General features: G+C 36.2%; 1 protein-coding gene across 1 annotated transcript; it reads right to left on the reverse strand.

Moving 5' to 3' along the window:
* Positions 1-106,780: 106,780 nt before the first annotated feature.
* Positions 106,781-239,259, reverse strand: LOC131048132 (putative nitric oxide synthase). The gene is made up of 13 exons (XM_057981995.2): positions 238,627-239,259; positions 233,434-233,619; positions 200,253-200,339; positions 200,061-200,140; positions 162,632-162,713; positions 139,664-139,684; positions 122,391-122,436; positions 113,876-113,991; positions 111,156-111,327; positions 110,995-111,068; positions 110,766-110,855; positions 107,978-108,087; positions 106,781-107,124 (listed from the first exon to the last, which is right to left on the reverse strand). The coding sequence occupies exons 1-13, from the start codon at positions 239,125-239,127 to the stop codon at positions 106,866-106,868; spliced, it is 1,824 nt and encodes a 607-aa protein (XP_057837978.2). The 5' UTR covers positions 239,128-239,259; the 3' UTR covers positions 106,781-106,865.
* Positions 239,260-288,358: the final 49,099 nt, after the last annotated feature.

Here is a 288,358-nt window from a genome sequence, read left to right on the forward strand (position 1 = left end):
TGGAACTACAAGCATCACACATTTTGAGGAGTACAGTTTCTTCCAGCTTTCTTTAGTCTATCCGTGCACAATCCACAATAAAGCAACACTTGCATCTCCAATCCACAATAAAGTATCAGTTTCATGGATTCAGTTAGTTTCAGATGAGACACAGCAACAATGAGCTTCAACAAATCAAATCTTTCAACAGACTTAGACAACATTATGGGTCAGTGCTATCTATCCTTTTGTGAAAGTAAACATTGTGACCACAATCAAATAGACTTATACAAGTGACAAGAGACACTAAACTTGAGGACTACAGTGGATGTTGGTATCGAATCTTGGTTTTCTTTTGATTTTATCTTTTGGTGAGGCCTTTTAGCTTTTCCAGGATGTCTCTGACTAGAGATTTTATCTCCAGGATGTCTTTGACTAGAAAGGTGAGGATGGGATATCATCACCTTTTTTTTTTGTTGTCTGTGGATTGTCTCTTAGTAATGCTATGACTTGTCCAAGGATATGAGGACACTACGAGTCTAGTATGAACTAGGGCATTCCTTGTTTGCGATTGTCTAATCTCCATGCAAATGGGTACAATGACTTTCTGGGTCAAACATATATCTGGATTGTCATAACCTACTTGCCATAATAAAGCTCAATGATGATAACGCACAAGAAGCTCTTTCATCCCCCATTCTTGATTGACCTCCATAGTCCTTCTTGAGTCCATGTAGCCTAATATCACATGATTGAGTATAATGACATGCCAAAAATATTTGCATTTCATGTAGTTTGTACTGGCACTACCACAGTTAGCATTTCATACATACATATAGATATCACATTTGCATTACATCCAACACACAACACATATTAGCACATTTTACATTCTCATTATGAAAATAGTTATTTGCATTATCATATTCATCTGCATTTCATACATTCACATTTGCATTTGCATAAACATATAAAACATAAAAGAACAAAAATATTTCATTGCATCATGTACATATTTACATCCACATAGAAACATCACATAGGTACACATGCATATAGTTGCCACAAAGATGAATCATCTCATATATATATCTCAAAAATCATAAGTGTCATGATACAATGATGTCAAAATCATATGGCTACAATCACTCAAAGGTGTCTACATCATCATACAAATATGGTACAAAACTGATACATAGGGAGCCCTCTAAGGCTATGATGAACTCCCTCCCTCGGAGCTGGCTGGCCTCGATGGATTCTGAGCCCTGGAAGGACGTGCCCTTGGATCATCTCTTTTTCCACCTCTATCTGGTGGTGGTGGAGGACCCATTACCCCACCGCTAGATGCCTGTCTCCTGTCTCTCCCTCCAGTGGTCGTCGTAGTCTGCGATGGTCTCCAAAAGCTCCTAGCCTATTGATCTGGTGGCACCACTCCATAATATAGGTCTCTCCAGTAGCCTATCTCCTCCCCTGCCCGCAAAACATAGGCGTATCTGGCCCCTGTGTCCTTTGTTTCCTACCTCCCTTCCCTTAGTGTTGTCTCAGCCTCTGTATAGAGCTGAATAGCCTGATCCCTCTCCTGTTTAGTGTCCCTCAGCTATCTCCTAAGCCTAGCTATCTTCCTCTCTAGATCTTGGATCTCATCTGCCTATCCCTGGTAGATTTCACTCAAGGATATTAGCTCATCCTCCTCCTCTCTCCCCTCGCCCTATCCCTGTGGCTACTCTTGTGGCTGCTCCTGTCCTTGTCCCTATCTAGGAGTCTGTACCTGTCTGGGAACTTGTGCTACTGGCACCTGTAACGACAATCCACCTCTACCCCTCACTACATGAGCATGTTGAGCCTATCTCTCCTCTCCGCCCTCTCTCCTCAGATCCACTCTCCTCTCTACCACTATGCCCTACCTCTGTCATCAACCTCTACTTCCACCATCTCCACTATCATCTCCATCACCTCCACCATCTCCCTCTATCGGCTCCCCTAGATCCATCAACCATGGAAATGGATGCTCTCCCCAATATGCAATGTACTCTGCATCCATGCATGTATCCTCCATATCTGCCCATATATCCCAAGGCATGGGAAAAATCTCTACCATATGTGTCATAGCCTAATCATACGAAAGAAATGGCCCCAAATGCACCTGATCCCTCACTGTCCATGCATACATCCCTGACCCTCATGGCATCCGTTGTATCCTATCGAACTACCTGCCCACCCTATCTACCTAGTGCCTCTCAATAACATATGGTTTCCTCCCTATCAGATACCTTCTCCTGAATACATACGGTAGCTCCACTGCATCATCCTCCCACTCCTCACAGTCTAAGTACGACCTCCATACCACATTGTTTACCTCATCAATAACCTGGCACCAATACTCTAGCCTCCCAATCTGTGGTTGAGAGGTAATCATATCATATAAATGTACATAGTTGTGCCCATGTCCCCTGCCTCTAAACTATATCTTACGTGTAACCAGCAGATGCTCATATGCCCATACCTGCAATAGTGTCACCTTGCATCCCAATCCTATTGATCCGTGATACACAAACTGATGCAGCTCATAGTACAAGTGTGTCAGCAAACATGACCCCCATGCAAACCTGGTGTGCTCATTCACCAATGTTGTCATGCCCAAACTTTTGGGCAAAACACAACCAACAATTTTTTTTTTTTAAAAACACTAAATTTTTAAAACACTAAAGTACACGCAACCATAGCTTAACCATTTGAGACATCTTAACAAGTTGTTCCAAGCAAAATCTTAAATGATATTAAATACTATCACGATAATTCCTAATAACAAGCGGAATGAACAAATGTTATAAGAGTAATAATTATTTCACTCAAAAGTCCTTATCATTTCAGTTACGTCTATTAGTACTTAATTAGATCCATTTCCACTAAATAGACATTAATAAAGTTACTTGGTCCGACATCAATAATTAATAATTATCAAGTACCCATCATCATGTTAATACACTTTTTCTTAATAATTTAATCAACCTCTCTAAATATAATTGAAGAAGATATAATTAATCTCCATAAGAAAACCATTAATCGCTTTTAGGAGCTAATTAAACTAGTTACTAACACTCAGTTTATGAAAGTCTATATTTTTATTTTAACATAACTAAAATGTAGTTTATACTATATCGACTAAAGGGTCATTTAACCCCATAACGAAAATCATTCTATAAGGTTTAATCTCTAAAACCTATATTTAGTTGGTCTGAAACTTATTCCCTATAGTCAAATAACTACCAATAGAATAAATTTCCTAAATGATTAACTCCAATAATAATATAATTTTTAAACCCCTTTTCTTTTGTTAAATATACCCATATGTTTAATGTGAAACATATGTTAAATATAAACACTTAATAAAATATTTATCCTAACATTATAGACAAATCATACAATCATGTTTTAAACTATGAAATTTACAATTACATTATAGACGATTTTATACATTCGTGTATTTAATCTACATATCCTTTTTTTTATTCAAACACATATATAAAGAACATTATTTATTTTCTAAATGTAAATGTTTCAACATCTTATCTAAAAATGTATTAAGTAGATACTAAAACCATTCCCTTTATTCTATAACCACTAAATGCAATCTTAAAACTAAGGTCTACCCTATATATATATATATATATATATAGTTTGAAAAACCTATATAAGAAAATAAATATGTTTCAATTTTTAAAATCATACATGTATAACCCTAACAGAATATTATATATATCCTTTAATTTGTTCTACATAAAAAAAAGCTCTTTCTTCTTTCACCTTACCCTAACCCTACCCGGGCTAGGGTTTTATCTCATTTCATTTGTATTACGTAGGGGCGGTATCACACAGGGCGGAGATCATGGTGGCAGGGGTTTTAGGGGGAGTGGCGCCACTCACTGTGGGTTACCACAGTGGCGGCTCTCGGGCCGTTCACTATGGACGGCCGCAATGGCGGCGCCCACTGTGGTCGCCCACAGTGGCAGCCCTTGGGCCGTCCACTGTGGACGCCCACAATGGCACTGGCCAAGGCCACCACTGTGCTGTGCACAGGGTTCGGCCCCCGCCATCCATTATGCATTGCACAGTGGTTTGGCCCAAGCCCGACCCCTTTCCCCTTTTTTTTTTTTTATTTAAATATATATATATATAATTTAGATTATATATGTAAATATAATTTAAAATTAAATATAAATAAATATATATATATATATTCATTTATATACGTATAGTTTAAATGTAAATATAAATATATATATATATATATATATATATATATATATATATATATATATATATATATATATATATATTGAATGTTCATAGGATTTAGGGCTAAACTTTCATTTAAGCCAATATAAATTATTTTTCCTCTCAAAAACATAGAACAGATTATTATTAATTTCTCATATTTAAATCAAGGTATTATTATTTTTTTTTAAGTTAAATACCATAAATCAGAGGTAGACTAAATAGTTTTAGATTTATATTCTGCAATAATGATTGACAGGAATCCAATGAAATTATACAGCAACTAAAGAATGTGATATTATTTAAATTGAATAGGCTATTCATCTCTAGATTTTATTTTCTGCAAAAAGGTAAATAACAGAGTTCAATAATTTTAACAGCAACTATATACATATGTGATTATTGAAACTAGATAGACCATTTAATTTCTAGACGTAAATTTCTACAAATAAATATGTGATTTTAATTTCTGCAACTTTATTTATCAAGAATCCTTTAAATTTAACCATGCAATTAGGAATTAACTGAAACATTTGTATTCAAAATAACTTGCATGCAATCATTAAATTAATTCTTTACTTTCCTAATGTATTTCATAAGCATAAAGGGATGAAATAAATTTCTTGCTTTTCAAATAATATATACTCAACAAATACCAATTTCAAAACTTTTAGGAACTATATCCAGAATTATTCACTTCATTGCTGCAGTATCTAAAATATTACATTTCTTTAAATTACATTTAAAAGACACTATTGCCATTTTACAAATAGGTCTCTCATTATTAATAAATGAGGACTTTAAACAAAATCATAAATGTATTTCCAAATAGTTTTTTGCAACAAATAACTCCATCAAATTTCCATTTGTCCTAAATCGTTCCTTCCAACAACCTGCAAATAATCAAAGGATATGACCATGGAGTGCTCACCTCCCAGCCTAGGCTAACTGGTAGCCACCCCAGAGCTTGGAGAACCAAGCGCTAGATAGGCAACAAACATGCAAACACAAAAGACAGAATACACACACACTCCCAACTCGGGCTACACTACACCACTCATTGGTGATGTCTTTTCAAGGGTGGTAGTGGACCAAGTACCCTGAGGAGACTACAAGTATGGTAAAACAAATAGCCACCTCATGGCAAACCAAATACATCAAGTATAACATAATCAACCCCTTATTCCTTATGCCCCCCAAGGCATTCATGCCTTATTTCCCTCCTTATGACCCCCAATGCATAAACAAGCCATGCAACAAGGGTCACATAAGTTCCCTTGTGATCTCTCTCATAACGAGAGTCTCTCACTCAAGGGCTATCACTTCTACCACCCACAAGATCCTCCTCTCTCCCAAGAGTAAGAGGTCTTGATGACTCCCAAAAACACATACAATGTATAAACACAAAATACGAAATAAATTTCCAAGAGAACATGCACAGAAACTAGTCTCTTACACAACCATTACTTTCAAAAACACATGCAATAAGAAATTCCATTATAAGAAAGATACAACCAACCTTAATCTGCCCAAAGGTATTCTAGTTTTTGTTGAGGATGAGTAGCCCAATTCCACGGTTCTTCTCTTTCTACCCTTAGCCAAAATTCTCAAACCAAATCCTATATGTTTCTTTACAAAATTCTTTTGTCTTCAAAAATGGAGAGTGGGTGATTACCCCCAAAATCTCTCTTTCTTGCTTAAGAAGACACTAGTGTGAGTTCTCTCAAGTTTCTAAAACTAAAAAGGAAAGTAAAGAAAAATGGGAAAAGGGAACTTTCATTCAAAAAGGAAGGTTAACCACTTAGCTCAAGCCTTCTAATTTCAATTTTCGCACAACTTCGAAAACCTACTTTTTAGGGTGTCTAAAAGGTCACATGGGAGTAGAAACTTGCCTAAAATTACCCCTAACCCTTAGGTATACCTTATGGGCTTTAGGAAACCCTATTAAACTACCCCTAGGTGTCCATTTAACCCCTTTTAAACCCGTCTGAAGTTAATTTTCGGGTCAAACTTAAGTTGACCATCCCAAAGATTCTTTACCCAAGGCATTTATGGAAATCACATCACATTAATTTAAAAAGCTATAGTTAAACAATTCCCACCAAGAGACAAATTTAAAAATTCAAACATAAATCCACACGTGTCAAGTGACACAAAGAAAATACTTTTACAAATTTATACATGAAATTGTGTCTCTTGTGGAATTTAGATAAATCAATTAAATAACACTTAACACACATGCATCATTTACTGTTATGAATAAAATACAACACAAATGGAGTGTTGTCTCTCCAAATAGACAAACCCTAGCTTTACGAACACACATAGGTCTAGGTTTGGTTCTCCGTAATATTTCCATGGTCACATGAATATCTTTTCCTGCGCCACTCCAATACACATTAGTAATTTCCAATAACCTCGTATAATATTAAACACATGAATCAGAATAGACATCAAACACTTCGCATACAATTTACATTTGAACAATTCAATATATCTCATATCCAATTGAATCCACATAAGCAATTATCACAATTCTCATAATTTTGGTCCACACATAAAACATACATCTTAATTCTATCATCATAATAAAGTCCTGCAAATCCAATAATGACATACATCCTCTCCAATTTATCCTATTCTAGAATCATATAGAGTTCTTTATCATACAGCATATAAATGAAGCATCAACCTTCATCAATGTTATCAAATCACGAAATCATATACGTTCTACATCCAGACATAGCTAACATATGTTAAATCAAGATTATCCAATCAATGGATCTTTTAGGATTTCAAATTCATAGCATATCAAAATGTACACCACAAGGTGCAATAACTCTATAACTTGGTTCAATTACCTTTCTCACCAATCTATTTGTCTAACACAGTCCATTCTATTGAATTATAAAGCATTTATTAATAGGTCAAACATGGTCAACTAAGTTAATCAAAGCTTGGTTTGGGGAAAGCCTTACAAATGTCTCTAGTGTCCTCCCCCATCCCACAGCCAACCCTCATGTCGCCCTATCTAGATAGAGGAATCCACTGATCACTCCTGCCAGCACCACTGGTAGAGCCAATCCTATCGCTATCATAGTATCCCAAGATACATGTCCAACCCTCATCTCTAGTCCTGGATCTTGAAACACTTGACTTAGTGCATCCCTGTCTCCCTCTTGATCATAAGGAACTAACTCCCCATTGATCGGTATCCTTAGTATCCTATACACATCCTCCAAGGTGACTATCATCAATCCCATGTTTGCCCGAAACTCAGGCATATACATAATATATCGCAGGCCCATAGCCTCAACTATTTCTCTATCCTTGAATGTCAGCTCTGCTCACAAACTCTGAGTCAAAGGGAATCTCTCCTGTGACACTAGCATAGGCAGGTCCTCCTGCAATCAAGCAAATCACCTGTGTCAATCCTAGTGGTACTCCCTGTTCATCACAAAGTGTTGCATTCTATCCTAGTAGCATTCCATGTTCATCACAAAGTGCTACTTTGATCCTATCTTTAGGGAACCTACTTGAGTGTATCCTCTTGATTATCTTATCCAATTGACAACGTATGTTCTATCATAGAATTGTCAATTCCAGCCTAATCCTATTGGCAACGTATGCTCTATCATAGAATTGTCACTTTTTGGTACTCCCTGTTCATCACAAAGTGCCTTGATCTATCCTATCCTAGGGCTTCTTCTTGAGTGTATCCTCTTGAGTAGTTTCCTAATTGGCAATGTATGTTCTATCACAAAATTCTAAATCCTAGCCCTACCCTAGTCTTCCCTAGAGGACCTGCTTGAGTGTATCCTCTCAGCAGCTTATCCAATCGACAACATATGTTCATCACAGAACTGTCAATTTGACCTTGAAGACACAAACGCACTTGCATCCTTCCTAAACATGCCTACTCTGCATAGACATGCCTAAATCACATAGACATGCCTCTACTCTGCACAGACGTGCCTTTCCTACACAAATGCGCCTGAAATACATAGATGCACTCATATTGAACACAAATGCTATTGCAATCGTAGACGCGCCTGGCACAAACACAGACGTACCTATCCTACCCAAACGTATCTGGCACCAATGCAGACGTGCCTTAATATTTTTCCCCCAGCTTGACATTTTCTAAAGTGCATTTATTACCCTACCTAGCATGCGTTTATGACAACAATTAATGCAACAAAGTACAAGGAGTTTTTGTGGTACTCACTGGCTCTCCTACCTCTGCTGGCCTTTGATATCAGTGAATGCAATCGAATCTGCGCACCAATGCCATCACTGCTGACTACTGATTGCTCTTTTCTCTCTTTGCACTCTGATCTCTTAGGTGTGTGGATGACAATGAGGATGTTTTCCCTAGCTCATAGTCTATCTTATAGACTACCCTAGCCCTAGTCTCCTATTCAGTCTTCTTTATCCCGTGACTCTGCCACTCTATCCTATCCGGTTAGTCTTTTCTAGCCTTTCTTTCTTATCGAGATATTGTCTACAATCTTTTCAAAAAAATTCATCCAATCTCTCGAGGGGGCATATCATTCCCGTCTTGGCCCAACTTTGTATCATTTCATCTTATCTTTTTTGAAACAACGTGACAAGCTGCATTGTCTCAAAGAGGGGGAAAATGTAGACACCTAAAATTGTCCTATCTAATTAAATAAATATCTTTATTTATTTAATTATTTAAGCCTAATTCTTCTATTAATTAAAAAATCTTTATTTATTTAATTCATTAATTTATCCCCTTCTAGCCTTATTTCTCATTTAAATAAATACATTTATTTATTTAAAATAGTCCCTTTTCCTAAATTCAATAAATACTTTTATTTATTTAATTGATCCCACTTTTTCTATTAATTAAATAAATCTTTATTTATTTAATTAATTCATTAGCCTTTTCTACCCATGACACATGGCATTCATCTCTTAATTCCTACACTACCTACACTCTCACTATTTTCTTATTTCCTCTACCTACCCTTTAATCCTAGCCGACCATTTATCTTTTACATCTCTCAATATTATCACTAAATTTCTTATAGTGTCTTCTATATAAGAGGACACTCTCTTTCATTATCAATCCTATTCAATCAGCTATTCGACTCCCCAACTACGCTTTCAAACTTTCATATGCGATCAAGCCTACTTGCAACCACATTTTCGTTCTTTGTTGAGCTCTTGTGCACACATAAAATCTGAGAGCAAATATATCAAGCAAGATCAATGGAGATAGGAAAAATGGAGATCCAAACCCTATTGGACATGTGATGGTATAATCTTTGTGATTTCATTTGATTTGCATTGTCTTGGGTAATCTTCATATGTTATGGTGGATCTTTGTTGCTGTTAGGCTACGGTTTTGTGGTTGAATTCATTTAGTCTTTCAATATTGTTCTTATCCACTTTCACCATAAACACAAGTGAGAGTCATCCTATCACAAAATGTAGACATTGGATTGGAATGACACCTGGTGAACCTTGTTGAGAGAAGAAAGGAATCCATCTTGGTGTACCAAGCCCTGGGGGCCTGCTTAAGGCCATAAAGAGATTTCCTTAGTCTGCAAACAAAGAAAGAATCCTGGATGAAACCCTATGGCTCCTCCATATAAATCTCCTCATCAAGATCCCCATGAAGAAAAGAACTCTTCACATCCATCTAATGTACAATCCAACCATGAGCTGCGGCAATAGCAAGTGTCAAGTGAATGGAGTTCATCTAGGCTACGGGTGCAAAGGTCTCAGTATAGTCAATACCTGGAACCTAAGAGAAACCTTTCGCAATAAGCTGAGCCTTATACTTATCCACACTACCATCTGCTGCAAACTTGGTCCAATAGATCTACTTACATTGAACCATCTTTCTCCCCTTAGGGAGAGAGACTAACTCCCATGTGGTTTTCCTCATCAAGGAACTATACTCTTCCTCCATAGTGTGGTCCCACTCAGGAACCCCTCATGCTTCCTGAAATGTCTGTGGATCGGAAGCGATCGCAATGAATGCATGTGGAAGGTCCTGATGCTATGATCGAGTCCTCCGTGTATCTGAAGGATCCCCAACAAGAGAATCCACTGGCGCAAGTGTTTTTCGAGCCCAACGAGGTCAAGGTGGAGGTGGAGAATGAGGCTCCTCAACTACAAGTGGACCCGACGAAGGTGTAACCCTACGAGTCAGAGTTGAAGGAGTCTCATCATCTGAATCATTGGCCTCACAATCCAAAAGGGAGGAAGGTGGAGGAGGTAGAGAGGCTAAGCTAGGAGAACTTTCCTCAAAATCAACACTCCTCTCAATGAACACCTCATGTGTGTCAAGATCCATCAATCGATGTACCTTAACACCCTCAGGATATCCAACAAAAATACAAGGCCTACTCTAAGGTTCCAACGCCTTGCGTTTCTGCGGAGGTAGGTGAGCCCATGTTGGACACCCAAAGACTCTAAAATTTCTCACAATCAGTTTCCTACCAACCCAAGCCTCAAAAGGAGTAATACTTTGTAAATCTTTGTGAGGAACCCGATTCTGGATGTGTGTGGCATAACTAATAGCCTCTGCCCAAAAGGCAGGATCAAGAGAACGTGCATGTATCATACAGCTAGCCATTTATTTGAGAGTTTTGCTCTTGCGTTCTGCAACTCCATTCTGCTATGAAGTGTATGCAACAAAATGCTGAAGATCAATCCCCTCAAATGTACAAAAATCCTCAAGTCTTTTATTCACATATTCCCTTACATTTTCTATGCAGAGAATCTTGACCACTTTCCCGGATTTCTTCTCCACATGAGTCTTGAAGTCCTGGAATCTGTCAAATACTTCACTCTTATGAATAAGAAAGTAGACCCAAGTGAAGTGGGAGTAGTCATCAATGAAGGTGAGAACATAGTGGGCCTTACTAAATGAAGGTATTGGAAATGGACCTGTTACATCGATGTGAACAAGTTGAAGAACTTCCAAAGCTCTCCAAGATTTCCCCTTATCAAACTTCTCCTCGGGATGCTTCCCCATGGAACATCCTGAACATACACCCTCTGAAAAATTGATTCGAGGTAGACCTGTGACCATGTCTTTAGTGCTGAGCTATTGAAGATAGCGGTAGTTGAGGTGACCACACTACTCATGCCATAGCTTACTTTCTGAATTTGAATGATTAAGCAAGGCCCTAGAAGAATAACTTGGCACAAAGTGGGAGAATGAATAAAGCCTTGAGTTGTCATTGACTTGTCCCACTGCTACCAAGGCATCATCATCAAGGTCCTTTACCACAACTGAATCAGGTGTAAACTCAACCTTTTTCTCATTCCCATAGTGAGTGATTTGGTAGATAGAGAGAAAGTTGGTAGACAAGTTAGGAACATAGAGAACATTCTCAAATGTTCCATCATCTATGTCAACTGAACTTTTCCCTTCAACCTCAACTTGTGTATCATCACCTATGTAAATGTGAGGTACCTTTGATGGCTCCACTAAAGAAAAATGCTCCTTTGTAGAACCCATGTGATAAGAGGCACCCGAGTCAAGTATCCACTGTTGTGAAGAACTTGTTGTAGCCACAAATGCTTGCCCTTTTCCGTTAGACTATGAGGAAGAGGAAGGAGATGAATCCTTCTTTGTGTAGGCAGATGGCAAGTTGATGTTGTTTTTCTTAAGAAGATTTGTCAACTCATCAACTTGCTTGGTGTGGCATCGATGCTCATCATGACCATACTTCTTGTAATAAGCACAAGTTGGTTTATCCTTCCTAGGTGGAGTCCCCTTCTTGGAAGAGGATGAAAAATCTCCTTGTGATGGAGAGGATGATTGCTCTTTTTCTTGTTGTTGCTTTGACTTAGATTGCTTCTTCTTCTTGTTGGAATCTTTGCCTTGACTCCCTTGACTCCCTTGATTAGCCACCAAAGCCTTGGACTTTGAAGGCTTGAGAAGCCCCATGTTCAACAACTTAGATTATTCCAATATCAACACTTCTGTGAAAGCATAAAATGAAGGCATAATGTAGGAACTCCCCACTATCAAAAGATGAGTTTGGAAGCTTGAAACAAATGCTGCATATTCTGGTGCAAGCTTGTCCAACAAGTTGAATATTAATTGAGCATCCTTTTTGTCAATTTCACAATCCTTAAGCTTTGCTCTTAGCTCATTTGCTTTGGTGACATAATCTTGGATTGTATCAAAACTCTTGGGACCCAAGTTGGTGAGCTCATTGTCAATCTTGTAACCTTTGATTTCATCAACTTGACCATACAATTTTTGAAACATATCTCAAGCCTCTTTGATTGTAGTACACTTCTCAATGTGAAAAATGAGGTCATTTGATACATACTTAAGCAAAGTTCCAAGAGCCATACAATTCTTAGTGATCCATTCTAATTGAGCATTAGGATCATCCTTAGGATCTGGTGGTGTTGCTATTGTTCTATCTATGTAATGCATGAGACCTTTTTCCATTAATTTTCTCCATACTGTAATTTTTCATGATGCATAATTATCTGGAGTTAAAGGTGGAAATTTATGAGGACTCATTGCAACAAAAATGAAAGAGCACAAGGAAAGAGTGCACAATCACACAAGACACCCCCCCAAATTCACTCAATCAAAGAAACCCCCCAAAATAATGATTTGGCACTTTATACTTAGTGCGTGTACAATGGGCCACTTGCAAAAAATGGCAAAGTGGACTTCTGATTTCAACTTTACAACTTTCTCAATAAGGTCAAAGGAGACTCATACTAATAATGCAAGTGATCTAAACTAAGATCCAAGCAAATTACAAGTACCAAATAGGCCAAAAAAGACCAATATCTGAAAGTACAATATCCACTCAAAATCTCTGAAAACTGATCATAGATTATGAAAGTAAACAAAAAAAATGCACTTTCAAAAAAATGGCACCTGAAAAGGAGGTCGTATGAGCTGATATGAAGCCTTTGAAGTTTCCAAATTGAGGATTGGACAGGTACAGTTGAGAAAATCTGAAAATTCCAAAAAACTTGTGCACCAAAATTAGAAAATAACCACACCATTACGAAGAGCACGAAAAATTAGCCCAAATAAAAAAAAATTGCACCCAAAAAAGGAGCAAAATTGAGCAAGTTATGAGCCTCCAAAGTTGACCCAAAAATCCAAACTGCTCAACAAAGAGGGGTCTAAAATTTTTCAAAAAAATGCTGACTGGGCATTGACTGAGCGTTGACTCGACAGAAAATGTTGACGTGACAGCTGACTGGGCCTGTAGGTGATGTGGCAGGCGATTGGGCCGAGTTGCTGACATGGAAAATGGAGGTGGGCCTTGCTACTGACGTGGCAGGCATAGGTGGTAGGTGGTGGGCCCAGGGGCTAAAGTGGCAGCGGTCAGAGGACTACCGGTGGTGGGCAGAGGGCCGGCAGGAAGTCTGCCGGTGGGAAGCACGGGGGCCGGAGGGCTGGTGATGGCTGCCGGAGTGACGGGGCCAAGGCCTGAAGGTCTAGAGGCATTTTCTAGAGCGTTGGTGTGGCTAGGGCAAGGGGCCGATGATGGGTGAGCGGTCAGGTCAAAGCTGCTACAGGCGGTGGGGCTGGTGGGGGCGGATGGCCAGTGGGACTGCTACCGGAAGGGCCTGCGGATGGCGAGTCTAGTGGAACTGTCGACGGTGGGCATGATGGTCATTGCTGCATGGGCGGTACACCTGCGAAAAGCTATAGTACGACAAGCAGGGGGGGTCTACAGACCCCCAAACAAGATATTTTTTTTCTTTTTTTGTTTTAAAATTAAAAACCCCCTTTTTTTAAAAAGAAAAACTCTTCTTTTTTTTTTGAGAAAATGAAAAAAGAAATTTTCAGAAAAGTTAATTTTTGTTTTTTTCAAATCTAAAAATTCCATACCGTACCGTCCGAATTGGGCAAAAAATTCCTCCACACCCAAAATTTGACTTTCGCCAAAATAGGTCGCATTTATACTTGATTTTTATGGAAACAACCTTCTAGACACAATGGTGAGGTTGAAAATACTCTAGGATGCCTCTAAAATGCGTAATCCCTTAGATCCAAAAATAGAAGCCTTCCAAGATGTCTCCCAAAACAAATCAATGAAGCCCCAATGGCTCGGATACCATGTGAGATTTTGCCAAGATCAAGGGCATAATGAAAAGCATAAAGAGAGACAGTAGAATGACAAGAATAAACTATATTCTCATCAGTATACAAATGATCAGTTGGATTAACCAATATAATTAATATGAGCCTGCTTATATAGGCAAGGCCATATGGATATACGAGCACACAATCATGACATGTGGCTCAATGAGAAACAATGGAAGGTAAGAAATACTAGGGGTAGGTAGGAGAAATAATATAATATTCCACAAGAGGTGGATGACCCACTGAATGTGGAGTGTAACAGCAAAATAAGACCACAAAAGGTGGAATTTTTCCTACAAGCTATATCCCTATGTGCACACTTCCCTAAGTGTCTCATATCCAAACTACAAAGAGATGCATTATCCTAAGTTAACTTAAGTAAAGTGTAATAATATCCATGATGAATATTTATTTACACCAACAATAATAAGCTAAATAGACTAGTATTTTTTCTTTGAATTAATATAAAATTCACTCTATGCTATAAATTGATGATTTATTCCTCGGTTATTTCATGATTGTTTGTGTCTTTCATCTATTGCTACTTTCTCTCTATTGTTGCATTTTTTTTTGTTTATCTATTGGTTTAAGGCCAGGACTACTTTTGGAATCTTCATTAAAAGTCTTTGTCTTCACCAAGAAGAAAGTCATTGTAGTCATCTCTAAAACAAAAGGAAATGCCAAATGATGATGGCAATACAATTGTCGTAAGTAGGGGAAGGCCTGCAACATATGAGCCAATGCACCCGAAAATGCTCGATGTAATAGGGGCAAGAACGAGTGAATTGATGGAGAGTGAAGTAATAGTTGCACCAAAGAGCGGGCATAAAGAATTTTTTGGAAGGGGAGAGGAATTCCATTGCTAAGAGAGAGATTTTATCCCTCTCATGTTTCCCTAAAATTCCTTCCTCCTTTCAAAGACAAATATGATATCTTTCATTTATTCATTTTATTGAAATGACAATGGTGGTAATTAGGGTGATTCAAATTTCATTAAACATGATATATTTTTTGATGTTTAAAATTTTAAAGAGTGGCGATAAAATGATTTTGACTTTTCACAATCTTAAACAAGTGTCATGTAGTGGCTAGTACTGGCCTTTTTAGTATTGTAATTTAATTATTGAATAGTTATAACCATAATTATTATTAAATATTAATTTTAACTTTAATGATAATAATAATATTTAATAATAACTAAAAATATAATTATAATTATAATTTTACATGCAGAAACTAATCCCCATGGCTATCTAGCTTACTTTCTCTAGCCTTCAAAGCTAGCCCCATTTGAAGAATCTTCGAATGGAATAAAAGTTTAGTTAATGTGTTATTCTCAAGGGTTTTTGCTAAAGTGTATAGGTTTGAGGGTTAAAAGTTTTCCCCTATATTTGGTTTTATTTCTTAATAGATGTAATTATTATCTTCTATATTAAAATTTATTATATTTATAATTAAATAACCTAGTTTAATATGATTATATTCACCTCATGCACTCTCGTCATAATATTTACCATGTCATTTACTTTTCTTACTTTTTTATTAGTATTATAATATTTATTCGTGCACAACAATTATTTTTAAAGAGTTATTTTATTTTTAATTTAAATTATTAAAATATATAAGAATTATTTTCAGTTATTTAATTTAGGTAAAACTTATTTTATAAATATTTTAAACATTAAAACTATTTATATCATTTTTTAAAATTGAATAGTTTTTAAACATATAAATATTAATATGTATCTAAATAGTATAAAAAAATTATTTAATTATTGAACGGTGATGATCATAATTATTATCTAATCTAATAATTAATAATAACTAAAATTATAACTATAGTTTAATTATTATAGAAAATTAAGAATAAAAATAATTATTTTGATTATAATAATCTTTATCTAATCTAATAATTAATAATAACTAAAACTGTAATATAGTTTAATTATTATAGAAAATTAAGAATAAAACTAATTATTTCGATTATAATAATCTTAACTAGTAATTATTTAATAAAAAAAATTAAATAATTATAAATCCAAAAATAATTTATTTTAGTTAAATTTATAGTTTAATCTATACTTATACTGATAAATTATAATAATTTTCAATTAAAATTGCTAAATTATATCTTATATAAATTTATTTATTTAAAAATATAATATTAATTTATTAATTTTTATTTTAAAATAAAAATTTATTATATTTATATTTATAATTATATAGCCATATTTAATATGATTATATTCATTTCATACATAGTAATGGTTCTCATTCATATATCATTAGAAACAATTTTTAAAATACAAAAAAATCCAAATTAATGGTTCTCATTCATTTAATAGATTTGTTTATTAGTATTATCTTAATCTACAAATTATGCATTAATGATATATTAAACATCTTATTTATATAACTATATTTTATCATATACTTTAAATTGCCTTTTAATGATATCTATGTAAGAATAAAATTAATTTTATTCGATTTTAATTTTGAGATTCCTTCTTTTTATGATGTGTAACTTATAATAGTATATTATTGAATCTATACTTCTAATATATATTAACATGTTAAAAAACATTAAATTATGTATTGCTCATTCAAAAAATTCTTATACCTTAAACAAAAGAGATTTTAAAAAAAGACAGTTTTAGATCTATATTTTATATTATTTATAATAACTAATATTATGCTCAAATATATTTGATTATGTAAACATTAACTTTGAAAAGAAATACTAATAAATAAATAAACATTATATATCATCATCTTTTAATTTATCAAAATAATTTTTAAAATTTGAGCTTATGAAACTTAGGTTTAAAATCCTTTCCACTAGAGGGATATGTGCTAGTGAATGAGGTAACAAATTTCGGTTTTGTTTTAATGTATCATAAGATATTTGTTTATAATTTTATTTTTTAAAGTCTATAGATAGAATTTTTTTATATGAAACACTTTCAAACAAGATTTGTTGATATCTATAATATATAAAAGAAAAAACAATAAATAATTAATCAATTTAAAAGAGATATTATATATTTAATAAATTAGGTATTCTTAAATTTTTATTTGTGAAATTACAGATTACATTTTTTCTCAACTACTTAAAAAATCTTCTTGATTATATATTAATTACATTTTTTTCCATAAAACAAGCAGATTTGCACTTAATATGAAGAAAAGAGAATTAAATTGATTAAATAATAAAAATTAAACAAAATAAGCATTCTATAAAAAAAATTACTCAAAATTGTTCTTCTCAAACAACATTTACAAGGTCCTAGTAACCAAATCATTTTCTATCAAACAAGAAAGATCCATTTAATATGAAAACTCCATCTTTTGTAAAAGGACAAAGTTATCACTATAACAATCAATTAATGCATATGTACAACAAAGAGAGATCCATTTAATATGAAAACTCCATTTTTGTAAAAGGATAAAGTTATCACTATTACAATCAATTAATGCATATGTACAACAAAGAGAACTATAAGAACAATTTTTGTTTTAATTTTTTCTTTTAGATTAGCCTTGATGTACTTCAACAATTCTTTTAATAGTATCTTAATTTACGATAATTAAAAGAATCATAGCTTAAATTTAAATTCATATTTTTATCTCATTTCAAACATTTGTTTGGACTTGCATGGTCTTGCATTATTCACTTTATTTGAATTCCCCTTTCTAGCATCCTCCTCCTAATTCACTTTTGAAATCTTCCTTTTGCTTACGCATAACTTGGGCAATATTAGAGATACCATCAAGCTTGAGAAGCTTGTCTTATTTTACAATACAATCTTAAAAATCCCTTTAAATTTATTATCACCATCTTTTTATGCTTTGTGGTATTGAAGGTGGAAAGAAACTGTCACATGGCTCTATAAAATAAGTTTAAATAATTTGTTATTTAATAAAATATATAACTTTATTATTAGCAATGTTTTGACTCCATGGTAGATTTTTTACTCATAAGCTACACATTATGAGTTTTGATCTTAGTATTATCTTCTTAGACAAGAAACTCTTCAAGGTTCTCATTTTGTATTTAAGCTTTTATTCTATTTTTAATCCACCACATAGCTTCCTTCATTAATATGATATCCATAGAATTTAACTAGCCCTTGTTTGTATCCATTAAATACTAGCTCAACAACAATACATATATGAAGAGAATTTTTTTTTCAAAAATATTGGAACTTATAATGATTTATACTAGATTGTAAAATTCAAAATAAATTTTTCAATTCTTAAAAAAAAAGAATTAAATAAGATGTTTATGACCAAAAAGATTGACTTACTAACACACTGGAATTTTGAGTTCTCTTACAATTAATTTTATCAAAACTTGATTCAAGATAATTCTAATGCATGTTGCATCTCCCTTTTCACTCTCCTCTACTTCCCACTTGTTAAGAAATGATATTTGGAGGGAAAAAAAATTATTTGGAGATTATCTAAACAGTATTAAAATGTGATTGTAGCTATTTTGGCTCTAAAAAGGCCTTGTCGTACACCATTAACTTTAATGTTATACTATAGTGGGAGATAGTGGCTGCAGCGCTTTCGCTGAGACCCACAACCATTCTGTGCCTATTCTGTAATTTTAATATCCACATAACACAAAAATTATAGTCATACGATAGCACGATTCTAGAACCATATTAGGCATGTCACAACCCTTAAAATGTTACCTAATACTCAAATACATGTGAGCAACCTTGTGTACCATTGGTCAACTATAAAGATGACTTAGTTAGATTTTGTATGAACAAAACAAACTATACAGCACATAGAAACTTTAGAACTTGCTAGGTCAAATGTCATGTCACTATAAACTACCCCGAATTTTAAATAAAAAATTGAGGCATCAATATATATAAAAAATTTAAGGTGTACAATGGCTCAAATCTATTACCTTTTACATGTAGTTCAATGGCCTTACCTCCTAGTAAGCTATTGCCACTTGAATGTTTAAATATCCAAAGAGAAATCTGGGAGAGTATGCATGACCCCTCTAAATGGGGTTTTCAATCATTCTACTTCTTTTGTCAATTGCTTTTTGGCTTACAATGTTTCATGTTTTCTTGTGCTACACTTATACCATAGAATTTTACTTCAAAATGGGTGAATCATTTAATACATTCAAAACACCTTATAAACTTTCCTTTTTCTTAGAATTTGTCACCCAATACTTTTTGTAAACAAGGTTTCACAAAGTAGTTTGTATTGTAGTAGTAGCCAAGAAATAAATGAACCCCCATTCCCTTCATTATACAAATCCATTCAAAAACTCTTTAATTTAGATGAAATAAAATGATTATGGGTGACATCAATCACATGAAGTTATTATCATTAGAGTTCGGTTGTCTTTTCAACAGATTTATTTAAATGCATTACTAAAAAAACTTGTTAATTTTGAGTATCAGTCACTTTTTTACGTTAAAAATGCAAAGAAAAAATAACATATTCAATAGAAAAATTTTACAAAATAATATGCATTAAGCTAACAAAAAGAAAAAAAATTGATGGGTACACTCAATTAATAAACCTATATACATTGATAATTAGCATATTAATTACCTATAGATATCTTTCATTGTGAATTTTATGTTACAATATTTTTCCACAAGTTGTATGGTTCTTTTTGACTTGGTCAATATCATAAATAATACATCTTATAGCATTCTCAGTCAAGTTATAAAATATCATCAACATATTGCAAATGATAATTCTTAACTTTTGAAGTTTTAAAATTTAATGTCTTTCCACAATCATAGGTAATAGATTATTTTAATGATAATTAAAATAGAGCCTTGTATTTAAATAAGAGATTCATAAAAAATATCTTCAAATAATTTTCTTTAATAAATACTTAAGTTGTTAAAGGTACAACACATTACAAACCTCAACTCTCATTTAATAGAGTACTTTTGCAATGATTCATTTTGATTCCATTCATAATGAAAACCAACATCAAATAAATTATTTACAAAAAATACTATCATTGACATAATATAGATTTCTCAATATCATAACAAGTGGCATATCTGATTAATGCTCAAGTTTCAAATCAGTTCAATTCAAATAGGGAATTTACTTCTTGGGATGGTCAAGTTATTAACTACTGGAAGGGCATCTCTATTCCTATATCACCTTGTCTTCTGAGAGTGAGAACTAGTAAAATTGATAGAAATAGAGTGAAATGGTGTCCTCTGGACTCAATGCATTTCAAACTAAATTTTGATGGCTCCTCCAAAGGGAACCAAGGTGATGCAGGGATAGGAGTATGCATAAGGGATCACACAAGATGTGTTTTAGCTTTGAAAGCTGCTTTTATTCCATCGGGTACTAACAACTTTGCAGAGGCATATGCTTTACTTGAAGGTATTCTACTAGTAAAAAAACTGAACATCTCATATATACACATTGAAGGCGATTCAGCTATTATTATCAATGCTTGCATAAAGAGAAATATTAATAATTGGCAGATAAGATATTTACTTGAACAAGCATGGACACTAATTGATACATTTACAAACTTCACCATTTCACACGTGTATAGAGAAGGGAACTGGGTTGCAGATCATTTGGAAAATATGGGAAGTTCCAAGGAGGAACTTAATATGATGGGTCTGAATTGTGATTTTGATTCTTATCCAATTCTTAAGGCAAAAATTTTGGAGGATATGGGTATAGGATAATATTACATATAGCTATACAGTGGTCTTTTTCATAATGATATAAATTGGTATGTGTGATATTATAAGTGCAGGGTCCTGTGGTTTTGTTATATCTGTATATTGTGAAGGGATATAGATTTGAGAAGTGTGTTGGATGGTAAGTTGGATAAATTCATAAGTGAGACAGATTGTGGACTGCTATGTAAATATGCATAGCCCTCGTGATTTTTTGGTTTAGATTGCATCTTATTCAATACATTCTAGAAAACATTCGATACTGGGGGATGTTTTATGGCACTCGGTATTCTAGACACTATAAGATATTGTATTTTTTGGCATATTTAAGATTTACATCTCACAACCTTTCTATGTATTGTAGAGCAAGGATCGGAGTTTTTCTTACTGGTTCTTTACTCTGGGAGCTCTTTGAATTAGCTTTATATAATAAAATATATTAAGTGGCACCGCTACCTTGTTTTTAAAAAAAAAAAACAAGTGGCATATCAATGTCATGCAAACATTGCAATTATTTGATTTTGTTTCCAACTAAATGTGGACCAAGATTAGAACTAGCTTTGATAAATTTAAATTATCAAAGTTAAAACATATATTTTCTCAAAAATAATATCAAGAAGCTATCTATAAATTATGTGAATTTAGGTCCCTACTTGGAAGGAAATTCATTTGTGGGTGTGCTTGTAAAAACTATGACCCAAGTGTCAAACTTTTATACCCATTCCATAAGACTTTTCTTAAATAGTGGGTATTTGTAAACTTCTTTCCTACAAACATAATATGTTTTGATTATGTAAATTAGGATAGGTTTTGAACCTTTTACATAACAAATACACAAGAATTAGAGAGGGATCTCACAAGTTATGAGACAATTGAAACAAAAAAAGAAAAGAAGAGAGGATCTCGCAAGAGTTGAGAACATAAACATATAGAGAAATATTTTGACTAGAGAATGGAACCGGTAGGAAACAAGGGTATTGACCCCAACAAGAAATTATCTTTCTCGACTGGATAAAGAGGGAGAGAAGAGGACATGATACCTTTCTAATGTTTACAAACAATAGTCCAAGAGATGTTGTCATCCAAGATCCCTCTAGGATGGGAAGAGGGCATTCCTCCAGGAGGAAAACCAACATTCAAATGAGGGATAATAGGAGGACAAGATAGTAAATAGTCCACATCCACCAAAGAATATTGAATCACTAGAGAGACCAATAGAGAAGCGGGAAGAGAAATCTCAGGAGGGGTAACAACCATAGTAACATCAAGGTAGGATAAAGCCACCTTAGAAGCAATTCTATCAAAATCCTAAGAAGAAACCTAGACTCAAAAAAATAGGATCCTCAACAGTCAAATGATCATCAATAGCATTCTATCATCAAGAACAAGAGTCATTTTGAAACCCCCTGGATTAGTGCAAGGACAAATGGTCAGTAGCGAAACAATGACAACAACAAAAAGGCATACCCTCATAATCCAATGGTCAAGACTAAGGCATGTCCCCAACCCTCAAAACCAAATCTCCATGAAGAGGTAAGGAGAGATCATTGTCCACTAAAAAATGATAAAATGTAGAATGCCCCATGAAAAAAGTGGACACATCAACCTTCAAGAAATGGCCAATAGAGTTTCCAAAAGCTTCATAAAATACATCTCCCAAAATTGGAGAGGAAGATTTGGAAGCTACACCCATACTGAATGCATATTAAGTGCTTCAGTAAGGGGGTTGAAGGTTTTAGTCCAAGGATAAAGTGAAAGAAGATTCTCTTCCCTAAAACCCACAAAAAATTTTAAGTCAAATTCCTATCCTCCTCAATTTAAGCAAAGGAAGCAATGGAAAAAATTATAGCATAGGGGAAAAGCTCAATCTTACCAATTCTGAGGGGCCACCAAGAACTCATAACCCAACTATAGAGATCTAGAAGAGAGGTCCAGAGACCAAATAATATATGGACCAAATACCCATGAAGGTAGAAGTATTCATTCTCCACCACATCCTAACCACAAACCACCATAGGGAGGATTTAGCACAAGGTAAAGGATGAGAAATTCTTCAAGGAGGAGGACAAGAAAAACCAACAATCTTGGCAAAACTTTGATGGACACATTCAGAAGTTGAAGGAACTAAACCTCTCTCAGCTCCAACACCAACAGTCATACCAGAGTCAGAAGCCAATAGAAGGACAATGGAATCAAAAACAATAACAACATAGGGAAAACCTTAGGTAGGACACAAAGGAAGAGCCCCAACCCTAGCAAAATAGCAAAAAACCCTATGAGAGGGGTGACAAGAGGAGCTCCAAAAATTGAACCAACACCCCTTACACCAATAGGAGAAGAGACATTGGTCAGCCCTATGTCAAATGCTCCAGCAAGAGTAACAATGACCATGACAAAGGAAAACATAAGTGTAAACATTTGTAGCTCTAATCATGCAAAATTTGTAGCTAATCTTGGAAAAAGAAGGAAAAAACTTGCAAATAATAGAGAAGAACCGAGTTGCAAATAATAATAAAATTCTATCATTTTCATTGTATAAAATGTACGATTTATAATGAATAAATAACACATAAGAGAAAAAATTATGGTAGAAGAGCCAAAGTCAAAACTGCACACTTTTCCTTCATTAGCTTAAATGAAAACAAGCATGCAACACCCTTTTCTATGTAATTCACCTTAATTCATAGAGAAAACATAATGTTATATGGTGGAACAAAAAGTTAACTTGTTGCGCCAACGCCGCCCCCCCCCCCCCCCCCCTAAGTGTAACTAAGGAGAGATATGGGTCCTAGCAACAAAGCCTGATTAGGAACCCAATTACAAAGAGGAAAGAAGAAAACCCAAGTGGTAAGAACTCCTAACCATGTATCCAAACTAAAGAAGAAAGTTTCAATTGTTGATGAAGAACTACAAATGAATCCACACTGCAATGGGACTATATGAGATTCATAGAAAGCACTGCATGAGTACCTTTGAGATACTCTCACAAGCTCAAAAATATTGTTGTAAGTATTTTGCACTACTCATATGGATGAATATACAAGTATACACTCTCTAAATATAGAAAGTAGTCATTTGAAGACAGGAAGATATGATTCTATAGAAATGTGCTCCAAACTGAAGAACTGCATAGATGTCCTTGGGTTGGTATGATGTCATTGTTTATTCAATGTTCAATATTGTCCCACTAGAAAGACACTTTGTAAGCACACAAGGATGTGACACTAGAATCTCATTTAGTCAGGAGCCCTACTAGAAAGAATCTCTAGGAGAAAACAAAGCTCCAACACTAGAATGTCACGTAGACAAGAATTTACAATGGTTGCCTATTGGAGGAAGACTGTGGAGCTCAGTGGTTAATTAGTAACTTTTAAAATTTAAACTTTTTTTTAGGAAGCTTATTAAAAGAAATATATGCTAGATGCTTTGATCATAAACCCCCATATAAAAATTTATATAAGTTGATTTTTTTCAAAGCCCCAAATTTTCCCAAGCCTTTATCATATGGTGCTTACAAAGCATGTATAGTTTTTAAAGAATCAACATAGGAAGAAAGAAAGGACTATGCAAAAAATTAGGTTAGGAACATGGATGTATCTAAAAAACAAAGGTTTACATCTTCTGCCATGGTGATGACAATCTTCACAAGAATATGCCTGCAAATAAAAATGTTTACACTTCTTCCTAGCAACCTTGCTTTGATACCATGTAAAAATTTGCAGCTAATCTTGCAAAATAAAATATAGATCTAGCTAGAAAAAGAAGGAAAAAAACATGCAAATAATAGAGAAGAACATGTTTACAAATAATAATGAAATTCTATCATTTTCATTGTATAAAATGTACGATTTAAAATCAATGAATAACATGCAGGAGCGGAAATTATGATGGAAGAGGGAGAGTTAAAATTGCACACTTCTCCTTTGTTATCTTAAATGCAAACAAGCATGAAACACCTTTTTCTTTATAATTCTCCTTAATTCACGAAGCAAATAGAACATTATGTGGTAGAACAAAAAGTTAACTTGTTGCACTAACAGCAAGAACTATGAACTTGGGTGAGAGTGTCATTTCTTTCAAACCAATGAGGAGTGATAATTGTTGGAGTTGACAACATACCAACACAAAGAGCTATATGCATATTGATAGGCCAACGTTGAGGTAAGGAAATAAGAGAAATTAATCACTAAATTCAGCTTGGTCTACATGTCAATCCGGGGATCCTAAACTTGTGAAAGGTATCGAGGTTGTATGCCACAAAGGGGTGAAAGTCATGAGATGAGTGGGGATGAAATGCAACCTATAGAAAAAAACCTATAACAAAGAAAAATAATTCCAGTGACAGGAAGTGTCATTTCCTGGCGACATTAAAACATTAACGCATAAATCACTCTAATCAATAATAAAATAACACTAGAGAAACACATAAACTGAAACAATGAAAAATACAAAAAACACTGAGCGTCTCCAAGGAGTGAGCCCTTGTTCTTAGTTTGTGTGGTGGACAAAACAATATATTTTCTATGTTGTCGTGATTAGAAGAAGCACTATTTTTTATTATCAGAAAAATGATATACAAAAATTTGCTTACAAGAGTTATACCTCTATTATTTATAGTAGACCATGTATATAGAGAGGTCATGCTTATAAGAAACAAAAACTAATCAATATTAAATAGCTTAGTTTGTTTTGACATGTGGCCAAAAAACTATAATATAGTGGCCCATGTAAAACCCTGGCTATCAATCATTGTTATAACTGCAGATAAAAATAGGAAACAGACATATTGTAATAATTTTCTCTAGCTACCAAACACATCCATTTTCACAAACTAACATTTATGGTTTCCTCAAGAAAGTGCATCCTCCATACAACTCGCAAAAGAGGAAATTGCAATGATAAATTGTGTAGACGGTATTTTTGTGATGGAAATGATAGGAAGTCTACATGCTGCAACAATACTTATTAATAAAAACAATCAATAATTAATTTCCATATTTTACCTCAAAACTAAATTAAATACTTATTAATATTTAATCATATGCAACGTAAATGGTAGAATGATATGAAAATAGAATGGAATATAGAAATGGATATGGTGAAAATGGCATAAAATGAGACACAGATAGCTCTCATCACATATATGATAAATTACAAAAAAAAAAAGAAAAAAATTGTCAACCATAAGCAAGTTGATGATCATCCTTTGAGTTTTGGATCAAAGATAGATATGAAAATAATTTCATTAGGTATAATTTTGTTAACAATCCAAAAACCTTAGTTTTATAACTATCTAGAGTAATGAGAGGGAGCAAGAGAAAGAGTGGGAGTGAGCGATTCAAATATTCTACAAGTGGCAAGGCATTTGCAAGAGGATAGATTAAAAATAATTTAGATGACAATCATTCATATAATTGGGTTGGATATGTGAGTCCAAGCAAGAAGTCTTTTGCTAGAGGAGAGATTAAAAACAGTTTAATATGTGAGATCCACCTTTTGAGGACTTAAACTTTCATGGCTATTTGACTTGATATCACCTTGGACACTTAATGTTGGGTAAATACACAAAGATGGGTGACCAAAAAGATGCCAAAAACTTTTTTGTCCCCCATCAATCCCTTTGGCACATGCCAAATAAGGTGTGCACCCTATTTGGTGAGTGCCAAACCTAAGACTTGATCATAAATATGGCAAGCGCCAAATGGCATTGCATTTTGAGAATTGTATCTTCATTTTGAAAAGCACATGTTATCTTTCATTTTCACTCTTTCTCATAGTAAATATAGATAAAATTTAACATTGAAGTATATGCTTCAAGTTGTATTTTATGTATATATTAGTAGGATGTTTGAGAGTGGTTTCAGATCTCTAAGAGTTATGATGCAAATTCTAGTTTTTAAAGTATTCATATAAATGTCAGACTTAGTCAAATTTCATTAATCAGCATGCTCATATCAATATTCTCTCTCTGATCTCTCCCTCTCCTTCCTTGCATTCCCCCTCTCTCTCTCTCAAGTTACCTAAGAGAGAGAGAGTTCAAGAGAGATAAAGGAAGGGGGGTTGATGAAAAGAGAGATAGGGACCAAAGAGAGAGGGAGAGAGGAAGGTAGGGTTTGAGGGGGGAGGGATGGAGAGAGAGAGAGAGAGAGGAATGGGTTGAGGGAGAGACCTAAGAGAGAGAGAGATCAAGTCAAAGACATGGAAGAAGGAAGGAAGGGGTTCATGGAAAGAGGGATATATCAGTGAGAGAGGGAGGAATGGATTTAAAGAGAGGGAGAGATCATAGCGAGAGAGAGATTAAGTGAGAGAGGGAGGGAGAGGTTGATGCAAAGAGAGACCCCAAGTGAGAGATGGATGGAGGGAGGCACGGGTTAATGAAAAGAGAGGGAGAGACTTAAGAGAGATAGGAGAGAAAGGAAGGGGGGTTGATGAGAGAGAGAGACTTGAGAGAGAAAGAGAAAGGGATGGGGAGGGAGAGAGGGAAAGAATGGGATAGAGACACCTGAGAGAGGGGGAGAGAAAGAGAGAGAGAGAGAGGGAGTAGGGGAGATATAGAGACCCCTAACAACACCATATGACCCCTTAGGACACCATATGACCTTGAAGGACACCATATGACCCCTTTTAACATCAGAGTACATGATATGACCCCTCATGATGCCTATATGATGTCCTAAGAGGTCATATTGTGTTCTAACACATGTATGGTCCCTTAGGACCCTATATGACCCTTAACGACACCATATGACCCCTTAGGACACAATATGACCCCTTAGGACACAACATGACCCCTTAGGACACCATATGATCCCTTAGGACCATATGATGTCCATATGGTGTCCTGGGGGTTCATGTGGTGTTCCAACACATGTGTGGCCTCTTAGGACCCCATGTGACCCCTAACAACACCATGTGACCCCTTGAGACACCATATGACCCCTTATGACACCATATGACCCCTCGGGATAATAAGATGTCCTAAGGGGTCATATGGTGTCCTAACGCATGTGTGGGCCCTTAAATCCCCATATGACCCCTAACGACACCATTGACCCCTTCGGACCATATGATGTCCATATGGTATTCTAAGGGGTTATAGGGTGTTCTAACACATGTGTAGTCCCTTATGACCCCATATGACCCCTAATGACACCATGTGACCCCTTAGGACTGTTAGGCAATAATGAAGAAGGAAAACTGAGAGGGGAGGTGTGAATCAGTTTTCACTAGATCTACAAACTTAACCACAAATATAGATCTCATAAACTACAACAATAAAAAATATAAGAAAAATGATAGCACAACACCAAGATTTTGATGTAGATAACTTGGTTAAGGGAAAAAACATGGTGGGAACCTACCCATAATAAGATGATACACTGTAGTAGTATGTGTAAATATTACAATGGGGAATGCACATGCATCGAGGCACACTGCCTAGACCTCACTGCTCAAAAGATAATGACCCAAAAGGCTACAACCCTTAGAAAAGTCTCACTGACTTACAAAATGATTTGGACTACAATCCGGAAGGAATGAATTGCAATAATAGCATCTGCACATGCCCGATGACAGTTTTGGTTAAGCACAATTGTCTGCTCTGCAACACCAATTTCTGCTCAATCACAATGTCGAAGGATGAATCACTTATTCACACATACACCACTCTCTGATAATGCAGACACAACCTCCATCACTAAATTACATGACAACGTCACCTATTTATATAATTCATCAACCTTGATAACAAGGTCAGCTAAACCCTCAACTCACAATTACAAAATTACATCACACGATACAAAGATTGACCACCGGACCAATATAATGATATACATGACATAACATGGACCTAAATAAAATCTCCAAACATGCAACACCACCAAAAATCACGCCAAGATCAACTACAACATGCTACACCACCAAGAAAACTGCATAACATGAAAAACATCGCCAGATCGGCAAAATCACCAAAAAATCGCACAGTGATCAATGTGGATCACCAAAATAAATAGGAAATAGTTAGGAAACACCAAAAAGCATGTTATAATCATCAGTAATAGTTGTAGCAACACCACTTATCTAATCTTCATCGATCAATATTTGAACATCAAGAACACTCAAACAACAGCAATTGTCACAACAAAAAGATAACTTGTAGAGAACCAAATCATGAACCATCTGAAATGAAGGTAAATAAGACCATCTCAAATGATCTCCCAAAAATGCAGGTCAAGAATTGATCACACCAGAATATACCAGAGTAAATACTGAACTCTGCAAAGCACTAATCAAAAAAACAAGCTGCAAAACCGAATCATATGCGATGATCAATTAAGCTTCCTAGATCACCAAAACCAATACAGAAGAATATAGTGATACTAGAAGTACTCTATACACCAAACCATACATCCAATAAACCAATCTGCAGTCACCAGAGCAATAATATGTTGACATAAATGATAACAACATATCCTGGCAACAGCAATGTCCAACAATCTCCCCCTTTGGCATTGATGGAAACATATGAATGTGAAAACAATCAATGCAAAGAAAGAAAATAACTCCAACGAACTCCCCCTAAGATCAAGCAGATAAAATAGTTTTTCACATGCTTATCTCCCCCTTTAACAACAATTCCAAAGACAGAAAATAGATTATGCTTCACTTCCCAATACACATCCTCTAAGAAGGACAATCTCCCCCTTAGGATAAACTCACAGCTGAACACCTGAAACACTCACTGACTACTCCAGTAGAGTAGTAGCATCAACTCATCAATCCAGATAAAAGGATAAGGCTTTGAATTCCATTGGATTGATGCAACTCAATGCATCTAGTTCTCATCAAGAGGGATGGATACCCCTAACTTGTCTCTCAAATAGACAAATGTATCTGCAGGTGAAGGCTTAGTAAAAATATCAGTAAGTTGTTCCTTCGTAGATACATACTCCAGCTTCACTTTTTTTTCACTAACTTTTTCCCTCAAGTAATGATATTTGATTGACAAATGTTTAGTTTTTGAATGTTGCACCAGATTCTTTGACATGTTAATAGCACTAGAATTATCACAATATATGACAGTAGGCTCATCATAGATAACTCTAATATCCTTCAACATTTGCTTAATCCAAACTATTTGAGTGCAGAGACCAGCAGTAGCAATGTACTCAGCTTCAGCGGTAGATAAGGACACTGAATCTTATTTTTTAATAGCCCATGAAACCAATTTCTTACCCAAAAGGAAAGTACCACTACAGGTACTCTTCCGCTCATCAACATCACCCACCCAATCAGCATCAATGTAAGAACATAAAATACAATGATCATTCCTTGGATACCACAAACCATAATCCACAGTTCCCTTCAAATATTTAAATATTCTCTTTACAGTAGTGACATGACTCTCTTTCAGATCAACTTGGTATCTAGCAACCATCCACACAACATGCATAATGTCTGACCTAGTTTGAGTAAGATATAGCACTTGACCAACCATATATTTGTACAAGCTCTGATTAGCTTTTGAAGATTCATCATTCTTAGACAATTTGTAGCCAATCACTGTAGGAGTTCCTGAAAGGAAATTTGCAGCCAACTTTATGACAATTTCCACATAACCCAAATTCAGATTTTAACCAAATCAACACATAAGATCCATATGCAAAGAATAGACAACATACTCACAAAATGTGACACAAGATATACCCTGGGAAAACCCTCATGAGGGAAAAACCCAGCCTCCAAAAGCATCATCCACCATGTATTATCAGCAATGCGTCCATTACAATACAACTATGGAAAGCCTTCAAAACCCAGCCATAACCAAGCACTCCATGTGATCAAGCATGAATCCACACATCCCATGCCATGCTTCCTTCTTCACAAATGCTAACCTGGCTTCATGTGCCAAACAACTACCCTTGTGGTGCTTTTATAGAAACAAGCAACCACAAAACCACTAAGTGGTATTACATCAAAACCATGTGCCCAAAACCATGTGACAATAAAATAATATTTTCCTTACCAACCTTTTAATGTTTTCCTTAACTACCCATGACCCACATTTAATATTGGGTACTTTATCACAATTACATTCCCCAATATAAAATAACAATACCAATGTGTCAATACAACTCATCAAGTGGTTACAAGAATATCCAAAAGGATCTCTACATGTTGCACGTCCATCTAGGTGCTCCTAGGTGCAACAATACAATGATATAACAATTTAATTCTTTGTCCACCTCACACAATAATAAAATAATGCAATAATAAACCATTATTATGCAAGGTGTACAACACCATTTCCCAACATTCTCCCACTTGTTGTATACATTGCATAAGGGCCAAGAAGTAATCTGCCACATGAACAAGAGATTGATCTCTCCACGCACATATACCATCATGGAATCCAAGTGCTCCATGTGCTCAACCAAGATACCTGCAACAAGAACAAAGTGACCACCATCTCATACATGAATGCTCCCACCCTCCATCATGCCACTGCCACTGGACATAAAGAGGCCATCCAAAGAGAAAGCCACACAACCTGTCGCAACAAATGATAAGTCTTGCACCAACTGATATCTGAACACAAACACTAATCCAAAGGTATCCAATGCAAGAGTAGCTCTTTTACATAGCTGAAACAACACCCATATCAAGTGCTAACACATCAACTATACATGCCTCCTAGGCATACATTCAAGTGAATAACATTTCATCAACATATGCAACCTGTAACACGCAATAACAAATCCCAAGTGCAATACCTGCCACGTATGTACACCAAAGAACTCCCACTGCATAGGTAATGTCAATATCAGAAATGAATCCACTAAAAACACATCATAGAAGTGTAACCATGTAGTATCAAGAACATCCACATCATATGATCATCAAAACTGCAAGTACCACTCTCACACCATGTCTCCAACATTCTCCCATGTTCTCCACACCAACAAAAGAAAGAGATAAAGGAACCACCATGTCATCTCCCACATGACATATCATAAATACAAATACTAATAAGCACATAGCTCCAAACAACCTCCAACCAATGTAATGTGAATACAAACATCCAGGAAGATAATCGAAACAAAGAGAGAAACACTGCAAACCAAATTCTGTAGTATGTCCTTCTACAAACACCTCTAAATAAGTCAAGTATGATCTCCTCCATAGAACCCCAAATGAGAAGCATAACAACACCCAAAACACCATTCAATCCCTTGGATCAAACAAACATATATATCATGTAAACAACATGGATGTAAGCCTCCCATAACCAAGAAGATCAAACTAAATATCCATTCCCAAACCATAGGAATATGCCCAATAAACCATCTCCAAACTAATATCAATGACTGCCACCATCATAATAAAAACTCAAATGTACAAGGAGATAACCAATGCCATACATCTCTCAAATGAATCCTCCAAAACTAACCATTAATCCATAGCTCAAGATCCATATCTATGAAAGATAGCATAAACATAATGTACCTGAAAGGAACAATGAGCTATACCTCTCAAGTAGTAAACTGCCAAGTAGACCAAGAGTGGGGAATGAGAATGCTCACTAAGTCATCATGACTCATACTAAGAACACTCTCCTCTCAAGTCCATAAACCAGGTGAATGCTCCTTGGACTTCCTGCTGAAACCATAAACCATTCCAACATATGTCTCTAATCACAAAAGACTACTAGCATCACCAACATCCTCCAAGTATCCATGAGTACCTATATCCAATCAATCCATGCCAAACTCCAAATGCAACATAGCATTACCATGAAGTAATCAAGCAAATGATCATGTACCCAATACAAAGAGAACTACCAAGATCAATGTCAAAGCTCCAACCGCAGAATCAGGAACATAACATGACAACATGATCTAATCCATCTCAACCAAAGAGATAACATGCTCCATATGAACATATCAAAATAACCATATCATGCCAAAACTCTAATCTAGAATCAAGAATGCACCATGACATAATATCAATCATCCAATCAAGAAAGGACAACATGTCAAATGAAAGCATAAAACCACATCTCAACCAAGGACTCCTTGAGCCCTCAAGATGCAAACATCCTCAAATATCATGAAAATCACCATCTCCTACTAGTGAACCAGCAAATGTGAAAGACCCTTCTGCAGCAACAGGATCTAAGGCATCCTCCAAACATCTGCACACTAAGAAGATCATCCACCATCCAATGGTGAATACACATCACTGCCACAAGCTCCCACTAAACTGTGGTATCAAGCTCTCCAAAGCATCGTGATAACCATCTCCTAAATGAAGATCATCCATACAACTGAAAAGTCAATAACATTAAGTAAACCATGAACTCCATCTCAAGAAGATACAAAACCACCAACAAACAATCAGGATCAAATCCTACACCGCCACATCACCACTGTCAAAAGCTCCCACTAAAAGTGTAATCAAGCTATCCATGATAATATGATTAAACCATCCTCTAACCATGAGAATCAACCAAGAACAACTAACAATCAAGGAACTCAAAGTGCACATCATGAGCTCCCTAAAAGCCAAATAAACCATGATCCTCAAACAAGAAGATAAACTGCCATATCAATCAGGAATCCAAATCAAAAGATCATCAATTAAAGAACCTGCAAATTCAACCATGTCATGCCAATGTCCCTAAACACAAGGAACAACCATGGCATCATGATCATCTCCATGAAAACAAGCATCTAACTCTCAATGTGTCCAACCTGTCAGCATCACATAGTCAACCATGTAGGTCCCTCATCATGACTGTACCTGGTAACAACATCTCTCCTCCTCAACATGATAACAAATCAACAAACCAATGACTAAAACAAGCCACCAAATCTAAATATGCATAAACAATGAAGGATCTATGGGCATAGACAACCCATATCCAAGTCATAGGTGAAATCCTGTAAGTAAAGACAGCTCACAAAACTGCACAACTTGTAGACCAATCAATGCAACATACATACTCAAACCAAAATTGATATCCATGTCACCACAAGAGTAATCAAGATACAACATCGAGTATACAATGACATCAAATCCAAATTTCCATTATGTAGCATGCCATAAACTCATCATGTCACCATAGTCAAAAGAACCCATAATCAACTCAAGTCAAAATATCAGCATATAAATCATTCCAAATCTGCCCCAAACCTGAGTCAAACTGTAGTGCTCTCCAAGAGCTTTCCATCGACTATTCGAAGTCCAAAATATGACTCTGTATGCTCAAGTTATGACCTCTCAAAGCCATAAAGGTACCTGTCACTTCCAGCTGACATTTCACTGTCCAAACAGCAAAATCTGGAAAAGCTAATGATAAAAACATGAAGTTCATTCAACCACCTTTCCAATGACTGTAAGAAGTCCAAAAACTGACATCATATGCCCGAGTTATGCTCAATTGAAGAAAAATAGCCAATTCAGCTATAAATGCAAGTCTGGACTCCAAAAGTTTCAACAATATGCCATAAAAATAATTTTTACAATTTCTTCCCAATATGCCAAAAAACCATTTCAAAAACTCCTCCAGGTCGGCCCTTGGCCAAACCCCTTCGAAAAAATAATACATGGCACATAAAATATATAACATGGCATATAATATATTACATATGGCAAATATAGTTTTAAAAACTTTATTAAAAATCCGAATTTAAAAATATTGGGCAGATTTTTTTTTGTTTGAAAAACTTTGTTTGTTGTTTTTTTTTTTTATTTAAAAATTATGTGGGTTTATAACCCCACGGGGGTTACCCGCAGGGGCCCCACGGTACCGACAGGTACAGTGGCCGGTACCACTGCCGGTACCGACAGCGGTACCGACAGTGGTACCGTCACTGGTACCACTGCCAGTGCGGCAGACAGTGGGAGGGGGAGTCTGCGGACCCCCCACCACTTAAAAAACATTTTTTTTTCTTTTTCAAAATTTCAAATTGCTTTTTCAATTTCACCTTTTCATCATTTTTTTTTTAATTTTTAATTTTTTAAAAAGGCAAATCCGAAAAAAAAATATTTTGCAAGTAAAATAAAATTTCGACGAAATATGCAGGGGTACGGTCGTACGGCCGTACCATCTAAAAAATTTTGAACCTGGGCCAACTTCACCAAAATAGGGCAAATTATATATCAAAATTCGTCTCTCAGCCAACCTGAATCCATCCATGAGGTCCATTTTGTGCCACGGGGTCTTCTATGAAATCTCACCCCCAAAACCCTCATTCGAAGCATTTTTCAATGATGCCCTGGATTGACCAAAAATCTTCCAACCCTAAATCTGCAAACAACCCATCACAACAGCAAATCCAAACAACATAGATCTGCAATAACAACCTGCAAAATCATACATCTTGTCTTGTCTTTTCATTCCTTCATGCATTCATGGATTCCACATAGGGTTATAAACACAATTAAAACCATATAGCTCTGATACCACTTGAAAGGAAATTCGTAGCCAACTTTATGACAATTTCCACATAACCCAAATTCAGATTTTAACCAAATCAACACATAAGATCCATATGCAAAGAATAGACAACATACTCACAAAATGTGACACAAGATATACCCTGGGAAAACCCTCATGAGGGAAAAACCCAGCCTCCAAAAGCATCATCCACCATGTATTATCAGCAATGCGTCCATTACAATACAACTATGGAAAGCCTTCAAAACCCAGCCATAACCAAGCACTCCATGTGATCAAGCATGAATCCACACATCCCATGCCATGCTTCCTTCTTCACAAATGCTAACCTGGCTTCATGTGCCAAACAACTACCCTTGTGGTGCTTTTATAGAAACAAGCAACCACAAAACCACTAAGTGGTATTACATCAAAACCATGTGCCCAAAACCATGTGACAATAAAATAATATTTTCCTTACCAACCTTTTAATGTTTTCCTTAACTACCCATGACCCACATTTAATATTGGGTACTTTATCACAATTACATTCTCCAATATAAAATAACAATACCAATGTGTCAATACAACTCATCAAGTGGTTACAAGAATATCCAAAAGGATCTCTACATGTTGCACGTCCATCTAGGTGCTCCTAGGTGCAACAATACAATGATATAACAATTTAATTCTTTGTCCACCTCACACAATAATAAAATAATGCAATAATAAACCATTATTATGCAAGGTGTACAACACCATTTCCCAACAGTTCCAACCAGTTCGGAGTCATCCAACCCAAACTTCTTCATCAATTTCTCCACATATTTAGTTTAAAATATAAAAATACATTTTTTGGGCTATGAAATCTTCAAACCTAAGAAAATTTTCATCTCACCTATCATAGACATATCAAATTCTTTTTGCATATCACTGGCAAACTTCATGCTCAAGTTATCATCTCCTCTAAAGATAATGTCATCAACAAAGACTTCAACAATCAGGATGTTATCATTCTCAATCTTAAAATATAGATTACTATTAGCGGTCCCTTTATTAAATCCTTATTTCAGCAAGTACTTATCCAATCTAACATACCAAGCTCTACAGGCTTGTTTCAATCCATAAAGAGCTCTCTTTAGTTTACATACCATGTCTCCATCATCTGATAATGAAAATTCATAAGGTTTATCAATGTAGACTTCTTCCTCAAGATCACCATTCAAAAAAGTTGACTTGACATCCATCTGATACACCTTGAAATCTTATAGGCAGCATATGCAAGCAACGGTCTAATAGCTTCAAGTCTTGCTACTGGAGAAAAATTCTCCTCATAATCAATTCCTTCTTTCTGTGAATATCCTTTGCATATCAGTCTTGCTTAATTCCTGACAACTTTACTGACTTCATTCAATTTATTCATGAATACCCATTTAGTATCGGTAACATTCTTATCTTTAGGTCTAGGTACAAGCTCCCATGTGTTATTCTTTTCAATCTGATCTAATTATTCTTCCATAGCTCTCATCCAATTTTCATCTTTGCAAGCCTCAACAACATCTTTAGGTTCAATTTTAGAAATCAAATATACCTCTTCAACGACAAGCCTTCTTCTATTCATCACACCTTTATTTTTATCTCCACTAATCTAATTTTCATAATGATTCAATCATACATACCTCAGAGTCTTCTGATTTTTTTAATTTTCAAGTTCCTGCACTTCTCCACTAGTAGCAACAACATCCGGATTAATTGTCTCTACTAGATCATTTTGCTTCAATTCTTTAGTTTGAATAGGATTTAAAACAATGTGTTGACCATCATCATATCCGCAAGCTCTGATTTATTTTCCAAGGTTCTCACCCACCTTCATATTTGCACTCTCTACTATCTTTATCAGTCTCTTATTGTAGCACTGGTAGGATTTTCTCTTTGTTGAATATCCCAAGAAAATCCCTTCATCACTTTTTGTATCAAACTTCCCTATATCCTCATGTCTCTTGATATAACATTTTCTACAAAATACTCTGAAATAGCTCATAGTAGGAACATGACCAAACCATATCTCATAAGGAGTCTTACTGGTATCACCTTTGATATGAACTCAGTTGAATGTGTAAACAACAATGCTAATAGCTTCTCTCCAATAGAACTTTGAAACATTCCCTTCAATCAGCATAGTCCTAGCAGCTTCCAAAATAGTCTTTTTCTTCCTTTCAACAACTTCATTCTATTGAGGGGTTCTACGAGTAGATAATTGTCTTCTAATCCCATGCTTCTCACAGAATGAATCAAAATCACCGAAACAGAATTCTCCTCCTCTGTCAGATCTCAGACATTTCACCTTCAATCCTGACTTAGTCTCAACCTTTGCTTTGAATATCTTAAATTTATCTAATGCTTCAGATTTCTCCTTCAAAAAGACAACCCGCATCATCCTGGAATAATCATCAATTAGCAACATAAAATATCTATCTCCCTACACACTTCTAATATTTGTAGGTTTACACATGTCAATATGCACAATATTTAGCAATCCATCAAATGTATACTACTTTCTCTTGAAAGAAATTCTTCTTTCCTTACCCAATTGACATTCCTTACATATCAAATTAGTAGGCTTAACAATCTTAGGCAGATGTCTAACATCTTGAATAGACTGATCTTAATAATTGAATCAAAATTAACATGACACATTCCCCTATGCCATTACCAACTTTCTTCAATCTGAGCAATCAAACAACTTTTCTCACCAGCTTTGAAATGAAAAATATTACTTCATGTCTTAGTTCCAGATGCAATCTCTATACCAGAGGCATTTAGGATTTTACATTTACCATTCTTGAATTGTAAATCATAACCTTTGTCAGCCATCTGTCCAACACTTAAAATATTATGCTTCAAACCTTCAACATATAGAACATCATCAATATTATTCTTACCGTCAAAGGAAACAGAACCTCTATCATGGATCGCACGGGCTTTATCATCTCCAAATCTTACTATTCCACCATCATACCTTTCCATACTCACAAAATTTATTTTATCGCCAGTCATATGATGTGAACAATCATTTTGAATTACCCATTCATCTTTTTCTTCAACTTTACTAGCTAACGCTTTCTCCTCAATAGTGCAACTAGTGGAATCAATAGGTACAGGTGTTGGCATTTGGCATAATTGATGCAAATGAGGTGATGCAGTTGAAGACTAATGACTACACTGGTAAAGGATAGGAGTCTATTTGTAATAAAGAGATTGAGATTCTATGATTAGATGACATGATTAGTTATCTATGTTCATTGATGGAAACTGATGTCAAATGATGTTCCTAATGTTTTGTTTTGTCATCTAAGTGATTTGGTTTACCGGAAGACAGGGTTTACTGGCAGAGAACTAAAGTCTGTGAAATAGTACTTTAACTGGTAAAGCAGAGTTGTTTTGACTGAATCAGATGGTCAGTGATGTTTGGTGATTTGTAGTTTGTATGGTGAACTTGTATCATGGAAAGGTGTATCTGATCAGAACCGGAACTTGTGAAGATTATTGAAAGGCGTGTTTCAAATTTCTCATGAAGTTTTGTTAAGGTTTTAGTAGGGTTTAAGACCGATGAAAAATTCATCAAACCGGTAATGATTTATGATATGATGGTGATTGACGGCAAGTCTACATGAAGGTGGTAACACGGCACAAACCACGTGAATGATTTAATTACTGTTTTGGCATGATTCAATGAGGAATTTCTTGGGAATCAGTGAAATGCTTAGTAGAGTGTTTTAAGGTTTTGAATTTGGTATAGATTGGATTTTCGTGATGGGTTACAATCAACCAATGGTTGATATTGTATTGTAATTTTTTGTAATGATCTGTATATAGATCTATGGTGATCTCTTATGATTTTGTATTGTAAATTCATGATGTAATTAGGGTTTAGTGGTCAAACTAGTTGAGATGGCTATTTAGGAAGACACGGTTGATGTTTATGATATTGGTGGTCTTAGAGAATGTGTTGAGCCATCCAAGTGAAGTGTGAGATCTACCTGAGAGTTGTAGAGTGTTGTGCATAAATGGATCTAATCAAGCAAGCAATGAAGTGCAAGTAACAAATCATTCTTTCACTATTGTTCCCTAACAGTTGCAGCAAGTTAAATCCCTTAACTGGGTAGGTCCTAATAGGCCTTAAACATTTAAGTCCCCTAACAGGGAAACTCTCAAAAGAGTGTTAAATTATCTCATGAGGTTGATCCTAACATATCATCAATCTCCTAATTGGGCTTCTTGGCAAATCCCTTAACCGGGTGACTCCTAACAATGTCTACTCCTAACAGGGCATATTGTAAGCTCCTAACAGGGCATACTTCAAAAGAGTACAAATATTTGTGGGTGCCAACTCCCACCATGGTTTTTTCTTATTTGGGTTTCCACATCAAAACTTATGTTGTTCATGAGTGGAATATTTTTCATGTGATTTTTCTTGTTTATGTTTCATTTCATGCACTATTTTTGAGGCACCGGTTATGATGTTTTATCATTAATTTATCAAAGGTTACCGGTACTAATAAGAATTGGTAGATAAAGTATTTGATCTTATTGATGAGGTTAATGATCAAGTTTATATGATTTATTAAGTGGTGAAAGTATTGATTGGTGTGGTAAATGATTTGATTAATGTGTTAAGAAAATATGATAAAGAGGTTGTTAGATTTGATTAAAGAAGTTGAGATATTTGTTAAATGGTTATAGATCTGAGATAAGTTTGTTTTTGAGTTTAAAGTTTCAATTGGTCTTAATATTGATTCACACCCCCCCCTCTCAGTATTAACCAGATCCTCATAGGATTAACAATTGGTATCAGAGCTTTGGTCCTCTGTGTGCAGAAAGCCTAACTGCTTAAGGGAAATATTTTGAGGAAGTCAAGATGATGAAGAAAGAGGGTCTCAAGTTCAACAAGGATAACTACAAGATCTGGAAAGATAGAATGAATATCTACATCAAAGTTCTTGGTGCACAATATTGGAAGCAAGTTGAAACAACATATGTTTCTCCTACTACTACTCCCTTGACACCGGATGAACTTAGAGAGTGGCAAGATAACATGCACACCCTAGAAGCTATTGTAAGTACTTTATCTGATTCAGAATATATTGATGTTAAAGGATTGGAAACTGCAAGTGAGGTTTGGGAAAAGTTAGAGACAATCTATGGAGGAGATGAGCATGTTCAAAGAACCAAAGAGGAAATCTTGAGAAGAAAGTTTGATGACATGAGAATGATTGAAGGAGAAAATATTGCACGGTATGGTCAAAGAATCAAAGAAGTTGTTGGCAACATAAAGAGTGTTGGAGGTAAAATAGAAGATGATGCAATAGTAAGTAAAATTCTCATAACTCTTCAACCTCAGCATGCTATAAGAGTATCGGAAATCCAAGAACTTAGATCTATTTCAAAGGATAAGGTAACTGTTAATTCATTGATTGGTAAGCTTACATCTTTTGAGTTAAGTGTTTTGACAATAGTGTGGAAAAATCTACTGAATCTTCCTTTAAAGTTTTTATTCCTAGTTCATCTACTAGAAAAGGAAAAGATATATGTCAAAATCATGAGTGCGGGACAAGTCATAGAAGTAACCAGGGAAATGAAGACAATGAAGATCAAGTGATAGAACTTGAGGCACTGATAGAAAAGAGATTTCCAAGAGGCAATAATAATTATAAAGGAAAGCTACCTGTGAAGTGTTTCTCTTGTAGTAAAATTGGTCATATTGCTACTAATTTCCCTAACACCGATAAGAAAGAGAAGTTTAGAATATTCAAAAGAAAGGGCAAGAAACATTATTATGTTGTAGTAGATGGAGTGATCGATGAGGAGAATGAAGATGAACATGACAATGAAGAAATTGTGTTTGTAGACATGAAGGAGGAACTGTCAGATGAAAAGGCACTAGTATCTCATATGGAGAATAGTGATGAATGGATTATAGACAATGGCTTCTCACACCACATGAACAAAGATAAAAGCAAGTTCATAACCCTTAATGAATTTGATGGAGGTGTTGTTAGATTTGGAAATAACTCTCCTTGCATGGTGAAAGGTAAAGGTTCAATCTCTCTAAATGGGAAGTAATGTTGATGATGTGTTTGGGGTTGATGGTCTTAAGCATAATATTTTAAGTGTTGGTCATCTCAATGATAAAGGTTATTTGCTTGAGTTTAAAAATGGAGTCTGCAAAATTCTTGGAGGTAATGGTGAACTGATTGCTACCAAGAAGCAAACTAGAGGTAACTTATTCCATTTGAATAGTAATATTAATAATTGTCTGGTTGCAAGAATGGAAGATAGTTGGTTATGGCATAAAATATGTTGTCATGTTAATTTCAATAATTTGGTTAAGATAAGCAATTCAAGTGTTGTAAGAGGATTACCCCAACTTGTCGAACTGGATAGTGTGATATGCAAAGATTGTCAAATCAGTAAGATGACCTCTATTTTTTTCAAGAGCAAGAATTGTATTTATGACAATATTTTAGATTTGGTACATAGTGATATTTGTGGCCTTATGAGAACAAAGAGTTATTACGGTGATAGGTATTTCATGATTTTTACTAATGACTATTCTAAAATGATGTGGGTGACATTTTTGAGAGAAAAATCAGAAGCATTTAGTATATTTAAATCATTTAAAGCTCTGGTTGAGAAGGAAACTAGTAAGAACTTGAAGTGTTTAAGATCATACCGATGAGGTGAATTCACATCTGATGAATTTGTTAAGTATTGTAATGAATATGGTATAAAGAGATAGATGTCTTCTCTGAGGACACCATAACAGAATGGCATAGTAGAAAGGATGAATAGAACAATTGTTGAAGCTACAAGAACCATGTTATTGAAGGGTAATTTATCCAAAAAAATTTGGAGAGAAGTGGTCAGCACTATTGTATACACTTTAAACCGGGAAATGGTAAAGAGAGGTAACAATAAGACACCCTATGATCTATGGTATAGAAAAACTCCTTGTGTAAGTTATTTCAAAAAATTTGGAAGTCAATGTTTTATTAAGAGAGATAACTACACTGAGAAATTTGATGCAAAATCTAATGAGGGAATTTTTCTTGGTTACTCTTCTAAGAGTAAGGTATATAAATGTTACAATAAGAGAGCTAAGAAAATTGTTAAAAGTGATAATGTAAAAGTTGATGATCTATCTGATAAGTCTAAAGGTACAAGCATATTTGAACCTAAAAAAGATAATAATTAGGAAAATTTTGTTATCATTGAACTAGAGACAGAATAATGAAGAACCGAAAAATGCAAAATTAGATGCTCAACTGGTAGCAATGGCAATGAGGAAGAAGACGAAGAACTTGATACAGAACTGACACAAGAAATACCTAGATATGTCAGACTGGATCATTCACAAGAACATATAATTGGTGATAAGAATGTAGGTGTGCAAACCAGAAGAAAGATCTAAGAGAACACATGTTTGATATCTACAATAGAACCCAAGATAGTTAAGGAAGCACTAAAGGATGATGATTGGGTGAATGCAATGAATGAATAATTAGATCAAATTGAGAAGAATCAGACATGGTCACTTGTTCCTAGACCAGAGGATAAGAATGTAATTGGAACAAAATAGGTCTTTAGGAATAAATTGGATGAAGAAGGAAGTGTTGGTATTATGGATGTGTTGCATTAGTTTTGTCATTGATAATCAGACTAAAGGTAATATCTTTCATTTGAATAACAGTGATAAGACATGTTCGATTGCATATATTGATGAAATTTGGTTATAGAATAAGAGACTCTATCATGTGAATTCTGATTGCATTGTAAAGATCAGTTCAACTAAGGTAGTAAGGGATTTACCTAAGATTGTGAAACCTCATAATCCGGTATGTAAGGAATGTCAAATGGGAAAGAAATTTAGAACAACCTTTAAGAGTATTTCTGAGAAATCCAATAATGTTCTTGATTTAATTCATACTAACTTGTGTGGTCTAGAAAGAACAAGAAGTCTACAGGGAGATAGATATTTAATGCTAATTGTGTAGACTTAAATTTCATCCTCAGAATGCTACCTGCAACAAGTTAGTTTCACAAAATACAAATGGAAATGCTAAAGGAAATCCAAAATCAACCAATGGAACTACATGAAATACATCTGAAATAAAACCATTAATATTACCTTCATGGTTTATGTCTCATTGTGTCCTAACTCCACTGTTCCTGGTTGCAGATAGTGTTCTCTCAGACAATGCACTGATAGCTTCCAAGATAGCATATGAAGAATGGACTGATAACTGATAGTTAACAAATGCTATGATATGAAATACTACATGATTTTGCTAAAATGATTATGTTATTTTGCTTCAAGATTAACACTCACAGATGCATAAGTTTTACAAATGATTTTATTGAAAATGCACTTGAAGTCTCTTGAAGTCTAACTCTCTCTCAACTGAAGCTCTTGATTTTATAGACCTTGAGAGGATGAGATGATATAGCTCAGATCAATGGTCATGATCAGATTTGCAAATTTGGATGGCTATGAGCAAAGGTGAAGGTTGAGAGAAAGGGGGGAGGAGAAGACAAGTGTCACTCATCTCACCTTGACTGGGTTGCTGACTAAGGGAATCTAGGGATGGTTGGAGAAGATTTAGGCATGATAGGACAAGTGGACTCAAGTCCTTCCTAAGATGTAGGGGTGTTGGACATAATATAGAATATGGTTATGAAATATGTGTATGTACACAATATTCATTAAGTTTGGAAGTTGAAAATAAATGATGAATTAATATTTAAGAAATATTAATTTCCTTAGCCACATGTTTGATGAGTAGGAAAAGGGAAGATGAAGTGGAGATGGAAGGTGAGTTGGAGAAGGGATTAAATAATTTAAGAAATTATTTAATATTTGAGACTATAGGATAGGAGAATAACTATTAAATATTAGATATTTAATTGTTTGGAGAAGATCATTAAACATTAGATATTTAATTAACTCGGTTAAAAGGATAATTAAATATTTATATTTAATTAATTAGAAGAATAAGATAGATGAATTAATTAATAAAATATTAATTAATAGAAAGACACGAAATGAATTAAATAAATTAATCTTTTCAAATTAACTATTTAATAGAAGAATAATTATTAAATAAATATAAAATATTTATTTAATTGCTCATAGCCATTTTTATGTGTATACATTTTGCCTCTCTGAAATGATATCCAGACAACATTATTTCAAGATTAAATCAAGTCTCGATAGTGTGCCTGGCGAAGATTAAAAATCCTGATTGTGTGCCCCCTCAGGAGATTGATCGTGAAATTGTTAAAAACTTTGGTTTGAACGATTGATCTCATGATAATTGAGAAAAAAAGTCCCATCAATTAAATTTATTTGTAAAAAACAAATTAAATTGCCCCATTTAATAGCATGAATTACACTTCCAAAGAGTAAATATAAAATTAACCAAAGCTAATTTTAATTTCATTGTTATCCTTGTTAGCTTTGTGAAGAAACTTTTCTTGGTGAGGTGGCGAAATGGTGATTCCTGTGGAGAACCATTGTTTTGAGCGTGTTCAATGATATCAACGACCTCTTGAGTATGGGTATCCGGTATGTATCCTATTCCGAGCTTGTTTTCAACTTGTCATGCAACTTTTCATGTTTTAGGTGTGTTTTTTGAATTTTTAAATTTTTTTGTGATTTTCGGCATTCGGTTATTGCATTTGCATTTTGATTTAGCACGTATACAATTAGGTTTAGTGCATTTGTATAGATTAGCACTTATTCTCTTTTTGTTAGCACATATGTTAAGTATGATAGAGCTTTTGCATAGGATAGTGCTTTTGCTTTGTTTGTTTGTGCTTTTGCAGCTAAAGTTAGTGCTTTTGATTTGTTTTGTGCATATGTTCTTAGGGTTAGCACATATGCTTTTGTTTAGTGCTTTTGCTCAATAGGATAGCGCAAATGTTGTAGTTTAGCGATTTTTCTCAAAATTGATGTGTTTGATAAGTGTAAAAGCTAAAAATCACTTTGATGATTAGATTTAATGTGTTTGATGCCCATGTATGATGAATAGGGACTTGATGAATTGCTTGATGGATTGATTGGTTGATGTTTGATTGATTGATTGATTGATTGATTGGTTGGTTGATTGATTGATTTGATTGCTTGATTGATTAGCTCTAAGAAAGTGATTTAGTTTCTAATGCAAGAGTTTAGCAGAGTTTTGATTGAACTCGGTGATTGATAGAAAACCATGATTGATAGGTTTTAAAATGATTTGATAGCTTAAGTTGCTTCAATTAGATTTGATAGATAGATAGTGTGGGTTGCTTCAGTTTGATTTGATAGATAGATAGCGTAGGTTGCTTCAGTTTGATTTGATAGATAGATAGTTAATGATTGATTTGATAGATAGATAGTTGATGATTGATTTGATAGATAGCTAATGATTGATTTGATAGATAGATAGTTGATGATTGATTGAATTATCTTGATAAATAGGAGAAACTTGATGTTCTTAAGTATTAGGAGAAATTACCGGCAGTACGACATTTAGTGCCAAAGCTGACACAGGCTGAGGTTAGACATATAGATGCATGTGGTTTACGCCTTCTATTGTATATGCCTGAGATTACGCATAATAGAGGATTGTTGATGGCATTAGTCAAGAGATGGTACAGTGAGCATAACACTTTCCACTTGCCCATGGGTGAGATTAGTGTGACGCTCGAGGATGTGTATAGGATTCTGCACATCCCAGTGACTGGCGAGTTAGTGCAGTATGATTTTTCAGGATCGTGTTGGGACAGAGGCTTGCAGAGCCATGTTTGCTGATGATAGCATCTCTAGAAGAGAGATCTGATGGGAGGATATGGTGATGTATTATGAGACTCTCCATGTGATTCTTGTTGGTTTGATTGGAGGATTATTTGTCTTGATAGGTGATCATGTGGTTTTGTTGTTGGATGGGGTGAGATTCTCCTGAGTATGATGCAGCATCATACTCAATATGCTTGGGGTGTTTATATGCTGGCACATTTATATCATGATCTTCATCAGGTGGTAGATGATGAGAGTGCTAGTTTATCTACAAGATGCACTTTATTGTAGATCTGGTGCTGGGAGCACATTGTTGTGACTCGGCCTATCCATCATAGAGTTCGTGGAGAGAGACAGCCATATGTGTATTTTTATGCAAGTATCCTTACTCAGCATAAGCTGGGTAAGTTGGAGTATTGGCGTTGGGTGCTTGATTCATTGGATAGCATTACTTGGAGACCATATGTTGATTGTGATCCATGGATGGATGATGCATAGACATTACCATTTATCATGTAGAGTAGATATCTCATTTGTCAGACTCCTTACATTGTTGAGAGATAGTTTATTAGTCGTATTCTTAAATAGTTTGGGATCATCTAGCCTATGCCTACTGGTGTGGTGATATATGCTTGGCGGTACAGAGATAGATGAGATTGGGGACCTTCCTTGTCAGTTGAGATTGCTCACGCAGAGTGGCTTATGATATGAGATTGCACATTCTTGATCCAGGGGTTACTGCAGATTATGCTCAGTATATACTAGCTCATCCATTTCCTCGTATTCCTTATCAATCAAATCCTCCTCCCAGCTCAGGAGATGAGGATGATGATTCAGATGATCCAAGTGTGAGGAGACCTAGATGGAGACAAGAGCTCAGAGCTTCTTAGAAGACTAGGGGAGGTGGAGATGAGGGTGGGGATGGAGGTGGTGGTGGTAGGAGACCTAGACGGAGGGGAGGTCAATTGAGAGTCTGTGGAGGACCGTTTGGACCGGTTGGAAGGATTGGGAGACCACATCCTATGGGTGGGAGAGATTTTGGATGGATTGGGAGGGAGCATGGCAGGGAAGGTATGAGATCACCAAGAGGGTTGCCATTGATAGGAGGAGACAGGATGACTGGACTGGATGGGGGTTGCGAGAGGCATTGATTTTGGACAGATTCAGCCAGACCCTAGGGTTATTGTAGCTCATGGTGGAGATGATGAGGATCCAAAGGATCATGTTCCCCTTATTAGATGATGGATTGTGAGAGCTACTCGAATAGAGATTCCAGCAGTTAGACAGGGTGGTGAGGAGGGGATTGGGGTTCATGCACCACAACAAGATTCGCCAGAGCGGGATGCACCAGAGCATGATATGCCAGAGCAGGAGACCATTGATAGTCTTAGAGCATAGATTGATCAACTTCAAGCACAGGTGCAGACTCTTATGGCTAAGAGGGATAGAGTTGTTAGGAGACAGCAGGATACGCAGGGTCTTCTTTATCATATTCAGTAGGTTGGATTGGGTATTCTCTCAGCTAACATTGTTAGAGAATTAGTTCGAGCCAGGAAGGAGACTTCCCACTGGCGACAACGATATGAGGAGGCAGTTGCAGAGAGCTAGAGAGCAGGTAGTTATCATACCACCGTGTTGATGGATACTAGCAGTGGTGGGGTCATGGGACCTCCTTAGAGGAGTGGTGATCATGGGAGGTAGGTATCTAGAGGATCTTCTCACCCATAGCCACAAAGACAGATAGAGTTAGGTGGTAGTGGTACAGGACAGTCGTGACTTGATTTGGAGGCACTTGTATTATTTATTTGATATCAATGTATACTTCGACTTTTATTGTTTTATGATGATTCTATATGCAGACATGGATTATATATGATGATGGTCTTTATTATGCATGTTACTCTATTTGATGATGATATATATGCTTTGATTATATGGATGATGATATTTATGCATGTTATTCTATTTGATAATGATGCAATGATAAATGCTTTTGTTGATTTTTGATTTTGATGATCTTGGATGCAAATGAAAATGATTACTAACTTAAATGATATGTAAATGATGAAAATGCAATGATTTATATGGAAATGTAAATGAATGATTTCTTTAATGCTTATGATGATGTAAATGCAAATGATCTACATGAAATGTTTTTTATTTTATCTGTAATGTTTATAATGATTATGAATCTAAGTGTAAATATGTAACTAAATGATCATTAATGAAATGATAATGCAAATAATGATGATGATGATACACTACATGATGAATGAAATGCACTTAATTGAATGCAAATTAATGCAATGATTTATATACAACTAAATGAAATGGATGATGATTAAAATGATTCTAAAAATGAATGCACCTACAATGATTAAATGCAAATTGTTTTTGTTTGTCCAAGTATACTCAATCTTTATTTATGACGGTTTATCTATTAATGAAATGATATGCTTATAATGCAGATGAATAATGAGCTAATCCAAAATCATCTAAACTAAAAATTGATATTGCCATTCTTCATATGCTATCTTGTAATAGTGCTTTAATTTCATCATTGAACTTTTAAAATATTGTAAGAAAATACAAGCAACTTGACATAATGATTCAAGATGACCTGAGTATTCCTTACATGGATTTTGATATAGCAAGTTAATACAAGCAACTTGATATAATGATTCAAGTTGACCTGAGTATTGCTTGCAGAATAGACAAGGATTATCCCCTTTCATGCTTGACTAGGAATGCCCTCCTTGATCTTTTGTCTATCATATCCTGAGACAAGTACATACTTTAGTAAAAGATAAACCACAGACAGCAATCAAAGAAAATAATCATGCCCCATCATAACTTCTCTAGTCATGGACATCCTTGAGATGCATAGAGTACATGATTAGCAATAAAATCAACATATAAACACTTAATCTTGCATGTCATTCACATGTTATTATGGTCATTCACTGATATAATCATCTTGATGAATGATCTTTGATAATCCTTTATTACTTGTTGGTTGATTCTTCATTTCCTGAGTTCACAATTCAGTTGTTGATGAAATGCCTTGATTTTTGTTGCTTTGTTGCTCGTTATCTGTTTCAAAATCCTAGGTGTTTTTGGTTTTTCTAAGTTTTTCGAATGTTTTGGATTTTTCAAAGATTCAAAAGATCACCTTAGCAAAAGGAATTAGGATTTTTCCCCCAGCGGAAACAAAATTATTATGGATGTATGAATTGATCAAGATCCAAACCATGGTGGGATACAAATGCAGATATGATTGATTTTGATAAAATCTAAGACAATGACTATGACAAGTATGTCAAAGATTGATAACTGTTGGTAAGCTGCATATTTCTTGCTAAATGGTTCAGAGCAATGGATGCAAAAGATGGAAGATGGAATGGATAAGGTAAGATAGATGGAAGTGATAGATGTGATAGGATGGAGTGGATAGGTGCGCAAAGTGATCTCATAGATGGAGGAACTCACTTTTTAGATAGCACCTATTTACCAGGTTTTTACCATCTAAATTTATTGCATTTTTTCCATATTTTGATTTTTGTCTTTCCTAATTTTCATTGTTTTATGCTTTTTCTGATTTTTGAGAGATGAAACATGTCCTACCAACAATTGATAAAGATAATACTACCCAGAACAAAATCTAGCAGTCATACTGATCTATGGCGTTATTTTGATTTGTTCGATGATTGATAAGAATGTCTGGTTTCAAAGAGTAAGTACCCCATGTAAGACCGATCTGTCTGGTTTTGAGTGTACCTATCCTTGTATAAGACATGTTGATGTTGATAGATTTTGAGTGATGAATTGATTAACAAGACATGTGATTAGTTTGATTGTAGACTTTGAGAATTTTCTTTTTTGTTGATTTGATTTGATGGATGGGCCATGCGCTCATGCTTTGATTTTCAATTTTGTTCTTTTGATTTATTTGATTTTTAGTTTTTGAGACTTTTTTTTTTTTTGGAGAATTTTGGATTAGAAGAAAGATGTATTTGGTTGCCCCAATGAATAGAAAGATGAGGAATGGATGAATTGTTGATTTGAAGATGAATGGGTGAAAGATGGATGCATCTTATTATGGAACATGAAGAGACATGTCAAGAGCTTTTGTTTTAAAATCATGTTTTTGTCCTTAGTTTTGATCAAGATCAAGGATAGAAAAGGGGATATGGATGGAGATAGGATATGGATAGGAGAAACAAGATCATAGATAGTGATAGATGATGGAACAAGTGAATAGTTAGGATAGATGATATAGATTAGCATTAAGCAATATTGTAGATAGCACTAGATGTATTTAGATAGGGTAATGGATATTGGAGGAAGGATAATGGGAGATGTGGTATGAAGAATAGAGTGGATGAAACTTTGACCCCAAGCATAGAAGTCTCCATTTATAAAGAGGTGATATGTAAGATTGTCACAGTATTTAGCACCACCTGAATAAGTGTTCCTGAACAAGTGTTCCTGAACTTTTCAAAGATAGAGACCCAACCCACAATTAGAACCTCTAGAAGAATTCAACCAAAAATATCTAGCAAGTAGAAAGTAGACTCAAAGGGAAGAAGAATCCCAAATTGGATCAAGGTACTTAGTCTTTGATTACCTATGTGTGTGCAATTGGTTTCATTCTGGCTCATATGATCATTGTAATCTTTAGAATCCAACGTGGCTAGCTACATGAGTTATCCTGACTTCAAAAGCATCCTAGATAGAGCCTCACTGCTAGAAAGAATCCATAGCTCCAATGAGGTTATCATTGTAATATCACAAATATTGCTTCATTGCTAGCCAGGCGTCCATAGCCTCGATGGAGTTACTCACATTTTCCCATAGCCAAGCTTTTGATATTTGATTTTTTTCTTTTCTTTTCCTGGTCATGCTTTGGATCTTTTGATATTGTCTTTTTCTTTTCTTATTTTGATTGCATTGGCTTATAAGTAATGAAACTTACATGGTCTGATAATTATAGTGGCACTAAAGCAAGATTTTAGATTTTTCACTAGCCATGTCTTAGACTAAGAGATCATAATGATTTAGAGAAATTGACTAAGTGTATGAGATATAGTAATCAAAAGATGTTGGTACCAAGATACGGTAAGTGGTTCTTTTTTGGATTGAGTGTGTATCCCAACCAAAAGATAATGTTAAAGAGGAACAACCTCAAATTCCGAAGTGTATCATGAATAGATATCTAGGAAATGGACTAAACATGAGATTCAAACATGGGCAAGCATGTGACAAAATGACACAAATGCCTATTTCATAGATGACAGATTTATGAAAAGAATTGAATGAAAGGGATGGAAGGATAAAAAAGATGTGTTGGATAATAGATAGAATGTTTGAAGATTTGTGCAAGGATAGATGGAAATGTATTCAAGATGGGTGTTGGTACACAACTTGAGAAGAGATGAATAGATGGAGGAAAATTAAATTTTGGGACATAAGAACCCAAAATAGATAAAGGAAACGATGGAAGAATAGTTTTGAAAAGATGTTTAGATAGATGTTTGAAAGAAGTTCAAAGATGCATGCCTTTTTTGATATTTCTTATGGATCATTTGAGGTGATGGAATGGTGGATGGAGGGAAGTAAGGACCCAAGATGGATGGAAGGGATGAAGAGTTTGAATTTGGAATGAAAGGACCTAAAATGGATTTGGAGGATGAAGAGTTTGACTTTGGAACGAAAGGACCTAAAATGGATTTGGAGGATGAAGACTTTGAATTTGGAACAAAAGGACCTAAATTGGATTTGGGGGATGAAGAGTTTGAATTTGGAATGAAAGGACCTAAAATGGATTTGGAGGATGAAGAGTTTTCTTGATCTTGATCTTCACTTGGAGTAGGATCATTTGAGTTTTTGCTTTTCTCTTGATTTTGAATTAGATTAGTGAAGGAGATGGAAGGGATATCATGCTCTTTCTTAGGAGGTGGAAGTTGAATGGGACTCTACTCTTGAGATAAAACAGAATCATTGTGGATGGAATACCAAAATTTTAGGGGATCATCATAAGATTCTTTATTGGTAGGATCCTAATAAAAAATGGGACTAGATTGGAGAGCCATGATATCTTGATCTTGATTTAGGCTAGGACTCATTTCCTTTGAATAAGATTCTTATTTTTCAAGTGGTAACGGATGATCACATGAGCAATCAAAATTTCAGTTTAGATAGGTTGATGTTGTTGACTTGATGGATACTTCGTTTTAGATACTCAAGCTCACTAAGTCAAATAGAGGGTTTGTTCAATAGGCCCCTATGAAAAAGAACGTCAAATGATATGGATAAAGTGGTGCAGGAGCACCCTTCAAAGGGCTCCCACCATTTTCTTTTGATTGTTTTCTTTCTTCTTTATGAAGCCAATGTATATAAAATAAGAGCCATGTGCTCATTGGTCCTAGTTAGGGTCCTAGTTGAGGTCTTAGGGTCATAAGTCAAGATTGATATTTTCTTGAAAATAGAGGGTATGTGTGCCTTTGAGGTGTTTAGGGTTCCTTCATAGAATGGTGGTTTCCTTAGGTTAGCCCAATGTGGGTCTAGGAGTCAAGAAAAGCAACATTGAGAAAGTTGCTCAAAAGTTGCAAAAGCTGCATGACAACTTTTCAAAGTTGCCAAGCAACTTTTCCATCTAGAGGTCAAAATCTTTAGGTTAGCATGGACAACCCTAATATTGGCACATAGACCAAGGAAATGGTAGTATAAGTAGTTACAAACCCTAAGATAAGGGGTTGGATGTCAGATGTTGTACGGCCCAAGAAAAGTGACTTGACTATGACTGCAATTTTGTTGCTAGTCGGCACAAAAGAAGTAAAAGAAGATTGTTAATGGATTGATTTTCAAGAAAAATTGTGTGGAGTGTCTTGTATGGTGTCTATAATCTCATTGTGAGCTTTTAGATTAGGTTTTGTTTTGTAGGTTGTGTGTGTTTGTAAATATTTTGTGAATTTGCTTCTCACTATCCAGTTTTGGACTGGTTTGTGTCAATGGGCTCATAACTCCATTCCCCATTGTGTAATCACCATGAAACCATGGGGAATGAGATTACAGACCTTTTACTATACTTCACAGCAAGAAAGGCCCTTGAAAATGCAAGGAGGCCATCTAAAGACCCACTCCTAGGCGAGACTAGACAATACCCGACTAGGAAGGGTTAAGTTGCAAAGGTCTTGGAAAGCAAGGAAGGTCAGAGGAGGAGGCACCCTTTGGAGGAGTTGTAGAGGGGTGAGTGGAGGAACATTATTGTGAAGAAGGAGCTTCCACCAATCCAGACAAGGCAGCAAGAGCACCAAACCTACACTGTGACCCTGGCAAGCCTAAAACCCCTCTTAAAAACCCTTAAAAACCTTAAAATCCACCTAGGGTAGTGTACGGACACTTGGAGGCCTAAAACCTAAAAAATCCTTGAGTCCTTGCCAAATGAATAGAAGGTCTTTTGGGAGGTTTCACAAGCAAATTCATTGTTTGCAAGAGGGAGCCCTAAAGGACTGGGTAGGAGGCCTAATTGGTCACAATCCTTGTAGCCCTATTTTGTAGGCAAAAGACAAAATTGTGAAATCGGTAAAGGGTAGGGAGCTTGAAACCTCTTGGGGGAACATGAATGGGTGGAAAAACCATGTATTAGACCTGATCTATCCTTTCTAAGACCTAGGAAGGTGTGGAACAAGCCAAACCCTTATTAGCCTAAGTAAGGGTTCCTTGAAACTCATGAGTAGGTGAGGCCTTAGGAGTAGTTTTTCAAGTTGTTGGTGGGTAGATTGGGAAAGGTCAGGGGATTCCACAAGAAGAGGAAGTTCTAGAGACCCTAGGGGTGGTTAGAACACCTGGTGATCCAAGGAGAGGATCCAAGAGCATAGACTAGGCTAGTCTTTCCCAAACCCCATCCCATCAGATTGGTATCAGAGCAAGTTAAAGATTTGGTGGACCGTGTATGTCTCTGTATTCTAGTGAATCAGTAGGAGAAATAACAATGGTCACTAATGCAGAGCTAGCTAGGGAGGTAGAAGAGCAGAAGGAGAAGAATAGACTCCTTGAAGAAGCTATGAGTGAGATAAGGGATAAGCTACAGGAAGTGGTGGATCAGAGGACACAAGGACCTTGGGGTGAAGAAACCAAGGATAAAGGCAAGAAAACCATTGACATAGATGACATTATACCTGAAGTAGATCCCTTGTTTAATGAAGAACCTTTTGTAAAGGCTATTAAGGCTTTGAACACCAAAGCTTTTGAAGGATTGCCACATTTCAGTGGAAGGATGGACATTGACACTGTCATGGAATGGATTGAGGGCATGGAAAACCACTTTGAGTGTAAGGGAGTGATAGAGGCTCAAAAGGTTAAGGTTGCCAAATCAAGATTAAGGGGAGAAGCCTTGACATAGTGGAAGTATCTGCAAGAAGAGAGAGTTAGCATGGGGAAGCTACCTATTGCAAATTGGAAGGCCATGGTGAGTAAGATCAAGGAGAACTACTTACCAGAGGATTATGAAGTCCAACTTCATAAGAAGAGATAGAGATTGAAGCAAAAAGACCTTGATGTGACCTCCTACACCGAAGAGTTTCAAAATCTTTGTCTTAGATCCATAGTCCAAGAAGATGAATCTATCAAGGTGGCTAGGTATTTAAGTGGCCTAAAGTGGAACATTCAAGAGGAGATAAGCCTATGGACTCCTACTACTATTCAAAAATGTCATCAACTTGCTGCCAAGGTGGAAGAGAGGAACAAAAGAAAAGGAGACTCCAATAACAGGGGTAGAGGCAGAGGTAGAGAACAAATGAATCACCGAGGTGGTTACCAAAGCAAGGCAAATGAGCAGAGGAACCAAGGAGAAGCCAAGTTGACTGAACATGGTAGTGAAACCAATCTCAGAGGGGGCCATTCTAGAGGAAGAGGTGCAAAAGGTGGTCCAAGTAGGGGTAGAGGTACCGGCAGGGGTAACTCCTACTTCGCAACCATGAAATGTTACAACTGTGGACAATTGGGACACCTGGCCTATAGATGCCCTGATAAGCCTACCTCATCAAACAATGGAAAGAGGGTTGCTTATGCACATGAAGACTCTTCAAGTAGCAAGACACCTAAGGTGGAACATATTGAATCAAAGATTGGAGAAAATCTGATGTTCAATAGGGTCTTGATAAGACAGCCGGTTAAGAATGAACCTAAGCATAGGAGAGCATTGTTTAGGGTGAGATGCAAGATCCTTGGTAAAGTTTGCAAGGTGATAGTTGATTCAGGGTCAACTGATAACATAATATCAGAGGAGGCAACCAAGAAGTTGAAACTCACAAGGGTACCCCACACTAACCCATATAAGGTGACATGGTTGAATCATGAGCAAAGTGTGCTTGTCAATGAACAAACTTGGGTAGAGTTCTCTACTGGAGGATACAAGGATAAGATCCTTTGTGATGTGTTACCCATGGATGTCTATCACCTATTACTAGGTATACCCTAGCAATTTGATAGGAAGGTGATCTATGATGGAGAGGAGAACTCCATTTCCTTCAAGAAGGATAGCAAGACCTTTAAGATTCAATCTTTGATAGAGAATGAAGAGGGAACTTCAAGAACACCTAGTGTCTTATTGGCTACTGGTAAAGAGTTCTTACACTTGCTACATGAGGAGGAGATAGTGAAGTGTGCCATCTTTGTGAAGCTAAAGGAGGAGGTAGACAAGTTGCAGGCAGAGGTACCCAAGGAGGTGAAGCAAATGTTGCAAGAGTATAAGGACATAATGAGTGATGGAGCACCTGCAACACTCCCACCAAGAAGGTCTATCAGTCATCAAATAGACTTTGTTCCCGGTGCATCCCTACATAATAAAGCTACATATAAGCTCACACCTAACCAAAACAAGGAGGTGGCAAGGCAAGTGCAAGAGTTATTGGAACAAGGACTGATCAAGAAGAGCATCAGCCCATGTGCAATCCCGGTAGTGCTAGCATCAAAGAAGAGAGGCAAGTGGAGACTTTGCACTGACTCAAGGGCAATCAATAGGATCACCATAAGGTATAGGTTTCCTATTCCTAGAATAGAGGATATGATGGACTATTTAGGAGGTGCTATATATTTTACCAAGTTGGACCTTAAAAGTGGTTATCACTAGATTAGAATTAAGGAGGGAGATGAGTGGAAGACTACTTTCAAGACCACAGAAGGATTGTATGAATGGCTTGTGATGCCATTTGGACTCACCAATGTCCCAAGCACCTTCATGAGGTTGATGAATGAGGTGTAAAAAGACATCACAAGCAGGTTTGTGGTGGTGTACCTAGATGACATTCTCATCTATAGCAAAACCAAAGAGGAGCACCTTGAGCATTTGAGTTTAGTCTTAGAGAGGTTGCATGAGGAGAAGTTATCCATCAACCTAGAGAAGTGTGACTTCTTGAAGCAAGATTTGGTCTACTTAGGATTTGTGGTGTCTAAGGGAACCTTGAAGATGGATCCAAGCAAAGTGGAGGCAATCTTGAATTGGCCTGCCCCTAGAACAGGGACTGAAGTTAGGAGTTTCCATGGTTTAGCTCAATTCTATAGGAATTTTGTGAGGAACTTCAAGGGCATATGTGCACCAGTCCTTGACACCATAAAAGGAGGCCTTAAAACTAAGTTTAAATGGACTGGGTAGGCTAATAAAGCATTTCAATTATTGAAGCAAGAAGTAGCCACAAAACCTATCCTCCTCCTACCTACTTTTGACAAGCTATTCACATTGGAGTGTGATGCAAGTGGAATTTCAGTAGGGGGTGTATTGAGTCAAGAGGGAAGACCTATGGCATTTTTTAGTGAGAAGCTTAATGAGGCAAAGAAGAAGTACTCCGCCTATAACCTAGAGTTGTATGCATTAGTGCAGTCTCTAAAAAAATGGAGGCATTACCTACTCCCAAAGGAATTTGTGTTGTTCATAGACAACCAGGCTTTGAGTTACATTAACACTCAAGAGAAGCTTAGCAATAGACATCTGAAATGGATGGAATACCTCCAATCCTTCACCTTCACCATCAAGCATAAGAAGGGGCAACTCAACAAGGTGGTTGATGCTTTAAGTAGGAAGTTGTTGACAGTTCAAGAACTACAGTTGCAGAGCATAGGAATAGAAGGTTTCAAGGACCTCTATGAAGGAGATGAAGACTTCTCATCAGCTTACAAGGTTTGCAAGGAGTTTGAGAACCATTTCCATGGTGAGTATGCAGATTACACTCTCCAAAATGGTCTCTTGTTCAAAGGTAATCAGTTGTGTGTACCAAGAGGATCCATGAGGGAAAACCTCATCCAAGAGAACCACAATGGTAGTTTAAGTGGACACTTTGGAGTCAACAAAACCTTGGATTTAGTATAGAGGTACTACTATTGGCCCAAGTTGCCAAGAGATGTAAAAAGGTATGTGGAGCAATGTGGCGTGTGTCAAAGATCAAAAGGAGGATCAAGTAATGCTGGTCTCTATCAACCATTACCGGCCCCAAATAGGCCTTGGGAATGCATAAGCATGGACTTTGTAGTAGGACTCCCCAAGACTAAGATAGGTGTGGATAGCATCTATGTGGTAGTAGATAGATTTTCCAAGATGAGTCATTTCATTCCATGTAAGACTACACATGATGCTAGCTATGTTGCACATCTCTTCTTTAAGGAGATTGTTAGGATTCATGGACTCCCTTTAAGCATTGTTTCAGATGGGGACAACAGGTTCATGGGTCATTTTTGGAAAACTTTATGGAGGAGACTTGGAACTAATCTCTCTTTTAGCTCAGCTTACCATCCACAAACTGATGGTCGGACTGAGGTCATCAATAGGGTGTTAGGCAACTTGTTGAGGTGTTTAACTAAGGAGTATGGGCAGACATGGGATCTAATCATTCCTCAAGTAGAGTATGCATATAATGACAGTATAAATAGGACCACTGGAAAGAGTCCTTTTGAGGTTGTCTATGGTAGACATCCAAGAGGAGTGTGTGAAGTCAGGGAACTTGGTTCCATGGAGATGAAGAGTGGCCAAGTAGAGGACTTCACTCAAACCATCAAGGAAGTCCAAGAGAAGGTTAAGAAAGCCATCCTTGAATCCACTCAAAAACTGAAGGCCAAAATGGATGAGAAAAGGAGAGAGGTTCAGTTCAAGGTGGGTGACTTTGTGATGGTCCATTTGAGCAAAGCTAGAATGCAAAGTGGCAAGCCTACTAAGCTACAAATGAAGAGGGTAGGACCTTGTATAATTCTAACAAAATATGGTGAGAACACCTATAAGGTTGAACTTCCTTCAGACTTAGCCATTTCACCAGTCTTCAATGTTACTGATCTGATCATGTACAAGGGTGAGATAGAAGAGCAGACTGAGAACCAAGCCAAGGTGCTACAAGACTTGGATGTGAATGCCTTACCTTAGGTGAAGTAGCCTATAGAAGAGGAGATTTTGGAGTCAAGGGTGAAGAATTCTACTAGACACCAAGTCTACATGGAGCACTTGGTGAAATGGGCAGGTCAACCTATGTCTGAAGCTACTTGGGTGGAGGAGAGCAAGTTCAAGAAGCTTGGCATTGATCCAACTCTCCTCACTCCCATAGTTCCTTAGTTTGTTGTAGAGGGGGAGTATGGTGCAAGATCACCCTTCAAAGGGCTCCCACCATTTACTTTTGATTGTGTTCTTTCTTCTTTATGAAGCCAATGTATATAAAATAAGAGCCATGTGCTCATTGGTCCTAGTTAGGGTCCTAGTTGAGGTCTTAAGGTCATAAGTCAAGATTGAGATTTTCTTGAAAATAGAGGGTATGTGTGCCTTTGAGGTGTTTAGGGGTCCTTCATATCATGGTGGTTTCCTTAGGTTATCCCAATGTGGGTCTAGGAGTCAAGAAAAGCAACATTGAGAAAGTTGCTCAAAAGTTGCAAAAGTTGCATGACAACTTTTCAAAGTTGTCAAGCAACTTTTCCATCTAGAGGTCAAAATATTTAGGTTAGCGTGGACAACCATAATATGGGAACACAAACTGAGGAAAGGGTAGTATAATTAGTTACAAATCCTAAGAGAAGGGGTTGGATGTCAGATGTTGTACGGCCCAAGAAAAGTGACTTGACTGTGACTGCAATTTTGTTGCCAGTCGGCACAAAAGAAGTAAAAGAAGATTGTTAATGGATTGATTTTCGAGAAAAACTATGTGGAGTGTCTTGTATGGTGTATATACTCTCATTGTGAGCTTTTATATTAGGTTTTGTTTTGCAAGTTGTGTGTGTTTGTAAATATTTTGTGAATTTGCTTCTCACTATCCAGTTTTGGACTGGTTTGTGTCAATGGGCTCATAACTCCATTTCCCATTGTGGAATCACCATGAAACCATCGGGAATGAGAGTAAAGACCCTATACTATACTTCACAGAAAGAAGATCCCTTGAAAATGCAAGGAGGTCATCTAAAGACCCACTCCTAAGCGAGACTGGACAGTGCCCGACTAGGAAGGGTTAAGTTGTAGAGGTCTTGGAAAGCAAGGAAGGTCAGAGGAGGAGGCACCCTTTGGAGGAGTTGTAGAGGGGTGAGTGGAGAACCATTGGTGTGAAGGAGGAGCTTCCACCAATCCAAAAAAGGTGGCAAGAGCACCAAACCTACACTGTGACCGTGGCAGGCCTAAAACCCCTCTTAAAAACCTTAAAATCCACCTAGGGCAATGTATGGACACTTGGATTCCTAAAACCTAAAAAATCCTTGAGTCCTTACCAAATGAATAGCAGGTCTTTTGGGAGGTTTCACAAGCAAATGCATCATTTTCAAGAGGGAGCCCTAAAGGACCGGGTAGGAGGCCTAATTGGTCACAATCCTTGTAGCCCTATTTTGTAGGCAAAAGACAAAATTGTGAAATCGGTAAGGGGTAGGGAGCTTGAAGCCTCTTGGGGGAACATGAATGGGTGTAACAACTATGTATTAGACCTGATCTATCCTTTCTAAGGCCTAGGAAGGTGTGGAACAAGCCAAACCCTTATTAGCCTAAGTAAGGGTTCCTTGAAACTCATGAGTAGGTGAGGCCTTAGGAGTAGTTTTTCAAGTTGTTGGTGGGTGGATTGGGAAAGGTCAGGGGATTCCACAAGAAGAGGAAGTCCTAGAGACCCTAGGGGTAGTTAGAACACCTGGTGATCCAAGGAGAGGATCCAAGAGCATAGACTAGGCTAGTCTATCCCAAACCCCATCCCATCATAAAGTATCTTGATATGGAAACTTTATTTGACTAAATTGAATACCTAACTAGGTATTGTTTTCATTGAGATAGTTGGATGATAAACTCTTGATCACTTGGTTTGATACTCCCCTAATCTTGTTGGGTGAAAATCTTGCGTAAAGATAGTTGAAAAGTTGATAACCACCTCAAAAAAAAGTGCTTTGTTGGTTTTTGAAATTCTTTTCTCTGTAAGATTTTTTTTTGTTCTTTGTTTTGAATTGATTGTTGTATTGGTTTATTTGCAATATATTTCAATGTTCATAACAAGAATACATAGCACACAATAAAACAATAATCTTCCCTATGCTAAACATTGAGTGTATGTTTTTGTGAGGATATTTTCAAATCCCCAATGTTTCCACTGGTTCAATTTACAATAAAAGACACATCAGATAGACACTTCATTCAAAGGTCATTGACAATATCATAGCCCACTAGCCTTGATACTCCATTATCTCAAACAACCTTGTAACCCCCTAGAGGGCGCCCATTTTTTTGCCTTTTGCCAAAAAATAACACCAAAGTGAATTGCTTCATAGTTGGGTAGTTATCTTGGGAGATATATGGTGACTAATCTTGGGGGCGGATTCTTCCCCACCCTTGCACTATGATATTGCCAATGTATGGCAACTAACTCGGTTCAAAGCTTCTAATGCTAAGGTTTGTAGTAAGGATTTTGTTCAGCACGGAAAATAATAAACACAATTAAGAGGCTTCACGACCTTTAAAACAAAGACTTTTCGCATCACAAGGATACTAGGGGAAGGCTATCAAATACACACTTCCATTGGAGGGGATTTTCATCAGCCTCCACATTTGATTATAGTGGGTTGTTAAACTTGGTGATAAAGTTGTTGCCCACTTGGGTTGTACCCTTCTCACTAGCCCTTTTGAGGCTTCGGGAAGGTAGGCCCTCTAAAGGATTTAATTGCTTGAAAGTAAAGAAAGCATAAAAGAGTGGGTTTGGCTTTTTGGTCACCCAATTAAGGGGAGAGAATATACCTACCACTTAAGACAAAGCAATCAAATTTATTTTTAACCTTTTCAAAGCAATTGTTGGCTAATTCCTATTTGGAGATGTTGCTCCAACAAGCATGGTGTTTATTTTAGCCCCACATAGCAAATGATTTTCTAAACTAGGAATTGGAAATCCTGGTCAACCAAATGAAAATCATTGTAAAAAGTAACTTGCTTTGTAAGAATGGACAAGTTGATTTTTCTTTTTAACTTACAAAAAAATACGATTGATTGTTCTTTTTGCCTTTGCAAGAAAATGAAAGATTGTTGTTCTTTTTAGAGCCCAAAATTTGAGGTGTGAATCCCAACTTTGCAAGAAAGTAAATGTTTGATTTGCTATTCTTTTTACCTTGCAAATATGATTATTTTTAGAGCCCAAAAACAAGTGAGGTACTTTTTAGAACACCAAATTGAAAAATGAAGTTCATTTTACCCAAAAGGAAATATGAGTTCTTTTTAACCAACTTTGACAAAGCTTTAAAAGAAATCACTAAATCCTAACTTAACTCCTTCAAATCTATAAGAAACTGTTAGAAACCTGCAATAAATAAGAAGTTAGTGAAAATCCAAAACCTTAGGTGGGCTTCCACAAGCCTAATTTCAAATCTTGGTTACAAATTTTTCACTCCTAATTCTAAACTACCCTGAAATTTAGTGAAGTCTGAAATTTTGGGGATCTTCCAAAAACTAGATTTTGCATTATAACTCCTAGAGGTCTGAAACCCCTCTCAAACGTCCTGACAATATGTATGGAATATAACTTAAAGTATAAGAAAGAGAAAAGAGAAGAGGAAATATCACTTATATTTTAAGTTATAAAAGAGAAAAGAGAAGAGGAAATGTCACTTATACTTAAATGTTATATTCCATATATATTACCCTTGCACAAGCCTAATTTCAAGATTTGATTAAAAAAATTGCACTTTGTTTCAAATGCGTTGTCTTAGAGAACATATGCACTAAAACAATTGTTAAATGCGCTAACCCATCTATCAAATGTGTTAACCTGCATTACAAAAGTGCTAACTTATGTTCAGAAGAACTAACCTACAATGCAAATGCTCCAACATATGATGCAAATGCGCTAACCTATGATACAAATGCACAGATTTTCAAACAAAAGCGCTAACCTACATGACATATGCACTAACCTGTGATGGAAATGCGCTAACCTATGATGCAAATGCGCTAACCTATCGAACAAAAGAGTTGTCAAAATTCACACATGCATGAATCTGCATTATAAATGCATTAATTTTACTTTTTCATGATTTTTAAAGGTATATGCGAGGTCCATGGGCCCCACGGTGGGCGCCAAAATGTGTCGACTTGAATTTCATCCTCGGAATGCTACTTGCAACAAGTTAGTTTCACAAAATACAAATGGAAATGCTACAGGAAAACCAAACTCAACCAATGAAACTACATGAAATACATATGAAATAAAAACATTAATATTACCTTCATGGTTTATGTCTTATTGTGTCCTAACTCCACTGTTCCTGGCTGCAGATGGTGTGCTCTCAGACAATGCACTGATAGCTTCCAAGATGGTATATGAAGAATGGACTGATAACTGATAGTTAACAAATGCTATGATATGCAATACATGATTTTGCTAAAATGATTATGCTATATGATTATGCTATTTTGCTTCAAGATTAAAACTCACGGATGCATAAGCTTTTCAAATGATTTGCTTGAAAATGCACTTGAAGTCTCTTGAAGTCTAGCTCTCTCTCAACTGAAGCTCTTGATTTTATAGACCTTGAGAGGATGAGATGATATGGCTCAAATCAACGGTCATGATCAGATCTGCAAATTTGGATGGTTGTGAGCAAAGGTGAAGATTGAGAGAAAAAGGGAAGGAGAAGACAAGTGTCACTCATCTCACCTTGACTGGGTTGCTGACTGAGGGACTCTAGGGATGGTTGGAGAAGATTTAGGCATGATAGGATAAGTAGACTCAAGTCCTTCCTAAGATGTAGGGGTGTTGGAGAGAATATAGAAGATGGTTATGAAATATGTGTACGTACACAATATTCATTAAGTTTGGAAGTTGGAGATAAATGATGAATTAATATTCAAGAAATATTAATTTCCTTAGCCACATGTTTGATGAGTTGGCAAAGGGAAGATGAAGTGGAGATGGAAGGTGAATTGGAAAAGGGATTTAAATAATTTAAGAAATTATTTAATATTTGAGACTATAGGATAGGAGAATAACTATTAAATATTAGATATTTAATTATTTGGAGAAGATCATTAAACATTAGATATTTAATTAACTTGGTTAAAAGGATAATTAAATATTAGATATTTAATTAATTAGAAGAATAGGATAGATGAATTAATTAATAGAAAGATGTGAAATGAATTAAATAAATTAATCTTTTCAAATTAACTATTTCATAGAAGAATAATTATTAAATAAATATAAAATATTTATTTAATTGCTCATAGCCATTTTTATGTGTATACACTAATTATTGATGATTATTCTAGAATGTGTTGGGTTACTTTTCTCAAGGAGAAATCAAAGGCTTTTGGAAAATTCAAGTTACACAAGGCAATGGTAGAGAATGAAACTGATAAGAAAATCAAATGTTTGAGATCTGATCAAGGAGGAGAATTTACATCTAAGGAATTTAATACATTCTGTGAAGTGAATGGAATCAAAAGACAACTATCAGCACCCTAGACACCTTAGTAGAATGGAATTGTGGAAAGGAAGAACAGAACTATTCTGGAAGCAGCTAGAAGCATGATATTGGAAGCAAATCTACCTCATGTGTACTGGAGAGAAGCAGTAAATACAATGGTTTACACTTTCAACAGAGTTCACATCAAAGGTGAAATCAGTAAGACCCCTTATGAACTATGGTTTGGCAATACTCCTACTCTTAAACACTTCATAATATTTGGAAGCAAATGCTATATTAGGAGAGATGAGTATGTTTGTAAATTTGATCCTAGAAGTGATGAAGGAATATTTTTTGGTTATTCATCTAAAAGCAAGGCATATAGATGTTTTAAAAAAAGATTACAGAAGATCATTGAAAGTGCTAATGTGAAGATAAATGAACACTTTAGAGGAAATTCAAGATCTATAGATTCTGAATTGGTAGTTGAGATGATCATAAATGAACTAATACAGATTGCACCAGTACAGAATGTGGATCCAGTCACACCGGCATCATCAGAGAACTCCACAATGACTGAAGAACAACAGCATGTGAATAAACCCAGGTATGTAAGACTGAATCACTCAGAAAAAATAGATAATTGGAAATACGTATCAAGGTGTTATGACAAGAGGAAGACTAGAAAATGAAGAGGTATGCTTAATTTCTCAAACTGAACCAGCATATGTTATTGAAGCATGTCAAGATACATTGGGTTAAAGCAATGGAAGATGAATTAGAACAAATTGAAAAGAACAATACATGGACATTAGTTCCCCGACCTAAAGACAAAAATGTAATTGGAACTAAATGGGTATTCAGAAATAAACTTAATGAAGATGGTAAGGTAATCAGGAACAAGGAAAGATTAGTTTGTAAAGGATATTCACAAAAAGAGGGAATTTATTATAATGAAACCTTTGCACTGGTAGCTAGAATCGAGGCAGTTACATAATTTCTTGCATTTGCATCTCATAAGAACTATAAAGTATATCAGATGGATGTAAAATGTGCATTTTTGAATGGTGATCTTGAAGAGGAAGATTACATTGAACAGCTTGATGGATTTTCATTCTCAAATGTTAAAGATATGGTTTGCAGATTAAGGAAAGCTTTGTATGGATTGAAGCAAGCTCCTAGAGCTTGGTATGCTAGATTGGACAAATATCTTTTGAATCTTGGTTACACTAAAGGTAATGCTGACAACAACTTATATTTCAAAGGGACTAATGATGAGATCTTGGTTATTGAATTTTTTGTTGATGATAAAATTTTTGGAGGAGAAGATTGATTGTGTAAGGACTTTTCTAACAAGATGCAGGAAGAATTTGAAATGTCTATGATTGGGGAGATAAACTTCTTTTTAGTATTGCAGATTTCACAAACTGATAAAGGTATATTCATATGTTAAATAGTAAACTATGGTTTATGGTATCCCTATAAAGGAGATTTTACTTTGGATGTCTTTACTGATGCTGATTGGGCAGGTAATCTGGATGATCGAAAAGAATAATCAGTGGAGCTTTTCTACTTGGAGGAAGATTAGTGTCATGGATGAGCAAGAAAAAAACTTGTGTTTCTCAATCTATAGCTGAAGCAGAGTATGTAGCTACATCCATGAATTGCATGTAGGCAATATGAATGAGACATGTGCTAGAAGGATTCAAGATAGATATGTCTAAACCGGTGACTATCTATTGTGATAATAGAAGTGCAATAAACATTTCTAAGAATCATGTACTTCATTCTAGAACCAAGCACATTGAATTGAAGTATCATTTCCTAAGGGAAAGAGTTCAAGAAAAAGAGGTGAAGATGGAATATGTGAAGAATAAAGATCAATTAGCTGATATCTTTACTAATCCCTTACCGAAGTCTACCTTTGAGTTTCTTAGAGGTAAACTAGGGATTAGACCCCTACACCAGAAGAACTAGAATGATGGAGATCCATCACTCCTGTGGATTTCATGATTATATTTCATTAAGGATTGATGAAGGTGTAGGCTACTCCTTTGGGGGAGCAAGTCTGATGTAAAGTTTTGATTCAGTGCTCTGATGTAATTTTTTTGAGATGATGGAAGAGGCAACAGCATAATTGAAAACAAGTGATGCATTTACACCTTTGGCATTGTTGTCAAAGGGGGAGAAGAAAAGAAATCAGATATGGGTGAAGAAAATATATGAGAGAAGTTGAAGATCAGATTGAGAGAAGAATTGGTTAAGGGCGAGAAGACAAAGGAGGAGAATCGACAGATGTTGTGATACGGGAAAGAAAGTGGCAAGCAAGTTGTAGATAATGATGTTACTCTGATTGTATATCTAATTAGTGTTGCCATCAATACCAAAGGGGGATATTGTTGGCATTTGGTATAACTGATGCAGATGAGGTGAGGTGATGCAGTTGAATACTAATGACTACACCAGTAAAGCATAGGAGTCTATTTGTGATAAAGAGATTGAGATTCTATGATTAAATGACATGATCAGTTATTTGTATTTTCATTGATGGCAACTGATGTCAAATGATTTTCCTGATGTTTTTTTTGTCATCAAAGTGATTTGGTTTATTGGAAGATAGGGTTTATCGACAGAGAACTAAAGTTTAAAAAATAGGACTTTAACCAGTAAAGTAGAGTTGTTTTCATTGAATCAGATGATAGGCGATGTTTGGTGATTTGTGGTTTGGATGGTGAACTTGTATCATTGAAAGGTATATCTGACCAGAACTGGAACTTGTGAAGATTACCAGAAGGCGTGTTTCAAATTTCTGATGAAGTTTTGCTAAGATTTTAGTAGGGTTTAAGACCGGTGAAGAAATCATCAAACCGGTAAGATTTATGTTATGATGGTGATCGACGTCAAGTCTACATGAAGGTGGTAACACAACACAGCCTGCATTAATGATTTAATTATTATTTTGGCATGATTCAAGGAAGAATTTCTTGGGAATTAGCAAAACGCTTAGTAGAGTGTTTTAAGGTTTTGACTTTCGTACAGATCAGATTTTCATGATGGGTTACGATCAACCAACAGTTGATATTGCATTGTAATTTGTTGTAATGATTTGTATATCGATCTGTGGTGATCTCTTATTATTTGTATTGTAAATTCATGATGTAATTAGGGTTTAGTGGCCAACCTAGTTGAGATGGCTATTTAGGAAGACACAGTTGATATTTATGATGTCGATGGTCTTAGAGAATGTGTTGAGCCATCCAAGTGAACTATGATATTTTCCTGAGAGTTGCAGAGTGTTGTACATAATTGGATCTAATTCAAGCAAGCAGTGAAGTGCAAGTAATAGATCATTCTTTCATTGTTGTTCCCTAACAGTTGCAGCAAGTTAAACCCTTAACCAGGTGGAACCTAATAGGCCTTAAACATTTAAGTCCCCTAATAGGGAAGCTCTCAAAAGAGTGTTAATCTTCTCACGAGGTTGATCCTAATAGATCATCAAGCTCCTAACCAGGCTGCTAGGCAAATCCCTTAACTGGGTGACTCCTAACAGGGCATATTGTAAGCTCCTCACAGGGTGTACTTCAAAAGACTACAAATATTTGTGGGTGCCAACTCCCACTGTGGTTTTTCCCTATTTGGGTTTCCACGTCAAAAACTTATGATGTTCATGTGTGGAATTTTTTTCATGTGATGTTCTTGTTTATGTTTCATTTCATGCATTATTTCTGAGACACCGGTTATGATGTTTTATCAAAAATTTATCAGAGGTTACATACTGATAAGAATTGGTAGAGAAAGTATTTGATCTGATTGATGAGGTTAATGATCAAGTTTATATGACTGCTTAAGTGGTGAAAGTATTGATTGATGTGGTAAATGATTTGATTAATGTGTTAAGAAAATTAAATAAAGAGGTTGTTAAATCTGATTAAAGAAGTTGATATATCTGTTAAATGGTTTCAAATCTAAGATTAAAAAAAAAAAAAATTGAGTTTAAGTTTCAATTGGTCTTAATATTGATTCACCCCCCCCTCTTAGTATTAACTGGTCAGATGATGTGAACAATCGTTGTCAATTACCCATTCATCTTTTTCTTGAACTTTAGTAGCTAAAGTTTTCTCCTCAATAGTGCAGCTAGTGGAATCAACAGGTACCAGTCCATCTTCTTTAATGGAAAAAAATACAACTTCATCTCCTTCTGATTCTTCATCTGTAACACCTTCATCAATAGCATAATAGCAGTTCTTCTAATGCTCATAGTTTTGGTTAGACTTGTAAGGCTTATCATACTTCTCATGCTTCTCATAGCTATCATTTCTATCATGCTTATCAAATTTACCATGCCTATCATACTTAGCCATTCTGTCCGAGAACCTAGAAGAAAAATATCCTACCTTATTGCAAGAGAAACATTTAAAGGGAGCTTTTCCATCATACTTACCAGCTCCTTTACGCAATCTTTGGGCAATCAATGATTTAAGCTCATCTAGTTCTCTTTCTTTCTCTTCCATCTCTCTTCTTTCTCTTTCATAACTGGATATTCTACATTCTTCGGGTTCATACTTCTTCTTTCCAAATACAGATGCTCTAAATGTTGTCTCAGACTTTCCATGTGATTCACCAAATTCGCTCAGCTCAAATGCAGCAATCTTTCCAACCAACATATCTCTTGTTATTGTATACACACTCTGGATCTCATCGATAGCAGTTGTTGGCATGATTGGTGTATACACCTAGAAATTGTCTTAAGATAGTTAATTAAATACACAGTTATTTGATTAATTCCCCTTCCCAATTAATTAAATTCACAAACAATTTGATTAATTTCTCTATTCATCTACTAGTAAATAAATCTACATGATTTATTTATATAGTTCATTTCATATTCGGGCTTTTGATTAATTAATTCTAAATTAATTAATTTCCCCCAATATTAATCAATTCTTCTAATCCCTAATTAAAATTAACAAAAGCAAGTTTGTTGAGATTAATTATCATTTTCCAATTATTTGAATTTCTAAATTCAAATGAGCACATGGCTCCTAACTTTTAACCACATAACCTAGCCATCCCCTAACCTAACCCATTCCATCTAATCCTAGGGTCTAACTAACCCTATCCTATCTTGTACATTCTAACCTCCTTATCCTAACCTCCTATGGTGTGGATATTCTTCCCTTGAGACACATGGCACTTTTGCCACATTTCTCCTCCCTTGGACACTTGATTTCTCATGAGCAAGGCTCCTTGACACTTGTCACCATAGAGATGACAAGTGTCCCTTCCTCCAGCCTCTTCTCCAACTCCCTCAATCTTGGCCCTTGATATCTTCATATCAGATCTCAACCGTTGATTCCTGCCACCTCAACTTTGGCCTTGGAATTCCTATAAATATCCCCCATTTTGGAGCAATAAGGATCCCTTGCATTCATAGCTTTAGCATCATTACTATAGGCAATTTTCATTTCAATCATCTAGTAATTAGCATTTTGGATTAATCATAGCATTGCACTTTATATCATTTGCATAATCAATCATGATCAAGTAGCTACCCAACTCTTGATTTGCCACTTTGGAGGTCATTGCTCCGCTGAGAACCAATCAATCCAACACCTTCAAGGTCCTCAAGAATAGAGGAAAATGGGACATTTCAAGGAAGGCTAATGGTTTGCATTTTTAATCTAGTTTTCAATTGAGATTTTTATTTATGTTTTATTGTCTCATTATATGTGTATGCCTTCTTATATACTACATTTTTAGCATCACAATTGGCATAACTGATGCAGATGAGTTGATGATTGTATCAGTAGAAGAATGATGATGACATGATCAGTTATTTGTGTTGTCATTGATGGCAACTTATGTCAATTAATCTTTGATGATGTTTACAGATGAACTTTGGTGTCTAACTTGTTGGATAAGTAATTCGGTCTACCAAATTTAGAATTTGTAAGTATGACAGGGTTTACCAGAAGGACTGAAAATTAGGACTTCAACCAGTAAAATAAAATATTTTGATGGAATTAGTAAATTGATGATGGTTGGAGACTTGTGGTTTCAGACATAATCTTTTATGATGGATTTGTGTATGTGATCGGAACCGCATCCTATGTTAATTACTAGAAGGCATGTTTTGAATTTCTGATGGAGTTGTGCTAGGGTTTTAGTAGGGTTTTAGGACCGGTGATGAATTCACTCAACTGGTAATGATTTTTGATATGACAGTGATTGGTGGTGAATCTACATGAAGGAGATAACATGACACAACCCATGTGAATAATTTGAATTGTGTTTTAGCATGGAAGATGGTAGAATGTCTCAAGAAAGTGCAAAGTGCTTAGTGGAATGTTCTAAGGGTTTGACTTTTGCACAGATCGGATTTTTGTGATGGGTTATGAATAACAATGATTGATTTTGCATTGTAAATTGTTGTAATGATCTGGATATTGATCTGATATGATTTGTATTGTAAATTCAAGATGTAATTAGGTTTTATGGTCAACTTAGTTGTTATGGCTATTTAGGGTGACACAACTTATGTTTCATGTGTTGGTGGCATTAGGAGAATGAGTTAAGCCATTTGAGAGAAGATAGAGATATGCCCAAGTGTTACAGACTGTGAAGCATAACTGGATCTGATTTAGCAAGCTGAAAGTGCAAAGTAACAAATCAGTTTTCATTGTTGTTCCCTAACAAATATAGCAGCATAAATCCCTTAACGGGGTAGGTTCTAACAGGCCTTTTCCATCTAAGTCCCCTAACAAGGCGGCTCACAAAAGAATGTTTAAATCCTCTAACCAGGTTGATCCTAATAGATCATTAAGCTCCTAGCTAGAGTGATAGGAAAATCCCTTAACCGGGTAACTCCTAATAGGGTCTGCTCCTAACCGGGAGTATTGTAAGCTCCTAACTGACCTAATATCCTAATAGGGCATACTTCAAAAGAGTACAAATTATTGTGGGTACCAATCCCCACCGTGTTTTTTCCCATTTGGGTTACCACATCAAAAAATCTTGGTGTTCATGTGTGGAATTTCTTTTCATAGTGTTTATGTTTTCATGCATTATGTCTAATTACCGGTTATGATAAGTTTACTGTTGTTTATGGGAGATTTGTAAGTGGTTACCGATAATGTTAATGAATTGATAGATGAATTATTTTGATTTGATAATAAGTCAGTATGTGTATGTGTTGATCAGATAACTATTTAGTGAATATTCTAATTAATAAGATTGCATAAGTGGGTAACAAGTGTATGAGATCTACTAAAGGGGTAGATTCCTATATTAAATGATTTCAGATCTATTGTAAATGGTTTTTAAATTTGAAGTTATAAATTGTGTTAATACTGATTCACCCACCCCCTCTCAATATTAACAATATGTATCAAAGTTGTGGTCCTCTGTATGCAGAAAAGATTAACCACTTGAGGAAAAGATTTTGAGGAAGACAAGATGATGAAGAAAGAGGGTCCAAAATTCAACAAGGATAAATATAAGATCTGGAAAGATAGAATGAATATATACCTCAAAGGCCTTGGTTCTCAATACTGGAAACATGTTGAAATAGCATATGTGGCTTCTACTACTACTCCCTTGACACTGGATGAACCTAAAGATCAGCAGGAGAACATGCAAGCCCTTGAAGCTATTGTAAGTACTTTATCTGGTTCTGAATATATTGATGTTAAAGGATTGGAAACTGCACATGAGGTTTGGGAAAAACTAGAAATAATCCATGGAGGAGACGAGCATGTACAAAGAGAAAAAGAAGAAAGCTTGAGAGGAAAATTTGATGATATGAAAATGCAAGAAGGAGAAAACGTTGCACAGTATGGTTAGAGAATTAAAGAAGTTGTTGGCGGTATAAAAGGTGTTGGTGGTAAAATTTATGATGATGTGATGGTAAGTAAAATTCTCAGACCTCTTCAACCTCAGTATGCTATTAGAGTATCAGCAATCTAAGAATTGAGATTCATTTCAAAGGATAAGGTAGCTATTGACTCTTTGATTGGTAAGCTTACAGCCTTTAAGTTAAATAGTTTTGACAATAGTGTGGCAAAATCTACTAAATCTGCTTTTAAAGCTTTTGTTACTGGTTCATCTGCTAGAAAAGAAAAGAATGTATGTCAAAGTCATGAGTGCAGCTCTACTCATGGAGGTAACTAATAAAGTGAAGACAACGAAGATCAAGTAATGGAACTTGAAGCACTGCTAGCCAAGAGATTTCCAAGAGGCACTGGTAAGTATAAAGGAAAGCTACCTTTAAAGTGTTTCTCTTGTAGTAAGATTGGTCATATTGCTGCTAACTACCCTAACACTGATAAGAAAGATAAGTTCAAGAAATTCAAAGGGAAAGGCAAAAAACATTGTTATGTTGCAGTGGATGAAGGTGTGACCGATTAAGAATCTGAAGATGAAGATGACAATGAAGAGATTGTGTTTGTAGTTGTAAAGGAGGAATTGTCTAATGAGAAGGCATTTGTTTCTCATGTAGAAAACATTAATGAATGGATTATACAGTAGTTGTTCACACCATATGACTAGAGATAAGAGTAAGTTTTTAACTCTTAATGAATTTGATGGAGGTGTTGTTAGATTTGGAAATGAAACTCCCTGCATGGTGAAAGGTAAAGGTTCTATTTCTTTGAATGGGAATAATAATACTGATGATGTATTTTGGGTTGATGGTCTGAAACATAATCTGTTAAGTGTTGGACAACTCAATGATAAAGGTTATTTGTTTGAGTTTAATGGTAGAATCTGCAAAATCCTTGGAGGAAATGGTCAACTGATTGCTATCGGAAAATAAACAAGAGGTAACTTATTTCATTTAAATGCTAATATCAATAGTTGTCTAGTTGCAAAGATGGAAGATAGATGGTTGTTGCACAAGAGATGTTTTCATATGAATTTTGATAACTTGGTGAAGGTAAGCAAGTCTAGTGTTGTGAGAGGATTACCACAAATTGTTAAACCGAATAATTTGATATGTAAAGACTGTCAAATTGGTAAGATGACCTCTATTTCATTTAAGAGAAATAAGTGTACATCTGAAAATATTTTGGATTTGGTTTATACTAATCTTTGTGGTCCTATGAGAACAAAAATTTATTTTGGTGATAGATATTTCATGATTTTTAACGATGACCATTCTAAGATGATGTGGTTTACATTCCTAAAGGAGAAATCTGAAGCCTTTAGTAAATTTAAAGCATTTAAAGCTCTAATTGAGAATGAGACCAGTAAAAACTTAAAATTCTTAAGATCTGATCGAGGAGGAGAATTCACATCTGATGATTTTGTCAAGTATTGTGATGAATAGGGTATCAAGAGACAGATGTCTTCTCCAAGGACACCACAGCAAAATGGTGTAGCAGAAAGGATGAACAGAATAATTGTTGATGTTACTAGAACAATGTTATTACAAGGTAATATGCCTAAGATGTTTTGGAGAGAAGTGATAAGTACTGCAGTCTACACATTAAATCAGATACTTGTAAACAAAGACAACAATAAGACACCTTATGAGCTATGGTATGGTAAAACTCCTTGTGTTAGTTATTTTAAAATATTTGGAAGTCAATGTTTTATTAAAAAGGATAACTACACTGGAAAGTTTGATGCAAAATCTGATGAAGGAATATTTCTTGGTTATTCTTCTAAAAGAAAGCATGTAAATAAATAATAAGAGAACTAAGAAAATAGTTGAAAGTGTTAATGTGAAGGTAGATGATTTTTCAAATAAATCTGAAGGATCAAGCAGGTTTGAACCTAAAAAAGATAATAATGAAGAAAGACTGGTGATCTTTGAACCAAAAGCACAGAATAATGATCAACTAGAAAATGCAGTATTAGGTGCTCAATCGGTAAGAGAGGACAGTAAAGAAGAAAGTAGTGAATCAAATGGTGAATCAGATGAGGAAGATGCAGAACCGACATAGACTATACCTAGATTTGTGAGATTAAATCACTCTCAAGACCAGATAATTGGTGATAAGAATGCAGGTGTGCAGACCAGGAGGAAGATTAAAGAAAATTATTGTTTGATCTTTACAATGCAACCCAAGACAGTTAAGGAAGCACTCAAAGATGATGACTGGGTGAAATAAATGAATGAGAAATTAGATTAAATAGAGAAAAATCAAACATGGTCACTTGTTCCTAGACTAGAGGACAAGAATGTGATTGGAACCAAATGGGTCTTCAGGAATAAGTTAAATGAAGATGGAAAAGTGGTAAGAAATAAGGCAAGTTTAGTCTACAAAGGATGTGCATAGGAAGAAGGTGAAGACTATGGTGAAACTTTTGCACCAGTTGCAAGATTAGAAGGAGTAAGGATGTTCTTGGCATTTACTGCATATAAGGGATTAAAAGTCTACCAAATGGATGTCAAGTCAGCCTTTTTGAATGGAATTCGTGAAGAGGAAGTATACAATGAACAATCGGATGGTTTTTCCTTGACCGATGATAAGGACATGGTATGTAAATTGCATAAAGTTTTGTATGGTCTAAAGCAGGAACCAAGAGGATGGTATGAGAGATTACATGGAAATTTGATCAAGATTGGATTCTAGCATACCAATGAGGACAGTAATATTTATCTAAAAATTGATGGATACAAGATGCTAATAGATGAATTATATATAGATGACAAAAGTTTTGGTGGAGATAATAATATGAGTATGGACTTTGTTGATGAGATAAAAAAGGAATTTGAGATGTCTCTAAACAGTGAAATAAATTTCTTTATTGGATTATAGATCCAACAACTGGATGGTGGTATTTTTATCTGTCAAAGCAAGTATATTAAAGAGGTGATGAAGACTATTGGCATGGAAGATTGTAAACCAATAGGTACACCGATGGTAATAGGCTACAAGTTGTCAAAGGAAGATGATTCCTCTAATGTTAGTGAAAAAGAATACAAGTCTATGATTGGTAAACTACATTATGTTTTACATAGAATACTGGACATAGATCATGTTGTTGGGTTAGTTGCAAGATTCCAAAAAGAGCCCAAAGAAAGTCACATGGTGGTTGTTAAGAGGATTTTTTGATATCTTAAAGGAACATTAGACTATAGATTATGGTATCCCTGCAAAGAAAATTTCACTTTAGATGTTTTTACTGATGCAAATTGGGTAGGCAATGTGGATGATAGGAAAAGCATAACAGGTGGAGCTTTTCTACTTGAAGAAAGACTTGTAGCATGGACAAGTAAGAAACAAACTTGTGTTTCTCAATCTACAGCTCGAACTAAGTATGTTGTTGCATTCATGAATTGCATGTAGGCCATATGGATGAGACATGTGCTAGAAGGATTCAAGATAGATGTGCATGAACCATTGACTATCTATTGTGACAATGCGAGTGAAATAAATATTTCCAAGAATCATGTACTTCATGAAAGAGCCAAGCATATAGAGTTGAAGTATCATTTCTTAAGGGAAAGAGTTCAAGAGAAGAAGGTAAAGATGGAGTATGTGAAGAGTAAAGATCAGTTAGCTAATATCTTTACTAAACCATTGTCAAAGACTACTTTTGAGTTTCTTAGAAGTAAATTAGGCGTTAGACCCCTACATCGGAAGAACTAAGATGTTGGAGTTGCATCAATCCTATGGATTTCATGTTTATTCTTCACTAAGGATTGATGAAGACGTGAGCTACTCCGTAGGGGGAGCAACTCTAATTCAATATGATATGATTTACAGTTCTGGTCAGATTGAAGTCAAGTGATGCATTTTTAACTTTGGCATTGTCATCAAAGGGAGAGAAGAAAAAGAAATCAACTAATCATTTATGGGACAATAAAAATAAATCTGATGATCAGGCTTGAGAAGAAGAAAAGACAATGAAGACTGGCAGATGCAGAGACCAGAATTTAATGTGCTAAGATGTAGATGATTAGCATATATGATTGTATACTAATTGTATAATTGATTGGTGTTGCCATGAATGCTAAAGGGGGAGATTGTTGGAATGATTGGCATAATTTATAGAGATGAGTTGATGACTGTATCGGTAGAAGAATGATGATGACATGATCAGTTATTTGTGTTGTCAATGATAGCAACTTATGTCAATTAATATTTGATGATGGTTATAGATGAACTTTGGTGTTTGACTTGTTGGATAAGTAATTTGGTCTACCAAACTTAGAATTTGTAAGTATAACAGGTTTTACTAGTAGGACTGAGAATTAGGACTTCAACCAGTAAAATAAAAGATTTTCATGGAATCGGTAAATCGGTGATGGTTGGAGACTTGTGGTTTGAGACATAAGCTTTTATGATGGATTTGTGTATGTGACTAGAACTGCATCCTATGTTGATTATCGGAAGGCATGTTTTCAATTTATGATGGAGTTGTGCTAGGGTTTTAGTAGGGTTTTAGGACCGATGATGAATTCACTCAACTGGTAATGATTTTTGATATGACAGTGATTGGTGGTGAATCTACATGAAAGAGCTAACACAACTCAACCCGCATGAATAATTTGAATTGTGTTTTGGCGTTGAAGATGGTAGAATTTCTTGGGAATGTGCAAAGTGCTTAGTGGAATATTCTAAGGGTTTGGCTTCTATACGGATCAGATTTTTGTGATGGGTTATGAATAATAAATGGTTGATATTGCATTGTAAATTGTTGCAATGATCTGGATATTGATTTGATATAATTTATATTATAAATTCAAGATGTAATTAGATTTTATGTTCGACTTAGTTGTTATGGCTATTTAGGGTGACACAAATGATGTTTCATGTGTCGGTGGCATTAGGAGAATGAGTTAAGTCATCCCATAAAAGATAGAGATCTACTTGAGTGTTGCAAACTGTGAAACATAACTAGATCTAATTTAGCAAGCTGAAAGTGTAAAGTAATAGATCATTTTGCATTGTTGTTCCCTAACAGTTACAACAGCATAAACCCCTTAACTGAGTAAGTCCTAATAGGCCTTTGCCATCTAAGTCCCGTAACAAGGCATCTCATAAAAGAGTGTTTAAATCCTCTAACCAATCATTAAGCTCCTAGATGGAGTGATAGGAAAATCCCTTAACCGGTGACTCCTAACAGGGTCTGCTCCTAACTGGGAGTATTGTAAGCTCCTAACAGGGCGTACTTTGAAAGAGTATAAATTATTGTGGCTACCAATCCTCACTGTGGTTTTTCCTATTTGGGTTTCCACGTCAAAAAATCTTGGTGTTAATGTGTGGAATGTCTTTTTAATAGTGTTTATGTTTTCATGCATTATTTCTCATTACCGGTTATGATAAGTTTACTGTTGTTTATCAAAGATCTGTAAGTGGTTATCGGTAATGTTAATGAATTGATAGATGAAGTATTCTGATCTGATAATAAGTCAATATGAGTATGTGTTGATCAGATATCTAGTTGGTGAATATTTTGATTAATAAGATTACATAAGTGGGTAACCAGTGTATGAGATCTTTAAAAGGGATAGATTCATGTATTAAATGATTTCAGATCTGTTGTAAATGGTTTTTGGATTTGAAGTTATAAATTGTGTTAATACTGATTCACCCCCCCCCCCCTCTCAGTATTAATCGGATCCTCATAGGATTAACAACAGCTACCTTATGTTTGCAAGTAAGAGGAAAAGATCTTGGCACCTTAGCAATAATTTGATCTTCTTTAAGGGTTCCACCTGCACATCTGATACATAGGACAAGATCATTCACCTTAGCCATAAAGGTATTTATGTTCTCATCTTATCCTATCTTTAGCATCTCATATTTCCCTTTCAAACTTTGCAACTTAGAAACTTTCACTAGTTTATCTCCTTCATGCAAGGTCTGAAGCTTCTCCCAGATCTCATGTGCAATCTGAAGTTTCATTACATTTGTCATCTCTGAATTAGTCACAACACTCAACAATGCTTCTTTACCTCTAATGTTATGTTCATCTTCCTTGATCACATCAACAGTAGCCGGTCCATTCAGAGGAACAGAATAACCATTCTTATTAATCTTTCGATAATATTCTCCTAGACATCTCAAGTGTACTTCCATTTGGTTCTTCCATATAGCATAGTTACTTCTTGTGTAGGGGAAAAAGTGAGAGTAAGTACAGAAACCCTAATCCCACTCTCATACACACTCATAGAATACAAAAGGATCTAGGGAGGTAAAGCATGTCGGCTACTTTTATGAGAAAGAGAGAGCCATGGATTACCTCTTAGGTTTTCTATACCTTTTTTGTAAATGAGAGAGGAATGATGCAAAATGCAATCTAACCTAGAAAGAAAATAAGCAAGAAAACCCTAAACTGAGAATGCGGATCAAAGAACAACTAATACACTACTGAAAAGTATAGATCAGAAGGAAAAATCAGAGGTGCACCTATGTCTGAAATCTGAGCAGAAATTTCTAGGATCAGGGTGTCATGCCACTATCCTGATTCTGCAATTCTGGAGCTGAAACTGATAGGAAGGATTCTGGAGTTTGCAAAGTGTTGTTTTTCCAAGTCCTGCTACCAAAGGGAAGGACCATGGTGCCACACCACTTTCCTAGGTAGGACTAGGGTGTCATGCCCCTGTCCTTGGGGATTCTACCAAGATCCACAACCCAGAACTCTCCTTGTGTGCTCTTTCGATCCCGAAACTTCTAGCGACACTCAGATCTGAACCTGTACTTGAAGTTGAAAAAGAGAGTTTGGGGTGGCTATATAGGGTTTTTCCTTAGTCAAACATCCTTGTTGGTGATTTCCACCTCCACAAATAGTCGATAATTACTAAAAATGTGTGTGCAAGAACCTTGTGTGTGTGCAAGATCCTAAGAATGAAAGTAAACAACCTAGAGCAACCCTAAAGAGTAAACCCTAATTGCTTATAATAGACAAAGTAAATGGTCTGAATTCATAATGCAAAGTGATATAAAGCATGAATATGAATCAAAATGAAGCTTATGAAAAGACATGAAAAAAAACATGAAACCATACCCAACCCCAAGGGAGAGGTACAAGACAATCGTCAGTCGGTCATTTGCTATTGTTCTTCTACATCTTCTAAAGCCCCCAATTGATAAAATGATACTTGATGAATGTTTAATGGATGAATGTTTAATTTTGTTGAAGACTTCAAAGATCTTCTCTTTCATTGTAAACAAGGCTCTCATGCTCCAAAAACATGCCCTTAGATTCTTAGAAGAAGGCCCCTTCAAATGAAGAAAGAGAGCTCTTAAATATGAAACCCTAGATCTTAATTTCATGTTTAGACTGACCTACGATTTGAATTTACCATTGATATTTTGGGGTTAAGCATTATTATATCATAGGATTGTGCTCCCAAAATTTCAAGGAAAAAGTAGCGGACCATGTGCATTCCCACCACGGTCCGACCAACTTTTCACCAAACTTTCAGGGTCATTGGATATGATGGTATTAGACTGCATCCCAAAGTTACAGCTAATTTTGAGATGTTTTGATATGCAAAATCGAACCTAAACGGTCAAAATAAGACAAAATTAGGGTTTATGATTAAATGATTCATTGGAGGAATAAGATGAAAAGGGTCACAATTAGGGTAAAGGGCCCAACTTTAGAATGTGTGAAGTGATGAGACACATGACCTTAGATTTAATTAAATTAATTAATTAAATGCTTAAACGGGAATTAGAAATGCAAGATGCAAGACACACTAAGGTGGGTGCTAACCTAAGTGTGAAATTACACCACCCTATAAAGGGTGTACAATTTACGACACTACATGTATCCCCCACTTTAGCATTCATATGACACTACGTGCATATGCAAGCTAAAGTACAAAAAAGTGAACACCATTTGAAAAAGGATATATCCATAAGTTGTCGAACAAAGCCCCCAGCGGTATTTGTAGTACATAGTTAGGAACCACAACCTACAAAACCACATGTTAGATCACAAAATAACCTAATCCTTACTAAGGAAAGTGATGAAATTTGTGGGTAGCTATATGCCCCCCTGTTTTGACTCACTTATTAGTGAGGTGAAATAGGGTATCAGGTTTTCCACAGCGAATTGTGATTAAAATTTGATGAAGCAAGTTCACAACAAGGCTTGATTACTCATCCAAAAACATTATGGAACTAATACAGAGTGAGAGGGAGAACTCACGATTCCAACGCCACCGATGGTGCAAGAATCGGAGCTTCCTAGCTCAAGATATGATATATTGAAGAAAAAGTGCATAAATTAGGGTTTTAACTTAAAAACATAAAGTGAAAAAGTGCATAACACATAAATATGAAAGTGACACTTTCATTTGTCACTTTCTAATTTTTGGCACTATTAATTGCAGAGGAGCCCACATACAAACCATCATGCCTCGACGCTGACCTGAGTGACCTACGCGGATGGAGATCCTATGCCAGTCTGTACTTTGTCGGTCGACCGCTCGACGAGGTGAGTTGACCTTTTGTTGACTGCATTTGACCTTTTCAGGTTTTCAAAGTTTTTAGAAGTGATGATGTCATTTCCTAGTCCAGGTCGGGGCCCTCCCTTTGGACACTTAAGGGTCCTAGGGTGCCTTGGTCCTCCTAGGGTGCCTTGGTCCTCCTAGGGCGCCATAGTCCCAAGGGGGCACCATTGTCCCCTCTGGGTGCCATGGTCCTAGTAGGGCACCATGGTCCTAGTAGGGCATCCTGGTCCACTCAAGGTGCCCTGGTCCCTGTTCAGAGTGACCAGCAGTGACACACGATCAGGCGATGAATGCTAGAAGCAATAGAATGATTGCATTGATTAGATGATGATAGATGATTGATCAATTATTGATGATAGATTGCTTTGAATTTTGCAGACACTATCGTACATCCACGAGCATATTGTCGGTCTCACCTTTTGGAGCCTTCGGGAGCATATCTCGAGGCTGACAATAGGAAAGAGGGATTTGCTACATGCAGTGGTCTTGTGGGATGTTTTGACCATGTCGGCCATCTGATTCTATTTTGCGATGTTGATGGCACTGATGGAGAGGTGGGATGCAGACACTTTGACATTCTCTCTACCTATGGGGGAGATGATGGTCACCCTTGAGGATGTATACTACATTCTGCACTTGCCCATTAGAGGAGAGACCGTGAGATACTGATTCGACTGGACAGAGGAGGATTAGAGGAGAAAATAGGTATATGTTGTGGGGAGAGTGATACATAGCAAGATGAGGGGTCGCATTATGGTCAGTTGGCTCCTACACCATACCTGCGAGGTTCCATTGGTGAGGCGACTCATGATTGCGACCCTTGCATTAGTTGTGTTCCTTAATGGGCATAGCACACATATGCATGGAGGACTCATCTATGCCATACGAGCTATGGAGAGACACAAGAGAGTATACTCTTGGGGTTGAAGCATGCTTGCGCATCTCTATCACAAACTTGGGGAGTATGTGTTCGGACAAGGATGCAGCCTGATGACATGCACGCTACTACAGGTGTGGATGTTTGAGCATATTACCTTCACTAGACCTAGTAGAGCCCCCATAGAGCTAGTCCCAAAGTAGCCTAGGGTATATGCTAATCCTCTTACCCGTGAGTGGTGATTCGGCAATCTCCTCTATTCGAGGTTGAGCTTGGATAGATTGACAATGGGCGGTATCATATGGAGACCCTACCTCAATATGTCCATGTGGGCAGGGATACACAAACAGATGTTCAGCATGCAGAGGAACCATCTAATAGAGGGATAGTATAACCACATAGTCATTCACTTCTATTTTGATCAAGTTCGGCGACAGTTTGGGTTCGAGCAGTGTGTTCCTATTGACATGCCTGTATACATCTGACACTCACGACTGATGTCAAGGCTAGGAGCCATTCCTAGGCCTACCAGTGATGAGATTGACATCATAGGTTCAGATGGGTCAAATCAGGACATAGCAATAGATTATAGAGATGATTTAGGCATGCAATGACGATACATCACATGGTGGGGGAGAACATACCTTGGAGCCATTTTCCCAGTAGACTTCCCTAAAGGGAACCCCAGACCATGGAGATAGTCAGGCGATGGAGAGGGATCTAATGCATCTGAGGAGGATTTACATGATCAGACTGATGACACAGAGGAGTAGGAAGAAGGTAGAGATGGAGACAATCCTGATACTGGAGGGGGGGATCAAGGTGGAGATGATGAGGAGGATGATAAGGAGGAAGAGGAGGATGATGATGTGGATGATGAGGAGGAGGATGACTCGAAGGATGAGGAGGATGAGGATGAGTCAAGTATAGTTCCTCATCACTTCAGCGAGGATACACGAGCCCTAGATCCACTGAGTCTCCCACTGTAGGCAAAGAGGGACCCTATAAGGGGTCCTGATCCTAATCCTCATTGGCCCACATCAACTGTATAGAGATAGTATGAGCGAGGAGAGCCTATAAATTCCCAACTTCAGGTGGTTGTTGTCCATGATCCTTACTAGCGAGAGGGAGATCCAAGTAAGGTGTCTTGTTAATTAACTAATGTATCTTACCTATTTTAGATTTGATAATATAGAATGTTATTGATGAAAAAATTCTCTCTATCTTGCAGCTACCATTGAATAGTGGCGTTCTCTGATTCAGAATGTAGTGAGAGACCTTATTGTGACTACACACATTCCTAGTTCCTCATAGATAGCACATAGATCCTAGAGGAATGCACGATGACACGATGACCTTTTCTCCCCTATTCAAATGGAGGTGGAGGTCCTATGAGAGAGATTATGACAGACAAAGCATGACCTAGTGGTGTCACAAATAGAGGTAGCCACATACCGAGGGATCATGATGGAGAGAGGTCATAGGAGCTCCATGTGGAGTCACTCGTGATCCATATCATGATACACCCCCATGGGGCCACTCCCACGGCCAAATCAGGAGGGGACATCTAGCCACCATCCTCCAACTACTAGTCCTAAGGATAGGAGATGATTTTGATGTATTAATGTATATATTATGACACTCATGATTATGTTATTCTTAATGCTTAAAAAATATATGTATTGCTTAGATTAGAAGTAACATATTAAGTAATGAGCTTGTATGTCTGATTTAATTTCCATGTGATCGATTTCTCAATGCTTCATAATTAAATTGATACATGTGTGATTTAATTAAATAACTAAATATTTAATCAAATGCTACTTTGATGATGTAAAAGAAGAATGTATTAAGCCTGAGAACTATATAACTAATGTGATTTAATTAACTTTAATCAAACACAACATGATATCATTCTACTTAACACATAAGAAATTGTATAACATGCTAGCACATATGAAATGTAAATTAATTATAATTTACATAAAAGAATCCAAGACAAACAATAAAGTAATGAAATGTGCTTGTCAAGAATGAAGTAATGTAGACCAGACAATATAACATACTTTAATCTTACATACTTTAATGAAGACATGCTAACACATTACCCAATTTGGAAGAAATAAATGATACATCGACAGAACAGAAAGAAGACTAGAAAGAGAGAAATAAAAATAGAACTAGGCATATTATCTATGAAGGTACATAGCATTTATGGGTTCCTTGAGAGGCGTACCTTACACATTTGCTATCATGTAAGTACCTGATCCATAGACCTCTAGAACAATGTATGGTCCAAGCCAATTAGGACTAAACTTTCCTTTCTCCTCAGGTAAGGCATTCACGTTGTGTTGATTCTCATAAAGGATTAAACCTCCTACCAAGAAGGAACGTTGAATAACCTTATCATTGTAGCTTTGTTGCAAAGATTTATGATATGCTTGAATATGCTCGATGGAATTTATACGTCGTTCATCGAGCGTCTCAAGTTGTTAAAGTCTTTTCCCTCTATATGAATCATCATCCACTATACCCCTAAGAGAAACTCACAAAGAAGGAATTTCTAACTCCTAAGGCATAATAGCATCAACACCATAAACAAGATTATAAGGGGTGCAACACGTACACTCGTGTGATAGGCCCAAAGAGCATAGGTTAATTGAGTATGATAATCCTCACCATGCCTTTTTACAGTCTTTCAAAAAATTTGTTCAATTATCCTATTAGAAGACTCAGCTTGACCATTTGATTGAGGATAATAAGGTGTAGGAAATTTATGTTGAATATGATATTTCTCGAGAAAATTCTTCACATCCTTATTTTTGAATGACGTTCCATTATATGAAACTAAGGCGAAAGGTATCTCAAATAAAGAAATAATTTTTTCCAAAATGAATTGACAAATTACTTCAGCGGTAGTGGATCGAAGAGGAATGGCTTCCACCCACTTCGTAAAGTAATCAGTGGTATTTATGATGAAAGTATGTCCTTGAGATGAAGGAGGAGATATTTTACCAACAAGATCCAAACCCCATGTAGAAAAGGGCCAAGATGCTACCTATGATTGAATCTATTGGGCAGGGGCATGGATCAAATTGCTATGTTGATGACATTGTCTAACAAACGCAAGGGAATCATTTTCCATGGTTTGCCAATAATATCCCATTTAGAGAAATCTCTAAACTAAACACCTACTCCCAAAATGCCCCCCACAAGCACCTAAATGTGCTTCTTTAAGAGCAATAGGGACTTCAGCCTTGTTTAAGCATTGAAGAAGAACATTAGAAAGGATAATGTATCTAGCAGTCAATTTGTGAACCCTAGCCCTAGTATTCATATTACCAGAATCAGTAAAGGTACCATCAATCAAATATCTCATGATATGCAAGTACCATTCATCAGAATCTATAATGCAACAATATTATGCTACATCACTAGGATTATCAGCAATAGCTGAGGAAGTGAGGTTGTGAATAGTGAATTAAAGATCTACCAAGGGGTCCTCTAGAGACAAAAGAGAGGCAACACATGCCATCACATCAGCATGTCGATTATCATTTTGAGGAACCAGCTCCATGCTATAGGAATCAAATTTTTGTAACAAGGATAAAGCTAGATCTTTATATTGTGATCATTTGTCTTGCTTAGCTTGATAAACTCATGTCACTTGTCTTATGATTAGTTGAGAATCTCCATAAATATGTATATGTTTCACATTCAATGCAAAGGCTATTTTAATTCCATCTATAAGATCTTCATATTCAGCAATGTTATTGGTACATAATAAATTGAGATGATATGATAAAGGAATAGGCTTCTTCTTAGGAGAGATTAAGACCACCCCTACCCCCGGTCCTGTACGACACATAGAGCCATCAAAATACAATTCCTAAGTCTCATCAACTTCAATGGAAAGAATTTATTCATTAGGAAAAGACTCTGGATTAGGTAGGGAGAAGGGTGAAGGAGCATCAACTAAGTGATCAGTCAACGTTTGACTCTTTATTGCCTTTTGTGAGGCAAACTTAAGGTCAAACTCGGTCAACATCATAACCCACTTAGCTAAGCATCCGAAAAGATTAATTTTGGAGAAAAGATGTTTAACAAGATCAAATTTAATAATAACATGTATCTCAGCATTCAAGAGATAATGCCTCAACTTTTGGGTTGCAAAGACTAAAGCAAGGCATTGTCTTTCTATTATAAAATATCACACTTCATAATCAAGTAGAGTGTGGCTTATGTAATAAACCAGGCATTCACTACCATCCTTATCACATTGTGCCAATAAGGCTGCAAGAGCTTGAGGGGAAGCAACAATATATAGAAGAAAATGCTTAGTAGGATCAACAGGTTGAAGAATAGGAGGATTGGCGAAATAGGTTTTTAAGTCTTCAAATGATTGATGACAATCCTCATTCCATTGGAAAGTGATATTCTTTTTATGCAATTGTGTGAAGGGAAAGTTACGATCCGCAAGTTGAGAGATGAACCTACAAATAGCTTGGATCTTTCCTTGCAAACTTTTTAGTTGGGAGACATTCTTAGGAGGTGGCATGTTAACAATAGCATCTATCTTCTTCGTATCCACCTCAATGCCATGGTGTGAAAATATGAATCCTAATAGTTTTCCACTATCTACCCCAAAAACACATTTTTGAGGATTCAAACGCATGTTATACTTATGAATTCTCTCAAAGATTTGACAAAGGATCTTAACATGATCTGTACGAAGAATGGATTTGGCTAAGATGTCATCAACGTAATCTTCTAAGGTCTTATGTATATAATCATGGAAGATGAGATTCATAGCACGCTAACAGGTTGCACCTGCATTTTTCAATCCAAAAGGTATCACAATCCAACAAAACCATCCATAAAAGATAATAAAGCATGCCTGCTACCGAATCTACTATCATATCAATATTCAGGAGAGGAAAGTCATCCTTTAGAGAGGCCTTGTTTAAATCACAAAAAATTTGTACACATCCTAGTCTTGTTCTCATCTTTAGCCACAGCCACAATGTTTAAAATCCAGGGGAATAGTCGATAAGATGAATGAATCCAGCATCCAACAATTTTTCAATTTTAGCTTTAACAAGTAATGCCACTTTTGGGTGAATCTTTTAAATCTTTTTCTTCACAGGTTTAGCATCCAAGCAAAAATCTCAGGGAATTCATGTAACAACTCAACATATTATTTTAGTTCTTCTTCGTCAAGACATTTCCCTATCTTGATGATCTTATCTTCAACACAAGGATCCATCTTGATATCAATGGTGTCATTTATTAGGAGATTGCTTTGTTGAGGAGCGTCTTTCAATTGAGGGAATTCTTTAACTATCTCATCATTATTTTTTTCTTTCCAAAAGAAAGCTTCCACATTTAAATAATAGAGAAAATTGCGATTATGGTGAAAATGAGGAAGGTTGTCATAAGCTCCCAAGAATTCAGCTAAGGAATCATCATTAGAAAAAACATCCAAAGAAAAGACACAAGAAGGGTCACAATCAATATATTCTGGATATTTTAGTGAGAGAGAAGCAAAAATGACATTAACACTAATAGATGGTCTCTTAGAGGCTTTAGTACGCTTGAAAGGATCATAATCAAGCCCAAATGTCATATCATGAAAGTTGTTTTCCAAGGGAACCTTCATCCCTTGTTCTCCAGCACGACATCCATTTCCATTATATCCACACCTACCCAAGATGTGATAACTAGGACCATAAAGGTTAGTCATTTCTGAAGAAGGAGGAGGATTTTCAAGCAGTGAAGGATCAAAATCCTCTAGACCGAAAACTAAGGGAGATGAAATCTGAGAAGCCACCACAAAGTTATTACTCAATGCCCCAGACAAAGTAGATTGCTTTTTAGGTTCTTCTTCTTCTTACTTCTTTTCGACCTTAGGTTCTCTAGGGGGAATTCTATATTCCCCTACAAAAGTAGGATTGAAATCAAGGTATCCCCAATCATATTCTGCAAGAATATTTTCAAGAGAGAAAGTGTTCTCAATCGTAGAGTCGGGCTGAGAAGACTCTTCCTTAAGAACCTTAGGTCCACTTGAGGAAGTATTGGGGATCGGTCCAAATATAGGAGATAGGTTTGATGAACTGGTCATACTAATCAGAGTAGAAGCTTTAGAGGAATTTTATAAGATAGTTGGGAAGAATTGATTGAACAGGATTGAGAACTTGATGTTTGTAAATAAGCCTAGAATCTTGTGTCACCTAACAAGGTGTATGTTGTGTTGTTGTGAATATACTTGATTTGCCTAACCAATGTAGACGGAATAGCTTGCATGCTATGAATCCAAGGTCTCCCTAGCAACAAGTTGTATTTTAACTCTCCACACATGACATGGATAGGAGTCGGTAAAGTAACAGGACCTACCTTAACAGGCAAGGTGATGATACCTATTGAATATTTAGCAACATTATCGAAGCCATGAATGGTGAGAGAATCAAGCTTAATAAGAGATGTATCAACATTGATCTTATGCAACAAGTTAATACTACAAACAATAAGACCAGAACAATTGTCCACTAGTGTTCATCTTATCGCACTATCATTTATGATAACCACAATCATTAAGGGATCATAATATTGTTTAATTTCACTAGAGGGCATCTCATTTTGTGTAAACATAATCGGAGCCTTAGGTATTGTAATAGAGTGAATCAAAGAAGCCATATTATTGGATGTCACTACGGGTGGGACATTCAATATTTTCAAGGCATCTTCTAGCATTCCATGATGAGTCGAGGAAGTTTGAAGTAAATCCCAAAGGGATATCTTTCCAGGAGTAGCTTTAATTTGTTTGAGAAGTTCATATTCCTTACCAAGGGTTTGTGAAATACGAGGTGCTTGAGGAAGAATGAGTTGAGGATCAAGTAGAAGAGTCGGAACAACCGGAGAAGGGTTAGGTTGCTTATTGTTTCTCGTGTTACAGGTATGGGCAACTGCATTATAACTCTCCTTAGTAATTTGTCTAGCATAGCTATAAGGACTCTTAGTGGGATTCCTTCCTTGAACTGTAATGATAGGTTGTTTGGAGTGCTAAATAAATCATGACCATATCCACCTCGAACCATGAAAAGAGGTTGATTAGGAAGAGGTGAATTTGGAGAATGACAAGCACCTTGAACAACAAAAAGTGGTTTTCTATGTTCATTCACATTGATCATATTGATTAACCTTTTACATGCATTATTCTTGTTTGAAAGTTTAGGCAAAGACATAAAGTCATCAAGCGCATCATCCAATAAAGCATGATCATAGTGATTTGAAGGATTACCTTTAGACTCAAAAGGAGACATAATATCATAGAGGGAATCATGGGAGTCAACTATGTTCCTAGATCTAGTGGAGGAGTTGATAGGAATCTACCCATGAGAGGAATCATTCAACTTATCTTTCTCATCACCACGAAATGGTATAGTAACAAGGTTGATTAACTTTTGGCAAAATGAGGGTTTAGAAGGCTTAGGGTTCAAAAACTCTTCTAGAGCTTCATCTAATTCATCCTTACTAAACTCATAATCAATAAAATTGCATACATCATCAAAAGAATGAACTTCTTCCAAATAAAAATATGACATTTTGAAATGAAAATTGCATGAAACTTAAACACACAATGCAAGAAAAATAAAAGAAACCTATCTCTCTCTTTTTTTCTTTTTTCTCTTTTGTTTTTAATGTTTTGAAAGAAAATTAAAAAAATTAGATCTAGATCTAACAATTCAAATGAAATTGGATACACATCGGATTCACCAAAGATGTGTAGGGGAAAAAGTGAGACTAAGTACACAAACCCTAATCCCACTCTCATACACACTCATGGAATACAAAAGGGCCTAGGGAGGTAACGCACGTTGGCTACTTCTTATGAGAAAGAGAGAGCCATGGATTACCTCTTAGGTTTTCTATTCCTTTGTTGTAAATGAGAGAGAGGAAAGATTCAAAATGTGATCTAACCTAGAAAGCAAATAAGCAAGCAAACCCTAATCTGAGAATGCAGATCAAAGAACAACCGATACACTACTTAAAAGTATAGATCAGAAGGCAAAATCAGAGGTGCACCTAGGTCTAAAATATGAGTAGAAATGTCTAGAACTAGGGTGCCATGCCATTGTCCTAATTTTGCAATTCTAGAGTTGAAACTGACAGGAGGGATTCTGGAGTTTGCAAATTGTTATTCTGCCAAGTCTTACTGATAGAGGGTAGGAACATGGCACCACGCCACTTTCCTAGGTAGGACCAAGGCGCCACACCCCTATCCTTGGGGTTTCTGCCAAGATCTGAGACCCAAAATTTTCCCTGTGTGCTCTTTCGGTCCTGAAACTTCCAACGACACTCGGATCCAAAGTTGTACATGAAGCTAAAAAAGAGGGTTTGGGGTGGTTATATAGGGTTTTCCCTTAGTCAAACCCCCATTTTTGTGATTTCCACCTCCATGAATAGTCGATAATGTACTAAAAATGTGTGTGCAAGAACCTTGTGTGTATGCAAGATCCTAAGAATGAAAGTAAACAACCTAGAGCAACCCTAATTTCTTATAATTGACAAAGTAAATGCTTTGAATCCACAATGCAAAGCGATCTAAAGCATGAATATGAATCAAAATGAATCTTGTGCAAAGACATAAAAAATAACATGAAACCATACCCAACCCCAAGGGAGAGGTACAAGCCAATCGTCAATCGATGATCTCCTATTGTTCTTCTACATCTTCCAAAGCCCCCAATTGATAAAATTATACTTGATAAATGTTTGATGGATGAATGTTGAATTTTTTTTGAAGACTTTAAAGATCTTCTCTTTCGCTACAAAGAAGGCTCGCATACTCCAAAAACCTGCCCTTAGATTCTTAGAAGAAGACCCCTTCAAATAAAGAAAGAGAGCTCTTAAATATGAAACCCTAGATCTTAATTTCATGTTTAGGCTGACCTAGGATTTGAATTTCCCATTGATATTTTGGGGTTAACCATTATTATATCATAGGATTGTGCTCCCGAAATTTTTGGGAAAAAGTCGTGGACCATGTGCATTCCCACCACGGTCCGACCAAATTTTCACCAAATTTTTGGGGTCATTAGATATGATGATATTAGAGTGCATCCCAAAGTTACAGCTGATTTCGAGATGTTTTGATATCCAAAATCGGGCCTAAATGGTCAAAATAAGACATAATGAAGGTTTATGATTAAATGATTCATTGGAGGAATAAGATGAAAAGGGGCACACTTAGGGTAAAGGGCCCAACTTTAGAATGTGTCAAGTGATGAGACATGACCTTAGACTTAATTTAATTAATTAATTAAATGCTTAAAGGGGAATTAGAAATACAAGATGCAAGACACACTAAGGCGGGTGCTAACCTAAGTGTGAAATTGTACCACCCTAGCAAGGGTGTACAATTTACGATACTACACTTCCATCAAAACTCGAACTCTCCTTCTTAAAGATATCACCTCCAGTTCCAGTTTCCATCCCGAATCTCCTCAAAAGGTTAAGCTTCTTCCAAAGTATCTAGCTCTGATATCAATTGTTAGATAACAAAGAAGAAGGAAAACTGAGAAAGGGGGTGAATCAGTTTTCAACGGATCTACAAACTTAACCACAAATATAGATCTGATAAATTGTAGCAATAACAAAGATAACCAAATTGATAGCACAATATACAGCATGAATAATTTGATGTGGAAAACCCAATGAAGAGAAAAACCATGGTAGGAACCTACCCACAATAAGATGATACTCTGTAGTAGTACAAGTGTAAATATTACAATCAGGAATGCACATGCATCTGGGCACACTACCTAGCACTCACTACTCAAAAGATAATGACTCAGAAGGCTACAACCCTTAGGGAAGTCTCACTGACTTACAAAATGATTCGGACTACAATTCGAAAGGAATGAACTGCAATAATAGCATCTGCACATGCATGATGACAGTTCTGGTTAAGCACAATTGTCTGCTCTACAACACTAATCTCTGTTCAATCACAATGTCAAAGGATGAATCACTTGTTCACACATACACCACTCTTTGATAATGCAGACACAACCTCCATCACTAAATTACATGACAACATCACCTATTTATACAATTCATTAACCTTAATGACAATGTCGATTAAACCCTCAACTCACAATTACAAAATTACATCACACGATACAAAGATCGACCACCAAACCAATATAATGATATACATGACATAAAATGGACCTAAATCAAATCTCCAAACATACAACACCATCGGAAATCACACCAAGATCAACTGCAACATGCTACACCACCAGAAAAGTCGCATAACACAAAGAACATCAGCAAAATCACCAATAACTCACACAATGATCAATGTGGATCACCAAAACAAATAGGACACAATTAGGAAACACCAACAAGCATGTTAGAATCATCAGTAACAGCTACACCAACACCACTTATCTAATCTTCATCAATCAACATCAAGAACACTCAAACAGCAGCAACTGTCATGACAAAAAGATAACTTGCGGAGAACCAAATCATGAACCATTTTAAATGAAGATACACAAGACCATCCCAAACAATCTCCTAGAGACGTAGCTCAAGATCTGATCATAATGAAATATACTAGAGGAAATACTGAACTCTACAAAGCACTAATAAAAAAAAAAAACTTTAAAACCGAATCATATGCTATGATCAATTAAGCTTCTTGGATCACCAAAACCAATACAGAAGAATATAGTGATACTAGAAATACTCCATACATCAAACTATACATCCAATAAACCAATCTGCAGTCATCGGAGCAAGAATATGTTGACATCAATGACAACCACATATCCTAGTAGTAGCAATGTCCAACAAGGACATCATATGGCCTCTTATGACACCATATCACCCCTTAAGACAATATGATGTCCTAATGGGTCATATTGTGTCCTAAAGGGTTATATGGTGTTTGAACACATGTCTAGGCCCTTAGGACCCCATGTGACACCTAATGACACCATATGACCCCTTAGGACACCATATGACCCCTTCTAACATCCTAGTACACGACATGACCTGTTAGGACAATATGATGTCCTAATGGGCCATATGGTGTTCTAACACATGTGTGAGACCTTATGACCCCTAACGACACCATATAACCCCTTAGGACACCATATGATCCTTGAGGACACCATATGACCCATTTTAACATCCTAGTACAAAACATTGCCCCTTATCACACCATATGACCCCTTAGAGAAATATGATGTCCTAATATGTCATATGGTGTCCTAAGGGGTCATGTGGTATTCTAACACATGTGTGGGCCCTTAGGACCCCATATGGCCCCTAACGACACCATATGATCCCTCAGGACACCATATGACACCCTAAGAAACCATATGATGTCCTTATGGTAAGGGTTCATATGGTCTTCTAACATGTGTGTGACCCCTTAGGACTCCACATGACCCCTAACGACACCATGTAACCCCTTAGGACACCATATGACCGCTTATGACACCATATGACCCATTATGACAATATGATGTCCTAAGGTGTCATATGGTGTCTTAAGGGGTCATATGGTGTTCTAACACATGTCTAGGCCCTAAGGAAACCATATGACCCCTTAGGACCATATGATGTTCATATGGTGTCCTAAGGGGTCATATGGTATTCTAACACATGTGTGGCCCGTTAGGATCCCATATGACCCCTAATGACACCATGTGACCCCTTATGACACCATATGACCCCTTAGGACAATACGATGTCATAGTGGGTCATATGGTGTCTTAAGGGGTCATATGGTGTCCTAAGGGGTCATATGGTGTTCTAACACATGTTCGGACCCTTAGGACCCCATATGACCCCTAACAACACCATATGACCCCTTAGGACAATATGACCTCCTAATGGGTCATATGGAGTCCTAAGAGGTCATATGGTGTCCTAAGGGGTCATATGGTGTTTTAACACATGTGTGGGCCCTTAGGACCCCATATGACCCCTTGAGACACCATATGACCCTTGAGGACACCATATGACCCTTTTTAACATCCTAGTACATGGCATGACCCCTTATGACACCATATGACCCCTTAGGACAATATGATGTCCTAATGACTCATATGGTGTCCTAAGGGGTCATATGGTGTCCTAAAGAATCATATGGTGTTCTTATACATGTGTGGGCCCTTAGGACCCCATATGACCCCTAAGTACATCATATGACTCCATAGGACACCATATGATCACTGAGGATGCCATATGACCCCTTTTAACATCCTAGTACATGACATGACCCATTATGACATCATATGACCCCTTAGGACACCATGCGATGTACTAATTGGTCATATGTTGTCCTAAGGTGTCATATGGTGTTCTAACCCATGTGTTGGCCCATAAGACCTCATATGATCAATTAGGACACCATATGACCCCTTTTAACATTCTAGTACACGACATGACCCCTTATGACACCATAAGACCCCTTAGGACACCATATGACCCCTAAGGACATCATATGACTCCTAAGGACATCATATGACTCCTAAGGACACCATATGACTCCTTAGGATCCCATATGACCCTTAACGATATCATATGAACCCTTAGGACACCATATGACCCCTAAGGACATCATATGACTCCTTTTAACATCCTAGTACACAACATGATCCCTTATAACACCATATGACCCCTTAGGACACCATGTGTTGTCCTAATGGGTCATATGGTGTCCTAAGGTGTCATATGGTGATCTACCACATGTGTGAGACATTAGGACCCCATATGACCCCTTAGGACACCACATGAACCCTGAGGACACCATATTACCCCTTTTAACATCATAGTACACAACATGACCCCTTATGACAACATATGACCCCTTAGGACAATATGATGTCCTAATGGGTCAAATGATGTCCTAAGGGGTCATATGGTGTTCTAACACATGTGTTGGCCCTTAGGACCCCATACGACCCCTAATGACAATATATGACCCCTTAGGACACCATGTGATGTCCAAATGGGTCATATGGTGTCATATGGTGTTCTATTACATGTGTGGGCCCTTAGGACCCCATATGACCCCTTAGGACACCACATGACCCATAAGGACACCATATTACCCCTTTTAACATCCTAGTACATGACATGGCCCCTTATGATACCATATGACCCCTTAGGACAATATGATGTTCTAATGGGTCATATCATGTCCTAAGGGGTCATATGGTGTTCTAAAACATGTGTGGGCCCTTAGAACCCCATATGACCCCTAACAACACCATATGACCCCTTAGGACACCATATGGCCCCTGAGAACACCATATCCCCCCTTTTAACATCCTAGTACATGACATGACCCCTTATCACACCATATGACTGCTTAGGACACCATATGGTGTCATAATGGGTCATATGGTGTCACAAGGTGTCATATGGTTCTCGAACACATTTGTGGGCCCTTAGGACCCCATAAGACTCCTAACAACACCATATGACCCCTAAGGACACCATATGACCCCTTAGGACACCATGTGATGTCCTAATGGGTCATATGGTATCCTATGGTGTCTTATGGTGTTCTAACACATGTGTGGGCCCTTAGAACCCCATGTGACCCCTAATGACACCATATGACCCCTTAGGACTCAATATGACCCCTAAGGACACTATATAATCCCTTTTAACATTCTAGTACACAACACAACCCCTTATGAAACAATATGACCCCTTAGCACATCATGTGATGTCCTAATGGGTCATATGGAGTCCTAAGGTGTTATATGGTGTTCTAACACAAGTGTGGGCCCTTAGGACCCCATATGACCCCTAATGACACCATATGACCCCTTAGGACACCATATCACCCTTTTTAACATCCTAGTACATGACATGACCCCTTATGACATCATATGACCCCTTAGGACACCATGTCATGTCCTAATGGGCTATATGGTGTCCTAAGGTGTCATATGGTGTTCTAACACATGTGTGTGCTCTTAGGACCCCATACGACCCCTAATGACATCATATGACCCCTTAGGACACCATATGACCCCTTTAACATCCTAGTACATGGCATGACCCCTTATGACACCATATAACCCCTTAGGACTCCATGTGATTTCCTAATGGGTCATATGGTGTCCTAAGGGGTCATATTAGGTCTTAAGGTGTCATATGGGGTCCTAAGGGCCCACACATGTAATAGAACACCATATGACACTTGATGACACCTTATGACACCATATGACCCTTGATGACACCTTATGACACCATATGACCCTTGATGACACCTTATGACACCATATGATCCCTTAGGAAACCATATGATGTCCTAATGGGTCATATGGTGTCCTAAGGTGTCATATGGTGTTCTAACATGTGTGGGCCTTTAGGACCCCATATGACCCCCAATGACACCATATGACCCCTAATGACACCATATAACCCCTGAGGACACCATATGACCCATTTTAACATCCTAGTACACGACATGACCCCTTATGACACCATATGACCCCTTAGGACAACATATGATGTCCTAATGGGTCATATGGTGTTCTAACACATGTGTGGGACCTTAGTACCCCATATGACCCCTAACGAGATCATATGACCCCTTAGGACACCATATGATGTTGTAATGGGTCATATGGTGTCCCAAGGTGTCATATGGTGTTCTAACACATGTGTGGGCCCTTAGGACCCCATATGACCCCTAACGACACCATATAACCTATTAGGACACCATATGACCCCTGTTAACATCTTAGTACACATGACCCCTTATAACACCATATGACCCATTAGGACAATATGATGTCCTAATGGGTCATATGCTTTCCTAAGGGGTCATATGGTGTTCTAATACATGTGTGGGCCCATAGGACCCCATATGACCCCTAGCAACACCATATGACTTCTTAGGACACCATGTGACCCCTAAGGACACCATATGACTCCTTTTATCATCCTAGTACATGACATGACCCCTTATGACACCATATGATGACTTAATTGGTCATATGGTATCCTATGGTGTCATATGGTGTTCTAACACATGTGTGGGCCCTTAGGACCCCATATGACCCCTAACAACACCATATGACCCCTTAGGACACCATATGACCTTATATGACACGAGAAGAAGAGAGGGAAAAAGAGTTAGAGGGAAAGAGAGAAAAATAATGGGAGAGAGCAAGACACCTAAGAAAGAGAGATGGAAAGTGAGAGAGAGATAGATGGGGATATGGGGAGGGAGAGAGGGAGAGCATTGAGAGAATGGAAAGAATGGGAGAGACAGTTGAGAGAGATGGGGAGAGAGAGATAGAGAAAGGAGAGAGAGAGAGAGAGAGAGAGAGAGAGAGAGAGAGAGAGAGAGAGAGAGAGAGAGAGAGAGAGAGAGAGAGAGAGGCAAGGTGAGATTGATACCTAACAGATGGAGGGAAAGAGATTGAGAGATAAAGAGAGCCTAAGTGAGAGGGAGGAAGGGATGGAAGAATATTACAAGAGACTAGAGAGAGAGTAGGGGTGAAGAGAGGGAGAGAGTGAGAGTGTGAGAAAGAGATATAATGAGAAAGGGAGAGAGGGAGGGGGAGGAGAGAGTGAGAGAGTGAGAGAGAGATACACCTGAGAGAGGAGGAGAGTGAGATAGAGAGATAGAGGCAAGAGGGAGAGACTTAAGAGATAAATAATGGGAGGAGAAGAGAGATGGAGAGAGAGTTATAGAGAGAGGGGGGGAGAAGGGGAGGGATGGAGGGAGAGAATGGGAGAGAGATACACTTCAGAGAGGAGGAGAATGAGATAGAGAGATAGAGGCAGGGAGGGAGAGAGACTTAAGAGACATAATGAGAGATAAATAGAGGGAAAGAGAGTTAGAGAGAGAGAGAGAGAGAGAGACAACTGAAAGGGGAGGAGAGAGATATAGATAGATAAAGGTTGAGAGTGAGAGACTTGATAAAGAGGAGAGATACTTGAGAGAAAGAGAAAGGGAGTGAGAGAGAGAGAGAGGGAGGGGAAGAAAGACTTGAGAGAGGAAGAGAAAGGGAGGGGGAGGGATAGGATGAGAAAGGGAGGGGAAGGGAGAGGGATAAAATGGGAGAGAGAGAGACACCTTGTTGGCAACAAAAAGGAAGGAAAACTGAGAGGGGGGGTGAATCAGCTTTCACAAGTTTAAACCAATTAAGCACAATCTCAGATCAGATCAACTACAGCAAAAGAAAGATAGTAGCAATAACAACAACGCAAATAACACCAATATTTTTTACATGGAAAACCCGGTTAAGGGGAAAACCACAATGGGAACCCACCCACAATGAGATGATACTCTATAGTAGTGTGTGTAAATATTACAATGGGGAATACACATGCATTTAGTCACATTGCCTAGAGCTCACTGCTCAAATTACAATGACCCAAAAGGCTCCAACCCTCAACCTTAGGGAAGGTTCACTACCTTACAAAAAGATTCGAAATACAATCCAGAAAGAATGAACTACAAAAATAGCATCTGCTAATGCGTGATGACAGTTCTAGTTAAGCTCAAATGTTTGGCCTTCACCAATATCTTCTCAACACACCACACCGAAAGCTTAATTCACTTGATCTCACATACACCACTCTCTGATAGTGCAAACTCAACACCCACGACTCCAAATTACATGAACATTACACCCATTTATACAAATCATCAACCTTGACTACAAGGTCGGCCAAACCCATAACACCTAATTACAAAATTACATCACACGATACATAAATCAATCACTAGACCAATAATGGCATAGACATCATAGCATGGACCTAAATCAACTCCTCAAACATGAATCACCACCGAAAATCTCACCAGATCAACCGTAACAAGTTACACCACCAAAATACCGCATAAGACAAAGAATATCAATGGACCAAGAAGATCATCAAGAACTCACACAATAATCAATGCAGACAACCAAGACAAATAGGACATGATTAGGAAACACCAACAAGCACATTAGAACCACCTGCGATAGCTGCACCACCACCACTTATGCAAATTTTCATCGATCAACACGCTAACATTCAATAACACTTAACAACAACAACTCGGATAAGAAAGATAGCTTCTAGAGCACCAAATCATGAACCATTTGAAATGAGGATACACAGAAACATCCAAAATACTCTCCCAAATCCGCAATCAAAGATCAGATCATGCCAGAGCACAACGGATCAAATACTAGATGTTGCCAGCCACAACAGAAAGACCAAACCTCAAACCGGATCAAATGATATGATCAAGTAAACGTTTGGATCACTGAAACCAACAAGAAATGAAGTATTCAAGTATCCCAAATAGATAAACCAACCAAATCAACTCATTGCAATCACTGGATCACCAAAACACGGGAATATGTTGTCATCAATGACAACATATCCTAGTAGCAGCAATGTCCAACACACCTAAGAGATGGGGTGAGAGATAGAGATACTTGAGAGAGGGAGAGAAAGAGAGAGTCCAAGTGAAAGAAGGAAAGAGAGAGAGAGAGAGAGAGGGGGGGGGGAGATGGAAAATAGAGGGAGACATACCTAAGAGAGGGAAAGAAGTAGAGAGGGAGAGACCTAAGAGAGATAAGTAAGGGTTAAGGAAGAGAGAGCGGGAATGCAAGGAAGAGACCAGAGAGATAATGTTGATACGAGCATGACTATTACTGAAATTTGATTGTCTGAAATTTATATGAATACTCAAAAAACTAGAGCCTATATTATAATTTTTAGAGATCTAGAACCACTCTCAAACATCCTAACAATATATACATAAAATATAACTTAAAGTATAAGTCACATTTCTATTTGTCTTTTTTCTTTCTTATACTTAAAAGGTTATATAATTTTATGTATATATTCCAAGAAAGAGAACACTTTTTGCTTTAAAAGATGAAAAATTTATATGAAATACATTTGACATGTGCCAAATATGATGCACGCCAAATGGATTTTTGAATTTTTTTTATTCGGCATGCCAAATTTGGCATGCGCCATATTTGGCAGGTGCCAAACGTACTGCCTTGGAAAACACCAAGCCAAAGGCTTGGATGCCCTTCTCAAGCCTGAGACATGTTTTCCAACAAATATTGAAAATTTTCTTACTTTTTTGTTCGTGCTCTCTATCAGGTTTGCACATGTTTCAATGCAATAAAAAAAACACCCTACAATCATCAATCTCTCTCTTAGCTATCCAACCATATAATTATTTTTAAATTTTGATAATGTTAAGGTCTTCATCCACAATTTCTTTTGTTAGTGTGTCTGTTTTTTGTCAAAAACCAACATGTCGTACTTTGGCCATTGATTTTTACTCGTTTATCGAATTTTGAAAAAAAAACTTTTTTAGAAACTAGACTCCATTCTACACAATTTTTTTTAAAAAATGATTTTTGATTAGTTTTCACAAATTTTTAGGGGGAGCACACTCAAATTTATGCTTTTTAGGATATGTCCACTTCGAAAATTAGAAAAAAATCATATATTCATTAAAAAATTAGTCAAAGAATATGGCATAAACTACATGGTGTTAGTTAATTTCTCATTTGAGTGATTTTAAAAATTCTAAAAAAAAGTTGACATTTTAGGGGGAGCACACCGGGTGCTATGTTATTTTTTTTCTGAAAAAATAGCACCACTTTGTATGCTCCCCATTTTGAAACTCTTAATCTCCACCATTTTCAAAAAAAATAGTAGTTTAGAAATTAGACTCGAAGCACTACAACTCTTGTTCTTACTGCATCCTCATATTTTGAGTCTAACTATCTTCATTTTCTTGTCGAAGAAAAGAAAAAGTGGCATCTTAAGACCCCTTTTTGGTCCCCCATCTTTGTGCACTTACCTTGTTATGATATATGATGGTATTGTACTTTCAATTTTCACATTTTACTATAGAATGTTATATATTAAATGCATAGAATAACATGGATCATGTTTTGGATGATATTGCGATAAGAGGATGATTAAATAGGTTACTTATATTGTGATATGATTTGCATGAGTAGTTTAATTAATAAGTTGATTCTTATAATGTATTAGGTTGTATTGGTTATTTGGTGAATATTCTAATTTCATGTTTTGAAAATTGTTTCATATGGAATTCAAATGTTATTAGAATATGATTATGATGATTATTTGAATTATAAGATGAATATGCTAATGGATTGAATTTCAAATTTAGAAATGTAAATTTTTTACATTGCTTTGACTGTTGTTCTTAGTATGATGGATTAACATTTTGAAGTTGAGTGTGCAAGTGATCGGACACTGACAATGGAAATTTGGAGGTCACTTGGAAACCATAAACATGATTATGTAGTGAAACTTGACTATAACCTATATAGAGGGACTACGGTCTTTTGTGATATGAAATTCATCTTTTTGGGATGTGAAATTGGTCTTTTTGTGAAGTAGAATTATTGAAATGTGACATGTGGATTATTATTTATATGTATAATGTGTATTAAGTTTTGTGTGGATTAAGTGGATGAAATATCCTCCATGTTAATTTCATTAGTTTCTTTCTAAACGTTTAGAAATAATCATAAATTGTTAATTTTTATTTTCTTTGTTATTTTCAAAATTCTGGGTTATGTGGCTACATTTTATGTTCAATTTGGTATATATATTTTAAGTTATGACTAAGTTTTAACCCCTTAACATTGGCCTTGACTAAAAGTGATAAAATTTTGAATTTGAGAGGTGGAATGGGTTGTGTGTCATCATTCCATTTCATCCTCCAAATTATGGATAAGATTCCTTAGCCTCCCATGACACACTCCATAATGGAGACACATGGAGGCTCCACACAAGAAGAAATGTTCTAGATGAAGACACTAGGAAGTGCCTCAAGAGGCTAGGTGTCCAAAGAGGTTAGTGTGAAAATTGCATGTAAACGTGATAAGAGTCATCACCATATTCAAGGTTTTAGAGACTGTTTTTCTATTTATTCATCCCTTGGGAGTTTGGAAAGAACTTTTGGTCATGGGAATATTTCTTAAGTGTTGGAGAGGATTGGAGGGAGGTGCTTAAAGAGTTGGCTAAAGAAGAGCATCTTGGAGAAAGCTTGGTTGTGGCCTTCAACAAAATCTACTTCATTTTGTTTTGAAGGGATTTGTGACATAAAATATCTATCTTTAGTGATAAGATTAATGATATATTGATTTATGAATATAAATTCCAAGTTTGTGAGTAAATGTGTTGGATGTTATTTATTTCATATTTGTATTGTATATGTGTTTTTGGGTAGACTAGTGTTGAGATACACTCTCCCACTAGATTGAGAGCATTCAATATGAGAGGAAGAGTGAGTAGAACCCTCTATGGGAAAAAAAAATTGGGGCATGAATAAACATAGTTATAGTGATTTTTGGAAGGATGAGAATGTTGTTGAGATTGAGGAATAAAACGAAGTGATGAGAAAATCTTGTGAAGAGATAATATTGAGCATTCTTGCTAAACTATTTTCATTGAGTGATCCCCTAACTCCCCCTATTTTGATTCTTGTGAGAGAATCAATGTGTTGAGTAAATCCTTCAAATTGTTGGGTGTAATTTGTGCTATTTATGCTATAATATTATGTTATTGTTTATTTATTTTAGTTTATGAGTTTGATTGTAAACCAAGTTATCCAAGGACCTCTTAGATCGGGAGTGGGTTGTTTTCAACCATATGGTTGGTAGGTGAGCTCCCATTGGCAATATGGAGGGGTCTTCTTTGATGTGTTATGTGTAGATTTAAAATTCTTGCTAGAAGAGCTATTTATTTTGGAAGACTATTAGCATTTATGCATATGTATAAAGTTTGATCAAACTGAAAAGTATTATAGATGTGTGAGAAACTCTAGTGTAAACTCATGCAAAGTGTTTGCTCAAATATATAGATATTACTACAACTATGTAAGGAATTATAGTTGAAAAAATTTTGTTCAAATAATATTTATTGAAAAGAAAGTGCAATGGAATAGTTATATAAATGTAATGTCCACTAATTAAATCTCTTTAACAACTATTGTTAACATGTATATAGGAGAAATGATTGAAAATAGAATATCTATCTTGTTTCATTCTAGTTTTTCTTTAAAACAAAATATAAATTTTTCATTTATGTTGTTAAAGTACCTTTTCAATTTTGTATAAATGGCTGATCTCTCTCTCTCTCTAACTAACATATACATGTACGATATTGACGAAATTGTAGCTACCGTTTTTTCATTGATTTGCAAGAACAATTTATTTAAACCTCTTGTTGTTTAAATTAGCATAATATATATTTATATATAATTGTGTAGCAATAGTTTTAAATTTTAGTTGTTTATATATACATATAGATGTAGATGTAGATGTATGTATATATGCGTACGTCGTACATACATACATACATATAATCGTAGCTATTGTGTGGCAACAATTCCATTAAAGACCACAATCCACACAAGGATCTTGGCCCCTCCCTTTTTATATCACATTATTATTATTCTCTACAACTTTCTTATTAAAATATAAAATATATTAAGAACAAAACATAAAAATGAAATAAGAAGAGAAGTGAGAATATTTATAAAGAACAAAATTAGAGTATAGAGTTGTCCTAAAAATGTTAAATGTCTTAAGTGACAGTTAAACTAAATTAATATTCTTAAATGAAATTTAATCACAATTTCCCTTGTTATAGTGCATTGTTTTTATCTCCTAAGTGATTAAATATATTTAAGAATTTAATTCATTAATTTTGTAGAAAAAAAAATTGTATGACCATTGTAATATAAGTTTATTTAATGAACATTATAATTTGTGAAATATTTTGTGAGGGTATTAAATTATATTTGAAAATTGATTCTTTTATAAGACTAACTTGTTAACATTTAAATAAAGGTTAAATCATTTTGGATAATTAAAGGAATTGAATGCTAGGGTAAAAGGGATTAATTATTTGAATTTTAATTCATTTAAGGATTTGATTTATTTGTAATGTGGTTAATGTTCTTAACATTGGATTAATTGTTAGAGAAAAATTAAAATGTATTCTTTAAAGTTTGAATATTAGTTAATGGTTTTAATTAAACCTAAAAATTAATACCGGTGAATTTAAAACAAGTGATTAATTATTAAATGTAAATAATTTAATTGATTTAATCATCCTTTGGTAGTAAGTCTCGTCATGAAGACTTGACATTTATTGTTTCATATAGAAACCCTAAAAAAAATGGTCCTTTGGTGGTCCTCCCTTGACATGTCTTTCTCAAAGTCGCCTAACCCTATTTATGTTGGTCATCATCACAAGGTGTGTAGAATGGGTCTCGTAAACCCACTTATGCAAATTTCCCTCACTCGCCTCCAATTGATGTGCTTCTGATGGCATTGCACATGCAATCTCAATAGTGTATGCATTAGAATATAATGTTGAGCATAGTACAAGTGGAAAAATACTATGTTAAAAAAAAAAATTGGTTTGAGTTCATATTCACGTTAAAATGTGGGCATGATAGAATACTAGGACAAGGAGAAGTTGTTGGACTTACTACTAGAGAATCAGCTATAGAATCAAAGCTTTTCTTTCCATGTGGTAGTTAGGAATGTCGCTATGAGAAATCTCATTGATGCTTCATATGGTGGTCTCGATGTGGGTTACGTAGAGGTTTTCTTCTCCTTGGTAAGGATGTGCATAATGTTCTTTCAAATGAGGTCTCTATTGGGGATGCATTTTTTTAGACTAGTGAATGATGGGGTCAAGTCTAATGGTTGCAAGATTCTTGTTAGGACTTCAGTGGTGTCCAAGAATCTTGTGTTATTGTCACGCATGCAAATTCTACAAGGTGTTGGAGATAGTTTGTGACTTATTGCAAAGCCTTCTCTTGTCATCAATGCTCAAGGGATTTTAGTTCTTTTTCCTATCATTTCTTTGCATGCTTAAAATTTGAACTTGTGAATTAATTCTTGCAACATTTTGGCTTCTGAGAAGTTTATTAGGCCTAATATTGTTTAGTAGGTTGGTTTTTTTCCTACAGTGTTGATGGTTGGAGCTTCCCTTCCCATTTAAACCAAACTTGTCATTGAACTATTGACAAGTGAAGATCCTTTCACCTTGGATGGTTTATGCACTACACTGAGGATTGCTAATGTTATTGTAAACAAAGCTTTTGTCTACAAAGGGAATGCCCTCATTGGCAAATTCTCAAGCTTTCATCTAAATATTGATGGTTGTCAATGCTAGGCTCTTGAAAAATGGTTTCTTTGATTGGGTGGCTACTATGTCCAATTTTGAAGATCACATGAGTATCTTGTAGGGAGATCCTTGGTTCCTTGGTAAATGTAATCTTTCTTTGAAAAATAGTTTGTTTTGAATAGATGTTGCAAGAAGGGCCCAAACCCGTTACAAAAACAACCATCAAGGCAAGAAGAACAAATCTCAATGACTTATGAAATTAAGAAAACTAAACTAAACCAACAAAGCTTTTGATCAAAGTTGAGAATTGATGGAAAACAAGAGTCTTGGCCCTAGATTGAGAACTACTTTTTCACAATGGTAGAAAGAGAGAGGAAAGAGGTAACAAGACCTTTCCTCCATCTACGAACAACAATCCAAGCAATATTGTCACTTGAAATCCCACAAGGAGGAAGACTCGAAGGCACCCATCAAGGAGACAAGCATCAAATGAATGGGGAGCAATAGGAAGATAGAGCAAAAGGCGAACAATTTCCACCGAAGAAGACAAGACTAGAGCAAAAAACAATGAAGAAAGAAAAAATGGTTTGTTGGTTTTAATGTTGCAAAGGAGAACTTTAACAAGGTCTCTATTTGGATTAGGCTTCCTCTAGAATAATGCAACAAAGATATCATACAAGGTATAGTCAATTCTTTTGGTCATTTTTTATCTATTGACAATGTCACAAAATCTATAAAATGTTTGCATTTTGCCATATTTGGGGTGTACATTGATTTTGATAAGGTTTTGCCAAATATCATAAAACTATGTTCCAAATTTCGCATTTTAGGAGCAAATCATACTTTATGAGTCATCCTCATAGGTTCACCTTCATTGCCATAAAGATAGGTACTTCTCCCATTCATGTCAAGGCTTCAAAGAGAAACACCATATGCAAACAAAAAGTATAATTGTGGGAAAGAGGTTAAAAATATTGTTAAAGAATGATCCATTTTAAGGAATGAATGAAAAGAGTTGGATTTAAAAATTGTGGGGACTTGTTGGAAACTCTTGAGGGTCTTTCCTTGAAGGACAAGAGTACCAAATTCTGACTTTGTGTTCTTTGGTTATGTCTAGTTATTCTTCGAATTATTGGTCATCAAGTATCAAATTTTGAAACCTCTTAAAAGTCCTTTAGAGAGGTTTTGACTCAAACCTCCTCGATTGTTGTTTTGGTTATCCCTTTGTTATAAGTGTTTGTTTCTCGACGGACTTTCTAGTTTTTAGGTTCTTTTTTTTTTGTTTGCATCTCATGTTGTTGTTGCCTTTTCTTCATGTGCAAGGTTTCAGAAAACCTTTAAAAACCATCCTCCAATTCATAGCTCCAATCAAGAGTGTTTACCTAATCAAAGACTATCAAGAACCTTAAAACGAATAGGTAACATATTTCATATTTAACATGATTTCAAACTTTGCCCAAAACAAAGTGTCGTTGCAAATTATATTAAACATTGACGAAGTAATGTTTGTTGCATCTAAGTTTGTTAACATATATAGCCAAGTGGCATCTTCATTATAAATGGGAATGTATCCTTATAAGGTAACCTTCAACTTTGGTGCCACAATTAAAGGGCATCCTATTATAAAGTTGAAGGATTTTCACCCAATCTCATTTGTTGGGATACATTTACACCAACACCGAATGTAACATTTTACCTAATTTTAACACTTCAACATGTCCCCTATAAATATGAATCCAAGGCTCAACAATGTTAATTCATCTCATTCAACATGAAATTTCATCATTAACTATAGCCAATGCTTTAAACAAAATACTAATATTAGTGTCATTTAACATTAATCATATCAATGAAGTACAATGCATTGTTAAAGTAGTCACGGAATATACTCTAGTGGCATTTTAATGTTTGCCTACTCTAGAGAAAAAAATATGAACCCAAAACAAATACATTCAAGAAAAGAAAAATGTCTAGTATAATATATTCTTAAACATTTAAACCATCGTGAAACTCATATAATCACTTCAATAGAACACACCACAACAATCTTAATTAAAAATGGAATAAAAAATTTATTAATAGACCTCGAATAACATTACTCAATTTCTCAACCATCATTGATACACATTGAATAAAATTAATAAAGCACTTTTGGCCTATTTTCTTGTTCCTCCTCTGTCAACTCTGAATACTCATACCACGTGGATCCTAATTTGCCAATAGGCATTGGAGGTCTAACAAAAACCTCAACTGGCTTAGGTACATGAACAACTAAATGTATATCTCCATCACCTTTGCTCAAGATGTCTGAATTTGTTGCCTCTACCACATCTTCACTTGATCTTTCTTCAATTCCAACCCATCCCAAACCAGAAATAGCAATATCACGTAGTGGCCTGTAATGAAAGAGGTAACAAATGAATATGCATGCATTTCATCTTTTAAAAAGATACAACTATGTTTCAGTATAATGAAAAGCATTTGGGGTCATTACTATAACTTGAAAAAAAAGTCTTCATTCTCCATGTTTTCAAGCAACACCAATAGTCATTAGTCATTATGCCTTAAATTACATGATTATAATAACCGATTGAAATATACAAAACAAAATGATATATCACATCTTGCTATGTTAATAAATATGATTACCAAAGGGGGTGTTGGTATATTAGATGTGAGAGGGTAAGAGTCAAAACGCTTATGAAATTTAAGCACAAATCAAATTTTCAAGCATTCCTTAACTCAAGAATGGAAGATCTAGTTAGAAGTTGAATTCTTCAAAATTAATGAAAGATTGTAACCAATTTCTGTATAGAACAAATAAATTTTGATAAAATTAAAAACCTATACATTAAATAACAAGGTTACGGGGAGACGGGTACTTGGAGATGCTGGAGACTGGTACCACCGGGTACTTGGAGATGGTGGAGACTGGTACCAGTGGTACGACTTTTTTTCAAAAATAGGAGATGGGGGTACTTGGAGAAGCCAATTTGTTTTTAATATAATTTAATAATTTCCAGAAAATATCATGACATAGAACTTTGAAAACAAGAACAGTGGTAAAATTTAACGTTAAATTTTAAATTGAACAAAAATTGAAATTAAAATTGCTTATATAGCCAATCTAACTGGCTTGTGCATCGGGAAGTTTCCAGAGACATCTCCGTCTCAAGGGGTAGGAGGTGCGTCTCCTGGTAATGTAGTTATAGTTAAATAACACTTTGAATTGCATTCATTAGACAATACCTCGATTTGTGCTCCACTTTTAAATTGATGTGATGGGTACTTTCGAGTCCCTTCCAATCTTTTGCTTTTTCCTTTCCGGTGGGAGGTTTTAATGCCTCACCAAGTTCTTCCTACACAAACATAAAATAAATCCCTTTTAGACCAACAACAATATGATGCACTCTACAAGGCAAACTATCAAAGCCCAAAAGAAATCAACTTCTAATAACTTCCGTAAGGACATGTTATATGATTTTATCAAATACTTGTTACAAACATATGGTCAGTCACTAATTGTGATAGTTTACCTAGATGCCTAATATCTTATAACCATAGCATGTTCAAATAGCTAAATCAAAAAGAGCTATTGCCAACCTTTTTTCTACAAAAGAGATTCATATTTAAGGGGAATTTAAAAAACCTCTTTACCAACAATAACTACTAACTAGCCAACTGGAAAAGAAAAATATTATTAGCACTTATATTGTATAATTATAACATAAAATGGTCATAGAATAAACGACAAAACCTTACAAATGGTCGTGACAAAAGCAGTAAGATTAGAAGAACTACAAAGAAAAGATATGGCAATTTTTCACATCAAAATTCTGTTCAAAGGAATTTTTTTTAGAAGTCAAACAGATCAACGTTATCTCCTAGGATTGTTGAACGCTTGTTGCATGCTTTGAGGTTCCCCGTGTTCACTTGTTTACCTTGCCTCATGCTCACCTTGCATCCAAGTCCCACCAGTAGCCCCTCTTGTTGGAAGGTTTGTATGGGGTTTAGGGTCTTATATGCAGAAGGGCTTTTCCACCAAGGTGAAGCCCGTTTTGCTGGCTGAGAATCGGGTAACAATCTAGGACCTATTGTGTTCCATTACTTCAGCCAACAGTCTCATTCACTTCTCCATGGTGATGATTTATTGTATTGATTATATCTAGAAGTATATGAAATTTTGCCTTGGCGAATTCAGGTACTCATTGTTGGAATATGATGTTGAGTTGACCATGTAATGGATAAATTACATCTAAATATTTCCTTGTTGCTTATAATTGTTTTCGACAACTTTGAGTAATAAAACGGACATCAAGCATTTGGTAAATCAAACGGCATGCAACTGTCCACTTTTTCAACAGTTGGCATGCAGATTCTGCCAGAAAATGTTTTAGATTTGTCATGCCTCATTTCCAATCAAAATCATTGTTGTTAGGTTTTTATTGCTGTTTTTTAGCAGCTAATTTTTTATATTCGAACGTTCTTTTTGCTGTTGTTTGTTCTTTTTTATATACAACACATTAATACACCCTACTTTGATTTATTTTTCTAATATATAGCGCCCAACTTTAGGTATTGAAATGTGGCATTTTTCTTCAGCTGTAAATCTTTTTTTTAATTAAAATATAGATGGTCCCTTTCTCTTATGGATCTATTATGAATTTGCAGATTTTGTACAAGCTATTCTATTCTTCTTGGCTGGAAAAAAACAGAGTTGTTTTTTAAATCTCCATTTTATATTAGAGGAGTTCGAATATTTTCTAGGTGGAAGTTTTTTGCATTGCAGATCTCTATAAAAATTGATCATGGCCAACACATGCAAATTGTCTTCCATTCCGGAATTTAGTAAATAAGATTATGATTACAGGAGTATCAAGATGATGACTTTGTGATAGGTAAAAATATATGGGAGTTGAAGCTGGTTATCAAGAGCCAACGTTCAATTCAGTGACAGGCGAGCTAAGAAGGATACGTGAGCTAAGAAGGATACCAAGAAGAAAAGCTCTCAATCTTTGTATCATATACAGTCCTTCTAACAAAAACATATTTCCAGTAATTATAGATGCAAAGTCAACTAAGGATGCTTGAAAGGCTCTACAAAAGACTCATGAAGGAAGCAACTGAATTAAAGTCCTAAAGTAGCAGACTTTGAAGAGAGAATTTGAAAATCTGAAAATGCAAACATCCAAAGATGTGACTCATTATTGTGTAAGAGTTAAAATATTTATTTGATAAAATGATAAATCTTGGACAAACCATGGTCAAAGAAACAGTTGTGAAGAAAATGTTAAGAGGACTCTTAACACTAATATGCAACCATTTTGCCATCATAATTGAAGAGAGCAAAGACTTGACAAACCTAGACTTTGATCATCTTGTTAGGTCTCTTATATAATATTATTGGTGTTCAAAATTTGGTTTAATTATTGCTGTCCAATTTGTTCAAATATTGCACAAAAGGAAACGCAAAAAATACAGAGCTTACAAAGTCATTAGAAAGAGACACTACAGAATTCCTTAAGTCTGTACTCACCTAGAGAAAAATCCCCAATTAAATTATGATATAATCCTTTACTAATCTATCAATAGCATAAAATATAATTGTCCCCACTAAACAAATACATAGGCCACGAGCCTGAGGACAAAATAGGCCATAACATATACTATGTTGTGCTTGGGTGCACAGAATTTGTCCATTGGCAAGATATAAATCATGTTAAGGTGTAATAATGTTGGTAATAGCATCAAAGAATATATGAATCCAATTAATAAAAAGCTTAATAACAGAGAAAATCATGTGCCCGAACAAGGTACTATTTGATATCAGTTCCTACACATTTTCACAATCATAGTGGATAATTTTCTAAGAAACCCACGCAATTCTCAACATTAGCTAAATTCCCATTCAAGATAAAATTCACATTTTGTGTAACATATAAATTCATATGGATAAAAATATTTGAGCACTAATACTCTTTCCAAGAAAACATACAAGCATTATTCATAATATGTTCACTGTGAGAGCTCAACTTACATGATAGAACTTGTCAGCTTCAGAACTAGGAACTACTTTAATTTGTACTCTTTTTGGACCATACATTGTTAGGTGTGTGTGAAGAGGCATCTGCAAACCATGTATACATATATCTCTGTTATTGAAATAAACAGTTGCCTTATCACTGTAACTTAAGCATACTCAAATATTTATGACTGAAACAAGATTTAATTTGCATGTCAAAAGCATAACCAATGGTAAAACTTACCTTAACTACATCTATTCTGACAAGACCTCCCCAAAATACAGATAGTCCATTAAGACCATTGACCCCAGATAAACCTGAATGCAATTTAGTTGCTGCTTTCAGATTACTTTCAGTATCAAACAAGTTCTCATCAGAATACTGTAGAGAGTTAACTGGTGTACCAGATGTTGCTTTGGATGTAGAAAACAAGTGTTGATTCTCTTTGTTAAGTGAATCAATAGAAATGGCAATCCCTTTTAGTCGATTTTGAGGTGCAAGCAAGGGCAAATCATCAGTGTGTACAACAGCTGCTTGCCGATGATGTAGGTGCACTCCAGGTGTATCATACAACTTCTAAACAAATATTTCCAATAACACCATTAGCATTTGGGTTCAATTCAATCAAATCCCTTATGAATCACAAAGTTTTGTCTTCAAAAATTATTCTAATACCGTGCTTACATTTTATTTGTAAAATTAATTTAGAAAACACAATCAATTTTCATTTTCCCTAAAAAACTTCAACGATCACTTTCAACAAAAAAAATACAGTAAGAGAGAATAAAGTAATGGACAGCATAGCATGCAATCTGTGTTGTTTCTGACTATCACTCTAAATCATGGAAGCCACAGCATTGACATGACATAACAAACATGTCAATGGAATTCGATTATCCAGATTTCAAACATGAAAACTTGGCAAAAACAAAGCAAACAAGTGTTAAATCGAGGGAATAAAAAGAAGACAGGAATGTATTAGAAAAAGAAACATGAAAACTTGGCAAAAACAAAGCAAACAAGTGTTAAATCGAGGGAATAAAAAGAAGACAGGAATGTATTAGAAAAAGTACAGAACAATTTTCTGAAGTCGCAAGTATTTTGGGAAATCCCAGGTTTGATTAAAAACTGGCATCGGAGTTCAAATCAGCATTGGAAACATGACAAGCTGCCATTACTCATGACTTTTGCTACCATTGTCTAAAAGAAGAGATCCACCCTTTAAATGTTTGTGCTATTTTTTTTAATTAGGTTTTAGCTTCTTGTTTTTTTCTTTCCAAGTGTTTGCAGGTTTTATCCAGACAGGAAACCACATCATTCATCTATTTAATCTGTTCCAATAAAAGCTGTGATGCATCAATTTGGGAGCACAAATTTCACTTCAACTTCCTTTTGTTGCCATCACTTAGCTCCTGTCCAAAGAGATGGACCAAGTTGGGATTTTATGTCATACCCAAAGGACTTTCAAGACTGCCAAAGGATGTATAACAAACTATAAGTGTAAAAACAAGATATCGCACAAAATCCATTGTCTTTTTCCTTACTCTTTTATTGCATTGCTTTTCCTACATTGCCTTCTTTTCTTTTGTTTTTTCCAATAACAGGAATAAAAGAAATTACAATAAAGGTGGTACAGTGGTACTCTAAGACCCCAAAGATACATTATTTTGAATGACAGTAAAATGGGAAAGGCTTTAATGTTCCCCTAGGAACCATTTTAAATCTATGTGGTATACTTTCAATGTTTTACCCCTCGAAGAGATTGTATACCCAAAAACAATTAATTGAATCCAAACTATTGCCTCGATTGGGGTATATGGGAGGTCAATGGCCTCTATTGACCTGCAAACTTGGGGCAGCTATCGTGCACTGCAAATATCACGTAAGGATGCTAAAATGAGATGCTCCTCAACTACCTTTGCATGCAATTAACCATCTCTAATAGCTGTTTATGACATATGTGATAAAGGACTTAAACAAAAACATCTCAAATGTGGAAATGACTGTTATCATACACGCTAAATACATTCAACACAATTTTACTCTAGAGAAACCTACAAATGGGCAGAAAACTCCAGGAAGAATGAACTATGGTTCCAATGCCACTAATCCACAATTGAAATGTTTTACAATGCCTTCAGTGGTCTTTCAATGCATCAATAGAATATCCTAAAATGAACGTAACCTACAACTCCTCACAATTGCACAAAAGGACTCCCCTCCAAGCACAGGTTCTATTCTTCACATGCAACAATCTAAAACTCGTTGCATCAGCCCCAATGGCTCGACATGCAACCTCTGTTGACAAAGGATGCCTGTAACATTTCCCTTGCACCTGCAACAATGTGCTCTTCTCTGCTATCAACATCCTTTACCTCTAATCTCAATGAAACATTCACATAAGCCTCAACTCATGCAATAAATGAAGGTGAAACACATACCCACCAACGAAGATCTTTGACATGTGCAAAGAGAGTAATAGATATTGAAACTCAAATGCCCAAGGAAAATTGACCAGAAAAGACAAATGTCAAATGAACTCTAAGAAGTTTGTGTAACTAATGATAACCATTGCTTCTTCTTCCGCCTATTGGAAAGATGCAAATGGTTGCACAATTATGGATAGCCACCATCAAGGGATATCCAGTATCCCACCACTATCAAAAAATTATCACCGAAAAATTGTAACCAACAATCATGGGAAGTCGTCATTATCACACAATCACCAATAAACTCAATGTCACTCATAATTCTGCATTCTTTGACTTGCTCTATTTCTCACAATACTCAATCACCAACAACACTCACATATGCTACCCTCTCTTGCAATATTTGTCAATTTTCTTGATCAACATGCCCTTGCCTTCCTGTCATACCTATAGTAGCATCTACACACTTTAGTAAAGCCTTGAGTGTAATGTCAACCTGTGGGGAGTTGGATAAATTGATACAAACAGATAACTCATATTGCAAAGGAGATCAATGGGACTCAAAAAGTACACTCAGATTTACAATAGAAACAAAAATAAAAAGAAAAAAAATCCAGTTCCTTCTAAGAAAAAATTGAAGTATCAAACCAAAGATAATAAATAGTTTGTTTTGTAGAACTTTAATGAAAGCATACCCCTGTATGAAATGCATCAATTGGAATGGGACCAAGTGTAGTGCCAGGTACAGCAGATTGTGTAGGTTTGTACCTCCTAGCTGCTGCAGCAACAACATCCTTAAGAGCCATTGTTTCTGCACTTAAAACAGTAAACATCAATCAACACATAAGCACTTAGGAAAACTTTTTTTATACAATTATTTTTCAGATGACTGCGTGAGAAGATGCAATATTGATTATAGTAAATTACTGCCAATCATTGTTAGTACTGCCATCAAATCAGTCTACAGATTGTTAGTACATAAGCAGCACAACTATCATATGAACGTAAATGGGTCAGACAACCCAATCTCAAACATAAATGAGGACAACTAGGCATGGAAGACTAAGTTCCTTGGTGCATTGACAAAGAAAAGAATTGTTTGAAGATGAACGAAAACATGGGAGAACCAAATACTAATTCTAGAAGCATGGCCAGAAAGATTAATACAAACAAATATCAATGCCCTAAATTCAAGAACCAGCTATTTCCATGTGCAAATTCTTGGCATGAACAAGGCTATTTCTGAAGCGGGTCCCCTTTTGGGTCCTATTCATACCTACTTAGTTATTTGTCAGTCACAAATTATCCTATGTCTCACCCTTACCTATATATAAAAGGGTTCTCTATGTATATTTGTTCCATTGCATTGTACTCTATTATACCAACATTGGCAATATAGGGTTTTTCATTGCTTCTATCTTGTATGGAAGGTTATTTGGTGTTGAAGATGATTCTTGCTCTTGTGAATCAGTAAATTTAGTGACTTCAATATGGTATCAAAGCTCTAAATCAACAAATCTCTTCTCTTTCTTGGAAAAGTTTTGCCAAAGTTTTCATATGATGCACCTTGGCCCAAATTTGACCTCACAATTGGGTCAAGAAGGCCCAGATCTATATGCATCAATAGTAAACTTGGTTGGGTTTGATATTCTTACAAATTTGGCATTTTTTAAGGGTTTCATAATTATCAGTTATAAAGTGTCTGCACAATTGTACAATACTTCACAGCTGGCTCTAATAGGCCCAAATATATATGGATCTGTAGGGTATGGTATTGTCGCAGATTAGACACTTTTGGAGGACTTCATAGTTCTTAATCGTATAATGTTTGTACAGTCATATGGTACGTATAGCGTTTGCATAATCATTCTACAATCTATAGCATATTCAGTGGAATATTCTTTATTTAAATCATCGTTGACTTTGTCTAGTGCAAATTTGTGGTTTTGGTATTTTATAGATTTTTATGTGTTTTCATTGGTTACAGGGTACAAGGTACACCTATGTTAGTATTCAGCGGAATGTTCTTTACTTACATCATAGTTAACTTTGTTACTTTGTCTAGTGCAAATTTGTGGTTTTGGTATTTTATAGATTTTTATGTGTTTTCATTGGTTACAGGGTACAAGGTACACCTATGTTAGCCAACAAACACAAACTACAAAGCACCAATCCATGGTGCAAGACCTTGCCACCTACTTAGGGCTATCAACTCTCCATAGAACCCCAAGTCACAAGGGCTAAGCCCACAGCTCCTAGCCCATGAATGCTATAGTCTTCAGGGGAGGGGGGGGGGCCTCCATTACAGTCGTCCCCCATTGCCCCCATCAAGATATCCACGGACAACGATGCCTCTACTGAGTTTCGCTACCCAAGTGTCACCCCACTCAAATCTTCCATTGTCGCTCTGCTTAGTTAGTGGCACCACCTCTCTAAGCCCTAGGGACCTGTAACAACCACCCCTGATTTTATTTTGAAATATTTTGCCAAATTAACAACAACATGCACTAGCATAACAAAGCAATCTGCTGACATTAAAGCCTGATATAAGTTTTCAATGTACACATTACTGCTGATACAATTGTTTGGAAGATAACCACTAACATGGTAGTACCTACTACCAATACAAGAAATAACACTCATATGTAAACACCAACTAGAAATACCTTGGAACCTGAGGTCAGAGTTAACTGTTGCAGGTCTGATAATGACTCCAAAGATGCTGCTGCAGGCAAGGAAACAAGAATATTTCATCCAGCACTGTTCCCAACTCACCATCCACACTCCCAAAGGTTTGAACTGAAGTTGCACCTCCAAAGTCACACCTCAAACACCTTGCAAACTGGTTGCTATGAATAAGAACAGGTCTGCTATATATTTCTGAGCATGAATTGGTCTGTAACAGCAACTTAAGCTACTCATTAACACAACAAACCTTAATAGAAATGTTCTTTGCCGATATATGGGTGCACTTCAGGCTTACGAAGTCCATAATTACAAATAGAGAAACAAGGTTTGTTTGTAAATTTTGGTCCACACCACGGAGTATGATAGACACAAGCCTAAAGAAAAGCACAACCTTTCACCCACAAACAGATGAACACAATGAAGTGGTGAACAAGACCTTACTCATTAGGAGTTTAATAATAAATGTCCAAAAACATGAATCCCTCTCTTACATTCAGCATTCTTAAAATTGCATTCTTCTATTAATAAGTTACCATTTGAAGCATGATTAGGATGTTTGCCATCTAGTCCGCTTGATGTAGTTTTTGATAAGCATGGAACAGCTAGAGAGATAATGAGGTGATCAAAGCATCAAAATTTGTTGAGAAGATTGGACAAATCCAACTCAAGATTTTATAACAATTGGGAAAGATGGAATAATAACCAATGCCCAAGGAAAAGAATTTACTCTAGGCTGGATAGATTCTATGCAAATAAAAAAAATTGAATTCAAAGAAGACATGGATGAGTATTCAATCCGAGCGATTCCTACTACAATGTCATTGTCATTTGGAGACTTGGATTAAGATCATTGACAATAAAGATGTTGCACTGTGCAGAAAAAACTAGTTATTCAAATTATATGCTACCTTACTTAAAGATAAAAAGAGTAGGGTGGCCATTCTCAATGTAAGGTTTCTTAATGTTCAGTTCTTTCAAGGTTCTGCTATTTTTAGATGGGAAAACAAGAAGCTTGTGTGGAAAAAAATCTGGAGGATTATGGGCAAGAAAAAAGCCTTGGATAAAAGAAAGAAGAATAGGTTGGAAGAGAAAATATTCTGTAGAAAGTGCATTACGGCAAAACAATCTGGATAAAAATCCAAGGAACCAGGATAGAGCTAGAATGTCTTGGCTTAAAGAAGGCAATAAATGGTCAACATATTTTTTCAATATTCTGAAAGCTAAGCAAAGCAAGGAATGAATTAGGAGCATTAAGGTTGATGAGGGGTTAAAAGAGGACCCCAAAGAAATAAGGGATAGCTTCCAAAACTTCTATAAGAATTTGTTTTCTTCTATAAAAAATAGTTTGAGTATAGATGCCAAAGCCATTTGTAGAAGAATCATTCCTGCCAAGCTTAATGAGAACAATCAAATGGAGATTGAAAAGATGATTTCAAAAGAAAAAATCATTAGAGCTATTTCGTCTTTAAAATTTGGAAAAGCTCCAAGTCCTAACGAGATTCCTATTGAATTCTACGAGGATAATAGCGAATGGGTTGCAAATGATCTCTTAGAAATCTATCGGGAAGCTTTGGAAAAAGGTTCCTTGAAGCCCAAAACAAACAAATGAGTGATCAAGTTATTGCCAAAGGACAGGGATAAAAGTTCCATAAAAAATTGGAGGCCGACTACCTTGTTGAATTCATCTTCTAAAATTCTGGCCAAATTGTTAGCCCTCTGGCTGTCAGCCAGCTTAAAGAAAATCATGTGTGTTAACCAAACGGGGTTCATCAAACGGAGATACATCTTAGAAAATCTGATCACAAGCTGGGAGAGCATGAATTAGACTAAGCATTCTAGGCAAAATGCAAGAATGGTGTACTTGATTTTGAAAAACCCTATGACTGAATTGAATGGGGATTTGTTTGCACAATGTGGAGTTCTTTGGGTTCCCAAAAACGTTATGTGACTGGGTTAAGGTGCTCTTTTACAATGCCTCTGCTCAAATTGATATAAATGATGTCCTTACTGACTGCTTTACTCTGCAGAGGTCTATAAGCCAAGGCTTTCCTTTAGCACCTGCACTATTTGTTATTGCTGCCAATGCTCTTCATCATTGTTGAAAAACTCGGACTCAACAAGCCAAAAGAAATTAAAAAACTCGAGACTCACGAAAACTCGGAGAAAAACTCGGCAATAACTCAGCAACTTTATCGAACATTTGAAAATACATTTTCTTAAAATATTCTTCAAAAACACACATTTATATCAAACTATTGTCTTTAAATTTTCTTTTAAATTATATTGGAATAAGCATATATTGATTAAATACTATTTAAATCACAATTATATTTATTTTAAATATATTCTTAAAAAATAAATTAATAATTATTAAAGTCTAATGTTTATACTTAATAGTATATAATTATTTTTATTTTTATTCTAAAAATAAAGCCATCTACTTTTAGTATGGACATCAATCAAAGCATCAAGGAAATTCGAAATATTACAAAAGCAAAGCCAAATCATAGGCTAGATGTCTGGTTACTGGTATCAAGAAGTCCATTAAACCTTGATTTCGTGCTATACAAGTCGGGGTTTCTTGCCTGACGTCATGCCCCTTTCGCATTGAATATATATCCTCCCATCGCGGCTTGGAAACACACAAAAGCACATTACAAAATTAGGTTTTCGAAACCAAAATTTTCTTTTTGATTTTAGTGGTGATTTTCGAACAGATTTGTTTCGATTTTTGGAGATTTATTAGGGTTTATCTCACTGCAATTTTAAAAAAAAACTTATTCTCGAGTTTTTACACAAGTGACCCGCAGCCAACTATGGCTCGCGAGTACTCGTGAGTCTGTAAAATACTCGCCGAGTTTTTCAACACTGGTGGTCTTCATTATATCTTGAGTACTAGTGAGATATCCGCTCCATTGAAAGGCATTAATCTCCTTAATCAGTTGAATCTTCTAAGTGTCCAATTTGCAAATGATGCTACTTTGTTTATTTTGACCTTGACCTTGATCTCGGGAATTTCAATAATTTGTTGATCAAACTTCAAGCATCTTGTATTGCCTCCAGTGCTAAGATCGTGGATCATAAATCCATTATCCTTGGATGGAGTGTCAATCCACTCCAAATCAAACTAGACTTGGGGAGGGCAGAACAAAAATCATCAAATACTTTGGGTATACCTTTTTCAGTCAACCCTTTGCTGAAGGATATAAGGAGTTGGTTGTTTGGGAAAATTGAAAATAAAAATGTTAAGTGGCAAACCCACCTAATTTCCTTGGCTAGTCGGCTCCAAGTATGTCAAAAAGTTTTATCCTCCTACAGCATTTTCTATTCATCTGCATGGTTGTTTTGCAACTACCAAATTGAGAAAGTTCAAAAGATGGTTAGAGACTTCCTTTGGTCCAATGGTAAAGGTGGAAAGAAAAGACATATTGTTAGGTGGAATTGGTGTTGGAAAGAAAAGACTTGGGGCTTTTGGTCTTAAGGATCTTAAGTGGTAGGGTATTGCTCTTGCAATGAAGTGAAGTTTAAAATCCTTTGATGGGGAATGAATCGTCAAAAATTCTTGTGAGAAATAATATAGCCATGTCTAAACCAAAAAAGGGCAAGTTTTGGAATGGACTACACCCTCATGATCTGATGTTAGGAAAGCTTGGGAGACTGTTAAACATTTGCATTGGAACAAGGATGCTTTTGCAAGAAATGAAAATGTTTTCATTGCTTTCAAGTCTATCTAGTGGAACCTTCACTAGAACAATAAACCTCTTGCTTTATCACAAGGGTGTTTTTCTTATAAATGGGCTTTGAAAGGAATTAAAAAAATTGGTAATATCATGGAAAATGGTAAACCTAAAAATTGGACCTCCTTGCATTAAGAGTTTAGCATTCCACGTAATCAGAAAAGACCTTTTTCAATTCTTAAGAAGGCAATCTACAGCAGCAAATTTCCTGTTGTGCTTAAATTTAACACTGAATTGTTGGGTAATATAAATTAGACTGATGACTTGGTTCAGGATCCAAGAAAATTTATGGTTTGCTGGTAGACACGAGAGAGAATTTGAAACCATGTTCATGATAATTGGAACCTTAAAATGTCTGGTAATGATTTCTCTCATGTTTTGAGTTCCATGTGGTATCTACTTGTGGTATCTACTTGTTTTAGATGGTTAATTGTGCTTAAAAAGCTGTTTGTTTTCAATGGAGTAGTTCATAATCATTGCTTCCCTATTAATGTGTGAAAACTATGTAATAAAGTTGAGACCTTTGAGCATTTATTTTGTGATTGTCCTTTCTCTTTTAATTATGGCCTTTAATTTTGGGCAGGCAATTAAGTTGGGTGGTAGGGAAGGCTTCAACAAGGCTAAAGTCTTGTTTGGGTTTATCAAAAGCTTGTCGAATGAACTTATTAAATTTTGGTCTCTTCTAACTTGTGAAGTTCTGTGGCATATTTGGAAAGCAAGAAATGATGAAGTATTTCAAGGTAGAAGAAGGCAGCTTGCTGACTCAATTTATTAGCTCATGATTTTTAATATTATGTTGCAGGTTTATTTTATCATGGAGATCCCAAAGAGGATTTTGGATCCTTCTAAAAGAAGGCCTCTCGCTAGTCTACAAGGAGGAGATAGTCAATGTGCACTAATTTCCTCAGGGTTAGAAATAATATTAATGAAAATGAGCTACAATTATTGAAAGAATATATGAAGAGCAATAACATGATGGTGCCTGAAAAAGAAATGAAAGATTCAAATTTTAGCAGAAAGCCCAAGAAACTGGTTATGTGTAAAGTGATAGTCAAAGACCTTAATGAAAAAGATGAAGTAGATCCCATAACTGGCACATACAAAATGGTATCCTTAAGAAGAGAAGAATAAGAATAGGACAAAACTCCCGTCCAAGAGAGGACATCAGGAGTTGGGCTAGGTGACCCAACTCGAAAGAACTAATAATTATAAAGCCCATGTAAGGAAGAACTTTCTGTTAGGCAGAATTTTTAAAGGCAAAACATTTGACTTTGTGACCAAGAAAACCCTCAACAACCATCCCCAAATTCTAAATGACAAAATTATTACACATTTGGTGTGTGAAGTCTAGCAACAAGAATGAAAACTAGAAAACCAAAATCTATTTCATGTGCTAGAATCGCAGCAATAGAAAAAAGCAGGAGCAAACAGGGAAAGGATGTTTGTGTGTTTTCATGCAAGTGCTAAAGCTCCTTGCAAGGTCAATGGAAAAATCCATTTAGTTATTAGGATTGCATTATAAATTTGTACCTACTTAATTTCATCAGGTGTAAGTCTAAACAATCAGTGTAGTTTTGCATTTGTACCAACTTACTTTATTGTAGTTTTGCATTTATAGCTACTTAATTTATTGTACTTTTGCATTTGGATATTTTAATTTTATGTAAAGATTGATATACTTATATAGGTTACTTCATAAAATAAAATAATATTAATATATTAACATTTTAGTAAATTAATATTATTTATTTATCTTCTATTATTTAAATATTATTATATATTTATGATTTTTGTATGGTTTTTATGTTGCCATAACGAGTCCCAAAAAGAAATTTTTCATACTAGCATGCAATATTTATGTATCTGTCCAAGATTCTGATTCTTATTCAACAACTTAGTTTGACACAATACAAAAAAAATGTGCGTGTACAACACAACATAACCTTGATCTCACTCACAAAAGCTGCAATAAGTTTACATGGTATGTCAAAGAATCTTACTCATGGTTAATTAAATCTCATAGGATAGAATTAAATTTGAAAGGGGGAACTCCACTTGTGTACCTAGACACAACATATTACTGTTAGCATACGTATCCGTGAAATATTTTATCCCGCAGCTTACTGTTAATGTAATAATGCTAAATCATATTAGTATCTTGCAACCAGGCCATTTTTTCCTTATGGCAGAATAATAAATATTTGAATAATTAGGACTAGTACTGGTTGTAAAATTAGCGTCAGATTCCACTCCCTTCACCATGGTATAAATTAGAACACCAATATCTTTTGTATCAATTCTATTCCCTTATTTCTTTCTAATAATCAAAAGTTCATTCTGATAATCAAAAGCTACTTTCTAATTCCACTTGTGTTTGTGGTGAATATAGAATTTGCAGAAACAATCCATTTGGGTGTGCAAGTATCCCTATAATTTTGGGTTAAATCTTTATATTACTAATTTGCAAGCATTTTTGGATAAGATGCCGCTATTTTGCAAATCTCTAAATTTGCAGCATAATCACACGATCACACCAGTGACCTGGATCTCACTCACAAAAGCTGCAATAAGTTTTTATGAATGAGGCAGTGTTAATAAAGTAAAGAGAAAAAATTACATGGCATGCGCATTGTCATTAATCAACACTCATAGGATATAATATGCTTTAAAGAGTTAAATATATAATTATAGAAAATGATGAAGGAAAAATAGTTTGGCCTACTTCCTACTTAAAAAGTAAAAGACAAGCAGAAGAAAGAGACAGGAAGTGATTCTCATTGCTTACTCAATAACGCATTTATGAAGGCTGATTTTCCCACATTAGCAGAGCCCTGCAAACAATTGCATCCAGTGTGACAACGTAATAAAGGGAACAAAGCAAATACAGACCTATCCTACTACAATTTCAATATTCTATCAAGAAGATAAAATTATACAGCATTTAAGCCATTCCAAGAAGATCAAACACACCAATTGACAGGGATTGAATATCATATTAAAAATATTTTCAACGAATAGGAGACAATGGGAGCTTGATGCTTCTCCTGAATCTCATAACTATGCTATGTATATGGTAGAGTTGTAGAGATCCAAGTTTATTACAGGTTTGTGTTCATTTTGAGATGAAAAATATTTCTCAGAATTATTCTAGGTTCAAGATCCTTGAATTTAGGAACTGATTATTTTTTGGATTCTTTTCATATCTATTGAAGGAAGAAATATGAAGCACTGAGTAAAACGTATAGCAATGAGTCATTGAGATGAAAATGACAGATAAAACATTCCTCAGGTTTATGTCATGACACGGCTTCAGAGATTATCTTCAGAAACAACATATATATGACTAGAAAAAAAGATAAGATTCCTGAAGTTTTCAATTAATAAAATTCACTTTTGCTGAATAAAACAATCTAGCAACATGAAGAAAAACCCAAGATATTAACCAAACTAGAGAGAACAGATACCCTTGAAGTTTACTTTCTTAGGTGAAACAATCTTCTCATGATCACTGTTAAGCTCATACTACAACTCAAGAAAATGAAGTCTCTATAAACAATCAGTCAAAAAATATATGGAATTGTAGTACACATACGAAATTTTTCATATTGAGACATCCTTTGAATCAAAATCTTAAAAGTTCTTATGTTGTGACCCACACTTGAACTCTTTCATGATCATCAATGTCATTTTTGCTGTCTGTAGTCAGTGGCTTCCCAGCATCAAGAAAAGGAGCTTTCCAACACATCTGGCAAGGCAAACATTGAAGCTTGGACAGGGGAGAAAAGGAAAACAATTTGTTTAGGAATGAAAAAATTGTTGGAATTGTTTGCCGTTGTGCCAAAAGCTCGAACTTTCAACACCCGATACAAACACCAGATTTAACCCAATCTAAAGGAGGCAGTTAAGCCATGTCACGAGTCCCCAAGGAGGTGCTGACCGCCAAGTCAACAATCTTCCCCTCAGCACCGACCGAACCTTCAGCACCAACTGAAGGGATACTCGAACTTGTCAGCTAGTGGAAGGTTATGCACCTCAATTAAGGAGCACAAGTTTTGCCAAAAGTAAAAAGAAGCACATCATGGTAACATGGCACATGGTTGACCAAAGAGAAAGACGAGTTAAAAATTGAAAAGATGTTGGCCAATGCAACAAAGTGTGCCACTCCAAAGAGATGAATAAATTAAAAAACTCAAAAGTTGCTGAGCAACATACGAGCACACACCTATGTCCTGGAGTGCAAGCAAGATTCGAAAACCAAAATGTCGGAAAATGCCATGACACACACCCCTCCAACTGAGGAACATAAAGGTCATCAAAAAAGCCACTCAATGAAAGGGCATGCACCAGAATGAAGACAAACAAAAATTAAGTCAATAAAATTTTAAGTTCATACATTGACACATGCTATTGTTAAGGATAACAAATCTTCACAATGAAAAAGTTGCAATCAGCATGCATGCGTGCACCATTGAAGGTATAAAAAAAAATTCATGTAAGATAAAAATGCTATTAAAATATTGTAATGTTTCTTTAATGGTCATCTTAGTTAGTTTAGATCGTTTCTAAATTCGTCGTTAGTTAACAATTGTTTCATTAAGAAACATTGTCTTTGTAAATCTATATAAGGAGCCTTCGTCTCCTTTGTTTAATACATCGATTTACCATAACATGGTATTAGAACAGGTCGATGGGGTTTTTCAAAATTTGGCGAAGCCTCTTCTTGTTTGGAATTTTTTTCATAAATTTGTTTTTCGATATTTTATGAAAATAAAAATCAATGGAGAATTTGTGGGTTTTTGCGAGCGAATTAGCAAGTATTTTTCTCTTGTTTTTCGTTGAGGGTTTTTGTGGTTGTTTCTCTTCTACGCGCCATTTTTGGAGATTCTAGCCCATCTGCGTGCGTTTACTACTCGTGCTCTTGGCAACCCATGACTTCCATGTTTCCGCGCAGGTTTTCCGACAGGTTTCAATTTTGTGATGGCCCTGTGGACGAATTTTCCGCGACTACTTTTGGCGACCTGCACAATTGTGGGTGCGATTTTGTTCTCCGTGCACGCTTCTAGGTTTTTGCGCGTGAGAATTTCGTGTCTGCGACGAATATTTCTTCTGTGATCTCCTGCAACCACTACTTGTGTGACGGCAATATTTTTCCGACAAGGTTTTGTGCGGTCTAGTTTTGTATTGAGATTTTTCTTTTTTGCAGGTTGCATCCTTTTCTCAGCGTTTTTCCCATGCGAAGGGTTCTTTCGCCATTTTTGTTCTACGTGCCCGTTTTGTTTTCTGCGATCTACGTTTTGAGCCACGACCCGTGTGAAATCTATGGCCTTTAAGCCGCGCGATCTCTATGGGTTGTTTATAATTTTTTTCTTTACAAAAAAAAGATTATTGGTGGGTTTTTTTCTAAAAAAATATTCTGGGTTTAAATATTTTTTCCTCAAAAATATTTGGTGGGTTTTTATATTTTTTCTCCTTTAAAAAATTCTAAATGGGTTTTCTGATTTTTTTACCACAAAAAATCATGAGGGTTTTTATAATTTTTTACTCAAAAATTATATTCTAGGTTTTCTAATTTTTTGCCACAAAAACTCATGTGAGGGTTTTTCATGTTTTTCCAACAAAAATGTGGTGTATCGTGTTTGGTTTTGATCGATTTTTCTCCTCTAAAATCATGTTTGGTTTTGATTGATTTTTCTCCTTAAAAATCGTGTCTGGTTTTGATCATTTTTTCTCCTCAAAAATCGTGTTTGGCATTTTTGATTTTGTCCTCAAAAATCATCTGTAATTCACAAAGTTCGCGTGGGATTTTGGTTATTTGGGTTTATAATTTTTTCCTAAATATTATTGGTGCGTTTTACCATTTTTTCCACAAAACGAAGATGTATAATTTCAGCATCCAGGGTTTGGTGATTTTTTCCACAAAAATCATGGTTTCTCATAGCTGTTCTAGATCGCACCTAGAGTTGCTAGGGCAACAGTCTACACAATGGTTTGGAGATTTTCTCCTCAAAATCATGCTTTCAGTTTGAGAAGCTATTCTCGATACTTCTGGCTACAAGGAGGGATAGTTTTGTTGGATGAATCTCAGTTTGTTTTGGTTTTCTTGGTCATTTCCAAAGGTTTTGCAGAATCAGGGAAGGTCTCAACAGCAGGCTCATTTTGCAGAGCATTCTGAAGAGAAAGGGGCAGCTTTCTCTTTGCATTTCTGACCAGAAGGGGGCAGCCTTCTATGCATTTGTGACCAAGAGACCAGCAAATTGTCTTTTGTAGGGTAGTTAGAATGATGGCCATTAAGGGAGGGTATTGAAATATTGTAATATTTCTTTAATGGTCATCTTGGTTAATTTAGATTGTTTCTAAATTCCTCTTCAGTTAACAATTGTCTCATTAAGAAACATCATCTTTGCAAATCTATTTAAGGAGTCTTCGTCTCCTTTGTTTAAGACATCGATTTACCATAACAAATGCAACAGCATGTGCAAGTGTGCACCATAGAGAAGGGAAAAAAAAATCATTAAAATCCAAAAATATGCAAGCCTATATAGGAGTGTGTGCCATGTAAAGGAAGAATGAATTTTGGTTTTAAGTTGAAGCTGTAGGTATGTATAAAGGCACGCACCATAGAACAGCATAACATATTTTTCAAAATAGAAATCTGCAACTACACATATTGGCATGCAACATCATAGGGAGATGACCAAAATATTTAAGTCTAAATAGGCAGCCTGTTCTCCTTAGCAAGGTGGAACAAGTCTACAAGGTTCAAAAGTCATAATTCCATGATCCGGTGCATACATAAACAGATGAAAACTCTCAAAAAGGTTAAAGTTGCAACACCAATAGGTTTTGAGTTTTCAAAAAATGCGAGGCTGCTAGGAGGTGTGCACCATTTAATAGGCTGATCAATTTTCTTCCATACATTTTGGTGTGTGCTCTATAAGAGCAAAACGCATTCCATTTCGGATCTGCTAACGGGCACCCTTAATAAAGTGAGGAAAGTTTTTTCACCAACACAAAAAGGAATTCAATGGCAGCAGAATTTCAGTGCAGAAATGAGAAGACTCTTGTTGGTCTTTCATTTTCAACATCTGCAGATTTTCAGATTGCCAGAGGAATGATTCAGCTGAGGGTCATCATTTCAATTATTTTATTGACAAAACAGCAGGGGCACTTAGGGTATTTAGCAGGGTTTTCTACATTGTGCAGAGTTTTCAATAAATATAATCAGATATTCACACATTTGTAATCGGTGCCTAAGATTTTGAAGCAATTTTCAGTCATCATCCACATCTAATAAAAAGTTGTTCATATTCTCCAATGTAGCTAGGGTTTGGTGTTATAAGACTAGATAGTGACTATTTGCAGACTTTTCCCAGGGTTTTCAGCAGTATTTTACAAAAGACTTTCAGTCATCCACAGGCAAAATAACAGCAGTCATAAGAATGGATTTGTGTAAGTATTTTTCTGACTTTATTGCTGGAAATTTGAAATTATATTAAATATATAGTTAGTTTAGTTGATATATTAATAAATATAAATAAACATATTTAGTAAAGTTATATAATTAAGTATGTTAGTTGTCCAGTGTTTTGGGTAAACAAAGGCTTTATAAAAGCAATATTTGAATATTGTAATGAATGGAAAATTAGTCACTGAAAAATGATAGGATCATACACCATTTTATTATCTGCAATAATGGTATAGTTTCAATTGTTTTCTCTACTAGTTTCAACTGGATATCTGAGCAATGAATATGCCAGGCTTGTAGAATACATATCTGTAAGGTATTATTGCTAGCTAATCACATGCACTAGAATTCGCTGAAGGCAATAGACATGAGAAATGAAATGAGGTGTAGATTTGCTGCACAAATGAACTTGAAAATTGATTGATATTTTCTTAAATCTTGATGTTGAAGTTTTCAAAGGAGACTGCTGCAAATGATAATGTTTTGAGGTTCTGAAAAGTGACATAGAACTTTTCAAGTTGATTGCTGCAAGCTAGAGGAAGTGGTTTTATAGTCTATTTGTTGCACTTTTATGCCACAAGCATCTATTTCCATTGTCACATATATGCATATCGGAAAAAATGTTTAAATTTGTTTTATTTATTTTGAACCTGAAGAAAAGGTCATTGCAATTGCCCAAAAAGGAATTGTAGTTTTTAACTTCTGATAATGGCATTGCAAATTGCTATTTAACTTATCAATCAAGGCATTGAACCTGCAGTTCTCAGAAAAGTTTCAACATAGGCATTGCCAAAAGTTTGGAAAATATGTTTGAAGTTCTTGAATGTTGAATGATGATGAAAACCTTGAAATATGGCAGGGGAGTGTATTGTTTTGAGTATGAAAATTTTTTGATGTTATTGGATCGGACACGTATTCAAGTACAGGATCACGGGTACGGCAAAAAAAAAAAATCCTTGGGTACAGGTACGAGTACGTCCGTGTATATATATATATATATATGTTCAAACATCAAAATTATAAAATATGAATTGTCAATACTGTTAAAATTATAGCATCGACAGATAAAGAATCAACAATGAAATATATCAGTTTACCACCTCACTATTAATTATCATGATCAAATAAAGAATGCTTTCGATCTGCATGAATTAATATCATATTGATTTCATTATCAATCGAGTAATGATCAATCAACATTGCTTACATTGTATATACGTCGAATACCTTTCTTATCGGCATATTAAACATACGTTAGTGACTACTTAACTAATAGTAAGTGACCATTCATAAAACGGTATTCATAATACTGTTTAAGTGCCATCGATGAGGAGGCACGTCTTGAGCGGACATGCCTCCACTTTGTGGAGACATGTCCACTCAAGACATGCCCCCCCGATACAAGTATATATGCAGACCCGATAAGGCAATATTGTGCAATTAAAATCGAACATTCTCAGCCTTGTTTGGACCTGCAAAACACAGTCTTCATTAGAATCATAAATCACATATATTCAGAAATATTAATTACAATCTATCAACTATAAAATCTGAGAGGAGTACAATCTGCATTTACATGGTATCAGAGCCAGGTTAAGGAGGATCCAAGCAGCGATCGAACTTGAGATATTCAGATTTAAATCTAAGTACATCATATTCCTCTATGGCGAGTGTAATCAGATTCAAAGATAGGCCATAAGGAGGAAATAACTTCTCATCATGGAAGTTCACGATTATGATGATATTAAAAGAGAATAAAGTTGAGTCATTTGTGAAAGAAAATAAAGCAGAACCGGAGAATGATCCCGAGAAGACGACATGGATTGAAGGAAATGAAAAGGCCATGAAAATCATAGTTGATGGAGTTAGAGATCATATCGTGCCAATCTTGACAAAACATGAGACCGCATATCATATGTTTAAGTCACTTGAAAGCACATACGAAATAAATAATTCCAGCAGGACCTTGGCTCTAAAGAGAGAAATCAATCATATAAGTATGAACAAAGGAGAATCTATCAACGCATACTTTATGAGAATATCTGCACTAAGGGATCAGCTATCAACACTTGGATACCAGATTGAAAGTAAGGAGCTAACACCTATCGCCTTAGATGGTCTACCAAATTCCTGGGAGACATTTGTTCAAGGCATTAGTACAAGGTCTAAATTTCCAAAGTTTGACCGGCTAAGATCAGACTGCCTTCAAGAGGAATCGAGACAGACAAAGAAAGGATTCAATCAGAAGAACGTAGATGAAGATCTCCATGTCTTGAATGCTAATTCTCACAAGAAAGGAAAGAAGAAGAACTTCAAGAAGAGGAAAAGCCACCATGGGAAGGGTTCATCCAAGAAAGATGTTTCACAAATCCAATGTTTCAAATGCGATCAATATGGGCACTATGCAGTCAGATGTCCTGATAGAACAAAGCAACAAGCATCATTTGCCAAAGTAGGAAAGTCTAAGACAAAGCATGAATCCAAGAAATATGTATTCTACTCTGCACTTTCAAACCAAGTATCAATTAAATCCAACACTTGGGTTATAGATAGTGGATCATCAAGACACATCATTGGGTTCAGGGAACTCTTAGACTCCATGGTAGAAGAAACTGATGAGGAAGTGACAATTGGAGATGACGATACACATCCAGTTAGAGGTGTTGGAACATGTATCATCAAATTGAAGTCCGGTATCTCTATTCAACTCACCGAAGTATTGTTTGTACCAAGTATCAAGAGGAACTTGGTTTCCATATCTGCACTTGAAGACAATGGATATAGGGTTACCTTCATGGATAGTAAAGTGTTGGCATGGCCAAAGAACTCTACTATTAAGAAGGCTCAAACCATAGGTTATAGACAAGGATATCTATATAAATTATGTACTGAGCCAAATCTTGCCCTAATTCATGAAATTGCAGACTAATGAAATATGGCATAGGAAATTAGGACACCTCCATTTCCGTGCCCTATCTTCTATGGAAAAACTAGTCACGGGTTTACCCAAACTCAAACAATATCATTCAGGGGCATGCAAGGGGTGTGCCTTAGGGAAAAACACAAAAGGGTCTTTCCAAAGTAGTTCTAGTAAAACAAATGATGTATAAGAATTAGTCCACTCAGATTTATGTGGACCCATGTCTGTACCTTCTTTAGGGGGTTTCCTATATTATGTAATTTTTGTTGATGACTTCTCTAGAAATACTTGGATCTATTTCCTCAAATGTAAAGAATCTAAGGAGATCCTTAGAAGGTTTAAGGAATTCAAATCCCTTACAGAAAACTCTTTTGGGAGGAAAGTTATAACATTAAGGACAGACAATGGGAGAGAATACACATCAGATTATTTTAAAGAATTTTGTAAAAATGTTGGGATTAAGAGAGTTCACTGTACCCTACAACCCTCAACAAAACGGGGTTGCTGAAAGGAAAAATAGAATCATTGTAGAAGCTGCTAGGGCAATGTTACTTGATCAAAACACAGAAACATCACTTTGGGCAGAAGCCTCTAGTACTATTGTTTACATACAAAACAGATGTCCTCACTCCCATATTGATGACAAAACTCCTGAAGAAGCTTTCACTGGTGTAAAGCCAGACATCAGTCACTTGAGGATATTTGGTTGTCTTGTCTACATTCATGTGCCCAAAGAGAAAAGAACTAAGCTAGAATCTTCTAAGAGAAAAGGTATTTTTGTAGGCTATAGTGAAACCTCCCAAGCTTATAGAATATATGTGCCTGGTCAGAGACAGATTGAACTAAGCACAGATGTAATTTTTGAGGAAGACATAGCTTATAAAAGAGCTAGAAATTCTATTGAGTCAGAAATTCAAACTTCCCCCATAGACCTAGAAGAGGATCCTGCCCCTGAGATTCAGAGGGAGTACCTTGAGGAAGATAGAAATGAAGAACAAATCACATCATTGGAAAATCCTAAGAAGAGACCACTCTGGGCTACTAAGACAATGAAAGAAGCAAAGACTTATGCAGCTCCGTCAGGGACTTTTAGAGAGAGTAAAAGACCTAAGAGATTCTCTAGTTATGTAGCTTTGATGAGTGAATTCATCAAATCAGAACCTGCTAATGTTATAGAAGCTCTCTAGCACCAAGTATGGAAGGATGCCATGACAGAGGACTATCAATCCATCTTGAAAAATAATGTGTGGGAGATAGTACCTAGGCCAAAAGAGAAATTTGTTGTTTCTTCCAAGTGGCTATTCAAAATCAAGCATGTTGCAGATGGCAGTATAGAAAAACACAAAGCAAGATTTGTAGCCAGAGGTTTTTCACAAAATGAGGGAATTGATTATGAAGAAACGTTTGCACCAGTTGCTCGCTATACCTCAGTCAGAGCAGTTCTAACCATTGCAGCAGCCAAAGGATGGAAAGTCCATCAAATGGATGTAAAAACTGCATTCTTAAATGGGACTATTGAAGAAGAGGTCTACTTAGAGCAACCTCAAGGATTCGAGATCCACAATGTAGAGTCACATGTGTGTAAATTGAAGAAAGCCCTGTATGGACTTAAGCAGGCTCCCAGAGCCTGGTATGAAAGAATTGACAGTTACCTCATGGGATTGGTTTCTTGAAAAATGATGCAGACTAAAATCTCTACTTCAAGAAAATCAAAGGTAATATGTTAATATTAATATTATATGTTAATGATCTATTGATTACAGGAGTGGATCACCTTATTGATCAGTGTAAGAAGGATCTAGGCTCAGAGTTTGACATGAAGGACTTAGGTCTATTGCACTACTTCCTTGGATTAGAAGTCTAGCAGAAATCAGATGGCATTATTCTGAATCAAGGGAAGTACACCCTTGATATATTGAAGAGATTTGGAATGATGAATTGTAGATCTATGTCATCTCCCATGGAAACAAATCTTCATAAATTGAAGGAAGCAGCAACAGATTCTCAGTTAGCAGATCCAACTCTCTACAGGCAGATGATTGGATCTTTGATGTACTTGGTCAACACCAGACCAGATATCTGTTATGCTGTGAATGCTTTGAGTCAGTTTATGTGTGAGCCCAAGGAGATACATCTTGTTGCCGTGAAGCATATAATGAGGTACCTTCAAGGCAAAGAACGTAGAGGTAGGCTTGACTGAAGTACTGAGTTTGTTAAGTATCCCCCAAAGGGGAGACTTAACTAACGAAGACGAAGTCAAGCGGGGGGAGGACCTGCCCTGATGGCTGAAGGGAAGGGACCCGGGGGGGGCCCTGACCTGAAGACGAAGGGCCCTTAATTATGGTCTCAAATATGGAAAGGTTGATTTAGATCTTCATGGATTCACAGATTCAAATTGGGCTGGAAGCGTGACCGATCGGAAAAGCACCTCAGGATGTTGCTTCAGTTTAGGATCGGCTATGATATCGTGGATAAGCAGGAAACAATCTTCAGTGGCTCAAAGTTCTACAGAAGCCGAATATATTGCAGCTTCTATGGCTGCAAGAGAAGCAATATGGCTCAGAAAACTGCTTGTGGGATTATTTGGTGAGCCTCTGAAACCTACTATTATCCACTGTGATAATCAGAGTTGTATTAAGCTTTCAGTGAATCTAGTATTTCATGATAGATCTAAGCATATCGAGATTCCTTATCACTATGTGAGAGACATGGTAGAAAGGAATGCAATCCAGTTGGAGTATATCAGTACAAGAGATCAGACAGCAGACATACTTACCAAACCTCTCTCCATAGTGAAAGTTGAACACTTCAGAAAGAGTCTTGGTATGATTGAAATGTAAGTATTATATCTATCTATGCTAATATAAAAGATGTTTAATGTGTAAACTTCTTTTGTCATATATGTGACTCTATGACTTTATGGGCCCCACCCCCTGTGTACATTTCTAAAAGGTGACGATCTTTTAGATAATGAGCACTTGTATTTGACACTATAAGGTGACGATCTTATAATGTTCAGTAGATTGATATCATGTGACTTGATATCATTATTCATGGATTTGTCATGATTTGTTATGGTAGACATTATGTGACTTAATGTCAGTGCACATACCATAACTAGGATATATGAGGAGAATGTAATGTTCTTGAGTGTATTATATCCTTTAGTATCACAAGACATGTGATACTTCATATCATGAGATTAGGCGATAACTCTTATCACGAGTTACGTGATAGCTATTAGTATGGTAATGTACTCTCAGAGTTCATTATAATATTCTTACTCTTTATCTTCCCTAGCTAAGAGGGAGTGTTAAAATTATAGCATCGACAGATAAAGAATTAACAATGAAATATATCAGTTTACCACCTCACTATTAATTATCATGATTGAATAAAGAATGCTTCCGATCTGCATGCATTAATATCATATTGATTTCATTATCAATCGAGTAATGAACGATCAACATTGCTTACATTGTATATACGTTGAATACCTTTCTTATCGGCATATTAAACATATGTTAGTGACTACTTAACTAATAGTAAGTGACCGTTCATAAAACGATATTCATAATACTGTTTAAGTGCCATCGATGAGGAGGCACGTCTTGAGCGGACATGCCTCCACTTTGTGGAGACATGTCCACTCAAGACATGCCCCCCCGATACAAGTATATATGCAGACCCGATAAGGCAATATTGTGCAATTAAAATCGAACATTCTCAGCCTTGTTTGGACCTACAAAACACAGTCTTCATTAGAATCATAAATCACATATATTCAGAAATATTAATTACAATCTATCAACTATCAAATCTGAGAGGAGTACGATCTGCATTTACAAATACCATTATTATAATGATAAAATCCATACAATGTAACTTTCCCATACATAAATGATAAATCCATAATTGCCAATAAATATTCATAATATCGTAAATGTAATATCATATTCATAATTTGCAAAAATGATAATATTCAACTTTCAAGTCTCAAAATGTAATTACACAATGAAAATTCAAATTGCAAGCCATATGGGATTTAATCTCCATATTCATCTTCATGTGAAGCATCAAGCCCAAGCGCAAGGTCATCATTTGGTTCAAATTCAACATCATTTGAACAACAATCCATTGGAATACCACTCCCACTAGCTAGATCTCTCTCAAGTTCCACAGTAGCCTCATCTATAGAGACTTGAGCAAGTTGTGCAACTATAGCATCTAAATCAGCACACTCAAGGGCTAGGTCCCAATTCCTTGTCGAACATACATTATAATTAGGTTACCTATGTGACAATAGACGAAGGTTGGAGTGTATGTAGACCAAATCCTTTGCTTTTTTTGCACCCAAACGATTACACTTGACTGAATGGATGAAAGAGTATGGACTCCAATTCCACTCAACTGAAGAACTTGCAACTTGTTAAAACATAATTATAAATTTATAAATTACAAAATAAAAATATTTTAATATAATAGCATCAAATGGAATTCGAAAACTATAAAAAATAAAAAATAAAAAGATACATGCCTGGGAGAGAAGATTAATTGCAAGAGGCTGCAAGAAAATGGAGCCTTGACCATGTACATACCACCACTTATCAACATCCATCCCATATCTGGCTTGAAGAGCTACAACATCATGATATTTTGTAGATACGAATTGGCCAAACTCCCTCAAGACAATATTTCTAGTCTCCTCATCTGAATATATATTTTTAAAGGCAGCCCTATAGCCAGTAGCAACCTCTACATCTCTATATGGCGACACCCTCCTTGGCGTTGCAAGCATCTCAGCGCTATAAAACTTTGGCATCAAAGCAAATGCTAAGAGATGTAAGGGGATGGTCATCTTGTTCCAACGGTCAACAACAATTTGTTGCACAACTTTGAAAAATGTTTCCGTTAGGTCATTTTCCTTTTTCTTTATTGTTTCTCTCATTTTCTCCACCATGCAATCCATGCCATCATAAATTTCACCCAAACATTGGCAATCAATATTAGCATACCTAATCATGCTCATGATGGGCTCGATGAAACTCAAAACATATTCCACACGATCGCACCATACATCATCAAGGATCAATGCTCTTACTTTTTGAGCTCTTTCTGTGTTGGATTGATTCCATACACTCCACAAGGTGTTGATGACCATAGAACTCAAGGCCTCTCGCACCTTCACAAGTCTTCTTAAGACGAGCATGTAAGATGCAAATTATGTTTCAACAACCTAACATGGCATAAAAAAATACACATCATATATCAATTTTAGAAAATAAAAAATTTAATTTAATTATCTTCGATAACTCCAACTTGGAGAAGGCCCTGAATATGGCTTGTGACATATGATGATTAGTCACAAACATTTGAATCTCCTCGCCCTCTGTGTACACTTGTTTCACCCAATCAATTTGTGTGCCAATCTTTTGCATGATTAAATTGAGTGAGTGGACTGCACATGGTGTCCAAAAAATATGACCATATGTAGCCTCCACTATAGTCCCAACTACCTTACAAGTGTTAGCATTGTCTGTTATGACTTGGACAACATTTTCAAGCCCAACCATATCAATGGATTCTATGAGGATATTAGCAATGAAACTAGCATCTTTCACTTGCCCCTCATGATCCACCACTTTCAAAAGCATCACCCCTTTAGGGCATGATTAATGGTCTATTTTTACAATCTTTCCATCCATCAAAACGATGGACACTTGTTTTCGGCCATGTATCTTTGACGGCTTTCAATTGTGTCTCTATGAAAGCTTTCTCCTTTGCCAATAAGGTGGTTCACACCCTTTCATACCCAAGACAAACATAATCAAAAGGTGTACTACACAGGGTATGCATCATATATCAAAAATAAGGTGATCTAACAATGTTGAAAGGAAGCCCATTGCCATTAATGCATCGAGCAACCCTTTGATCGACAACCTCTCTGATTTCATTTTTTAAGCTAGTATCCAGTGGGCCTCTTTTTCGTGTAACCACAAAATTCTCTGGTTCAGAAGGTGATAGCATTGGCATGAAAGGATGTGGGCTAGTTGGCCTTGTGGAGCCACTACTACTAGAAGGCCTATTCGAGCTTGCCTTGGCAATAGAATGATTAATCTTTGATTTGTTGCTTCTCCTCTAGGCTTCCTCTTGTTCTCTAATATAGTGCATAACTAGAGCTTTTGGTAGCCCTTTGTCATCTGACCCCTCATAAAAATTTATTCCAAGTCCACGGATGAAGCAAAGGTGACCTTTCACTCGATAGTATGAGCTGGTATGCTCTTTGCCACAATGGTTACACCACCAAAGATAACTCCCACCACCAGACATTTGCTTGATCATTGTTGTATAATGCCAATGTGGTGAATCGGCATCAATTTTGAAAGGGTTTTGTTGAGTTCAGCCCTAGGCAACTAAACTAGAGCTTGCACTTGCACTCCCAGACTGAGCCATTATGTAAGAATAATTAACCTAAAATAAAAAAAGGAAAACAACATTATTGAAAAAAATTATTAAAAAAAATTGGCATTATGATCCCCTATTATGCATATAAAAAGTGTAAAAAAATATTCAAAACTTCTTATATAACTTTTTTAAAAAAAACTTGAAACTTTTTAAAAGACTTGAAAAATCTTTAAAAAATTCTTGAAAACTTGGTAAAAAATGAGGATTCACTCACCTTCGATGCCTAAATCTGCCTTCTCCAACGATTCTTAAGCCTTTGATGCGTGTCTCACACCTCCGTAGCCTTCACCTTCGAAGGAAAATGCAACCACCTTCAAAACAAGCTTGGAAGAAAAATGGTGAAAAATGCAAGTGAAATCAGTTAATGAGCAAATAGAAGGTGAAAAATGTCTCATATGAGCAAAATTAGGGGTTCAATTATTTTTAAAAGCAAAAAAATTCTTTTTTAAATTTGGTGGGGTCATTTTTCGCTGCCCAGGTGCATTACCGACACCCAAGTTCTCTGTGGGTCTGGCCTAAGCTAGACCCACAAAGAACCCAGGCTCTGGGAACACACCCAGGTCGAACCCAAGTACGAACCCGGCTCGTACCGGTACCGAAATCCGATGCCCAAGAGAAGGACTCGATAACTTAGTAAAAAGGTTGTTTCTTACTTCTTTTGTTGCCAAAAGAATTATATATGTTAGTTTTGTTGCCTCAATCTCAAGCATTGCCTTAAGATTAATCAGTGGATTTATAAATTATTGAGGTCTAAACAAGGTTGTTGGTTCAAAGCCTACATTGATTTTTTCATGACATCGTTTTTTGCTCTATGAACTAGAGTTTGAAGTTTTTTATTTTTTATGCAATCAAAGTATGTGACATTATTTGTAGTTTTGGAGTAATAGTGTAATGTTATTTTTGGATTACTAGCTATGAAGGAAGTACGAAGTCATTAATGATATTTTGAGGAGGGTTGAAGTAGAAAACCCAAATCTTTTAAGAGATTTTTGAAAATTTCATTGCAAAAGATGCATTTTCAGTTGAATCCAACATCCTCTTATTTCACGGCCTTGACAAATATGCCTAAATGTCTTGATTATGCTGATTGGGCTTTCAAAGCATTTAATGCTACATCTAGCAAGGATTGAGATAGTCATAGAGGATGTTGAAGGACAAAGGAGGTTGGAGAAATTCCACAACTCAATCTAACTTCTCGCTCCATGATGGTAGATTATTTGACAAGCACCACCACATTTGTGTCCCTTCATGGACGAAGGGGGGCCTTCACAATTCTTGGCAATATTTGTGGATAAAGTTACCTGTAAATAGAGTGGAGTGAGCGTATATGCACTTATTTTGTGGATGGTTTAACCTCCAATATGAGGTGAGGTTAGTGTATCTACATTGGTTTGTTCCTATTGTACACAAAGGAGCAATTTAGATCCCACAACACTAGAGGAGAGATACTAACACGTTCAAATGGAAGTGAACTCTTCAAGGAGAGTCGTTTTCTCATTATTTAAGCATTGGAGGAGGTATTTTGACACACTCATAGTAGGGTCGACTCTCAATGGAGAGTTAGCATGGAGGTTGGGATTAGTTCTCTCATGTGGTATAGAGGATTTGTAGAGTTTGACAGTCAAGACATCCATTGATGTGATTTGTTTGGTCAATATTGGGTGAGCAAAGAGATTTGGTGGAGGCATTTCATTAAATCTCCAAATGGGCTGTTGTATTCAGTCCATGCAATGTTCCATCCTTTGCTCAAGTTGATGTAACAAGGGGGTTTATGTTGTAAGTATATTACATCTATAGTTAGTTTAGTTGATAAATAAGTAAATAAATGTTAGTTAAAAAGAATAATGTAGTTAGTAAAATTATATTGTCAAGCGATTTGGGTAGTTGGAAGCTTGCAAAGGTTTTATAAAAGCCAGATTGTAATGAATGAAAAATTAATGGACCAAGAATCATAATATCATACAAAATTATATTTATTGTTGGTTTTCCAACATCTGACCATAGTATTGTCAATAGTTTCAACAATCATAGAAGGATTTGTATGACAGTCTTTGATCACATCATATATAAAACAGCTTTCATATGCTATAGGGTTTCAGTGCATTCACAGTTGCAATTTTCAGTCGAGGTTTGTTAAAGAATCAACAAAAAAGGTTTTCAAGTTCATATCACAGAGATTGTTTGGTGAATAACCCGGGGTTTTAGAACTTCTTCAGAGGGATTGCTATGGTCTTTCGTGTTGGTAAAACCAACTAGCTTATATGTACTTGCATTGCTCAGTGTCTACCTTTAGTTGGACAACACATGCATGGTAGCTGTTGTAAGATTTACTTTCAATCAACAAACATAAAAAACCTCTTGCCTTGAGCTAAAGTGCTGAATCACCTTGTACCCTAGCCAGAGAAATAAAAAGATAAGTTTTTATTTTTAGTTACATTGTATTGCATACTTAAAGATACACCTTTAGTTTTGTTTTCTATTCATGAACCACCCACCAAAACTTACATGGATTGTAAATAGCAAGTACATATTGTTCAAATTAAGTTAAATTTTGTTATAGGGAGCTCCCTGCCTAATTTGAAGAATAGTTCTGCTATACATGTAATGTTTTGTGTTGAATTGAAAGGTGTGAATTAAAATGCCAAAAAAAAAAGAATGCGTTGCTTATTGAATCCTCTCAGGTATTCCTTTTAGTTTTATCTTACCCGGCCAACCTCTCTAAAGAACAAGATTATAAGTGACATTAAATGCCTTAACAAATTTTTGATCATGCATATTCATATTCCTTTAAAATTACCTCTTAAATTGTTTGCACAATATTATTGTGGATATTAGCAACAAATAAATTGCCTAGATCCTCTCCTGTAGAGTTGCATATTATGCCTCGGTTTGATAAGGATCTTTAGATGATTTCAAAATATCTTATCATCAGGCTTAGAATAAGCCTGACCAATTCACACATAAGATGATACATATCACATTTTATAAATCATATAGTGAAACAGAAAATTATATGCTGACTTGTGCACCAGAATAGCCCTTTTGGACTTGCATACCATGAACTTCTGAAACAACTCTAAAGTACAAGCATTTGATTTTGAGATAGGAAGGCTGTTTCTGTCAATGAATGGTAATCAAATGTTCATCATCAAGCTCTACGAGTGAAAAAAGAATGACAGAAATCTCATGACATACAAAGTTCACTTACCAAAACATAAACATCACGCCCCTGCACAAGAAACAATTACAAAACAATAAATATTAATTTTCATATTTGATGTACTAAGATGATTGCATCAAATTTAATTGTTCAGCAATATTTGTTCTGAAATTAATCACATCTATTAAACATTGTCCTTGATCAATCATTTATAACCTGATAGGTCTGAAGTACAAGGAACTGAAAGAGACATTAAAATTCAACTAATAATTCATTACAACTTGCTACCTGTCGGATAAAAAAAAAACAATTGTCTATCATGAGAGGCTATGCACTTACAAAATGACTTACAAACTATGCAATTACATGAAAACAGAAACAGCATATTCTTTGTATTCAAAATTATTGAATTTAGTTGTATATATATCCTATATATCCTCATGTCAAAGAAAATATAAATCAGATTGAATGGCCAAACAAACATTGAGCACCACCCAAAAGCAGATAAACTTAGCGAAATGTAGGTTAAGGTCAAAAACTAATAATAGATCATGTTATAAATGGAACAAATTGTAGTAGTGCAATTGCACAATAGAAATAAACCATTTCTAGACAAGTAAGGATAGTCTTATAATTGATACAAGTTTCCAAAATAAGCTCAACAATTGTAGATAGTTGTAGACCTCTAAAAACAAGCCCTGCCTCATAAAATCGAATTAGCCACCTTATACACTAAAGAATGGTTTGACTCTATACAAGCATGGAGATGGTACTATCTCTCATCAGTAATAATGTTTGAGCTTTCACAAATTATGTACATTATTTATCAAAGAAATTTCAGCATCCTCAGTTCACTCGTTGTTGATTGAACTTACTATTGTACTATTTTATCATTGACGTCAATCCCTCTATAATACTTAAGGAAACCTTACTCATTAAAAAGGAACAGTAAAACATGAATTTAAAGAGTCACCACATGCTTGGTATCTCTTTGGAAAAATAAAAGATCAGAAAATGCAATGCCAAGATACATAATATACATTTTAATATCAATTGCCAATGGAATTGTATGCCAAGGGTGATATTTTTAAATAATCATTTACATAAGAGAAACTTATATTTGTAACATGTACTGAACTATTGCATAATAAAAAACTTTGCCTTTATAGTTCTCATTGTAGAGTCCAACTCTGACATTACCCATCTTTCACCTAGCATTTCACACTCTGGTATAGTGGACAGCCTCTTTCATTCAAACATAGTCTTCTGTCATAGTACATTTAATCTGATAAGGGTGTTTCGCCTCTGACACTCCTGGGCCTTAGATCAATGGTATCAAAGCAACATGCTTTGTATCACATCCAATGGTATTGAACTTTACGTCTGTATCATATCCCAGTTTGTATTTTCATACATACAAGGTTAAATTGTAGGAAGTTGGGGGCCTTCTACATACTTTCCTATCCAAAGACCCAAAATCACAAACAAAGCTCCATAGATGTCAACAGTAGATATGCTCCAAAGAATACGATAGGATGTGCTATGATGGCAGCAAGAAGAGTTAGGACAGCAATATACTGTAATAGAGCAAGCATCACTGATTGCTCTGCCCCATCTTTCTTTGATAGAAGACAAGGCTTATCTTCATAATAAAGTCACCATAGTGACACCTCATCTTGCATTTTTGTACAACTTGACAACATTTTGCAACATTTTTGGCTCGTTATACAAGCTATATGGCTACCTGTAAGCTAGCTGATTATATATTGATTTATTGCTACTATCTCATACAGTAATTTACTATTACCTATTGTCATAACTTGCTTTGGATTCAATTACTAAACTATCATTAATCATTGTTTGGTAGAATAACAAGTCAGCGGCTTGTTTTGATCTCATAATTATTGGTTTTGACATTAATCATTGCTAACAATCAGATTTAACATTGCCCCTTCCTTCAATTTGGAATATCTAGGGTTTATAATCTTTGATTTTCATTGATTGTCAAAGACAATTTTTCCCTCTAGAGTTCATTTAATATTGATGATTAAGGGTTATCTAGCTACCTGTAAGCTAGCTGATTATATATTGATTTATTGCTACTGTCTCGTGCAGTAATTTACTCTTACCTCTTGTCATAACTTGCTTTGGATTCAATTACTAAACTATCATTAATCATTGTTTGGTAGAATACCAAGTTAGTAGCTTGTTTTGATCTCATAATTATTGGTTTTGACATTAATCATTGCTAATAATCAGAATTGACATTGCCCCTTCATTCAATTTGGAATATCTAGGATTTATAGTCTTTGAATATCATTGATTGTCAAAGACAAATTTGCCCTCTAGAGTTGATTTAATATTGATGATTAAGGGTTATCTAGCTGCCCAAATCTGATTACTTTAATTTTTAATGAATATTAATCATGGTCATTTCTAAGGCAGATCTGAAACTTACATTTGTTTGGGATTATTTGTCAATTATTGTTAACTGATTCTAAAAATTAATTACTGATGACATTAGCTTAAGAGTTTACATCATTTGCATTTCATTTCAGTCTTCTATATTCCGAAAATACAAAATAATTGTTTATTTTCCTACAGTTCTTGACTGGGGAAATTACACAACAGGTCTCATTCTCAAAAAATTGATTATGTAACACTATCTCCCCATGGCTTGAGAATTGGTAAGTTGGGCTTGTGGTGTCCCTTTTCAAATTTTTATAAGCCCTATGGTTTCTTTGTCTTTCCTATCTATGCAAGGTAAGAACTTCCACTATAAATTAATTGCAACTCTAATAAAGTATAAACCACAAAATTTCTGATGTAAACAGCAATACAATGACATTCCCAATTCCATCAATGACTGCATATTGGCAGCAACCTTGACCATCAACATTTATTTTTGACCACCCTGTGTATTGCAAATATTATAATGCACCTAGCTATGCACTTATAAAATACTGATATAAATAACAAAGTTACAGCAAAAATGCTCATGAATACATTGTTTAAAATAATTCATATATAAAGAAGCAATGGCAAAAACCCAACTAACAAATTTTACTGCAACAGTGAGCTAAACAAGGGTAAGACTGCCAAGGTACAAAAAATACAAGTAACACCACAGATATAATAATTGTTCTGGCTGGAATCAACACCAAAATCATACTGCAAACTGCTGTTATAAATACTCATCATGATGATAGTGTACTATAGTAGTACTATAGCAATAACACTATAATCCTGGTGTTGTATAAACAGAGTATGAATAATATTGCAATGGAAGTACTATAGCAGTGATACTATGACGGACTAGAAACTTAAAAAAGTCTACAATCTTTCTACACGGCTGTGATTCCTCAGTGAAGTTTCCTCAAACAACAAAGTTCTTTCATCCTCTACTCTTGCCTCAAAACCAAGAGAGTTTACTCCAAGGATTTTTGTCTTTAAAAAAAATATGTTATGAATCACATATATATACTTAAAAAGGGTTGTAGCAGCTATATATATATATATATATATATATATATATATATAGGTTACAAATATATACTAAAAAGGGCATGTAGTGACAGTACTGTAGCAAACTGAAAACCAAAAAAACAGCAATCTTCTCTGCACAACTGCGACCCCTGAGTTAAGCCGCCTCAAGGAACAAGAAGATTTTCATCCTCTGAATCTCCGCACTAAAAGGGTTGAACATAGGTAATCAAACTATGAAAGAAACAATTTGATTTCATAAAAATTGAATAACTTCCTTATGAGTGATTGTCTCATAGACTCCTTTTTGGCACCAATATGTTAAATTCTCTTTTACCCTCCAAAAATGTTCATCTAAAAATATTTTAATGTAACATTACAAAAAGTCCTAGTATAGCTTATTTAGATATTAAGTTATATAAGAAAACAAATATGTAATGTGTTTTTTAATGATTAAAAAGGCACAGAGAAAATCATACCTGTCGGTGGATGTCTTATCATCTACCGAACACTTCGAATAAAATACCACAAGGATATTCTATCCTCCCCTGAACAAAATCACTACTTGGGCCAAGATTGTGAGAAGACCACAAGGCAACTCCAAGGTCTATATGTGCGAACAAGCGACTTTAGTGGGATAGCTGCTTGGGTAGTGTGTGCTGAAAATCTCAAGGGGGACTTACGTTTGTTAATCAATATCTTTCACAGGCTGAACTTAGGCAGATTTAACAATTATGCTCTATGTTTTTGGATTTTCGATTTAGGACTTCAAAAAGATAAAAAGGATGAAGATTTAAGGATTCTATACTACTTCTATGCTATTTCTATGAGCTCAAGAGACGGTATAGATTAGGTGAAATTTAGTAACGACACTTTGTTTTGCCACACTTGGACAACTACGCAGAGCGGGTGCAATCTTCTAAGGTTGTCCTTATAATTTTCACACTTTCAAATAATACCAACAGTTGAACAATATTATTCTAAGTTAAACATCCACATAAAAGCTCAAACTAACTTTGCACGTTAAACGAAAATCATTCATTCAACAAAAGTATGAGCGAGATTTCACCAATCTAAACTATCAAATCTATCATTCATCTAACAACTTGAAACAAATTACTTAAGCAAATCTAATCTAATTGTTGAAGAGAGTATGTAACCATGCAACCATTTAGCAATAAAAAGATTTCAAAACAATACTGATAATGAATATTTATTACTCAAATAGCTTTGTGCAACAATCTCATAAAATTCTCCACAACAATGAAATGAGAGAATGAGAGGGGTTTATATAGAGTTTTGAAAGAGAAATAAATGGCCGAGATCAATTTAAGATCAACGGTCAAGATCTAAACAACACAACCCTAATTAGGGTTTCCCAAAATAATATCAAAGATCAATTACAAAGGAGACAAGTGGCACGAGATGCTATTTTTTAGGATTGCACCCCTTTCTTTGGATATTCGATGAACTTGGACACAATCTGGTCAATATCATCCATGGAGACATGTGGCAATAGGTTGACTTTGAATTCTAATCCTTCCAAGTCATCGACGCACAAAGCAAAGGTGATTTCCCAGTCTACTTGCTGCTTCTAAAAAGCACCCCTGACGGAAAGAAGATTTGATATTTTAGCCAGGTGGCTTTTCAAGACCGGTCCTGAGATGGCAAAGCAAATGTCCTATATTTTGATCTTCAGATTCTCTAACTGCATATCCCTCTCTCAGATTGTTTCGTTCTCAAGTACTTCTGCAACTATAAGACACGTCTTATCCCGAACGGTTCTTATCCGCTTCTCTATTTTATCAGCATCAACTTTCACTTTCTCCAAGACCTCATTTGTGCAACCAGTGTCCAGAGCCAACTATGGAAATCATAAGCAGCCCCTGCTTCAATTATCTCTTGATTGACCAACTCTTGAGATGAGATTCCTCTCAACTCTCTAAGGGATGGAATGATTCTATCTTGGACATCCTGAAAATCAGCCCATATTTTTACCAAAGTCTCAATCTTGGAAAGCAAAGAAGAAGTTTGATCATATGCTGATGTGATCCCTTCTATGAACTTGGTTGCTTCTTTTATATTCTCTATACAATCTTTAATTTATCTTGTTGTTACTACATCTTCCTCAAAACCTTTGACCACCTGCTGTGAATCCAAAAGTAGGAGAGTCTCTAGATTTGCTTGATTGAGTGGCTTGGTAGTCAAGTGTCGAATATAATCTCTTAGACGTTCCACTTCTTTCTTGTATTGTTGCTTCTTTTTTGTTTCTTCATCGAGTTGCGCCTTTATGGATGTGACTGAATTGTCCAGATCTTCCTTTGCTTGGGCCTTTGTAGTTGGTCCCAAGTTAAAAGTGGTGATCTCAAACTCATGTGGACCAATATCCCCTTTTGCCTTATCTACTTTAAGCACTGCTATTTGCACTAGCCGATTGCCTGTTTCATCTCTCTAGATGGTAGAATATCTCTTATCCGACTTCTTCACAACAGTTTGCTCTAACCTGGCTAAGAAATCAGCCATGTCATCCTCTTTTGGCTCTTCTACTACTTGTGTGTTCATTTTTAATCTTTCCCTCAACCATGCAAGAACAGTAGGTTGCTCAATGCCTTCCACTTCTTGATCCTCTTTTGTTTCTTGGTCATGTGCAATTCCTTGGAGAGCGGAAATCATTCCTTCTTGGAACTCTTCCTCTTCAATATCTGTGTCATGCTCTGATTCTAAGATTTTTGTGCCAGTAGGTGATGGTGGTTGTTCATCCTCTTGATGGACTAATTCTGCATTTTCCTCATGAACTGAAGAAGGAATTTCTATTTCAACCAATGATTCATCAATATTTAGTATGTATTTCTCATTCCTTGATGTGGTGGAATGAGATGGTTCTATCCTCTGCCTTTTCTGAACAGGTTCTTCAATTTAAATTGCCTTCCTTTTCCTTTTAACGATCTCGCTTGGTCTAGCACCTAGAGTTGCTTCTTCATTCAAAGAATATCCTTCCATTGCTCCCATCAAGTTATAGGTCAAAGTTACATTTTTCTTATTCGACCTTTGACATTGCTGACCAACCCATCATCTGGTATATTTCATGACTGGTCTCATTAGGATGGTCAAGTTTGCATGATCTGGCTCTAACCACTTGATATGAGGAAGGGGTGCATGCTCATCAAAGTCGGGCTGAGTATGTTCTTCGTCATCTTCCAGCTAATCGGGCACAAGGAAAGGTCCGATCATCCTGATGAAATTAACTGACAACCTGGAACACATTCTTTTTCTGATATCAAATTCATCTTCCGCATTTGCCCAATAGTCTTTTATATCCACTATATGTCTAAATCTTTCTTTGTTGTTCTGATGTTATGGTGAGGGTCAAAATTAGCTTTCGATTGGTAGAAGGTAAAAGGGTACCACAGCATCTCTAGCCTGGCACTTTCAGCTACCTGTGTTGAACAAGATTCTTCCATATTTCCAATAAAGAATGGAAATGATACAGCTGCCTTCTACCTTGTTCTTTTGAAGCTCTGATATGTCTCCAATTGTCTGAGAACTTCTAGCAAGACCATCCTGTTGGTTGGGTAGATTGGCAATCGGTAAGGACAGCCAGTGAATCCTTGTATTCTGATATAGGTGAACTTTGGAAACTGGATAAACCAGGATCCATACTTGCTGATTAAACTTTTTGATTCATGAGAAAGTTTGTTGTGAGTACCTCCTTGCAATGTTCTAGTGATGTACATCAGGAATGCATCATGGGCTCGGAAACTTTTATCCTTAAGCTGCAGCTGAGGATAACAATCATATGACTTGAACTCATTCTCCCCACTCCCTACTATGCCCTTACAAATCAGTCCTGAATATCTGTAGGTTGCAGCCAATAGATAGATTATGTATGAACTCATGTGGAATGCCTTTGTCCTTCCAAGTTCATCAACTTCTCATGAAGATTGTCACTGACTATACGTGACCAGTTGAACAACTTGGTTCCTGCAGTGATCCCGTCCATGAAATAATACATCGATGTTTGGAACAATTGACCCTTAGAGCTGCCCATTATTCGATTTAGTAGTAGGATGAGATCTCCATATTCTTCTTTGAAGAACGGATGCAACAAATACTTTGGTACGTTTCCTTGAGGTCTCTTCTTCTCCAGCCAAAACTTATTCACATTCGCAGCACAGAGTTCAGACTGACTATCATAAACCCTCTGAGCTTGCTCCTTAGTCTTATAGGTGGTTTTACTATGCTTCGGTATGCCAAAGGTCTCTTGGATGGCCAGTTCTGAAAGATTAGCCAGGATTCTTCCATCTGGTGCAATAATTTTTCTCGACTGTGCTTTATAGTGCAAAGCACATTCAACTATCAATTCAGTACATTTCTTGGCTGGTGGAAATCCAATTGCTTGGACAATTTCATTCTGCATCATCTTTCGAGCAATTGGTGTAGGACTGTGTCCATCATATCGTACATCCTTCTCTTGAATTCCTCCATATCAACATGCCCGAGATCTGTGTCGGTGATATTCTTCCATTTGGACTTGATTTTAGATTCTTGTTGCACTCCCTTGCTGGCGAACTTCATTGCTATCTGCAAAACACATGAAACTTAATATTATTTCCATAATTTAATTCTGATTTTTAATTCTCCTTCCTAATATTTTCACTTTCAACCTGAAAAAGGGTTAAATTTTTTGAAAAAGCAGATTGAAAGAAGGGTTTGGCCAAGGAATTAATAAAATTAAGACAGAAGGGTGTGGAAATTCAGTCAAATTGAGGTTTTTAATCCTCTTAATGACTGAACTTTACCTCTAATTCTGAAAATTTGTCCTAAAATCTGAGAAAGTTCTTGATTTCTTGACCTCTAACAATTAGAAATTTCCACTTCTGGACAATTCTTCTTCAAAAATCCAAAATCCATGAAATTTGAGAGAAGAGCTCTCCAAAATTCTCAACTTGAATAATGAATTATGGAGTGAATGGGTTGAGAATTTATAGAATTTTGGATTCCTAAACTTAGAAGTTTTATTTTAATTTTTTTATTGTTTTTTTTTTCAAAATATTTTTTTATTGTTTTTTTTGTTTTTATCTTTCCAAAATGGAAAGTTTTATTTCTTCTCTCAAAAATCTTCTAGAACTTTCTAGAAATTTTGAATTTTGAAAATTTCTAAAAGTGTTGAAAATAATAATAAATTTGAAAATTTTGGAAAATAAAATTATCTTCCAACTTGCTTTCATATGAATTGTGATCAGAATTTTATTCTCCTGGTATGGTAGATTTGTCTTCAAATTTCAAGACTCTAGCTAGGTATCTTCACATATTCCATTTATGCCTCGATAATTGGAATAAACTTGCAAGGGTTTGGACAATTTCTTCATGTCTTAGGGTTCAAAAAATTCAAACAATTTTGTCTCAATCTTGACGTCTTGGATCTGATTTTGGAGGAACTTTTGGTCAATCATCTTTAGGTGAATCTTCATGTCTTGGTGAACTTGGACAATCATGCATCTCTTTTGTCTTGGACTATTTTTCTTATACTTAGTGAATTTTGGGAATTGTTGTGTTTGTTGTCCATGGCGAATTTCAGGATGAATCATACAGTTTGTCTTTCTGTCACATCTTTTTGGCAAAGTTTATTCCATCTTTATGTGATGCTTTATTTGTCCAATCCTAGGTAGACTTGGATGGTCTCAATTTTTTTTGGAAAAGTTTCCATGCTTATATGTCTTCCTTTTGACATGGCGAAGTTCTCAATTTATTGAACAAATTTTGTGCTTAGTTTCTTTGGACATGTCTTATTCCTCAGCAAATTTTGGATGACTTTCTTCTTTGGATATGAAAGGGCGGACTTTCCACATCTTTGGACAGATTTTGGTTCATGCTTCATTTCAAACTTGGAAGGTTATCACGTGTATATCAGATATAAACAATCTTCCTCTTCCAAGGCGGGTTTGGAGATGATTAAAAATTTCCTTGCTGATCATGATAGCAGCAGTTGAACAATGTGAATTCAGATTACTTCCTTCTTGACAAGGCGGAGATTATTCTTCCTTAGGCAGGTCCTCTTTCAATTTGCTGTCTTGAATGATCTTGGATGAGCTTTTGATATGTATCTTCCTCCAATTTGAAAGATTTTTAAGGAGTCTGTGCAGATTTAGATTCTTTCTCCCAAGGTAGATTCAAGGATGATTAATGGTGAAATCAGAATATTATTAGCAAACCTTTAGTCTGCTGTAAAATGGCGAATTTGTTAAACCTCTTGACTGTCTCCTTCAACCCCTTAGATTTGCTTTAAATGGCCAATCCTCCAAAGTCTGATTAAATCTAATCAAACTTTGGAGTGATTTCAAGCAGAATTCGAACTTTTTTCTTGAATCTGCTTTATTCCTTCTTCTGGAGATGTTCAAGGTAGAATTTTCACCTTCAAATTGTTATCAATGGCGAATTTGAGGAAAATATTGAACTTATTTCCTTCAAACCCTTGATTTTGCTTTATTTCTCATCCAAATCTTTCTAAAATTTGATAATCTAATTGGATTTTGGAGCTGCTTCCTCTGAAGAATTTGATTTTCTTTTCTTTAATCCCTTGAATTTACTTTATCTCTGCAAGACTTATCTGATAATATGATCAGATTTTATTAGAATAATATCTTTCTCTTTGTGTTATTAATGGTCATTTAAGTTGTTTCTAATTTCGCCTCTAGTTAACGATTGTTTCTTTTAGAAACATCGTCTTTGTAACTCTATTTAAAGGAGCTTTGTCTCCTTGATTAATTGAACAACATCGATTCTTCGAAATCCATATGCCTTTGCATCTGTATTATGGTATCAGAGCACTGGTTATTTTCGAAATAATTTTTCAATTAAAAATTCGTCACGAATTTTTAACAATTTTTTTTGAAAAATTTCTTGTTTATTCGAAATTGCTACTTTGGCAGTTCGTTTTGGCTGCACTACTAGGGTTTTCAGCTATTTTCTAGCTATTTTCTGCCCTCCCCCGCGACCCGTCTCTCCTACATTTTGCGCAACCACGTGACGCGATTTTTTTCCCGCCTGCAAATTTTTTCTGCCATTTTTGGACGGAAATCTGCATTTTCGATTAGGGTTTTTACCCTTCAGATCAAGTCAAAAAGAATTTCCGATTGCAGATTCTTGGTGGGTTTTACAAGATCTCAACTGGGTCGTCGTCAGAATTTTCTAGGTGCCTCAATTTTCAAGCCAATGGATCCAGATTCCAATAGCAGATTCTTTTTGGGTTTTTCGCAAGGATTTATGGGTTGTCTTCGGATTTTTTTGGGTCAGCCGGAATTTTTTTCCTTGAAATTTGTGCCCGCCGTACTTCATTTTTTGAAGTTTGTACCTGCATTTGCCTCTATTTTTGCATTGGGATTCAATTTTTTTGAATTCTGTGCCAACACCTCTTAGTTTTTTTCGTTTTCCGTGCATTGGGAAACGTGCAAGATGGCGTCATTGACCAACTTGATGTTGGAAGGCAGTTAGGTTTTGTGCACTTAACATCTTCTCAGTACCTTGTTTTTCGTGCCTCGAAAAGCGTGAAGATGGCTTATGGGCATCGATGTTTGTTTTGGTTTTTAATATTTTTTTACCTAAAAAAAATTCTGATGGGTTTTAATATTTTTTTCCCTTGAAAAAATCTGTGGGTTTTAATAATTTTGTCCTAAAAAATTATCTGTGGGTTTTTAAATATTTTTTGTCCCTATAAAAAAAAAATCATGGGAGGGTTTATGATTTTTTCCTCAAAAATTTTCCTTTGTTGTAGTCTGTTTTTAGTCGCACCTGGAGTTGTGCGAACATCTGCACTAGTCTCTTGTTTGCAATCTATTTTCGGGCATCTTGCTCATCTACAATAGTTTGGAGGGTTTGCCGATTTTTTCCTCAAAATCGTGTCAGCTATTCTTCGTGTGTCTCTGGTTACAGGGAGGGACAGTTCTCCAACATCAGGTTAGACGGTTGGTGTTGTTTTGGGTATCTCCAGAAGTTTTGCAGTTTCTGGGAGGGTCGATGGCAGACTCATCTCAAGTGGCAGAGTTAGTGGTAGGCTCGTCTTCTGTTGCAGTGTGTTCTGAGAAGAAGGGGGAAACCTTCTCTATTATTTCTCTTGGTAGTTAGAACAATGACCATTAAGGGAGGGTATTAGAATAATATCTTTCTCTTTGTGTTATTAATGGTCATTTAAGTTGTTTCTAATTTCGCCTCTAGTTAACGATTGTTTCTTTTAGAAACATCGTCTTTGTAACTCTATTTAAAAGAGCTTTGTCTCCTTGATTAATTGAACAACATCGAATCTTTGAAATCCATATGCTTTTGCATCTGTATTAGATTTTGGCATGAATCTAATAATCTTTTAAGTTTTTGAGCTGCTTACTCTAATCACTCTTAGCAATTTTCTTGAATTTGGCAAAGAGAAGTGATGGTAAAACCTTGTCTTTATAGCTTCTTGAGTTGCTTCTAGAAGCTTTATTGTTTTATTCTATCTTTAGGAAATTTAGACTCCTTGCCTTCTTCTAGAAGAAAGCTTGGAAGATTCTCAAAAATTAGAAAGTTTTATTGTTTTATCCTCCCTCTAAGAAGTTGGAATTTTATCCTTAGAAGCTTCCATCATGTTTTAGAAAAAGTTTTTATTGTTTTAAATCTCCTTCTAGAGATTCAAATTTGAGGAAGGCATGTCACAATTTTTTATTTTTTATTTTTTTTGTGACTTTAATTGTTTAAATGCCAAGTCATCATACTTGCCATATTTAATTCCCTTGGAATGCCATGTCATCTTTTATTGCCAACTAGGAAATTTATATCATTTTTATTCTATGCCATCTTCAACTTTGCCTAAGTGGGCCCTACGTTCTTTCTCAAGCTTTGGCGAATTTTGCACATCTTCCTTATGCCATGTTTTTAAAGTGGACTTGAAAAGAATTTCTTGCTTGTGCCATGTTTTTTGCTTGCCTAGGTGTACTTTGAAGGCATGATGGGCAATGGGAACTTTGAAAATTCTTGGACATGTCAATTTTGAGTGAACCTTTTTTTTTAATTCCTTGTGCCGTGTTTTTAAAGTGGACTTGGAAAGAATTTCTTGCTTGTGCCATGTTTTTTTCTTGCCTAGGCGTACTTTGAAGGCATGATGGACAAAGGGAACTTTGAAAATTCTTGGACATGTCAATTTTGAGTGAACCTTTTTTTTTAATTCCTTGTGCCATGTTTTTAAAGTGGACTTGGAAAGAATTTCTAGCTTGGACATGAGGTGCACTTTGAAAATTGTCAGACATTTTTGTTGCATGAATAAGCTTAACCTTAGGCAAGAGATTAAGTAACCCTTGCCATGAGTTAGTTAACCCTTGGTAAGAGTTTAACGCTTGTTGGACAATTTTTCTTGGACAATTTTTTAATGATCCTGCTCAAACTTCTTCCACATTTTAACTTATCGTCTGCCATTCTACCCTTGAACCTTGTTGAACTTGTATGCCATTTTTATTTCTTCAACCTGGACGAAATTTTCAATGTGCCATATTCGAATCCTTTGACAGTGTTCATGCCATGCTGATACCTTGCTGGTTTATTTGAACAGAAACCTTAATTAGGATTTATACCCTACTTTTTGCACTTAGAAACCTCATTTCTGAAATCTGAGAACATGGGTACTAATTTTATAGCTGATCTTTTGGAGCGAAACCCTAATTAGGGTTTGCATTCTGCTTTTTACCCTTGGAGACATAATTTTCAAAATCTGAGAACATGGGTAGGTATAATTTGGCATGGGGATAAAAACCCTAATCTCGAAAAAAAGCAAAATTTTTTAAGCCTTGCTTTTTATATCTAGAGGCGAAATTTTCAAATTCCGACAAAATGGGTAGTAATAAAATAGCTCAAAGAACAAAACCCAGATGTCAGTTTTTTAAAAAAGCAAAAAAAGCAAAAATTTCTAAAAATAGCAGGTTGTCAGAAATGACTTAAAGCAATTGCGATTTTCGTCCTTCAAACCTTCTGAACACATTGGCAGCATTCAAATTCAATTCTGAGCATAAATTCTCAATCTGGCCCAGATGACCTCAAAACTCTAACTCCTAACTCTCTCAAAATGAAGGTTTATGAAAATGCAAAGCTAGGACAAAACCTAAAAAAAAGTGAAAACAAGGGGTCCCCATCTGCGATGGGGCAATGTGTGAACTAGGTCACAACAATACCCTTTGAGGAAGATATAAAAAGCTAAAAAGCAATTAATTCCACATTCATTATTAATATTGCTTTTTGAAGAATCGGAGAAATTGTGAGCAAGAGTTTGTTGCAATTGGAAAATTTCATACTTCTGGGAATGAAAACTCCCAAGAGTTTGAATGCTTGCAGGTGTGGAATAACATCCAAGAGCATTGATTTTAGAAGGCTTTATTCAAGGGCTTTAATTTCACAGAATTTCACAGAGGATTCAAGAATATATCCAAGGATTACTGATCTGCAGATTGAAAGCATTCTAAAGGGCAGACTTGAATAGTCATTGCACACATTTCAAGAGTAATATCATTGCAACTTTCAACCATACCAATTTGAGGGTTTTAAGAGGAAGTGTGTGGCTTTCCTATGTCACCTTTTGGACCAAGCAAGGCTGCAAAGGGATATTTCATCTTCTCCCAACCAACCGCCCACATTCTAGCTTCTACATGCTCAAACTTGGACATTTGAATTTATTATATGCAATGCACCAGACTAAGCATGAAATGATCATTATTTTCCAGAATTGCGATTATTGTCTGTAGCTGGTCAACAAATATTATCAGCAAATAATATATTATCTATTGCCAAGCAATTCAGAGCAATTAAATCAGAAGTCAGAAAATATCCCTCAATCAGAAAATTTAAACTTCAGATTGGGGGGATATTACAGTGGTATCAAAGCACAGAGTGTCCTACCAGCCTGTGCATTCAGTTGTGATTCAGGATTTATAATAAAAAACGAATACTCCTGGTAAATCAGTTTCAGAATTGATAGATGAGCTTACCAAAATGATGAATGATCCTGACATCAAAGCGTATGGCAAGTCAATATTTAAATCCAAGCATATGGAAGAACTTGGAAATAAATCATTTGAATCCAAGACAGTGTTAAATTCCAAGCACAAGGGAGAGTCAAAAAATAAAACATTGGAACCCAAGGCAAATGAAAAGGGTTCTAAATTTCTGATTCCAAACAATGAACCTTCAACCACACAGTCATAAGGCTAAAGTGTTGAAGGAGGGGCAAGGAGTAACCCTAGAAGAAAGGTTAGTGAATAAAGAAGAGTCATTGGCTGCTAATTTGCAGCCTACAAGTGATCATGGGGAAAGCAAAAATCTGTCATCATGTGGTTGTCCTAAAGAAGTTGAGATCATGTTCACAAGCCCACTTCCACCATATGAGAGTTTAGATCAAGAGGAATTATTAAAATATTTAATTATATTTTAGTCACCTATATTTAGTTCCTTGTTTAATGGTCATTTAGCTTTTTAGTTAATTACCTTTTAAGCTTTATTTAGTATTTAGTTTTTTCTTTTTCGTTAATTAGCTTTTAAGCTTTATTTAGCTTTTAAGCTTTAATTTAGCTTTCACGCTTAATTTAGCGTTTAGCGTTTAGCTATTTAATCTTTTACTTTAATGTTATGTTCTAATTATAGATCATTGTCTTGTAACCTCTATATATACATGTGTATATCGTTCAATGTAATCATCCGATTATTGAATCATTCATTCAATTTATTTTTCATGGTATCAGAGCGGGTCGATGGGATTCTTTAAAATTTGGCGAATTTTTAAAAAAAAATTCATGGCCTTCTTTCTGGAATATTTTCCAGATTTTTTTTTAATTGTTTTTTTATAAAAAACCGATTTTGCTTTTTTTTAAAGGCTTTTTGAGGGTTTTGAGGGTCGTGGGCGAAATTCTTTGTGCTGGGCAACAGTTCATGTTTTTTTTAGAGTTCTGGAGATTTTCAGGCCTGCAACTTGGAGTGTTTTTTTTGGCATATTGAAAATTTTCCTAGGGTTTCTGCAATTTTCTACTAGCATTTTGACCCTTCAATTCACGTCGAAATTTTATTTTGCTTGCAGATTCTTGGTGGGTTTTTCAAGACCTCAACTGGGTCATCGACAGATTTTTTTGGGTGCATCGTTTTCCATGCCTCAATTTTTGAGCTATCGGATCTGCATTCTATTTTCAGATTCTTGGTGGGTTTTTCGAGAGCTTTTCTGGGTTGGTCTCAGATTTTTCTGGGTGCCTCAGTTTCTGCACCTCGAATTTTGTGCCAGCAAATTTGCCTTGGAATTTAAAAACAATTCACAATTTCTGCTATTTCTATGGACATTGGGATTTTTTCTATTTTTTTTGGGCACCATTTATGCTGTTTTAAGTTTACAGAAATTTTTTTATTTCTGAGTTTCTTCCGAACCTCGAAATTTGCGCCTTGGAATTCGTGCCAGAATTCTCCTCTAGGGTTTCAGATTTTTTGTGCCCCTGCTTCTATTCTGATTTTTGAATCAAATTCTTTTGTCTCATGCTTTCACTAGGTTGACCTCGTTCAACCTCCATTTTTGTGATGGCATCTTTGACCAACATCATGTTGGAACACAGTCAGAAGTTCAATAGCTACCACAACACCTGGAAACAATGCATGTTCACGATATCTGAATATCGTTGCCTTGATCAGATTGATTTAGGCCAGACCTCGTCTTACAGGTCCCAGGTTTTTCACGATTTTTTCCTAAAAAATTGTCTATCGGTTTTCTGATTTTTTCCACAAAAAATCATGGAAGGGTTTTCACGATTTTTTCCTCAAAAATTGTTCGCAGGGTTTATAATTTTCCCTTAAAAATTATCTCATCTGTAATCCGCGATATTCGCGTAAGATTTTAGTTATCTAAGTTTTACCCTTTTTTTCCACAAAAACGATGATTTGTAACCTCAAATTTCTTGGTTTTTCGATTTTCTCCTCAAAATCGTAAATTCTCTTTTTGAGGGTTCCTATTTCAAGGTTTGACGGTTTTTTCCTCAAAATCGTGCTTTGTTGCAGTTAGTTTGGGTCGCACCTGCCAGGGCGAACATCTGCAACCGTGATATCTTGCAGTCAGTTTTGGAGTTGATACTCTTCTGCAAAAGGGTTTGCCAATTTTCCTCAAAATCATAGTTTCAAGTTTCAGTTTGGTTACCCAACGTCAGGTTGGATGGATTTTGGTATTTCTTGGTCATTAACACTTTTCAGATCTAGGGAGGGTCTCCACCGCAGCAAAGTGTTCTTTTCATTTGTGATCAAAAGACCTACAGTGTCTTCTGTAGGGTAGTTAGTAGATAGAATGACCATTGAGGGAGGGTATTAGAATATTTAATTATATTTTAGTCACCTATATTTAGTTCCTTGTTTAATGGTCATTTAGCTTTTTAGTTAATTAGCTTTTAAGCTTTATTTAGTATTTAGCTTTTTCTTTTTAGTTAATTAGCTTTTAAGCTTTATTTAGCTTTTAAGCTTTAATTTAGCTTTCACGCTTAATTTAGCGTTTAGGTCTTTAATCTTTTACTTTAACGTTATGTTCTAATTATAGAACATTGTCTTGTAACCTCTATATATACGTGTGTATATCGTTCAATGTAATCATCCGATTATTGAATCATTCATTCAATTTATTTTTTAGGAATCGCATATTGCACACTTGCGTCTTCATGTTGATCACAAAGAGGGAGAGAATGCAAACATGGTCCGCCACTTAGAGATGTTGATAACATGACACAAAGGTATGACAACAATTCTGACTTTTACAACAGCAGTTATATTTCCTTGCATCATCATGAGATAACAGCCTTTTCACGAGGTTAATGGTGTTGTAGAGTCTTCTTTTTATGGCACTCAAGATTTGGGTGTTAAAGATGAATTATGTGTGGCAGATTCGTGCTAAAAACATTCTGATTTCATATATCAGATCATGGAAAATAAGCATCAGCTGAATGACAAGAGTTTCTTGGTAGGAAACTTGGAGATAGAGCTATCCTATGAGATTGATTACACTAGTGCATACGAAGATGTCTCTCAATAAGCCAATGATGATGACTCCACATCTATAATGTCCCCACTTTGAAATAGAATTTAATAATAAATAATAATAATAAAATTTAAATATTAAAAAATTAAATTAAAACATTAAAAATATAATTAAATATAACTAATTAAAATTTAATTAAGTAAATGAATGGTCAAAAGACATTGAAGCAAAAGTTGTGACTCCTTCAACAATGAGATATAAAAGGGAGAAGAAAACTTCATTTGAGGGGGGGATAATGGGGAATCAGAGGTGCAGATCTGATTTAAATAAAAGTGCAGACTTGATTGTGAAAGGTTATGTCCCTTTCAAAGGGCAGAAATAATGAAGAGTTGCACTCTTTCAACGGGTGCTAATGGTGAAATGGTGTGTCTCTTACCAAAGGGCATATATGATGAAGAGGTGTGACCTTTCCCTCTAATTAATAGATATAAAGGAAATGAATCAAAAGCAATTAGGGACATCACCATCGATCGGATCAGATTAGATCAGAACTGTTATTAAGGTACAGGCAGTAACATCCTTGCTCTTGGTGTCATACTTAATGAATGATACTAAAGGAGAAATCATCGCAGAAGAGCATCAGGCCATTTTCATCCTACGATAACCAAACTTAGGCACTCATAACACTGGTACATATACTCATGATCATACAGTTTCAACAACGCTATATAAGCATGCGTATCCTGCAATAGTCTAGGAATTGGTGATAATCTGAGTAATGATGATTAATTGAGACTATCTGAAATTATTTATTTTCTGAATATTGATACATCTGGATACTGATAATTGCCTTATAAATAGTCTGATAACAATCTGAATATTGGTAGATAAAAATCTAAATAATCTGAATATACAAACATTTGGATACTGGTACTTGTTTGCTAAATAATCTGATAACGATCTGAATACTTATAAATCAACAAGTGCACCGTACATGATAGGGGGACCGGGGAACTGCTGTACAAGGGCACCCTGTACAGGGCGCCCTATATGATAGGGGGAACTGTTGTACAAAGGCATCCTATATGGTTACATTCAATAGGGGGAACTGCTGTATTAAGGCACCCTACATGGTTACATTCAGTAGTGGGGACTGTTAAAGACACCCTACCAAATCTTGCAGTATAGTTCACCACCATAATTCATGATTTTTACTCTGTTAATGTTACAAGAGTTCCTCTTAATGATATACATAGCTAATTCTATATGTATATAGTCGCTCATATGATCATTCCTTAATGTAATTTGTGGTATCTTCTGACTTTATTTTTACTGGTCATTTGACAACAGCAGAGGCTAAGGTACCTTCTCTCAACCCCTGTACTAAGAACTGAGATCCATAACTAGGATATTTTAAACCAATTTACTAGGGGACATTACAAGTGATATCAGAGCATTGATCCTGCCATCCTGCAGGGTAAGGCTAAAACAATGAATACATTCTAGTCAATAGGAAGATCTATCAATACATTTATTCACGTAAGTGAATTGATGTGTATACTTCATGTGCTATGTATATTCTCTTATATGCTTCATGATTGATGTGTCTTCAGCATATTCACTCCATAAGTGCATTATGCATATCCATGTCTATACTTCATGTGTATGTGTTTATCCATGCTTCATAATTGACATGTTGGCTTTTTGCTTAATGTGTTTTCCACATGTATGACTTGGTCTTAAGTGTACTTATGTGCATGATTCATGCCTTACATGTATTCCTCTGTCTACTTCATGATCCATGCCTTTTGTGTATTCATATGTATTATTCATGTTTTCCGTAGCTGCTTCATGCCTTATGTGCTTTGCTTCATGTTTTTCGTAGCTACTTCATGCCTTATGTGCTTTGCTCCATGCTTTGCTTTGTTTCATGTTTCTCGTAGCTGCTTCATGCCTTATGTGCTTTGCTCCATGCTTTGCACTATGATCCAAGAACCAGAATGATCAAATCGCCTAAAGGGGCAGTGCTTGCATACTTAGCCGAAGGATCAATTGTGGAAATGTTTGGAATTCCCAGATGTATGGACATGCAAGAGATGACTAAGGATGATACCTTAGCAAAATTTGTGAAGAGAGCGGATGCATGTATGACAGTTGTGAACAATGAGTGGGTCATTGAGCCAAGGCATCACCACTCTAGATTGCCCAAGAGACTTCTATGTTCAGACTTCAAAGATGAGTATAGCGACTTAGTATTTTTAGTCAACCGAGTGATGGGAGCACCTCAAGGGGCATTGTTCAAGAATTGGATGTACTACTACATTGAAGAAATATCAAAAAGAATGGTGTTCAACTGGACCAAGATAATCAGTGATAACCTCGACTTCCAGTTGAGAGGTTTGGAGAAAACGCGAGCATTCAGCATGGCCTCCTACATTGTGTATGCACTAGCCAAATTTGTTGTGTACAAAGGACTGATATGCAAGGGCGAAGTCGGAAATGGGCCAGGGCAATATAGAGTTTATGAGTGCTATCCACAACTTCATATGCACAAGATTAAACAATACAAGAGGGTGAACGATGCTTTCACCATGTACATCACAAGACTGTTGTAAGGTGGGATCCACAAATGGTTGTCCAAGGAGGCAACAAAACTTATTGAGAAGTATAGATCGTGCTATATACAATTTCCTACCTTCACATACCTGCGGATTCAGGGATTTTGATCCGAACCATACAAGCTTCCTAGGTATCCGACAGATAAGATGATTATGCTTCAGGTAGTGAGACAACTTTTGGAGTATGATTTTCTCCAAAAGAAAAAGCATAGAACAGGGATAACTCTTCCAATTGCACTTGGAAAGACATTGGAGGTATGAGGCAGCAAGGAGTACACATTTAGAGGTTGGAAAATGGATTGAAGATGTATCAAAACAAGCAGATGATTTCCTAGCTCAGTTTGACCAAGCATTTGACAAGACGTCAATGCTCATATTCAATATACAATATCTGGAGGGAGTTTGGGATGATTTCCAACCTATGCAGGAGAAGACATTTCCTTGCCTCAAAGGGTTGAAGCGAATCCCAATGCCTACGTTGATCCAGGAGGGATTTGTGCATGCAGGTGATGTTTATGGTTTTCAAGGATGGTATTGTTCTTTGGCTATGCGGAAGTCCACTTATGATCATGCAAGACAGGAGTGCACAGAGATGGAAGGATCAATCCAGGAGATTCAATCCAAGATCCTTACATCAATTGATGAGTTTACACTTAGAAGAATTGAAAGAAAAGATGAAATTTGTTTACTTCAATCAGTTAGAATCTTTGAAGAAGAGTCGGATAGATGATTCGGTTTCTCTTGTGGATCACATCCACAATTTGTAAAAGCTCATGCCGGATTGGGAAAGTGTCTTTGATGCTTGCTCAGATGCCTTGGATGCAACAGGAAGCTTTACCCAACATCACCATGGAGGAGCTCAACTCAGTCTTGGCCAGATTCTTGGAGTATGCAGATAGAGAGAGGGATGCAAGACAGAATCTTCTAGAAGATTCCTTGCTTGATGACTAGGCGTCATCCTATTGGACCTCTTCTTTTTTGTTGAAAACCCTAATTAGGGTTATTTTAGGGTAGTGTTGGCAAGATTTTGGCCCTTGATTCTAATTGAATCTTGGTCATTCATTTCATTTGAGACTCTATATAAACCCATTTTCCTCTCATTTGTAAGAGAGATTTTTGAGACTTGTCGTCTATATGCAGCAATCTTGAATATAAATCATTGAAGTGTGGTGGTTTTGTTTAGATTTTGTATGTATTTGTGGTTCTCATTGCCTCCAAAATTTAGATTATAATTTGTTTCAAGTATTTTAGATTGGATGAAAGAAGTGTTGAATGCATTTGAATGAGATTCGTATAATCCATACCACTAGTTTCTTGCTGATTGTAAGTTTGTCTTGTGTGGTCAACTAGAATTGATTGAACTTAACGTCAATTATTGCACATCCATTGGTATACATTGCCTTGATGGTATTGATGTTGATGGTGATAATTTGAACATCTATAACTTTACCTTAGATGATTGCACTCAGCATGTGTTGAATTGTTCTTTGATGGTAAAACCTTGCCTAGTTGAATCTCATTGACTCATTCATTACGTCTTGCATTCTAGGTTTTAGATTAGAACTTCTAAACCCTTATCCCTTTTGCATTTTATTTGAAAATCCTTTGTTAGATTAGAATCAAGAGCTATAATTGCAAAATCATTCGAAGTCATTGGCAACCCATTGTTATTCATGATAAGTTTGACAAAACCGACAATTATGTAAGTCCCCAAGTTAAAACAGCATAACACATCAAGCCATTGAGTTACCCACATGTCAAGAACTGACTGTAGAAACCCTAGAATCGTCTTAGCTGATCAGATATTTAGCATTTGAGGTGATTTTGTTCAAGAGGGTAAAATACTTTGGTATTTTATTCTATGTTCGATCGTGCATAAAAAAACACATCAATAGATCCTTAACCCTTATTTAAAAAAAAAAAAAGTTTCACTGATGCTTTAAAGTTCAAGTTCTGAAGCTTTCACAGAAAAGTGATTTCTTGTGAACCTATAATCTACCATGTGTGATTATCACATCTTATATTAGAAACTTGCAGATTATAATATACATGTAGCCTACCCTCGATTATTACCTATCATTAAGTTATATATTAAAACTAAAAGTTAAGTCGGATGGGTCATGTCTATTACTATATACTCTTTGAATATTATGAACATACATCTGCAATTGGCATATCACATCCTTCACTCCTTTTCAACATGTATTTCACATTGAATACTTTACAGTTTTTACATGATGGAACTCTTGGTTAAGTACATCTCATGTTGCATGAAGGTGTGAGATCAAAGCATTAACAAGCTACTTGAGTTTGTTCTCGTTAAACAGCTAGCTAAACCTATACTTGCATAGCTATTAAAAAAATCAGAGAACAACCATATGCACAAAGTTCAAACAATAAGATGGCCATTAAACTATCACCATGCTTGTAAAATCGTATTTGTTGATGGAAAAAGATGTAACATCCATGTTGCTCTTGAAGCAAAAAAATATTTGTAGTGTTGGACAGTAGAAGATACGTAACAAAGTTGATCATCATCTCTATATAAAATATAACTTAGTACTGTTCTATGAACAGCCTTAAATTAATCACATATATATTCTTTATGATGCATACATTTACCCACTATTATAGGCAAAATAGCCTTTGATCAAACTTTCACCTGAAACTTAAATGTTCAAAAGAAAATAATGCCAACAGCAGATATTAAGAGTGACAAACATCCAAGATGCTGCAAACCAGCACTACAGAAAGAAGCCAGACTAAAGGCAATAAAACAAATGTCCTACTTATACACAATCAAATAGAAAAATATTAAAAACCAATTCCATGTGCAATTAAAGAAATATATTTTGTATTATACAATAAAGGGCACATCTAGATTCACTTATTTCAGAAGTAAGGCAAAGCTCCAACCTTTTTTTGCTGTTGAATTTCAGAAGCAACTCCAACGAATCCAGACAGTGATTTAGAACTTGTCAAATGAATACTATGAACACTGCATTTGACATTAAAGATGATTGTTCTTCAGCTTCTGCAACAATATTAATGTTGAGAATAACAGTATGCACTCATCTCCTAGAACAATATAACTAAAAACAATTGAATAGCATGTTGTTCACATTATAGTAGTATAACTCTTTTCAGGAATAATTAAGCAAACGAAAAGCTTAAAAAACAAGAAAATCAATTACTTGAGAGCAATCAAAGAAAAAAAGGGTAAATTAAAAACAGAGAAAAATATGCTGTTTTTTTAATTTCTTGCCAAATAAGATCACACGGAAACTATAACAAATGAGAGTGTGCACCATGAATTATGGAATTTGTGAAGAGCACGTGGTTATACTGAGAGGGGGGGTTTTTAATTTCTTGCCAAATAAGATCACATGGAAACTATAACAAATGAGAGTGTGCACCATGAATTATGGAATTTGTGAAGAGCACGCGGTTATACTGAGAGGGGGGGGTGAATCAGTATAACAATAATATTTTACCAATTTAAACTTTTTCAATTTCAATCATAACTATATAACTTATCTCATTAACATATTCATTGCACACCAACATTCATATGTGATCTAAATAATATGAACACAAGTAGAACACGAGATATATACGTGGAAACCCTTACGGGAGAAAACCACGACAATAAATGCTTTTATATAAAATCTTCTTTTACAATGTTCGTAGGCACCAACCTACTAGAGGCACCAACCCCTAACTCTGTTTGTGAGCACCAAACTCCCAAATCTGATTTTGTGAGCACCAACCCACTTCATATAAATCTGAATTTCCACCTTGACAATGTTGCTTCTACAACAGATGATTGATTCTATTCTTCTCAAATTTCCTTCTTCAAACTGCTATAATTCTCTTCAAATTGTTACAATCACCTCTCAAAATAGTCACAACTCTGCCACAAAACTCTGTTGCATTCTGTTCTCCAATCTGCTATAAATTTGTTCCTCACATGCATATACTCTTCTACATAAATCTGCAACTATTCCTTTCACAACTGTATCTACTCTCAGTCACAAATCTGCATATCTTTTCTTCTATAAATCTGCCATGACTTCTTCAAAGTCTGCTATAAATTCTCCTTACGTCCTCTTATTCATTTCTGCTATAATCCTTTTCTATATCTTCCTTGGTGTATATCATATATATACATTACTTGCATACCCACTGTTTGCCACATACAGTAACTGATTAAACGCAGAAAGCAAATGCACAAATCATAATGGAAGTATGTCGAAGAACCAGTTTCTGTGTTAATTCAACAATCCATGTACATCAAGTGCTTATAACATTAAACTTAGAACGACTATCATGATGATACTAGAAAGGAAAGGTACACAATATATAATACCCAAAGGGGTGCGACCAACCGTCGCGTCCAACTGCCCTTCGGGACGACTAACCAACTGACTGCCATAACTTATTATTACCGACGACAACATAAACATAATATGACAACATAACATAATGATTATTCCCGGCAACATCATCCCCCCCAAGAAAAGAAGTCGTCTCCGGACGACTTAATACAAAAACAGAGAGGGTGTGCATACACTAAACAGAATCAAGGGAGAGAAGAAGAAGGGGGCGGAGGGGGCATCCCTGAAGCAGCATGTGGCAGAGCTGATGATGATGATGGTGTCAGTCGTGCGCGCAGACCATACACTTGATGTGTCCGCACCTGTAGGTCCCGCTCAGCAACCTTCCTATGCTCAATTGCAGACTTAAACATCCGAGCAACTTCCAGGAGTTTTCCCTCCTTGGCATCCACCGTCACTCGTGCCTGTACCAGACTAGTGGTCAGGGTCGCCTGTTCTACCCTTGCGTCCTCTAACTCTGCAGCTAACCGTGCCTCTCGACAGCAAACTGAGCCCTCTCGGCTTCCCACGCCGCCTCTCGGCGGTCCAAGTCTCTCTGCACGGCGTCAACCTGGGTGGCCAACTCCTCCCGAGCTCTCTCCGCTGCCACCCTCGCAGTCAGATGTCCTACAGATACGGACTCCGTCCGGCGAAGTGTGATACACTTCCCTGAAGATTTGCTCAATCTGCCTCCCGAGGGACTCCACTAGTGGCATGCTCACTGCCCATGCAGCCAACATCTTTGCCGTCTCAGTTTCTAGCCATCCACCTCTCTCAAAACAGGCAGCAAATGCCTGCGGACAACCCTCCCACATAAACCTGAGCGGTCACTTCAACTCCTGAACTATGTTGTCGAGGCCCTCTGACTAAAGGGAAGCAATCATCTCCCGCCCTCGACGGACCTCCTCCTGCAGATAACTTTGTAGTAGTTCCCGAAAGTAAGTCTATCCTTGGCCTATCATATCTTGGAGGTACGCCTCCACGTCTACCCGACCTGGCTACCCGCTCTTCATGTGGCTTGCTACCATGCCCGACTGGCTGTCCACGTGGACCTCCACTATCTACTCTAGTGCCAACTCCCTGCCCTGTACCTCCGTCGAGTGTGTCACATCCCTGGGAGAACCTTCGCTATCTAAGTCCACAACCTCTACGTCTAAGTCCTCCCGAGGGTCACCGCGCACGGGGGTATCCCGTGAGGGAGAAATGGTAGTAACTGGCCTAGGCGACATGGGTGTCATCTCGAACTCCCTGCTCAACCAACTGTCCTCCTTGAGGGGGTGTAGGATCCCCCCGCCTATTGCTCCTGTCACTGCCTGATTGTGCCCCTGCACTTTCCCTGTGTGCCTCGAATCCCCTACTTCTTCTAACGGAACTATCTCTGTCTCCCTTCCTCTGTCCCTAATGGCAGCCCCATTACTACAAGCGGCCTCCGCTCCCCGAAGGCCGGAATGGACACAAAGCCACTCGTAGACAGACTCAAGTGTGCTGAGGCAGTCAACATGGGTGTGGCAAACAAGACTTGGGGTGGGGGTGTGGATGCTGGTACGGCCTCGGCTAAGCTTGCCCCACCATCTCCATCTGAGTCACTCGAAGCTTTCGAGATCTCTTCCCGCCCGCTGTCAAAGTCGTCGGACTCGGACACATCCTACCTTCGCCTCTTTTGTCCTGTCGTAGGTGTGAGCCCTACATCCATATGTCGCCAATAGAAGATAGGTGGCTCCCCTGGTTCCAGACTACCTTCCGGTTTGATGTCCACTTCGTCCTCCGGCAGCTAGGAACACATAGCCTCCAGGAACAATCCAATGGCATAGTGCGGCATGTAGAAGGTGCGGTGGTGTAGAGTCATGAACTCACACATCCTATCCGCAAGTACTGTAGCCCAGTCACACTGCACCCCATTCATAAGTCCATTCATCCAAATAATTTGAGGTAGGGCGATATCTGATGCTCGATTGGACCCGGTGAGTCGGCTCTTTACTACATCCATGATACAGCGCCACGGCCCTTCGGCTACAAATGACTTCTTCATTCCCCTATTTTTTGTGGCGCTGGTCACAGAGGCCAGTTCAGCCGGTGTAAGGTTGCGAGAGACCATCTTCACCCAATGTTCCTTCGTGTCCTTATTCATTTTCTTAGCCTTCAGCTCCACTTTCTTCCCATTGTGGCCTGGTATGCCAAATACCCTCGTAAAATCTGCTGTTGTGAAGGAAACCCTTAGCCTATGGTTGCCGTAGTCAAACGTGCTCATTCTGGAGGTGGCGTCAAACACGTCGACCATCATTCGCAGCGGTACCTCGAATTTCTTTATGGGAAAAACCGGCATCTGGATAGCCCAATGAACTCCTGCTCGCTGTAAATTCTTTTTCACTTCGTGATCAGCAGCATTCTCCTGCCACCACTTGCAGCACTCGGCTCCATTCACACCCTCAAACACAATAGTGTCGGCAGTAACCTTTCCCGTGGCTATGGCTGTGGCTATCTTTGGCCTGTGTTTCTGTTTGCTGGCGTTGGTGCTTGTATCGGTGCCTCCTGCAACTCGAACTCTCAATGGTAAAACCCTCGTAGTCTTGTCCATGTCTGTCTGCAACTTTGCTCGCCAATGACGTTTGCCCACTAAATGCATTCCCTATAGGTTGCCTCCTTAATCTACCAGCCGAGATATGGCTACCCGTAAAACCGTTACACCACTTCCCCTTCTCTGCGGCAATGGTTGCGGGTAGTTTGTCTCCTTTCGCTTTGCCGAGGGCCTACGGCTGTGCGTGCTGCTGCTGGGTGACGGTGTTTGTGCTGCATGTTGGGTGGCGTGTTTGTGCTGCGTGTGCGTTGTGCGACTGCGTGTGGCGTGTGCAGTTGTGTTTGCTTGTTTGTGCGGCTGCGTGTTTATGCGGTTGTTTCCACCGCACAATGTTGCCACCGCATGGTGGTTCCACCGCTCGATGGCCCCACTGTTCGATGTTCCCATCGTCGGTGGTTCAACCGTGGTTTTTTTGTTTTGTTTTTTTAATATATATAAAAAAAATTTATATATATATATATATATTTTCTTTTTTTTTCAATTATTTTTGTCCCTGAGGCCGTTGGTGCAGCTGTCGTTCACGGTACGGTTTCAATTCAGAGTCGTTCACAACCTCGAGCACCGGTTTTCCGTCCAATGTTGTCAACCGGATGGCCCCGTTGGCCTCGACTTCGCGAATTCGGAAGGGTCCTAGCCATCTCACCTTAAAATTCCCTGGTTTGATCTCGTTTTTCCCATTGTATTTCAAAACCAGCTGTCTCGGGGTGAATTTGACCTGTTTTAAATGCTTGTCGTGCCATACTTTTCTTCTTGCTTGTGCGGCTTCCGTGGCCCACTGCGCCACCATTCGATGCTAGTCCAGTTTGTTCAAGTTGTAAAGCCTCTCCCGCAGGCTTTCCATGTCTCCGAGTCTATTTTCAATTGCTATTCGGAGGCTCGGTACCATAAATTCGATAGGCACCACAGCTTCCTGATCGTACATCAGTTGAAATGGGGTTTGACCGGTGGTCACCTTGTAAGTCATTCTATAGGCCCATAATACGGAGGGTAACTTCTCTTCCCAGTCTTCCTTTTCTACTCCGCGGGACTTGTAGATTACCGACACCAATATTTTATTCGTGGCCTCGGCCTGCTCATTCGCACGTGGGTAGTACGGGCTCGATAATGAGTGGAAAATATTAAACTCTGTGGTCAACAGCCTTATGACATGGTTCACAAAGTGGCCCTCTCAGTCACTGATCAACTGAATAGGTATGCCATATCGTGTGATGATTTGTTCATAGATAAATTTAGCTGTGCTTACTGCGGAGTTATCCGGAAGAGCCCTCACCTCTACCCACTTAGTCAAGTATTTTGTTGCAACCACAATGTAACGGCACTGTCATGTGCGGCTAGCCTTAAGCGACCCTACAAAGTCGAGTCCCCATTGTTCGAAGAGTTCTTGTGCGTGCGAAGGGTTGAGGGGCATGAAGTCCCGCTTCAAAGGTTTGTCTACCCGTTGGCAAGTGTCGCACCCCACGACCCACTCCCTAGCATCGTGATGTACGGTTGGCCACCATAGTCCTGCCAGAAGCACCTTGCGGGCAGTAGTGTCTGGGCCCATATGTCCGCCTACAGGTCCTTCGTGTGCCTCCCTTAATACACTGGGGACTTCTTCCTCCATGACACAACGCCTTAGTACCTGGTCTGGCCCTTTTTTGTAGAGTAAGCCATTGATCAGTGAAAAGGTCCTGCTCCTTAGTACTAACTTTCTTCGTTCCCCTGGGGGCATATCCCCCGGAAATCGGGGCGTCGACAAGTACTCTCCAATCTTCTTGTACCACGAAGGGAGTACGGCTATTTGGAACAAGTGTGCATCCGGGAAATCATCATTTACTCCCTCTGGAGGTTCCCTCGACTTAATCCGGGACAGCTGATCGGCTATGACATAGCTTCGCCCCGGTCTTACCACAATTGTAAATGTGAACTCCTGTAGTAGCAATAGCCAACGGCTTATCCTCCCTTGGATAATAGGCTTGTTTACCAAGTACATGAGTGCTTGGTGGTCTACGTAAAATGTGAATGGTGTAGCGAGTAGGTAATGACGGAATTTCTGTACGGCATAGACCATGTCGAGGGCTTTGCGTTCTATGGTAGTGTAGTTCTTTTCAGCCTTCGAGAGCAACCTGCTCGCAAAATAAACGGGATGGTCCAACCCGTGTCCTACCTGGGCTAATGTAAGCCCAATGGCAAAATTTGAAGCATCCACGTGAACATGGAATTCCTTATCCCAGTTCGGGTATGCCAGTATGGGTGCTCCCATCAATCTCGTCTTCAGCTCTTCAAATGCATTGCTCTGTGGCTTTGTCCAGATGTATGGCTCCCCCTTCCATGTCAAACTATCCAGCGAGTGGGACACCTCAGCAAAGTTCTTGATGAACCTCCTGTAGTACCCTATATGACCAAGGAAGGACTTTACCCTGGTGACGTCCGTATGAGGTTCCATTTCTACTATGACTCGAATCTTGTCAAGGTCCGTTTTCAATCCTTCTTTACACACAATGTGCCCAAGCAATCTAACCTGTCGTACCATGAATCTACATTTCTTCGGATTAAGGGCCAACCGTGCCCTTCGACATCTCTCCAGGCACTCCCTGAGGGCTTTTAGGTGGATGTCCTGTCCGCTGTAGATAGACCAATCGTCCAGGAAGGCTTTGAAGTTCCCCACGGACATCTTGTCGAAGATGTGCAAGATGATGCGCTGAAAGGTCGCGGGTGCATTACATAGACCGAAGGGCATTCGGTTGTATGCATACACACCATCCTTCACCACAAAGGTCGTTTTCAACTTATCCTCCTCGGCGATGGATACCTGGTTGTACCGAGAGAACCCATCCATGAAAGAATAGATTTCATGTCTAGCCACTTCCTCGAGGATGTTGTCGGTGAAGGGTATGGGAAACAGGTCTTTAATAGTGACAGCGTTTAGACACCGGAAGTCTACACAAATCCGGATCTAATTGACCTCTTTCTTGAGGGAAATCACGATGGGAGACACCCATTCGCTTGTCTGTACTTTGAAGAATATGCCCGCTTCCAACATTTGCTCAATTTCGTCATTCACCCGTGCAGCATAATTTTTATTCATACGGTAAGGTTGCTTCCTTACCGGTTGGGCTCCCGGTACCAATGTTATGCGGTGTACACATAGCTCTGGGGGCACGCCCTTCAGGTCCTTGTACGTCCATGCAAAAACATTCTTGTATTCAAGGAAAATTTTGAAGGTTGCGGCCTTCAGCACTGGATTCCAGTCATCTCCGACAAGGATGATCTTGGGGTCACTCATCCCCCCAAGATTTGTCTCCTTCAAATTGGCTTCCTGATATTTAATAGGCTCCCCCTTCGGGGACTGGTGTGTCGGCGTCTCATTCACCGAGGCCTCCCCTTCCTTGTACTCTCCATACTCTGGGGGAAATATATCTGGTTCTTCCTCGATGCTCAATACATTGCACGAGGGTGTAAATAATTCATAATCTCCCATTTGCCAGTGGAAGAGGCCATTCAAGGAGTCCCCGTCATCCCCCGAGCATGCTTCCAGTTCTAACACCCCTCCGCCATTGTGCTCCATGTTGCGTCCGTCTCCACCCTCACCCAGCTGGTCTCCCTCTGATTCCGAGTCGGAGGAGGATGCTAACTCCTCGCTCACCATCTGTGTACGGAGATCGATCATGTACTTCATCCCCGTGTTTTCCAAGGAAAGAGTATTCCGCTTCCAGTTATGGTTTGCCTTTGCTGCAATGAGCCACCCACGCCCGAGAATGGCGTCATACCCTTTCTGCTTTAGCGGAATCACTAAAAAATCCAGCACGAATGGCTGCATGCCAATCATCACCCGCTGGCCCATGAGGGTACCAAGGGGTTTAATCCCTTGTTGATCTACCCCTAGTAGGTTGAACGTGGGAGGCCACAATGCAGGCTTTCCTAGTTTTTTCCATGTCGCCTCTGGGAGCACATTTACTCCTGACCCTCCATCCACAATAGTGTCCGTCAAGGTAATCCCGAGGATGCCCATTTCCACCACCGCCGGTTGGCGTCCGCTGTTGACTACTAACAACATGGGGTCGACCGTGGGGCTTACGACCTTCCTCGTTTTCACTTGTGTGGGTACAGAGTTTAAGATAGTTGTTTTCAACTGCGGCATGGTTTTAAGGAGGTCTTGAATCTTCACGAGTACCTCCAATTGCAATATTTGCCGTAAGATTCTCTCTTCTCCCCTCGTCCATGACGGGCTTGCGGCCTCGTGGCTGTTTTGTCCATGTGCGGCCATTTCCTTTGTGATCTCGTCTCTTGCTTCCCGCACTCTCTTAGTCTTCGTGCGAGGATCTAGGTATACAGCCTTTTTGGCCTGTGCCCTTGTGATTGCCAACACTTCCGCCTTTGTAGGTTCTATGTTCAAAAGGTTTACTCCTGGCTTAGGGCAATTTGCGTCCTCATGGTCGCCTGGCCCACACCATTGGCAGAGGTGCTGAGGGGTGTCTTCCTTCGTGCAATCCCGGGCGAAGTGCCCCCACTGATTGCAGGCCCTACATTGGATCATTGGCCAGCCCTTGGCGTTATACTGAACATGGCTTCGGTTATTGTTATTGTTGTTATTCCTTCCACCGCCGCGTCTGTTGTCTCGATAACCTTCAGATGATGTCGTTGTGTTGGTTTGTTGGGTCGTACCCACTGGTGCGGATGTTGTGGCCTGCTCAGGGAACAGCACTTGCGTACTTCGGGCCTTCATATTGTATGGGCACTCCTTGATGGAGTGTCCCATTACTTGGCAAATTTCGCGAAAGGCCTTCTTCGAGCATGTACCCTTCGTATGTCCTTCCTCCTTGCACTCCGTGCACCACACGTCTCCTTCGGTCCGACTAGTAGAGCCTTTCATCCCTTTAAATTCCCTCATCATGCGCTCCATGTCCTTCTGCAGGGTCGTCACTTTCTTTTTCTACCCCTCGTTACCACTCTCATCCGAGGAAGAATCATTTTCCTCAGAGGACTTCCCCTTTTTCTTGGACGTTTTGTATTCACTTTCTAAGTCCATAGCCCTGTTGTATGCGTCATCGTATGACGAAGGAGGGACTATTTTCATTTTCCTCTTCAAACTGGGTTTTAGGCCTTCTACGAACCACCTCTTCTTGAGTCCGTCGGCCGGGTGACTCTCCATTTTCCCAATTAGCTCCTTCAGGTGCCTTCCGTAGGCATGGACTAATTCCTTTTGTCCTTGTTTAGTGTTGTATATCTCTACCACTATTTCATTATCATCCCGAAGTAGGCAGAACTCCTTCTCGAAGGCTTTCCGCAGCGTGTCCCATGTGGCCATTGTAGTTTTGTTAATATCTGAGTACCAATCGATGGCGACTCCCCATAATGTTGTTGGGAATTGCGTCATCCATTCGTCTTGGTCTATGACACCATTGGCCGCCCATATGGTTTCGCAGGTTCTGCAGATCCTCCTTCCCGTCGCCCGTGAATTTTGGCAGCTTCTGCCTATTGGCCATTGATGGGGGTCGTGTCCCCGGAGGTGGCTGTGTCTGTCGTGCACCCGCGCCACTCCCTCCCGCGCCGGTGGTGTTTCTTGCTTGAGTGGCTAGGGGTACAGTGTTTTGTCTGCCGTGTGTCTAGGGCTCCTCCGCACCTACAGTTATACGATTGCCCTCACCTCCGTTCTCACCCGTGTCCGCTGCTGGCTCCCTTCGATGGTCCTCATTGCACGACGTAAGGGATAAGTTCTGGAACTGATCCCGGGTCTCTTCGACCAAATTCCCTCGTAGCCTTGTTTCCTCCAAAAACTCTTCATGGCTTCTCACCCTACGGTGTTCTGGTGACGTGTAGAAATTTCCCTCAGCTTCTGCACCCTCCGTGACACCTCCTTGGTTCCCCTCGGGCCACCCTTCGACAGGTCGTCCTTCGGCAAGTTGCCTCAAACTCCTCCTACGTTCTACTTGTTGTTCCAGAATCAAGGCCCTTTGTGCGACCTCCCACTCCTCAGTTTGTGCTTTCTTATTTCTATCTTTGTTTAATAGGTTGGGCATTAATTCTCGTACATCCCCATAAATAGCAACATCATATGAAAATAGAACACTTCTTTATTAATTCATCCCATCGGATACAATTTGTGTCAATAGTACGACACCATTATTATAGAATGTTCTTTATTCCTCCTGGAGGTTCAGGATTCAATTTCCCCTTGGCCTCGTGCCATCACACTCCGCTTCCCAGCAACGACTATTTTCTTCATACTGTTGGAGGACTTGTTGGCATCGCTCCTCACGGGCAATCTCCTCCAGGCGAGTTCGTTGTGCCAATGATGCCTGTGCAAGCAACTGGGGGAGGTGGTTCATCAACTGATTCGCTGCGGGGCTAACTTCCAGTGCGGTCCACACTGCACTTGTTGGGACGTCAGCCTCCATGGCCTCCCTTCGGACGTAGGTTTCGATGGCCACCTAAAGCAGGATTCAGAATTCCCTCGTTGCAGTGTCTTCTCCGTCGTAGAGCTCTGTTTGCGCGTCGTCGGCCTCTGGGTTAATCTCACCAACGGGTAGGCCCATCGTGTCTGTGCGCCATCCGCTCCTTCCTTTCTCGAGTATGTCTAAGCAACAACGCCAAATGTTTGCCACATACGGTAAATGATTAAACGCAAAAAGCAAATGCACATATCATAATGGAAGTATATCGAAGAACCAGTTTCTGTATTAATTCAACAATGAAGAGCACACGATTATACTGAGAGGGGGGGTGAATCAGTATAATAATCTTTTTCAATTTAATACTTTGTAATCAATTAAAATAAGCATGCATATGAACACAATAACACAAGATTTAAGTGGAAACTCAATGTGGGAGAAAACCACTGAAAATGTTTGCTATATATATATTTCTTTTACAATGTTTGTGAGCACCAACTCACTGGAAGCACCAACTCCCCAATCTGATTTTGTGAGCACCAACCCACTGGAAGCACCAACTCCCCAATCTGATTCTGTGAGCACCAACCCACCGGAAGCACCAACTCCCCAATCTGATTCTGTGAGCACCAACCCACTGCACTTAAATATTAAATTCCACCTTGACAATGTTGCTTCTTCAACGGATGATGGACATTATTTCTTTCCTCAAATCTGATTTTATTTCTCTCCTTAATGTGTTCCTATCTGCTGTAAGAATGTTTACAAAACATGCTTCATAGTTTGTATTAAGAAGGCTCTACAAATCTGCCTTTAAATTTGTATAATCTTCTTCTATATCTGCTGCAATATACTCAGAAATCTGCTTCATCTTAATTTCTCATTCTGCTGTATATCTCTTCAAATTTCCATGCCCTCATCCAAAATATATTCCTTTTATTTTATTCTTCACTCCTCACATATTCCTCTTTTTTTCAACAAATGAATGGTATCTCTTTATATATCTTACTTCTGCCTCTTCATGAAGGGAAGCCTTCCTTAGAAATTAATCTCATTTTATAAAGGCACGACCTTTAAGAAATGATTGTTGCCTTACATAAATATAATCGCTGCACCTCATAACTAATATATTACTGCTTTTTATTTTTGTTAATCACAACTCATATGTTAATTCTTTCTCTTCATAACATCATCGCTTTCTTTTAGTTATTCACGGCACTAATATTGTTTGTTTATTAAATAGATCGATTCTTTAGCAAGTCGCCACCTTATAGTTTTGTTAATTCTTAAACTAGTCGATTCCTTTTTCTTGTGATCACTTCCTTTACACTAATTCGCTTACCATATCGCTAGTTTACCTCCTTATTTGCTTAGCACACCTGATTCCTGCCATTCATGATCTGATTATTTTCCTTGGGCTTGAGTTAGGTCACAGTTCATTCTTTATTGCTCATCGACTCCTCTTCAGTCACTGTATTCTTTATAATCACAGACTTTGAATTATACAGATCGCTGCATACTCCTACCCATGCCCTTCTCTACTTCATGCTAATGAGTTTTCTCCCGTCTATGGTATTCTCACGATTCTTCTTTCATCCACAAAAAGAACACAAATATAAGCGCTGCTTTAATGATAACGAGCCGACCATATCAAGAGCTGACGTGAATATACCAGCATTTGTCTTTTTCTAATCTCTGCATGACTCGATTTTTAATTCCTTGCTTTATCGCCTTCAATTTAAATGGATGTCTTTTGCTTTTATTTAATCGCTCCAAATTATGATAATATTTGTTCCTTCAATTTAATCGTATCATTTATTAGTTCTCATTCCACCCAATGTGGCAGCCTGTGTAATGCTGACTTTGTATCAATATCGTTGTCTTCCATGACCAAATGTTTGACAGAAATCATGCCCTTTCATCAACGTCGATATTCCTTTGAACTCTTTGGACTCCACAGAAAAAACATTAACCGACTTGCTGTATATTACATCGTTGATATTCTTATATTATTAATCGCCGCTCTTCATTGTGCTACATATAGATGATTTTAATTACTGAAATTATAATATGGTATTTGAACACTCCGTAATTCTTCTTTTGGTATAGTCATGTCTTTGTGCTTTCTCAATCATGAAGACGGTGGCTTTCTGCATAGCATCTATTCCTCTGCATAGAGTATACTGTAGGTTCGACTTGTAGGCTGTAGGTGTAGATGTGTATATATGTGCTAAGTCTTTAGTCTTTAATGACATCAATGACAATATTTCCATCAAACAGTCCATGTACATCAAGTGCTTATAACATTAAACTTAGAACGACTATCATGATGATACTAGAAAGGAAAGGTACACAATATATAACTAACTGACTGCCGTAACTTATTATTACCGACGACAACATAAGCATAATATGACAACATAACATAATGATTATTCCCGGCATCACCCACAAGATTTCCTTTCTGTTTATAATTTTTGTATCATATTTCACACCTAACATTCAGAGCATATATACTTTTGATTATTTCCACAGCATTGTATTTTTTTATTTTAAACTTCACTCACACTCTTCAGTTCGCTTGATTGTCTGAAAATAATTTCAGAATTATTATTCTCCACTCACACCTTACATACATACTTTCCAAAATGATTTGGACATGTCTTAAATATGTCTTCATGCGTTCAAAGGATATACCTTTTGAATTTAGGCATCTTCAAGAGACATCACCATTTGATAATCACATCTCTTCATTGTAAATAACTTCTCTTAATCTCACCTTTGTATTACACTTGTATTAACTCTTTAACAATTCGCACCCCTTCACTATTCTTAGATCTCACTAAATATTTAATAAATATATTGTATCTTTTATAATCGGATCACTTCACGATTTAAATCTTTAACAAATCATTTCTTACAATACGTGGATGAGACTTCATAAATGGAATCGCTGATTTAGCGACAATGAGTCAACCATGACTATTGGACCTTTGCTGACTTGTTTTACATTTCCGCCGACTTCCTTAATAAACAGGGAACCTTTACTCAACAAGTGGACCATTTTAACAAATCAGATGTTATAATGTTTGACAAGTCAACTTTGTCTTGATTTTATTAAATTCTCCTTGTATTATGGAATCTCTACCGCCTATGCATAACACTTGTGAAATTTCTGCCCCTTCTAATTGTCATTCGATTCCTCAAGAATTTAGTATACTATTAATTGGTCTTAATAAATTCATACCATATTCATATGCTTATTAATATACTTTATTCATTGGCTTGTGATTATTCTAATATAATTGTTGTCATTCATATTCAGTGCTGTCTCAAGAACTTCTTCACGCGTATTGAGATCTGCTATAATATTTCTTCTTAAATATATCATCTTTGATGCTGCTTTTTGGTCTTTTGTGAGTCGTTGTTTATTATTTCTCTTTAATCGTTGCAAGAATTACCATAATCACTGCTTCTTTATTGTCACCGAACATTATACCTGTGACCAATATCAACTATCATGACTAATAAAGTATTAGTCTTCCTGACTTTAATCGCTGCATATATTTATTTAAGCTTCATCACTTTTCATGTCGTCTTTGAACATTATATTCAACGATGCCTTGTTGACTTTAATCGCTGCTCTCCAAGATATTTATATCTCTGTCTGGGCGAGTGCATATCACACTGTGGTCGGCCAATCTTAGTCTCTGAATCGCTGTCATTAAACTGATCGTGATTATGGCCTTTCATTGCTTTATCTTTCCTTGGACATAGTTGCTACCATACCAAGTCGACGTTCTTCATGTTTTGTTACCGCTGCTATATTATATGTCACCGTCATATGGTGATTGTTATTTGTAAAGACAAATTCCCATCTTTGCTAATCACTTGCTTGTATTATTCAATATTAAGAATCAATTTGCATTGTGAATCGGACTTCATTTGCTGTTGCTTCAAATCACTGCATTATCAGACTTTATTTGTTGTTGTCTCAATACTCTTTTATCAAATACTCGACAAATTGTCCTTGTTACATTCTTCTATCCTTTATGTTGTCTTAATGTCTGCATTCGACTCTCAATTGCTCTTTGAATAATTCACTTGTTTCACTATAGCTGTCGCAACATTACTTTACCAGTTTGCTTTTAGATTTCTTATAATGAAGAATCATACTGTCAGACCCGATGCCTCTCAAGGAATGTTTTCTTTATTTCTTTCACCATTTTGTCTTCTCATTTACATTAATGAAGACTAAGGTCCTTAAATCAATGATGATTCTATTTGCCCTCTTATTTATACTGTCAAATAGGTCAACATCAACTTCATATATAGTGCCCGATTTTCTTTGACAAACGCAACATATTTAATATCTTCCACTTAGACTAATGTAGTCATCTTATATATGGAGATGTCTTCAATTCTAATCATTAATCTAGCCATCGGGATGTTCATGTAGATGTCTTGTACATATAAATCACAACTATTCAATTCATATAAATCACAACTATCCATTTCCTTAATCATCATCTTTGACATCAATGACAATATTTCCATCAATTTGATCATTAATTGAAGTAGCTTTGTAATGTCCCTTTCCAATTTTTGTCCTAGCATTATAATTATAACAAATTAGCGTTAGGGTTACTTTGAACTAAGTAAGGTTTATGATTCTTCTTACCAGGAAGATCAACGTATTTCAGCATAACTATTATGCTTAGATTCAATTATTGCAACTAAAGAACATTTAACTTTCATAATACATTTAATAACTATTATATGTAAGCCCCAATCGCTACCTCTAACCTAATCCTCAACCCTACGAAGGATGGGGATAACCATGTTAGGGTGCTAGAAACTATCCTTCACAAATAGTGCCTTTGTATGATGCAACACATGCCCATTCCACTGCAGGTCTTATCTATTGCCCTTGTATGATTTAGCATGGTCCATTCCACTGCAGGACTTACCTATCTTGCGAGCTATTAATACCACCTCTCTCTAACATTCCCACATTCAATCCTTCTTAGGGGCAATAGGAAAGATTAATCATTAAAGAATAGGCTATGAGTATACTAACTTCTAATGTATTATGAACATATATGAAATTAAGTACGACTGTCATACATATTGCAATCTATGTTAATATTACTATTAAATTCTGCATAAGAATATTATCAGGCTTCATATATTAAGCATACATATTAAGTACATCCCCGTGCATACCACCGAGAACAAGGATGTTACTGCCTATAACTTAATAACAGTTCTGATCTGATCGATGGTGATGATTTGGATGTTTTTTATTCCTTTCCTTTACATATCTCCCTGTGAGGGAGAGGTCACACCTCTTCATCATGTATGCCCTTTGGCAAGAGATGCACCCTTTCACCATTAGCACCCTTTGAAAGAGTGTGACCCTTCATTATTTCTGCCCTTTGAAAGGGATACAACCTTTCACAATCAGATCTGCACTTCTGATTCCCCAAATTATCCCCCCTAATATGAGGTTCGCTTCTCCCTTTTATATCTCATGTTTGAGGGAGTCACAACTTATAATTTCATGCCTTTTGATCATTCATTAACTTTAATCAAATTTTAATTATATTTAATTATATTCTTTTATATTTTAATTTAATTTTTATTTTTATTCTTTTGTATTTTAATTTTATTATTATTATTTATTAATAAATTATATTTCAAAGTGGGGACATCACATGTTTTCTTACTGATTACACTGCATAGTACATAACTACAAAGTTTGACTCTGAAGTTCAAATCTAGAAGTAGAAATCAATTAGAAAAATTCCAAAATACATACTCAGCCCACAAGGACAAACTAACAAAATAGGAGGGACCTGATGAGGTGCTGCTACATTCCAAAGGCTGCAGATTGTGATGTTGATGCTTCTGATATCCTCTTTCCAAATATAACTCGTAAGGTGAGCCTTAACCTGTTATTTAATTTCCCACAGGCTGATGGAGTGCTGCAAGAGAAATATCTTAAATTTTAATAATTTAATTTAAGTTGTCCAAAAGGTATGGGTATGGGTTACTAGTACACCGTTACAGCAAATTTTTTTCTTGGGTACCGTATATATATGTATATCTATATCTATATCTATATTTATATGTGTATCTATTTGTGTGTGTAAATTTTATATATATATATATATATATATATATTACATATGTATATATATATATATATATATATATATTACATATGTATATATATATAATAAGTATATTACATATGTATATGTATATGTGTATGTGTATGTGTATGTGTATGTGTATGCATATATTATATAATACATTTGATAGTAGGATACTTCATCATTGATCAATGCCAGATGCCAAAATGGTAGTGAGAAAGATAAATATTAAATGCCAATTAATAGTTCAGAATTTCACTATTATTGCATATGCCATATAGTATATATCATCTATGTCTAGGGTCACGATTCAAATGAAAAACATTACAATTAAAAAATTGACAATCAAAATTAGTAATTGTCTTCAATCTTCATCAATCATGAAAAGGATCTAGATCAAGATCATCGTTTGCTTCAAGTTCAACATAATTTGAACAAGCAAATACATTGCCATATTACAATATTTAATTCTTTTAGTCAATTACCTTTTTAGTGGTTCTATTAATGGTCATTTAGTTAGTCATTTAGCTTTTTAATTCGTCATCTTAGTTCTCGACTTATTTAGCTTTTTGCTTTTTAGTTTGTTATGTGAAACTATTGCTTCTTTTATAAGAACGCATAGTTTGCTTTTTAGATTTTAGCTTTTAGCTTTTAGCTTTATTTAGCGCTTTAAGTGTTTTAGCTTCATGCTGAAGTTTTACTTTAATGGTTCATTCTTTTTAGAACACTGTCTTGTAATTCCTTTATATATGCTTGTATATTCGTTATTGATTAATTCAATATAGTTCGATTTTTTATTCAATTATTTTTCATGGTATCAGAGCGGGAGCCGGTCTGGGTATAACTCCTTCAAGGGAGGGCTAAGGATTTTGGGAGGGTTTAGTAATTCGCTTTCATGTGTGAAAAAATTTCGAAAGGTTTCTTAGTGAAAAATTTCGAATTATTTTTCTAGGCAAATTGTTTCCTAGAAGTTCGTGGAGTTCTGAAATTTTTTCGCAGTTCTGGAAGTTTTTTATTTTTTGGGAGAATATTTTATGGCACGCGATTTTTGCAGGGTTGCTATTTTCTCGAATTCACGGTCGCATTTGATTTTTTGCCCGCCTAGGGTTTTTGGTAAACTGTGTATTCTCTTTGTTTTCCGACAATTTCCTTTTGGCAGCGGCAGCGGTTTTTTTTACCAGTAAATCACGCTTTTATTTTTTCACGTTTTTACTGCAGCCTCCAGACTTTTTAGTCGCAATTTTCACGGGTTTCAATACCCGCCTTTTTGGCTCACAACTTTTTCCAAATTTCCACAACTTTCTTCTTTCGTGTAAATCACGATTTTCGGCCTTTCTTCACACGATTTTCGGCGATTTTAAGTGACGGTGACGCTCTTTATTTCCAAGGTTTTTGGTTTGGTTTTTTTTGGCGTTGTGTTCTGCGTGAACTTTTTGCGATTTCCACGACTTTTTACACCCATCTTCAGTGATGTGATTTTTCTTTTCGCAATTTTCGTGATTATCTAGAAATTTCGACGACGGCTAGGGCTTCAGCAAAGTTTTTTTAGTACTTTTTTTAAAAATCAATCAATATTTTCTTTTTGCAGATTATTATTTTTCTGATTTTTTCAGAAAAATTACAGGTTAAAAAATTTGCAGGAAATTTCAATTTTTGGGTTTTCCAGCAAACCTCAAAATTCATGCATTGGGATTCATGCCTTGAATTTCGCTCCAGGGTTTCAAATTCTTTGTATAGCTGCTTCTATTCTGATTTTTAATTAGATTCTTTTGTCTTGTGCCTTCACTAGGTTGACCTCGTTCAACCTTGGTTTTCGTGATGGCATCTTTGACCAACATCATGTTGGAACACAATCAGAAGCTCAACGGCCACAACTACAACACCTGGAAACAACGCATGTTAACAATATTTGAATATCGTTGCCTTGATCAAATTGATTTGGGCAAGGCCTCTCGTCCTACAAGTCCCAAGGTTTTCACGATTTTTTTCTGAAAAAATTGTTCGTTGGGTTTTCTGATTTTTCTCCACAAAAAATAACGGGAGGGTTTTGCTTAATTTTTTCCTCAAAAATCAGGGTTTTGTCCATGTGATGTCTGGTGTTTTGTCGCGCGACATTTTAGAGTTTTCACAATTTTCCTCAAAAATTGTTCGCAGAGTTTATAATTTTTCCTTAAAAAATATCATTTGTAATTTGCGATGTTTGCGTGAGATTTCGTTATCTGGGTTTTACTGTTTTTCCACAAAAAGGATGATTTGTACATCCAATTTCTAGGTTGTTTGTTGCTTTTTCCGATTTTTTCCTCAAAAGTCATCTGTAATTCGCGAAGTTCACGTGGGATTTTGTGATTCGCGAAGTTCTCAAGGTTTGATAGTTTTTTCCACAAAAATTATGCTTTGTTGCAGTCAAGTTTAGGTCGCACCTGGAGTTGCCAAGGCGAACATCTGCAACAATGGTATCTTGCAGTCTGTTTTAGAGTTGCTAGCGCAAACAGTGCTTAGTACTCTTTTGCAAAAGGGTTTGCCAATTTTTCCTCAAAATCATGGTTTCAAGCTTCTATAATTTGCGTGTGACAACACTATAATTCGTGTGTGAGGGTTACATCAATCATCCAAAATTAGCTATTCTTGGTCATTAACACTATGCAGATCCAGGGAAGGTCTCCGCAGTAGCAGAGTGTTCTTGTGTTTGTGATCAAAAGACCTGCAGTGTCTTATGTCGGGTACTTAGTTGATACAATGACCATTAAGGGAGGGTATTAGAATATTTAATTCTTTTAGTCAATTATCTTTTTAGTGGTTCTATTAATGGTCATTTAGTTAGTCATTTATCTTTTTAGTTCGCCATCTTACTTGTCGACTTATTTAGCTTTTTGCTTTTTAGTTCATTAAGTGAAACTATTGCTTCTTTTATAAGAACGCATAGTTTGCTTTTTAGATTTTAGCTTTTAGCTTTCTTTAGTGCTTTAAGTATTTTAGCTTCATGTTGAAGCTTTACTTTAACAGTTCGTTCTTTTTAGAACACAGTCTTGTAATTCCTTTATATACGCTTGTATATACATTATTGATTATAATTCAATATCATTCGATTATTGATTAGATTATTTTTCATGCCACTTCACTCCTGTTGGGTGCATCATGTGTAAGTGTCTCATCATCATCATCTATAGTGACTCTAGCAAGCTCTTGAATAGATCCATCCAAGTTGGTACACTCAAGGGCTATATCCCAATGCTTCGTTAACACATCCTTGTAGTGCTCTTGCTTGTGTGAGAGAAGATGCAAATTGGAATTAAAATAAACCAAGCCTTCAACACGTTTTGCAGACAACTAGTTACAATTCACTAAGTGGATAAAGGGGCATGTACTCCAATTCTATTCAACGGAAGAACTTGCAACATGTTGAAATTTGAGAGATAACCAACACAACTTAAAAATAAAAAAGGCAAAATAAATTAAAGAATTCTAAGTACTAAAGTCTATAATACAAATGTCAAAAAATAAATAATACTTGTTATAGAAGCTTGATTGTAAGAGGTTGGAGGAACAATTAATCATGCCCATGGAGGTACCACAATGTACAAGCATCGAGGGTGTATAAGACTTGAAAAGCACAAGGACTATGACTCATCTTGAGTATTCGCATTGTGTTGTCATTGATGTCAACCGGTATAGGATGGCTACAGGTATAAGAGATGTATGTGCAGCACTGTCATTGATGCATACCAGATGTGATGTCTTTGATGTCACCTAGCTTAAGCAGGTCACCGGTAAGAGAGGGAATGTCATTCAGCACAATGGCCATTGGAGTCACCGGTACACAAGTTAGTGTTTGACTTGTGTTGAAGATATGGACAAGAGCCCGGTATGACATAACAACCGGTAAATGATGACATCTGCAAGAGAGCAAGATGTTGGTCGGTTGATTGTGATGAAGAGGAGGAATGTTATCTAAATCACATCAACATCGGAGGTGAAGTATGTACAGGTCACCGGTATGCTGTGTGGATGACAATCAGCAAGACTCCCACCGGATAAAGATGCAAGTCACCATTTGAAGATAAGACTGACAGTGAATGTGCCCCAACCGGATCACATGCGTCTGTTTGAAGATATGCTGCTCAAATAGGCAAGCCATATTGGTGCATTGCAGGATGCAGATGACAAGGATCCACTCTCTCCGGTAAGTAGAGCTTATCTCCTATTATGCATGAAATGCATCATAGTTCTTGGAGATGAGATAACAAAGTTAAAGGCAAGTGATTGAAGGCCCACACCGGATGAACTGGTAAAACACTAAGTTGCCTTAGGTGCATGAGATCAAAGATGTGCACCGGATCAGCCTGAAAGACATGATGAGTTGCCGGTACAAAGATTGAAGGATATGGTTGTCACTTTGACAAACATGTTAATAGCAGAACCGGTCAAATGATGAAGGCAAAATTGGAACAGTTGCAGATAGAGGACATTGTCCGATTGAAGATAGAGTTTGTTGAAGGTTGATGAAATGGTGTCATCAAGGTGGTTACCGGTAAGTATGTCCACCGGTAAAGCTGACAAGGTGCAGAGGTGTTAAGCTCTCATATGATGAAGATGTGCATAAGGTAAGTTAGCAAGTGGGCTAACCGATTGAGTGTTACGCCAGAAGAGAAGCAGAGTGCAAGGTCGAAAGCAAACCGGTTAGGGTTTAACCAGCAAGGTTTGTGAACCGGTAGATGAATCCGGTTCTGAAGTTGGTCGATGATCCTATCCAGACCGACACAGATGACCTAGCAAAGGTGGATGTCGACAAAGTGGTCACGTGGAGTTGAAGTGGCAAGCATGCATGCACAAGTCGGCATGTTGAGTTGGTAAAGTGTTAGGCGGCAACGTAGATGGTGACAGGTCGACATTTATGTCGACTGCGTGATTCACGGGATGTGCAGCAGAGGTTTGCAGCTCGAGGCCAAATGGACAACTGAGTTCCAGGACAGACTGATTGACTAGATCGAAGTAGGTGAAGGATAACGCCTAACCATTCTTGGTGATCGACCAAGAAATCAGCCGACAGGTTAAAAGCAAGTTGCTAAATGAGGAAGGCGTGTTCTGGAAGGCACGACAATGGTGGGATTGATTGATGAGTTGCAATTCATCAATCAAAGAGATCAGATCCGATAAGATCTAATTGGATTTGGTTTGCCTCGAGATCAATGAAGAAACCCTAACCGCCCAAAGTTTGAATTGGTTTTTTGCTGGAAAACCAGTTTATAAATATGCAAGCCAAAATCTATGAAGGTTGCCGCTGAATGAGAAAGTGTTGCTGAATGTGAGAGGAGAAATCAGTCAAGTACGAAAAAGACAATCTGAGAAGAGACTGAGTGTGAGAAAGAGAGAATCGGGTTGAAGGGTTCAACTGGCATCAGTGAGGCTACCGATAGTCAGCCATTGAGTCTGACAGAGGAGTAAATCGGTGGTGACCATACCGGCAAAGAAGAGTTGCAGAAGACTGCAGAGAAGGCAAGCTAAGAACCGGCGGGAATCAGATGGTAGACATTTGACTAAGTTATCAAGACCAGTGGTGGAGAGCAGCAGTGTAGCAGAGAGAAGAGAGAACCGGCAGAGTGCAGAACCGGCAGAGAAGAAGAACAGGCTGAACCAGCAATGGTGCAGCAGAGAGCGAGTTGCAGCAGGAGATAAGGTTGCTGCGGTGAGAAGGTGAGCAGAGAACCGGCAGTGAACTGGATAGAAGATCCGGTGAAGAGATTTGCAAAAGAGTTACAAAGTTCATTTGTAACAAGGCTATTACTTTTGTAATTGATTATGTTTCTTGAAGATTACTGAGTTGGAGCTCGGTGCAGGGGTTGGTGATCCTTGGGTTGGTTCCCTAAATCAGGGGTTGGTGCTCCTTAGGTTGGTGCCTTAAACATTGTAATCAGAGTTTCATTGTGAGGGTGGATTGGAGCACTAGACTCCAGCAACATTTCTCACCGAGGTTTTTCCCATCTTGGGTTTTCCTCGTATATGTTGGTGTTATGTGATGTCCCTTTCATGTGTGATTGTATTTGTGACAGTCTCCCATCTAACCGTTAAGTCTACTTTCTGTTAGATCTGCAAACCGGTATACACACATACGTTGAAAAATGAAAAGTTTGTAAATCACTGATTCACCCCCCCTCTTAGTGACTCATTGTGTTTAACATTGAGATGAACAAGCCAAACTCTTTCCTAACATGTTCCACCACTTTCTGATCTAAGAAGAGTCTTCTGAATGCTCGCTTGTACCCATTAGCAACTTCACTATCTCTATATGGTGGAGTTCTCCTAGGCAAAGCAAGCATCTAAGAGTTATAGTATTTAAGAGATAATGCATATGCAAGGAGGTGCAATGGTGTGTTCATCCTATTCTAGCGATGATGAATGATTTTTCCCACACTCGAAAAAATGTTTCTTCGGGGTCATTCTCTTTTTGTGCTATTATGCCCTTTATTTTTTCTATGTAATAACCACCCCTGATTTTATTTTATTTTTTGTGTTTGCAAGTTTGGAAACAATGTGAAATGGTTTTCTGATTGTGTGATTTCAGATTTCACTCACAATGAACATACATAGAACATAATGGTTGCAAATGAGATAGAAGCAAAGTGCATTTAATCAAATAGTTCACCATTTTTTATCAATTTCATTCAGTAAACTAAAATCAGATTCAATGAAGTGCAGACCTGAAAATGCATTCTCTCGAATTTTCTTTAGCTTGCATTAATAAACTCCTTGATATTAAGCATTGCATCTATGAAACATTACATCATTAAAATACCTCTTATTGGAAGCCAAATCAGTCAATCTTAGGTCTGATAGAGAGGCAGATTTGAAACAGTTACCAAAAAGGACTAAGCAGAGTCTTCAAGTGACTGAAATATCGTTCCAAGTGGCTGCTATAATGCCAATATCACCGTCTAAACTTGCAACCAAACCATTAAAACCACTCAGAAATGAATGTCAACAACTCAGAGAACCTGCAAGATTCTCTGCTGTAACAATTTGGTACACTTTTCCTTCGACAGCTAGCTTCACAACACCTCCAAACTCTCTCTAATCACCACCGAATACCTCCAAACTCCTGCAACCTCTTCACTCATGCTAGATGCCACATATGGTAGTGTAAAGTGGAAAATTCGGGGGCTTAGCAAATTCGCCACTTGGAAGAAGGAAATCACTAAGCCGATTTTCACTTGGAGAACTTTACATTCAAAAGAGGGGGATGAATCTACTAGATCCAAACCTAAATTATGCAAGGACTGAGTACTAAGTAGATTGGTTGTGTTTGAAATGTGTTTGACCCTCTTTTGTAAGTTAAATAAGTAAAGTGCTGGAATTGAAGACAAAATAGGCAGAAACAGTGAGCTATAGATTCGGGATTCAGTCGTGCACCTGAAACTGAGAAGTTTGAGATGATTAGGAGCTGCTCTGCAAAATCTGCCAAAAGTTGCAGGGGCCATGCGTCTAGACCAGGTCACCCCCAACTTGGTCCTCCAAACTTTTCGCGCGTCGAAAAGGGTATTTTCCTATGTTACCCCAAGTTTCCGGGACGGGGGGACGGGGGGACAAGGGGACGAGTTTCCAGGACCGCAATTTTTTTTGCCAAATTTGGGGACGGGGGGGGACGGCAAAGGGGACGGGCTATATAAAATATAGGGAAAGTTTAAAATATATAGGAAAATTCTAAATGTTCATATGAAAACATGGATAAAGCATGCATCTATACATTATATTCATATGAAAGCATGGATATAGCATGTGTATGATACTATGAAAACATTTTAGAATGCAAACATCGAACATACAACATTATCAATAGACTCAATACTCAATATGCACTCATAATTCAGAATTTCAATTCATTCACATTGTCAATATGCATATCATAATAGATATTAAAGAAACAACATACAAAATGCCCAAAGGATACATTGCTGCCATATTGTTTCATTGTCAATTGCGATATGGAAATCAAAATAGTACTAAGTAAATACTAAAAAGCAAAGTATAATATTTATTATTTAATATTTTATTATTTAATTTATTTTCTATTTATAAATTTTTAAATTTATAATATGAATTAATTTAAAATTATAAATATTTGATATGAATTGATAAATTTAATGTTGCCTTTTAATTTTTGATAGAGTGCCCATGTTAGAAAAATATAGATAGTCGTATTTTGATTTCATAACTATTCAAATTCAATAATAAAAAAATTCATAGTCGTTTTTTAAATTTTTTCAATATAGAGGGCCCATGTTAGAAAAATATAGATAGTCGTATTTTCAATAATTTTTTATAACTATTTTGAAAAATTTGAATTGATAGAGGGCCCATGTTAGAAAAATTTAAAAAAATTGAAAATCGTTTTTTAATTTTTTTCAATATAGAGGGCCCATGTTAGAAAAATATAGATAGTCGTATTTTCAATAATTTTTTATAACTATTTTGAAAAATTTGAATTGATAGAGGGCCCATGTTAGAAAAATTTTAAAAAATTGAAAATACGACTTTTTTTTTTTTTTTTTAATATTTTTCCCTAGCCCTAAATGTGAGGGACGTCTAGCCGTCCCCAGGATGTCCCCAATCCATCCCCAGCCATCCCCGGGACGTACGGACGTCCCCCACAGCTAGGGAAGTCGTCCCCCCATTTCAGGGACGCCCCCTCAAAATTCTGACAATTTGGGGACGGGGGGGGGGGGGGGACGTCCCCTGGCTGTCCCCAAGTCCCCGAAACGTCCCCGGGACTGGGACGGGGGTTTTCAGGTAGGGGACGCGTCCCCGAGTTTCGTAGGTATTTTCTTCTCTGTAAATAAAGCTTAATTCCCAAAGTACAGTTGCGCACCTACTTCCTACACAGAAAGAAGAAGAAAGGGGTTGGGAATAGGGGTTTGCCTAAATCAAACCCCGGTTTGGAATCAACCTTGAAAGAAATGCTGCAAATGCTTGATATAAATGATGGAAAGGTATACCTTCAGATCTACAATAGATGATGATGATGCTTTGCTTCTTAGATGTAATCACATATGTTGTATGAAATGGCATGAACATGAGAAAACGCTAACACACACACATGCTTGCAAATGAAGGATGTAATGTTGCTCCAATGGATAGATGAAGAATATGTAGCCTTGAGGAATGCTAGAATGTTTGATGCTTGAATGCTTGAGATTCAATTCTGCCTTCATGAATGTATGCAAATGAGAGGGGAAGACCTCCTTATATACCTACCTGTCGTCAAACATTTAAATTTCTGACATAGGCCAACATGGGGGATTTATTTCCCAATCAAATTTGAGATAGGGCCTAGGGGCCAAACTAGGGCCTCATTAGGGAGGATCGGGGCGCAATTTGGGTCAAGATCTACGGAACCCGAGGACGCATCCCCTACCTGAAAAACCCCCGTCCTAGTCCTGGGAACGTTTCGAGGACTTGCCTGGCCACCCCCCCCCCCCCCCCCTCCCCCAAATTGTCAGAATTTTGAGGGGAACTCCCCAAAACAGGGGGATGGCTTCCCTAGTTGTGGGGGACGTACGGACGTCCTGGGGACGGCTGGGGACGGTTTGGAGATGTCTCAACCGTCCCGGGGACGGCTAGACGTCCCCCACATCTAGGGCTAGGGAAAAATATTATAAAAAAAAAAAGTCGTATTTTCAAAAAAAAAAAAATTTCTAACATGGGCCCTCTATATTGAAAAAATTTTAAAAACGACTATCAATTTTTTTATTATTGAATTTGAATAGTTATGAAATCAAAATACGACTATCTATATTTTATTATTTTTCTAACATGGGCCCTCTATCAAAAATTAAAAGGCAACATTAAATTTATTAATTCATATCAAATATTTATAATTTTAAATTAATTCATATTATAAATTTTAAAATTTATAAATAGAAAATAAATTAAATAATAAATATTATACTTTGCTTTTTAGTATTTACTTAGTACTATTTTGATTTCCATATCGCAATTGACAATGAAACAATATGGCAGCAGTGTGGCCTTTGGGCATTTTGTATGTTATTTCTTTAATATCTATTATGATATGCATATTGACAATGTGAATGAATTGAAATTCTGAATTATGAGTGCATATTGAGTATTGAGTCTATTGATAATGTTGTATGTTCGATGTTTGCATTCTAAAATGTTTTCATAGTATCATACACATGATATATCCATATTTTCATATGAATATAATGTATAGATGCATGCTTTATCCATGTTTTCATATGAACATTTAGAATTTCCCTATATATTTTAAATTTTCCCTATATTTTATATAGCCGTCCCCTTTGCCATCCCCCCCCCCCCGTCCCCAAATTTAGCAAAAAAATTTGCCGTCCCGGAAACTCATCCCCCCGTCCCCCCATTCCGGAAACTTGGGGTAACATAGGTCAAGATCAAGAGCTATGCAAGGTGTAAGATAGAAAAATGAAGTTTGGTTGCATAGGGGAAGCATAAACAGGTCCTAATCAAGCATGGGGGTGAGACCGATAAGGTGAGGGCCCAAAATGCAGTCAAAATTGCAAGGGGTGCAATTTTAGGATGCTACAGGTAGATTTTCAGACCTCCAAATATTGCAGATTTAAAACTCAAACTGAACTTTCAACCCCTCAAAGTTATGAGCAGAAATATGAAGAACAATATCTCTGAAAAAAGCACACCAGCACTCGGCAAAATCACCAAAACCCTACCAATCACGAACAACACTTCAAAAGGGAACACCGCACACAATAACCACAATAGCCACATTAAAGTATTGTAAATATCGTCATTCTAATTCCACCAAAATGATAGAAATCATGAACTCTATGAATACCAATGTGATCCCTGAAGTAGAATTGCTCCTTCCAGCTAGGGTGGATCTCTCACCACCAAAACCATCAAGAAAAGATGAGGGTTTTCATCCTCAACTAGCAGAAAATAAACCCTAGAAACAATCCAGCAACATCCTATTATGTTATCAAAAGAAAGATCCCCAAATGAGAGCCCAAGAGGTGATTATATAGGAGAGGTAAGGAAATTAGGGCAACCAGATTTGAAATTACTTTTCCATCCAAGAAACTTCACACCCATTCATGAGACTTTTTAATTTATTTTTAATTTCATATGCCTCCCTTCCTAGGCATCCACTTTTTGGAGGCTAAGATTTAGCCTTTAAAAAAGATAAATTTCTTAATTCATGGCATCCCATTAAGACATAAAAGGTCACCCTTCTAAAACAATGTTGTGCAACTAGGCCAAGGGGTACAAGTTGCTTAAGTCATAAAGTGACAATATAAGAGTCTTGGGTAATTAAATCAAAATATATTTCTCTGAACATAATAAAACTTCACCAAACGTTCAAATATGAAATATTAGACTACTAAAAATAGTGTGTCCAAACACCAAATTGGCCCAAACTGAGATACACTGAGACTCACTATAAATAGTAAGTGCTAAAAATGGCCATTGCTATATATACATACTAAAAATAGTAAGTCTCGAACAAGTTGTCTGAAATCACTCCAGAAAATGTCAATCATCTCCATTAATCCATATGAACATACGGGTGACATCGAAAAACACCTTTGATTTTGTTGACACCAATCCAGAAAGCCACCACTAGATGCACTACAAGATAACTAGAAAATGGGGACATGACAGTCCGCCCTTCCCAACGATTGCTTGTCCTCAAGCAATGCCAAAGCAACTCCACAATCACTAGATTGATCTAGATAGTAATCAAGAATGATCCCATGGTCCCAAGTCATCCTAGGAAATCTATAGTACCATCTTCTGAAAAAACTATCCTACAAGCCAAAAAAAATGGCCTTCTAAATACCTCTTGAAAGAAGAGCAATCATATACTGCACCAACTCTATCAACACCTCAAAAAATTGCTCTTTGAAAAAATTAAACTAGAACAACATAGGAGTAAAGTCCAATAAGCCAACATTTTGCTTCCTCATCCTCAACTGCAAACCCAAGTGGTTTGAGGGTTCCAAAACAATCTCTAGAGAACCACCATGCTAACATTGCACCACTCTGATCACAACATGAAACATCTCCTACTGAGACATACCAATAAGATCCATAGCTGCAATCCCAATAACTAACATGATCCTGAGCAACTCAAAGAAATATCTGCTCAGCCCAAAACCATAATCCTCAATATATCTCCTCATGAAGCCCCAATCGAGAAGTCAATCTATCACTACCAAGGAGGGAGATGTTAGCAAAACCAACCCTGAAATCAGCTAACCTTGTAGTAACTTTGTGGTTGCCAACTGAAATCAAATCATCGAAACCTAATCTCCAAGTGTCAAGGGAAGAAACCCAAGTACTCCCACTAAGCCAACACACTACAATCGACCAATCATCATATGGAGGCATGCAATCAAACACCATGAAACAACTGCAGTGACCATTACTTTCCCAAGTAAAAGTGGAAAATAATTGAACTACACTCAGATGATCTCCCTCAACTAGCTGCGCTGGAGAATGCAAGAGCTCAAAATCTATCTGCCCAAAGACTGAGGTCACCATAAACAATGCAGAAAAGCTAGGACAGCAGTAGACAATCCAAAATCTAATTGAATACATAGGAGTTGAGTATGAAAGTCACTGAAAAGTCACCTCCTATGATTAAATCATCTCTACCAACCAGCCTCAACCATAAAGAGCTTAATTGTGGGTCTGAAGAAGACACCCAACACATTTGTGTGTCACGAGCTAATGTCATGTATAGGCTGATCGGAAAGTAGACAGCAGTGCTAACACTCACTGTTACAACTCCAAGGACCTCTAAAAGATGAACCATAGCATTAAAAAGTTTGCTGTCCTGAACCAACTCCGAAGGTAAATTGTAAAAGCTTACAACACTACCCTTCATAAGGTGAACTCCTTGAGTTTGGTAGGTCTGAAATAAACAATAACTAGTGCTGTACATGACTGTAATAAGCAAAGTGCAATCTGATTTAAGTGCTCTACATAGAGGACAACAGCTGCACCATTGGAATCTCCAAGAATAAGCATGAAAGTTGAGCATTGCAATGCAAAAAAAAACTTGAAAGTGGCGGGAAAACACCTCCAAGCAATCTCCCATGGAGAACCATTACTTCCATGATAAAAAAAATTATACAAACTCCCTTGAATGAGAGCAAACCATAAAGTGAAGTGGCTGATCTGCAAACAAACAACAAGCTCCAAACTGAAAAACTGATCTATTATTTGCCAAGGGATACTCCAAAAAGTGGCCATACTATCGATGCTCCAATCTTTGCTTAAAATCTCACTCCAATCCATTTGTAAATGAACAAATGGAATCACAAGATGGTAAGGAATGAACTATAAATTCTGAAATTTAGATCTTTATCCCTCCAAAAATAACTCCAACTATTCCCAATTAACTCCATCAATTCTTGTTGAGAATCCCAAGCGTGGATACCCAACCAAGAATGGTTTCCAACCTTCCTAGAAAGATGCACAGCATAGCTCCAAGTACCATCCAAATCAAAATACATATCATGGAATATTGTGACTTCTTTGTTAATCCCTTGTATAGCCCATCCATGAAAGCATCTACAACTGAAGTGCAAGGAGCAATTGTTGTCTTCAAAACCAATCCCAACAAAAGATTAGTATGGTATATTACATCAGTCAATCCAAAGGATGGATTGTCAAGTATGTACATGACATATATATGTCCTCCTTTCTCCAACGCTACATAACACTACATAGGAAACAAGCTGGAAACTACCTTTCCTTACTTCTGTTCTGACAATTCCAGCAAGCTTAAGAACAATGTTTGGAAACCTTTCAAAATCTGAAGTGTATTAGTCTCTATGAATTAATTCATCCCATGAAGAAGCTACATCACCAACTACATATGTAAGGTATGCATTACTATTGATCAACTCAAACAATGTATGACATGGACTTGATGGCCAACTCCAAAACTCAAGACCAAACCTCATGAAAGAATGAAGCAACCCAAAGTGAATATTAACAGGAAAACAACTCTCAACTGAATTCATTATTTTGCATACCCAAGTTACCTTTTCCAAACCTCATGTAGTTAGGAATGATGATGCCTCCTAGTTTCATATTATTCCAAATGTAGTCTTCTTTTATCTCTTCATTTGCACTTTTCATATTGAATGGTCTCCCAAGAGGGTATCCATCCTCCTCATAATGTGAACTAAAATGAGCACCAAGCTGGAAATCACACTCCCAATCAAGTTTTGAAGCTTCTCTTGGATCCCATACCTTGCTATCTTCACCAAGTGCAGTGCTACAACCAAGAGTTATTACAACATCCAACTCAAAAAGAGGATTGTCAATTATCTTCTCAACACCCATCTCAAACAATGGGTTATCAATGGATGCCACAAACTGATTTTGCAATTTAAGTGAACTATTGCTCCGATGAATACCAAAATCGGAACTATCATACCTATTAGTAATGATTCCATAGCTGTCCCAAATCTCATGTGATTCCTCATTAATAACAATCAAGTATATATTTTTGATGCCTTGAATGGATGATGTAGTGGATTGTTTGAGTGGGGCAAGGTATGTAACAAAAATTGATTTGAAAAGTGGCTACCATCCCATGAGGATACAAAGGGAGATGAATGGAAATCTACCTTTACAACAAAAGATGGTATGTATGAACGGTTGTTGATGTCATTTGGGTTGACAAATGCTCCCAATACTTTTATGAGGTTAATGAATGAGGTTATGAAACCCTACCCTAGTAAGTTTACCATTGTGTATTTAGATGATATATTGATTTTTAGTAAAACCAAAGAACATTTGGAGCATGTTATGGCACTCTTGCAGAGACTGAAAGAGGAGAAATTATTGGTGGATTTGAATAAAAGTAATTTCGTGAAAGAAGAGTTGGTGTATCTAGAGCTTGTTGTTTCTAAAGATGCTTTGGAAATGGATCCAAAAAAGGTCAAGGCGATTGTGGATTGGCCTTCAACCCATAGTATGTTTTAAGCTAGAAGTTTCCATGGTTTGATGAGCTTATATAGGAAATTGATTCGTAATTTTAACGGATTTGTGTAATTATTACCAAAACAATGAAGGGTAATAGGAAATCCGAAAGAGTTTTCTTGGATAGTAGCAGCAGAATGGAGTTTCATAATATTAAAGGAGGTCAGCGAACAGCCAGTATTGGTGCTCCCTGATTTTCAAAAAGTGTTCCAAGTTGATTGTGATGCCAATGGGACAGCAATCAAAGGAGTTTTATGTCAAGAAGGAAGACCAATTGCAGGTTGGTGATTTGGTAATGGCACATTTGTGAAAGAAAAAGTTCCCATAGGGAACGTATAATAAACTGAAATGGAAAAAGACAGGGCCTTGCAAGATATTGAGAAAGTTTTCCTCAAATGCTTATGAGATAAAACTTCTAGCTCATATTGATATTTCCCGCATCTTTAATGTTGCTGATTTGCATAAGTATTATGGAGGACAATCAACTACAAAAGAGAATTCAAATTCAGATTTTGCGGATGCACCTGAGTAGATATATCATTTAGCTGACAAAAATCTTGAACAGATTGACAAGGCAATTGATTCTCAAGTGATTAAGCAAACAAGTGGAAAGGGATATAAGGAGTATCCTATCTATGCAAAGATCAACCAGCAAATGAAGCTTCTTGGATACAAGGTTCTGAATTGGTTAAGTATCAACCTAACTAAATGTTCATGAGTTGCAGCCTCATGAAACATTTCACTTACCTGGCATATTTGATGCAGGAGCATCCAAGTTCACGAGCAATCTTGTGTTAGCCAAACACATTTCAAGTTTGTTTTCTGGTTTTGCTTTCAATTTTGGTTATGTTTTCAATTGGTTTTGGTTTTTCTTTGGGAAATTTGTTCGACTTGAAATTTGCCTAAGTGATGAAGCAACTTGGATTCTTTTTAAAGAGTTATAAACTCAATTTCAGCACATTCTCAAGGTTGTGAACTTAAAAATTCGCTGACAGAAGAGTTTTCCATCAAAAGAGTTTGCTGATGGAAGAGATTGTCAACAGAAGAGTTCATCGACAAAAGAGTTCGCCGATAGAAGAATTTGTCGACGAAATAGTTTGCCGACGAAAGATTTTGCTGATAGAAGAGTTCGCTGATAGAAGAGTTCGCTAACAGAAGAGTTCACCAAAACCCGCAAATGAAATGCAATGAAATCATATGCTAGATGACTGAAATTCCTAGAAGACAAGACGTTTGGTGATAATTTAGATCTGACTATTTTCAAACAATTCAACTTCACAAATATCATACATAAGGTAGATTCAATGTTCACAAGGGGGAGAAGCTGGCCTTTTATTTTGGAAAGGGCAGTGGATTAAGAATCATGTTGCTTGAATTGTAAGTGAACTCCTAAATCACTATAATTGTTGACCTATGAACATATTTCCAAGAGGAATGAAATTTCAAGATAATTATTTAAATATGTGGGAGTTGTTTGGCTACTTATTCTAACTCTCTGATAAGACCCTTAGAGATTGATTTACTCCAGAGGCATTAGAAATCACACCAAACTTTTGGGCATCTACTTGAAAACTCTTTTCAAAAATATAGTAAATCACGATCTTACCAATCAAATGATATTCAAAGCTAGAATCAAAAATTATCTTTTGCAAACAAAGAGTCTCCAATGCAAATAAATGAGTAGCGAATCTCACCACCTTGGCCAATAAAGTTCCTTGCCCTTTGTGAAGGTGCATATCATACTTGGTGATAGTGCAAGCCCTCTCCAATATAGATTCAAACCATCAAAGTTTGTCAATATCTTCTAGGAATAAGTAGAAATCAAAACATAGTGGGATATTTCTCCATCATGTCTCCCAACAACACAAGCAACAACATTATCTATAATAAATTGGACCACATATTATGGCCCTACCTTAATAGTCACCTCATCAAATAGAGTGAAGACAAGATTCATCAACTCCTTGAAATGGTCAAAAAGTACGTGGCTCGCATCCTACATTGCATTCATCAACATATTAGTCATCAAAGTCGCATATGAGGGGGCTTTAAACCCAAGAACCACAAAATACAATGGCATCCACGATAGTATGTCAAAATAGAGAATTGGAAATATTGAACGACATGTTAGAATTAAACCAAAAAATACTAATGGCCTTCTTGGTTGCTCATGAACAATTTCCTTCCACCCTATACTCTCTAAAAATAGAAACTTGGTGTTGTACGACGTACAAAGAAAGTGTTAGTGTTTCCATCACTTGTGTTAGGTTGCTTTCTTTTAAGTACAAAGATGTAAAACAATATGACACAAGTTGTCATGATGGCTCAACGTCATCTAAAGACCAACTCTCATCTTATAATATGTCAATCCAATTGTAATCCTTGTTTTCTTTGTCTTAATTTCTGCATAAGACATTAGAGCCACCAAAGTTTGATGTGTGAAATCTGTATGGTGCATGCAAGGCTTACCATCATGCCTAGCATGTTTGAAAAATATCAGTTGAAACAATAAATGCCTCCATAGCATTCAACGACACAAAAATTGCATTTGAATTTCTCTAACTTTGGGATGGTTATCTCATGCATCCATATAAAGTCCCTTCTTGCAACATAATACCTAAAATCCCCAAAATAAAAGCAAAAAGTCAACTATATGATTAGGGTTAAAACATAGTACATAATAAGAAAATTGCAAAATTCCCTCACCCTAACCTTGATACCTACTTATAGCTGTAAAACATTTAAAAAATCAACCTAGGGTTAGGGTTAGTACATACTAATAAAAGCCTCCATAGCATTCAAGGACAAAAAAATTGCATTTGAATTTCTTTGACTTCAAGATAGTTATGACATACATCCATATAAAGTCCCTTTCTTGCAACATGATGCCTGAAATCCCCAAAATAATGGCAAAAAATCAACTATATGGTTAGGGTTAAAACATATTACATAATAAAACAATTGCAAAATTCCCTCACTAACCCTAACCTTAGTACCTAATAAAAATGCTCTAGCCATAAAACACTTTAAAAATCAATTTAGGGTTAGGTTTAGTAAATACTAGAAATTTAAAAGAATTCCCTAACCCTAATAATAAACTATGAAAGAATAGGTTTTAGGGTTAGCATGAGGGCACAATTTTTAAAAACCTGATGCAAACCATAAACCCTAAAAAATTAAGGTTTAGGATTAAGGTTGTTACATTCTAGAAAAAAATTAAAATGCCTTACCCTAACCATAAACAACCTAAAATAAATGGTCTTGGGTTAGTGTTAGAGTTAGGATGTACATACATAGATACATACATATATATAAAGATATAATCTTAACCCTGAATTCTTAAAAATTTGAGGTTTAACATTAGGGTCAAGGTGTATTAAAAAACATATACCAGAAACATTAAACCCAAAAAAATTTGGGTTTGGCCTATAATTTAGCCATACTTTAAAAAGAACACCATAATGGCTGGCCATTACCTAAATTTTGGTTTAGTGTTAGCCATTAGGATTAGTTTTCTGGGTTTAGGATTAATTATTATGGTTACTATAGATTTAAAATAAAAAGCCCTAGGGTTTAAGTTTAATTTTAAAAGTGTTTAGGATTGTTTACATTAAAACCCTAACTATTAGGTAGAGCTTCTAACTTTAAAAAACCCTTTAGAGTTTAAAATTTAAGATTTTAAAAGTACTTCAAAAATCAAAGGAAAAAGAAATCTTTACAAGGCCTTACCCAGATTGGCACTGGATATAGACAGGCCAAAATCAGATTTGTTCCAATTTTATGTTAATCCAACACACTTTCAACCTACCTCTAAATCTACTCGCAAAAATCAAATTTTGGACAGGAAATGAACCTTGAAAATGAAAAAAAAAAAATTATAATGCCTTTTGGGGCATGATAATTTTTCCCTAGATAACTTATGAGTTTTTCAAATAAGTGCAATTTTTTTGTTTTCAAAATACGTGTCAATCTTTTTAAACAAATGATGATGTTGGATCCACCGACCTTGTCACCACAATATATCATGATTTTTGTTTCATTGATTCACACACATATAACATATTTGATTATGTTCCTTACAATATATAGCATATCATCTCAAAACACAATAGACATGATTATTCATTATGGTTTACTCTCACTTCATAATTAGTAACATAATTCGTTGTAAATGCCACCACTATAAATCCCAATCACCTTATATGTTTTTTGATAATTATCAGTATTAATTCATAAACCATTCATATTCTTGAATTCTTCTCCTATATTCTTGAATTCTTCTCCTAGAGGTATAATGCCAAAAAATGTGTCAATTCCTAGATAAAAATCACCATATGTTTAAACTTGAGAAATGTGTATATTGTATACAATAGGTATTGGTTATTTATTATGGTTTAGTCTCACTTCATGATTAGTACATAATTCCTTATAGTTCCACCACTATGAATCTCAATCACCTTATATATTTTTTGATAACTATCAAACTATTAATTCATAAATCATTCATATTCCTAGAAATGGTATATAGCATACAATAGAATTGTCAATCATAGATCTTGCAGCTGGGTGGAAGCATAAATGCCTATTTCACTTGTAGGCCAATTTGAAAAAATGAGCTTTGCAAGTGTTAACAGTTGGACAATCATCGATTGATTTATTTGATAGGACCTTTGACTGAAGGTCTTGGCAATTCCACATGGCTGCCACATCTACTAGGCCTTTGATTCAAGGTCACCTTCAAATTAAGATCTCGTATTATAAAGCAACCTTCATTTGAAAGTTCTTTTTAAGTTGGTTTTTAAAGGAATGCCAGCAATCTATATGGTGATGATGTTACATGACCTTTGACCTTCTAATGAAGGACAGTGTCTATCTAGCACTTTATGTCCCTCCATTCTAAATGTTAACCTTTTGTTGGACAAAAAATTGCTGACTTAGGCAACATTTTCCATCATCACACAATGTCATCATGACACAACCTTTTGCACAAATGTAGCCCTTGAAGTAAGCTTTTGGAATGGTATAGGTTTTAATATGTTATATTATATTTGTTTTCCGGGTTCCATTTTCCAATCAACATAGGTTTTTTAGACATAAAGCCTCTATTCGACACACATGGAAACATAGAAAACAATGCAAAAAAAATCAGAAAAATATGACTGCCCTCTATATTCCACAAAAAAGGGGGTATAGACAAAAAACTGTTGTGTTATGGGGAAATACATGTCTGAATTATAGTTAATTTCAATTAAAAACTTAATAATAAATAACTATGCAAAAAAATGAGTACCCTCGACAGTATTGTTAACGACCTATGTTGAAAATAATTATGAAAAGATTTTGTTTCTAGCACAAGTTACACATTTTGGGGAAATATTAATTACTACAAAATTATTTATTAAACAAATGATTTTAAAATGGAATAATTACTTCTTAATTTCTTTTTAAAATAGATTAAGAATCTACCTAAAAACTCTCACAAATCATTAGTCCACACTGTCTTCAATTTTTTAACAATTTGTTTGCTATAATTGACAGAATGAAAATTTGGCTAATGCTGATTTGAGTGGCTCACTTAGGCCAAAATGTAGACACACCTTTACACTTCCACCCAACCACAACCAGCCATAAGTAATAACACATTATTTGCAAGCAGAACTGTTCTAAAACGCAATTTAAGAGTGTTCTTACAGGATACAAATTGATAGATATCCAGCAACCATAATCACTATAAAAACAAAAAACAGAAACATCCAACATTGTAACTTTTTACGGATCAGATAATAGTTACAGATCAAATACTCTATAAAATGCTTGTCAAAACCAGATTCCATTGCTCAGCAACAAACAATATCTTACTTCAATTTCTTTCGCATAGTTGCCTCTACAAGCCAATCCCCAACAGCATTTAGATCTGTCCCTTTTGGAAGCAGATCAACCTTGAAAACAAATAAATAACAATACAACAAGGATGCTGAATCAGTCAACAAAAAGAAAGCGCAGTTACTACTACCCAACAGCCTCAAAACAAAGACCATATAAAATACTTACCTTTGTTGCAACCATTATGATTGGGTTTGCCCCTATAAGATCACGTACCCTTGTAAGGAAACTTCCATTGAAGTCAACAATGTCCACCTACAAAGCATACCACTAAAGTCTAAATTCAATGTTGATTATATAGGAGCCAAATAACATATATAAAAGCAATTCCATATAAAGCCAACATAGACACAAGATATAATCTACAAAAATGAAATCTCCAAATAAAATGAGAGAGAGGAAAACTCTGGTAAGATTCAATGTCATTTGTAAGAGTACTATAGAATGTGTTCAAGGTCTCTCTCAAGAGGAGATAAGTACCAGACTTGTGTTCTGAAAAAGGGTCACTGTACACCCTTTCCATAAGAAATACCCAGCACTTCAAGGACTTTGACAGGTGTATCTGCAAATGATTGTTTATTAACTTTATTCTATGATGGTATATTTTAGCCCTCAATTCCAGTTATTTTTAATTTCTAATTCAAATTTTCAATTAAATGCACACTGATTTGTCACCAGGCTCCTTTACCAATCTAGAAGTGATTGCTCTACTTTTTAAAAAAAAATTGATGATTAGATGGAAATTTTTCTCTTATTATACTTGTGTGCATTTAAACACAAAAAATACAGCACATATGCATACCATGACAAAAACCCCTCTGGGTGCACAAGTGGCATTATTTGTTGAACATTTGTGATGTGTTTGGCCCCCCTATTACCTTGATTAAGTCTCCAAACCACTTCACATTGATAGGATATCAGATTGGTATTTATCTTTACTCTCTACAATTTCATTTGTATCCATTTCATTTCAATTTCTAGAAGTTCCGAAGTTGATATAGCCTCCTTCAGGCAATTGCATATGACCACATAACTTCTAGGAAACATGTTTAATGTCCTTCTTGTTTTGACGTTTTCACACATCGCCCCATTGCAAATGGGTACCCCCTACTTTTTAGGCCCTCACGGTCTTTTGGCTTGCGTTTTTGGGGTCTTTTCGCAGCAGTCTCGTCAGTCTCTCTGCTTTGCAAGTGTTTGGGGGTCATATTGATTAAGTTTGCTTTTTGTTTGAGCAAATTTGGTTAAGTCTAGGACTCGTTTTGTTAATTTTAGGGTTTCTGCCTTCAGTCCTAGATTTTAGGGTTTTGGAAAAACTGAACTTAGAACTGGAATCGGGACCCTTCAAGGAACCTCCCAATGAAATTTGAACGAATTATGAGCACTTACTATTTTTAGTAAGTTTCATTGCCTCTTGGATTGGTCTAATTTTGCCAAAAAATCAAACTTACTACTTTTAGTAATTTCTAATTTTAGTAAGTGCTTTCCTGACCTATTTTGCCCAAACCTTGACAATTTGAAACACTTACTATTTGAAAAAATCTATTTTTGGCAGGTTCTTCACAGGAAAACGCTAAAAACTGAACATCCCCGAAGACGCTGAAGACTGAACGCCCCTAAAGATCATTTCTAAATCCAGAAGAGTCAGAAAGCAAACAAATTGGATCAAAAAAATGGTTAAGTTTGGAACTCCTATTCCAGAAGAGGAAAGCATGCAAAATCATCCAAGTCTGGAAATTCACATCAATCCACCAATATCATCCTGATCCGAAAATGGCCTGAAATTTGACTAAGTTTGAAAAGTTGAAAGATCTTCCAAAATCCAGATTTTGCATTATGATTCCTAGGGACCTGAAACCACTCTCAAACATCCTGACAATATATATGAAATATAACTTAAAGTATAAGTCTTATACTTAAATGTTATATTTTATATATATACATGTCCTGAATTGGTAGAAAACATCAAATTCCTCCTTCATAGCCAAAATCCGCCCAAGCACTCAGCAAGGCGCCAAAATGGAGGGGTCATGGAGGATTCAGCATTTGATAAAATTCCTCCTCCACAGCCAAAATCCGCCCAAGCACTCAACAGGGGGCCAAAATGGAGGGGTCACAGAGGATTCAACATTTGATGAAATTCCTCCTCCATAATGAAATTCCGCCCAAACACTCAGCTGGGCGCCAAAATGGAGGGGTCATGGAGGATTCAGCATTTGACGAAATTCCTCCTCCACTCAACTGGGCACCAAAATGGAGGGGTCATGGAGGATTCAGCATTTGATGAAATTCCTCCTCCATGGTGAAATTCCGCCCAAGCCATGATCGAAGCATCAAAAGAGAGAGGTCATGGAGAAATCAAAAGTTGATGAATTCCTCTGCACATGGAAATAGCGCCCTAGGATAAATGGAAAGCGCCAAATTGAGGGGTGCTTGGAGGCATGGAAAATGATCAAATTCCAAAACATGGTGAATTCCATGCTTAAGCTTGAAAATTGAAAATTTGTCTAAGGTATGAAAATCCAAGGGTCAAGGAAGAATGAAAAGCAAAAATCCCCTCGAGGAATTTTTTCGAAATTTCCATTTTTAGACACCAAATCTTATCAAAATCCGAAAAATTTTGTAGATTTGGACTCGTGGGAGAACTCTCTCTCTCTTGGACCCGGGTCCTAAATTTTAGGAAAATTCCTAAAAAATAGGAGATGTGAAAGTTGGTTGAAAAGCTCCTTGCAAACATGATGAATTCAAAGAGCACAAAAATTCCTTCATCAGGGAAGAATTGCGCCCAAGAAGAAGAAATTCCAGGAAAGGTGAAAATTTGGCTGTGTCGGAAATTCCTTCCTTTAGGACAGAATTCCAGGAAAGGTGAAAAATTGACTAGGTGTTTGAAATTTCTTCCTTCAGGACATAGTTCTTGGAAATCATGAAAATTGGCTAATGCATGAAGAATTTCCTTCCTCGGGGTAAGGAACAAATTTCTTTCCAAAGGAGAATTCCTTCAAAACATGAATTCCACGCTGGGATGAATTGAAGGTAAAAAAAAAACAATTTCTAAGGCAAGGAAGGAATCAAGGTTGAATTGAACAAGAAATTTCCCCTCGAGGAAATTTTTGAAAATTCCATTCTCGAGCATCAAATCACATCCAAATTTCAAAATTATCATAGATTTGGATTCATAGGAGAATTCTCTCCCTCCTGGACTTGAAACCCTAATTTGTGGAAAATTCCTAAAAAATAGGAGATGGTGGAAAATCATTAAAAATCTCCTCGAGAGCAAGGAAAGTTTGAGAAACTTCAAGAAAATTCTTCATGGATCAAATTCTTCTCTCCTTAAGTTTTCTCACTCCAAGGTTTTCTCGCCAAGTGGCAACCGAGTCAACGCATGCTGAATTAATGAAGCGTCTCTTTGCTTGCAGCTGTCACATTTATGGCATTATGGCAGATTCCTTCTGATGCAGCCGTCAAGTTCAAGAGATGATGGTGCATTTATGGCATCATGGGCAATTTTTGCATGAGGGTACATTCATTGCATAGTGGGCACCTTTTGAATGTAATGGTTAATTAATGCTTTATGGGTGCCATTTTTGGAAGGATTGTAATTAATTGTATATGGGCTTTATGAGGTATTTATTGAAGATTCCCACCTTGTTGCATCTTGAGTGGGGAATCTTCTAGGGTGAAACCCTAATTAGGGTTTCGCATGTAATCACGGCCTGAGGCCTATATAAAGGGGTGACCCCCCTCATTTGTAAGAGGAGGGAGCTTTGTATGAAATTGTTGCGATCAATTTTTGAGATAATAACGGTGAAACATTGTTCTCTGATGGTGTCCACTTAAGTTATTTTTTCAAAACTTGCATGGTTTCACCTTCCTCACTTAGAGTAGAATTTTATTTTCTCGGTTGTTAGATAAAGTGCTTTGATTTCAATGGACAATGTAATGGTGTTTGATGAATTTCCATGGTTCATACTTTTGGCATCTTGTTGATTATAAGATGTTGTGTAAAGTTAGCCTGAACCCCTAAATTTGTGCTAAGTTTGATTGTGGATAGTCATTTGGATTGCGCTGTTTTTGGGTATTCAAATGCACTTTCTCAATTTGAAAATCCTCTAGCATCCCCAAAAGATTGCACCGATTCTTGCGGAGTTGTAGTTAAACTTGGCGAAGCAGAGTTTGGTTTATTTGGAATTTGTCCACCGAAGCATTAGCTGTTGATATCACTACCCTTAAGAGTAGATTTAGATCCTTCTAACCCTTTCCCCCTTTATTTTCAATTCATTCAAAGTAGAAGCATCACCAAATTGCTATATCTGATGATAAATTTCCACGCCACAGCAAAAGAATGATCCAAACGTAAGGCCCCTTGGATTACCAGCAATCACATTAGCCAACTGAGTCACGTTCGTAGCATAAAGGAACCTTGGAGTTGATTGTTTGAACTTCTTGCAATCTTAGCATGCAATTGCACTTTGATCAAGAGAGAGTGAAGTGACCGTTAGACAACTTTATTCTGTGTTCGACGTAGTCATAAAAAACACGTCAACGCTACTTATGATAGAATGCATTTAGTGAGTATCTAACAAAGAAAATCAATAATCTACATCAACACTCATCTAACCACAGTGTCAGTTTGCAACTTAACTTAGAGACTATTCCCTGTTGAGGGGAAGTCCAAGTTCTGATGGTTATGGAAGTAATAGTATAGGGTTTAACAGGATAGCAATAACTAATATCTTTGTAAAGGAAGCCTCTATAGGCATCATTTTCGCTTCATTTTCTTCCTTACTTTTAGCCAAATATGATGTGGGAATGGAAGACACAAAATTATATTAAAGTTACTTGGAACCAATATGGTTGTATAACCATGATCTTGGTGGCCCAATGCAGCCAATCCAATATTCAGCTATTACATCAGCATATGCACCTGAAGGACAATATGCTAACTTGACTTTTCACTAGACAATCAAAAAGTATCTTGATAAGAAGTTTTCACTTCAAAAACATATATATATATATATATATATACACACAAATATATATATATATATACACACACACACATATATATATACACTAAGTCACCAGGTTCGAATTCGAATTTGAAGTTCGACAGCTTTGAAATTTGAATGAAGTTCGACAAGGAAAAAATTCGAAATGTATAAAATTCGAATTAAATTCGCCTTATGTAATTTAAATATTTAATTATTAGATATTAATATTAAAACAATAAGTAAAATAATATTAACTATAAATATCTTCTTTAATAATAAATAAAATATACTATTTTTTGTGAAAAAATGGCTCTGCGTGCGAAAAATCAGTGCAAAGCATCGACAACCATTTTTGAGCATTCATTTCTGCCGCGAGGAATTTACAGGGGTTTCGAAAATCGCTTCTCTGTTTTGGCAAACAACTCCTGGGCTGTGGATCTCGGTATGACTATATCACGGACCCACGAACAAGAGGCCTTCTTTGCAAAAACAAAATATTCTCTGATTGACACGGTTAGGGCTCCCCCTTTTCCCTGCGAGGGTTGGGATCGGGACTAGCAGATGGTGAGTCGCAGAAATAAAAGGGCATTAGGGCAACCAAACTGCTACAACCGGAATTCCAATCATTGTCAGGAGGAGGGTTCTGTAAAACCTAACCATCCAAAAAGCTCCTTTGCTCGAAATACTTTCCCTACACGAAATTCCTCGGATAAATTAACAAAGGGTATGGAAACCCTAGGTCGCCATTCTATCATGAATCATCAAAATTCAAAGGAAGTAAAGCATCCTAAGACGGATTTACCTTTGAATCCTCCAGCAACTTCAAATGGGCTGGTCATTGAAATTGATACCCAAACTCAAGCCAGGTATCAAATGCATTGCAATGAGGGCATGATCTTTGCTCGATGGAAAGGCTGGGGGATCCCGTTAGAACTAATTGCTAACTGGTTGTCTTCTTCTTTCAATAACTAGGTAAAAATCAACATCCTTCCAGATAATTTCCTTGCTATTGAACGTCGTAATCAGGGTTTGAGAAATAGATTGCTAAATGGGGACATATTAACATTCAAGGGTCTTCGGTTTGATTGTTGGGAATGGCAACCCCTCTTTCTCCCATCTCGATTAAATTCCTGCATGGTTAATAGAGCAATTTCACTTGAAAAATTTCCTGTAGAATTGCGAAATAATGATTTTTTAAGAATAATAGGCAATAAAATTGGTAAATTTGTAGAAGTTAAAAAATCAGCCCTTAGCTTCTTTAATCAGCGTCTTATCGTTAACGTGAATATAAACATTAAATCTTTAGAGCCCATTACGCTGAAATACGATAATTATGTTATTTGTAACTAGGTAAGTGTTGACGTGTATTTTGTACACTATCAAACACAAAATAAAATACCCAAGGTTACCTTATCCTCTCTTGAATAAAGCCTCTGATTGTTGAAGATATCGCAGAAAAGGATCAATCACGATGACTCCAATGTTCTTCGTTGTAGGGTCTCTATGTGTGGATAAGCTCTCTGTGGTATGATGTGATTTGCTGGAATCACAAGGGGACTTACACTTGATGACTGAACTTCTGTTTTGCTTTGAATATTGCTGGAACACAGGCTCTTACTAGCTTTGATTTGGAAAAAAAAAGGAAAAAAGATGAGGGCGAGGAAAGAATCTAATCCTAATACTAAGGAATGTAGGAGCAATGATTGATCTTTGATGAAATTCTAACTAAGTCTTGTTTTGACATCCCAGGACCATCTCCACAAGGTCAGTGCGATCTTCGAAGGAAAGCTTTATGATGTTCAAATCATCACTGCAGGCATAGACACCATCAGGTTGATGCATATCAATGAAGAAGTGACAATTGAAGTTAAGCTTAAGCTGAATGATTCCAGTTGACTACACAAGGCAAGTCTGCAATCAACAAACTGCTAGTAGTATGGATATACGAATTTCACCATCAATCAAACACATTTCTTCCACTCACCTAATAACACGAAATCAAATACGAGAAGTATAGAGACCATGCAAATTGTCGAATCAACCAATAAATTTCACCATTTCTTCAATGAAGTTACAAGTCTTTTACAACAACATCTTGGCAACAATCTTTGCCTTCTCTCTCTACTCTAATTGCTATTCTATCAACTAGCTAATCACCTTCTAACTACTCTCTATTCACTAACTCTATTCTATTGCTTTCTATCTAATGCCTTTACAAATGAAATGCCAGGGCTTATATAGTGCCCTCAATACAATTTGATGGCTGAGATCAATTTGAGATCAATGGCCAAGATTCAATAATGAAAACCCTAATTAGGGTTTGTTACAACCATTACATAACATTTAATGCTTGACCAATGATAAAATTATATCTTTAGGACACATGTCCTCTCTGGAAAATTCGACCAATGGATAGCTGGGGTAGGTACATTGAAGTTTGTGCTACCTCCCATGAGTTAGGTACATTGAATCTGGACACGCTGAGGTGGACCACACTGACTGGAGAAGTGATGACTAGGATGCCACCTCATCTGACACTTGTAACTTGGTAGATATTCAACTTGATGTTGTTGAGAAGCTAGCTTTAATTAATTCATCTGGAACTATCTGCTTCTTCAACGAATCCTTGCTCTGACTTCTTTTGTCTCTGATGTGCAGGATGATTGATGTACCTCGCCTTGGAATGCTGGATTAGAAGAGGTCGCCCTTATCAATGCTTGATCGTCCTTGATCTGGCTTGATTTTACAACTCCGGGATCTCCATTTGATGCCTACACAAAATATTAAAGTTAGTCTTTTGAACATCAAACCTCAAAGCATGAAATTTAAGACCTTTCAATGGTAAAACTTAAGATATTAATTTGAAAAAAGTCATGATAAATCAAGAACTACACATTTTCAAATTAATAATGAATGGAATGTGGATCTTCAAGACTTAGACTTTACAAAATTGCAATGGGATCATAATAAGTCTTGAATAAGAACTTCAAAAAATGATTCTTCATACCTTCCCTTTGAGTATTTAAGTACAAAACCTTGAAAAATGAAGGAAGAGGACCGGATTTTGTTGGGCAAGATTTATAGTCCTTCCTTGGATGAAGTACGCCTCCTCTAGTTTGAAAAAGAATAAACTCCACTAGCCTCTTCAAAAATCTGGATATTCGCCTTCAAATGTCTTCAAAAAATCTGGAAATTATCCTCCAAACTAGCAAGAAATACGCCTCTCCAATAGCCTTCAAGATGAATTTCGCCCTCCACTAGCTTCTCAATTTCGCACCTTAGAAGGGATGAATGAATGATTTGAACTTGAAACAATGCCTCCCTATTATATAGAGCGCTCACCTTCCACTTACCCATGAGGCCGACCTTGCAAATAAAAGGTGAAATAATAGATAAATTTGCAAAAAAAAAGAGAGGCCGACTTAATAAAATAATAAAAATGATATCTCAAGTGCCCCATTTTTTAATTTTTAATTCACAAAAATTAATTTTAAATGCCTTTATAATAAAAATTCGATTTTTGAGGCCCAAAATTAATTTATTAAATGCCAATTTAATTAATTTTTTCAAATATTTCGAAGTTGGCAATTTTGGCATTTCATGCGATTTGGAGGATATCAACGTTGGGATATGGCAAAAAATAATGAATGCCAATAACTTCGCTCTGGTCCCTTGGAGAGGGACAGGAGCACTTTTTCATTTTTAGGCTAGGATTCTCAATTTTTGTGAAGTCAAACCTTTGTTCACCATGCTTTAGAAGATCCTTCCCATCTCACACAACCTTGTCTTATAATCTCGGAGAGAATTTGTTGTTTCATAAAAAGCGCTCTGGTCCTTCAGTGAGGGACGGGAGCACTTTTGAGTCCATTGCATGAATTCTTGATCACATTAATCTTCAAATTATCCTCCAGGCATAGAATATTACATTTCACTCCATCTTGAGCCTTGGTAATAAAAATATCATTTCAAAATGCAAGGTAAATGGTCATATTTGGAAATTGCGCCCTGGTCCCTTGGTGAGGGACGAGAGCACTTTTGCCAGTTGTCGTCAAAATTTGCAACTCTCGCATCTCAATTCCACTTCAAGGCATTTTAAACATTTTTTCAAACTTGCGCCTTGGCCTCAATTTGTCCAAAATTGGCGAGAAAGGCGAGATAACATGTTAAGTGCTCTGGTCCTTTAGTGAGGGACAGGAGCACTTTTTCAACTTCAAGCTTATCCGTCCTTTGCTAGCTTCCCAAATTATCTTCAATGGGCTAATCATGTCCTCTTCCATTCATTTCAATCACAAACTTGCCTTGGCCTTGCAGGAAATTTACACTTTTTTGGAAAATCGCTCTGGTCCCTTCGAGAGGGACGGGAGCACTTTTGGAAAATCGCTCTGGTCCCTTGGAGAGGGACGGGAGCACTTTTTGCATCTTGGCATACTTCTTTGTCCTTTAAACCTCTCAATTGCGCCTAAGGCATAAAACATCATTAGTCCTTCCCATCCAAGTCAAGTTTTGCCATAAAATATCAAACAAAGAGGAGAAACTTGAAAAAGTGGCATGGTCCTTCAATGAGGGACGGGAGCACTTTTTGTCATTTGGGTTGATTTACTCCTTTGTGAACCGTTTAAATTATATTCAATGGACAAAACATGCCTCCCTTAACCTCTTCAAATCATAAAATCGCCTTAACCTTGCAAAGATAGTGCAAATTTGAAATTCAGTGCTCCGGTCCTTCAGTGAGGGACGGGAGCACTTTTTGCTCTCTAAGCCAAATTGTTTCACTTTTCATCTCGAAATTCCTTTGCTAGGGAAGATTTCATCTTACTTCATGCTAAGAATAGAAGTTAATGTCCAATAAAGGTTTAAAATTGTGCATATAAAGAAAAGTGCTCTGGTCCTTCAATGAGGGACGGGAGCACTTTTTACCTTCTAGGCAAAAACTTCATCATTTCATTGTTTTTGATCAAGTCTGGATGCTTTATCATGTTCATTTCGTCCTTCACTATGCCTTTGATGTTTCGATTTGACCAAACAAGGCCAGGAATGGCTCCAACAAGCCTTTTCGCCCTGGACCCTTGGTGAGGGACAGGAGCGCTTCGCCTTGGACCCTTGGAGAGGGACAGGAGCGCTTTGCGTCTGAATCCTCAGTGAAGGACAAGAGCGAAATTTGACTTTTTGAACTCTCTATCAGGATAATTTTTATGGCATATAACATTTAAGTATAAGAAAGAAGAGTGGTTTCAGACCTCCAGGAGCTATATTGCAAAATCTAGTTTTTTGAGGTTTTTCAGTTTCCAGACTTAGTCAAATTTCAAGATCAGGACATTCCAGACTTAGCCAATTTTCAGGATCAGGACTTCACTCAAGCAGGACCTGCTATCCATGTGATCCCCTGGGCGACACTCAAAATGCAAAGGCCAACTGACAAAACCCTAAAAGACCTAAAAACAAACCCTAAAAAGCAAAAAACATGGGTCCCCATTTGCAATGGGGCGATGTGTGAAAACGTCACAACAATAAGATGGGTTCGGATTGCCTTAAAGGCAACATCCGAACCCATATAGGACTGGGTCCTATCCTAAAGGGGTAACGTACCCCCAAGTTGAGCCCAGCCCTATACCTTCACGCCACAATAAATAAATTGGCGCCAAAAGAAGGAAGGCCGACTTGGACTTAATAAAGGTTAAGGTCTCATATAAATAAAGACAACTTGCAAATGCAATTTAATCATTCATGAAATCAGCGAACTAGCTCTGCAAATAAAAGGTGCGAATTTACTCAAGGATTGTGCGAATTTGTCAAGGATAGTGCGAACTTGTCCAAGAGGACATAAGCCTTTTTGGTGCAGACTTGAAGTGCTTAGAAGTGCAGATCTGTCATACAAAAGGGATCAGATCTGGAGAAGCAAGCTAAGTATTGTATTTGTGTAATTAAGAGAGAATATATAATCTGACCTGTGGGTCTTTAATGTTGGGTTTTTCCTCCTTGGAGGTTTTTCCAGGGTATTTGTGTTTGTCTCTTATTTACTTGTTTCATTTCTGAGCTTACCGAATTATGGTTTACTAAAATGTTACAAATCTGATTAACAAACTAGAACATAATTAAAAGACATAAATCTGATTACTGATCTAGGGCACAAAATTAACATGGTATCAGAGCTAAGGTGTCACTAACTTTAGATTTTAGTAAATCATTTGTTGCATATAGTTGCTGTTTGTTTTCAGATTAAAATATCAAGTTTGAGGGCTGAAGATAGACTTGATGGAGCCCTTGATTTTGCTGCTTGGAAAGTCCGTATTCTATTGATCCTTGAAGAGAATGATCTGCTGAAATTCGTAGAAGAAGAAAGTTTGTCCCCTCCAAAAGATGTTGAAGAGCTGAAGCAGTTCAAGAAAGACTCCCTCAAGTCTAGGAAGATCATAATTGAATCCGTCAAGAATCACCTTGTCACTGTCATATCAAATTTTGCGTCTGTCAGGGAAATGATCAAACACTTGGAAGGGATGTATGAAGTCAACAACCTCAGCAGTGCCCTTGCTCTAAGACAGCAGCTTCTTCACATGAAAATGAAAGAAGAAGACTCAATCATAGACTACTTCATGAAGATCAATGAACTAAAGGACAAACTAAGTACTCTTGATTGCCAAATTTCGGATAAAGATCTTGTTATGATTGCATTAAATGGTCTACCTGATGAATGGGAACCATTCATTCATAGCATTGGTGAAAAAGCCGATCGTCCCAACTTTGAGCGTCTTCAATCTGATTGCATTGAAGAGGAATCTCGAATTGAGGTAAGAGGAAAACTCAAGAATTCTCACAAATATAATCAAGTTCTCTTAGCTAAATCTAGGAAAGGTGGACATTGGAAGAAAGAAAAGAGAAGCAAAGACTTTAGATCCTCCTATGATCCAAGGAAGAAGTCAAGAGATTCCTCCCACATTCGTTGCTTCAGATGCGATAAGTATGGTCACTATGCCAGAGATTGTCAGAATGATCCCAAGGAAAGGGAAGTCAATTTAAATGAAGTTGCCGAACAAAGTGAGGATTATCTTCTTATCTCTGCTCTATCCAGCAATGTTCCTACGGACAGTAATACATGGATACTTGACAGTGGTGCCTCCAAACACATCTCAGGTTTTCGTGAGCATCTTTCAGATCTGATTGAAAAAGACACCAACCTTCATGTGGTAATCAGTGATGATGCTCAATACTCGGTAAAAGGTTCTGGTACTACCTCTTTAAAACTAGATTCTGGTATTTCCTTACAACTCTGTGATATTCTTTTTGTCCCTGATATTAAAAGAAATCTTATTTCCATTTCTGCCTTAGAAGATAAGGGTTTGCAAATAGCATTTTATGAAGGGAAAGTACTCACTTGGTCTAAGAAATCTAATTTCAAAACTGCTCGTGTTATTGGAAATAGATGTGATAGTTTATATAAGCTTGCAGCTAATCCAATTCAAGCTCTCATCCATGAGGCCCCTGAATCATGCGAGCTATGGCATAGAAGACTTGGACATCTACACTTTCAAGCTCTTCCCACTCTCAATAAAATGGTTAAAGGTATGCCTAAACTTAGTTTATCTCATGATGATGCTTGTAAAGGTTGTGCAATGGGTAAGAATGTAAAGAATCCTTTTCATAAAAGCGATAGTAGGGCTAAAGAAAAGTTAGAATTTATTCATTCAGATTTATGTGGTCCTATGTCTGTAGCATCTCCTAGCGGTTTCATGTATTATGTTATCTTCATAGATGATTTCTCTAGGAAAACATGGATCTACTTTCTTAAATCCAAAGAGTCTGAAGAAGTCCTAAACAGATTTAAAGAATTCAAAACCTTAGTTGAAAACACTACAGGAAATTGAATTAAATGTTTAAGGTCTGACAATGGAGGTGAATACACCTTAGGTAGTTTCTATGACTTTTGTGTTAAGGCAGGAATTAAGAGGGAGTTCTGTGCTCCCTACAATCCTCAGCAAAATGGAGTTGCTGAAAGAAAGAACAGGACCATTGTTGAAGTTGCAAGAGCCATGATCCATGATCAAGACCTGCAACCTTTTCTATGGGCGGAAGCATCCAAAACAGCAGTTTATATTCCGAATAGATGTCCTCATCGTGCTCTAAAGGATGTAACTCCTGAAGAAGCCTTTACAAGAATCAAACCTGACATCAGCCACCTAAGGATATTCGGGAGCCCGGTATATGTTCATGTGCCTAAAAAAAACGAACCAAGTTGGATCCATCTGGAAAGAAAGGCATCTTAGTGGGATACAACGAATCTTCCAAAGCCTTCAGGATCTACATTTCAGGTCAAAGGTATGTTGAGGTAAGTAGAGATGTAACTTTTGAAGAAGATATTGCTTTCAAAAGATCTAAAGGTTCATTATCTGACAATAATGATATGGTGATTGAAAATCAAGATTCAATAGTTGATGCTAACCCTGAGATACAGGAGTCCACTGACCTTCCAGATCAGGAAGTTCAGAATGACCCAACAAAACCCATGGACTCTACCGATATACCTCAGGATATTGTGGTCTACAAGAAGAGACCACTTTGGGTTAGAAACACGATTCAAGATGCTGAAGGATTTGCTGCTCCCAGAGGAACCTTTAGAGATAGCAAGAGATTCCAAAATCACACCAACAACATTTCTGTGATGTGTAATATTATTGAGTTTGAACCTCACAATGTCGAAGAAGCTATGTCCCATCATGCTTGGAAATCAGCCATGGATGAAGAGTATGGGTCTATCATCAAGAATGATGTCTGGGACATTGTACCCAGACCCAAAGGTAAGTCTGTTGTTTCCTCTAAATGGTTGTTTAAAATTAAGCATAATGCTGATGGTAGTATTGAAAAATACAAAGCTAGGTTTGTAGCTCGTGGTTTTTCCCAAAAGGAAGGAATAGATTATGAAGAAATTTTTGCTCCTATTGCTAGATATACTTCTATTAGATCTATAATAGCTATTGTTGCAGCCAAAGGTTGGGAACTGCATCAAATGGACGTTAAGACAGCATTCCTCAATGGTGTTATTGAGGAGGAAGTCTATATTGAGCAACCAGAAGGTTATGTAATCCATAAAAGAGATTCTCATGTTTGCAGGTTGAAGAAAGCCTTATATGGGCTCAAACAGGCTCCTCGTGCTTGGTATGAAAGAGCTGATAAGTACTTACTAAGCTTAGGATTTCGTAAGAATGATGCTGATGCTAACATTTACTTAAAGATTTATGATGATGATATGCTTATTTTGGTTTTGTATGTGGATATTTTATTTCTCACTGGTGAAAATAAATTAATCATAAGATGTAAGAAAGAATTAGCCTCAGAATTTGAAATGAAGGATTTAGGACTAATGCATTACTTCCTAATGTTAGAAGTATGGCAAAAATCCAATGAAATTTTTCTAAGTCAAGGAAAATATACTATTGATATTCTGAAAAGATTTAGAATGATGGATTGTAAACCCATGCATACTCCTATGGAATCTAACTTAAAGAAGTTAAGTGTTTCTGCAGCTAACTCTGATTTTGCAAATCCATCTGAGTACAGGCAGCTGATTGGATCATTAATGTATCTAGTCAATACAAGGCCAGATATCTGTTATGCTGTGAATGCCCTCAGTCAGTTCATGGGCTTGCCTAAACTTGTTCACCTGGTGGCTGCCAAGCACATCCTAAGATACCTGCGTGGCACTATTGGTTATGGGCTGAAGTATTCGCTTAACACTTCAATCTTCTTGGAAGGCTATTCAGATTCAGATTGGGCAGGAAGTGTCAAGGACAGGAAAAGTACTTCGGGTATCTGCTTCAACTTGGGGTCTGCAATGATCTCTTGGGCATGTAGAAAGCAATCTTCCGTAGCATTGAGCACTGCAGAAGCTGAGTACATTGCAGCATTTGTTGCATCTAGAGAAGCAGTGTGGCTTCGCAAACTCTTCGTTGGACTATTTGGTCAAGCTAGTGGTCCTACCACCATTCATTGTGATAATCAAAGCTATATAAAAATGTCAGTAAATCCTGTGTTCCATGACCGGTCCAAACATGTGGAAACGCACTATCACTTCATTCGGGATATGGTGCAAAGAGGTGCCATTCAACTAAAGTACATTAGCACGGATGAACAGGTTGCGGACATCCTTACCAAACCCTTATCCAAAGTGAAGTTCGAATACTTCAGACAGACTTGGTATTGTGGAAAACGGAACCCTGATTGAGAGGGAGCTCCAATCTTAGTGACTCTATCTGCAGCACTTTGATCATTCTTTGCTTGTGTGCTAGATGGAAAATTGTAATTATGTAAAGACCCACTTGTGTATTACACTTTCTATGCTTGTGTGCTAGAACCATCCTATGCATGTGTGCTAGGTGAAAGATGTAATTCTATGCTTGTGTGCTAGATCCATTCTATGCTTGTGTGCTAGATGGAACTCTAAAGGTTCAGATTATGTATTCTCTTCTTCCCTAGTTAAGAGGGAGTGTTATTTGTAACTAGGTAAGATGGGTTTGGATTGCCTTAAGGCAACATCCGAACCCATATAGGACTAGATCCTATCCTAAAGGGGTAACGTACCCCCCAAGTTGAGCCCAGCCCTATACCTTCACACCACCCTAAATACTCCACGCCACAATAAATAAATTGGCGCCAAAAGAAGGAAGGCCGACTTGGACTTAATAAAGGTTAAGGTCTCATATAAATAAAGACAACTTGCAAATGCAATTTAATCATTCATGAAATCAGCGAACTAGCTCTGCAAATAAAAGGTGCGAATTTACTCAAGGATTGTGCGAATTTGTCAAGGATAGTGCGAACTTGTCCAAGAGGACATAGGCCTTTTTAGTGCAGACTTGAAGTGCTTAGAAGTGCAGATCTGTCATACAAAAGGGATCAGATCTGGAGAAGCAAGCTAAGTATTGTATTTGTGTAATTAAGAGAGAATATATAATCTGACCTGTGGGTCTTTAATGCTGGGTTTTTCCTCCTTGGAGGTTTTCCCAAGGTATTTGTGTTTGTCTCTTGTTTACTTGTTTCATTTCTAAGCTTACTGAATTATGGTTTACTAAAATGTTACAAATCTGATTAACAAACTAGGGCATAATTAAAAGACATAAATCTGATTACTGATCTACGACACAAAATTAACAAATTATAGTTTAACCCTAGAATTACCCTTTTATAATGGCTCTTTCGAAGATATTATTCCAAGGAAGATCCCTTCTGAGAAGCCTCTCCCTGGATCGTTTCTCAAGTGTGATGGTGCCTAATTCAGATTTGTGGTAGGAGGGGGTTTTACCTTTGAAGGCTATAAGCTAAAATTAACCCTAATCATCACACCCCTGATCCTTTAGAGAACCCATGTCCTCATTCCCATCCCAATAGCTCCCCTGTCAAGACCTCTCGCTCCCTTCTCCCCCCACTGCCAACTATTAGACCACCTATAGCTGATTCAATGCATAGGGATCGAGACCTAGAAGAAGGCAAAATCAGTGAGTTGCCCCCTCAGAAGGGTCAGCTTGGACTTGCAAATATTTCATCGTCTAATTCTCTCATCCCACCAAAGAGGCTGAGTCCCTCGAGGTCTCCCCCTCTAATGAAACTAACCTCCTCTGTGCAATTAGTGGAGAAGGAAAGTTGCTCCCCGGTATCAGGAATGGCATCCTTGCAGGGTCAACCAATCTCTCAAGTCTCAAGTGCTAAGGCCTTTGAGGGGGCAGAGGATCGCTCTCCACCTCTGAAGGTTGTTTCTGATACAATTGTAGAATCTGAGAGTGATTGAGTGGCTAAGGAAATTAAAATCATTGCCAATTTTGTAGGGGAAGAAGTAGTAAACGACCTCATGGATCAACTTGTTGATGAAATCTGTGATGTTGAGGAACTGGAAAGACAAAGGGATCTCTATGTAAAAAATCTAGTGGATATCGCCAGAGTCGACTTAGAAACAGAGGAACTCTTTATAGCTTTAGATAACTTAGAAAATGATTATCCAAACACTCTAGGCATTCACATCTCTGAAGAAAGCAAAGACTCTCCTGACTGCGCTAAACTCAGTAAGAGAAGAAGCAGAAGATCCCTTGCTGAACTAAGATCAAAGGATGGGGAAGCAAGGGGTCAATCTAAAATATCTACTCTTTTTAATGTAGGGGAGGGGAAGTTCCTCCCCACAGAGCCATGAAAATCATAACATGGAATGTTAGGGGTCTGAATGTCCCTAACAAACAGCGCATCTTAAAGCGCTGCATCTCTAATTCAAAACCAGACATAATTTCAATCCAAGAAACTAAAATGAACTCTTCTGAGATTGTCCTTTTTGAGAAAAAACTAGGGGTCAAACAGCTAAAGCATTCCCCTGCTATAGGGGCCTCAGGGTTTAGCAATCATCTGGGACTCTAGATTTATCTTGTTTACACCTCTAGAGATTAAGCAAAATTGGATAGGAGGAGCAGTAGCAAGCTATAAAAATAACCTAAGATTCAAATTGATTAACGTTTACGGTCCTATCCAGAATAGGGATAAGGCTCGGCTGTGGATGGAACTTGAGGCTTTCCTCATAAGTTACCCAAACGAAGTTTGTATCATTGGTGGAGATTTCAATGCCATCACTAAGGTACAAGACAAAAGAGGAGGCAGTAGCAAACTCCCTCCAGCGGCTATAGATTTCAATCATTGGATCAATAGGAATTCCCTGTTGGAAATCCAAACGGCAGAGAATGCCTTTACCTGGAACAACAAGACGATAGGTTTTTGTAACATTGCTGAGAAATTAGATAAGTTCTTTATCCATGGGGGACTCTCGGAGCTTAATTACACCATGGAAGCAGAGCCTCTCCCTTTATCAGGATCTGATCACTTTCCACTCCAACTAAACTTATTATCAGACCACTCCCCTAGAAACTGCCCGTTCAAATTTGAGAGCATGTGGTTCAAAGATGATAACATTTTAAACGAAATTGAAAATTGGTGGAAAGGCTCTGTGTTCTCAGGATCGAAGATGTTTATTGTTGCAAACAAGCTAAAGCTTATCAAAAGGAAGCTCTTAGAGTGGAATAGGATAAATTTTGGAAATATTTTCGATAAAAAACTCTTAATAGAAAATAATCTTAAGAATGTTAACACTGAAGTTTTGGAGAAGGGGATGGATGAACATCTTTTCCTTAAGGAAAAAGCACTACTCTCTGAGTATGAAAAGATACTGTCAAATGAAGAGATCTTCTGAAGACAAAAATCTAGGGAGACTTGGTTGAGTGATGGAGACCGGAATACCAAGTTTTTCCACAATAGTACCAAGCAGAGGCGATGGGTTAATCGAATTTCTAGTATAAAGAATTGCCAAGGCTCCATCCTGTCTGAACCGATTGATGTTGCCTCTGAGGCAATAAGGTTCTTTGACAAAATTTTAAACAATATTGAGGGCTCCAACCTAAGAGGCCAACTCAATATTATCAAGAATCTCCCAAAACTCATTAACGACGACCACAATAAAGGCATGTTAAAGAAATTCTCTGAGGAAGAGGTTAAATCTGTCCTAATGAAGATGAATCCAGATAAGGCACCAGGCCTGGATGGCTTCCCCACCATCTTTTTCCAAAAATGTTGGGGTTTTATGGGGACAGAGATCACAGAAGCTTTAGAAGGTGTTAGGAACTCAAGAAAGATTCTCAAGGAGATCAACAATACCTTCCTCGCTCTAATCCCCAAAAAAGAGAAACCTAATAGCTTCAATGACTTAAGACCTATAGCCCTATGCAACACTCTTTATAAACTCCTAACCAAAACCCTAGCAGCCAAACTTTGGAATCTTCTCCCCATCATCATAAGAGAAGAACAAACCGGTTTTGTAGCGGATAGATCAATCTATGATGGGGTAATAATAGCCCAAGAAGCTATTCATTCAGACCAGCTCAATGGTGCCCCAAGCATGCTAGTCAAATTACATATAAGTAAAGCTTACGACAAAGTTGATTGGCGCTTTTTATGTAAATTCTTGGAGGCATTTGGCTTTTCCAAATCCTGGATCAACCTAATTTTTTAGTGTATTTCCACCCCTAAATACTCTGTTATGGTTAATGGTTCTCCAAAAGATTTCTTCAGCAGCTCGAGAGGGCTCAGGCAAGGAGATCCTATGTCCCCCTTCCTCTTCATCATCATGGCAGAAGCCCTAGGAAGATCCATCTCTAAGGCTAAAGAGGAGGGTGGGATCCAAGGAATCCCTATTACCAGTGGTCTCCCCTCCTTCACCCATTAGCAATTTGTTGACAACACGATGCTTTTTGGTCAAGGAAGCACAAGGGAAGCGAGTGCCTTCAAAGGCATCCTCAATTCCTATATGTTAGCTTCGGGTCAAGAGATGAATCTGGAAAAATCGGCAGTTTTTATGTTCAACATAGACCCCTCATTAGGACTGGAGATCTGCAAAGTCTTGGAGATCAGTCAGGGTACCCTTCCTTGCAAATATCTAGGCATTCCCCTTGACAAGGGAAGGAGATCTTCAAAATTGTGGGACAACTTGGTGGATAAAATCAAGTCTAGGATTAACACCTGGAAAGGAAAATGGCTTTCATCTACAGGTAGGGCTACCTTGGTTAGATCGGTTTTGTCAGCTATGCCCATTTACCAGCTCTCCTGTCAACATCTATCTTCTTCTAAACTAGCCGAACTCAACAAGCATCTCAGAACTTTCTTTTGGCAAGGTGCTAATGATGACCGGAAAATATCACTCATGTCTTGGGACAAGATATGCAAACCTAAAGAAGGAGGAGTTGGCATTAAAAACCTCCGTGATCAGGGAAGAGCCCTAGGGGCCAAGTTGGTCTGGAGAATGTTCAAAACCCCCCACGTCAAATGGGCAAGGTTGTTGCTCCATAAATACCTTAATGGAGGGTATCCTATCCAAATCTTCAGAGAAATCAATCCTCCCAGAGGGTCCTGCTTATGGAATTTCATGCTGGATTGCAGGAGTATTATTTCAAACAAACTTACTTGGAACCTAGGGTCCAAGGATAAAGCCCTTTTTTGGTCTGATTCATGGGGTGGGTATAAGGCAATTGAGAATATCAATGACTTTGGTGCCACCCGTAACCTCCTTGAATCACACAGAGGACCCCTATTAAAAAACTATATCTCCCCTTCAGTGGAAGGGGCTGGATGGCAGTGGATTGAGAGGGAAGATGAGGATATCCCGGAAGGGGATAAAAGTAAACTTATGGCAATTCTCAGGAAAAGGAACATAGCCTTAAGTCATCATGAGGATAAGCTCGTATGGGATGGATCCTTAAGAGGGGAATATAACTCCAAGGATGGGTACTCTCATATCTCCAAAGCGTATATAAGACCTATGTCTGAGCTTCCCTTGAAACTTTGTTGGGATAGATACTGCCTGCCTAAGGCTGGTATCTTCTCCTGGCTTGCAATTCAGAACAAGCTCCTAACTGCGGACAAATTTAGGAGAATGGGGTATGAGGGTCCCAGTAGATGTCCTCTTTGTGAGGCGAATGAAGAAGACACCAACCATCTCCTCCTCAATTGCCCTTTTGCTTCCCAATATTGGGTTTGGTTCACCAAAAAACTTGAGTGGTCTGTGGCCTTCCCCCACACCATCTTTGGAATGCTCAAAGCGTGGCCTCTCCTTAGGCGAGGCTGTCTCTTTGAGGGTTTATGGATATCTCTCCCATCTTCCATAATGTGGGAGCTATGGAAGGAAAGAAATAGACGTCTCTTTAAGAATGAAAAACTTGAGGTTCACAGAGTCATCAATAGAATTGAGTTGGCTACCACTGAGCTCATGAACAACTGACTTTCATCTGGCATAATTAAGAATGCCTCAGTAACCTACTGGGATGAAAAGATGAAAAAACGTTGAGAGGGCTTATCTTTTCCTCCCTTTGTAGGGGATGGTCCTGTTGCAAGTCTTCGATTAAGAGCTGAATGCATATGGCAGCCCCCAGGCGAAGGTTGGGTGAAGTTAAACTTTGATGGGGCATCCCGTGGCAATCCGGGGCAAGCAGGTATAGGATGCTCTGTTCATAATTGGGAATGTAAAGAAATTGCCACCCTTGCCTCCCCGGTTGGCATCAAAACCAACAATTGGGTGGAATTGATGGCCCTGGTGGAAGGTCTGCATCTGTGTAGGAAATTAGGAGTTAAAAATTTGGATATTGAAAGAGATTTGACTATAATTGTCAATGCTCTTAGGAAAGGCAGCATGCCTAACTGGAGACTAAACACTTTGCTGTCAAAGGCTATTGACTTATGCAAAGGTTTTGACAGGTTTACAGTCAATCATATTTATAGGGAAGGTAATAAAAGAGCGGATGAGCTGGCCAACATGGGAGCGGATGGCATCAAACTCCTCTCTGAGCCTCCCTAAGGCCACCCCTTCGTTTGTTTTCTAGCCCAAGAGTTCGTTAGCATGTCTCTCCTCCCATCCCTTATGTTTCTCTCGCCCAAACTTCACTAGTCTTGCCTTAATCCCCCCCAATAAGACCTTTCCATGGTCCTCTGTATATATATATAAACCTATATATATATATATAGACATATATACATATATGTATACCCATATATATTCATTCACAGACATAAACTCAGGAAGTTAGGTAAATTCCTTTGAGATGTATATACATTAATACACAAATACAAATACTTGTATATACATTAATACACAAATACAAATACTTATATAGAGACAGTATATTCTCTCAATCTCACCCATCAAGACACCCCATCCTCAAGCCTGGGTAGAGGTTCATCTTACAATATTTTCATATATACTTATTTGGGTATTTACATATATAGATATTCACTTTGAAATACACATATATCTACATATACAGCTTCATATCTGTATATATATATATACTCATACTCTTGCAGTCTGGGGTCTTTTATAGAATTAACTCAGGATAGATAAGCATTCACATTCTCTGGTATATCTACAGGATCAACTTTGAATCTCTTCGCATGTATTAATATTCTCTTGAGAGATATATATATATTCCTATACATATATCTATATATATATATCCGTATAAATATCTATAATGATATATATATATATGGATACATATATATTCTTATATATACATTTGTATAAAATATATATATCTTATATTCATATATATATTTATATATATATATATATATACATTAGTTTCTCAGAGGTATATATATCTTTATATTCATACTTATATATATATAGATACATATTTTATATATATATATATATATTTATTTTTATCCATATATATACTCATATATTCTTATATTTATATACATATATATATTATAGGTATATATGTCTTTATATACATATATATATACTTAGAAACATACTTTTAAATATATATACATATATATATTTATTTATGCATATTTATTCTTATTTACATATATATATATATACATATGTTTTATATATATATATATAGATATTTATATATATATAGATATTTATATATATATATTTATATATATATATAGTCCTCTTATATATAGACGTATATACATATATATAGGTATATATATATTTTTTCCCGCAGGTATATATATATATATATATATAGGAGGCAATACCATACATAAATAGGCATAGGTATATAAACGTGCATGCATATCTCGCAACTCAAATATATGTGGTCATGGATATATAGGTATTATTATTCATGTAGATACTGCCTTCTACTAGGATTAAAACTTACCCAGCTATCCTCTTCTCTATTTTCCTAAATGAACCCCTATATTTAGCCAGCCGCAGCAGACGTATGAGATGTCATGGTCGGACATCATACGTCAGCTCTCTTTCTCGATCAAATCTTCTTGATGGCTCCTTGCAAAGCCGAGGTGACGCTCCCTCAGTGATTTGACAGATGAAGTACCCTTAGCTTGATGGCTAAAGGCGGTGGTAATTATGACCTTGATCCTCGGAGATTGCATTCCTTGCATCATATCTACTCATTATGAAGTTGCTCATTTTGAAGCATTAAAAGTGCGAGTTCTATTTAGAATGCCAAGCTGGTCTTCCTTGTCATTTCTCAGTTGAGCTGCAATGGATACCCCTCTCAGGCTTCTAGGGTTGAAACGCCAGATGGCCTTTATGGGTGAGATCAAGGAAGAAAGAATGAAGGGCATTCTCGCCCAATAGAACTCCCTGATCTCTGGAGCTGTAATGAAATTTCTAGGGAATGACTTCATTATGAATGAGGACCGGACCTGAGCAAACCCTGACATTGCAGCAATGTTTTTAGCCCTTGCAATGCATTTTGAGAAAGATAGGGATATTGTGATGAAACTATGCAAGAAGGTCTTCATTAAAGACATCCTGGGCGAATTAGAAAGGGTGGTGATCAACATAGATGAGGAACTCACGGCTCCCAAACCTCGAGATTATGATATTCTTATTAGAATGAATAACCCAGTTCCTCGCTACCCCATTCTGTTAATCGACGACCCCGTGGCCTTCGAAGCTCTTCGTCCTATCAAAAGCAAAAACCTTCTATTCCTCTCATGGATTCTTCAAGTTAAGAAACCTCCTCGTGAGAAATGGTTGATTAACTATTTGGAGGCGGAGAATATCACGATTATCCCTGATAATGTGCCAATCTCACGCTCCCATGCTGGCCCTTCAACAACAAAACCAAAGAGCTCTGGCTCCAAGCCTCCTCACAGGCCAGGCAAGAAGGGCTGAAGCTCCTTCTGGATGGCATGCATCCAGGTTTCTGCATCCCGGGTTCCTTTTGTGTAGTTTGCTCTTTGTGGTGGTATGCTTTTGTTTTCGAGGAACTCCTTTTATGTTTTCAGAAGTAACAGACCAATTACATCTGGATGTTTTTACTTAGCTTAGAGATCTTAGATAAGATGTCTCATAAATATGTTTATGCTTTGCTAAAACTATCTCTGTGAACTTCAGGCTTTAAATGCCTTTACTACCGTAATATAGATTTATATATTTTGAATATACATAGACATACAACTATATATCCATATTTACATATAAATATATGTATATATGCTTATATATAAACAAAAATGTCGGTCTTTTAAATTCAGTTTCTTCCTAGTTATTTCCAGTATTAGCTCTTTAGGATGGGGCTCGCTCTGATAGTTTTTTTTTCATTTCACTTAAAGCTTTCCCATGACATACCATTAGGGCATGGAGGGATCTCTGTTTGAACTGAAACCTATCATGGATGGTAGCCCACTGCGCTATCTATGCAGAACTTTTTATGGGAGTTTGCTTCTTGACTGTATAGTTAGCTTATCCATTAATCTTCTACGATGGGTCTTGAGCAATGACCATTCATTATGTTTTTTGGAAATTTTGTGGGGCTAATATCTTGAGTTTTTATGTTAACAGGGTGACCATCCTGCAGGTATGATCAATTGTGAATTTTAGATTAGAAGCTGATCTCTGTTCGTTTTTCTTTTTCTAACATTCTGGTAAGAAATAGCTGGAGTTTTCGTACAGCTTAGGGGGTAGGGCCGACCTGCCTCACCCTGTTATTTCAGGTAAAGACAGGGATGCCGCTTACATAAAGTAGGGTCGCCCCATGAGATCGGAAGGTTGCTGCTCTAATTTTCAGAAGGGATTCTCTCAAGCCCTCTTCAATACTATCTGGACAAGGAACCATTATCATCCCCATTATTGTAACTTAGACTATTTTGGACAGGGAACCATTATCATCACCATTATTGTAACTTAAATTTCATTTTTTCTTCTGATCCTTACAGGATCTGGGCTAGACCAGAGGTTTTCTTTCCTCCATTCTTTCCTACCGGTGCCCACACTAAATGGAGGTGTAATTGTAACTATTTTTTAATTAATAAAATTCTTTGGCTTCGGCCTTTTATCAATCAAAAAAAAATATTAAATTTAAATATATTAAATGATAATATAAATAAAATAATATTAATTTTTTAATGAATGTAAATTATTAAAATATTAAATATAGGTTTTAAGAAAATTTTAACTATAGAAAAGCTTTAAAATAACTACATATAAGAAAACTTAAAAACTGCAGATGAAATCGCAACGGCCCGTAGAGGATCATCACGACTTCGAGAAGACAACAACAAAAGTGTTGTCCGCTAGGGATAAGGAGACACCAAAAGAGCGCAATGATGTATGGAGAAAATCACAAGGTTCATGGTCATCGTGGTCGACTTAGCTCAAATTCGCAGGTTTCTATTTGATGGCATGCTTAACGCTTGTGATCCCATGGTGGCGAAGCTCCTCGCGCAAAACACTCCTCTCACCCACCATTCTGTCGTCACACCTTGCAGAAATATATTGTGCCCTAGCCGCAAGGAGGAGGAATTTTGTTTTCAAAAAAACCTAATTCAAAGTGTTCCATACAAATTTGGCAACGAATTTTAACGAACTTTATATATTTCTTAAATGTTTGCCGAATTTCGAACTCCGACCTTGAAATTCGGCGAACCCGGTGACATAGTATATACATACATACACATATATATATATATGTGTGTGTGTGTGTGTGTGTATGTATATATATATATATATATATATTCACAATTGCCAATAAACAAAAATATTTAAATACCTCATAATTTGCAAAAATATACACATACATATATATATATACATACATACATACATACATATATATATATATATATATATATATATATATATATTCACAATTGCCAATAAACAAAAATATTTAAATACCTCATAATTTGCAAAAATGAAAATACTCATAAATTCATAATTCAATGATTTGCCAAATGAAAATATACAATGAAAATTACAACCAATATTTACCTATCTCCGTATTGTTCTTCATCAAAAGCATCAAAGTGAACACTTGATTCAACTTCATTTGAACCACAATCAATTGCAACACCACTCCCATGTCATGTGCAGAAGTTGCCTCATCTATAAAGACTTTGGAAGTTCAACTATAGCATCTAAGTCAACACACTAAAGAGTTAAATCCCAATTATTTGTCACCCACTCTTTTTAATCAGATGTCTTATGTGACAAGAAATGCAAGTTGAAGTGCAGAAACACCATATCCTAAGCAATTTTTGCACCCAATTGACTATGCTTAACTAAGTGGATGAAAGAGTAAGTACTACAATTCCACTCACTTGAAGAAGAATCCACATACAACATTTATAATTACAAAACATAAATTATGAATTATTATAATTTAGTATATGGCGATGTATGAAAAATGAGAAAGTTTAAAAATTAAAAGATGCATACTTGAGAGAGAACTTTTATCACAAGAGGCTACAAGTAAATAAATCCATGGCCTTATATGTACAGCCATGCACGAGCATCATTTTTGTACTTTTCTCAAAGAACACAAACATCATGATTCCTTAAAAAATGAAGTGGCTAAACTCACCCAAGACAACACTTTTTATATCTACATCTAGGAGTATTCTTTTGAATGTTGTCTTGTAGCCAACAACCACCTCTTCATCCCTTCATGGTGCCATCTTCCTAGGCAAGGATCAACAACAATCCTTTGCATTCTTTTAAAAAATGCTTCTATTGGGTAATGGTCCTTGGCATTTATTATGATCTTTATTTTTCAACCACGGAGTCCATGCCATCAAAAACTTTATCTAAACATAGGCAATTAGTATTACCATAATCATGTTGATGATGATGGGCTCAATGAAACTCAAAACATATTCAACACAAACTCACCACTCATCATCTAAGATCAATGCTTTGACTTTTAGAGCTTCATCTATACTAAATTGCCTCCATACACTCGAAAGACTATTGATGAACATAACACTCAATGTGTCTCACACCTTCACAAGTTGACTTAAGATGATTGAATATGATGCAAATTGAATTTTGACAGCCTAACATGGTGTAAGAAAAAAAAAATTAAAATATTATAAGGTAGATGACATATCACATATCAACAATTAAAAAAATTAAAAATATACTAAAATATAAAATTTAAATTACCTTCAACAACTCCAAGTTGAAAAAGGTCCTGAAGATGGCTAGTGGCATATGATGACTAGTCACAAACATTTGAATCTCCTCAGCCTCCATGTAGAATTCTTTGACCAACTTGATCTTTGTGCCAATTATTTGCAATATCAAACTGAGCGAACAACACAATGTCCAAAAAATATGCCCATACTTACCCTCCACTTTAGAACCAACTATCCTACAATTTTTAACATTGTTTGTTATCATTTGAACAACATTTTTTAGGCACACCATTTCAAAGAATTCTATGAGTATATTGGTAATGAAAGTTGCATCCTTCACTAGCCCCATAGAATCTACTACCTTCAAAAACATCACCACTTTAGGGGACACTACAATAACATTGATAAAGTGATCTCTTTTTGCAATTTTTCCATCCATCAAAAATGGACACACCTGCTTCAAGCCATATATCCTTGATTGCTCTCAATGATGCCTCTACTTAAGCTCTCTCCTTCATCGACAAGGTGGTTTGCACCTTTTCATACCCCAAAGTAATGTAACAAAGTCCATTGGCAACGGCCATCGCCATATCTCACCAACATGGTGATCTAACAAGATTGCAAGGAACCTCGCTGCCACAAATGCAACAAGTAATGCTCTCATCTACAACCTCCCTCACTTCATTCTTGAAGGCCTTTTCAAATGGGCCTCTTTCACAATAAAAATAGGGGGAACTCTCTTCTCAAGAAAATAGAGGCACTAGCATGAAAGGATGTGAGCCAGCAAGTTGTGATAAGCCACTAGGAGGTTTCTACAAACCTTTCTTGGCAAGAGGATGTAATCTTTCCTTTGATCTACTACTTACCATGTCAGTATCCTATTGTTCTTTAATGTACCCTATGATTTGTTTCTTTCACAACCCTCTTTTATTTGGCCCTTGACAAACTTTTATTCCCAAACCAATAATAGCACAGAAATGAGCTTTCACTCAACTATATGAGCTCTTATACTCAACTCTACATTGTTGTCCAGCTATTTTTCTCCTACTGATGTGAGTTTAACTCTCCTATATCCCTCAACCTTCAAAACCCATGATGGCAGCTTGGAGGCAAAAAATGTTGTTTTGATCCTTTGTGTTTGTGAAGTAAAAGAAAACAAGTCATATGCCCTCACTTTAGGGCAGAATTGTGCTCTTGAGGGAAGCTTTTGTTTAAAAAAATATTAAATAGTGTTTTTTTTCGTTTTTTAGGCCCAAATGTAATATCCCGGTCAAGATATTTAGGGCAATTTAATTCATGATTTAACTATTTTCCTAACTCTTGCCAAAACTCAAAAAATTCCCTTTTGCATTTACAAAATATCACTCACACCCTAATATTATAGGTTGGTCAAGTAAAATAAATACAAATATATTGCAGATCTAAGTAATTTACCTGAACTAACGCACCCAAAGTTTCTTCATTAGTTTTGCATTCATTTATACCTTGAAACAAATAAAGTCCACGATATGTAAAACATATCAGAGGGCTTTTCCTATTAAACAAGTCTACAAATCCTTTACAAATGTTGTAGTACAGAAAATACAATACCATAAACAGTAGCCGACATTATATTGAACTTAGAGTGCTTAACTTGAAATAATCAAGTTCACAAAATGTATAAAATACTGTAGAACATCTCTTATATTATCGGCTCTATAATACATTTACCCAAATCTAGTAAAACCCAAATTATAAAACACGATTTTATGCATTGGCAGAGATTACAAGTCAATTTCACAAAATGTATAATAAAACTGAAAAACATCTATTATATTAAACAAATTTGCAATGTGTTACAATATGTTGCTAAACAACAATAATAAATGGACAATACAATATAAATCTGAAAATACATCAAGAAATGTTGTAGCAAGTAGACAACAATCCAAAACCACACTACTTGAATCTATAACAAACTGCAAATAATGTGAACTGGGTACAGCTGCAATACACAACCATGGAAGCTATATCACAATGCCTGAATGAAATTGTCCTCTGGACAAACAGGTTTCATCCTCTAATACATAGGATCAATAGGGCTTTCATCCTCTAATGTCTACTAAACCCAAGGGTTTTCATTCTCAAATCTAGGTGTTCAAACACAAGTACTCAAAACAAGGTTTTTGATTAGACTTTCTATGTCTAAAAGATGACATGATGTCCAAATGAACATGTTCACAATCTATATTATTAAAATCAACAAATGGTAAGAGATCCTCCAAAATGACAGTTAAGATTTACACCAAGATCCCAGGCAGCTAAGGATGCAACCACTGCCTTAATGAAGCATGGTTGTCTTCATTTTCCCATGCTACAGTGCATATGAATTTGCACCCAAAATATTAAATAATGTTTTGGGCAAGAGAAAAACCTTTTGAAGCAATTGTGCAATCAACCTCGTCATTAACAACTATTCTAGGTCATGTCAAAATGTAGTGAGGTGAACAACGAGAGTGTCCGAGTTCCAGAGTAATAGATATTGCATGACACATACCTCAAGTTGAAATTTGAGGAGTTGGGGTTGAGTATAAGGCATACCAATAGGGAGAAGTCCAATCCTTCAATGGGAATAAAAAAGAAAGGCGGAGGAGGGCAAAAAAGCATGTCAAGTCCAAAAGTTCAGCAAGGACAAAGGGAAAGTTGGACTTCAATAGGAAGGCATGCCTCGATGAGGAACTCCAAACCTCTAATGAATGACAAACACTTAGAGGACTAGACATGCCTCCATACTTAAACTTTGGAGACCTTAAACAAACGCACAAGGAAAGAAGAGGAAGAACGCACATGCAAAACAAGACTAGGAGGGACATGAGAAATAGGAAATAAGCATTTTGGTCCATAGCATAATACATAAAGGGGATATGACACCAAGCGTCATGGATCCGCCTAGGTTCACCCAAGTTCAGCTTGGGTCCCACCCACTCACCATATGGGCTGGGCCCGAGGCTGAATCTCCATTGGGTTCACCCAAAGTGCCCATGTAGGACTCTAGGCAAACCCAGTGGAGAACTGACCCCGAACCCAACCCATACAAGTCTTGGAGGTTCTAGGAGAACTTGATATCATAGCTGAAAGTGAAACAAAATAAGGGCATCAAATTGTACAAATTTTACATTAATGATAATACTAAATATATGAGAAAAAGCTCAAACTTTAAGCTCTTCCAATTTTACCAAAGAAAGAACAATATAACTTCCATCCCATTTTTTGTAGTCATGATATTTTTTGATTTGCCATAAAGAAAAACTTGCAAAGGCATGTCTACAACTATTTTTTTCCTTATGGACTCCTAGCACCATAAATAGGCCATGTGTATTTAGCAAAAAATCAGTACATGAACTTCAAAAAGGGAAAAATTAAATAGCATTATCAATTACAAACCAAGAAATGAATAACATGCTAAAACTGAACCACAATAAACTATGTTACCGATTCTCCCAAATCCCCCCCATACCTATATGGGTCCAGTCTAGGGCCATGTTCAAGATTGATTCCAACTGATTCACTAGTGAATTAGCCCAAGGTCCTGACCAGGCAACCTGGATGAACATCCAGCAAACTCACAAGCCCACTCAAAAAATACGAATGCCATGAAGGTTTGCATGGTTTCAAAGGCCCCTCAACCCCACTAGGGGCATTGCCCCCAAACCCCCACTAGGAACTGGGATCTCATTTCACATAAGAAACTTGATTAAAATGAAGGGGTGATAAGAAATTAGGATCTAACTTTTGAGTGTGCTGAATTAGACATTATTGTTGCACAACTTGCCAAAAATCTCTTTAATAGAAGTAGCTTCTACACATGGCATGGCTAGTGGAAGTGGCATTGTAGCTCATTGAGGTTCAAATGAAATTGAACCAATGATACAATAAGAGGGTGATGAGGAATTGGGATTTAAATTTTGAGTGTGTTGACTTAGATGTTATTGATGCACGGCTTGCCAAAACTTTCCCTAGATGAAGCAGCTTCTATATATGATATGGCTAGTGGAAGTGGCATTGTAACTCATTTAGGTTCAAATGAAATTGAACCAAATGTTGACTCTATTGCTTTCAATGCAGAGCAATATGAAGATTATTGAATATTGATTGTAATTTTCATTGTGTATTGACATTTGACAAGTCATTGAGTTACAAATTTATGAGTCTTTTCTTTCTTGCAAATTATGACGTGTTTAAATATTTCATTTATTGTCAATTATGAGTATCATATGTTGGAAGTATGTGTTGCTATGGTTGTCATTGATGTCAAACTTGTTGTTCCAGATAGGTGTTGGTTCGGATTGTCTATGGTGCAGAGATATCTTGTTGTGTTGGTGTTGCAATTGTTATATTGGTTTAACTAGAAGTGTTCAGGTCCAGAATGTGTTGCTAATGATGTTTGTTATGGTTATCTTCTTTGGATATAGTTTTGGTGTCGTGGATATGATAATTTTGTGGTCCGGAAATATCTATGTGTTCTCTGTGTGTTGTGGCATTGTTCATAGCTGGTTGTGATATTCTATGTTAGACCTATCCTTAGGTTTGGATATGATTTGTGAAAGATCGTTTGATGTGTTATGGGGTCTCACTGTAGTGTGTGGAGATCCAGATTAGAGCTATTCACATTGGAGAATATGTTTTGTTCATTAATTGCTTATATGGATGCGTAGCATGTTGATATGTTGTTTATTATGTTCTGGTGATTGCGGATCGGTGAATTGATCTTTGGAAGATGTGTTTTGGTCCCCTCTTTCTCCTAGAGTGGATCAGCATGTGTGTTTTTGGTTTGGAAGGTATATTTTAGTTCAGGTCGACTTGGTTCAAGCTTTGATGATCTATCTTGTATATAAGGCTGAATGTGATTGAATTAAATGTGTTATGAGGTGTGGAGTGTAGATATATGATGCGAAGATAATCAGTGAGGTTCAGTAGAGAGAAGAGAAGAAGAGCTGTGTTTGAATGATATGCAAGTTGTGCTGAGACTGTGGCAAAGATATGAGACAAAGTGTTGGCTGTTTAGGTCTAAGTTGTGTGTGTTGATGTTGGTCGCTTGATGCAGAGTTCAAGGAGAGCTTCATTATCAAGAGATCCTTCTTTTCATATCATTTTTATATCTTGCCCTGTTGCAGTTAGCTTCAGGTTTTGCAAGTCCTCTTTTGTATCTTGCCCCAAGAGTAGTTAGCATTGGTTTGCAAGTTTGGAGCAATGAGCTCTTTTCTTTGTAATCTAATATACATAGTGGATATATTTTTGTGGGCAAGTGCTCACCATAGTTTTCCCCTGATTGGGTTTTCCAGGTAGAAAATCTTGGTGTTCATGTGTTGGATGTGTGTTGGTGTTTAATTGTTTATGTGCTGAATTAATTTATGTTTTACAATGATTCATCCTCCCCCCCATCTCAATCCTGCCTTGGGTTCAACATCACAGTTTTATATTTTATAATTTTTATAATTTATAAAAATATATACATTGCCTATTGCCATACCTAAACTCCATACCCATACCTATCTCTATACCAAGACTGGCAACTTAGACAGTAAATCACCCAAATGAATATATACACTGATTTTTTACCATATATATGAATATATCACAAATATTGAACCAAATATCTTATAATTGTAATAAAACAACTGAAAAAGGTAGATTATTAAGTTTGTGGATAAATTGCAATATTGATATAGTATTCTAAAACAACAACATAATCTACTCGCTCAGAAATGCACAAAAGAGAGAAAGCATTCCAAACAATTAAAGTTTTATGCAACTTGAACTACTATTCCACAATAACATAACAAAGATTGCTTGTATAAATTCATGAAATGTGACTAACACCAGGAATTGGATTGAAGGCACCATTCTTCTTTACCATGGGCTGACTCATTTCTCTGAAGCCTCACAGATATGTTCATCACATATGCTATCATGCAAGATTTTAAAACACAGCAATGCTACAGTACAGTTGAACAAAAACATTTAAAAATCACGCTCAGCAGGGGAAAAAAGGCATCTGTCCTATTGCATATATTCATATAATTATATGCTAGTAAGAAAAAAGAGTTTGATGAAAAAAATTAAAAATGAAATGAATAGCAAACTAATGTTATAAACTAGAGATATACAACCATGAACTGCTCTACAGAAATATAAAACAATTTATGTGCCGGATCAATGTTGACACAGGCCACAGCTGAAAAAAGACTACAAGAAAGAGCATTTAATCCAACACACTAAACTTTCAATTCACACATGGACCTTATCTTTGCCACAGCCCTTCTTGAAAAATAAAATAGCATAGATAAATTGATGACTTCAAAAAAATATATATACAGCTGTACAATTTTTTAAAAGACTTTAGTTTTTAAACGGAAAGTAACCAATCAATAACCATTAACTTGGCTATTTGGTTTTCACTTTACCAGTTTAACAATTAATGCTTTCTCAAGGCGGAGATGAGACAATGTTTCACGAAGTTGCTCAGCAGAAATGAATTGCTTTCCACCAGAATAGCCCCCATGTCCACCAACAGCAGTGAGCATGTGTCCATGTGATAGGAGTCGACATCTTCCACAGAGAACTGACCTAAGCTGATGATGTTTCTTTTTCTGCACCCAACATGAAAGACCTCAAATTTTAAATCATATCACAAAATATCAAACTGGATTTGAAAACTCACTAACTGATCTATCATCTCCTGTTGATAATATGGTATGACATTTGATCCATGATTTCCATGATGACTTTGAAGTAAAAAAACCGAGTTAATTTCCACTTAAATTTCATGGTTTCCACATACGCAAGGTAAAGAAAATATCAAGAACTTATGAAGATTTTGATATGACATAAATGGAAATGGACGATCATGTGCATAAACCAGAAGTTTATGCAACCCTGTCTATTGAAAAATAAATAATAGACAACCGAAAAAATGTAATGGACCTATATATTAATCTTGAATTCTTGCAGAGCCAAAAAACAGAATATTGAAAAGTGCTTGGCCACTTGTTTAAACAACAATAGACCATCCTCTAATCAACGCTATCCAACAGTGTCTAAATTAAACAAGATTTATTGTGGTTAATGTAAGTGGGCCTATACAAAGTATAAATGAAAAGATGTGTGTTCTTCAAGCAACTTCTGTATTCTCTGTTCCGCCCCAGTAGACATAGCCCTTTGGAACTGCTAACCCAGCTTCTCAAAAATAAGAATTCTGCCTAAACAGCACATCAAAATGAGGATATGCCTTCCATAAATATAGTGTATAATCCAGTATCCAGGTAACAGAAGCGGCCCATGAAGTTGAATGAGAAAGGGGTTCCAAACCTGCCTCTCAACATTCAAGGGCACAAGGCAAATATCTCTTCCCCACCAACTTCTTCAGCATTCCACAGCTATTAAAGCAACATTCGTCCCCATCATACCCAGCTTCTTAAGACCAAATAAAATCTTCTCCCCTGATTAATAAAATGCATGGCCAGTACCTTTTGAGTTGCCCAGAATTTAGAATAATGAAAACCAATGCATGTTTAAAACTTCAAAGGATGGCCACTTCTTTATTGACCCTGACAAAGGAGATTCTAAAGGCAACTACAGTTTTTAGCACAATTATTTGTGCTGTATTAGGAACATCGGACCATGTTATGGTCTGGCCAGACAATCTTGTCTACTGCACCAGTGTGCTCAGTCTGCACCCCTAATTGAACCTAATTCACACAGGAGGCAGGCCAATATAGCTTCACCTTTGTCTGCATTTTAAATTTGTCTATAGCCAAACAATACAAAATGGAACAACATATACTGTGGAACCAATCTTCAAATCATAAGGGGAAGCTCCTGATATCTAAATAAACTTAGAACTAACAAAATTTACAACTATGATCGCTATACATCGTTTCATGGTGGGGTTTGCATAAATATAAATATCTAATTGACTATGTTTTGCCTGGATGAAAGCATCAAAATATCAACAATCAAGACCAGCAATGAGATTTTCAAAATAAGGAGGATAAACAATTCAAGAACGAATAAGCACAATTTTCTACTGATTAATGCAGGGGCCAGTATTTGGCTATAAACAATGCTTTAATAGAATAGCACCAATGGATGTTGACTATTGGCTGGTAAAGATAAATCAATGGATGCATTCTAGTCAATGAGAACAGATCTATCAACTCGGTCCAAGAATATGACAATGACTAAACAACAATGACAAGACAATATGAAAGATTGTTGACCATGACAATACATGTATTTGCATGAATGCTTTGTGTCTTGTATATATTAATGTGTATGCTCCGTGTTTGGCGCATACCTGATGTATTTCCAGCATGTATTCTATTTTGGGTTGATTTAGAATACGAGCATAATGAGAGTGAACCAAAAAGATACGAATTTGTTAAGAAAATAATGCTGCATTCAAGGTCATAGACGTGTGTCATGCTTCTAATCCTCATCTTAATATATAAGTTCTTGCCTTAACATTAAGAGATATCTACCCTATCATGTAAACATTGGAAAAACCTAATCTAAGCCTACTACATCACAAGAAGGATCTAAAGATAACAAATCTCCAAGATATGGTTGAGGGATCCTCACATTGAAAGATTTGGTTAAAATTATCATTGCTTGAGGACTAAGTTACGGTTCTTTGGGTATTGGCTTGGGCCCGGGTCCTAGTTCGTGCCCGGTCCTGGTCTGGCCCGGGTTCGACCTAGGTTCCACCCGGGTCCTTCCCAGGTGGCCGGGTTCCCTGTGGATCCTGCCTTCCCAGGTGGCCGGGTTCCTTGTGGGTCTTGCGACACAGGACCCACAGGGAACCCAGCCACTTGGGAAGGACCCGGGTGGAACCCAGGTCGAACCCAGGAGGACCCGGGTGAACCCAGGAGGACCCGAGTGAACCCAGGCCCATGGGTTCCCAAAAACGGGGCCCACGAGTCAAAAAACAATAAAAACCAAAAAAAAAGTACTTTAAAAAATAGTTAATTAATAATTAAACCCTAATTCGCCCCTTTAAATCCCATAGATGGCTTGTAATTTGAATTTTTATTGTGTCATGACATATTCACATTTTGAAACTTGAATCAGTTGAAACTTGAAACTTGAATATTATCTTTTTTGCAAATTATGAATATGATATTAGACTTTAGTTATTAGTTTACTGATAACATTTGCGATATATGGATATTTATTGGCATTGGCAATTATGGATTTATGATTTATGATTTATGTATGGAAAGTCACATTGTATATTTTATTTTTGTTTGGATATATATAAATTTGTAATTAATATATGTATATATGTACGGACGAACCCGTACCCGTACCCAAGAAATTTTTTTTTTGGCCGAACATGCGAACCTGAACCCGAATCCGAACCCGAACCGGTAACTTAGCTTGAGGACAAGCAATTTCAAGAAGGGCAGACTGTCATACCCCCGCCAGAGATGAGAACACAGTCAGGTTATGACATTTATATCAATTAAAAAATTGAAGAAATTAAAAATTAAATAAGGGCCAACTAAGATTAATTGGCCATGAGGATTAATTAAAGTTAAACAGCCAATACATAGAGGGCCAACTAAGATTTAGGTTAATTGAACAAAAATTTAATCAAAGGCCGACCTATTTAGTGTTTTAAAATAAATTTAATTGAAGAGACCGACCCCTTTTAATAAGTCAAATCTCTTTGACAAGTCATCCCTCCTTAAAGAAAACGCACTTTTTGGTTATGGTATAAAAGGGGGGCTGGAAGAGGAAGGTTGGGGGGTAACCCAACGAAATATTGTAGGGTGTAATAGCAGATATAAGCAGAGATAAACATCAAGGGCAGCTAATTAATAAACAGCAGCAGTGATACTATATGTAAAGCAGCAATTAAGGAATAGATAAGGCAGCGATTGGTTTTAGTGAGATTTCATTTAGAAATTGGGCTTGATGAGGTATTATTATGAAAAGGGTAAGATCATTCTTAAGGGACAGCAGTCTCCAAAGGTCGTCTCTATCCATGATGCATTAGAATATAAAATATGAAACGCCACGATGGAGGAGGGCATGATGAAAAAACAATCCAAAAACCATCGGTACCCATAAGAGCAGATAAATTACTAAAATATCAGCGATCAGGCATACAAATCAGATCAGAAATCATTAACTACTACAGGCAATAGCATTATTGCTCGTTGGTGGTATGCATGAGTATATGTTTGATACACATGCTTAATATATGCAATATGGATCAGGGAGACCTGATCTGAGTAAGAAATATTCAGCCATACACCCATTGTGCATTATTCATCATATATATATTCTGCCCAATAATCAAATATATGTGAAGTTGGTGGAAATAAGCTAGGGAGATGCAGTTTACCGGTCCCCTCAAACTAAGTAGACCACCCCCAAGGAATGGATTCTGTCATAGTGGTACGTTCCTGCCACTTGTGGGCCAAGGGGCAAGTTGTCATAGTTGGATGCCTGGCGCTCTAGGGCTTAGTTGGGCTGAGCAATTTAGGCATCCTTTTGAGTTTTCCTATCAAACTAAACTATGATTGATTATGTGGTAGTTAACTAGTAATAATGTTATGATTCCAAATTTCTATGTAATATATTTGATTTTGTTCATTGTTTCTTATGCTTATTAATGATTTAAATGAATTTACTTCAGTATGTTATTGTTAAAAATCAATTTTAGGCACAAACAGGTTAATTCCAAATTGGGGACATTACAGCCTTGACAAAGCTTGCGAGCATAGACAAGTTCAGATGGTGTTCAAATTCTATGGGCCTCACGACTCCTAACATATGGGACCTTGTTGTTTCCATTAGCTCTTCAAAGGTGTTCAACAAGTGGGAGAATGTCAGGAATAAAGTGATTCAACCTTTGATAATTTCTAACATGATTATTTATTTATTTGCCTATGTTATTATTTATTTTTTGTGCGCTCCATTTGTTGAAGATTACTCAAAACAGATTTGGAAATGGAACTTTGTTATCACAAGTGTGAATTGTACATGTGCATGTTCATTGCAAGTTGAGTTTTGTAATTGTAAACTCTATAAATACAAGTACTGAAATTATTTGTATGTACTGTTACGCTATCGGAATTATTCCAAAATCCAAAACTCGTGTAGTCTCAAAAAATGTAACTGGATTGTTTAATGCAATTTTGAGTGAGTTTCTGGATTGTAGAGTATTTCTCTCGAAAGAATTTTACATTTATTTATGGTGTTGTTTTTCATGTTTCTTGTAATATGCATCTTCTTTACAGTAATTATTTAAAGGTTTAAAAATTTGCACAATCTTCCCTCCGTAGATTGGTGTTGGAAACTGCCTTGCTTCCTTTCAACGATGGAAATGAGGATTTTATGAAATTACACAATATTATTAAAGAAAACGATCTAGCAGATTAAGCGAAGGAAATACATTCAAAAATTACAGAAGATCAGCTAAGCCAGCACTTCAGAACTAAACGAGATTATCTCAAGGAGACTTAGGCGAATTGCGGTATATTAGCAAAGACTTCGGCGAATTGTGAGATATTAGCAAAGACTTCAGCACGTTGTACGAAATTAAAAGAGCTCAAGATTAAAAAAATCATTGGAGATACAATACTTACTAGTTCGTAGGTTTCAGGGGTTATATATCCTGGGGCGTCGACCTCCACAGTCTGCACTGGCGCCCCGCATCCATAACAGCACGGCTTGTTGGAAAGCCCTAGCACATTCCTCTTCTTATTTTTCCTCTTCTCCTTCATATCCTCCCTTTTCTTTTTTTCACCTGACCATGCAATATCACGTTTGGCAAGAGCTCTCTCCAGAAATATGTCTCCTCTGCTCTTGGTTGAGGTGCCTGGCTCAAGTCTCTCGGCATCATTACTGTCTTTTGCAACTTTTTGAGCGGCTACTGTTGAGAAATCTTTTGCCCGTGTATCTGCTCTACAGCGCGGAGACTTAAGTTTTACATATTTTGACGGTAATGAGCTGCCTTTAAGTGATCTTGGCTGGATGAGGAATGAAACTTCGTTAGCATGAAGGGAATTTGTGCGGGAGAAACTGTTCGAAGGATGGATAAATGATGGAGCGAGAGTCGATCCGTAGTGAGCAGAAGTCATGTTCATGTCGTTCGACGGCGAAAATAATGTATGTACAGATTATAAGCGTTTCAGCAATGACGGAATGGAGTTCACCATTTTATCTTTAACAGATTATGTATGTGAGGAATTTTTAAAATTAATGTAGTTATTGCGAATTTATTTATGTCTAATATTAAACAGAGATGCATATGTTGCAGTGAGTGCAATGTCATGTCCTACTGAGGGTAATGACATGTGGTAGTGAGTATTTCTAACAAATTTTGTGATCGAGACAATATAAATTTAAAGTTAATTTTATCAAAATAAAAATAAAAAAAATTATGTTTATAAATTATTTTTTCATATAAAAATAACTATTACAATATATAATATATATAATAGTGTTCATGTCAATAGAATCAGTATTACACTTAAAAAGCTGATTTAATGAACTAGCCTTTGTATTGAAAGAAGGTGCAAGGCTTACTCATATAGAAAAATATCTATTAAGTTACTACATGATGGATGTATATTGTTTAGTGTATAATTTTTTAGCATGATTTTGAGATACTTACAATAATTTGTTAAACAATAGAAAAATATTTGAATTACATATTTGCTTATAGTTAATTGAAGAAAAGATTTACAATAATTTTAACTATGAATATTTTGTAATTATGATTCTTTTTGGTTGTATGGAATTGCTAAAACTAGTTTTTTTCTTGTAACTCTAATGGTATTGTGTCTAGTGTTTAACAATAGACACAATGTGTCAGGTTCCTGCCAATAGTGTGGTTAGTTTAGTGGGGAGACATAGAGAGGTGGGGGGGGGGAGCGAAAGGGAGAGACCTAGGTAGAGGAGGAAGAGAAAGAAGATGAGGGAGAGGAGAGATAGGGAAAGAGAAAACTAGAGGGTGGTATAGAGAGATAGAGATGGATAGGAAAAGAGGGTGATATAGAGAGATAGAGAGGCATAGGGAAAGAGATAGGGAGAGAGATAAGGATATAGAGATGGACTAAGATTGAAAATAGAGAGAGAGTGAATAGGTGAGAGGGATAGAGGTATGGGCAAACAAAGATAAAGAGAGGAGCAAGAGGGAGTTAGAAGGAGAGAGAAATCGAGAGGTGGAGATAAAGAGGAGAGATGGAGTGAAAAAGAGGGAGGTAGAGATAACGAGACAAATAGTTATAAGTTAAATTAATTCTAATTACTTTTGATTATTATTTGTGATTTCATAAAAAGACATAAATAATAAAACAAATTTCAAACTTAAATCTAAATTAAATTGAAACCTACTTAAAAGATGAAAAATCAATTCATAATATTATGTTTTATTTAATTCAACTTATGTGTACCTAATAATAACTATTAATATTATTAAAAATTATATATAATTTTTTATTTATTTTAATTAATAATTTTATGTTTTATTTAATTCAACGTATATGTGCCTAATAAAAACTATTACTATTATTAAAAATTATATATAGAAATTTTTATTTATTTTAATTACTTTTAATTATTATTTATAATTTTATAAAAAAGCTATAAATAAATTTTAAATTTAAATCTAAATTAAATGAAGCCTATTAATAAGATAAAAAAATAATTTATAATTTCATGGTTTATTTAATTCAATTTATATATACATGATAATAATTATTAATATTAAAAATAATTATTAGTATTATATATTATAATATAATAAATATTAATATCTATTTATTAAATAATTAATTATATATAAGGGGTCTTAGTCGAGATATTCTTTATTAATTGTGAGAAGTTTACAACAATCCTAGTTCAAGAGAGCATACCGGGAGGAAAGAACCAAGAAGAAAACCTCTGATTGTAGCTCAGATAAACCTAAAACTATGCAAAATTACAAATCGGCATATTGCCAAACCCAGACACAAATGAGTGTATGAAATCAATCAGATGATATAAACCCAATACAATATGCTAGGCCACTAATACATTTGGTACAAGATGTTGACAAAGTCTCTCAAGCTACCTCGAATCATATGTACTTCAATAAATTGGATGCCTATATCTTCCTCGTCCCATGATATCATGTTCCCATGTTCAAAATACAACTTGAATTCACAGGTTAGAGTAGCAATTGCAAATTGCAAATCCATAATCAGCACCTTCTCTTACTTCATAATAGAGCCTTACATAATAATCTTATGGCAACTGGGAAAAATTTATGAAATTTATTGCTTGAAGATTAGTGTTTTAGCTTCTATTCACTTTCCATCTAACTAGAACTGAAATTTAAAAGAAATGCATCATTCCAAAAGTAACGATTTCTTACTCCTTAATAGACATACATAAAAGGATGGGACTTGTTAAACCTACTGTGTCTTCCAAATTTCTCAAATAACATAGCACTACCTTGACAGATAAATCTGAGCTGAAAAGGTAATGAACAAATATATTACTAGACTTGGCTCTTCCCAAGTAGTCATCTTAGCAAATAAGTGCTTTAAAATTAAATAGATTGTACAATAAATATACTACTAATGTCACCTAAATGACCAATGCTCATAAATAAAATGCATTCATAGACCAACTGCCATGACCAAGCAAAAATACTACCACCATATGATTATAAGGGTACAATCGACTGTCCATATGACCGAAACAGAAATGAAATAATGTTATATGTGTACATATTAGCCATTTCACTCATAATCAAGAGAATCTTGACATCTTGATAGTTAAAGAATAACTTAACATATTGATATATCGCCATGGAACACCTCAAAAATGAAAAACTATGATAGCATAAATATACATGTATATGTATGTGTATGTGTATGTGTATGTGTGTGTGTGTGTATGTGTATGTGTATGTGTATGTGTATGTGTATGTGTATGTGTATGTGTATGTGTATGTGTATGTGTATGTGTATGTGTATGTGTATGTGTATGTGTATGTGTATGTGTATGTGTGTGTGTATGTGTATGTGTATGTGTGTGTGTATGTGTATGTGTATGTGTATGTGTATGTGTATGTGTATGTGTATGTGTATGTGTATGTGTATGTGTATGTGTATGTGTATGTGTATGTGTATGTGTATGTGTATGTGTATCTGTGTGTATTCATGTCATATGAAGCAAAAAAATAATAATACAATAAAACCTTATATATCAAAGAGTATTAGTTGCAACGACAATAAGCTCCTACAGTATCCATATTGAAATCAAAGTATTTACATCCCAATGTGAGGATATATCAAAATCTCCAAATAGATATAAAATACATCCTAGGAATGATGTTAAGCTCTATATACAAGCTAGACCAAACCATATAAATACAACATCAGTAGGGAAGTAAAGGACGTTTAGAGAAAACAAAAATACAAGCCGCAATCAGAGCTAGAATAGTTCATAATAATATCTATATTAAGGTTTTGTTGTCTTTATACTTCATAAACAACATTTATATAGGAAAGCCAAAAAAGATGATTGTCACCTACTTACCACCTCCTACTACTCTATTTAACAAAGAAACAGTAAGCTACCTAGACTAAAATGTCCTAGTTAGAGTAAAAAGCCCACTCGAAGCAAAAGACCTAGATCAAAATGCCCTTGTAAAATATAGTGGATACACTCAAAATTCCACCAGAGGGCTGCTAAAAACTGTCGCATCTATCTAAAACTTGAGCTATAATCAACATTGTCAACCTAGGCTAGGTCTGCTTTATTTAATATGGTTGCAATCTTCGTGAGGGGCCATTTTCTTAGCCGCTTCAGAGGAGGATTCTGCTATGTCCCTAGTGTCTACCAGCTTCCTTTTAGGGGTCTTTTCAACTTTCTCAAGCCCTCCTTGTAGGTGAGATGCCCTAATGATCACAAGCGGCAATATTTGAAACCTTCCCACTTCTATATCTGAGAATTCTTAAGGAGGTTCAAATCCTTCTTCCTTCATGTAGTTCACCCACCACTTAGTGCCCGCGGTTGGCTTCAGACTCAACCACTTTTGGAGAAAGTCTATGTTGCGGGCATTGTCAAGCATCCTCTTCTCAAAGGTTTATTTATCCTTTATCACCAGAATAGGACGCTTTACCAGCTCTTCCTCTTGACCACATGCTTCCCCGAGACCATCCTCCTAATAATTTTTTAGAAAGGGAATCATCAAATTATCATCAACATTCTGGACCGCTAATTCTAGACCTTTCAGTAAATCATTTTTAAAGATTTCTTTGTAGAGTTGGATTGCATCCATTTTAGGAATCTTCATCACTAGAAGAATTGCAACAAATGTCACAGGGATGTCGCAATTGACCCTGAACCTATAGTTGTAATTGATAAACTCTTCCCCCGTGATATCTTGAACAACAAGGTTTGTTAAATCATCTAGCTCATTCAGAATCCTACACCATCTTTCATGCTTGACGCTACCCCTAAAAGCCATCATCCTACTGTTCTCATCTAGAAGAAGAACAATATATGACTCCATATTCTACACTAGCTAAACAGGCTCGCAAGCACTCAAAGTTAGATCGGGAATGCTAGATTGAGCTTCTACATTATTCTAATAAAGAAGCAATTGGTACCCTTTAATGATTGTGAATGATCAGACAACATGCACAATCGTTAAGGAGTACCTCGATATGTGTGGACGAATTTCCAGTGGATGATTAAATGGCTCTTCTATGAATTCATAATTAACTATCAGCTAGTCATATAAATGCTAATATCGTGATCCCACTTCTCATTCCACATAATCACCAGCTAGTGACATCATCCGACTAAGCCCATCGGGTTAACTACATAGGATCAAGAGCTAAGAAGTGAATCTTTACTATTGTCCTAACCATATTCGATGAAAGCTAAAGCTAACAAAACCTTATCAAGTTTAGAGTATCTAGATTATGAAGCCTTTCATCGACATCCACCTTTAGGTCAGAATTCTAATCAGGCCACATTTCATATCCTTCTGAGATATTTTCCACCCATACCCCATTAGCTCCCTAATTGGCCAATTTGTTAGCTTTCTCATTCCCTTCTCTATAAATGTGGTTCATCATATATTCAACAAGTGATTTGAGAAGATCTATTGATCTACCTAATTGGCCATTTAGTTTCCAATTTGGAGTGGATCCAGTTCTTAGAGCATTTATAAGTATGGTTGAGTCACCTTCTATTTCTACATTTATAATACTTAGATTCTTTCTTAAAAGAAGACCTTCTATAAGAGCAAGAAATTATGTCATGATGTTAGTGTATGTCCTAATAGGCTTACTAAGACTAGATATCTCTATACCATTCCAATTGTGAATAATACAACCTATACCTATCTTCCTTGGGTTCCCTCTCAAAGCACCATTGTTGTTCAATTTGAACCATACATTCCTAGGGGGAGTCCATCTGATATGAGCCCTTTTATAGAGATTATTCTTGTTGCCATCACCAATAAATGGTGGGATTTTCAACCCTTGCCATCTATTTCTAGTTTTCTCTCATCCCATCTAGTGAGTACTACCTCCTTTTGCTGAGAGAGTAATTTTCTATTTACAACTTCCACTATGGCTGCCTCAATTTTTAAAATCAGGTGATCCAAGTCCAAGAATTTTACCTTGAAGATTCTTCTATTCCTTTCCTTCCATAATTCCCATATCAAATTAGATGGTTCTATTATCCATAATATGATATAAATACCTTTATTCTCCTGTATCGGCCAACTTTGGAACTAGCTTAGTAGCTTATCAGGTATTATCATTGACCATTCTAATCTCTTACATAACCATTTCCAACATATGTTACTATATTAGAACGGTCTACTGATGTTGTTTCCTTTTCACATAAGCAACATCTTGATGGGCCCTCAAAACCAATTTTAGTAAACCAGTTTGCAGTGAGAATCCTTTTCTCTAGTGTCGCCAGGTAAAGATACCTACTTTGGGAAGGCATAGGTTACTCCAATAAAGATTGACTAGAATAGAGGTTTCAGGATGTTGTAGCTTTTTATTTAATAAATTGCATCCTTCCTTAACACTGTAGGATCCAAATTTAGATTTTGTCCAAACAAGGTTGTCCTCTCCCTTCCTAAAAGAGATCTTCCTTTTATCTATGGGCTTCAATAATGATACCATTTCATGTTTGGGAGGGTCTAGGTTGTCCAAAGATTTCCATCTCTATCCCAGAGAGGGATCACCCTCTGAGAATTCCACATAATCCTTTACATATCTACCCCATTGTGTCGATAACCTCTCTTTGATCAAATTGTTGCCCATTAATCCATCTAATGTTGGATATCCTCCCCATGAGTCCTCCCAAAATAGAGCTTTATCACCTTTAGCTACACCCTAGGATAATTTTTCCAAGATAATGTCTCTACTGTCTAGAAGGAAATTCCAAACCCTAGAACCTCTCGAAGGAGAGGCAGTCTTGAAAATACTTAACAAATCATTAGTAGTTAGGTATTTTTATTTAAGTATCCTTACCCATTTAAGGTTGGGTACCTTGTACATTTTCCAGATTAGCTTAGCTCCTAATGCTTGATTTTGTTTAAATAGGCTCTTGAGTCCAACCCCACCTTCCTTAATTAGTTTACACATTTTGTCGCAAGCTATCAATGCTAGCTTCTTATATTCTAACGCTCCCTTCCAATATAAATTTCTTAGTTTCTTATCTAATTTCTCCTTTATTCCTTTTGGGAGATGGAGGTAGGACATTTGATATATAGGTATAGTGGAGAGTATTCTTTTTAACATTGTCACTTTCCCTGCTGAGGAGAGCCACTTATTCTTCCATGATTCAAGCTTCTTGTCTATCTTAGTCAAGATGTTACCCTATAAGTTTTTATTCCTTTTCCCCTTGTTCAAAGGTAAGCCTAGGTATTTGCAGGGTAAATCTCCTTTCCTATACCCAGAAATGTTGCAGATCTCCATTTTTAGCATAGGTGTAGAGTTGAAGATGAAGATTTCTGATTTGTCTCGGTTAACCAATTGCCCAGAGGCTTTAGAGTAATCTGCTAGAATTTTCTTGAACCTCCTAGCTTCTTGCTTGCTTGAAACCCCCATCAACATGGTATCATCGGTGAATTGTTGATGGGTGACCGGTTCTACTCCATTAGTTACTTTGATTCCCTTAATTTGATTATTTATATGAGCCTTAGCAATGGTTCTTCCTAAGGCCTCTACCATTATGATGAAAAGGAAGGGAGAAATAAGATCTCCTTGTCTAAGGCCTCTAGAAATCTCAAAGAAGCCTACTAGGGTTCCATTAATAATAATTAAAACTCTAGGATTAGAAATACATTCAAAGATTAGATTGATCCATTGCTTGGAGAAGCCAAAAGCTTCAAGACATTTGCACAAAAAACTCCAATATACTTTATCATAAGCTTTTTTAATGTTCAGTTTAATTAGCATCCCTAGGCTGAGATTCTATTGGATGGAGTGGATAACTTCTTGGGCAATAATAATTCCATCAAAGATTGACCTATTAGGGACAAAACCTGACAGCTCATCAGCTATAACGTGTGGTAAAACTATTTTTAATCTGTTTGCTAATGCTTTAGTGAGTATCTTATATATGGTATTGAAAAGAGAAATCGGTTTGTAATCCTTAAATGACTCAACTTGTTCTTTTTAGGGGACTAAGGCATTGAATTTATTATTGATTTCCTTCAAGAATCTTCCTAAATTTCTAGTTGCTTCTAAAGCCTCCACTAACTCATCACCCAATATGTGCCAACATTTATGAAAGAAACATGTTGGGAAGCCATCTGGTCTTAGGGCTTTATTAGGGTGCATTTGGTTAAGAGTTGTATGTATCTCTGTTGTAGAAAATTTACTATTTAAAATCCAATTTGGGTTTGTGGTAATCAATTTTGGGATATTTTTCAGGATATCTGATTGGGATTTCAGGTCGGAAGACTCCCATTTGTTTAGGATGTTCCTAAAGAAGTTTTCAGCCTCTTTTGCTAATTCCTTAGGATCTTCAATAAGATTTCCAGCCTCATCCTTGATGCTATGTATCCTATTAGTATTTCTCCTCTTCTTAGTGCTATTGTGGAAGAATTTTGTGTTTTTATCCCCTACTGCCAGCCATGTCTCCCTAGATTTTTATTTCCAGAAAACTTCCTCTTTTGCTAGAATGTTTGCATATTGACCTAACAACTCTTTCTCCTGTTGATACCTTCTCTGGTCCATCCCTTCCTTTATTACTACCTCATTTAGGTCTTCCAGTTTTTTCTCTAATCTTTCCTTGGATTCAAAGATGTTCCCAAAATGTTCCTTGTTCCCAAAATATTCCTTGTTCCAATGTAAAAGCTTTCTTTTTTACGACTTTTAGCTTTGAGATGAAGCAAAAAAGATTGGACCCCAAGAATTATTCCTCATTCCACCATTCTATATTTTAAAAGAATTTTTCATCCATCATCCACATCTTTTCAAATTTGAAAGGACATCTTATGGGACCTATTTCTTCTTCTATGGTAAGTTATACAAGAAAGTGATCTAAACCTAAATTTGGGAGAATTCTAGAGTTCAAAAAGAATGGAAAGTTGATCATATTGTCTTTGAAGAAAAACCTATCTAGTTTTTCAGCTATTTGACTAAAGCCTGATCTTCTATTACTCCAAGTGAAATTGCCATTAAATGCCTTAATTTCCAATAAATTATTCTAGTTAACCCATTTCCTGAAGTCTATTAAAGATTAAGGCTCCTTTCTAACACCCCCATATTTTTCTTTTAAATCAAGAATAGCGTTAAAGTCCCCCCTAGTATAATATTGCTATTATTGTATTATTGACAAAAGTCTTCTAGATCTCCCCATAGCTCTCCTTTTTTGTTTGACTGCACTGCTCCATAGATATTTATTAGAAACACATTTAAGATATTGTGCAAATTCCTTACTTACCCTGCTATCTAGTTCTTATTGGAGCTCAAAGTAACAAAAGAGACTTCTGGGATCCCATATAACTCCTAATCCTCCAAAGGCTCCTTCTGCCCTTTCTGTCACCATCTTCCAAGCTCCTAACTTCCTCTTAAAGAGTTTTGACTCTTCTATGTTCAATTTTATTTCTAGGATGAGTATGACTTTAGATTTCCAAGAGAATGTGTTGTGCTTTATAATGTGTTGTTTGTTAGGGGCATTCCAAGTTATTATCCTCATTGCTCATTGGGAAGGACCTCCCCCTTTCCTGCATTGAAAAACGTTGTCAATTTGACTTGGTCTTCTACCAAGTCGTCCTTCATTCTTAAGTCATTCAATGACTTGCTGCCTCTTCTTTTGACCTCTTTAGCACAGTTTGGGCTTTCTCTATTTTGACAGTCTTGCATAATGCCCAACTTTGCCTTTTCCTCACTAACTAGCTCTGGTAGACTTTTGTTTTCAGCTATATCCTCATTTCCCTCTCTTTGGGCCTTATCTGTTTTAGATTCCTCGGGATCTCTTCCTTCGATGGATACTTCCTTCTCAAACTCCCCCTCCTCCTCCGTTTCTTACTCTTCAGATTCCGTAATCTCCAAAATTTTCTTAATCAATATTTTTTTTTTTGCTACAACTTCCTCTTGGTCCTCATCCTCTTCTTCGATTAGACCCATCATGTCATAGACTATTTCCAATTCAGGAGGGACCTCATCATTGTTGGAGAACTCATGATTCCTTTCTTCTATTACATATGTTTTAGTAGTATCCGCAACTTCTTTTTTTGAACCATTATCTAATTGGATCTGATTTAATTCTTCCTCCACTTGTTCCAGAATGCCAATCTATTCTACTACTTCTTCTTTAAAATCTTTTGCCTCTTGCAAGATCTGCTTAAGGGTTCCCTTACTCTGAGACAAGGATTTCCTATTTGACCTAGAAGAGGACTGCTCAGTGGGAGAGATGTTTTTAGATTTCATATGTAGATTCTCTCCCATAGATTCCACTATAAAGCCACCCATCTCCATATTAAATTTAATGTTAACATATGGGTTTGGATTAGGTTGATTGATTGTTTTATTATTGTTAGTGGGTTTCTTCCTAGTCTTAAGGATGATGTCCTTTTCATCAATAAACCCATAGTAAAAGGATGGTTTGATAATCCAAATCCCTTTGTTAGTTGATAAATTCTATATGATCTAATTGTTTGATCTAGGTATCTATGTTCAAAAGAACCTTGACCGATTTGGTACAATCCTTCCTAGATATACCCTCACAACCCAAGAAGGTACCCATTTTGTTACCTATTGCTTCTAAAATATGAAGAAATTGATATTCTACTGGGAGTTTGCCAAGGTCAATCCATTTTGGGAATTGTTTTGGTTTATATGTATTCAAAAAAAAATTAGGCTCCCAATCTATGCAATGAAAACAATAACCTTTGAAAAATTTAACAGCACCATGTAGAATCTCATGTTTAACCTTTTCATTTTTACAGGTTGAAAAGAGGAAATTGCAATCAAGGGCAAAAATACTTACCTGGTTGGGATACTTACCTTCTCGCCATTGTATGATGTTTTGGATTGGTTGGTTATGGTCGCTCCAGATAGCCAAAATTCTAGATTTAAAATACAAATCCCAAATAGGTTTCATTAAAATGGGATTCGCCTTTAATAACTTATTGCTTGTTATTGGCCTACTAAGGGACTTTGTAGGAGATGCGGGAAGATGTTGGCCTGAGAAGTGCACGTTTACTCCTAATGAAGTCGTGTTTTCTCCAGTGGTAGGGTTCTAACCAAAGTTATTGAATTGCCTCGATGCCCTAGCGAGTCTTTTCGACCGATTCAACATTTGAGTAGATTGGAATGTCCTACATTCCTGGGGCCATGTCGATCTCTTCATTGGAATGTTTGGGGCATAACTTGAAGTGAATTCTCATGTCCTACTTTGCCTCATGTTTCGTCTAGAGCTAACCACCTACCATCCTTCCCCATCTGTAGACAAAATGGTGGGAGGTCTTTTTCTCGGGAGCGGGGTAGTCAAAGATTCACATTTTTTGCATAAGAGCAGAGCCTCAATTTTTTAGTGACCTTTCCGCAGTATTTAATTAATTATATATTATAATATAATAAATATTAAAATAAATAACAATAAAAATTTATGAATTTTTAAATATATAATATATTATTTAAATATTATAATTTAATAATTATAGAAAATTATAAAAGTTCTAAATGTATAAATAGCTAAGAGGATCAAATTTGACATAATATTATTTAAAAATAAATAAATAAATAAATTTAGAGAAGAAAATATCTTTTTAAATAGTTAAATTTAGATGTTTAAGTTTTTTTAGATTTATAGTAGTAAAATTATTATGATATTGCAATGAGATTCAACTCTATAGTTTTTGAGTCCAACTCATTGACCCATGTTAGATGAGTAAAATTATTTCTCGAAAACTAATATTTTCTATTCATTTTAAAATTATCATAGAAATGTTTATATAATTTTATAATAAAAGATTTACTAATGTTTAAATGAATAAGTTTACTTTATGAAAAAAATTCATCAAAATATATGTATCTTTGTAATTTGATAAATTGTTCTTTCAATATAGAAACTTTCATTTTTTTTAAAATATAAATTATTTTATACTTGCAAATTTATTAAAATCTTTCTATTCATATAAATTTAAAATAGAAAAAACTAATTAAATTTTATAAATTGTTTTTATTAATTTATTATTATTATTATTATTTTGGGTAGGTAATAGGCTGAAGCCGCAATATTTTGAATTATTATTATTAAAAGTTTGATTAGATTGACCCTAGACCTTCCCCTTTTTATGGAAGGCCAAGAGTCACAACTTAGAGTTCCATTTTAGATGTCTCTATTGGGAATTGAACTTGGGTCTCCACAATGAGAACCTAGTGTTTTAACCAGTTAAGCTCAACCCCTTGGATTGTTTATTAATTTATTATTATCTTAATATTTAACTTTAAATTATTATTTTCAACCCACACAAACTAGTTTATTTATAAATTAAAATTTTATTTTTCTTACCAATATTTTGATGAAAAATAATACACCCATATCATTTTAATTCTTTAAAAATAAAAATGATATTAATAGACAAGTTTTGAAAATTATATAAAAATTAAAAAAATAGAAATTATTTAATTTAATAACATGAATTTTATAATATCAATAAATTCCTAACTGTAATAACAACCAAATTTTTACCTAGCTAAAATGTTAAGAAATTAAAGTTAGTGCTCCATGTATGTGGGTAAATAATAACTAGCATATCTATATTTAAAAAAATCTAAGTAAGATACACTCAGAAATATCAAATTATAAAAATATTTAGTATTCATACATAATAATAAAGATATTATTAGTAATGAGTTTGAAGTGAAATGGTTGAATAGATTATTCAGAGTATTTGTAAGAAATTATAGAATGTAATGCACAACATAGAAAGAAAATCAATATATCAGTGGTTGTACATTTTGATAATAATAATAATGTATAATTTTTTTGTTTTAAAGAAATTATGACTTTAAAAATTTGAAGCATGCATAGATAAATTACAAGGTGTAATGAAAAAAACTAATATTACACTTGTTATGTGTATGTATTAAATAATTTAGACACTCTAGAAAATAGAAAATTTCTAAACCATATTTGAATTATGTACTAGTATACCTATATTCTAAAAACTATACATAAAATAATGTGGATAGATATCACATAATTGTCTTGCATGTTTATTAGTTGTCAAGAAAGACATGGAGTTGAATAATGTTGCACTCTATCACTCTCATTAAAGATGTAAGGTTTCATATACTTAGAGACAAGTGGCAATGATTTTATTTTATTTAGAGTAATAAAATAATACTTATAGAGAAACTGAAACATGCATGCATTTACTAGTCATCTACACGTCAAATTTATTCAAAACCATTTTTTTGTTTACGGATATTTGTATGTCATCGTAGATGCCTCTCAACATAATTAATAAATAGATAAACAAAACTATAAATAGTATTCAATTGCATTTTGTTTGGATGATTTTGAATAAATAATTTTTTTTAAAGAATGAATTTGATCAAATTATTTGTCACAATATAAGTCATTAATAAAATTAAAAATTAGGAAAAATAGAAGATATTGGAACAAAATTTCAATTGTTTTTTATATTAATAAGCAACAAAACAAGGTTGTTGTCCCTATAAACAACAACCCAAAGGGCGTAAAGTTAACAACAAAAACAATTGCAAAACAAAGATATATAACATCAAGTATCTTCTAAAAAATTTAATCTATTTTGTTTGGCCTCTCGCTTTGCAAGTTGTTTATCGTTTTTTATTTTTTCATAATGATCATATGTGAATGTTGGCATTATTCTGAGACCTTCTAGAGATTTTACTCGAGACATTGCCACAAATGTCAATCCTATACTTTTTATTGGTCCTATATCAATTGTGTCTTTTGATAGAGTCAACCCCTAAGATTTATGTATAGTCAATGCCCATGCCAATCTCAATGGTAACTGAAATGTCTCGCCACTTTTTATTGGTGTTATTGGAATTATATTTGGATGATGATCTTGAAAACTTGTAAGTCTTGTTCCTTCTAGCTGAGAAAAGTTTCGTATTGGGATTTTCAATTTTGAATGAACTATAGAGGTTTCTATAGTGAATGTTGCAGATCTTATTGGTGCAAGTAATATAAGGGGAGAACGACCTGACATTGCCTCATTTTTAAGGGCTTGACTAATGGAACTAATCAAATATGACTTGCATATTCCTATTGTTCTCTATAATATCATGAATAATGGCTCTCCATTTTTATTTCTATGGTGGTGGGCCATAATTATGATGATTTCCTTTCTTTGTTTATTGTTGAGGGTTGTGTAGTTGATACGTTGCAATATATCATAATGTATGAAACATCCATGATCTTTCTTGTTGCTTATGAAATTGATTGCTTGAGTTGTGTACTCTTCACCTTGATATTCATGAGACCAATCTGTATGTCTATCAATGTCTCTTCTTCCCAACATATCTATTTCAAAAACTTGTATATTTAACCTTGATGAAATGTAGATAAAATTTCCCATTCATGCTCTATGGTATTTCTTTGAATAGGTTCATTGTCCTCAATTTCAGAATCATCAGTATTTCCAACATTTTCTTTAGTTGTTGTTCGTTCCACATTCCAAGTAGTATAGTTGAATGACTCCCACTTTTCTATTATGGAGTCATGACCATGACCAATATCTCTTTCTATATCATGAAATGATTTGTACAACAATAACTCTAAAAAACAAAATTTAACCCATTTATCTGAGTCACGTGGAGGAATGGATACAAACCTAGGGATAACTCTAACGATAGATGCACTTTGCCTTGGCTCCCATTTGTTGTCTCTTTTTCGTTTAGGATTATCAATCCATGATCTAGCTGCATCAATCAATGAGACATGTTTCATAGAAGGAGGTCTTGTTTTATATCCATCAATGAGAGATATTGTTTGTTCTTCATCGTTCTCTTCAATATGTATAGCTATAGGTTTGAACACCTCACATGAAACATTTAGATTAACAAATATTCTACTGCTTTCTACTAATGGAAGTTCTAGCAACATGTGACACGTTTCTTGATCTCTAATGCCTCTTTCTATGACTGCGTTAGTTAGAAGCCTTCTATATGCTTGTGTAGCTAAATCATCATGTTTTTTCATATTTGAAAGATGCATCAAGATCTGACTATATGTTTTTGAGATTTTTTCTGCTTTTGCGACATACTTTGCAATATATTTGATTACAACATGCTTGGAAAGAATAGGTTGCCAATCTATATTTGATCTCCACAATTGCAATATGTGGCGATTATGTGAATTCACTCCTTCATCATTTCTTGTTGGTTTAAAATTTTTGTCTCCTATCTCTATGTCTTCATATAATTTGGATCCTTCGAGATTCAATAGCCAAGGGGCTTTATACCTACAATGAATATGAACTCTTATATTTCATTCATTGACATAATTTTTATATATTTAAACATGCGAATTTTTTTTGACTAATTAAATAATTACCTGCAAACCATCCTACCTCATTTTTTCCTTAGGCATTCACCCTCCCTACACACTATGTCATTTTACAGAGTTTAGTATTTTTTCATAGTCACACTCAATATCTATCTCTACAAGTTGTGTTGTATTTTTTAAACATTGATATTGATGATAATTTTAGAATACCTACAATTGAAAATAAAAATGATTGTATTAGTCATATCATCAAGCATAAGTATTTATGTGATATATTAAATGTATATGAAAAAAATTATGTACATGCCTGCATATTTTGCTGATGTGGATCTTGTCTAGGATTCCATATGTGAACAATGGAATGAAAGTAACTCTTAGCATTTTTCTTCTGCTCCTCATTTGACCAATCAGTGTTGGTCATATTTGGTGCTCCATGCATCCAAAGGAATCCATGCACATGTTGTGACCCCCTATGTTTCCATTCATACTTAGTCCAATAATCCTTAACATTCATTCCTTTTCTAAAATCTTTTTTCTAAATAGTAAATGTCTTAAGTGCATGTAGGGTGCAACAATATGAGGCTAGTCTATAACATTTTGTCTTCTCAAAATTTGAACTTCTCGTGGAGTACTTGGTAGTGTTCTTGGAATTAATGCATGCAAATTAGGCCAATACATGTCTCCAACACTCAATGTAAAGAATATTTTAGAAGAGTCAATTTGATGAAGCATGTATGCCAATTCTACACAATATTGAGCCTAACATGACCTTGTACCCTTGAGTTTGTTTCCAAATCGCATTAGCCTATCAACTAGATGAGAGTGTGGTATGTTTTTCATATGTTGACACAACTCATTAGTGGTGATTGACATGTCTTGAAAACTTCTTTTCATAAATATTGCAGATGAATTTTTTGCATGATGTCACATTATCATATTCATCATAAAATATCTAAATCTTGGATGTTGACCAAAACAATGATATTTAAACCTCAATAGATGTTTCACAAATTTATGCAAATGCACTTGCCTCATTCAAGGTTCTAATCAGCTACATCATCTATCAAGAAACGATGTTGGAAATGCCATATCAAGTAATCCTGATGTGACCATACTCTTTGATAGGAGATGCCTTGATTCCTTTCCAATCAATTAATGTTGCTGGATTTGCATCATAATTATTAACCCATGCATGGATCAATTCCATCTCTATGTGAATAGTAGGAGGTTACGAAGCCATTGATGTTGTGTGATTAATTATATTACCTTCATTTGTCTCCATCATTAGACCTACAAATATGATTTCATTTGCATCAGAATCAAATTCCATGTACACTATCTTCAATTACTTGAAAATATTTTCATCACAATTTCTTGATAGATCGTTAAGAGCATTTTCATCAATTCTAACATCAGAGTAAAACTTTTCATGCTCTACTTTGTACTTAAGTTCTTTATGCACACGATTCCTATTGACTATAAAATTATAATTGTTTCCATGCTAATCCCTTCTTTGAACAATAATAATTGGCAAATGATCTTATTATATGTGGAGAAATTTGTGAAACATGTTCAACATTTTGTGAGAAACTTATTGTGTGTCCTTTGTATCTATATTGACCATCAATTATATGTGTAACTTATATTATTAGGTTGACACATGCAATCAACATTTCTTCTACTTGAGTTATTTTTGCAAGCTCCTATGGTTGTGGCTCGTGATCCATATTATTTGAAGCTGAAAATCTATGAATACCTCTCTCTTGTCAACATCTAGTGCATACAAGACCTTGAGCGGTGCGAGATACTTTGATTCCTATATAACATTCTTGACAAATATAACAAATGTTTGACAATCTAAAGCTATCTAATTGATGTTGAAATTGTAGTTGAAATTTTTGAAATTAGCTTCAAGCATTGCATTTTGGTTTTGTATGTTTTTAACATTTCTTTGTATAGTTGAATTTATCTCCATCGGAGTTGCATTAGATGGCTGATTGTATGTCCTGCTTGATTGTAGATCAATTTGATGTCTTTCTTCTCTTTCAAAATGAGAAATCTCTCCAAATGTTTATTGATGAATATTTTTAATCATATTTTGTCAAGAAAGTGCAAGATATTATAAGGGAAATTGGACACACTCCGAGTCTAGTTCCTCTTGCATAATTAGATATGTCTCTATCTATTTATTTGAAATCCCACAAGCTTTTTAAGGATATGCAAAATGTTGAGTTCAAGGCAGCAATAGCTGAAGAGAGAATTGTGAATAAAATTGAATCCGAGGTTAGGGAAATGAATGCAAATAGCCTGTATGCAAATAATTTGGTTTTGTATATTGCTAAAGCAGTGGGAGTTTTTATTGATACATCCCCCTTGAAATAGATCCTTTTCCTGGCCACAAATTGATCTATAAAGAAAAATCATAAGCCTACTAGCATTGGTAAAAGTTGAGTAATCTCTTTTATGTAGAGAAGCTTGTTCGCACAAACACTAGAATTATTGAGGAAATATAAAAAAAATTTCCACTGCTTTGAGTATACATCTGGAGGTTGCTTCTATGTATTATAGTAGGTTGTGTTGGCAGCAACAATGAAGGAAGACTGAGAGGGGGAGGGGGTGAATCGGTTTTCACTGGATTTAACCAATTAAGCACAATCTCATATTCCAATCAACTGTAGCAAGAATAAAGATAAATAAAATGATAGTAACACACATAACACTAAGATTTTGATGTGGAAAACCCGGTTAAGGGTAAAACCACGGTGGGAACCTACCCATAATCAGATGATACTTTGCAGTAGTATGTGTAAATATTACAATAGGGAATGCACATACATTCAGGCACACTGCCTAGAGCTCACTACTCAAAATGAGATGACCCAGAAGGATCCAACCCTTAGTGAAGATTCACTACCTTACAATAAGATTCATACTACAATCTGGATTTCATGAACTGGAAATACAACATCTGCTAATGCCTGATGGCAGTTTCGATTAAGCACATTTGTCTGCCCTACAACAATCTTTGCTCAATACTCCACACCGAAAGATAAATTATCTTAAGAACACATACACCATTCTCTAATAAAGTAGACACAACATCGATACCCCAATTACATGAATCTAACACCTATTTATATAGTTCATCAACCTTGACTACAAGGTCGACCAAACCCTCAAACCTCAATTACAAAATTACATCACATGATACATAGATCAACCACCAAACTAATATAATTATATGCATGACATAGAATGGACCTAAATCAAATCTTCAAACATGCATCACCATCTGAAAATCTCGCCAAGATCAACCGAAACATGCTACACCTCCAAGAATATCACATAACATGAAGAATATTACCCGATGGATAAAATCACCAAGAACATGCACAAGGATCAATGCGGACCACCAAAACAAATAGGACATGATCAGGAAACACCAACAAGAACATTAGAACCATCTGCAATAGTTGCACCAACACCACTTATTCAAATCTTCATCGATCAATACGCTAACTCTCTGGAACACCAATCAACAACAATTTGGACTAGAAAGATAACTTGCAGAGAAATAAATCATGAACCCTCCGAAATGAAGATACACGTGAACATCCAAAACATTCTCCCAAATTTGCAACCAAATATATAATCATATTGGAGCTCGCCAAATCAAATACCACACTCTGTCAACCATTGAACAGAAAGACTAAACTCCAAATAGGATCAACTAATATGATCAAGCAAACTTATGGATTAGTGAAACCAATAAGGAATGAAGTATTCCAACATCCAAAATATATAAACCAACCAAATCAACTCAATGGAATCACCAGAACACCAAACAACTCTTTGCAGCACATGAATATGTTGACATCAATGACAATAACACATCCTAGCAGCGGGAATATCCAAAAATCTCCCCCTTTGGCATTGATGGCAACATATGAATGTGAAAAAAAATCAATGCAAAGGAAATAGATCAACACCAACAATCAACATCAAACTCCCCCTAAGATCATGCACAACAAAGCTTTAAGGATAAGACAAATTTTCACATGCTTCTCTCCCCCTTTGACAACAATGACAAAGATAAAATACAAATTATACTCTCTCTCGCCCAAGACAATCTCTCCCCATAACTCATCCTCTAAGAAGGACAATCTCCTCCTTAGGATAAACTCACAACTAATCATCAAAATCACACACTGACTACTTCGGTTGAGTAGCAACACCAACTCATCAACCTAGGTAAAAGGATAAGGCTCTCAAATCCACTGAATTGATGCAACTCCATGCATCTAGTTCTCATTAGGAGGGGTGGAGACCCCTAACTTGTCTCTCAAATAGACAAATATATCTGCAAGCAAAGGTTTAGTAAAAATATTTGTAATCTAATCCTTTGTAGATACATCTTCCAATCTAACTACTTCATCACTAAAAATTTCCCTCAAGAAATGATACTTTATGGACACATGCTTTGTTTTAGAATGCAGCACCAGACTCTTTGAAATCTTGATATCACTTTAATTATCACAATATATAACAACAAGCTCATCATAAATCACTCTGATATCCTTCAACATCTGCTTCATCCAAAATACCTGAGTATAGTTTCTAGTAGCAACAATGTATTCAACTTCAATAGTAGATAAAGATACAACATCTTATTTCTCACTGGACCAAGAAATCACTTTTTTCCCAAAAGAATGCTCCACCGATAGTGCTCTTCCGGTCATCAAAATCACCCACCCTATCAACATCAGTATAGGCACATAGTAGGAAATCACCATTCTTCGGATACCATAAGCCATAGTCAACAGTCCCCTTCAAGTATCTCAAAATCCTCTTTACAACAGTAACACGAGTCTCTTTAGGATATGCTTGAAATCTAGCACAAAGACAAACAACACACATAATATCCGGTCTAGTCTGAGTTAAGTACAATAATCCATCAACCATAGATCTATACAAAGTCTAATTAACTTTCTGAGATTCATCATTCTTAGATAATTTGAATATAGTCACCATAGGAGTTACAACAAGTTTAGAATCAACTAATCCAAACTTCTTCAACAATTCCTTCACATACTTAGATTGAGAAATGAAAATACCTTTACCGGTCTGAGTAATCTGCAATCCTAAGAAGAATTTCATTTCACCTAGATCATAGACATCTCAAATTCCTTTTGCATATCATCAACAAACTTCATACTCAAATCATCATCTCCTCCAAAAATGATATCATCAACAAAGACTTCAACAATCAAAATATTATCATTATCAACTATAAAGTATAAATTACTATCAGCAACACCTTTGCAGAATCCTAGCTTCAACAAATACTTATCCAATCTAGCATACTAGCCTCTATGGGATTGCTTCAGTCCATATATATATTTCTTCAATTTGCATACCATATCTCCTTCATCTGATAAAGAAAATCCATCTGGTTTCTCAATGTATACTTCCTCTTCCGAATCACCATTCAAAAAGGCTAACTTCACATCCATCTGATATACCTTGAAATTCTTAGAATCAACATATGCAAGAAGCAATCTAATAACTTCAATTCTAGCTACAGGAGAAAAAGTCTCCTTATAATAAATTCCTTCCGTCTGAGAACACCCCTTGCATACCAATCTTGCTTCGTTTATGACAACTTCACAGGAGTTATTCAGTTTATTCTAGAAAACCCATTTAGTACCAATCACATTCTTGTCTTCAAGCTCCCAAGTGTTATTTTTCTCAATCTGATTCAACTCTTCTTCCATTGCTTTTATCCAATTTTCATCTTTACATGCTTTTGCTACATCTTTAGGTTCAATCTTTGAAATCAAGCATATCTCTTTAGCAACAATCATGTTGGCATTTTGAGTTTGTCGGTATTTTGCATAGAGATTTCATTAATGATATGCTCTCATTGATGTCAATTGAACCGGTAATGGTATTCATGTTATTGCTGATATTGTTGTTTTTGATATTGGCTAGTAACCTGTAAGAAGAGCTTTGTGAAAGATGTTGTAAACCAGTATGTTAAGTTTGTGAGTTGAACTGGTGAACCGGTGTAAAGGGTTAAACCTTTCTATGTAATGCAACCGGTAAACCCTATCAGTTGTTAAACCCTAACCGATCAAGTTTGATGGTTTATTATTTGATAAGCGGTAATGATGGAGACATGTGTGATCATTGAATGAGGATATGTTCAAATTATTTTGGCGCATTTGTTTTTTGTCTAGGGAAGGAGTAAAGTGGATTGCATCTAATGCATAACGCGTGATGAGTTGCAAAGTCCGATGAAGCGGTGATCATGGAGCGGTTGGAATTTTCTTGAAGAATGTGAAGAGATTGTCATGATTTCTAACAGACAAGACTGTACCGACTTGTTTGTAATCTCGATGATGAGAATTAGGTTTTTTTTGTGTTACCGACCTAATTGGTTTCTATTTAAGGTCGATGAAGTTGTTTGTAAAATGTTGTTGGCAAGATTGATGAAAACCTATTGAGTGTGTAGTTGCCTAACCTATGAATGGATCTACACTTTGAGTGAAGGCAGATTGAAGCTTAGAAGGATCTAATCAAGCAAATGTAGTGCTACTCAGACAGATCAAGAAAACTTGTTGTTTTCTAACAATTGCAACAGAAGTAAAATCCCTTAACCGGGTAAGCTCTAACAATCTTGGTTACTCATTAAATCCTCTAACAAGGTGGTCCATTATATTGGATTCTTAAATCCTCCAGTGAGGTTACTCATAATAGGGTATTGTGCTTTTAATCAAGGCATATTTGTAAATCCCTTCACCGGGTGATTCCTAACTGGAATTAGTTCTTAACAAGACTTATTGTAAAGCTTTAACAGGCTTGGCTCCTAACAAGGCAAACTTCAAAAGAGTTTAGATAGATATCCTTGTGAGTCTCATCTCACCGTGGTTTTTACCTATTTGGGTTTTCCATGTATAAACATTTTTGTCAATTGGTGAATGCTTTTGTGGTTGTGATCTTACTTGTTGATGTGGTTAATTTCTGATAAGACATGTTCTGTAGAAGCATTGAGAGATGAATATGTTGAGTTATGATTAAGCATTATTGATGTTTACAAGATTAAAGTTGTCATAACAATTAAACCGGTTGATGTCAAGTATTCTTATGAATGTTGATCTTGACTGAGATATGTTTACTTTGTTTGACTGAGTTTGAGTTTGGGAACTTTGTACCAGTTTTTCAATATACTGATTCACCCCCCCCCCCCACTCAGTATTCTACCGGATACTTATTTTCTTTCATCATACCATCAATTGGTATCAGAGCATCATAGGTCCTCTTAATCTAAAAGCCTAACAACTTGAGGAAAAGATCTTGTAGATCATGATGAAGAAAGAAGGTCCAAAGTTCAACAAAGATAACCATAGAATATGGAGTGACAGAATGAAGATCTACAATAAGAGTCTTGGTAGTCAATATTGGGATTGTATAGAAAATAAGTATACTACACCTATTGGACCCCTGATTGATGATCAAAAGAAAGAACAACAAGAAAATCACCATGCATTAGAAGCTATTATCAGTTCCCTGTCTGATGCTGAATATGTAGATGTTCATGGTCTTGAAATTGCATATGAAGTATGGAATAAATTAGAAGAGATTTATAGCGGCGATGAACATGTTAAGATTGCCAAAGAGGAGAGTTTAAGAGGAAAGTTTGACAACATGAGAATGTCTGAAGGTGAGAATATCCAACAGTACGATCAAAGGATTAAAGAGATAGTTGGTGAGATAAAGAGTGCAAGAGGGAAAGTGGAAGATGCCACAGTAATTAGTAAGGTACTGAGAACCCTGCTACTGGTCTATGCTATTCGAGTTGCAACTATTCAGGAGTTGTAATCCATTGACAAGACAAAGGTAACTCTTGACTCTATTATTGGCAAACTTACTACTTTTAAACTAAATGGCTATGATGGTAGTGTACATAAATCAGAATATGCATTTAGAGCTTCTGTCTCTAACCCATCTGTGAGAAGAAGTAGAGATACCACCCATAACTATGAATCTAGATCCACTAGAGATGCTGAAGATGAAGACAACTTAGTGGAACTCGAAGCATTGTTGGAAAAATGACTGCTTAGAGGTACTGGTAAATATAGAGGTAAGCTACCTTTAAAATGTTTTGCATGCAACAAGATTGGTCATATAGTAGAAAACTGCCCTAATGGTGAAAATGAATACAAGAGAGACAAATTTAAGAAATACAAGGGTAAAGGCAAGAGAGATTGTCTTGTAGCTATTGACAGTGGTATTATTGATGAAGAATCTGATGATGATGCTAGTGAAGATATTGTGTTTGTAGCTATTAAGGAAGAAATATTAGATCAGAAGGCACTAGTATCCATAATCGATAACTCTAATGATTGAATCATTGATAGTGGTTGTTCACATCACATGACCAGTGATTAGAGAAAATTTCTTTCCCTGAAGGAATTTGATGGCGGTGTTGTTAGATTTGGCAATGACTCACCCTGTATGGTTAAAGGTACAAGGGTTATTTCTCTTAATGGGAAGAGCAGTGTTGACGATATCTATTGGGTTGAAGGCCTAAAGAACAATCTTTTAAGTGTAGCACAACTTAATAATAGAGGATACCCACAGGAGTTTAGAAATGGAATGTGCAAAATCTTTGACAACAAAGGTGAATTGATTGCAACCAGGAAATAGGCCAGAGGTAATCTATTTCATCTCAATCCTAAAGCTAGAAATTGTTTGATTGCAAAAATAGATGATAGCTGGCTTTGGCATAGGAGATTTTGTCATATAAATTTTGACAATATTATTAAAGTAAGCAAGTCTAAGACAGTAAGAGGTATGCCTCAGCTAGACAAACCGATTAATGCTCTTTGTAAAGAATGTCAACTCGGAAAGATGACTTCTTCAAATTTTAAGAGAAAGTCCTTCTCAGCAGAGCACTTGTTAGATTTGGTTCATATAGACTTATGTGGACCAATAAGAACAAGAAGCATTCAAGGTGATAGATACTTTAAGATCTTCATTGATGATTGTTCAAGGATGATGTGGGTCACATTCATGAAGGATAAGAATGAAGCTTTTAGTAAATTCAAGGCATTCAGAGCCTTAGCTGAGAAAGAGAGTGACGAAAAGATAAAATGTCTAAGAACTGATCAAGGTGGTGAATTCACTTCTGTAGAGTTCACTAAATATTGTGATGATAATGGTATCAAGCAACAACTTTCTGTACCAAGGACACCACAACAGAATGGTATAGCAGGGAGAAACAACGGGTCAATGGTTGAAGCTGCTAGGGCTATGTTGATACAAGGATGTGTATCAAAAACATTTTGGAAAGAAGTTGTAAGTGCAACTGTGTACATAATGAATCAAGTTCTAGTGAAAAGAGGTAAGGACAAGACCCCATATGAGTATTGGTATGGGAGATCACCTTATGTTTTCTATTTTAAGATATTTGGAAGCAAATGTTTTATTAAAAGAGGTGATTACATAAGCAAGTTTGAAGCTAAGAGTGATGAAGGTATATTTCTTGGCTATTCCACTAAGAGTAAGGCCTATAAATGCTTCAACAACCGGACACAAAAAATTGTTGAGAGTGCTGATGTTCATGTAGATGAATGTCTTGAAATCTCATAAGGAACCAGTTCTGAGAAGAAGGGTGAAGATCCTTGCATTTTTCTTTTGGAACCTGAAACTGTTAAATCAGAAACTGGTAAAGCAAATCCTGATGTACTTGTTCAACTGGAACAAATAAATTTAGAGGAAGATGATAATGAAGAAGCTAAACTTGAAGAGAATGATCATGTTATTCCTAGGTATGTGAGACTGAATCATAGTCCTGAATAGATAATTGGGGATAAGGATGCTGGTGTACTAACTAGAAGGAGAATAAGAGAGAACTCTTGCATGATCTCCACCTTTGAACCTAGAAGTGCTAAGGAGGCATTTGGTGATGATCATTGGGTGAAAGCTATGGAGGAGGAGTTGGATCAAATTGAGAAGAACAACACTTGGACCCTAGTACCTCGACCGGTAAACAAGAATGTTATAGGTACTAAATGGGTGTTCAGAAACAAATTAAATGAAGATGGTGTTGTAGTTCGCAATAAGGCAAGATTAGTATGCAAAAGATATATGCAAGAAGAAGGAGAGGATTATGGAGAAACTTTTGTACTAGTAGCAAGACTGGAAGGTGTCAAAACATTGCTTGCATTTGTAGCTCATAAGAAGTTCAAGGTATACCAGATGGATGTTAAGTCTATATTCTTGAATGAGATACTAGAAGAAGAGGTTTATATAGAGCAGCTTGATGGTTATGCATTGACAGATAATGATGACATGGTATGCAAATTGCATAAATCCTTGTATAGAATAAAGAAGACACCCAGAGCATGGTATGAATGACTTCATACTCATTTGATGAAGATAGGCTTTGCTAGAACCAGTGATGACAACAACATTTATCTCAAGTCTGAAGGAGATGAAATACTGGTCAGTTAAGTATTTGTAGATGACATTATATTTGGAGGTAATGATGACATGAGTAATTGTTTTGCAGATGAAATGAAGAATGAATTTGAGATGTCATTAGTCGGGGAAATAAAAAAATTCATAGGCTTACAGATACAACAGATGAAGAATGGCATTTTTATTACTCAATCCAAGTATGTGAAAGAGGTTTTGAAGACTTTCGGTATGAGTGACTATAAACCAGTTGGAACCCCAATGGTTATAGGTTGTAAATTGTCCAAGGAAGATGTATCCAAGTCTGTAGATGAAAAGGAATACAGGTCAATGATTGGCAAATTACACTATGTTGTTCACAGTCGACCAGATATTGCCCATGCAGTTGGTATTGTTGCTAGATTTCAGAAGAATCCAAAGGAGGCACATCTGATGGCAACTAAGAGAATTTTTAGATATATGAAAGGTACTATTGACTATGGGTTATGGTATCCATATGGTGGAAATTTTGATTTGAAAGCATACATAGATGTTGATTGGGCAGCAAATATTGATGACCGGAAGAGTACTACCGGTGGAGCATTCTTTCTAGGAGGAAGGCTAGTTTCATGGAGTAGTAAAAAGTAGAGTTGCACTTCACAATCTACTGCTGAAGCTGAATATGTAGCAGCTTATATGAATTGCACACAAGCTATGTGGATGAGGCACATTTTGGAAGGTTTGAAGATGGAAATCTCAGAACCAATAAAGATTTTGTGTGATAATACAAGTGCAATAAACATTTCTAAAAATCCTGTTTTGCATGCAAGGACTAAGCACATTGAACTGAAATATCACTTCTTGAGGGAAAAAGTTTAAAGTAAAGATGTTATCTTGGAGCATGTTTCTACCAAGGAGCAACTTGTAGATATTTTTACCAAACCTCTGCCTAAGACCACTTTCGAGTATCTTAGAAGTCAATTGGGGGTTGTCCCTCTTCATGAAGTTAATTGAGCATGATGTTGATTGCATCAATCCCTGAACCACTTGCATAATTTTACATGGATTGATGAAGAAGTGGATATATTCCATAGGGAGAGCATCAAGTTGCAGAATGATGTTGATGCACAGTGATAGAAGAATTACATGTTTTACTTTCACTTTGGCATTGCCGTCAAAGGGGGAGAAGAATTATGTGATTGAGGAGAAGAATTATGTGTCTGATTAGGTGAACCAGCAGTAGGCTAAAGACAAACAGAGCAAGGTGAATACTTGGTAATGTAAACCATGATTCCTATTCACCAATCTCAGCAACAATCAGAGGCATTGATATTTGTATTGCCATCAATGCCAAAGGGAGATATTGTTGGCATTTTGAGTTTGTTGGCATTTTACATAAAGATTGTATTAATGATATGTTGTCATTGATGTCAATTGAACCGGTAATGGTATTCATGTTATTGCTGATATTGTTGTTTTTGATATTGGCTAGTAACTAGTAAGAAGAGCTTTGTGAAAGATGTTGTAAACTGGTATGTTAAGTTTGTGAGTTGAACCAGTGAACTAGTGTAAAGGGTTAAACCTTTCTATGTAATGCAACCAGTAAACCCTATCAGCCGTTAAACCCTAACCGATCAAGTTTGATGGTTTATTATCTGATAAGCAGTAATGATGGAGACACGTGTGATCATTGAATGAAGATATGTTCAAATTGTTTTGGCGCGTTTATTTTTTGTCTAGGGAAGGAGCAAAGTGGATTGCATCTAATGCATAGCGCGTCATGAGATACAAAGTTCTATAAAGCGGTTGGAATTTTCTTGAAGAATGTGAAGAGATTGTCATGATTTCTAACGGTATCGACTTGTTTGTAATCTCGATGATGAGAATTAGGTTTTTTCTATGTTATCGACCTAATTGATTTCTATTTAAGGTTGATGAAGTTGTTTGTAAAAGGTTGTTGGCAAGATTGATGAAAATCTGTTGAGTGTGTAGTTGCCTAACCAGTGAATGGATCTACACTTTGAGTGAAGGTAGATTGAAGCTTAGAAGGATCTAATCAAGCAAATGTAGTGCTACTCAGACAGATCAAGAAAACTTGTTGTTTTCTAACAATTGCAACAGAAGTGAAATCCCTTGACCGGGTAAGCTCTAACAAGCTTGGTTACTCATTAAATCCTCTAATAAGGTGGTCCATTAGCTTGGATTCTTAAATCCTCTAGTGAGGTTACTCCTAACAGGGTATTGTTCTTTTAATCAAGGCATATTTGTAAATCCCTTAATCGGGTGATTCCTAACTGGAATTAGTTCTTAACAAGACTTATTGTAAAGCTTTAACAGGCTTGGCTCCTAACAAGGCAAACTTCAAAAGAGTTTAGATAGCTATCCTCGTGAGTCTCATCTCACTGTGGTTTTTACCTATTTGGGTTTTCTACGTACAAACATTTGTGTCAATTGGTGAATGATTTTGTGGTTGTGATCTTATTTGTTAATGTGGTTAATTTCTGACAAGGCATGTTATGTAGAAGCATTGAGAGATGAATATGTTGAGTTATGATTAAGCATTATTGATGTTTACAAGATTGAAGTTGTTTACTACTAAAGTTGTCATAAAAGTTAAATCGGTTGATGTCAAGTATTCTTATGAATGTTGATCTTGACTGAGATATGTTTACTTTGTTTGACTGAGTTTGAGTTTGGGAACTTTGTATCAGTTTTTCAATATATTGATTCACCCCCCCTCTCAGTATTCTACCGGATACTTATTCTTTCATCATACCATGAAATCCTTCTCCTAGTCATCACACCTTTATTTTTATCACCAATAATCTGATTCTCAGAATGATTCAATCTTACATACCTCAAAGTCTTTTGATTATTTTGGTTTTTTAGTCTTGCACTTCTTCACTGGTAGCAACAATATCCGGATTACCTATCTCCATCGGATCAATTTTCTTCAAGAGCTCAGTCTACACAGGCTTTGAAACAACATATTCATCATCAAAATCATAGTTGCATGCTCTGATCTGCTTTCCAAGACATTCATCTACCTTTGCATTTGCACTTTCCACTATCTTCCTCGTTCTCTTATTATAACACTGATAGGTGTATACACCTAAAAATGGTCTGAAGATAATTAATTGAATAAGCAATTATTTAATTAATCCTCCTTCCCCATTTAATTGAATTCATCAACAATTTGATTAGATCCCCCTTATTCATCTACTTATTAATAAATCTAAGGCTTTATTTAATAGGTTCATCTCAATAATCCTCTTTGATTAATTAATTCAAATTAATTAATTCTTCTCCATCAAAATCATTTCTTCTTATCTCTAATTAATTAAAACAAATCAAATTTATGAGTTGTTGAAATTAATTAGCCTTTTCCTATTATTTGAATTTCTAAATTCAAATTACCCACAAATTCTCCTAACTTTTAACCACCTACCCCATGTTCCCTTTCATCCAACCTCTTCTAGAAGCTTTGTGACACTTGTCACTAAATGTTTCCTTTCATCCAACCTCTTCTAGAAGCCTATTAAAACTTGTCACCATAGAGATGATAGATGTTCCCTTTAATCCAACCTCTTTGCCAACCTCCAATTTAACCATTGATATCTTCAAATCAATCTTGATCGTTGATTCCTGCCACCTCACCCCTAGCCTTGGGAAATCCTATAAATAGACCCCATTTTGGAACACAAAGGGTCCCCAATTTCATATCATTTTTGCATCCCAATTGATTCATCTTATGCATTGTTACTATAGGCATCTAGCTTCTAGTCTATCATTTTAGCAAGGTTATCATGTTTAATCTTAGCTTAAATCTTAGCTTATTTTTTAGATCAATCATGAACTCATTTAGCTCAATCATGCTATTCTTGCTAGATCATGCATATTCATCATTCAAATCCTCCATCTAAGTGTAGTCAAGTCACTGGAATTTGCCTAACAAGACCTGAGAGCAAAATTCATACTTGCATTTACTAGGAGGCAATAGATCGCTTAGTTATGGTTTTATCTTCCTTTGATTTAAATTCATTAACCATGCTTGTAATGATCTATTGAGTGTTTTGTGTTTGTAGGTACAAGTACACTTCACAATAGCATGACAATAGGCCTTTGCCTTTCTCTTAGTAGAATATCCCAAGAATATTCCTTCATCACATCTTACATGAAACTTTCTTATATCCTCATCTCTCTTGATATAACATTTACTTCCAAAAAATCTGAAATATCTAACTATAGGAACATGACCAAACCATAGCTCATAAGGAGTCTTACTAGAATCACCTTTAATATGCACCCGATTGAATGTGTAAATAACAATGCTAACAAATTCTCTCCAAAATGTATGTGCAACATTTCCTTCAATCAGCATAGTCCTTGTAGCATCCAAGATAGTTTTGTTCTTTCTTTCAACAACTCCATTCTTCTGAGGGGTTCTAGGAGTAGATAACTATCTTTTAATTTCATTCCTCTCACAGAATGTATCAAACTCTCCTGATGTAAATTCTCCTTCTCTATCAGATGTTAGGCACTTCAGCTTCAACCTTGTCTTAGTTTCCACTCCGACTTTGAATATCTTGAATTTCTCCAGCGCTTCTAATTTTTCCCTTAGAAAAGTGACCCACATCATCTTTGAATAATCATCAATTAGCAACATGAAGTATCTGTCACCTTACATTCTTCTCACTGTAGTAGGACTGCATAAGTTAGTGTGCACTATATCTGACAATCCATTAGATGAATACAACTTACTCTTAAATGAAGTTCTTGTTTTCTTTCCCATCTGATGCATTCCTTACATACCAAATTAGCAGCTTCACAATCTTAAGCATATCTCTAACAACTTGAGTAGAACTTATCCTTACCATGTAGTCAAAATTAACATGACGCATTCTTCTATGCCATAACCAATTTTCATCAATGTAAGAAATCAAACAACTTCTCTCACCATCATTCAAGTGAAAGATATTATCTTTAGTCTTACTACCTAATGCAATCTCTATACCAGAGGCATTTAGGATCTTGCATTTACCATTCTTGAATTGCAAATCACATCCCTTGTCAACTATCTATTTAACACTCAAAAGATCATGATTCAAACCTTCAATATACAAGATGTCATCAATATTATGCTTACCATTGAAAGAGATAGAACCTTTACCACGAATCACACAAGCTTTATCATCTCCAAATCTCACTATTCCACCATCAGACCTTTCCATACTCACAAATTTTCTTTTATCACTTGTCATATGATGTGAACAACCACTGTAAATCACCCATTCATCTTTCTCTTCAATCTTAGCAGGTAACGCTTTTCCTTAAACAATGTAGATTGTAGAATTCACTGGTACTGGATCATCTTCCTTGATAGCAATGAATACAAATTTGTCTTTTGAATTCCCGTTCTCAGATTCTTCATCTGTTACACCTTCATTTGCAGCATAATAGCATCTCTTTTGATTTTTGTACTTTTGGTAGGGCTTATAGGGCTTATCTTTCTTATCATGCTTGTCATATCTATCATACTTGTTAGATCTATCATGCCTTTCAAATTTATCATCATATCTTGACATTCTCTCAGGGAACCTAGAAGCAAAATGTCCTATCTTATTACAAGAGAAACATTTCAAAGGTAACTTTCCATCATACTTACCAGCTCCCTTAGGTAACATTCAAGCAATAAGGGCTTCAAGCTCATCCAATTATCTTTCTTGCTCTTCCATCTCTCTCTTCTCTCTTTCAAATATAGATACCCAGCATGAACTTTCTCCTGGTTCATACTTCTGCTTCCTGAATACAAAGGCTTTAAATGCAATCTTAGATTTACTGTGTCATTCTCCAAATTCACTCAACTCAAATGTAGAAAGCTTCCCAACCAACACGTCTCTAGTCATAGTAGTCACACTCTGGATCTCATCAATAGAAACTACTTTATATTTGTAAGTAGGAGGCAATGATCTCAGCACCTTAGCAACAATCTCATCTTCATCAGGGTTCCACCGATACATCTGATATTCATGACAAGCTCATTCACCTTATCCATAAAATTTGTTATGTTTTCATCTTCTCCCATCTTTAATTCTTCATATTTCCCTTTCAAACTCTACAACTTAGCAACTTTAACTTGCGCATCTCCTTCATACAAGGTTTCTAGCTTCTTCTAGATCTCATGTGCGGCCTTTAAACCCATCACATTAGTCATTTCTGAATCAATCAAGGAACTCAACAATGCTTCCTTAGATCTTATGTTATGTTCAACATCCTTGATCTCAACAATAGTAACTGGTCCATTTTGAGTAACATTGTAGATATTCTTTGTGATCTTCCAATACTCGTCTCTAAGACATTTCAAATGAACTTCCATCTGGTCCTTCCAAACAGTATAATTGTTTCCATAAAATCTTAAACTCTCCTTCTTAAACACATAGGCTTCCATCCTGGATCTCCTCAAGCAATCAAGCTTCTTCCAAAGGATCTAGCTCTGATACCAATTGTTGGCAACAACAATGAAGGAAAACTAAGAGGAGGGGGGGTGTGAATCAGTTTTCACCAGATTAAACCAATTAAGCATAATCTCATATTCCAATCAACGACAACAAGAATAAAGATAAATAAAATAACAACACACATAATACCAAGATTTTGACATGGAAAACCCGGTTAAGGGAAAAACCATGTGGGAACCTAGGTCCACAATAAGATGATACTCTGTAGTAGTATGTGTAAATATTACAATGGAGAATGCACATGCATTCAAGCACACTACATAGAACTCGTTGCACAAAATGAGATGACCTAGAAGGCTCCAATCCTCAGGGAAGGTTCACTACCTTACAGTATATAATGATATAAGTGACATAGCATGGACCTAAATCAAATCTCCAAATGTGCATCACCACCGAAAATCTCGCCAAGATCAACCGCAACATGCTACACCTCCAAGAATACCGCATAATACAAATAATATTACCGGATCACCATTTAATCACCAAGAACACACACAAGGATTAATGCAGACCACTAAAAAAAATAAGACATGATTAGAAAAAACCAACAAGCACATTACAACCATCTACAATAGATGCACCAACACCACTTATTCAAATCTTCATCGATCAACACACTAACTCTTAGGAACACCAATCAACAACAATTCAGACTAGAAAGATAACTTGCAGAGCACAAAATCATGAACCATCTGAAATGAAGATACACATGAACATCCAAAACATTCTCCCAAATCTGCAACCAAATATATAATCATACCGAAGCTCACCGGATTAAATACCACACTTTGCCAACCACTGAATAGAAAGACTAAAATCCAAACCAGATCAAATAATATCATCAAGAAAACTTTTGGATCACCAATAAGGAATAAAGTATTCCAACATCCAAAATAGATAAACCAACCATATCAACTCAATGCAATCACCGGAACACCAAACAACTCTCTACAACATAGGAACATGTTGACATAAATGACAACAACATATCTTAGCAGCATGAATATTCAATAGGTTGCTTGAATAGAGTTGCACAATTTATTGTACTATCTATTTCATTGAAATAATTGAACAAATTAATTGAAATGATTTATAGCATCTTGATGACTTAAAGAGTGTTAAATACAAGCATCTGCAATACATTGTGTTAGGCATCTAAAAATGGTCAACGCTTGCAACGCCATACTTTAACATGTCCATGTGACCTTATTTTAGGGTTTTCACATCTTACTAATTCTTTCTTCTATTTTGCACATCCAATCTTTATCATTTGTCGATATTGTGTCCTTCTTCTGCATTCTTTCCTATTCAATTCCAATTCTCTCGCATTTTCAACTAGGTCTTGTCGATTTATTTTTGAATTGCAATTATTGGTCGTGATCACCTTATCATGTCAATTGGACATCGTCAATCCTACTTGGTGTCAAATTAGGGTTTTATCTTAGAGCTTTATCATTTCCATTCATTCTTGATCAATTATCAATCATTTTAGATCATTTTGGATCTTGTTCACTTGTCAATTATCAGTCTCTTTATCAATTTCAATCGATTCATCATCTATCTTTATCAAGTCAACCTTTTATCAATATTTAATTGATTTGTCATCAATCTCAATCAGTCATCAATATTCGTCACTTTTGGATCAACCAGTCATTGATTGTTTATTAATTATCCTCTCTCAATTTGATCCTTTTGTCACCTTTGATAGACTTGTCATCGATCTTTGTCATATCAATATCAAATCTTTGTCATTTATTCTTTTGATCATGATCAATTTCTTTGTTAATTATCCTTTAATCATGTCAAGACCTTAATTTAATTTCTAGTCCATTTTCCTAGGGTTTCATGATTAATTCATTTAATCCTATTAACATTTCTTCCCTTTAGGTTAAATGAATTTAGGGTCTTACTACTCCGGATGAGATTCAGGCTTATGAAGAGAATGAAAAAGCAATGTATGTCATCTTTAGTTTTTTTATCAAAATTTGAGTTAACAAAGGTTATTTCATTAAATACAACTCATGAAGTTTGGGAAAATTTAAGGGAAATCTATGAAGGAAATGGCAGACTTAAATTATCAAAGAAGTTGACTGCTAAGTGCAGATACATGAGAACTTGAGAATGGAAGAAGGAGAGGATATAACAAGTTATTTTCAAAGGTTTGATAGTGTCGTAAATGAAATCAGAGAACGTGGCAACATGATGAAGACATAATGGAGAATATCTTAATGACCCTACCAGAAAGCTATAGTGATAAGATCTCTATTATTGAAGAAGTTTATGATCCAAAGAAGTTCACTAGGGAACAACTATATGTCAGTCTGACCGTGTTTGAGATGTGTAAGTTTGGAAAAGACAAAGCTAATTTTGAGACAACCTTTAAAGCTACGGAGGAAGACCCGGATGATGAAAGCTCATATGAGATTGAAGAAAATTTTGTGAGGAAGCTGAAGAAAGGTGCCGACAAATATAAAGATATGTCACCTCTTAAATATTTTAGATGGTGTTTAAATGTGGAAAGATTGGTCACTTGGCTACTAGACATGTCCAAAAAAAGGAACAAGACAAAAATTTAGAGAAGGTAAATGAAAGTTAAATAAGAAATCCTATTATCTTAAAGATGATTTGGTATTTCAGATGATGATTCAAAATATGAAGAAGGTGATTATTTGTTTATGGTAGAAAAGGATGTACCTAAGATTGATGTTTCTAACTTGTTATCTTCAAAGACTGTTAAAATTGTTGCTACTGCTTTACTTGCTAGAAGAGATAGAAAAAAATGGTTGATTGATAGTGGATGTTCAAATTATATGATCAGTGATAAGAGTTTATAAAACTTGAGAAATATGATGGAGGTTCTATTAGGTTCAGAGATGATCAGACAACACAAATTGTGGGAATTGGCTCTATTACCTTTGATGAAAATATAATACTGACAATTTGTACTATGTGAAGGGTTTGTATCATAATATAACTAAGTATCCGACAAATGTGCAAAAATGGCTACAATGTTGTGTTTCAGGATGGCGGTTGTGAGATCTAGAAGAGATTCAAAATTTTTATTGTAGCAGGGAAACAGACTAATGGAAACATGTATCTACTAGAAGGAGCTACAAGACACTATTTTTTTATCTCAATTCAATGATAGCTAGGTCTGGCATAAAAGGATGTGTCACATTAATTTTGACAATTTGAATTTGGTAAAGATTAGTTCAACAAGCGTAATAGGAGATTTGCCAAGGTTGACCAAACTGAATAACAACATTTGCAAATAATGTCAAGAGGGAAAGCAGACAAAAGGAACATTTAGAGGAAAGGAACAATCTTCTACCAAACTATTGGACTTGGTGCACACATACTTATGTGGTCCTACTAGAACAAGGAGTATACAAGGTGAGAGGTATTTCATGCTCTTAATTGATAATCATTCTAGAATGACATGGGTTGCTTTTTAAAAGAGAAGTCAAAAGAATTAGAAAAATTCAAGATTTTCAAGGCAAGAGTTGAGAATGAATTTGATAGAAGAATTAAGTGTTTGAGATCTAACAGAGGAGGAGAATTTATTTCTAATGAGTTTAATAATTTTTGTGAGAAACATGAAATTAGAAGACAACTATCCACTCCCAGGACACCACAACAGAATGGTGTAGTGGAAAGAAGGAATAGAACTATACAAGAGGCAACTAGAATGATGATCAAAGGAGCAAGACTACTAGAGGTTTAATAGGGAGAAACTATACACATAATAGTATACACCCTTAACAAAATTTTATTCCGGAACAAATTGGATGAAGATGGAAAGGTTGTAAGAAACAAAGGAAGGTTGGTTTGTAAAGGGTTACACTCAAGTTGAAGACATTGAATTCGAGGAAACATTTGCTCCAGTTGCTCAGATGAAAGCTATTAGGATGTTCTTGGCTTTTGCAACTTTTAAGGATTTCATTTAATTTTATTGGATGGATGTAAAATCAACATTTTTGAATGGAGAACTGAAAGAAGAAGTTTATATTGAACAACTAGAAGGATTTAAGTTGAGAGATGATATAGATATTGTTTGCAGGTTGAAGAAGGCTTTGTATGGATTAAAACAAGCCCCTAGAGATTGGTATGGAAGGCTAGACAAGTATTTGATTGGTCAAGGTTTTCAAAAGGGATCTACTAACAATAATCTCTATTTCAAAGTTAATTAAGGTAAAATATTAATTGTTGTAGTGTATGCCGATGACATAATATTTGGAGGAAATGATGGTAAGTGCAGAAGGTTTGCTGGTGAGATGCGTAAGGAATTTATGCATGATCGGTGAGTTGAATTTCTTTCTTGGATTGGAAGTAAATCAGAATAGCAAAGTAATTTTCATATCTCAATCTAAATATGTCAAAGACTTGTTAAATAAGTTTGGGTTGGAGAATTCCAAACCGGTGTGTCCACCTATGACGACTGGATGCAAGTTAACAAAAGATGATAAATCTCCTAAAGCTGATGCAAGTAAGTACAAATCAATGATTGGAGGATTGTTATATTTGACTACAACTAGACCATATATCATGTATGTTATTTGTTTAGCAACTAGGTTTTAACAAGAACCAAAAGAGACACATGTTGTTGCAGTAAAAATAATTTTCAAATATTTGAAGGGAACAAAAGAGTTTGGATTATGGTATCCCAAGGATTCAAATTTCACTTTGATAATTTATATAGAAGAAGATTGGGTATGAAGTGTTGATGAAAGAAAAAGTACAAGTGGTGGAGCATTTTTCCTTGGCTCTTAGTTAGTTGCTTGGTCAAGTAAGAAGCAAGATTATGTGTCTATATCCACTGTTGAAGCTTAATATATTGCAACATCTTCATGTTGCACTTAGGTAATTTGGATGAAATGGACTTAGAAGGATATTGGTATGTTTTTTGATGAACCCATCTCAATTATGTGTGATATCACTAGTGCAATAAAATTTTCTAAGAATTTGGTACAACATTCCAGAACAAAGCATATATCTATTCGATATCACTTCTTGAGGGAAAAGGTGTTGGATAATGAAGTAAGGCTTGAATGTATGTACCTACAAAAGAGAAAATTATAGATATATTCATAAAGATGCTATGTAAATATGCTTTTGAGTATCTCTGATAGAAGTTAGGGGTATTACCCCTTCCTAGTTTGAACTGATGTGCATTTGGATGTGCATTGGTCCAATAAATTACACGATCATTCTTGTCTGGACTAATTCTTGGGGGCTTCCTCTTAGGAGGAGAAGAGTAATTTTCATAGGAGGATATGTTCCTGCCTTTGTCCTTGATATCAAAGGGGGAGAGATGTAGAGTTGATGATGATGCGGAGTTGTAGAGTGCATAGTTGCAGAGATATAATAAGTGATTTTTTTGTTTGTTTGTTGTTGATGGATGTTGTCATCAATGACAAAGGGGGAGATTTTGGTAAATGTGATGTTTATTGTGCTAATATGATTGTAATTGATGTCAACATATGGTTTTCTAAGTTAGTGATTCAGAATATGTTTCTTGAACTGTTTGATGTTTCAGAAGTTATGCTCCAAATGATTTTCAATGTTGATTGGTAATTAATAGTGTTGGTTGTGATCTAGATGCTCTATTTTTTGGACATGGTGTTGATTGCTTGGATTCATGATTATCTTGGTTTCATTCTAGTTTTTCTAAGTTTAGAAGTGTTATTTTGGGTTTGGTCTGATCTAGATTCAGAAATAATGTAACAACATTTGTGTAGCGTATGAATCTTGTTTTGACTCTAGTATTTGTAACATGTTAATCTGACTGATGAAGTGTGTTGTGGTGTGGTCCACTTATCATTCCTTTCCAGTATGAGAATGTCTAGTGCAAACATATTTCAAATTATGTCTGGTCAACTTGGAAGGTTATTTAGTCTAGAGGACATTATAAATAAACGATGATCAAAATGAATGAGGTATTGAAGATATGCAAGATTGAAAAGAAAAATCCAACTAATGATTGATGTGTGAAGGTGCGTAGAGTTCTATTGGGAGCCAAAGGAAGTTTCAAAATTGTAATTTGTGACAACTGAGTCACAGTGGTGGATTTATTTTCTTTCTTTCTCTTCTAACCTAGTGAGCCCTCCTGTGGTGAGCATTTTGGCAGCAAGCCACCTTTGTAAAAATCACCTTAACCGATGTTACCCTAATAGGTGTTATATATTGACAACTAAAATTCTCCGTGGGTTTTCCCTTCTTGGGTTTTCCACATCATATCTAGTGTTCATTGTGTTTGTATATGTGTGCTTTTATGATTACATTTATTTAGGTTAAATAATTAATAAGTTGGTTATCCCAGATCTGTGAAAGAATTAAAAAGTTTAATTGACAACTAATTCACCCCCCTCTTAGTTGTTTGGGAATTCAACACTATCCTTGTATGTCCTTAAATGGTACATGTGCTAGGGCATCCTATACCTAAACCTATACTAGAGGCACATGTCCTTGTCACTGTCCATGTCCACCTCTCCCTCGTGGTGGCCTAAGTGGTCGACCACCCCTCCCTCTCTCCCCTCATCATCCCTCTCTGAGCCACTCACCCTCCCTCTCCTCCTAAGCCATTTGTAGCGTCCTAAAATTGTGACACTTGCAATTTTGACTGCATTTGGGTCTTCACGATGGCGATGCAACACGGAACCTGAATGGAGACCCCAAAACTTGTTCATGACATCAAAAACTGCATTTTTCAGCACCCTGGCCTGATCCTCCTTGCACCCCGCTGTCCCTGGAGGTGGGACCATGGCGCCCAGCGCCCTGGTCCCTGGCCCTATTTTTGGGCCCGGTCTCTTTTGGGTCTCGGGTCTTTATGTTTGCAAATTGGAAAATAATCTTCCTCGTTGGCCTAAGGTCGAGAAAATCAGTCTATCAGCCCTAATTGACAAGTATATAAACTACATTTCCTCTCCCATTTTGGTAGATGGAAAAGAGGAGGCGAAAGCAATATTCAAACATTCAAGCATTCAAGCATTCAAGCATTCAAGCATTCCTTCAAGCAATTGATCATTCTAAGTCTCCATTCAAGGCTAAGTGTTGCATTCAAGACAAGGATTCAACCATTGAAGAGGAGATCACTTACAACACATTACATACAACAACATTTACACCTTCGCATGTAAGAATACAAACATTCTTACAACAAGGTATCAGTACTTGTTTACATTACAAACATTTACATTTACAGCATTCTCATTTCTTGGTTAATTCCAAAACCGGGGTTTGACCTAAAGGCAAACCCCTCATCCCTAACCCCCCAATCGTCCTCTCTTTTCTATGTGTAGGTTGCAGGTACGCGGCTGTAATTGAAGATCTGGAATCCTTGTGCAGAGACGAACAAATCCACCTTCGTTTTGCGGATTTTTCGGAGGACCGTGTGCACGCCAGGCGCCATCGTCCCGTCAACTTTCGCTCAAATTCGCAGAACAGCACCATCTCGACATTTTACTGCTAATTCTAGGTCCGCAGCTTCATCCCATATCCCTATCTCTGTTTATAAGTGAATCTTTCCTACTTTACATGCATTCCTAGTTCAATCTTTCTATCTACATTCTTTACAAAAGAGGGTATCCTTGATGTCTTAACCCTTGAAACTCATTTAGAATCCAATCTTGCATTGCATGGGATTGGATCTTGTGGGTTTCAACCCCTCTTTTGAATGTAAAGTCTCTCCTAAGTGAAAAACATCAACCCTAGTGACTCCCCCTTCTCTCTCCTTGGAGTTGGGGAGGGGAGAACGACTAGGGTTTGATTTTTCCGCTTTACACCATTTAATTGGCCTTTCTTCATTAGTTTCATCCTTTAATCAGGACATGGGCTCTCTAACACTTGTCAATCATGGAAATGGATGTGCTTTGAAGTATGCCTCATAGTCCGGTGTCATACCCACATCTGCAACATCCAATCTCAAGTCCTATGGTACTAGTGTCAAATCCTAGTACTCAAAAACTGCAACCTCATAAGACAAACAAGGTCTTCACTGAGTTATCTCTCATCTAGTGTGAGAAAACTTTGTTGATCCTATTGGATGTCCTTGAACTCTGTCGAACTATCTGGAAATCATGTTAGGTATGTGCCTCTCAATGATATATATGTAGTCTTCTTGATCAGGCACCTCATCTCAAAGTAGTAAGGTAGCTCATCCTCATACTCCTCCCATGGCTCATAGTCAATATATGGTCTCTATATTGGTGTATCAATGTCATCAATAACTCACTTCCAGTACCCCATCTTCCCAAGTTGAGGTTGGGAGACAATCATGTTGTACATATGGACATATGACTATCTAGCTCCACAATCTTTGTAGCATACTGGCCTCTTGACTAAAATGTAATTAAAGGCCCATATTTGGAGCAAGGTAACACTTTCTAAAATATCACACCTACCTTGGTATACAAACTGATGAAGATCATGGTATAAATGAGCTAACATATAGGGCCCATATACAAATTGTGTACCATATGAAAGAATCATATCCATGGTTTGGCTTCAACCAATGGACATCACATGTGTATTGCGATTAGGATAGATATAGCCACTGATCGCTCCTCCAATGATTGATTCCCGAGTAGATTTGACCAACCCCACCTCATACATCTCATCCCAGCATATATGACTATTGTAGACCTCTAAATCTTGGCAATAAAAAACGTGGTGTAGAGCATCAATATCTCCACTCTCTTGATTGTAGAATACCATCTCTCCATGGATGGGAATGCAAAATATTTGGTAGAAATCATCTAGTGTATTGATCATCTCCCAAGTAGGCAAGTGGAGGTACAATGCTTATTGTAACATCGCTCAGCCAATGCATATAGCAACATGAGATTCATCCAAATCTCAAGCATGTAAGTAGCATGCCATAATCCCAAAACTAATAGGGTCATATTATCACTCTCTGATAGCTCTAGTCTCAACCTTTGTGTCAACAAAAATCTCTTGATGAATCCAACGAGGTTAAATCAACATGTAATCACAATGCAATCACATTAGTGTCAAAATATTGTCAGTTTTACTTGAGCTTTATCAACTATATTTGGTGACTCATTAACTTCATCATCTTCATCAGTCACTTTGCAACCTATCTTGCTAGGGCACTCGTCATATTTTATCAATCCAAAGGCTTATCTGATTGGCCATTCCTATTTATCACAGGGATAGCCTATTTTTTCTTTATTGGGACCATAAACGCACTTATGTTTATCATAAACATGCCAAGAATCCCTATACATAGTTTTATTGTATAAAAATGCACTTCTTCTCTATACTCAGTTATGTTTACCATAGATGCACCAAGAAACCATAGACACTTATCAATCCCACAAACACACTTTGACCCTAAAAGCGTTAACATTTGATGTAGACACACTAGCATTTTTTCCTAAACACATTAGACCATAGATGTAGTTTTGTAGACCATATACGCATTATTACCAACCCTATATGCGTTAAAAACATAAATGTGCTAATATACAACCTAGATGTGCTAAGAATGACTCTAGACATGATTTTGACATTTTCCTAACTATCGTATTTTTGGCAAAATGCTAACTAGCCCTATAAATGATGCATTAAATGTGCAAAATCATAGGTGCGATAGGGTACATACCAACTCTCCATACCTAAAATTATCCTAGCCTAATTAAATAAATATTTTATTTATTTAATTATTTTATCCTAAGCCTTCTATTAATTAAATAATTTTTTTATATATTTAATTAATTCATTAAGCCTCTTCTAGTCTTCCCCCATTTAAATAAATACTTTTATTATTTAAATTATCCTTTCCTTAAATTAAATAAATATTTTATTTATTTAATTGGCCCCCACTTCTTTTATTAATTAAATAAATCTTTATTTATTTAATTAATTCATTAGATTTTTCCCTCTATGAGACTTGTCATTCATCTCTTATTTTACCTTTAACCACCTCTTTAATATTTTCCTATTTCCTATACATACCCTCTAATATGAGCTGACCATTTACCCTTCCACCTCTTGATCCTAGCCCTCCAGTTCTAGGGTATTCCATATAAGAGAGGATCCTTTCCCTATCCCTCCATATTTCGATCATTCAATCAAGCACCTACATATTGTCAAATTGCATACACAACCACAATCCATTCTTTATTGAGCTCTAGTGCACAATACGAAATTTGAGAGCAACCATAATAAATATCAAGAAAGATCAATGGAGATCAAACCTTATGAGCATGTGATGGTATAATCTTTCCTATTCATTGTTTGCATGTTCTTAGGTTCTTCATTTGTGTATGGTGGATTCTATTGTAGAACTAGGTTTTATGTGGTTGAATCTTATTTGGTTTTACAATATTTGAATTCCCAATTCCATCATATACACATAGGATATGCATCATACAAACAAAATAGGACATGCATCATCATATAGGACAACATCATTAGCATCATAAAGCATATAGAAATCATATGTAAATTGTATCACATAAGCATCATATAATCACCCTGCATAAAATCATCACATAGAAAGCATAACATCACATAAGCACATGCATATAACTGCCACAAGGAGTAGGTCTCATCTCATATATATCCAAAAAATAATATGTCATGATACAATGATGTCCAAATATCATAATGGCTACAAAATCACTCGTAGGTGTTTGCATCATCATACAAAATATATACATTGATAGAAAATATGGATTGGTCTATGATGAACTCCCACCCTCAAACCCAAATGGTCTCGTTGGCCTTTGAGCACTCAAAGGTCTAGCCCCTCTAGTGTTGAATGGGTGAACTCCTCCTAGTGATCAACCTACAAGCAAACACAATCACATCAACATCAACTATATCATCTATATTAGCTTACATCAAGCTTTATCAAATTTTTACCCTATTAGCTTTATCAACTTGGTCATCTTTATTAAGTTCATCAACAACATTTGTCTATCACATTTGCCACTCTAGCTTCATCAACTGTCACTCTAGCTTCATCAACTGTCACTCAACTATTCAATTTTATCAATCTAACAATCAATTTCATCAGTAACATTTGTTTATCACGTTTGTCGCTTTAGTCTTATCAACAACATCTGTTTATCATATTTATAGTTTTAGTTGTAAAAATCTATCACTACTACTGGACATGTAGTTTTAAGCATTACACCTATCTTTCCTCTCTTTTTTTCAAGAGATTGATTGAATCTTTTGCTTATTTTTCACCCAATCTCTTGAAGGGGCATGCCATCTTTCTTACTAGGGGCAACCTATCATATCGGTGTATTATTTCCTTTAAAACAATGTGACATGTTGTATTGTCTCAAAGAGGGGCAAAATGTAGAAACCTAAAATTGTCCTAGCCTAATTAAATAAATATTTTATTCTTAAATAGATTTTTATTTATTTAATTAATTCATTAATCCTCTTCTAGCCTTTCCCTATTTAAATAATTATTTATTTATTTAACTGGCCCCACCTCTTGTATTAATTAAATAGATCTTTATTTATTTAATTAATTCATTAGCTTTTTCCTTCCATGACAAGTCTTGTTCATCTCTTAATTTACCCTTAACCACCTCTCTAATATTTCCTACTTTCTATACCTATTGTCTAATCTAAGCTAACCCTTTATCCCTCCACCTCTTTATCCTAGCCCTCCATTTTAAGGGTGCTCTCTATAAAAGAGAACTCATCCCATCTCTTCCCATAATAAGAAGAAAGTGATCAAGTACCCAAACTCTGTCAAATTATATACTCAACCACATCCTTTCTCTATTGAGATCTTGTGCACACATAAAATTTGAGAGCAATTACATCAAGCAAGATCAATGGAGATAGGAGGACAATGAAGGCAAGCCCTTGGAACATGTGAATGGTATAATCTCTTTATTTAATTTTTTGCATGATCTTAGGTTCTTCATTGGTTTTATGATCTTAGGTTCTTCAATGGTTTTATGTTGGATTCTATTGTAGGACTAGGGTTTTAGTGATTTATTCTCTTAGGTCTTACAATAATTTTGGTTCCCAAATCTAGCATAAACAATTACATCTTAGAAAATTCTATGAACACCTATCAATCCTCCCTAACACTAAGGATGTCTTATTATCCTATAAAACTCAAAGAATCAACTAAACTAATATGAGTCACAATCTTAATTGGACTCTTATTCAATCAACAAAATATAAAGAATAGGAAACATGCAAGGATTGAATGAATGTCATAATGAAGCATGACTCTACTATCCTAAAAACTCCTCCATATCTCTTGCATGCATTTATTCTTTAGAGACAAGGTCAACAAATCTCCTTAATAGCCATGTTTTGATCAACACCTTCTTGACTTCTACATGGGTCATAAGAGAACATTTTGCTTTGGTTGCGAGCCAACAATCAATCCTTAAGTTGCAGGTTAGTATCTTTAACATAGACATTTATCCATATTATCATCATTTATAATTTTATGGGATTATATTAGCCATAAATATCTAGAAAACATAATCATTTATTATATGTCATATAGCATCTATTGAGTTAAAACATAGTTTAGGATGAAGTATTGAAATATATAAATGTCTCGTGGAAGCTAGAATAAAACATATAAAATAGTAACATTTATGGAGTCCCTCACTCTCCCCAACTAAATTTTTGCTTGTACCTAAGCAAACTAAGTCCAAATATTATACTACTATGCATCAATCCTATAGTCTACTGACTCATTCACACATATTCCCTACCTCATATAAAAGCTCTTTTATGCTATTATCTTCTCCCACCATTCCTTCTCTTTAGCCGTGTCCACCAAGTTTCTTCTTGAACAATGTGGAATTAGATATAGGAGGAGTGGTGGATGAAATGTGAGTGGGAGTCAGGTTATCTTAGTGTTTAAAAAAGCTCTGATGTACTTTGTTGCCCTTTACTCAATGTAATGTAATTGTAAATTTAGTGGGGTTCTTTCCTCTTGAGTTCAGGGGTAATCTCACTCCATTTGTTTTGACAAAACACCATGGTATCCTTTCCTGATCCAACCACTAATGTTTTGAACCTTTTGCAACCCTCTTCTTTGAATTTATTAATCTTATTAGCCACTTGTGGTTTGCTAATGAGTTCTGCCCATTCATCCATGTGTAATCTTCTCCAGTTCTATTGATTTTGCTTTAATCTAAGGAGGGGTTGACTTTTTACTTTCATAATTTGCTTGAAATAATTCTCCCCTTTCTTGTTCATTTATAATATAAGATGAAGGCACATTAATTTGAACATCTCCCATATATAAAATGGGGTTTCAATTGGCATTATAAGGAACAACCAACCTATGAAGGTCAAACTCACACATCTGATCCTATATTTTTTGGGTGGCTCTTGAATAAACAATTAGGAATGATCTAGGTGTAATTATGGAGATAGGAAGATCATTAATAAGCTGACTAATTTGAAAAAAAATAAAAAATTCTTGTAAATATAAGGCATATACTTAGGTTGGTGGTCTACAACTCCTCAATTGATTTGCTAAGTCAGCCATTTTTTCCAAGTTGATTGTCAATTTCTTCACATCTGAGTCCTTCTCTTCCAATTATGCCTCATTCTTGGCCTTACTTTCTTCATTTTATTTCTCCCATTACTATTTAAACTAGTTAATTTTCAATTGTTCTCATTGCAGAGCAAGTCCAAGGGTTAATGTTGTAAGTGCCAAGGTTGTCTTAGGAGTATCTACTTCCTTAGTAAGAGGTATCTCATTCTTTTGTAGCTCTACTATAGCTAGGTGTGTTAGCTTATTTATCCCTATACCTTCCTATTGATGAAGTATCATTTGTCTCTCTAACTCTTTAACCTTCTCCTACAGTCCAATTTCCCTTTCCTTATAACTCTTCAACTCCTCTTCGAACTCTTGAATTCTCATAGGGGTTGACGGTAACTCATTGTCTCTTCTTCTTGGGTGAGAAAATTATTAGGCCTAATATTCATTCCAACACCATTATTTGATTCCATAGGAGGGGTTAACTCTTTTTTTATTAGGCTAGGTGATTCCTTTTCATTATTCTTGGATATGTAAGGGTCATCATTTGATTAATGCTTTGAGCTACACTGTACATTTTTTTTGTATTTTCTCATTCAAGATTTTACCTTTTTTTTCTTTTTCTTTCTTTCTAAGGATATATTACCTCTCAAAGCTAGTTTCAACATTAAAAATATCCTCTTGATCCTGAGGCTTATGTTCTCATGTAATACATCTCTCCTTGAGGTGATTTAAATGCCTTTTTGGCTACCTCGATGCTCTTTATACTTTTTCTCTTTAGGTTTCTACCTTTGTGATTTCTTTTCAGACATGTTTTTCAGGTTTTCTCTTAGCCTTATACTTCTTAGGATTCTATTTGGGCTTATGCTTCATAGGCTCCTATTTAGGATTATGCTTCGTAGGCTTCTCTTTAGGCTCATGCTTCCTAGGCCTCTCTTCAACCCTATGTTTATTAGGTTTCTTTTGGTTGAAGAGGAAGAATCAAAATCTTTTATTTTATTAATTTTAGGTGGAGATAGAAGAACAAGGCTTATTTGTTGTGATGCTATGGGTGATTACTCAAATGTTGTAGGTCTATCTTGTTGTAACTCTTCACTCATGTGTTCCTTAGGACTATGTGCATGTGATGAAGGAGGAGGTAAGTCTTTCTATAATTTTTTTGATACGTTCTTCTTAGGGGGTTCAATTTCATCTTCTTCCATTAATTGGTCAACATTTTCCTCAACCCTATCATTATCCTCTGGAATGTGCCATTGGAATAAGTTTTGAATGTATCCAAAGCACATAACTCTTCCTAGATTTTGTTTGAGAATTGAGAATATAAACTTCTTTTTATCAACAAAACAACCGAGAATGGTGTGATATAGATGAATATTAGAACTTGTAGAGAAATCAAATACCTTACTTGCATTATGGAAGATAATTTATACATGAATATGATTGCAACCGTGTTCTTTAGTTGGCACTCACGGGTTCAACAAATTACAAACAAACTAAACCAATATACTAAATTTACATACCAATAACAACAACAACAAAAAACACTAAACAACCTATCTATGTGGAAGCAATGATGGGATATCCAACATTCCCCCCTTATTACATCATTGTTTTATGGTACTAATAAGAGAACCTTGAAATGTTTCAAACTTCACACGTGTAAGAGGCTTACTGAATATACCTACACATTGATCATGTGTGGAGCAGAATTAAAGTTGAATGTTGTTTTGTTGAACATGTTCTCATATGAAGTGATAGTCAACTTCAATATGTTTGGTCTGTTCATGAAATAATGGATTACGAACAAGCTTGAGAACACTCTGATTGTAACAATAGAGGATTGTAGGTTGGTTAGGTGGTACTCCCAATCCTTCTAGTATGCGGCATAACCAAACTTCTTCATAAGCTATCATACTTTCTGCATGATATTCTACCTCCATTGAAGAACGTGCAACTGTGAATTGCTTCTTACTTCCCCAAGAAATAGGTCCTGAACCTAGGAAGAAAACATATCTAGATGTGGACTTTCTATCATCAACTGAACTTGCATAGTCTACATCTATGTATCATGTTAAGAAGAATTGATCATTCTTTTTATATTCTAGAACATGATCCATGGTACCATGTATGTACATTAAGACCCTTTTTGCTACTTTCCAATAACATATTTTTGGTTCTTGTGAAAGATAATTAACTGCAAAACTGATATCTGGTCTAGTATATGTTAGGTAAATCAAACCTTCAATCATCTGACGATAGAGAGTTGCATTCACCTGAGAAGATTTATCAGATGTGGATAGATGCAAACCTAATTCCATAGGTGTAGAAATGGGTTTGGAATCCATCATTATGAATTTATCAAGTAGAGTCTTGGCATATTTTCTTTGTGACACAAATATATAGTGATGAGTTTTCCATATCTCTAGGCCAAGGCAATAATGCAATAGACCAAGATTTGTCATAGTAAAAGCCTTCTTGAGATCATTCTTGGTTGACTCAACCATCTCTTCTAAGCTGCTTGTGATGAACAAGTCATCAACATACATATTAATGATTACAATATCCCCCCTTGATCCTTGAGGTAGATATTTGAATCATATGGATGCCTAGTGAACCCATGTTTTAGCAAATTCTCATCAATTTTGATATACCAAGCTCTAGGAGCCTATTTGAGACCATATAGGGACTTGACAAGTTTGCACACATTTTCTTCTTTACCAAGTGCAATATATCCCTCTAGTTGGGACATATAGATCTCTTCCTTAAGGTCTCCATTAAGAAAGACACTTTTTACATCCAATTGGTATAATTTCCAACTAAATTGGGCGGCTAAAGTAAAAATCACTCTAATGGTTTTTATCTCTATAGTGGGAGCGAATGTTTCCTCATAGTCTATACCTTCTTTCTAAGCATAGCCCTTAGCTAAAAGTCTAGCCTTATGTTTATCAATACTACCATCTGCTTTATACTTAGTTTTAAAATCCATTAACAACCAATTGCTTTCTTACCAGGTGGTAGATCAACAAGCTCCCAAGTGTTGTTTTTCATCAGAGATTGATACTCTGCATCCATAGCCTTTTTTCAAGGCTTTGATTCAAGTTCCTCCTGAATAGTAGATGACTCAAAATTTTCAACAACTAAAGTCATTAGTGCAAAATTTACCTCATTACAAGCCACGATGTGATTCCTCAGACTTGAAGTTGAAGTATCTGGAACTCCATCTAGCTTTACATCTCGAATGGTACTAGTATACCATTTTGGCAATAGTTTTATGACATTGATGGGTGGTGATTGGCTATCAACATTCCCATCATTTTTACCATCCATATTGAATATAGAAACACTATATTCAGTAGGCGAAGATGTAGGAGAACTTACATCATTCTTCTCATCAAAGATTACATCCCTACTAATATATATCTTCTTTGTATTTGGATCCATAAGGTGATGTGCCTTAGACTCACCACTATATCCAAGAAGTATATATTTCATGGATTTTTCATCAACTTTATTTCTCTTCTGTTTAAGAATGTGCATATAAGCAGTGCATCCAAACACACAAAGATGTGAAATAGAAGGCTTCACCCTTGTCCATTCTTCTTCTGGAGTAATTCCATCAACGACTTTGGTTGGAGCACAATTTAGAAGATAAACTGTAGTGTGTACAACTTCAGCCCAATATGCACACTCTAGTTGTGAATCTTTCAAAGTACTGTGGACCATATCCACGATGATGAGATTTCTCCATCCTGCAACACCGTTTTGTCAGGGTGTGTACGTTGCAATCAGTTGACATTGAATACCGTTTTCCTATAGATATGTGGCGAATTTAGCACCGCTGTATTC

Source organism: Cryptomeria japonica, chromosome 1 (assembly GCF_030272615.1).
Source record: "Cryptomeria japonica chromosome 1, Sugi_1.0, whole genome shotgun sequence".
Classification (NCBI taxonomy): domain Eukaryota; kingdom Viridiplantae; phylum Streptophyta; class Pinopsida; order Cupressales; family Cupressaceae; genus Cryptomeria; species Cryptomeria japonica.

Bases quoted from the DNA above. Each gene is read 5' to 3' on its own strand.
- LOC131048132 (XM_057981995.2), bottom strand. From the start codon at position 239,127: ATGAACATGACTTCTGCTCACTACGGATCGACTCTCGCTCCATCATTT. The intron at 200,141-200,252 runs GTAAGTATTTTA...TTTGTTTTCAAG, and splicing joins TCATAATGGTTGCAACAAAG to GTTGATCTGCTTCCAAAAGG. The intron at 111,069-111,155 runs GTACACCAGTTA...AATTGCATTCAG, and splicing joins TACATCCAAAGCAACATCTG to GTTTATCTGGGGTCAATGGT.